Genomic DNA, 288,358 nt, shown 5'->3' with positions numbered 1-288,358 from the left:
GAGACCCTGATTCGAATCCTGGTCTGACGCAAACTTTCAACTTTCCCCTTTGATCTAAAACAATTGCCACTAGCCACGAATGTCATATAATTCCTTTGTGTCTCAAAATATATTCTTTTCTCTTACGGATATCTTCAGAAGAAGCCAAGAAGATAAAATCAGAGAGATAGAGCCCACACAAAGGAAGGGGAAATCATTCTTCCGCGAACCATTCACGACGGAACAGGAAAGGGGGCAGGCGGCAGTGGTTCACAAAATAACCGCCACCACACGCCGCAAGGTAGCTTGTGGAATGAACATGATGTGGATCTAGAAGCTTGTGTTTGCACCGTTACAGTGAAAGAATATTCTGGATTACAAGTAATATACAGCAAACTCCATACACTTGCTTTGCCAGTGATGTGTAATGTATGAAATGTTTCCACGTAAGGACTCTATGCACAATTAAGTGATACATAATTTTCAGTATCCAATTAACAATTGTCCTAAGTAAGTTTGCCTGTGGTATAACTGTTGCTGAAGTCAGATCGTGTTCCAAAATTATAGTATGTATTAACATACATAGAGAAGAGAGTGTATTTTCATTAGCGCAGTATTGTGTGGTTTTCGCCGGACCTCTCAGTTCATTTTGTCATTGGCACACATCTTAAAAATATGCAAATTTTGTTGAACAAAATACAAATTCCATTTCAGACAGTGCCTTCAGGTTTTGACCTTTGCTCGTAGAAAGTGTAGCTACGCTCTGTAGTAACTTGGAGAAATGACAATTATTTTTTTAAGAACGATGTGTGCAACCTATTATATAAAACGATCATTGATAAAAATATCTAGTTAAATAAATGTCTTTCAGTGTGCACGAGTAGCATAATTTTTCAGTTTAGCTGAAAGTAATTTACACATAAGGCTAAGTTTGCTAGGGAAAGCTTTCATGGCTCTTTATGTAACTTCGTTTTCAGCGCAGCAAACAAATGTGTCATTTCCGATACCCCTAAAATTGACACTTGTACCTACGTCATCATGTACTCAAATAATTTAACAACTCGATAAACGCAACGGAGGTGCGTTCACGGCATATCAATCAAGTTGTCAATCACAGGATAGAGACTACGTTTCTAACTCAGGATTGTACCACTAATTGTCATTGAAACTGTCAAAACGTAGCAACGTAGCCCTTGATTTTCTCAAGGCATCCATTTCATCCTGATAAGAGGCAATCCATTTCCAGTACTCCATGGCCGTGACACTCTTCGTAAGAGGTTTTCTCGGTACGTCGGTAAATTACCTCAGACCCTCTTAGAACCTAATCCGACCACGTGTCCTCATCCAATCACTTTATTCCAGAAACCTCCTGGAGTACAGTGCTAACTCTCAGACCGCCGTCGCAACTTGCTCCCCACCGTCACTACCCGCGTCAGACTACTTGTTTGGAACAAACTGTACGCGCGTATCGATCTATACATGTTTGGAGTGTGTTATTTCACGTATTATTAGAGCTTGGGTTGTCATAATTAGAGATGGCAAATGTACTGCATGTACAAATATTGTAATTTTCTTAAACTGTGGTTTTCTAAATTTCCTTTCTTTATTTTCAACAAAATATTCAATTTTCTTTGATAAAAGTGAAGAGTTTACGAATAACTGAAACGACAGAATCCACGCACTGAACTTTCAACATGGCAGTGATTGATAATTACAGAGAAAGAGAGACAATTTGAAATAGAAAAATGTTACTCTGAGCTATATTCGGTCTTAAGCCTGTTGCAGTGCGCTTGTTCACTTAACCCTGAACTTACTCAGCTTCGTGAATCACAGACACCATTTCATTCCGCAAATACTGCGGACCTCGTTGTAGAGACTTCTCAAGTTTGAGTTTTTGTCATGCAACCCTATTCACTAATCAGCTATATTTTCAATTAAACTTAGTTTTCACAATTTTTCTTCAGGTCAGATGTGTTGGAGAGCAAACACAAGTACACCAAAGATTCATTCAAGTCCGATAATGACACTGATTTATTGCTTTCTTTGAACAATATAGACAAGCGCCATAACGACATATTTTATATGAACAAAGGAAGTGATCTTTTGGGGGCTTAACGTCGCGTCGACCATGAGGCCGTTACTGACTGAACACAAAGTCTGACTGAAACGAATGGCGAAAGTTTTTTCAGGCGAATCTTCCCTACCTTTGCGTCGTATCATTTGGGAAACGTTATCCGGATGACGAAACAGGTAGTTTAAGACATCTGTAAGTCGTTGGCGTGAATGACTACGCCTCCACTTTTGATGGATTGCACTGGACACTTTACAAGAAAAATCTTTATGAAAGAATTGAATTAAATCACTATGTTAGCCAATAAACAAAAATTAATCGAAGGTGTAACTAATTACTGACAAATTTAACTAATGGCAAGTTTTAAGAAGGAAAATGCGTTGCGGGAGTATTAGATGATATGCATACGTTAAAAAATATATGTAACCACTGTCAAGTAATTGCAAGACGATGTTTATAAGCAATATAATTCTGAGAAGGAAGTTTCACGCTACAACGAAGAAGGCATTGATTTGGCACTCCTGCCTTTGTGCCGGACCGCGACTCGACTTTGTCGTCCTCCGGAAATCGCTCTGCTGCTTGAGCTCTCCAAGCACGAATCACCCTTCAAATTCGTAACTTTACTTCCACAAGTATTTCATCTAGTACCTTTCAATCTTACACAAGTGCTCTTGGTTTTTCCATCGTAAGGTAAGGGTCCCAGTTCCGCTCTCGGTGCGTCACACTGTTTTAATCTGCCAGGAAGTTTAAAATTCTTTCTCTCTTGGGTCTGTTTGAGTTCCAGGATGAAAACAGACGTAATGTACTATCTACAAGCACAGCCCGACATACTGTTTCAACTGCATTCTCGCCTTCTTTCCATACCAACTAAATAAAGCTGCATGTCCAGTCCCCCAGACAGGTCCCTGTGGAAAGGAACAAAGCAAATCGATGCTCTGGCGGTGCAGGAGACCTCAACAGTGCCAGAGCCGAAGTTTAAAGCTCGATGTCCTGTGTTCGTCTGCTAGCTATAACATCATGTGTGACGACTCTCGTACCGTATGCCCATATGAATGAGAATAATCTTCTATGCCATGTCGTTGAAATTTCAGGCACAATGTCTATCATGAATTCTGTGTGTGAAGCGCCTGTATGAAAGTTGTAGTTCCGTTTGTGAAACACAGTCTTCATGAAGATGTGCAACTTCAAAAAATGTTCAAATGTGTGTGAATTCCTAAGGGACCAAACTGCTGAGGTCATCGTCCCTCAGACTTACACACTACTTACAGCAACTTAAACTAACTTATGCTAAGAACAACACACGCACCCATGCTCAAGGGAGTACTCGAACCTCCGGCGGGAGCGGCCGCGCAATCGGTGACAGGGTGCCTCTAACCGCGCGGTCACTCCGCCCAGCAGTGTGTAAGAAATACACTGATGAGCCTAACCGTTATGACTAGCTGCTTAATACTTTGTTTGTCCATCTTTGGAAAGAAATATATAACTGATTTTGAGTATCAGGGTTCCGATAGATTGTTGGTAGGTTTGTGGAGGTATGAGGTATTATATAGCTCCACACAGGTCATGTCATTCGCGTAAATAACCGGCCGCTGATTTGCGTCCGTGGTGATGGGGCCCGATTGCTATCCAGATGGTTTCCATAGGATTTGCGTCAGGTGCATTTTGTTGCCGAGACATCGACATGAGCTCACTGTAATGTTCCTCAGACCACTGTAGCACGGTTCTGGCTCCAAGACACGGTCAGTTATACTGCTGAAGGATGACATCGCCGTCTAGGATGATATAACGTATTAAGGGATAAACATGTTTCACAGCTGTCGGCTTGTCTTCGATTACTACCACAGGCCCCACGTTAGCGCAGAAGAATGTCTCCTTTAGCGTAATAGTGCTCCCACAAGCCTGCGTCCGTGGTCTTCTTCTTCTGTCTTGGCTCTACAGTTCATGATGAGCTTTGGCCTCTTCTACAATTTCCTTCCATCTCTCACGGTCCTTTGCCAATACTCTCCAGTTTCTATAGCCCATCTTCCTATGATTACTCCATCTTCCCATCCGGCTCTTGGTCGACCACGTCCTCTCTGACCTCCTGGCTTTCCTTTTAATATTATTTTTGGTACTTCTGCATCATTCACGCGAGTGACATGTCCCGCCCACCTCAGTCTGGATGATACCACTATCCTTCTGATGGGTTAGTCTTTGTATATTGTATACAACTCATGGTTTTATCTCCTCCTCCATATTCCTCTTTCACAGATTGGGCCGATAATTCGTCTAAGTACCTTTCTTTCAAATGCATCCAGTGTTTCGATATCTTTAGTTGTTAATGTCCAGGCTTCAGAGGCATATGTAAGCACTGGTCGTATAAGTGATTTATACGCAGTTAATTTCGTGGTACGAGTCAGGAGCCTTGAGGATAGAACTCTTGTTAGGGCAAATTAGGGTCTGTTGGACAGTATTAATCTCTGCTTAATTTCAAAGAAGGTATTATGGAGATGTGTAACTGTCGAGCCCAGATACTTGAAATGTTCAACCCTCGCAATTGTATAATTCCCTATTGTTATTGCATTTGGCAAATTTTCTCTATATGCTTTTCCACCTACCATATATTTTGTTTTTTGTTCATTAATAATTAACCCCATGTTCCTAGTGGCCTGTTCAAGAGCTGTAAATGTCTGTTCCATTGCTTTTTGGGTTCTTGCTATTATATCTATGTCATCTGCGTAGGCCAGTATCTGCACTGATTTATAGAAGATCGTTCCTCTGTTCAGAAGGTTTGCGTTTCTCATCACCTTCTCCAGGGCGGCATTAAAGAGAAGGCATGCCAATGCATCCCCTTCTCGCACTGCATTTTTAATACTCAATGTGTTGGACATCATTCCTCCTATTCTTACACTACCTTGTGTTTCGCTCATTGTCATTCTCACCAGCCTTACCAACTTTCTAGAGATTCCCAGTTCATCTAGAGCTTGATATAACTGCTCTCTATTTATGCTATCATAAGCTGCTTTGAAATCTATAAAGAAGTGATGCGTGCCAACTACGAATTCGATTGTTTTTTCCGTGGTGGGCTGGATATTTTGGGCCGTCGTTCACCTCGATGACGGCGTTTGTGGAGACGAAAAGCGGCCTAGTGCAGCAGAAATGTGATTCACCCGAAGAGTCGAGATCTTTCCATTGATCGACGGAAGAATCCCCATGGTCCTGGGCCGGCCGGAGTGGCCGAGCGGTTCTAGGCGCTACAGTCTGGAACCGCGTGACCGCTACGGTCGCAGGTTCGAATCCAGGCGCTACAGTCTGGAACCGCGTGACCGCTACGGTCGCAGGTTCGAATCCTGCCTCGGTCATGGATGTGTGTGATGTCCTTAGGTTAGTTAGGTTTAAGTAGTTCTACGTTCTAGGGGACTGATGACCTCAGAAGTTAAGTCCCATAGTGCTCAGAGCCATTTGAACCATTTGAACCCATGATCCTGTGCCTACTACAGTCGTAATTGTCGATGTCGTTGACAACATGTGAACACGTAGGAGTGATCTGCTGTTGAGCTCAATGTTCAACAATATGCGATGAACGGTGTACTCCAAAACACTTGTGCGTGCACCAGCCTTGTGCTCTTTCGGCAGAGATGCCGTAGATCAGCATTATTCTACTTACAGAGCACGCAAGCTTCCGAACGCAAGGTTCTGCGAAAAGTTGTGGACGTCCCACCGTTTAGCGCCCAGTGGTCGTTTCACTGACTGTCCTTCTAACTCTTTTCGCAGATTCTCACATCAGTCGCACGTGAGTATGCGACCAGCATCGATGTTCTCGAGATACTCGTTCACAGGCTCTGCGAGATAATACTCTATCCGCAGTCAAAATCGCTTATCTCAATGTATTTCCTCATTTGCAGCCCAAATCTTCGCTACAGCGATCACCCGTCAGTGTCTGCTCCGCTTACATAATTTTGTTAGCACTTCACGTACCCTCAACGCTACCAGGCGGTATCCAACGTCGCTGTGGGCAGTGGTCATAATGTTTTAGCTTATCAGTATATAGTTACATGAATCTCTGCATAGATATCGTTCTTTAATGCAATAACCAAGGGTTTTAGAATGTTCCACTCAGTATACACTAACATGGTATTTACCGCTGGGATTTTCTATATTTAAATCGTATTTTGGCTTGATGGTTACAATTCTTAAAGCCATGATTCAAGAAAGTTAATCTATAATGGTTACACTGTATACATAATACATGGAATGTGACTGAGTAGACAAACGCGAAACTTTTCTAACACCCAAATTAGAACTTTTCGTTCTTATACTTTCCTTACGGGGTGTTAAAGAGCGTCTTAAGTTCCATAAAAACACGGGAAAACTTCCGGATATCAGTAACGTCCTGACACGATATTTCGGCGCAGAGTCTTCTGGCCATCTTCAGGTCAGAGCCACTGAAGTAGTACTGGCGAGTATGCGCTGAGCTCCGCTATTTAAGACCGTACTGAGGTGACATTGCGCATGCGCTGCTAAGCGTGCGCGTTCATAACGGCTCCGTGCGCTGCGCCTCGCGCCCTCCACTGTGAAAGCCTGGGGTATCGGTGTCAGGTCGATATCCATCTTTACGTCGACTACGAAGTTTCTCTATAACAGGATTCCAATAAGAGTTTAGCTGATAGCCGTTATCTCTATTGATGCGAGTCTTGTTGTCAGGCAATCTTATTTCCACAGATTCATTCATAATCGAGCTCCAAAAGTTTGATGTATGGACCAAAATTTTTGTGTCGTTGTAATTCATGGAATGGTCTGCGGATATACAATGTTCGGTGATCGCGGACTTGGTGGGTTGGAGAAGGCGACTATGCCGTTGGGGTTCCACAATACGTTCCTGCACAGTTCGTGTTGTTTGCCCTATATATGATTTGCCGCATTCACACGGAATTTTGTAAACACCTGGTTTACGCAGACCCAGGTGGTCTTTAACGGATCCCACCAGTGATGAAATTTTGGAAGGAGGGCGAAAGATGACTCTCACTTGATACTTTCTCAATGTTCTGCCTATGTGTGAAGAAATATTCCCAATAAATGGTAGAAAAACAGTCCACCAGAAGGCCTCTTCCTCTTCCTTGTTCAGTCGTTTGTAGGTCTTCATCACTCTGTTCGCTTGCCTAGGTGAAAAGCCATTCTTCAAAAATACTTTTTGCAGGTGTTCCAGTTCCGCTTGAAGACTGTCGGCGTCAGAGATAGTATGGGCACGGTGGATCAAGGTTTTGAGAACGCCCGTTGTTTGTGCAGGATGGTGGCAACTAGTAGCTTGTAGATACAGATCTGTATGAGTGGGCTTTCTGTACACCGACTGACCAAGTGTGCCATCACTCTTCCGCCGCACCAAGACATCTAAAAATGGCAGACAACCATCTTTCTCCATCTCCATGGTAAACTTTATATTTTCATGTATGGAGTTCATGTGACGTAAAAATTCTTGGAGACGGTCCAGACCATGAGGCCACACTATAAAAGTGTCGTCAACGTTCCGCCAAAATACTGTCGGTTTAAAAATGGCAGAGTCGAGTGCTCTCTCCTCAAAATCCTCCATAGAAAGATTGGCCACCGGGGGAGACAAAAGACTCCCCATGGCGACACCGTCAGATTGTTCGTAAAATTCGTTGTTAAGTCTTAAGTGTTAACGCTTATCTGTTTTAATGTCACGCTTGTGCTGTTGATACAGATCACACGATGTGGAGAGTGTGAGCTACAGTTCCGCTATAAAGTTTCGTTCACAGGCCGAATACAAACTCAGCCGCTACGCTGAACGCCATTACGCAGTACGCATACTCTCACACAAATTGTCCACGTCTTCATTCAGCAACAGAGCAGAGAGGCTGATGTAATGTACTGAGGACTTTGGCACGCAGCGGTATAGATGTAGAATTCTAATCATGAATTGGACGCCTGTCTTACCTGCAAGTGCCAGCCAAATTTACAATCTCTTGCTATCTGTGAACGCTGCTTTTTCGAGTCATGTACTAACGTATCGAAATGTGTTCCGAAGAACTGAGTTCATTTCCAGAACATTTTTCAACTGTACAAATAATTAACAAAAGTTAATTTTGTACAAATAATTAAGTTAAATTTTTAACTTTTGATGATGACAACCGAAAACCGTCAGTATGTTATGAGCTATAAAATTCATTTACGAAGTTGAGGTGGCAACCGAGGAATCCGTGTAATTTACTTTCAAATGGCGTAAATCATTGAGACCTTGCTTAACATGTGATTATTGTATGCAACGAACGGTCTCTAGTAGAATGTACATTATTTGTGCCAAATCACTAATACAAAAGATTTGTGAGAAATTTTCAATAGGTTGCATATTGCAGTGACTGTCAGCGATCGCAGTAGCGACAGTAAATCTACAAACTCCGTAACCCGATACTCGAGCCACCTTTCATGGGGGTTGTATCCTTTTTGTAAATTTTCGTTGTGCGATATATCGCATCCTAGTATCGTACGAAAGGCAATCAGTGTGATGTCACCACCTGCTACTGATCAGTTTCGCCTTTATAATAAGAATATGTATTACCGTACGAAAGGGAATCAGTGTGACACGTCATCCTCTCCTACTGATCACATTTCTGGTTTTAGATAAGGATGTAACCCTCCATTCTGTTTAATTTTCCTCTGAGGAAAGCATTTTAAGACCAATCAAGTGTTGAGGAAATGTTGCCCTGCAGCTATCGTTTTTAATGAATCTTTTTTCTAAACTTTTACCTATGCTGTAAGTAAGGTATGTCACTTCTCTCCAACTACCAACACGATTCTCTTCAAAGTCACAATCTTTAAAACAATGTAAAGGAGTTCAATAGCTCATCAACAGTGGAGAGTAAGCGTGTTATGGATAAAATAGTAACTAAATTTTTTTTCCAGTGTAGTGAGGCAATTACTGAAAACGTTCGCCAGGATAAATCATACATGTGTTTGCGTGAGCTGTTACTTTATTCTTTCTAGAATGTCAATTGTCAGAACAAAACGAGATCCTACTTTACAATACATTCTTTGATAAGAATTTCGAGCAAATAGACCTACCACGAGTAAAGGCTGTGTCGTCTTAATTATGTGTTGTTTTAAAATATATTCATCAGACCATGAAACTACATCACAATATTAGTAACTCACTTACTTTACACATGAAATTACGCATAAACAGACACATTAAACACTGCCAGGAAACATTTCCAAATCCAGTTTCGTGACTGCACATAATCTTTCTAGTATCTTTAAGACTCTGCTTCGCAACAAAGTTACTTGTCAACACTAATCAATCTGAAACTCTATAATATTACTAAACTCCTCTACCAAGAAGTTTACACTGTGATGTCTCAGTGCATTCTGCAGAAACATTGCTATACAGCTCTGACTTTATATTGCATGATACTAAAATACGAGTATTAAATCACCATATGTAAAAGGAACTTATCTCATTTTCCATTTCATTGGGCAACCATAAACTTCACACATATATGAAAATTCATTTTCAGATTATTCAGTCACTTGCAAGAAAAGACGATCCATTCTATTAAATAACTGTAATATACCATAATTGGACGTGATGGGACGTCGTGTAGAATTGGTAGTCTTCGTCTGTTCCATCCATTTCCATTATGGCTCACACAAGGCGTATTTCACCGGTAGATGGCTCATCTCTCCGGTACAGACTCTAATCGTAGGTTTTTTGACACGTAATACAATCCGCAGATGCCTTATCCAACCACTTTCATCAGGCTGACTACTTCGCATGTGCGTGCTGGACTCAATCCGAACGTGAACACTGGATGCTAGCTGCTGTCCGACAGGGTATTGGTCTGACGCTTACAGAGTATTCTCTCCTTTTTCTCGCGCACCACCACATTTACCTGAACAGAAGTATTTCCCTCATGTTCTTTCTGCTTCCAGGCAGGGCAGTATAGCTGTCACCGGCTATAATTATCTTTTTGTACGTCGATTCGAGACTTAAAGGAACAGTTTTGAAGCAGACAAATCCACCAACTGTAGAAGGTTTCTAGAAGGCAAGGATCTGGCACTGTCTGTTAAGAGATTTGACTCCTCTGACCATATTTTCCATTTGTTTATTATTGTTGGATCTGTGCAGCATAGTAGGTGATAAATCTGAGAGTAGTACGCCCTTACTCCAGCCCCTCATCAGTTAGACCTGTCACGTCTTAGAAAGATGTAGCCGTCTAGATTTACCTAAATTGTGGAAATATTTCGTTTGGTCCAAGTATATTGTCGGATTGTTGTATTAATGACGGAACTTTTCGAGATGAGGTGGCGGAGACTGGGCATTTGAGAGTGGATTATGGAGCATAGTGCGCTTGGCTATTAGGGAGTATGGGCCAACGAGGGTGGGGAAACAAGGGATGCTGGGGCACTTTGAGGTAGGGGAACGGGGTTCTCCAAAATAAAGAAGCGAGCATCTTCAGGGACAGGGGATGTTTCACAGGCAAGACCAGCAGGATTTGTACCAGTTCTTGAACAGCTAACTGGAGACAAGAGAAGAAAGTCACTGAAAAGAGCTCGAATAGTCTCTGCACCACAGTACTGAAAAGAAGATGAAGGGAATAAAAACAGACTGCTGTATAAATGATTTTAATAATCAATAACAACAGTAATATGATAATAAATTATTAAATAAAAGCTGAAATAACGCAGTAATCATCTCAGTCACAGCCTTGTGCGAATAATGAAGTAATAGTGTAATAATGAACTATATTGCTGTGGGAAGTATGAAAACAGAACAGAAAATTTATGATTAGTAGTAAGGGAAACCTAAACAAACTAATGGTAACAGCTGGAAATTGTTTTAAGGTAAGTACTACAAAAACAAATTCTTTCTTCACAAAATAAAGACAAAAATAAACTCGAAAACTAGAGGCAGCAAGATTAAGCATGTTTTTAGCTTCTAAAGCACAAACATTCGAGTTCATCTGCAATGAAGACTGATCTTTTCCCATTCTCCTGTTTTCAACCTTACCCTGCTGTCGTCTGTGCAAGTAGTTGGTAGCTCATATCAGGAGATCACAGTGCTCAAAATCGTCGGTCTTTCAGAAGTGTGATACTCGTGTATCGTGAGTCTTACTTTTGCGAGTTTCTTCTTCACTCTGTAGATAAAATGGCTCTGAGCACTATGGGACTTAACTGCTGTGGTCATCAGTCCCCTAGAACTTTGAACTACTTAAACCTAAATAACATAAGGACATCACACACATCCATGCCCGAGGAAGGATTCGAACATGCGACCGTAGCGGTCGAACGGTTCCAGACTGTAGCGCCTAGAACCGTTCGGCCACTATGACCGGCTACTCTGTAGATATCAGATCTAATCCTGTACGACACAAACTTCACTGTTACGGGTCCAGAATTTGGGTATCCCGGAGTCTTATGCTCTACTCTATGACTTCTGTCTGCGTCATTCATTGTCACCTGCAGGCCTAGCTTCTCTTGGGCAAGGCTGATCACTAAATCGTTTGTGTTCTTGTTGTTATTCTTATGAGTCCCGAATGGTCTGAGACTACTGAGTATCTGTTATATTCAAGTTCGTCAGACATCTCTATTAGCTACTGTTCGAGACCCTGTCTTCACTTTCTTTTAATGATTTGATCAGAACACGGGTTTTGTTCGCATTTTTTGGCCGTCACTGCTGTAGTATCAGCACCAGTGATGGTCTGTACAACTAACCAGGGCGTGTCCTGTGACTGGAGTCCGTCACCCACTTCACTTACACCTTCACGAGCGTGATGTAACGTCTTGGGGCCTCAGCTCCCGTTGTCAGCTAGACTCCAAACTGGCCGTTTGCCGGCCGGTGTGGCCGAGCGGCTCTAGCCGCTAGTCTGGAACTGCGCGACCACTACGGTCGCTGGTTCGAATCCTGCCTCGGGCATGGATGTATGTGATGTCTTTAGGTTAGTTAGGTTTAAGTAGTTCTAAGTTCTAGGGGACTGATGACCTAAGAAGTTAAGTCCCATAGTGCACAGAGCCATTTAAAGCATTTTATGCTCCGAGTTGTTCAACGGTTATGCATTCTAAGTCGTCTAGATTTACCTAAATTGTGGGAATACTTCGTTTGAGCCAGATATCCGATCGAAGTGTCTCATTCATGTCAGCTGTGTCTTTAAATATATGACGGAACTCGTCGAGCCAAACTAACACGTGTCACTCTCTCGCCGCCGTCTTCCGGCAAACTTTACGGCAACTAGAAGCGTCAGGAATGAACTTTCCCAGATCTGTTGAAGCTGCTCTAGAACAAAAAAAAAATTAGAAACAAATAAATAAGGGAAGAATTAGGGATGCAACCTATAATCCAAAAGGAAATCCATTACGTGGAAGAAATGGAGAGAACATGTACCGATTGCGGCTGCAAAGACTTCCTGAACTAGCAACGAATTGTAGACCACGGCGCAAGAGCTTTGTTTGGAGACTAAGGAAGAGATGCTGTGACAGGAGCTCAATATAGAACTTTACCCAGAAGTGGCTGAAGAAGAACGCTTTTAAGTATAAACACCTGGAATCCTATATCATCGGGATGTGCCGGCCGGGAGAGCTACGTTCCTTCGTGTGTGCCACAGTTTTTGCCATTTTATGAAGTGGTGCTTCCATGGCCCTTTGTTAACGTACCGCCGCCCATGATCAACAGTTAACAGGAATTCAAGCAACCGCTAAGCCTGTACCTCAGCGGCATGAAGAAGTATTAGATTCGTGTTGTATCGATTAGAATCGGCCGAAACGTGTACCATGTTGCCATTTAAGCAAGTCTCGTAATCACATAGGATTATCTGGCGACTAACGACACGATATGTTTTGACGATGTCATTTGATCCATTACTTTCAAACTGATTTGAGATCTGCACTAATACTGAACTGCATCACCAATTCAGTTTACTTATACAGCGTGTATGAGGAGGACCACACGTTGTTTCACAACGAATCTACTGTTAAAAAACATAATATGAGCAATGCATTAGTGGACAGATTCAGAAAGTCACGCTGTCGCCTCTTTCATTTCAAAATAACATTCCTTCTTAAGCAAAGAGACTGCTTATAAACACAAGGTACACTCACTCGCTGAACATGTGCAGTGTGTATGACTATTTTAAGTACAAACAAGTGGGTCTAATAACCCTTTAGTGACCAGTGGGAACTATGGTTCCCACTTACCTGTTTTCGCTGTAATTTCAGTAGTAATCCATGTTCTCACTTCTAACTTGTGCTACCATCTCTGTTAGTGTGTGCTAACTATGTGTAGATTGTCAACGGCTAGGCGAAAGCTGTTGTATATGTACCTTGTGAGTAAATCAGTGCAGAAGCGCAATTCCCGCGTGAAAACGAGCCACTGTTTCGACCGCTACAGCGTTTTTTGGATAGTGTGCTTTCCTTTTGCGTGTGAAGTGAGTTGTGTTATATTTATCTACTTTTATATTTATGAGGGATATAGTATTCGTGTATATTTGCTGGATTTGACTGAAAATTACATAAATATTACAAGGTGAGTTAGTGGAAGCAGAAGTGAAGTATTCTGCCTATTGGCTGTGGCAGAGTATAATAAAATTATGGGAAGAGTGGATAGATTTGATCAGCTGCGTGAACGGTATGCTGTAGGCCGTCGTTCATGGAAGTGGTGGCACAAACTATTTTTCTTTCTTGTGGATTTGGCAGTTTTCAATTCCTACGTTATGTGGAGGCTACAGAAGACAGAAGCAGACCAGCTAACATTTAGATTGCACTTGGCAAGGTAGCTTATCTCTGGCTTCTCAAGTCGTAAGAGATGAGGAAGGCCTGTTCATTTTCAAACACCAAAAAGAGTTGTGTCTGGAGTACCAGATGAAGTTTATCTGGAGAAAGTAGAAACTCATTTCCCTACAAAAGATATAACAAACAGAAGATACCGCCAATGTATCAGCAAGAACAAAGAAAAGAGAACATAATAATGTGTAGCAACTGTCGTGTACCTTTGTGTGTAGCACCATGCTTCTCTATGTTCCATAGTACATCACCATAGTGAACTCAAAGGACAGTATGAACTAATACAAATTTAAATGTAATGTTAAACCTGTTTTTATACTAAAAAATAAAGGAAACACATTTTTTAAATTAGCAAGTGAAGTTACTCCAGAGTTCGGTGGGAACAATAGTTTCCCCTACCATTTTTATACTCGTAGGCTAAACTTCAATATTTGAACTATGATTTTATGAACGGTTTCTTAGCCCAGTAAAGTGCTCATAAAAAGTCTACAACTTCCGGAAATAATTTGGTCACTAAAGAGATAAACGACAATGACACTAGCAAATAATCACAACGAACGCAAGACTGTTACAAACGACACCTGAGACTGTAAAGCCTCAGGCAGTACTTCAAAACTCACAGTAGCTGAGCAAGCCATTAAGCACAGAAACATTCCACAGAACACAACCTAATGCCATATAACAGAAGTTTTACTAGAATGCTGTGTAACTAAAAGCAGTAAATGAAAAGAAACACGTTTATTTCCATAACGTTGCGTCAAGCACACATACAGCATTCATACACATAGATGATATATCATACGCTGATGCACCTGCCCTCGATAGGGTTAGTGGAGGTGACAATGGGCCAGGTGACCCAGTGTTAACACTAATGACGAAACGAAAGGCGTTTATTCGACTTCAATTACACTCTGCATCATTAACTCAGTGAGACAAACAGCCCTCACACCGTTTATCCTGGCTGAATGCTTCCACCTGACGAATAAATGCTCACGTAAGCACTCTGCGATGCTGACGACAGGCTGGATTGTGGTCGATATCCTCAGTAGGCCGCGGCTTAAGCGCCAGGGGCACTGCTTTTAGTGCTGCGATGGCGTTCCACATGGGATTGGTGTGTGGTGACTGTCGTGCGTGGGGTGCAACCCGCTGCCCATCGGAAGGAGTCGGAGAGCGGCTGGCGCTGAGGCGCCAAGTTCCTCAAGGAACTTAGGGCTAGCAGTTTGCTGGCCCAACGTGGACTGCAGCTCAGGGCTGCTGCTGTTGTTGCCTAGTCGTCTCGTCCTCCGGCGTGGCACTGACATGGTGGGGGTGGTGCCGGAATTCAAAGAAGAAGAGGAAGAAGTATCTCCGCCTTAAAATTGATACCTATTGATACACCACCGGCGAGCATTTGTTACACCAAAACATGGTACTCAGTCACGTAGACTGAGTCTTGTCCTGGTGTGGTGACATCGACTCACATGCTATGGTCATTACAGCTGTGTGGTGCAGTTTTCCACTAAATGTGGCTAACCCAATTCGCAATCATTCTGTGTACACTGCTCCTCACTGTGGCTACCAGCTCACAGCCTCCTGTAGTCACAGTGGTTTTCATGCCACTTCTTATAAATTCCATTAAAATCTGTGTAGCGATACGAAACTGCCCCCCTTCCCCCTCTCCCCCCACCCCTACCCCTTGTGTGAAGATGACCTGGCCCCTCAGGTGTTCTTGACACCTGGTTTCCCACTGTAACTACTTCCACAATTAATCTATAGAGTAAGTGCACGTTATTCGGCTGGCTATGGTCTTGCTCCATCGAAGTATTATGCTTGGCATCATGTATGTCTACCCTGTGGTTTTTTAACCCATTGTTTAAGAACAACATTCGGAACCTACTCCTGGAAACAACAGTTTTCCTTGTGCCTTGCAAGAAAACATACTCCCGAAACTACCCTGTCACATACAGCACCACAATTCATTATACTTCGACCGACAAGTAGTCCCGCTTATGCTTCTCAATGTAGTGCGTACTACAGACTGAGTTCGCATCCCAACGTTAGTTTTTTGGTACTTCTGCTCATTCACGACAACTTCCTGGCACCTTGTGGCACTACAGGATGGTTTTTTTCACCGTGAACAAACTATGGTGTTCGATGGTGGGAGAATACAGAACAAAAAGTCTAATGAACTTAAGTCTGGAAATGCATGGTTTCCATGCTAGAGACCGTTTATACCGTCATACGTTTTTATAGAGACTGCGATCTAATTTGCGCTGTGCCATGCAGCCACAGTTACAATATGTGTTGAAAATGGTTTCCATGTGCCTCGATGCATGCGTGTACGCGCCACAGCATCTTCTGTCTCACACGTTGGCATCAGTCAGACTGCATCCAAAGTGTGTCAAAGGCAGCATGAATACGCTGCTCCAGTGTCTCCAAATCTAGAATGTGCTCTGCATGCACAGTACGTTTGAGATGGTCTGATAAACAGAACTTGCACAGATTGAGGTCCGGTGAAAAAGCAGGCCACGCAATTGGATACCCTTGTCCGATCTACTGACCAGGGTACACACGATTGAGATGGGTCCAGATATTAACAGCGAAGTGGGCGGGAACACCATCATGTAGCAGCTGCATAACCCTTCGAATCATCAATGGCACTTCTTCCAGCAGGGAAGACAATGTTACCCACATGGAACATCGAAAGTTCTGGTCTGTTAAGCAACGTGGAAGGAAGACTAATCCCAGGATATGGTCGCCAATTATCCCGGCCCACCCATCCTCTCTGCACCGATGCTGATGATTTGCTGTCACCATAGCATATTGATTCAGCATAATATTCCACACATGACTATTATGAAAGTTAAAATATCACTCTGCGTTAAGTTGGGCTCATCTGCGAACAGGAGGATGACACAAATTGACGAAGCGTAGTTGCCTGGTGAAGAACCCAGTGCCGAAACAGCACCTGGTGTCGAAAGTCTGTCGCCAGGAAGCGCTGCACACGCTGTAAGTGATAAGGGTAGTAACAATTGTCTTGGTGAATGTTCCACACGGTCATCTGTCTTACCCTGTACTGGCGGGCAAACCGCCTAGCACTTCAAGGCGGTCGTCTTCCACCAGTGTTAATCACACTTCCCTCCAAGTCTGGTGTCCAATCACTTTGGGTACGTCCGTCATGATTACCTTGTTACAGAAACGACCCTGTCTCAGACAAATAGCAGAACACTGTTGCAGACATTGAACGCTGTCGTTATTCTCGGCAGGGATAGGTCTCCTGATACAGTCTTGCCGCCTGCCGTCCGTTGCCATTTGCCTTTCTATAATCAAAACACCGTGTCGGCAAGCTCTCAATTCGAATACGGAAACACTGTGTACAACGCTGTATCTAATGCACTATCAGGGGAGTCTGCAAGAGAAGTGAATCGAACCCAGCATCACTAATTATTTTGGCAGACGTGGGCGTTAGGGCATGACGTATGAGGAACAGTGTCACCCTCTTGGAGGAAACCATGCATACTGTAACTGGGGCTGCATGGTACAGTGCGTATTAGGCCGCAGTCTCTGTAACAAGTATGACTGAATAAGTGGTCTCTAGTACGGAAACCATGCATTTCTAGACGTAAGTTCATTATACAGTTTTTGTTCCATATCCTCTCATTGATCAATCCCTCGAGTTTGTGCTCGGTGCAAAAAATCACCCTGTATATCATGCAAAATACTGCTAACTCTATCTATACGTGGTTTCACTGGTGTGTCTTGAAGAACAAACGCATCTCGTAACAGCTGTACACAAGCAATAGTCTCTGCCCCGAAGGGTAACTTTGGCGCGCTGTACAGTCAAAACGCTTACATCCAGGCTTACGTTGTAGCCTGCCCCAACTTCTAAGTCGTCACGTTCGTCGGACTTCAGTTGTGCTCTAAACAGCTCGCTGCACCTATCAGCTGCTTGTCCAGCAAATCTGTGCCATATACTTGTACTCGCATCACTTTCTGCAGTTCTCGCCCACTATCTTCAACCAATCCAGTCATGTCGACTTGATAATCCTTTCTATGAACTCGCCTCTTTTTCCTTTTCTTCATTTCACCCTGCTTCTGAGGAAGTATGTCTGCCTGTATCATTTCTGACGCAACATCGGCAAAACAACTCAACCAATATTATACTAGTCTTTAATGGTAATATGGCTGATGACCATGTCTGTGGTTCGATAAAAATACCAATAAATTAAATACAGTTGGGGCCAGAGATATCAATTACGGTAAAAAGGACCAATGAAAATACCCAAATATGCCAAAAGAATGGGCGTTGGTAAAGAGCAATCAAAAAAAAGTACGCAATTAATGATTCATAATTCTGCAGTGGCTGACCATCCTTTCCATTAGCTTAGACATCTCACGTGTCTGCTTCAATTAAACCCAACCATCATGAATATGTTTAACTACTGGTCGTGCTTGAATGTACGAAAATCAGAAGACATGGAGACAACCAAAGTTATGAGCGTCAACTGAATATCACTTGCAGGCGTAGTGCGAGCGCATGTGATTACCTTGCGTCGGGGGCGGCAGTGGCGGCTGTCGGCTCGAGCTGAGGATCCTGAGAATCTATTCTAAATCTCTCTCTACTGAGAAACGCTAGTCTGATACATTACCTGGTTCATCGGTGAATACGAGACTCCTATGTATTCTCTTGCTATGTTAATGGGCATGGTATATGCTATTGACTGAAATAGCACATACGCCGCTTCCGTCACATTGCTCGCTGGCATTGACTGTCAGTGCTAGGTGCGATTCTCTGTACTAGAAGACTTTGCAGTTTAACTCCTTATGAGCTAAGATGAGCCTGTGACCAAGTGTTCACATAATGACTCTCGCAATCGTCTCAGCACGGTGCTAGTCGCAATGATTAAACACTCGGTGATTTTCTGCAGGGAAGAAGCCAATTATTCTGTCTGCAATTGGCCTATATCCATGCTAGTGGCCATGAATTTTCTTTCTGGCCAATCAGGGAATTCGTACTTGTCATATTTCCCCCAACTAGAGTTTTTGTAGCCTATCACAAGCGTCGTTTCCTTTGTAGGACAGAGTTTAACTTCTGCTACACAACACTGAGATAAACAGCTTCTTCTTTCATGTGAGTATTAATGCAGGTGGCTACAGTGAGTCACCAGTTATTGAGTTTGGTTTCTCTGGACGTTTATTTGTGATCTCTGTCCGTGTTCCTGTAGAAAGGCTTTCCTATGAGTCGTCGTTAAAAGCAAGGACATGGGCTGCTTCTGCCAGCAGCCTACGCAATGGCAGCAGTGTCTCGTTGTGTGTCCCATGGCGAGGGCTTGAGCCATGTGAGATGGCGTGCCGTCATAAAATTCTCCTTTCCCTCAGACCTGCGTCACGTAGCTCGGGCCAGAAAATTACTTGCGTGCAATTCTTAGTGTGAGTGTTAGTCGTTTATATTCATGAAATGTCTGTTTATTCACTTCTCTTTGTCTATTAATAAAATTATGTCGTGTGACATATCGATTGTTTCAGGAATCCAGTGTTGAGCATGTTATTTGTTTGACACCTTACAACAGAAGGTACTGCACTTAAATCACCCATATTACTAATCCCACGCATAGTCACTTCAGTAGTACCGTTAATCATTCCTGCTATCTCCAACTCCACAAGTCTACTTTATATCAGAACTGGTACTTCTACATTAGCCTCTTCAACAACATCATTGTACTGTGCCTCACATAAAATGTCAGGAACTTGTATTACGACCATTCACAACTGATCTAATCTTACCACTAGAAAGACAATCTAATCAATTGAGACACTCTGCCCTACTCTGCATGCTACGGTCGCAGGATCGAATCCTGCTTCGGGCATAGATGTGTGTGATGTCCTTAGGTTAGTTAGGTTTAATTAGTTCTAAGTTCTAGGCGACTGATGACCTCAGAAGTTAAGTCGCATAGTGCTCAGAGCCATTTGAACCATTTTAACCAACTCTGCACAGATTTAACTAAATTAACAGTAGTTGGCCTTACTGCAGGAACACATAAAATATCCACAAGTCTTATCCCCTCTGTTTCAGTTTCTTCCTTCTCCCTTCTCTTTGCTTCCTTTCTTTTGCTTCTCTGCACCTTATGCGTAATCAACATATTCCTCACATGCAAACACCTGATTTCCATTATCCAGTCCTTGTGCTCTCTCCACAACTTCTCCTTATACTCCACAGTCTCATGACAAGCTATTTCCTTCATGTTAGCATGAAGTGCTTCCAACTTCTTACATCGCTCTACCTTCTCATTCAATGTTGCTTCATAAAATTTTTAACACTTCTTTCATGGTATTTCCTAGCAGTATCGAAACCTCCCACCCTCCTGGTGCTACTGAACTTGACTTTATTACCTCTTATCAATTACAAAAAACATAAACGAGGAAAAAAACATCTGAACACACCAACAAAAAAAAATGGTTCAAATGGCTCTGAGCACTATGGGACTTAACATCTCAGGTCATCAGTCCCCTAGAACTTAGAACTACTTCAACCTAACTAACCTAAGGACATCACACACATCCATGCCCGAGGCAGGATTCGAACCTGCGACCGTAGCGGTCGCGCGGTTTCTGACTGAAGCGCCTAGAACCGCTCGGCCACCAGTGGCCGGCGAACATACCACAATTCCAACACTTGTCACTATCTTATATACTCAAATACCAAGCCATATACCTTGCTCTGCAGGAAACAAAATTCTTTTATGACAACATTTAACCTTAAGTCTATCATAATACTCCTTATTACAACTTAATTACTCTCATCTGAATGGTTGCTCATAATTACTGGTACACATTGAAACAACGACCAAGCTCAGGTTCACCTCTTGAATCACTACTCATGGTTGACAGCTTATGTGCTACTAAACAATGAGCCACATCTTATGCTTGTGACAACCGTACTGCACAAATCAACCAAGTGACACTAACACTAATAGTTATGTCTCCTACAAAATACCATCCTCTCGCATACTAAACATGCAAGCACAACTTAATTCCTGGAAAAACCCACTGACGTCCCATGACCTGTGACCTGACAGTCAAACTAATAGACGGCACTCACCCCACCATGTGTTGATTTAACTGCATTCCTGAAGTAGTCTATTGCAGCGGCCTCTTCTTGCCACTCAGCCAAGCACCTGCTCCTCATAGGGGCGTGTGTTACCTGCTGTGCACAGGATGCAACCCGCTGCCTCCTGACATGAACGGGACGGCAGCTGACACTGAGACACCAAGTTCTGGAAGGTACTCACTGCTGGCACTGGCTAGCCCAACCCACACTCCAAACCAGGGTTGCTACTAGTGATGCACAGTCGTCTCATTGTCCGGCGTGGCCCTGGCGTCTTGGTGGTGCTACTGTACTCTGAAGATGAAGAAGCATCTCCGTCTCATTCTAACTCAGCCCTGGGAATTATAATAGCGATATATCACTATTTTCAATAAGATTTAGATTTTGTGGTAGGATTATTTTCTCAGTACCAATCACCAGCTCTAAGCTCGTATGAACGTAGCAGAAACGTTTGGTATAAGCTTGGACGTCATTTGCAGACAACATTGTAGCAACCTCTAGCATCCCTTCAAGCCCTTCTATACGTCTGTGTATCCGTAGTGTTAACAGAAGTCTCTACTGTGAGTAGAGCTCTTCTACATTATGACAGCATTTCAGTAGTCTGGATTTCCAAATCTTATTCAAAGAAATATGAATGGTCTGGCATTCCAGTAGGTCTCGACATGGCATTTCGACAATTTCTTTGTTTGGTTTAATGATGAAATACCATATTTAACATAGATTGCATAATGTCACAAAGGTAAAGATGTGGAAAAAATAGGACAGCTTAAAACATAGAGCAATATCACACAGCACATACTGAAATATGGAATACTATTATCATCTCAACAAATCAAATAGGGAGATAGATAAGTTTCAGGGCGTCAGTTGTGTTCTGCATACTCAAATAGCAACGGGTCAACCAGGTGTTAAGACAATGATTTATAACCTTCATGTAAGCAAACCGCACCTGTCATCCCGGCCTCTTCCCCCAGCTCCACCCCTCAGCAGGTAGTCCACTGTTTTATATTTGATCTAATTAATAACACTGGGTATTGTGCTACTAGATATTAGTATTTATGTAGCATTTATATGGATTACACATTTAATTATCCTAACTGCAACAAAGTGGTCAGGTACATATTGATATCACCCTTATCTTATCGCTATAAATTATGACCCAATATAAATGCCAGATGTATCTATATCCAGAATATACTTTATGAGCCAACATGGCCAATACAATGAAGTCACTATCAGGCTGCCCGGAGAAGCCTGGGAGTATGGCATTACTACGGATGCGTAAAAATGGTGAGAAATTGAATACACACACATAAAATGTGTGGTCCATTTGTGTAGGAATATTCAGCACTGGGCTAAGTATTAAATTGTGTAAATTGCAGGGTAGTTAATCATTACTGATGTGTTATAACATTTAGCATTTCTAATAATGAACCAGGGAAAATACCGTCACTATAAGCAAGTGAGGTTAACAACTGACAACGTTATCGTCTGGCATAAAAGCGACTGGAAGTTAAAAAAGAAAAGATCAAGTGAGGTAACTGGTAAAGTACACACCTACTATAATTGTGGAGGTGAAGAGTCCTCTTTGTACACTCTTGGTATGTATCAATTACACTGTAGACAAGCATAAAAAATTACACTGATATCCCATCGTTCCTCGTTTAAAAATTACTATTTCATTTAAGTGGCTGCTCTACCATATGGTGTGATAAAACGGAATGGAAGAATTATAGCTCTTCATGCCAAACGAATCTGTAGTGTATTCAGAGGTGCATCCGCCTCACTACACCACTGTGCAGTGGGGAAGGCAACACCTCACACCACAGTGTGGCTCTAGCCCCAAAATCATGGGCCAGCCACCATTTTGTCTGGGCAGTTCAGCAGTCCAGTCTTGAATGACTAACAGGGAGGAGGTAAGACATGTATTCGAGCCAGCAACTGCTTTGCAGATTGTTGTCAAGCTTTGTGTGATGAAATGGTCAGCGAGTGGCAGGAGATGGAAAAAGAACTGTGGGTGTGGTTCATGGAATTCACGTTACGGTGTACTCGGCACTAAGCACTGAAGATTTGTATAGTTAGCTCGAGTCCGCTACGTGCTGTGTCACGAAAATATATATATTTCTTACACTTAACATTCAGCTTAATTGAGCGGCCCATAGATGTGGCTGGTCTCAACGTTTGGCTACGTTTTTACTGATAAGGTGAAAGGTCACACCTGTCGTAAACTCAATTTTCAAGCTGAAATAAAAATATAAAAAAAGGAATGCAGGCAGGTACGGCTGTGAAATTTAAAAAAATATAGTCACTCACTTGATTTATAATTTGAACAGATAGTTTTTTTTCTATTGTTCCACGAAAGCTTCAATATATTGACTAAACACTTGAATTGCGGTCTAGGTGCTTTTACGTAAGGGCAGCTGTTAATAACTGATGCTACAACACTTCACTATAAAATTTATATGTCGCAATCACGGCACTCAACAGTCTGTTCACAATTCACAAAATACATTGTTGACTGCTGTCCTAAACCACTATATTGAGCTTAACTTGATCGTTTTCGAACGTCGCTACGTACATACTTATCCCTGAACCTGGCTACCAACCCACTACTACCCCAGATGGGCGCACATCCGGCTCTTAGCGTCACTCAATCTCCACTGTTCTAAAAGATGGCCGCCCTATGCATCCTCGAAATGACTGTCTAACTCAAAACAATTTTTGACAAAAATGAAATTACGAACATTCTGAAACTAAACACAAAGAGAGGTATGACACACTGAAAAATATGGAAATTTCTCGGGAAATAACAATTTAAAGTCCAATTTTTTGTATCTGCTACCGTTTTTTCACTAATAATGTTCTTGTGGCGTGATTTTGCTTTCCCGGATTTTTTGATACTAAACATATATAAACAAATAAAAATACATACTTAATTACTTACCTCCTTAGACTTTAGAAAGCTACTGCTAGTTTCATCTGTTTAAATTTATTTATAACCAAAAACACAGTTTCTCTCAGTCGAATCCCATATTCCGACCTCTCATTCAGAAACGGTATATATTCTGCTAAATCAGCTATGATTGCTTGATGCAGCTCTACTAGCCACATCGGTAAACACTTTATTCATATTAATAGGCTAAAGCACTGACGAGATATTACCTTTTGAACTTTCATAAATTTACAATTTTTAACGCAACAATAACATTTAAACTATTATAGATTTTGTGGCGCGTCTAGACAATTTAGTTTATATATTTTTATGTCCGTGAGTGCCAACTAGCACCCCCATGTCACTCTTAGTTCTGTTTTCATCAATTTTTCTCTGGCATATAACTTCCTCCAAGCCCGAAAACACGGTCATACACGCCCCAGCCAGGCCTCCGCAAGGGACTGACTATTGGAAAATATAATACGTGAGAGTGAAAATGGAGAGAGTAAGGACATGTGACCTCATAATCTTACAGAGACTTTACTCGAAGAAAATGGAGAAACTGAGGTCGTTAAATGTCCCACAGTAGACATAAGTTTAGGTAATATTATGTTACAGTGTATTGTAGATTCTGGTAGCAAGGTGTTAACTATCAGAAATGATGTGTTCAGCTGTTGCTGTGTGAATAAAGCACGTCGATACTAACACGACAGAAGAATAGTGATAGAGAGGCAGCCCTGACAAGGGAGTGGAAATCAAGCAACAAATGCAGGTAGATTTTACATGTTAGTGACACTCATTCATTGAAAGTTTCAAATCGTCTCTATATACATAATGTATTTATAGATATGTAAGTAAATTTGTTCTTGTTTTTTTTTTTTTTCGCTAGTCAGATGACGTCTGGGTCTGCTTCTTACTTACTTTCCTTGAGTGATGGTGGTACTTAAAGACGAGTGCTATTAAAGTCTCTATCATGGTACTTTTAATTATTGGAACGCCAAGAGATATCTTCAAAATTTTATTTAAATTATCGAATTTACATGCAAAATATTTTAACCAGATTAGAGTATATTAGGTGTGGCTCAATGGAAAAGCCTATGTCCATTTTGAATTTTTTGATCCTCTTGTAAGGAACAAGTAGTGTATTTGTGATTATCTCCATCATGTTCTTCCTTATTTGTCAAGTATAATTTTCAATTGATATGAAGCCATTTGTGTTGCTGTCCTATTCTTTTCATTTTCTGTGTAAAACGTGTAAGTTGCTGTGACAGATAATTATGCACAGGGGTCAGTTCCTACTTTTGTATGGCAGTAGTGATTACGATTTCACGTAGTATGTTTAAAAAATTCAGTACCCTTCACAATGAATATGTGTGTTTCGTGACTTCTGTTCATTACTTTATATGTAAGAAAGACCTTAATAGGTCGCCTCCTCAATGGGTAAGCATAAAATGCTAAGAACTGCTCTTCCATTGTACCGACAGTTGAGTTTCATTTGTTTCCCTAAGGCATGGGGTAATGAAATGCCGATCAGATTTATACCATAAATCTCATAGATAACACGTCTCAGTGTGATAGCATTTTTGATTTGGCTACACACACAATTTTAGCATCTATTTACCTTGTGTAAGACTTTCTGTTTTGCATTTATTCTGTAACTGACCATTAATGAATGTATATGTGTATAAGCGCATTTGAAATGCTTCTGCAGACAACATTTAGTAATCGTAGCCGGTAGGCCTTACGAACCTCACGTGGTGAAGGGAATAGCAGTGAATAGAAAAGCAATGGACAGAGATTAAGAATACTTTCAGTGGTTGCAGGGGTGCATTTGGTCATAGGTATCTCTACCTTCCACGTGAGAGAGGAACCGCTTAGGCCATGCCTTCTCTTGGCAGACATATTCCTGCAGCGACTCGCTCTCGTGAGTATTGCTGTCAGGTCGAGGATAAAAATACTTGAATGTGACAATTTACTTGATCTATTTAATTAACCGCCGGCCGGTGTGGCCTAGCGGTTCTAGGCGCTTCAATCTGGAAGCACGCGACCGCTAAGGTCGCTGGTTCGAATCCTGCCTCGGGCATAGGTGTGTGTGATGTCTTTAGGTTGGTTGGGTTTAAGCAGTTCTAAGTTCTAGGTGACTGATGACCTTAGATATTAAGTCCCATAGTGCTCAGAACCATTTCAACCATTTAATTAACTTTCACTATGTTAGAAATGATCTCGCCATTGGCAAAAGATTCCGGGCTAGCCCCCATTCGGATATTCAATAGGGGACTGCCAGAGAAGGAGGTGAGCATGAGAAAAAATTTAGTAATGAACGAAAGGATAACCTGCTATGAGTCGGGGCGTGGAATGTCAGAAGTTTGAACGTGGTAGAGAAGCTAGTAAATCAGATAATGGAAATACTAAGGCTCAATCTATACATAGTGGGGGTCAGTGACTTGAACTGGAAAGAGAACAAAGATTTCTGTCAGATGAGTACAGGCCAAGATCAACAGTAGCAATAAATGGTATAACGGGGGTAGAATCAGTTATGAACGGGAAGGTAGGGCAGACAATTATTGTGAACAATTCAGACATGGGGTTGCTCTCATCAGAATCAACAGTGAAGCAACATTGACAACGATACTTCATGTATACATGCCGACGTCGCAAGCCGAAGATGAAGAGGTAGAGAAAGTATATGAGAATGATGAATAGCTAATTCAGTACATAAAGGGTGATAAAAGACTAATTCTCATGAGGGCTCAGAATGCATTTGGAAGGAAAGTAGTAGAAGAAAGGGCTACGGAAGAGTGTGTGCCTGGTAGTAGGAATGAGAGAGGAGAAAGGCTAATTGAGTTCATCAATATATTTCCCTTTGTAATAGCGAATACGCTGTTCAAGAATCACAAGAGGAGGAGGTATACCTGGTAAAGGCCAGGAGATACGAGAAGATTTCATTTAGATTACGTTATGGTCAATCAGAGATTCCGAAATAAGATATTGGATTGTAAGGCATACCCAGGAGCGGATATAGATTCAGGCCACAATTTTGTAGTGATCAACAGTAGGATGACGTTAAGAGATAGTTACTCCACTGTTAAACGTAAAAGAGAGAGCGGATATGTCGAAAAAGCGTATTGAAGGCCGCTATGAGGTGGATGACTTGTCTGAGGGTGTGACAGAAGAAGAAACAGGAATAGATATAGAAGAGGTATATGATCCAGTATTAGAATAAGAATTTCGAAGAACTCTGGAAGACTTAAGAAAAAATTGGTAACATTACATCAGAATCTCTAAAATCATTTGAGATAGTAGCTACAAAACGACTATTAACGTCGTTGTGTAGAATGTATCAGACTGGCGATATACCATCTGTGTTTCGGAAAAAAATCATCTGCGACTACGAAGCAGACGAAGTTAAGGAATTGTGCTACCTAGGCAGCAAAACAGCCTATGACGGACGGGCCAAGGTGAACATAAAAAGCAGACTAGGACTGGCGAAAAGGGCAGTCCTGGTCAAGTAAGGTCTACTAGTATGAAACATAGGCCTTCCAATAGGGGACTGCCAGAGAAGGAGGTGAGCATGAGAAAAATATTCAGTAATGAACGAAACCTGCTATGAGTCGGGTAGTGAAACATAGACTGTGTGAAAACCAGAACAGAAGATAATAGAAGCTCTTGGGATAAGGTTCTACAGAAGATTGTTGAAAGTTAGGTGACTGAAAAGGTAAGGACTGAGAAGGTTGTCGGAGCATCAGTGAGGAGAGGAGTAAATAGAAAAAACCACACAATAGGAAGGGATTGTAGGACATCTGCTAAGACATTACGGAATAGCTTCATGGCGGATGTAGGGATACGTAATTTAATATTCGACCCTCTACTAGAGGGAGCTGTAGAGGGGATACAATGTAGAGGAAGACAGAGATTGGAATAAATACAGCAAATAATTGAGGACATAGGTTGCAAGTGCTGCTCTGCGATGTAAAGGGTGGTAGAAGAGAGAATTATGTGACGGGCCGAATTAAACCCGTCTGTAGCCTGATGATTAAAAAAAAATGTTAGGATAGGGTTTGTGATCCCGTCTTTTTCGATTGTTTCACTTAATTTTGCTTATTGAATGTAATTTGAGGTGGCATGCCTTGTTCCTCTTCAACAACCTCCCGAACAGCGCGCGGGAAAAACAAACACCTAAACCTTTCTGTTCGAGCTCTGATTTCTCTTATTTTATTTTGATGATCATTCCTACCTATGTCCAAAGCACTACACATCATGAACCCTCTATTCGCTAATCTGGCTATGTATTGTCTCATGCACTGTGTGACAAACGTCATGATAAATTCATCGTTCTTTCAACCGGTTACAGACTGCATCCAATGTTGCAACATTTGTTCATTAGATCAGTATGTGTTTCCGGTGTCTTGGCTACCAGTTAAATTCTCCGTGCACGTTGTAGAGCTTGAAATTACGCATCCAATGAGTAGCTACTTTCACAGGGAATTTTCTTTCGTAAACTATTTTTGCGAACACCAGTCTCTGATACGAAAAATACCACAGCCTCATCTGTTCATTCTCTGAATGCTTTCATCCGTTTAGTAGCTCCAATATCTCGGGCACGAGGCTGATTCCACGATACGTTCACTGTTTCCTATGTGTCCCATTTTGGTATATGTTGAACGATCGCCTATTAAATGAACTGTTGTAGCGGATCGAATACTAAATTACGTATTCCTGTTTGCGCCATGAATACTTCGAATTTTAAATGTCTTTCTTGCCTTTAGGTGATTTTTATCACACGTATCTCGATCTCCATTCATCCCTATGTGCCTGACCACGAAAGATTAGTACAAACCGAAAGTATGTGCGCCCTGAAAACGAAATAAGAGTACGGTTACGGGATGGGTAATGAATTCAGTCCTACTGCAATTTCCATAACGTCACCTAACAGCAAATGCTTGCTTATATCTAGTTTATCCATTACTATAAATCTTATCACTCCTGTTTTAATGGCCATATTCGATAGTGTAACTTCACGTAGTATTACAAGCATGATAGATTACGAAAGTGATGTAAGCGAAAGTGAATGCTGAGCCATAACTGACCTTTTTTTAATGAATACTCCTGTCATTTATCTGGCACTCCTGCTCAAGATTTTCTTACATTGACCAGTAGTAGATTAATTTCAGTCGAAAGTAATTTAAAAACACACTCCCTCCCATTATCGTATATGTTACATAGACGGCTATATATTTTCTTAGACACTCTTTCAGTTGTTTTGTTACGATAAAGTCTGTCACCTTAAATCTATTATCTGATTTTGTTATCATCGAAATATAGGTTCGACGAGCGAGGTATGTGGGACACTAACTTACCACTAACCAAAGTACACTGATCAGCCAGAACATTATGAGCACCTACCTCATATGCCGTAAAGGGTACCCTCCGCCAGGCACCCTATGGGGGCTTGTGGAGTATCTATGTACACTGGTGTCCAAAACCACAGCAACAAAAGCAAGATTACTTTCACTTTGCCATAAAACCGTATGAAGAGGTGATAGTAAAATAGGATCAATGCAAAGAATTCAGAACTGCGACAAGCATAACGGTAGACTACCATGTTCTTCTTTCTTCCCAACTTAACGGATTTTCACACACATTCCGAAGACTGGTTAATGTGCTCAGTATGGGTTGTGACCCCCTTGCCACCAACACAGGCCTGACAGCAATGAGGCATGCTGCGAATGATGTCCTCAGTCTCATGTGTGGCAATAACACCCATTCTACCTGCAGCGCTGATCGCAATCCTGGAGAGTGGTTGGTGGATGATGAGGAGATGCAAGCCCTCTCCCTAGTTCATCCCAGACGGGGTCTACGGGATTCAAATGTAGAGAGCGAGCAGGACACGCCATGCGTGCAATACCTTCCGTTTACAGGAGTACATCAACCACCTGTGTTCTATAAGGCCGAGCATTATCGTCCATCAGTACGAAGCCTGGGCCCACAGCACCTCGCAACTGCATATGGGGTCTCACGATACTTGATAGCAGTTAAACCTTGCCGATTCACGCTTACAATTTCATGAGTAGGGGTTCGAGTGGTAAACATAATCTATGTCCACACCATCTACATCTACATGATTAATCTGCAATTCACATTTAAGTGCTTGGCAGAGGGTTCATCGAACCACAATCATACTACCTCTCCACCATTCCACACCCGAACAGCGCGCGGGAAAAACGAACACCTAAACCTTTCTGTTCGAGCTCTGATTTCTCTTATTTTATTTTGATGATCATTCCTACCTATGTAGGTTGGGCTCAAAAAACTAATTTCGCATTTGGAAGAGAAAGTTGCTGACTGAAATTTCTTATATAGATCTCGCTGCGACGAAAACTGTCTTCGCTTCAATGACTTCCATTTCAACTCGCGTATCATATCTGCCACACTGTCTCCCCTATTACGTGATAATACAAAACGAGCCGTACTTTTTTGCACCCTTTCGATGTCCTCCGTCAAACCCACCTGGTAAGGATCCCACAACGCGCAGCAATATTCTAACAGAGGACGAACGAGTGTAGTGTAAGCTGTCTCTTTAGTGGACTTGTTGCATCTTCTAAGTGTCCTGCCAATGAAACCCAACCTTTGGCTCGCCTTCCCCACAATATTGTCTATGTGGTCTTTCCAACTGAAGTTGTTCATGATTTTAACACGCAGGTACTTAGTTGAATTGAGAGCCTTGAGAATTGTACTATTTATCGAGTAATCGAATTCCAACGGATTTCTTTTGGAACTCATGTGGATCACCTCACACTTTTCGTTATTTAGCGTCAACTGCCACCTGCCACACCATACAGCAATCTTCTCTAAATCGCCTTGCAACTGATGCTGGTCTTCGGATGACCTTACTAAACGGTAAATTACAGCATCATCTGCGAACAACCTAAGAGAACTGATCAGATTGTCACCCAGGTCGTTTATATACACTCCTGGAAATTGAAATAAGAACACCGTGAATTCATTGTCCCAGGAAGGGGAAACTTTATTGACACATTCCTGGGGTCAGATACATCACATGATCACACTGACAGAACCACAGGCACATAGACACAGGCAACAGAGCATGCACAATGTCGGCACTAGTACAGTGTATATCCACCTTTCGCAGCAATGCAGGCTGCTATTCTCCCATGGAGACGATCGTAGAGATGCTGGATGTAGTCCTGTGGAACGGCTTGCCATGCCATTTCCACCTGGCGCCTCAGTTGGACCAGCGTTCGTGCTGGACGTGCAGACCGCGTGAGACGACGCTTCATCCAGTCCCAAACATGCTCAATGGGGGACAGATCCGGAGATCTTGCTGGCCAGGGTAGTTGACTTACACCTTCTAGAGCACGTTGGGTGGCACGGGATACATGCGGACGTGCATGGTCCTGTTGGAACAGCAAGTTCCCTTGCCGGTCTAGGAATGGTAGAACGATGGGTTCGATGACGGTTTGGATGTACCGTGCACTATTCAGTGTCCCCTCGACGATCACCAGTGGTGTACGGCCAGTGTAGGAGATCGCTCCCCACACCATGATGCCGGGTGTTGGCCCTGTGTGCCTCGGTCGTATGCAGTCCTGATTGTGGCGCTCACCTGCACGGCGCCAAACACGCATACAACCATCATTGGCACCAAGGCAGAAGCGACTCTCATCGCTGAAGACGACACGTCTCCATTCGTCCCTCCATTCACGCCTGTCGCGACACCACTGGAGGCGGGCTGCACGATGTTGGGGCGAGAGCGGAAGACGGCCTAACGGTGTGCGGGACCGTAGCCCAGCTTCATGGAGACGGTTGCGAATGGTCCTCGCCGATACCCCAGGAGCAACAGTGTCCCTAATTTGCTGGGAAGTGGCGGTGCGGTCCCCTACGGCACTGCGGAGGATCCTACGGTCTTGGCGTGCATCCGTGCGTCGCTGCGGTCCGGTTCCAGGTCGACGGGCACGTGCACCTTCCGCCGACCACTGGCGACAACATCGATGTACTGTGGAGACCTCACGCCCCACGTGTTGAGCAATTCGGCGGTACGTCCACCCGGCCTCCCGCATGCCCACTATACGCCCTCGCTCAAAGTCCGTCAACTGCACATACGGTTCACGTCCACGCTGTCGCGGCATGCTACCAGTGTTAAAGACTGCGATGGAGCTCCGTATGCCACGGCAAACTGGCTGACACTGACGGCGGCGGTGCACAAATGCTGCGCAGCTAGCGCCATTCGACGGCCAACACCGCGGTTCCTGGTGTGTCCGCTGTGCCGTGCGTGTGATCATTGCTTGTACAGCCCTCTCGCAGTGTTCGGAGCAAGTATGGTGGGTCTGACATACCGGTGTCAATGTGTTCTTTTTTCCATTTCCAGGAGTGTAGATGAGGAACAGCAGAGGTCCCAGGACGCTTCCCTGGGGAACTCCTGATATCACTTCAGTTTTACTCTATGATTTGCCGTATCCGAACTGCGACCTTCCTGACAGGAAATCACGAATTCAGTCGCACAACTGAGACGATACCCCGTAGGCCCGCAGCTTGATTAGAAGTCGCTTGTGAGGAACGGTGTCAAAATCTTTCCGGAAATCTAGAAAAACGGAATCAACTAGTCGATAGCAGCCATTACTTCGTGCGAATAAAGATCTAGCTGCGTTGCACAAGAACGATGTTTTCTGAAACCGTGCTGATTACGTATCAATAGATCGTTCCCTTCGAGGTGATTCATAATGTTTGAATACAGTATATGCTCCAAAACCCTACTGCAAACCAACGTCAATGATATAGGTCTGTAGTTTGATGGATTACTCCTACTACCCTTCTCAAACACTGGTGCGACCTGCGCAATTTTCCAATCTGTAGGTACACATCTATCGGTGAGCGAGCGGTTGTATATGATTGCTAAGTAGGGAGCTATTGTATCATTAAGGACCCTCAACGATATCGGTCTCTTTCCACAATGTTTGGATCCCGAAATCGAGTTCCACGTTTCTTCCATATGCGAATCCATTACGAATCACTCTGCAGACTAAATCGAAACTCTTATCTGAAGAAGACATTGGCCCACTATTCGACGTCCAGGTGGTATGTTGACGGCTCCACTCTAGAAGTTCCCTTCTGTGAAGACAGCATGTGACCCACAATATAGGCCACTCTGCCGAAGCCTTCTGCACATCGTTTGCCTCGATACAACACGTTCAGTTGATGCTGCGAGCTGACATGCCACAGCCAAATGACGGTTCCCTTTTCTGAAGTCACACGTGCTCGACCCTGCCCTGGTCTTCGGGATACCGTTTCGATCTCTATAAACTGTCACCACATCTGAGAAATAACAGAACGATTCACACTAAACTATGAGGCCATATCAGTTTGCGAATGCCTGCGTCTATTCTTTCTGTGGCCCTCCACCGCAGAGAGTCTGGTGGGCATCTCCTCTGTGCCACACTGCATCATCTGTGACTGTGTACACAGCGACAGTAGATGTGGGGTTACCCAGCAAACACTACCTTGTTTCATAGATGCCCTGATGTCATCGTTGGCGTGGTTGTCCGTTGACTATGCCATCTTCCGTGCAGAGCAACACCGTACAAATATCTGGTTGACAGTTTCTGTGATTATATCGTGACGGGGAAATAACGGTTTGTTGCTTTCATTTTGGAAAATAGTGTGGATGTACTAGGGCTAATTGTGTAGATATGGATGTCCACTATTGTTACGGTTACCATCGGCGATGTATCGTGGCATTGAAGCAATGAAGCCTTGATAGGTCGCTAGAAGGATCTAGAACCACATTGCACACACAAGTCACTTAATTCCCATGAATTCCAGTGAGGGGGACGGTGAACTCTGACGCCACGTTCAATCACGTCCCATGTGTATTCGATCAGGTTCATTCTGGCGAGATGGGGGGCCAGCGCATCCCGGTCGGTGTGACCGAGCGATTCTAGGCGCTTCAGTCTGGATCAGCTCGACCGCTACAGTGGCTGGTTCGAATCCTGCCTCGGGCATGGATGTGTGTGATGTCCTTAGGTTAGTTAGGATTAAGTAGTTATAAGTTCTAGGGGACTAATGAACTCATATGTTAAGTCCCATAGTGCTCAAACCCATTGAGCCATTTGAACCAGAGCCAGCTCATCAACTGGCACTCGCTAATGTGCTCCTGAAACCGCTCTATCACACTCCCGCCTTTCTGACATGGCGCATTATGTTGTTGTAAAATGTCAAAGCTGTGAGGGAACATGATCGTCATGAAGGAGTGTACGTGGTCTGTAATTAGTGTACGATACTCCGTAGTCGTCATGATGCCTTGCATGAGCTGCACTGCACCCACAGCTGTCCACGTGAATGTCCACAGAGCATAAAGCAGCCGCCGACAGCTTGTCTGTGGCCCACAGTTAAGATGTCAAGAAGATATTCCCCTGGAGTAAGAAGAATCTGCACAATCATGCAGGCATCATGAAGAAGGTATCGGGATTAATCAGACCATTCAACGCTTTGCCACTGCGCCAACGCCCACTGCCCATGGCCACGAGCCGATTGCAGTCATAGTTCCCGATGTCAAGGTGCTAACATTGGCACATGAATGGGCCGTTTGCTGCGGAGGCCTATCGTTAAGAGTGTACAGGGTATGTGTGTTCAGACACTCTTGCACTCTGTCCAGCACTACAGTCTGATGTTAGTTCTTCCACAGTTTGATGCCTGTCTTATTTTACCAGTCTGCTGAGCCTATGATGTCCTTCATCTGTAACGATGAGTGGCCGCCCAACCCCCAGACCTCTGGACGTGGTTTCACCTTTGTTTCGCTACGTCTTGAAGACACTCTCAACAGCACTCCTCGAACATCCGACCAGTCGTGCAGTTTCCGAAACGCTCGTGCAGAGCCTCCATGTCATCACAATCTGGTCTCGGTCATACTCATAATGCGTGCTTTCCCCATTCTACACACGGACAGCACGCACCCTGATACCTCATGCACGATGCGTGTGTCTGACTAGCAGTCACTCATCACTAGGTGGTGCTACTGTCGCCTGAATGGGTTCATATCGATATTAGGTCCGTGGTCGTAATGTTCTGGCTGATCAGTCAGTTATTTTGTTAATGTGACTTACTATTTACAAAAATACTCTCGTTGGTTCCGCCTATTTTCCGTGTTCTCTGGTTCCTTTCGATCGAGCACTTTGAGGGTAACATTTGACATACCAGTAATATCAGGACTTGTTTCACAATGTCTTCTAAGGAAGTATGATTACAACAATAATTCTCTGGTTTGACTGTCAGCTACGTCATGGGTTCCAGCACAGGACGCAGTCCATCTTCATCTTGGTTATGATCTTCAAATTTGTCGACATACATGGTGTCGAAAATTAAAGCAACGTAGAGAAATTTTGCAAGGTTGCATTTATTTTTCCACGAAACAGTATAAACAGGTAACAGTAAAGTAGAAACTATGTAAAGAATAACTGCTGTATACACTACTGACCATTAAAACTGCTATACCAAGAAGATGATGCGTTACAGAGGCGAAATTTAACCGAAAGGAAGAAGATGCTGTGATGTGCAAATGATTAGCTTTTCAGAATATTCACACAAGTTTGGCGCCGGTGGCGACACCTACGACGTGTTGACATGAGGAAAGTTTCCGACCGATTTCTCATACACAAACAGCAGTTGACCGTCGTTGCCTGGTGAAAAGTTGTTGTGATTGCATGGAACTCAATTATTTAAATATGAAATGCAAATTCTTTTTAAATTTTTAGTAGCTGTTTGTCCGATTACGAAGTCTCGTAAACGGTTGGCCCTGACTAGTTTTAGTACGCAATCTGACTGCATAGAATAACAACAAAGAATGGAATGAAATTTTCTGTTAACACAATTAATTAATTAAGCCCCCAGCAGCTATAAAACCAACGAAACAACGAAGCACAAGTGTAACTGTTCTGTGTGTGGAAGTGTGATTCAACATACACATCTGGCACGGTTCTTCTTCAATAAGACAAGAAATTTTAAATATCATTTATACTGAAGTAATTAAAAAAAATAGAAATACTATAATTGCGCAAGAAAACCAGAATTACACTCTAATACAAGAACACAAGCCAGATGTTTTGTTGACTGAACCTGTAATGACGCATTATTTAAGACATGGAAATAGTGAAAAAAAAGGGAATATTTTACCTTCATATATATTGACGTATAGCACTCTGATCATTACAATATCTCCATTCGAACAACATCTGCTGTCTAGCCCATCAAACAACTGCATAAAACATGGAACAAGCACTCCCTACTACAACATATCAACACCGACTCACTACTACCACAAGCACTCTCCACCACGACTTCTCGACAAGAACTCTTCACTACGACATTTCAGCAAGCACTGACTACTACGAGTTCTCGACAAGCACTGCCAGTGGAGGCGGCGGAATAATACTCTTTGGCGCAATCTCTGGCGCTGTGGCTCAGTGTAGCCACCTTTCATATGCCCCTCCTCCACGGGCCAGAATTTGATGGTATTTTTGCCAGCATTGGTGGTCAAAATACCACCAAATTCGTCCACAAAAATACAGACAAAAATAAAAGATAATACTAATACGTAAATATCACATAGTTAGATAAAATTTTTGGCTTTGCACTGACCTTTCAATAACCTAATTTATAAAATACAGTAAGCAATACAAATTCTTTCATACATGTGACTTTACATAATAGTTTACACAATACACAAAAAAAATCAGTTTATACAAATGTTCACATAAAATGCTTTCAATGATTAAAAAAAACAAGTAGCTGATAGTTCCAGCAGTAGCACCCAGCAATGGTCAACAGGTGCAAACAGCAAGAAGTAACATCATTTCAGTAGAAACAGTTCCAGCAGTGGCACCCAGCAATGTTGAGCAGGTACAGACACCAACAAGTGACATCATTCAGCAGAAACAGTTCCATTAGTGGCACCCAGCAATGTTGAACAGGTGCAGACACCAACAAGTGACATTATTTCAATAGATGCAGTCCATCAGTGGCACCCAGCATTGTTGAACAGGTGCAGACACCAACAAGTGACATTATCTCAGTAGAAGCAGTCCGTCAGTGGCACCCAGCAATGTTGAACAGATGCAGACACCAACAAGTGACATTATTTCAGTAGAAGCAGTTCCATCTGTGGCACCCAGCAACGTTGAGTAGGTGCAGACACCAACAAGTGACTTTATGTCAGTAGAAGCAGTTCATCAGTGGCACCTAGCAATGAAGAGCAGGTACAGACACCAGCAGGTGACATCTTTTCAGTAGAAGCAGTCCATCAGTGGCACCCAGCATTGTTGAACAGGTGCAGACACCACCAAGTGACATTATCTCAGTAGAAGCAGTCCGTCAGTGGCACCCAGCAATGTTGCGCAGGTGCAGACACCAACAAGTGATATTATTTCAGTAGAATCAGTTCCATCAGTCGCACCCAGTAATGTTGAGCAGGTGCAGACACCAACAGGTGACATTATTTCAGTAGAAGCAGTTCCATCTGTGGCACCCAGCAATGTTGAGTAGGTGCCGACACCAACAAGTGACATTATGTCAGTAGAAGCAGTTCGTCAGTGGCACCTAGCAATGAAGAGCAGGTCCAGACAGCAGTCCATAATATTCACTATCACTAATCACACTGTTCATCAGAGTTTATAAGCAGATATTAAACATGCCCTAGTGGCACCAATCATGTAGAATAAGTGGAAGTAACAGTCCATAATATTCACTATCACTAATCACACTGTTCATCAGAGTTTATAAGCAGAAATTAAACATGTCCTAGTGGCACCAATCATGTAGAAAAAGTGCAAGTAACAGTCCATAATATTCACTATCACTAATCAGACAGTTCAGGCACGAACAATAGTTTGAATGCACACACAATTGCTTTTACAAAATTATTCTCAATGCTCTTACACTAAACATACAAATTATAACAAACACACAAATCATATCAGATAATTGTCATATTACTATTACAAATACACAAATATCAGTAAACCTATAATATTTATGGGTGTCAATGCAAGCCACAACAAACAATTATAATAATATTTAGGGGGTAAGTCGGTACCACTTTTCTGCGATTAGGAAGGGAAAACACACAAAACACACTCACTCATCTTTCATCCACATTAAGTACTACTGTGTAATTGAATAGTGTTAACTGTGTAAATGCAATTCTGTCAAAGGTCTGATGTTCGACATGTGTATCAAGTAGTAGTGGCAGCAATGTATAACAGTCAATAATAGTTAGTCAACGTCATAGTCATCATGTCCAGACCAATGTTTGCCAAGCCAGATCAAAATGTAAGGTTGCTGAACAACTGTCAGTGTGCCAAGATATGCAATTACTTCCTCTCTTCAAAAAAAAAAAAAAAAAAAAAAAAAAAAAAAAAAAAAAAAAAAAAAATGTACTGCTTATTGATTTAACAAAGCGTGTGTAGATAATCTTCTTTCCACTTTAGTGTTCTAGTCTGCTATCTTCATCCTCCTTGTTCCATAAAACCAACAAAAAAAATATGCTCCTCACTTACTTTACCTCTTATCCACCAAAACTCAAATAATCATCAGCATCATATAATCTCAGTACTTCAATAATACCTCTTACGTCGATACATATAAACCTTATCATCAATATCATTTACCTTACCTCTTGTCCACCAAAACTCCAATAATCATCAACTTCACATAATCTCAATACCTCAATAATACCTCTTCAATACGTCGATACATATAAACCTTATCGCCAATATCATTTCACTTCCATAACAACTCTTTCCTCTAGTCAGTATCCTCGAACAAGTACAGATAAAATCCTAGTGCAAACTTCAGTTCATCATCCCATACAATCCGAAGACACAATGTCCACACACAACCTCTGTGTAATCCACCTGAGCCAAATCTTCTACTCATTATGAATTATAAAATACATTTTGGTTCCCTTGTCCATCATTAAACAAAAGAAATCCATACATGACCTCTAACAGCCTTTGGTTCGAATAACTCTCAGTAATTAAGTACGATTACGGAGTGTGAATGATCATAAAATTTCACAGTGTGTACACCACTTCAAGAATCATGGCAGAAGCAAACATGAAGTATTTCTTGCGTCAAGTGTCACTTACTATTTCAATTGCTCACGAAGAATGCAGTGTAATAACTGTCAATGGTCTAAACCTAGTGTTGGTATTTCATTTTGTTAGCTTCCTTCCTATTAGCATAAATTTATACAGCTTCCATAAAACCTCCAGCTCATATGACTTCTATGAAGTTTCTTGTACTAATGTCGTTCGTCGAATTATAGCAGTTCATTTTCTTATCTTAAAAATATAAGGCACTGAGCGTAAGCAAAACATGCAATAGCGAGTAAATATACCAGTAGAGAACAGAATGTCAACAAGTGGATGCAGCACAATTCCTACAACGAGGCTCTGCCAAGCGAATAATCTATAAATAATACCATAGTGTGACCTAAACTCTATGTTTGTACACAGTATATCAGCATTTCTACATATAGCAAATTAAAGAATAGTTATGACAACAAACAGAAATGTATAAATATGCAATCCATACGCACAGCATCAAACATATATCTTACATAATAAACAGGTCATTAGCATCATATCAGCATAAGCAAATAAATGTTCATATGTAATCTTAATAAGTAAACATGAAGGCGCAAGCAGATAAATCACAAAGTATAACTTACATACATATCACAGTCAGCACAATTAATCAGGTGACAATTATAATTTAAATAAATAAGCACAGCAGGCTCATAATAAAAAAAATATGACATCAGTGAAAAAGCAGTGCAGCCAAGCGATGCATAAGATACATAAGTAACAACCCTGTTCATTAATCAATCATTGTCAATATCAGTTAACACGAAGTATGAATCACGTAATCGCGAGCAGAAAATTACGTCTAAAGTACGTACCTAAGTGGAATTATGTTACCTGAAAAATAAACTCAATTAATACACTCCTGGAAATTGAAATAAGAACACCGTGAATTCATTGTCCCAGGAAGGGGAAACTTTATTGACACATTCCTGGGGTCAGATACATCACATGATCACACTGACAGAACCACAGGCACATAGACACAGGCAACAGATCATGCACAATGTCGGCACTAGTACAGTGTATATCCACCTTTCGCAGCAATGCAGGCTGCTATTCTCCCATGGAGACGATCATAGAGATGCTGGATGTAGTCCTGTGGAACGGCTTGCCATGCCATTTCCACCTGGCGTCTCAGTTGGACCAGCGTTCGTGCTGGACGTGCAGACCGCGTGAGACGACGCTTCATCCAGTCCCAAACATGCTCAATGGGGGACAGATCTGGAGATCTTGCTGGCCAGGGTAGTTGACTTACACCTTCTAGAGCACGTTGGGTGGCACAGGATACATGCGGACGTGCATTGTCCTGTTGGAACAGCAAGTTCCCTTGCCGGTCTAGGAATGGTAGAACGATGGGTTCGATGACGGTTTGGATGTACCGTGCACTATTCAGTGTCCCCTCGACGATCACCAGTGGTGTACGGCCAGTGTAGGAGATCGCTCCCCACACCATGATGCCGGGTGTTGGCCCTGTGTGCCTCGGTCGTATGCAGACCTGATTGTGGCGCTCACCTGCACGGCGCCAAACACGCATACTACCATCATTGGCACCAAGGCAGAAGCGACTCTCATCGCTGAAGACGACACGTCTCCATTCGTCCCTCCATTCACGCCTGTCGCGACACCACTGGAGGCGGGCTGCACGATCTTGGGGCGTGAGCGGAAGACGGCCTAACGGTGTGCGGGACCGTAGCCCAGCTTCATGGAGACGGTTGCGAATGGTCCTCGCCGATACCCCAGGAGCAACAGTGTCCCTAATTTGCTGGGAAGTGGCGGTGCGGTCCCCTACGGCACTGCGTAGGATCCTACGGTCTTGGCGTGCATCCGTGCGTCGCTGCGGTCCGGTCCCAGGTCGACGGGCACGTACACCTTCCGCCGACCACTGGCGACAACATCGATGTACTGTGGAGACCTCACACCCCACGTGTTGAGCAATTCAGCGGTACGTCCACCCGGCCTCCCGCATGCCCACTATACGCCCTCGCTCAAAGTCCGTCAACTGCACATACGGTTCATGTCCACGCTGTCGCGGCATGCTACCAGTGTTAAAGACTGCGATGGAGCTCCGTATGCCACGGCAAACTGGCTGACACTGACGGCGGCGGTGCACAAATGCTGCGCAGCTAGCGCCATTCGACGGCCAACACCGCGGTTCCTGGTGTGTCCGCTGTGCCGTGCGTGTGATCATTGCTTGTACAGCCCTCTCGCAGTGTCCGGAGCAAGTATGGTGGGTCTGACACACCGGTGTCAATGTGTTCTTTTTTCCATTTCCAGGAGTGTAGTTACCCTTTTTAGTTTATTACTTTCTTCTTCGAAATGACATTCTTCCTGAAATTTTCTCGATAGCAAGTCCTCTTAACGTCGGAGACGCACAGAATTTACCTGAAGTTCTTAAATATTTTATACAACCGTATCCTGAAAAATAATGAACGTTAATAACATAATTTATCAAGTCACTATGGCTTTATATTGGATTTATTCGGAGAATTTAGACTGTGTATTTGTTTACGGCTGTCAGTGCATTCGCACTGAGCGCTCGATCAGCTGCAGGCGCGTGACGTAGGAAGTAATTGTTTGCGGTCAACGACTGCCTTGTGCGGCGCGAAGACATGACTGTTGCTTTGAGTATGTGCCGCCGCCGGAACACGGCGCGGTATCCTTGTACTCTCCGTGTGTTTACGTATAACTGTCAGTTTCTCGAAAGTATGTCATCCCACAAAAATTTTAACGTTCGATATGTGATGTATTCCCTTAGAGCGCCGAGATTTAAGAGTTTCTACTTCGACAGTGTTATCATGAATAATTTTGCGAATTCTATATGGACCGTTATAAAGCAGAAAAAATTTGCGACACAAGCCTTTTCCTTTGTGAGACAAACGATGAGACTTAATTAACACTTTTTGACCAACTGACAAGATTTTTAAACGACCAGGATGTTTAGCTGATTTCTCTCTTCTAGCAGCCGCAGATGCAATATTTTGTAGAGCCAGGTTGACAACTTCAGAATGCCGCGGTTTCCGTGTAGGCGGAAAAGGAACGATCTCAGAAATGCGATTTGTCGGTGCTTTATTTTTTAATATCAATATAGGCGGTAAAGAAATTGAACCATTAGGAAGTTCATTCAGAATGATTTGAAAAATATGAAGATACTGATCCCAAGTTCTGTGGTTCTGATGACAATAAAGACGACATAATTTACCAATTTCCTTCATCCATCTCTCTGAAGCGTTAGATTGACGGTGAATAAGTGAAATGAAAATTGGTTTAATCTTACGACGCCGTAGAGTATGAAGCCAAATTTAAGAGCGAAACTGTGATCCATTATCTGATATAACCTTATCAACATGACCCACTTATTTAAGAAAATGTTTGATGAAAGCATTAGATACTGAACGAGCTGTTGCTTTGCGTAAGGGTGTAAATCACACATATTTTGATGTCAGTTCCACTGCTACGAAAATGTACACAAAACGATTAGTAGAACGAACCACTGGACCGAACAAATCGACTGCAGCCATCTCCTTTAATTTCGCTGGAATGATAGGAAACAACGGTGCTCTGTGAGAAATAGTTGGCGGCTTAGCCTTTTGACATAATTTGCATTTGGCAAGAACAGATCGAATACGTTTTTCCATATTATTGAAATAGCAATTTTCTCGTAATTTATGAAAGCATTTTCTGGGACCAAAGTGTGCATAACTGAAATGTGTGTACCAAATCAATTTATTGACCCACTCATCAGGAATACAAACTAACCAAACAGAGTTGTCGACCGATTTTCGTTTAAAAAGAACTTTCAAGATAGTTCGCAAAAACGAGGTGTGGCCAAATCGTCCAATCTAACAAAGCGTCTAAGAAAATTACAGACGCCAAGGAAACTACGAACATCACGTTTTGTGGTAGGAACAGCATAATTACGAATAGCGTCTAATTTCGCTGGATCAGGAAGAATACATTCTGTAGAAATAATGTGACCAAGAAATTTCGCCTGAGAACGACCAAATTCAGATTTTTCCAAGTTCACTGTAATGCCAACTCTTACAAAAATACGTAATAATGAATCCAAAATTTTGTTGTGCTCACTCCAAGAATGTTTAGCAATAAGAATATCGTCAACATATGAAGTAATATTGTCACGACGATAAACAGGCAAAATTTCGTTTAGACTACGAATGAATGCTGCTGAAGGTACAGTAAGTCGACATGGTAATTTCCGAAAACACTTTTGGGTAAATAGGCATATCCGGTTATTGTTTACTTACTCTCTAGATAGATTGATAGTCGAAGAGTTGGTTTGACAGATGCAAAGAATAGTAAAAGAGTAGGCAGCGGTGCAGAAAACTAAAAGGGAAATAGCACCACTACAGCTCGGGGCCCTATACACGCTACGGCACATATTCACTTAGTGTAGTGAATCCCCTGAGGACTTTAATAGCCGCACATAATTTCCAGTTTGTGACTTAGTGGCCAATTTGGTGGAAGTGCGTACGTAAATTGATCTAACCATGCACATGGATGTATGTCATTCTTAGAATTGCGAAAGATCTTAAATTTCCGAACAGTCAAAAAGTGTTTATAGTCAAAGTTTTCGCCTAGTGGCGACAAAGACCTACCGCGTCTGTCCCAGTCCCAATGTCGATTACTGTCAAGTTCGCGCGCCTGGCGCTCTCTTGTTGCATCCCGTACATGAAATAAATTGCTTTCTTCAAACCCCTCTGCTATCTGTGATTCTAAATTTCTTTTCCTGTCTTTTCCTACGATTTCGCCTTCAATTTGTTTGACTTGCTTTCGTAATGCCTCAACTTCACTTTTAACGCGTTCATTAAATTCTCCCTGATTTTCAACATGTTTATTTAAGTTCTGGTACCCTTCAGTTTCTGCAAATGGTAATGGAGCTGTATCATCCGAATCTCTGTCCCCATTTAAGCTAAGACTTGTCAATTTATCTGAAATCTCCTCAACTCTTTCCGATAAGTCACCTAATTGTTCTTTCTGTTTATTTACGTCTTCTGTAAGTGTCGCGACTCGGGTTTCAGTATTGACGCATTTGGTAGTTAACTGTTCATATTGTTGTGTTAGGTTATTTAATCTGTCATTTGGTATGGATTCCTCGATTCACTCAAATATTTCCTCCTTATCGTGTGCACGTTGTAAATTTAACTCTGAAAATTTCTGTACTATCACGCGATCTCTTTCCTCCTGTTCTCTATCCTGTTCCTTTTGTCTGATTTCTATTGAAATTAATCTATTATTGTGAGCATTCAAAATCGGTTGTATTTCAGCTCTAATTTCTTTCTTTAATTCATCTTTTCTGTTTTTGAAACATGTCCCTATTCGTGAGTCTAACCGTGTTTCCATTGTTTCCATCTCTGTTTTAATTTCAGATCGTAACTGTGATCCCACTGTTTTTAATTCAGATCGCAACTGTGATCCCAGCGAGTCTAACCGTGTTTCCATTGTTCCCACATCAGTTCTAATTGTTCCTATATCAGTTTTAATTTCAGATTGCAAAGTACCCATCTGTGATCCCAAATGTAATATAGCACCCATCAATTGCTCAATGTTAATTGATTCGAAATTCTTTTCACCCCTAACATTTCCCGCAAAACCAACTTCTTTCGTCATAGCTGTAAAGCTATCTGTATTCGATACTATATCAGAATCTTCTATCGTTAATCTCGTATTCTGTGAATTTTCTGATTGAGAAAAATTTTGAAATGGTCCCGGACTATTTTCCCGACTTACTAAATTGTTTTCAACTTCATTATTCATCATACTGTTCTCCTGTGTTGGCGAATTCGCCATGTCAACAATTTCGTCATTCTGACTATCCATCATTTTTGCCTTTTTCATCGATCGCGTAATCATTTGCAAAACATACAAAACTCGTCACTGTACGAAAATTACACACAATGACTTTTTATCTCCAACAATACCATTCACACGAAATGTTTCCTTCGAACACGATTAACGAACAGTTGAAATAATTGCACTAAATTGTCAAACCTGTAGACAAGACAACAAAAATTAAATTTTGAAATACCATTAGAAGAATGCCAGTTACCAAATCTACACATGCAATATAGACTACAATTACTAAACTACAAATTACTACAACAATACTACTGTCTACTATTTTTACAATCAGAAGAATTCCAAGGGACGATCCGAAGCAGCGGTCGCCACGTGCATGGGGGCTTAATTATATATTATGAATGCAGATTCTTTTTAAATTTTTAGTAGCTGTATGTCCGATTACGAATTCTCGTAAACGGTTGGCCCTGACTAGTTTTAGTACGCAATCTGACTGCATAGAATAACAACAAAGAATGGAATGAAATTTTCCGTTAACACAATTAATTAATTAAGTCCCCAGCAGCTATAAAACCAACGAAACAACAAAGCACAAGTGTAACTGTTCTGTGTGTGGAAGTGTGATTCAACGTACACATCTGGTACGGTTCTTCTTCAATAAGACAAGAAATTTTAAATATCATTTATACTGAAGTAATTAAAAAAAATAGAAATACTATAATTGCGCAAGAAAACCAGAATTACACTCTAATACAAGAACACAAGCCAGATGCTTTGTTGACTGAACCTGTAATGACGCATTATTTAAGACATGGAAATAGTGAAAAAAACGGAATATTTTACCTTCATATATATTTACGAATAGCACTCTGATCATTACAATATCTCCATTCGAACAACATCTGCTGTCTAGCCCATCAAACAACTGCATAAAACATGGAACAAGCACTCCCTACTACAACATATCAACACCGACTCACTACTACCACAAGCACTCTCCACCACGACTTCTCGACAAGAACTCTTCACTACGACATCTCAGCAAGCACTGAATACTACGAGTTCTCGACAAGCACTGCCAGTGGAGGCGGCGGAATAATACTCTTTGGCGCAATCTCTGGCGCTGTGGCTCAGTGTAGCCACCTTTCATGATGCCTCGTGTGAGGAGGTGAAATGCGTACCGTCACGTTTCCGACTTTGATGGAGGTCGGATTGTAGCCTACCGCGATTCTGGTTTATCGTATCGCGACATTGCTGCTCGCGCTGAACGAGATCCTATGACTGTTAGCAGAATATGGCAATGGTGGGTTCAGAAGGGTAGTACGGAACGCCGTGCTGAATCCCAACGGCCTCATATCACCAGCAGTCGACAGGCATCTTATCCGCATGGCTGTAACGGATCGTGTAGCTACGTCTCGATCCCTGAGTCAACAGATGGGGACGTTTGCGACACAACAACCATCTGCACGAACATTTCAACGACGTTTGCAGCAGCGTGGACTTTCGGCTCGGAGACCATGTCTACGGTTACCATTGACGCTGCATCACAGACAGGGGCGGGTGTATTCGTCATGACCATACTGGCGTATCACCCGGCGTGATGGTATGGGGTGCCATTGGTTACACGTCTCGGTCACCTCTTGTTCGCATTGACGGCAATTTGAACAGTGGACGTTACATTTAAGATGTGTTACGACCCGTGGCTCTACCATTCATTCGATCCCTGCGAAACACTAAATTTCAGCAGGATAATGCATGACCGCATTTAGCAGGTCCTGTGCGGGCCCTTCTGGATACTGAAAATGTTCGACTGCTGCCCTGGCCAGCACATTCTCCAGATCCCTCACCAATTGAAAATGTCTGGTCAATGGAGGCCGAGCAACTGGCTCGTCACAATACGCCAGTCACAACTCTTGATGAACTGTGGTATCGTGTTGAAGCTGCATGGTCAACTGTGCCTGTACACGCCATCCAAGCTCTGTTTGACTCAATGTCCAGGCGTATCAAGGCCGTTATTACGGCCAGAGGTGGTTGTTCTGAGTACTTATTTCTCAGGATCTGTGCATCCAAATTGCGTCAAAATGTTACCACATTTCTAGTATAATATATTTGTCCAATGAATACCCGTTTATCATCTGCATTTCTTCTTGGTGTAGTTATTTTAATGGCCAGTAGTGTACATAACGGTAGACAAATATGTTCTTCTTTTTTTTCTACTTAACGGATTTGCACACACATTGCAACTGGTTATGTTCACAGTATGGGGTGTGACCACCTCTGGCAGCAATGCAGGCGCAACGACGCCCGGACATACTGCGGGAATGATGTCATAAATCTAATGTTGAGACTATAACTCCCACTCTGCCTGTAGAGCTTGGTGTGTGGTTGATGGATGTTGAATTTATGTAGCCTGTCTCCGTAGTGCATCGCAGACATGCTCTATGGATTCAGATCGAGAGAGCGAGTAGGCCAAAGTATGCTTGCAACATTTACCGTTTCCCAGAAACATCAACCACCAGTGTTCTATGATGTCGTCTTTATAGTCCTTCAATACGCAGTCTGGGTCCACATCACCTGGCAACAACCGCACATAACGTCCCAAGATCTCATCACGATACTTGACAGCAGTTAAACCTTGCCGATTCATCCATACAGTTTCACACATAGGTGTTCGGGTGGTACACATAATCTCTGCCTACACCATTACGGATCCTCCTAGATGTCTGTCTCTTTCCACGGTGCTTTGGTCCCGAAATCGTGTTCTATGTACCTTCGAGATGCAAATGCTTGGAGAATCACTCTTCATACCAAATCGGGACTCATCTGTGAAAAGAACATTGGCCTATTGTTCGACGTCCAGGATGTATGTTGACGGCTCCACTCTAAACGTTCCCTTCTGTAACGACGCATCAGAGGTACACATACAGCAGGTCTCGTACCATAAAGGCCACTCTGTCGAAGCCTTGCGCACACGGTTAGTCTCGATATAACACGTGCAGTGGATGCTGCGATGTCAAATGCCAGTTGCCTTGCAGTACTCATGCGGAACCGTCGCACCATTACAGTCAAATAACACCCCTCTCTTTCTGATGTTACTCATGGTCAGCCTCTCCCTGGCCTTCGGGATACAGTTTCGGTCTCTATAAACTGTCGCCACACCGAGAAACTACACAGCAATTCACATTAAGCCATCGGGCCACATCAGTTTGCAATTGTCTTGTTTCGTCTCTTTTTATGGCCCTCCCCCATCGGGAGTCTGGTAGACGTCTTCATTGTTCCATGCCGCCCCTTCTGTGACTGTGTACACAGCGACTGTGGATGTGGGACTATCCGGCACGCACTACCCCGTTTGATAGGTGCCCTGACGTCATCATTGGTGCGGTTGTCCGTTGACCAGAATGCCGCCTTCCGCTCAGAACACGATTGTACCGAAATCTGTTGACAGTCTGTATAATTATACCGTGAATTAGACAGAGAACGGGGATTTACCGGTTTGTTGCTTTAATTTTGGACACCAGTGTAGCCCAAATTCTAAGGGCAACCTTTTGTAATTGCAAACGAATTTGGTTTTTGGAAGCGTTTGGATAAGACTGATTGGTTCCGCTGGAATCTTCTGGTACGGCGAACGTTGCAGACGGTTCTGGAAGATGCCATTGAAATATACGTGACACAGTGTCGCACATAATAACATTCAGAGCTCTCTGTCAGAAATCAGCACTCGACAGTTATTTGAAATTGGTCTGAGAGTTATCTGTATTAATATTTAAGTTAAACGGAGGGGCCGTTTTTAATTGCCCTGTAACTACAGCGTATTGTGTAAACATCTCACAATTAAACAGTATTCTTGGTTAAGTTAGGACTGAAGAAATTATTCGCTTATCACCGAATGAAGTAAAAGACAGTATTTGCATTACATGAGAAATGTAAGCGTAGGCAGCTTTTCATCCAGTAAGGATGAACTTAAATGACATTTTCTTCCGGGAAGGAACTCTCGTAGCAAGTACAGTTGAAAGAATTCAACAGATTTTTTGTGAAGTGCGTTTCTACAGTGGCCTGTAGTTACAGTCTAGAGGTACTATGCAGCTCCAGATTTCCATCACGAGGACTTTTTGTAGCTTTTTAAAGACAGATATTATTATCGTTGAAACTCGCGAGTTTCTACAGTGGCCTGTAGTTACAGTCTAGAGGTACTATGCAGCTCCAGATTTCCATTAAGAGGACTTTTTGTAGCTTTTTAAAGACAGATATTGTTATCGTTGAAACTCGCGAGTTTGGCATTATGTGAATTTTTAACCTCTTACGCGTAATTTTGAACGGTTGTCCTTAGAACACTTTATAATGCGTCTTTTATGGCACCCGTTACGCTGAAGGTTCAAAACTAATATTGGGAACACGAAATATTATAATTTAGTTGTAGTTACTCTGCGACATGAGCTATAAATATCTCAGGTGCGCCAGTTTTGTTCGAACTGGCGATAGGAAGTCGTACATAAAGTAGGGAGCAGGCTCTATTTAGTTACTATAGTTAGTAGTTATCCTAATGAGATGGCCGTAATGGCAACTAAATAGATCACGTCGAAGCCAACTAATTCTGATCATGAAACAAAACTCTCCGATACATCCAAACGATAGGGTATTAAAACACGTACGTAGTATTAGTGTCGGAAAAAATTTGAAGTACAATGCGATATCTACATCTACATCCATACTCCGCTAGCCACCTGACGGTTTGTGGCGGAGGGTACCTTGAGTATCTCCATCGGTTCTCCCTTCAATTTCGGTCTCGTATTGTTCGTGGAAAGAAGGATTGTCGGTATGCCTCTGTGTGGGCTCTCATCTCTCTGATTTTATCAAAATGGTTCAAATGGCTCTGAGAACTATGGGACTTAACATCTGTGGTCATCAGTCCCCTAGAACTTAGAACTACTTAAACCTAACTAACCTAAGGACATCACAAACATCCATGCCCGAGGCAGGATTCGAACCTGCGACCGTAGCAGTCGCGCGGCTCCGGACTGCGCGCCTAGAACCGCTAGACCACAGCGGCCGGCCCTCTGATTTTATCCTCATGGTCTCTTCGCGAGATATACGTAGGAGGGAGCAATATACTGCTTGACTCCTCGGTGAAGGTATGTTCTCGAAACTTCAACAAAAGCCCGTACCGAGCCACTGAGCGTCTCTCCTGCAGAGTCTTCTACTGGAGTTTATCTGTCATCTCCGTAACGCTTTCGCGATTACTAAATGATCCTGTAACGAAGCGCGCTGCTCTCCGTTGTATTTCTCTATCTCTTCTACCAACTCTATCTGGTATGGATCCCACACTGCTGAGCAGTATTCAAGCAGTGGGCGAACAAGTGTACTGTAACCTACCTCCTTTGTTTCCGGATTGCATTTCCTTAGGATTCTTCCAATGAATCTCAGTCTGGCATCTGCTTCACTGACAATCAACTTTATATGATCACTCCATTTTAAATCACTCCTAATGCGTACTGCCAGATAATTTATGGAATTAACAGCTTTCAGTTGCTGACCTGCTATATTGTAGCTAAATGATAAAGGAACAATCTTTCTATGTATTCGCAGCACATTTCACTTGTCTACATTGAGATTCAATTGCCATTCTCTGCCTCGTGCGTCAGTTCGCTGCAGATCCTCCTGCATTTCAGTACAGTTTTCCATTGTTACAACCTCTCGATGTACCACAGCCTCAGTGAATTTCCGATGTCATCCACAAGGTCATTTATGTATATTGTGAATAGCAACGGTCCTACGACACTCCCCTGCGGCACACCTGAAATCACTCTTACTTCGGAAGACTTCTCTCCATTGAGAATGACATGCTGCGTTCTGCTATCTAGTAACCCTTCAATCCAATCACACAATTGGTCTGATAGTCCATATGCTCTTACTTTGTTCATGAAACGACTGTAGGAAACTGTATCGAACGCCTTGCGGAAGTCAAGAAACACGGCATCTACCTGTGAACCCGTGTCTATGGCCCTCTTGAGTCTCGTGGACGAATAGCGCGAGCTGTGTTTCACACGATCGTCTTTTTCGAAACCCATGCTGATTCCTACAGAGCAGATTTCTAGTCTCCAGAAAAGTCATCATACTCGAACATGATACGTCTTCCAAAGTTCTACAACTGATAGACCTTAGAGATATAGGTCTATAGTTCTGCACATCTGTTCGACGTCCCTACTTGAAAACGGGGATGACCTGTGCCCTTTTCCAATCCTTTGGAACGCTACGCTTGTAAGTAGGCTGTTTATGTTTTCTTATTGGCAACGTTACGTAGCGCTCAATATGAAAATCACTGGCTGTGCTGTGTGCAGTCTGTGGCTGCTTTGCATTGTTGTAATACTCGCCATTGTAGTGTTAGGCAGCTGGCTGTGAACAGCGCGTAGCGTTGCGCAGTTGGAGGTGAGCCGCCAGCAGTGGTGGATGTGGGGAGAGAGATGGCGGAGTTTTGAAATTTGTCATGAACTGCTATATTTATATATGATGATATCAAGGTAAATACATTGTTTGTTCTCTATTAATATCTTTGATTTGCTAACTATCCCTATCAGTAGTTAGTGCCTTCCGTAGTTTGAATCTTTTATTTAGCTGGCAGTAGTGGCGCTCGCTGTATTGCAGTAGCTTGAGCAGCGAAGATTTTTGTGAGGTAAGTGATTTGTGAAAGGTATAGTTTACTGTTAGTCAGGGCCATTCTTTTGTAGGGAATTTTTAAAGTCAGACTGCGTTGCGCTAACAAAATATTGTGTGTCAGCTTAAGCACAGTTATGTATAATTGTTCAAAGGGGACGTTACATATGTCGACCCTTAGCCTAGGATATCTCACTGGAATCTTCTGATTTTTTTTCTTGTAGTTTGTGTAATTAGTGTAGCTATTGTTTATTACTAGCGCGTAATTGTAGAGAAAATCTCCTTTGTAGTTGCAGTCTTTCATTGTTGTACAGTAAAACAGTTGTGGCATGCATGTAGATTTGCACCAAGTATTTCGCAGCTGCAATTAACTAGATATTATTTTCAGTGCTATGTTAATGTGTTCTCTTATTTTTGATCTTCAAATTGTGTTTTTCTGTGTTATCGCGTGAAATATTGTGACAATAATGGCGTGTGAAAAACGTAACACTAGGCTCCAAAGTAAAATGAGAAATAATAGTGACGACGAGCGTAGCTTGCCAGCACCACTGTGTAATGAATTAACAGACGTTCAAAGTAGTAATTTGGTAACTGTGCATAGGGAAATGGAGCGGGCGTCAAATAATGGTATAGACAGTGAAACAGTTAGTGAACAGGGAAGCATTATCGATCGATCGCTCGGCAACAGCTCGCCTCAGGAATCCGAAATGACAGGACTCAATTTTGCAAATACTGTGCATTCAGGGTTTGCGTCCTAACCGTTTTTTCAAATGAGTCAAGACACATTTTCCGCTTGTCAAAATGTGAATGTTGTCGGTGCAAATTCACTGCCGAAAAGCACTGAGGAACATGTTTCAGACACCAGTGCATTGTTATTACAATTAATGCAACAAATGGGACAAAAGCTTGAAAAGTTAGACACAATGGAACAACACCAGAGACAAACACAGCAACAGTTAGACACAGTGGAACAAAATCTCAAAAAGTTAGACACAGTGGAACAAAATCTTAAAAAGTTAAACTCATTGGAACAAACTCTTGAACAAACACGTGAAGACTTAACTACTGAGTTACATAACATTGAATCGAAATGTCAAAAAGTCTGTAATGACGTAAAAACACAAATTTGTGAGCATTTTCAACCTATTTTTTCGCGGCATGAAAATGCATTACAGAATCACGAAGCAGCCATAAAAGAACTGCAAACCACTGTTCATGAAAATCATGAGACCTTGTGGGCTAAAATTTACTCAGTTGCATCTACCGATTCGGTTACGCAACTTGCAAAAACTCAGGAAAACTTAAAGGACACAGTAGATTCGATTTCAACACAAATGGACACTCTGAAACTTGGTTCAGAAAAACACACTGAGGAAATGTGTTCACTATCGGAGAAAGTAGCCGAACTTTCGGATCAGGTCACTAACTTATCTACAAAGGTAGATGATGATCTGAATGACACAAGACCTGTAGCCTTCACTGACACAGAAGAGTATGAACAAATTAGAAAATTCAAACAGAATCAAAATCAAATAAATACACAGTACAAAAGAGAAATCCGGGAAGTACAAGATCAGCTGACACAGGTAATACAAGAATTACGTATTTCAGAGGATACTCGCGCCCCAATACGGGAAGAGGGACACAGAAATACGGAACAGCCACAATATAATAACACAGGGCATTTCGGAAGTTATGAAAGAAATTGGCAATGTGCACCGAATTTTGAGATGGAACGGCCGACACAACCTAACAATGACCGATATGCGACTCGCCGACATGATGATTTTGACTATAAGCTATTCATTACTACATGTAAATTCAAAACATTTAAGAATTCTGGCAACGACATTCATCCACAAGCATGGCTCCAGCAATTCTCTCATTGTTTTCCTCCCAACTGGTCGTTAGAACACAGATTAGAATTTATGTGTGGCTACTTGGAGAATGAACCAGCTGTAGGAATGCGATCGGTAATTCACGATTGCCACAGTGAAGGAGAGTTTTACCATGCCTTCCTCTCAGCATATTGGTCTCAAGCTACACAAGACCGTGTAAAACATAGCATCATGATAATGAAACACTTTGAACAATCTGAATTTTCCAGTCTTATCAAATATTTTGAAGACATGTTGCATAAGAATCAATATCTTTCAAACCCATACAGCCCCTCAGAACTCATCCGCATTTGCTTACTCAAATTGCCTGAACATTTACGACACATTATTTTAGCAGGACGTTGCAAAGACAACATTGAAGCTTTTCAGGGACTGTTACAAGAACTAGAAATTGACACTGATAATCGCGGAACGCGAAAACAAGGACACAACAATTACAGGTCACATCTGTCACAATTCCGTGACGACAGAAACAATAACCGGACACGACTGGTCTATTCTTACAACGCAAATCGTGACCAAAATAGACACCACCCGTACGACAACCGTTGGCAGAGTAGTAATAATTACAGGGAAAGATCACCTCTCCGCGGTAATGACTATCACAGAGACAATCAGAGAAACAGACAATATGGGAACCAAAACAATTATTATTACGGGAGACAGAATAACTTGAGACGCAACGGTCCAGCGCGCAGTTACGATTCAGGGAGAAATTCTCCACCACTTATCCGACAAGAAAGAAACTACAGGAACTACCGACATGACGACAGACGATATGATCGTAACGACAGACCTGAATTGCATCAGAACTGGCGGGATTCAAACAGAGCAGGGCCTTCTCGTCAGAGTGAATTTGTAGAAGGTAGGTCTCCAAATCCCAATAATGGCGCTCGCCAACAAAGAGACAGACAATGACTCGCACAGCAGGCAGCCGCGTGCGCCCGCTGGCTCCGAGTAAAATAACATAAGACGCTAGCTTTGAGAAAAATTTTAGCATTCTTTACCGACGTATACCGCATGACAATCGCATTCGAGTTCAAACTCTGAGTACTATGAAGAGTAAAGGATTTCACCACACTTCACATGTAAAACCGTTTATTGAAAGATAATCTGCTTTTTAACTTTGTCTTTGCCATAAAACTTTTCAATTGACGCTACTAGTACGCTTTGTCAGACTTAGAATCTGTTAACATACAACAATGTTTGAAGTTAAATATCCAATCAAGAACCAAGAGAACTTATTTAAACAGAAATTACGAATGCATTGTTATAGTGAACAGACGACACAGTGTTGTATTTGTACATTCTTGCCTGTTAGTTGCACGTTTACGTAACGTCTATAAGGCTCACATACTTAGAACATATACTGGTACTGCTAATGAGATTCTAATGCAACATTTTGGTTTACTTGAAAATACATTCTGGGTTTAATGTACTTTCTGTGAGATACCAGACGACACAGTGGTTAGTTTAAGTGACAACTACACTGTTTTATCACGACGCTTCTAATGAGTGACAATTTACAATGTTGCTTTTGTAGTGTTTCTGTTTTATTTCTACACAGTTTTTCTGTTTTATTCTGCAAAGTAAAACATGTTTTAGTAGTAACTTTTGTGGTATAGCTACAATGAGATTGCCTTTTCCGTAGCACAACAATACGTTACAGCACAGTACTTTCTTCATCATGGCAATAAGCGTAATAACTAAGATATCTATACATAAAGCATTTCACTTTTGTTTATCATGAGGTAAGTACATTGACTTCTGCAGAACTTAGCTTTCGGAAGATGATAAGTACGACACTTCCACAGAATTATCTTACAGCAAGACGCACATTTAGCGCTGCAGGACACGCATTTCAGTGATTAATGTTGTACTTAAAACATTTATTTTTAAAGATTTTTGAATTACAAAGAAAGTTTTCCGTGATACATTTCATTCCATTGCTATAATCTGTAACACCTGAGGGTATAATTACATTAATCCTCAGGGGGGTACACGCCTACTTTGTGTACCATGTGTTTGGCAAGCACAAGGAACCCTAGCTAATATGGTATTTGCTTATACAACTTTACACATCGGTACCATATTTCTCTAACACACAAATTACACAGCTATCTGATCATTTAACTGAGAGAGACAAACATTTATTTTACTACATCAGTGACACATGTTTACGCAATTACACAGTTGGATAACTTCACACTTATGAAACTGTATTTTGTCTGTACTTTGTAAACTGTTCATATTTTTCGGAACCATTGTGATACTATGAGAGCTTTGAATGATGTATTTGGTATGAGATCATGATTTTTAAAGTACGTTTGAGGTAGATGACACTATTTAAATGAGCAGAGAATTCTTTTTAGGCTTAGAAATTATTGGAGGAAGTTACGACGATTTTGAGATTTGACTGATGTTTTATGATGTTATTGTTACGACGACGATGTGTATTATGTTGTTGAGGAATGTTTATTATGCTACGTATTTCTCACGATGAAATATTGAAGAAGTGTCGACGAATATGTATATGTATTATGAGGTAAGGAATAATGAGTAGTGTTTAGGGACTCTGATTTATGAAAAGGATGTTGGAAACCAAGAAACGTACTTTAAGAGTTATGAAATGTGTGACTGTATCACAATGCTGACGAATATTTTTTTTTTGGACACTTATATTTATAGGATTTTGTTTCTACAGATTTGCAACGCTAATTCTTGACCTGTGAAATATTTTTATATGAGACTGCAACGGTAGCAGAAACTGCTGTCGTAAATATTTCTGTACGAAAGTTAAGTGATCACCTGCACGTAATGCGTCGCGGGCACCCAGCTGTGTCAGACGCCTGGAGAAAAAGCCATTATTGCGAGCCCTTTTCAGCGGCACAGGTAGAACAAAAAAAAAGGGGAGGCCATTATCCTGGCCATTGCCATTCCTTTAGAGAAAGCATCGCAAATCCGACACGCTGATTACTTGGAAACATATCGTGCTTTCTGATATTTACTGAAATGCCTAATAAAATGACAAGAAATATTTTTACATCTGCACACCTGATTATGACAAGCGTCTTTCTATGAGAGTTGAGAGAATTTCTACTGACTTATGAAATGTCACATGACTACTGAATGATATTTTTATGCTTTGCTTTTCATAGTTGCTTATTTCATTTGATATCTGGTTTCCAGCTGTGTTGCAGCATTGCTTTTATAAAATGAAATGCATTTGCTAACGTGAACACTTTCTGTCAACAGATCTATTAAATAATTATTTTATAATCCACATTCTTTAAAAAAGGAGCACTTGGAAAGGAAAGAACAATAAGAAGGAACTAGTAACAGTAACACATAATTTTCTTTTCAAGTACATGGTAATATTTCTTTTACAATCAGTTGTTGTGGTGCACCACTTTAATTACATAGATATTAAGATGTGAATATACATTTCCCTTATCTACATTGTTGTTTTTACTGCAATATTTTTTCTGCTTGAGCTTTGTCATGTATAGATATAAGTTTTATATTTTTTATATTTGCTGCTGCTGTTTGCCAGGCATAGTGCTACTGAATTTTAAATTGTGTTACTCTGTTAAGCTAGTTTTACTACTGACTTATTTTTCTTGTTACTGTACATTGGCTCATATTACTTGTAATGTTGAATTGCTTGGTAATTTACATTTACTGTAGTTTGCTTCGCAATTTTCCATTTTTTTAGCATTGCTGTTTGTGTTAATTTGTTATGTGCTGCTGCATTGCCTCGTCCCTTAGTTTAGTATCTGAGCTCAGTAGATTTAAGTTAGCTTAAGAGGGGGTAGACTATATAAGAACCTAACTATGGAGAATAGGGAAAGAATGCTTTGAAAGTTATATGAAAACGATTTGGGCCTAAATGAGTATTGCACAATGAGCCATATTTCTTTTGAAAGAAATATGGTTAGAATACAGAAAACAGGTTTAGGTAGGATTTTCTTGGAAATAAATGTTGAGGTGAGAAATGTGTGAACATATAAATACAGAAAGCATGCTTAGATAGAATTTTTTTGGTGGAAACAAAGAATGAAATAAGAGGAAAGATATATGAAGTTTTGGGTTGGACTGCAGTACCAAATGTGACACTGAAAACGAACCCTGTCCTTTCCTATTGGTGTTATCCCACTATGTGTTTGTGTACCCTTGTGTATTTGTTTTCTTCCTGTCTCTGTGTAGTTTCATAGAATTTTTTTTCTTTTAATATTAAGCTACATTCACTATGATGAGGAATACTGTTATCCTCGAATATAATTGGCATTAATAATATGTTATTTACTTTGTAAAGATGTTAGACATTATTAATTCTGTTCTGTTCAATGCTCATGTGTGAAGTTGATGTTTCAAAAGTTATTGTGATCCTTTATGTATGTACTCACGTCATAATTCCACTGATGTATATGTTTATTTCTATTCTTTTGTAAAGCCTGTACTACAGATGTTATCTGTATTATTATGTTCTTTAATGATGTATTTTGTACCTTTGTAATTGTATTTTCATGTTGTAAATTTATAATTGTACAGACACCAGTTCTTCCAATTAAGTTACATTTCACTGCACATGTATCTGTTGGTCATAGTATATGGACAATATGTGAGAAGTAGGGAGTGATAGTGTTTGCACGTGTGTTAATGATTCAGCAAGGGACTGGATAACAGCATTGCTGGATCTAAGGACAATTCCAGAAACTTTGTGAGTGCACAAGTGGTGGTTTATGGACTTGCTCTCTTATCTGCAAGACTCTTCAATGGTGATTGTGCACCTGCACAGTCACAACAGATGGCTGCTGGCTATCTCTACAAGGACTACAGTGGGTCTACATCTTTGATGATCCATCAATACCATTATTTCTACAAGGACTGCAGTGGGTCTGCACCTCTGGTGGCCCACCAATACCGTAATCTCTACCAGGACTACAGTGGGTCTGTTCTGTGATGACCTACCTACCAATATTCTTCAAAACGTCGAATGACTCTGCTGTGGGTTTGCTCTGTTGTGGCCCATTATCTGTCAGCATGTCAAGAGTCAGCACTGTCTTTCCGTTGGAAGGACAACACTACTTCTTCAAGACTGCATGGAAATCCACTACTTCTATGTGCATTTTCTTTAACTGCTCAGACTTTGAGAAAAACTCTGCATTTTTACTGTGATGAACAATGTGGACTGTCTTTATGGACTGTGAGAAATTTTTAGCTTTTGACCAACATTGTATCAATAAGTGTGTGCATTTGATTTCTTTGTTATTGTAATAATGAAAAATTTTTTTCAAATCTGTATTGGCCAGTGCCCAACACCATTTATAAAAATTTTTTGTGGGGAGCATGGGGGCTATGTAAGTAGGCTGTTTATGTTTTCTTATTGGCAACGTTACGTAGCGCTCAATATGAAAATCACTGGCTGTGCTGTGTGCAGTCTGTGGCTGCTTTGCATTGTTGTAATACTCGCCATTGTAGTGTTAGGCAGCTGGCTGTGAACAGCGCGTAGCGTTGCGCAGTTGGAGGTGAGCCGCCAGCAGTGGTGGATGTGGGGAGAGAGATGGCGGAGTTTTGAAATTTGTCATGAACTGCTATGTTTATATATGATGATATCAAGGTAAATACATTGTTTGTTCTCTATTAATATCTTTCATTTGCTAACTATCCCTATCAGTAGTTAGTGCCTTCCGTAATTTGAATCTTTTATTTAGCTGGCAGTAGTGGCGCTCGCTGTATTGCAGTAGCTTCAGCAGCGAAGATTTTTGTGAGGTAAGTGATTTGTTAAAGGTATAGTTTACTGTTAGTCAGGGCCATTCTTTTGTAGGGAATTTTTAAAGTCAGATTGCGTTGCGCTAACAAAATATTGTGTGTCAGTTTAAGCACAGTTATGTGTAATTGTTCAAAGGGGACGTTACACGCTCATCTAGAGACCAACGGTACAGCGCTGCAAGAAGGGGGGCAAGTTCCTTCGCGTACTCTGTGTAAAATCGAACTGGTATCCCATCAGGTGCAGCGGCCTTCCCTCTTTTGAGCGATTTTAATTGTTTCTCTATCCCTCTGTCGTCTATTTCGATATCTAACATTTTGTCATATGTGTGACAATCTAGAGAAGGAACTACAGTGCAGTCTTCCTCTGTGAAATAGCTTTGGAAAAAGACATTTAGTATTTCGGCCTTTAGTATGTCATCCTCTGTTTCAGTACCATTTTGGTCACAGAGTGTCTGGACATTTTGTTTTCATCCACCTACCGCTTTGACATAAGACCAAAATTTCTAAGGATTTCTGCCAAGTCTGCACATAGAACTTTACTTTCGCATTCACTGAACGCCTCTCGCATAGCCCTCCTCACACTATATTTCGATTCGCGTAATTTTTGTTGGTCTGCAAGGTTTTGGCTTTGTTTATGTTTGCTGTGAAGTTCCCTTTGCTTCCACACCAATTTTCTAACTCCGTTGTTGTACCACGGCGGCTTTTGTCCATGTCTTACGATCTTGCTTGGCACATACACATCTAACACATATTGTACGATGGTTTTGAACTTTGTCCACTGATCCGCAACACTATCTGTACTTGAGACAAAACTTTTGTGTTGAGCCATCAGGCACTCTGAAATCTGCTTTTTGTCACTTTTGCTAAACAGAAAAATCTTCCTACCTTTTTTAGTATTTCTATTTATGGCTGAAATCATCAATGCAGTAACCGCTTTATGATCGCCGATTCCCTGTTCTGCGTTAACTGTTTCAAATAGTTCGGGTCTGTTTGTCACCAGAAGGTCTAATATGTTATCGCCACGAGTCGGTTCTCTGTTTAACTGCTCAAGGTAGTTTTCATATAAAGCACTTAAAAAAAACTGATGTCCAACATCAGAAGGAAGAAAGACAAAAGAAAGAAAATATTGGACAGATATATTTCCATTGCACAGCTTTCAGCTCTGAGTCATCAGTATTTCAAGTTCATGTAATATGAGTCTCCCCTTATCATAAAAGAAAATGTGATACTCGAAGAAACCACTACAACTGTCCATGTAAAACAGTTCACAAAAAAGTAATAGGGTCTGCTCACTACCCGCTGGACTGGTCCACGAAAGTGGTGACATTTACTTCGTGAAATCCACTGTAGATACCTTTCACTAAATTGAAATGTCCATGGATCTTAAATATTTAATAGGATAGATGGATTAAAAATATTTTTTTTGCTAGCTATTTCATATTCTTCCAACTAAGAGTCTGGAACAACATGTTACTCTCAGGAACTTAACTGTTTATTGTACCCCCATCCGGGCGAAGCCAGCGGAAAAACCCCAGGAGGAAAAACTGCAGTGTGACCATCAGAACTTACTGGTTTACAAATATTTCATCGTGGACTGAAACCAGGTCTTTTATTGTGTCGTTTGTTAAACCCACACACTGCATTTATATACTTTTACCATATTTACCATTCAACTTACTGTATACCAACAGTTTTTAAACTAGGAAGATTTACGTCAGTCACATAACAACTACAAGCAAAAGTTTCGTTAGCCGTTGCGTTTCTATGAACATTCGTTACATGACGCAAGCGTGCATATTATTTGATCTTGAAAGGTGTGTGTGTAAATTTTCATAGGAATTTCATTGTTTTGGACTTCTGGAATCGCATACGTAAGGTTTGAAATGCTTAGACATGGGCGCGCAGCCTCAACTGAGAAGACGCGCTGCGCAGAGATGTTGGGATGACTTTTGCTCAGCGAAGATGCGCGGCTGATTTATCTGTTTGTTACGAGGAGAGGAGACAGCTTTGGGGTTAGATGTTTAGTAGCAGTAATCTGTAAGCAGTAAGTGATGGAGAATTTTCGGAAGTATATCATGGCTTATTGGAAGATTTGTTACGAAGGGAAAACGTATTGATTTTTGCACTGGTATGGTTATACTTTTTGTGAAGAATGGTTTACAGGTAATGATTAAGTTCGTTTGATAATGCAGCATTCTTGGTTCATCAGATATCAAGATCAGAAATCTTTCTGTATTTTCATTTTTTTGTTGTTGTTAGGATTTATCGATAATTGTGAGGCAAATGGATTTAAGAAATAGATTTTGGAATATTGTTTAGCGAAAGATTGTCCATTTGAGGTTTAATTTTTGTAATTCTTGGATAATAGTAACATGATTTCAGAGAAACTTTATCTCTTTCATTAAACGTTATTAAGTAAAACGGCATGAAATTGTTATTGAGTGTATTTAACTCAGAGTCATTGTTCACATCTCAAGAGTCAATTATTTTTCAATTTATTTTAAACCATTATCAAAACTTATGAATCAAGAATGATAGCACAGCTTGTAGAGAACGCATTGCACCTTTGTGTACCTCAGTAGTTAAATTTTGCAGCTCTGTTGTCGGGATGCACTGTATCTACGAGAGCAGTTTGCACCGCGTTATCCGTTGCGACCAAGGTAATAAGAATCGTGTAGAAAACCAATATAGTCAGTTTTTGTAACAACAATAAATTTAAGAAAGAACATGATTTTCTTAGCATTCTCACAGTTAGATTTCTGTGTGCACTCTCGCAGTTGAATTTTTACATCAACGGTTAGAATTACGCCAGGAAACGCCCCTTGTAGTCTTTGAGGTATGCACACTATTCTAAGCAGACCAAAATTGGGCATTCAAGAACAGTTTACATACTGAAAACAACTAAGTTTTTTGTCTTTACACTAGACTCATTCTCTTAAAGAGTTTTAAATGTAAGGATATGTTCTGTCCTGTATGATAGCTTCTACGGAGGCTTACATTGGAAAGGACTCGTGGTTATCACTTGGCCGAAAACCGACAGTTCACAGACAGCAGACACGGTTGCATTTCGACCCCGGACACATCACACGAAGTGAGAACCATCCAGAAATGGTGTTCGGAATCAATGACAAGACACCTCGAGACCACTCTGGACAGGATCCCGGAAGTTACGATGACGTCCACATTTGGCGAGTTACATGGAAGGACACGTAGACACGAATTAAAATAGCTGGACAGTGAAATACATCTATGTGCAGAAAGGGAAGTTTACTTTAGGGTACATGTAGTTTGTTTTCTTTAATAGAAACTAGCCAACATCGTTTTACATCGAAATTCTTTGGGATATCTCACGAGTTTAGCGTGAAGCCGAAGCATTATTTCACGATCATGCGAGTTGTAACTTTAGCACAACCTATTTACGGGAAACCTGTACACAGTTGTAAATCGTCTTTATTAGTTAACGATCAGTCTAGCACTGCATGCAGTGTTTCTGCGTGCCATTTTGTCAATTTTGCAAAGTCTTTCATTTGTTAGTTGAATGTTAAGATTGCAGTACTGGAAAGCCAGCAACAACACAAAATAAGCTACTGCTGTGGCCGGTTTACAGTTTAGGCTGGGCCACGCTGCCACACCCGCCCGTGCGCAAATACTTAGCGTTGGCCTGCTTAGCATCGCGGACGAACGTCCGTGGTTTCAGCGACTCCGGAACATTTGGTGCTACGCACAGGAAAATGCGAAGACATTTAGTGAATTCCGTCTCTTTCCGTGCCCGCAGTATTCCAGCACTTGTGAGTGAAACGTATTTCTACTGTCAACTACCTTTTCCATTAGGCACATCACTACATACCACCGCTTCACTTTTGTCCACTTTCACTAAGAATTCTGAACGTTCATAGCTCTGTTCATTATTTGGACTGCGTTAATTTTGTTCTCCTCTTTGCCTTACCTATAAAGTACTTTGTACATATTGAGGCCCCACGCAAGAGTGATTTAATTGATAATCGATTAGAAACTTATATTCTGTATTTACATTAAATTACAATTATTATCCAATGTGTTGTTGACGTTGTGGACTTCAGTCCAGAGACTGGTTTGAACCACCTCGCCATGCTGCTCTATCCTGTGCAAGCCCCCTCATCTCCGAGTAACTATTGTAATCGACATCCTTCGGACTCTACTTAATGTATTCACCTCATGGTCACACTCTACGGTTTTTACCCTTCACGCTTCCCTCTGATACTAATCGGTTATTCCTTGATGCCTCAGAACGTTTCCTACCTGTCGATCGTTCCTTTTAATCGAGTTGTGCCACAAAATTCCTCTTCTCCCCAATTCTGTTCAGTACCTCCTCATTAGTTACGTGACCTACCGATCTAATCTTCAGCATACTTCTGCAGCACCACGTTTCGAAAGCTTCTATTTTCTTTTCATCGAAACTATCTATCGTCCATGTTTCACTGCCATACAAATACTGTCAGAAAGAACTTCCTGACTCTTAAATCTATACTAGGTGTTAGCAAATATCTTTTCTTCAGAAACGCTTTCCTCGCCATAGGGAGTTTACATTTTATATCCTCTCTACTTTGACCGTCATCAGTTATTTTGCTTCCCAGATATCTAAACTCATCTACTACTTTAAGTGTCTCATGTCCTAATCAAATACCTTCAGCATCACCTGATTTAGTTAGACTGTATTCCATTAATCTCGTTTTGCTTTTGTTGATATTCATCTTATATCCTCCTTTCAAGACACTGTTCATTCCGCTGAACTGCTCTTTCAGGTCCTTTGCTGTCTCTGTCAGAATTACAATGTCGTCGGAAAACCTCAAAGTTTGTATTTGTTCTCCATGGATGTTAATTCCTACTCCAAATTTGTCTTGTGTTTCGTTTACTGCTTGCTGAGTATACAGATTGAATAACATCGGGGATAGGCAACTACCCTGTCTCACTTCCTTCTCAATCGCTGCTTCCCTTTCGTGCCCCTCGACTCTTATAATTGTCTTTTGGCTTCTGTGGAATTTGTAAATAGCCTTTCGCTCCCTGTATTTTACCCCTGCCACCTTCAGAAATTGAAAGAGAGTATTCCAGCAAACATTGTCAAAACCTTTATCTAAATCTACAATTCCTAAAAATGAAGGTTTGCCTTTCCTTACATATCTTCTAAGATAAGTCGTAGAGTCAGTATTGCCCCCACCCCCCTATTTTCTTCATTTCTACAAAATTCAAACTGATCATCCTCGAGATCGGCTTCTAACAGTTTTTCGATTCGTCTGTAAAGAATTCGTGTTAGTATTTTGCAATCGTGACTTATCAAACTGATAGTTCGGTAATACTTACACCTGCAAAGACCTTCTTTCTTAGGGATAGAACTTATTATATTCTTCTTGAAGTCTGACGGTATTTCGCCTATCTCGTTCATCTTGCTCATCAAATGAAAGAGTTGTGTCATGGTTGGCCCACCCAAGGTTATCAGTAATTCTAATAGGAATGTTATCTACTCCTGGGGGCCTTTTCGACTAAGGTCTTTCGGTGCAGTGTCAAGTTCTTCACTCAATATCATATCTCCCATTTCATCTTCATCTACGTTCTCTTCCACTTGCATAACATTACCCTCAAGTACAGCGCCCTTGTATACATCCTCTATATACTCCTTCCACCTTTCTGCTTTCCCTTATTTGCTCAGGACTGGTTTTCCGTCTGAGCTCTTGATATTCATACAGGTTGTTCTCATTTCTCCAAATGTCTCTTTAATTTTTTTATAGGCATTGTCTGTCTCACCCCTACTGATATAAGCTTCCACATTCTCACATTTGTCCTCTGTCCTTCCACGCTCAGCGGTTTTGCATTTCCTGTCGGTCTCATTCTTGAGACGTTTGTATTTCTTTTCGCGTGCTTCATTTACTGCATTTTTATATTTTCTCCTTTCATCAATTAAATTCAATATCTCTTCCGTTACCCAAGGAGTTCTGCTAGTCCTCGTCTTTTTACTGACATGATACTCCGCTGCCTTCACAATTTCATCTCTCAAAGTTACCCATTCTTCTTCTGTTGTATTTCTTTCCGCTATTCTTGTCAATCGTTCCCATTGCTCTCCGTGAAACCAATTTACAATTTTCTTTTCTTATGCAATGAGAACGTACGATTTAATCAGAAGTAATGTTTCATGATTTTATACTACTCGGATGGAACACAGTTCAGCGTATATAGTACATTCGTCAGCTAAATGCGGCAAGGCAGTGCCCCTTGTCCATTTACTGAGTAGTAATTCTACAGCTTTCATTACGTGAATCAGCAGATGAAAGCGTCAATACATGTAGACACTAGTCTCAACCCAAAAGAGACAGGAAAGGAAAAATCCTACAGCGAAATTTACCGGAAAAAATCTGTTTATTCGAGACCTGTATATGAAATTCTGCAATATCTTTTATTTGGTTATTTGTTCGTGGAAAATAAGTAGAAAATATTTCTTCAAACTACTCAAATTGGTAACTACCGGCTGGTGTTTCAGAGTAATAAGCTATTTCTTCCACTCACAAACACAGCAATTAATCAATCAGTAACTTTCCAGGTTCGATGCTATTCACTTATTAAAAAAATATATATATATACATACGGTAAAACTCGTATAAGTGTAGATATTTCTATTGCTGGCTGAAGGCGATGTACTGAATAACATAAGTATTTACTTCATTGGCAGACTAATAATTACAACTATTGGGAGTAATATATTTTTGGGTTAGTTACTATCTCTAAGTACATGTGGCAAGGGCAACCCATTAATGGTTACTTTGCCCTGGGCTGCAGATTACGTGTTGAAGGTTGGACACGTGGGCATAAAAAGGTAAGTCTACAGTGACACGCATAGTCCACTTCGTGGTGCAACTACCATCAGCAGAAAACATGAGGTCGCAAGGTTTGTGACTTTTGTGGGCAGATTGTTCGACGCAGAAGAAAAAGCAACCAACGCACCTAATGTGTGTGCATGTTAAAGTACCGCATATTAAAATACCTGTACTTACACCCGTTACACTCTGTACACACATATCTGCAGATTTTCAGATAAGAGAAATATGTATATACGATGTGCTTATTTAAGTTTTGCACTTCCTTTAAAATTTTTATGGTCAGTATTACCAGGTCTTAAATTATTATGTAAGTCCTAAATATTCAGCTACGTGACCGTCTTTGACATCAATTAACGTTAATGAACAAAATCCTTATTGGCTGTTATTTACAAGATTACTTGCTACATCAGTCAGCGTAAATAAACTGAGGTGACATAAGTCATGGGATACCTCCTACTATGCTGCCAGACCTCCTTTTGTCCAGTGTGGTGCAACAACAGGACGTGGCATGAACTCAAAAAGTGGTTGGAAGTCCCCCAAAAGAAATACCGAACCATGCTGCCCCTACAGTTGTCCATAACTGCAAAACTGTTGACAGTGCAAGATGTGCGCGAACCGACCTCCTGATTATTTCCCATAAATGATGGATGGAATTCTCGTCAGGTGGTCAAATACTTGCCTCGAGTTTTCCAGAATGTTCTTCAAACCAATCGCGAAGAATTGTGGTCCATTGATATAACACCATTGTTTGGAAAGTGGAGTCAATGAATGGCTGAAAATGTTCTCCAAGAGGCCGAACATAACCATTTTCAGTAAGTGATCGGATCAGTTTCATCAGAGATCGTAGTCCATTCTGTCGAAACGCAGCCCGCACACAGCATTCTGAAGCCATCACCAACTTGCCCAATGCTTTGTTGACAACTTTGGTCCATGGGTCTTGGGATATGCCCCACACTCAAACCTTACCGTCAGCCCATACGAACTGAAATCGGGTCTCATCTGACCAGGCCACTGTTTTCCAGTCATCTGGGACCCAATCGATATGGTGACGAGCCCAGAAGAGGTGCTGCTAGCGGTGCCCTACTTTTGGCAAAGGCATTCGCCTGTTTCGTCTGTAGCCGCAGGCAGTTAACGCCATGTGTCCTCGCACTGTCTTAACCCATATTTGGTATTCTCGTTGCACGTTTGACAGTGTGGAGCTCGGAATATTGAATTTTCTAACTATTTCCGAAATGAAAAGTTCAATACCTCTAGCTCGAACGATCACTTCCTTTTTAGTGTCTTGTAACTCACATCGTATGGTCATAATCACGTCGCAAACCTTTTCACGTGAAGCAGCTGAGTTCAGATGACAGCTGCACCAATGCTTTGCCCTTTTGTACCTTGTGTACGCGATACTACCGCCATCTGTATATGTGCATATCGCTATTCCGTGACATCTGCCACCTCATTGTATCGCTCTATTAGATGATTATGGGCTATGATTTTCTATTAATATATTGTCATTTTGGTTTCTAGTACTTCCCCTCTAACGTCCTTTCTCTGGATAAAGACTTCCTCATTTTCAGTGATCGCAGTGACAAAGATTCTTTCACATTTTCATTATACTACTTCTTCCATCAAAATTTATACATTGCCGACACAATTAATTTACGGTAACGTAATGTAAATAATAAGGTATAATATTTGTCATTGTTCGTTACAAATATTTGCACGGCTTACATCACGTCACTTTTGTACCAAAATGAAGTTCCCAAATGATTTGCCAGATTGTAGTTCATCACTTTAGTCACTTTCACTAGACATGGTTCGTTACTGTTGTAATTATGAGGAGAGAATATTACGTTCTCCCACATCGTATAAGAAGAATGTTTTCATTTTACGGCTATGAATGAGCAATACTTAAAGTTCTACCCCAAAGCTTCAGTATAGATACTTATATATCATTATTCAGTACAATTAAGTTTCTACTCTCATGAGTGTCTGCCACATCATTATTTATCTATTCATTTCCTTGACAGTCATAATATTTGTATATAGTTCATGTGAACACATTACCTGCACTGTATGACACACTACTTGTTTCACCATTTACACACATCACAAAAAACTTGTACACCTATGTACTCATCCACCATTTGATTTCCATAAGTGGTGGAAGATCGGGTCATTACTCCCTTCCTAGATTTCGTCATCCCGACCAAACTGCATTTAACTATCTACATGGGCCGTGCCTATTGATTTCGATTGCCTTTAATACACCTAACCAAACATTAGGGCGGTCCTGTTGTATTTATTCACTCACCATGACAAGTGTATTTCTATTGACGAAGAGCGAACAATTACTATTGTATCCTAGTTACTTATTAACAGTGATAAGATTCACTCATGAAATTAGGACTAAGGCATCTCAGATATAGAAATGGGATGTTATTTTTCCCATGAATTTGCTTTTACGTCTTTATAGTTCTGCTGTGGTCTGTAAGTACTCAGTAGTACCTGACTGTACGAGTAAAAATTATGACAGCACATAAAGAATTTATGCTTCCTGAACCTTTAGTGCATTTCCACTTTTATTCATTATTTAAAAGGACTACTAAATGTTTTTTAATGTCCCTGTGAAAATATAGGGTTTTAATGTTTTTACACATTGGATGTGGTAAAAGATAACCATAACTTCCTTCTTGTGAACTATTCGGTACAAACTGCCCACAAATTATTGTTTGGTTAGTTTTTGAAGGTCACAGTTAACATGTCGAGGGTTAATGTCTTTATCAGCACATGCTAGAATTATGTATGACACTGAAATGCCGAGTAACTGTAGATAATTTTCACGCTGGCCTGTATTCAGTCATGATATGGATACTGTCCTAGATCGGGATGCCGGCAAGCGATGGCGTTTACGCCACATCTTTTCTTATTATCACAAGGTACGCTGCATTCTGCGTGTCGAGTGTAACACAACAACAGTGTCAGCGGTTGCATCGCCAAACTGAACTGCGACTACAAAATCTTAATTGCAGCGGCAAGAAGTGACTCGCATCACAACTGCTGTAGTTTCCGTCTTTATTGTCATTATTATGTACCGTCGGTGTGAACATCTGAAACTCCCTAGTTTTAGTATAACTTCTACTAACAAAACACAAGAAACTGTGGGAGCTGCCCCTATACTCTTTGCTGTAAGATTTGGTGCTAATCAAGAACCACCACATACTTTGTCAGTGTACCTGTTTCCTTAAGACTCGGTACCGTGACGGACACCGATAGTCCTAACTATATAGGTTGTACCGCTTCTCAGTAGTTCTTAACAGCATTCCAATTTCTTTTATGTTACCTATCTTCGCACTAAGTTGAGGCTGCATTCTGACTGGCCGCTGAAGCAAATCTTGTTTTAGTGTCTTATGTATCTGTCCTAACTCTTTCTTACCTGTCTGTGGTGAAGAGCTTTGTTCATTGTGTTCTTCAGTAATGGTTTGCTGTGCTACATTTTGTAAGTCTGGCTTTAATCTTTTTGTGATCTGTTAGTGTTTTTTAAAAACTGATCTACCTTTTTTTCGCGTTTGGTGCAAATATCTTCCACCTGTCTTACACATTGCTGAAATGTTGATTTTTGAAGTGTTTTGTGGGGATTGTAGAGAGTTAAAGTACTCAGTTGACTCTTCTACCGACTCAGCGATACACCCAACAACTCTCTCTTATTTCGGTTGTGACCTTTTTAAGATCTTCTTGTAGTAACCCAGTTACGTGATTAGCAACTTCGGTTATCAACTGCTTGGTTAGATTTTTAAGCTGTTCGGTGTCTTGTGCAACCTAACAAGGCAAAATGTCTCGCTTACTAGACGAAATATGTCTGTTTTGATGTGTTTTGTTGTTAATTCGTCAAACTACCGATCGTAGTTTCTTGTCTACGGAGTATTTTCGTAACAGAATCTGGTGTCGTAGCGATAGACTCAGCAATAGCTGAGTTTGTAGCAGGTGACGTTACTTCACTGCTGAAGCGCGAACGTTACACACATTCTCACTGGCCAATTTGCCTTCTGATGCTTGATGTGACACACTCCCTACATCTGACTATTGGACCATGGTTACCTGGAGTCTAGCTTTAACCACACTGATGTGCAACAATAACTGGTTGAAGTTACATCTGATCTTATTGCGATTAGCACGTAAACAAATCACAAATGTATTCGTGTCCGGCACAGTTTTACTGATGGAAGATATTTCTTCGAAAACAACACCACCTCGCCACTAAAAACTGCACGCACTTAATCAAGGACATCTTCCCTCTTGTGGCTTTGTTATGAAATGTAAAAATAATTGTATGGTAATGACAAATTTTGTAAGTAACAAAATCTCTAGCTTGCAAGAGGCTCAAGTAACAGACTTGAAAATTACAAAATCTTACAAACCATTTGTTATGAAGTAAGTCTAAGTATTCCTTAACTTGTGCTGTTGTGTTGTTATTCCTTACATTACTAGTTTCAACCATTGTATTGTATTTTGTTGCTTGTCAAAGCACTTATTGAATCTTTATTTTCTGTTTTCGTTTAACATTTATCTTGACCGACATGTGTGTTTTATGATTACATGTAAGAGAAACCATCAATCATGGATTATACATATTACTGAATACACTGACATATCCAGCGTAAGATTATTTTTACACTTAAGTGCTCTTCGCGTCCCCAAAGTATCGCGTTTGTCATGACATGAGTTACAGTGACGTTTCAAACAAAGTTTTGGGGACACGAGATATTACGATTTAGGTGTATCTGGCTTGGTTAATTACTCTGCGACCACAAGATTTAAATACACTCCTGGAAATTGAAATAAGAACACCGTGAATTCATTGTCCCAGGAAGGGGAAACTTTATTGACACATTCCTGGGGTCAGATACATCACATGATCACACTGACAGAACCACAGGCACATAGACACAGGCAACAGAGCATGCACAATGTCGGCACTAGTACAGTGTATATCCACCTTTCGCAGCAATGCAGGCTGCTATTCTCCCATGGAGACGATCGTAGAGATGCTGGATGTAGTCCTGTGGAACGGCTTGCCATGCCATTTCCACCTGGCGCCTCAGTTGGACCAGCGTTCGTGCTGGACGTGCAGACCGCGTGAGACGACGCTTCATCCAGTCCCAAACATGCTCAATGGGGGACAGATCCGGAGATCTTGCTGGCCAGGGTAGTTGACTTACACCTTCTAGAGCACGTTGGGTGGCACGGGATACATGCGGACGTGCATTGTCCTGTTGGAACAGCAAGTTCCCTTGCCGGTCTAGGAATGGTAGAACGATGGGTTCGATGACGGTTTGGATGTACTGTGCACTATTCAGTGTCCCCTCGACGATCACCAGTGGTGTACGGCCAGTGTAGGAGATCGCTCCCCACACCATGATGCCGGGTGTTGGCCCTGTGTGCCTCGGTCGTATGCAGTCCTGATTGTGGCGCTCACCTGCACGGCGCCAAACACGCATACGACCATCATTGGCACCAAGGCAGAAGCGACTCTCATCGCTGAAGACGACACGTCTCCATTCGTCCCTCCATTCACGCCTGTCGCGACACCACTGGAGGCGGGCTGCACGATGTTGGGGCGTGAGCGGAAGACAGCCTAACGGTGTGCGGGACCGTAGCCCAGCTTCATGGAGACGGTGGCGAATGGTCCTCGCCGATACCCCAGGAGCAACAGTGTCCCTAATTTGCTGGGAAGTGGCGGTGCGGTCCCCTACGGCACTGCGTAGGATCCTACGGTCTTGGCGTGCATCCGTGCGTCGCTGCAGTCCGGTCCCAGGTCGACGGGCACGTGCACCTTCCGCCGACCACTGGCGACAACATCGATGTACTGTGGAGACCTCACGCCCCACGTGTTGAGCAATTCGGCGGTACGTCCACCCAGCCTCCCGCATGCCCACTATACGCCCTCGCTCAAAGTCCGTCAACTGCACATACGGTTCACGTCCACGCTGTCGCGGCATGCTACCAGTGTTAAAGACTGCGATGGAGCTCCGTATGCCACGGCAAACTGGCTGACACTGACTGCGGCGGTGCACATATGCTGCGCAGCTAGCGCCATTCGACGGCCAACACCGCGGTTCCTGGTGTGTCCGCTGTGCCGTGCGTGTGATCATTGCTTGTACAGCCCTCTCGCAGTGTCCGGAGAAAGTATGGTGGGTCTGACACACCGGTGTCAATGTGTTCTTTTTTCCATTTCCAGGAGTGTATCTCCTGTGCCCCACTCTTGTTCGCACTTGCGATCAGTCTTCGTAGGTAATGCAACAAGCAAGCTGTATTTAATTCCCACAACTAGTAGTTATCCTTATAAGATATCTGTATTGGAGTCTAAATAGTTCCCGTCCAGGCCAGCTAATTCTGATCATGACACAAAAATCATCGTCCGTATGACCGTCACCACCCTCTAGTTGACCAAAGTTGATTTCTTAATTTTAAAGTAAGTTACTAATTGGGGCAGCTGGTCAAATTTTCACAGCACTTGTGACGCTGAGGCAGTGACACACTGCAGCGAAAGATAGCAACAGTAGAATTTGATTAACCAGTTTTATATAACACTCATCTTCCATTTCCCTTCTTTACTGTAAGTTGAAGGTTCATAATCGATTCTTCGGTATAACTTTTAATGCTGGCCTAGAAATTCCTGGGTTTTTTGCATTAACCCTGCAGTGGGCGCATGGCGGCATACAGTGCCGCCAATTTTGTTTTCGTTCAATAATTACGTCAGCGCTCCGAGCACACAACAGTGGTGCTAGATATGCTTCGATTGCTTAGTCACACGCCAAACTGCATTACTGCGTCGTCATTATACCGACCATAACAGCTGTGACTCACCTGTGAAGTGGACGTCTGCACTGAAACGGCACTGCGTACCGCACGCGCCCTGTAATGTAAGTACATGTAACCGTACCACTGTGGAATGTTTTGATGATCAGAAACTTCGTTTTACAACTGCGTGCCTGAATGATGATTTAGTTATTAACACTGATTTGGTATTACAATTATTTTATTATTTCGCAGATCCGCACAAAGGAAAGGACTAGCACCAGAAGAAATTGAGCGTCTTCTTCTGCAATCATCGGACGAAGAAGATTACGCAGATATCTGCGACAGAAATGAGGAAGCAGAAATAATTGAAACCGCAGATCATTCCAGCGAATCTCAGCAGTTGTGCGTTGACGGGAATGAAGTGAAAGGAATGCCACATGATGACTGCTATTTTTATATTGGCAAGGACCAAGAAACGTTGTGCATAAACAATCCGTTAGCACTACCAGGCAAACCAAAACGTAAGAATATAATCAAAGTCCTAGCTGGCCCGAAACGAAATGGTAGAGAAGCTAAAACTGAAATTGAAAGTTTCCTCAAATTGTTTGATCCTGAGATAATTGATTATGTCGTTGGAAACACAAACAAGTACATAAATAACAAGAGATTATCTGTGAATTACTCAAGGGCTCGAGATTGCAAAACTACTTCTGCTTCTGAAATAACGGCTCTTGTAGGAGCCCTGTTTCTCATTGCAGTACAAAAAGGAGGACGCACAAATGTATTAGAACTGTGGGCATCAAACGGAACAGGAATGATGATTCTAAGGGCAGCATTTAGGTACAAGCACTTTCTGTTCTTGCTCCAGTCACTCAGGTTTGAGGATACTTCTACAAGAAAAGAATGACTAGCAACTGATAAACCTGCTGCTATCCGCAATCTCCACTCAGCATTTCCGAACAACTGCAGAAATAACTACAGTCCAGGGGAGATCACAACCATAGACGATATGCTTGTCCCATTTCGCGGACGTTGTGGTTTTGTTCAGTACATGCCCAATAAGCCTGCTAAGTATGGATTGAAGTTGTATGGATTGTGAGATAGCAAGACATTTTATACTTTTAATTTTGAAGAATACTGCGGCAGACAGAATCTTGGACCATATGTCGCAGCTAACCAGCCAATGGATATTGTGAAGAGATTGGTTGAGCCAATCAAGGAAACTCACAGAAATGTAGCTACGACAACTACTACAGTAGTTACCCTGTGACCCAGCATCCTTTAGAAAATGGGCTAACGTTCATTGGAACACTGAAAAATAACATGAAGGAAATACCTCCAGAATTGTTCATCAACAGATTGGGAGAAATTGGAAATTGTCTTCTCGGATTTCAAGATGATTTCGGTCTTGTTTCGTGCCAAACAAAAAGGAACAAGGCTGTGCTTTTCCTGTCGTCAATACACGAAACTGCTGAAATCGACACCGCTACAGGCAAGTCTATTGTAAATTTGGACTACAATGCAACAAAAGGTGGAGTCAATACTGTGGATTATATGTGTACATCCTACCCTACACAATGGACCACAAGAAGATGGCCCTTAGCATTGTTTTTTCGTTATCTGAATGTTGCTGGGATAAATTCCCAGGTCTTGTTTTTTGCAAACAATCTAGAGAAAAGATTCAGAAGAAAAAACTACCTAACAAACCTGACCTTGGCTCTGATGGACTGCCGTTTGAAAGAAAGGGCTCAGCTCTCTACTCTACCACGAGATATTCAAGGATTTCTGTCACCTCATCAATCAATTCACGCCAATCACGATGAGACTGTAAGAAGGTGTAGGAGGTGTCATCATTGTGGTGTTCAAAAAACAAATAAAACTACTGTCACTTGCAATACCTGCAAAAGATTCGTTTGCAAGCAACATTGCCAAAATGTGGTCACATGTAATGATTGCAGAGCTTCTCTGGAAGAAGAAAGTGTGTGATTCTGAATATGTATTTACCGACTTTATTATTACTAGCAAATTTTTATACATATTACACGTTTTTGTAAAACCTGCTTTAACAATGGTAAACAATCGAATCATATCTGTCGTTATAATTTATTTAGAATTTGCTATTAAAGTAGCGCTTAGGAAATATCCTGGAAACGTATGTCACTCATTCTGTAACAATTTTAAATTTCCTATGCACCTTGGATATATGTATACAGATCATATTAAAAGTTGCTGTTAAGAATGATGTTATAAACAATAAATAATTAATTCCACCAAACAATTTAAAAACTGTTTTTTTATGTATTTAAAAGTAGGCGGCACTGAGTGCTGCACGCGCTTGCTGGCGCAACAATCTTAAGCGCGTCTGCCGCACGATTAAATCACACAAACACTGAAGAATTTTGTAGTGATTTATGCTAACATTTTCAACCATTTCGTTTCATAATACAAATTAGTGTAACACACATAACTTGCACCCCATCTTCACACTTCAGACTCGTACAACAGACAGCTCAAAGACAAAGATTTACATCTAACAACATGTAGCACAGAAAATACTAAACGTATATCGACCTGATTGTGCAAAATCATCTTGGGAACATAAAATTTCGTCAATAAAACACAAATATTTGTTTATCTTCTTATGTAGTCCATAATCATCATCGTAATTACATTAAGTGTTTATATAAATTAAAGCTTAAACATTTTGTATAAGTATGTGCTAGTATTTAGTATTGGAGGGCAGCGTGGAGGGTAGGAATCGTAGAGGGAGACGAAGAGATGAATACGCCAAGCAGATTCAGAAGGATGTAGGTTGCAGTAGGTACTGGGAGATGAAGAAGCTTGCACAGGATAGAGTAGCATGGAGAGCTGCATCAAACCAGTCTCAGGACTGAAGACCACAACAACAACGACAACATGTGCTAGTGGATATCTGGGATTTAAATCTTCAATCTGGAATCGGTCGTTTCATATGATCCAAGATCGGTTAGTACACGTATCTCACTATAACCTGTCTTATTACAACTACTTGCCGCCACCAAAAAAACTTTTACACATAAAAGGGAAAACGATTTTGATACAAAATGATAAAACTGGTTATGCCAACAAGATTTGGAGTATAGCAAATTGAAACGTCCCCTTAGAACAATTCTACATGGCTGTGCTTAAACTGACACACAATGTTTTTAGCGCAACGCAATCTGACTTTCAAAAAATCCCTACGAAAGAATGGGCCCTGACTAACATTAACCTATACCTTTCACAAATCACTTACCTCACAAAAATCTTCGCTACTCAAGCTACTGCAATACAGCGAGCGCCACTACTGTCAGCTAAATAAAAGATTCAAACTATGGAAGGCACTAACTACTGATAGGGATAGTTAGCAAATGAAAGATATTAGTAGAGAACAAACAATGTATTTACCTTGATATCATCATATATAAATATAGCAGTTCATGACAAATTACAAATCTCCGCCATCTCTCTCCCCACATCCACCACTGCTGGCGGCTCACCTCCAACAGCGCAACGCTAAGCGCTGTTCACAGCCAGCTGCCTAACACTACAATGGCGAGTATTACAACAATGCAAAGCAGCCACAGACTGCACACAGCACAGCCAGTGATTTTCATACAGAGGTGGCGTTACCAATAAAAAACCTAAACAGCCTACTTACATAGCCCCCATGCTCCCCACAAAAAATTTTTACAAATTGGATTGGGCAGTGGCCAATACAGATTTGAAAAAAATTTTTCATAATTACAATAACAAAGAAATCAATTGCACACACTTATTGATACAATGTTGGTCAAAAGCTAAAATTTTCTCACAGTCTATAAAGACAGTCCTGATTCATCACAGTAAAATTGCAGTGTTTTTCTCAAAGTCTGAGCAGTAAAAGAAAATGCACACAGAAGTAGAGGATTTCCATGCTGTCTTGAAGAAGTAGTGTTGTCCTTCCAATGGAAAGACAGTGCTGACTCGACATGCAGACAGGTAATGGGCCACAACAGAGTAAACCCACAGCAGAGTCAGTCGACGTTTTGAAGAATATTGGTAGTTAGGTCATCACAGAGCAGACCCACTGTAGTCCTGGTAGAAATTACGGTACTGGTGGGCCACCAGAGGTGCAGACCCACTGCAGTCCTTGTAGCAATTGGTGGGCCATCAAAGATGCAGACCCACTGTAGTCCTGGTAGAGACAGCCAGCAGCCATCTGTTGCAAATGTGCAGGTGCACAATCACCATCGAAGAGTCTTGCGGACAATATAGGAAGTCCATAAACCACCACTTGTGCACTCACAAAGTTTCTGGAATTGTCCTTCGATCCAGCAATGCTGTTATCCAGTCCCTTGCTGAATCATTAACACACATGCAAACACTATCAGTCCCTACTTCTCACATATTGTCCATGTACTATGACCAACAGAAACGTGTGCAGTGAAATGTTACTTAATTTGAAGAACTGGTAACAATTACAATTTGGTAACATAAAAATACAATAACAAAGGTACAAAATACATCATTAAAGAACATAATAATACAGATAACATCTGTAGTACAGGCTTTACAAAAGAATAGAAATGAACATATACATCAGTGTTACAGGAATTATGACATGAGTACAAAAATAAAAGATCAGAATCACTTTCGAAACATCAACTTCACACATGAGCATTAAAACAAAACAGAATAAATAATGTGTAAGCATATTTATAAGGTAAATAACATATTATTAATGCCAATTATATTCAAGGATAACAGTATTCCTCATCATAGTGAATGTAGCTTAATATTAAAAGAAGAAAAAATTCTATGAAACTACACAGAGACAGGAAGAAAACAAATACACAAGGGTACACAAACATATAGTGGGATAATACAAAAGGAAAGGACAGGGTTTGTTGTACTGCAGTATTTTGCAAACAAAACTTTCTATACTTCTTGGAGATCTCCCTTCATTCAACATTATTCCCAAAAAGTCCTATCTATACCTGCTTTCTGTATTCTATTCATATTTTTTTTTCAATATAATTATTTCTCAATGCACAATACTCATTTTGGTCCAAGTCTGTTTCATATAACTTCGCAACGCATTCTTTACCTACTCTCCATAGTCAGTTTCTTATATAGTCTACCCCTCTTAAGCTAACTTAAATCTACTGAGCTCAGATGCTAAACTAAGGGACGAGGCAATGCAGCAGCACATAAAACAATTAATATAAACAGCAATGAAAAAAATGGAAAATCGCAAAGCAAGCTACAGTAAATCTAAATTACCAAGCAATTCAACATTACAACCAATATGAGGCAATGCGCAGCACACAAAAAAATAAATCTGGCTTAGCAGAGTAACACAAACTAAAGTTCAGTGGCACTATGCCTCGCAAACAGCAGCTTATATCTAAACATGACATAGCTCAAGCAGAAAAAATAGTACACTAAAGATAACAATGCAGATAAGGGAAATGTATAATCACATCTTAATGTCTAAGTAATTAATGTGGTGCACCAAAACAACTTATTGTAAAAAAAATATTACCATGTACTTGAAAAGAAAATTATGTGTTACCGTTACTAGTTCCTTCTTATTGTTCTTTCCTTTCCAAGTGCTCCTTTTTTAAAGAATGTGGATCATAAAATAATTATTTAATAGATCTGTTGACAGAAAGTGTTCACATTAACAAAGGCATTTCATTTTATAAAAGCAATGCTGCAACACAGCTGGAAAACAGATGTCAAATGAAATAAGCAATTACGCAAACCAAAGCATAAAAATATCATTCAATAGTCATGTGGCATTTCGTAAGTCAGTAGCTCTCAACTCTCATAGAAAGACACTTGTCATAATCAGGTGTGCAGATGTACGAATATTTCCCATCAATTCATAAGCATTTCAGTAATTAGCACAAAGTACGAGTAATCATATGTTTTCAGGTAATGAGCGTGTAATATTTGCGATGCTTTCTACAAAGGAATGTCAATAGCAAGGTTAATGGAAGTAATGAGGGTGTCGCATTTGCAATATTTTCTCTAAAGGAATGTTAATGGCGAGGATAAAGGCCTGCCTTTTTCTTTTTTTTTTTTTCTACCTGTGCTTCCAGAAAGGCACACCCTAATGGCTTGTTCTCCAGGTGTTAGACACAGCTGCGTGCCCACAACGCATTACGTGCAGGTGGTCACTTAATTTTCTTACGGAAATATTTACGACAGCAGTTTCCGCTACAGTGACAGTCTCACATAAAAATATTTCACAGGTCAAGAATTAGCGTTGCAAATCTGTAGAAAGAAAATCCTATGAATATAACAGTGTCCAAAAAAATTTTCAGTGGCATTGTGATACATTCACACATGATTCACACATGTACACACATTTCATAATTCTAAAGTATGATTCTTGGTTTCCAACATCCTTTTCCATAAGTCAGAGTCCCTAATCACTATTCATTACTCCTTACCTTATTACACATATACGTATCCATCGACACTCGTCAATATTTCGTCATTTTAAATATGAAGCATAATCAAATAACTCATATAGCCTCAGCCTATTAATCATAAACATACCTCAGCAGCATAATACACATCGTCATCGTAAAAATAACATCATAACACCTCAGTCAAATCTCAAAATCGTCATAGCTTCCTCCAATAATTAAAAAAATTCTCTGCTCATGTCAAAAGTGTCATCTGCCTCAAACGTACTTTAAAATCATGCTCCCTTACAAAATATATCATTGAAAGCTCTCATAGTATCACAATGGGTCCGAAAAAATATGAACAGTTCACACAGTACAGGCAAAATACAATTTCATAAGTGTGAAGTTATCCAACTGTGTAATTGCGTAAACATCTGTTACTGATGTAATAAAAAAAATGTTTATCTCTCAGTTAAATGATCAGATAGCTGTGTAATTCTGTGTTAGAGAAATATGGTACCGAAGTGTAAAGTTGTATAAGCAAATACCATATTAGATAGGGTTCCTTGTGGTTGCCACACACATGGTACACAAAGTAGGCGTACACCCCCCTGAGGATTAATGTAATTATACCCTCAGGTGTTACAGATTACAGCAATGAAATGAAATGTATCACTGAAAACCTTTGTATCATTGTACTTCAAATATCTTTAAAAATAAATGTTTTAAGTACAAAATTAATCACTCAAATGCGTGTCCTGTAGCGCTAAATGTGCGTCTTGCTGTAAGATAATTCTGTGGAAGTGTCGTACTTATCGTCCTCCGAAAGCTAAGTTCTGCAGAAGTCAATGTACTTACCTCATGATAAACAAAAGTGAAATGCTTTATGTATAGATATCTTAGTTATTACGCTTATTGCCATGATGAAGAAAGTACTGTGCTGTAACGTATTGTTGTGCTACGGAAAAGGCAATCTCATTGTAGCTATATCACAAAAGTTACTACTAAAACATGTATTACTTTGCAGAATAAAACAGAAAAACTGTGCAGAAATAAAACAGAAACACTTCAAAAGCAACATTGTAAATTGTCACTCATTAGAAGCGTCGTGATAAAACCGTGTAGTTGTCACTTAAACTAACCACTGTGTCGTCTGGTATCTCACAGAAAGTACATTAAACCCAGAATGTATTTTCAAGTAAACCAAAATGTTGCATTAAAATCTCATTAGCAGTACCAGTATGTGTCCTAAGTATGTAAGCCTGATAGTCGTTACTTACTCTTCCTAGTACGCAGAATTTCAACTTGAACGCAATTATCATGCAGTATACGTCGGTAATTTTTCACAAGGTTAGCGTCAATGTTATTTTTCTCTGAGCCAGCCGGCGCACGTGGGTGCCCGCGGCGTGAGTCATTGTCTGTCTCTTTGTTGGCGCGCGTCGTTATTGGGATTAGGAGACCTAACTTCTACAAATTCACCTTGCCGAGAAGGCTCTGCTCTGTTTAAATCCCGCCAGTTCTGATGCAATTCAGGTCTGTCGTTACGATCATATCGTCTGTCGTCATGTCGGTAGATTCCATAGTTTCTTTCTTGTCGGTCACGTGGTGGAGAATTTCTCCCCGAATCGTAACTGCACGCTGAACTGTTGCGTCTGAAGTTATTCTGTCTCCCGTGATAATAATAGTTCTGGTTGTCATATTGTCTGTTTCTATTATTGTCTCTGTGATAGTCACTACCGCGGAGAGGTGATCTTTCCCTGTAATTATTACTACTCTGCCAACGGTTGTCGTACGGGTGGTGTCTATTTTGGTCACGATTTGCGTTGTAAGAATAGACCAGTCGTGTCCGGTTATTGTTTCTGTCGTCACGGAATTGTGACGGATGTGACCTGTAATTGTTGTGTCCTTGTTTTCGCGTTCCGCGATTATCAGTGTCAATTTCTAGTTCTTGTAACAGTCCCTGAAAAGCTTCAATGTCGTCTTTGTAACGTCCTGCTAAAATAATATGCCGTAAATGTTCAGGTAATTTGATTAAGCAAATGCGGACGAGTTCAGAGGGGCTGTATGGGTTTGACAGGTACTGATTCTTGTGCAACATGTCTTCAAAATATTTCACAAGACTGGAGAATTCAGATTGTTCGAAATGTTTCATCATTTTGATACCATGTTTTATTCGGTCTTGTGTGGCTTGAGACCAATATGCTGAGAGGAAGGCATGGTAAAATTCTCCTTCACTGTGGCAATCGTGAATGACCGATCGCATTCTTACAGCTGGTTCATTCTCTAAGTAGCCACACATAAAATCTAATCTGTGTTCCAACGACCAGTTGGGAGGAAAACAATGAGAGAATTGATGGAGCCATGCTTGTGGATGAATGTCGTTGCCAGAATTCTTAAATGTTTTGAATTTACGTGTAGTAATGAACAGCTTATAGTCAAAATCATCATGTCGGCGAGTCGCATATCGGTCATTGTTAGGTTGTGTCGGCCGTTCCATCTCAAAATTCGGTGCACATTGCCAATTTCTTTCATAACTTCCGAAATGCCCTGTGTTATTATTTTGCGGCTTTTCCGTGTTTCTAAGTCCCTCTTCCCATGTTGGAGCGCCAGTGTCCTCTGAAATACGTAATTCTTGTATTACCTGTGTCAGCTGATCTTGTACTTCCCGGATTTCTCTTTGGTGTTGTGTATTAATTTGATTCTGACTTTGTTTGAATTTTCTTATTTGTTCATACTCGTCTGTGTCAGTGAAGGCTACGGGTCTTGTGTCATTCAGATCATCACCTACCTTTGTAGATAAGTTAGTGACCGGATCCGAAAGTTCGGCTACTTTCTCCGATAGTGTCCTTATTTCTTCAGTGTGTTTTTCTGAACCAAGTTTCAGAGTATCTACTGTGTCCTTAAAGTTTTCCTGAGTTTTTGCAAGTTGCGTAACCGAATCGGTAGATGCAACTGAGTCAAATTTAGCTTGCAAGGTCTCATGATTTTCATGAACAATAATTTGCAGTTCTTTTATGGCTGCTTCGTGATTCTGTAATGCATTTTCATGCCGCGAAAAAATAGGTTGAAAATGCTCACAAATTTGTGTTTTTACGTCATTACAGACTTTTTGACATTTCGATTCAATGTTATGTAACTCAGTAGTTAAATCTTCACGTGTTTGTTCAAGTGTTTGTTCCAATGAGTCTAACTTTTTAAGATTTTGTTCCACTGTGTCTAACTTTTGAAGCTTTTGCTGTGTTTGTCTCTGATTTTGTTTCATTGTGTCTAACTTTTGAAGCTTTTGCTGTGTTTGTCTCTGATTTTGTTCCATTGTGTCTAACTGTTGCTGTGTTTGTCTCTGATGTTGTTCCATTGTGTCTAACTTTTCAAGCTTTTGTCCCATTTGTTGCATTAATTGTAATAACAATGCACTGGTGTCTGAAACATGTCCCTCAGTGCTTTTCGGCAGTGAAGTTGCACCGGCAACATTCACATTTTGACAAGTGGAAAATGTGTCTTGACTCATTTGAGAAAACGGTGGGAACCCAAAACCTGAGTCTGCAGTATTTGCAATATTGTGTTCTGTCATTCCCGATTCCTGAGGCGAGCTGTTGCCGACCAATCGATCGATAACGCTTCCCTGTTCACTACCTGTTTCACTGTCTACACCATTGTTTGCCGCCCGCTCCATTTCCCTATGCGCAATTACCAAATTACTACTTTGAACATTAGTTAATTCATTACTCTGCTGCGCTAACACACTGCTTTCGTCTTCACTGTCATTTCTCAGTTTACTTTGGAGCCTAGTATTACGTTTTTCACACGCCATTATTGTCACAGTATTTCACACAATAACACAGAAAAGCGCAATTTGAAGAGCAAAATAAAATAACATAGCAATGGAAATAATGTCTACTTAATTGCCAGCGCAGCTGCGAAATACTTGGTGCAAATCTACATGCATGCCACAACTGTTTTACTGTACAACAATGAAAAACTACAACTACAAAGGAAATTCTCTCTATAATTACGCGCTAGCAATAAACAATAGCTACACTAATTACACAAACTACAAGAAAAAATCAGAAGGTTCCAGTGAGGTATCCTAGGCTAAGGGTCGACATATGAAACGTCCCCTTAGAACAATTCTACATGACTGTGCTTAAACTGACACACAATGTTTTTAGCGCAACGCAATCTGACTTTCAAAAAATCCCTACGAAAGAATGGGCCCTGACTAACATTAACCTATACCTTTCACAAATCACTTACCTCACAAAAATCTTCGCTACTCAAGCTACTGCAATACAGCGAGCGCCACTACTGCCAGCTAAATAAAAGATTCAAACTATGGAAGGCACTAACTACTGATAGGGATAGTTAGCAAATGAAAGATATTAGTAGAGAACAAACAATGTATTTACCTTGATATCATCATATATAAATATAGCAGTTCATGACAAATTACAAATCTCCGCCATCTCTCTCCCCACATCCACCACTGCTGGCGGCTCACCTCCAACTGCGCAACGCTACGCGCTGTTCACAGCCAGCTGCCTAACACTACAATGGCGAGTATTACAACAATGCAAAGCAGCCACAGACTGCACACAGCACAGCCAGTGATTTTCATACAGAGGTGGCGTTACCAATAAAAAAACCTAAACAGCCTACTTACAAAATCAATGTCCATATATTCCTCATTACATGAAATAGAAAAATTTGAGTACCTTAGTGTCATTACTTCATTCAAGAGAGGCCATAGCAAAATTTCGCTTTAAAAAGTTCTTTTCTCACTAAATTTCAAAGCAGTTTGAAAGTCTGATCTTTTACCTATTGTGTAGCTCTCAAACTTTTAGCAAATATCATGTAACATGTATGGGATATGGAGAAGATGTTAGATATAACAGTGATTTTATCACATTGGCATGACATTATAACTTGTATTTCATGAAAATGTCTGTAAGCATTTTGTCTGTTAATAAGCACTACCCAAAAAATTTCTTTTACACTTCCTTATGTACCAGTGCTTGTAAATCTGTCCTCAGTAATTGAAATATCATTGATTGGTAATGCTATATGACCAAAATGAACCATGTTAGAACACACAGAGTTATTTGAAGTGCTCTAAAGAAAATAGAGCAAAATACTGTGGACCATGGAAAAAAACTAATGAACTTAGTTAGGAGCTTACAGCTTTTGCTCAGAACACTAATGAAATGTTTTGGTAATAACATTTTACAATGTCTTTTACACTTTACATTTTTCACTAATACCTACACATCCTCTATAGAGCCTTACATCATCGTCAGGTATGTCAGGCTTTCACTGAAGCTAACTTCACTTTACTTTCTTCGGTGTTGTTACTCAGTGCATATTCATTTTACCAAACTCCACAGTTGTCTGTAATTTATCATCTAGAAAGGGTACCAGGACCTTCTTACTTCCAAATTTAACTTTCGTACAGAACATTTAACGCTCAGCATAAAAAAATTAGCAACCACAAAAATTATTTCTGGCCCTTCTTCGCAATAATTTTTTATGTACAAAATGGCCAGTGCATGAAGTGCAGATCCGTCTACCACCTCACAGAAGTTGTGGTGACATAAAATAGGATACACCCCAGATTGAAAAGAGTAAAACAAATTGAAGAACGCAGTGGAAACAGAACCCTGACAGGAAAGACTCTGAGTCTACCAGAAGTTAAGAATGGTTAAACCCAGCTTGGAAAGACACCAGTCACCACGTGGTGTACCCACCAAAGCCAACACACCCCCTACTTACATTTCATGTGCAAGGTTATCAATTTTATCACTCTTTTGTCATTTAGTCTCCGAGTGTTACAAACTTTTTACATTTGTTAGTTTACATGTTACATAATAGATTACAATAGGATATGAAAAATTACTTTTCAGATATCTCAAATTATGTTACAGAATGAGACAACTAGCTCTTTCTTACGTGCTTTCTTGAAAACTCGAATATTTAGTTATTTATATAAAATATATTTTCCATAGATTATGCAAAAAATGTCAACAACACTGAAATTTGCTTTAAAGTGCTGTTCCTTAACTATTTGTCGCTGTTATATTTACATTCTTCTTTCATGTCTAGATAAAGTTTACTGATTGAACGGGGTAACCTGAAAGTTCAATACATACACAAAAAATAATATTAAGCATAAAATCTATCCTACTACATACAAGTAAATTACATACAGAAAAAAGAAATTGCAATTATTTTGTGAGAAATGGTGTGTTACTTTCCACACACCCTCCCAAAACAAGTTTCATTGGGTGACAAACAATTGTAGATAGCAAAAATAAGTATTCTAATGGTCACTTCCGATTCCAGCGTCTTTTCACTCAAACATCATGACCAAAAATAACATGGAAATGGCACAAGTACTAATTCATTATATTCTACAAACAAGAACTGAATAAATGTTCAGGAATAGACTGAGACTTATATTTAAATCTTCAACTTTTCAAATGATTAGCTAGTTAAAACATTACTCTAAACATTGGCAAATGACACTATAAAAAACTAATTACTTCTTATCAAAGATGATAAAAAATATAACTTGAAATGTAACGTCATACATGCAAAAAGGAAGTTACCACATTTAGGTTGTTAGCCCAAAATTTTATGAAAAACTGTAAATACATAGTTCTCTATGTATGGTCGAAAGCATTTTGGTTCTACAAAACGTTTTTGTTGCAGCTATTACCATATTGCTATTTGGAATGAAAATTATTACCGTTTACTCCATTATGTTCCTTCTGATGATAATTGTTACCATCATTGTGGTCACTATGTTCCTTCATGTTGGGATTATTACAGTGCCAATTTTGTTTTCTACTTCTTTCCAAACATGTGTATCTACTATAGTTGTATTTTCCTGTTTTTCAGAACTCTCATCTTCTTGATACACACATTTCAAAAACAGGTCTATTGTCACCTGGAAAATAGGCTACGTCCCACTATACCTCAGCTTGTAACCTTTTTAAAACATCAGTCCAGGTGAGTTTATGAAAAGGTTTGCTCAAATGTACTAATTTTTAAGTGGATTTTTGCAAAACTGTTTCATGCTAAGATGACTTTCACTGTAATTAGGTCCACTGAGAAGTTCATTTTTTTAATTCTATCTTTTTTAGTCTCTGATCAACATTTATCTAAATATTCTTTCTCAAAATCTGTATATGTTGTGCCATCAAAAAATTTCAGTTTGGTGTCAACATTACTTACCCACATCTAAATTCGACTATTTACATTTTTTCCACAGGAGTTATATCGTCATGCACTTTTTCGAAAGAAATTGTTTTTCTAACTTCAGCGACCTCATCTTTGACGTTTTTGATTTCAGTATTAAATTTAAGTTCAATTTCTTACATGTTGGGCTCAACAATCTCTAATCGACCATCCAACCCCTAATTTTTTCATTGATATCCTTTAGTTTAGCTGTATTTTTACCCATATCAGCAAATAATGCTCCTATTTAATGGCTGAATTCTTTAAACTGATGTTTACTTCCTTGTTCATGATTTTCAAATTGCTCATAAATTTTTACAAACTGCTGCTTATTACCTTTAAGCTTTTGATTAGTCACTTTTATTAGCAATGCCAGCATGGTATTTATATCAATATTACCATCTTTTTTAAAAATGTACATTAATCCTCTGTGTCTTTTTCCACACTACTGCTTCATCAATGGAGTATTCCAGTTCTTATTTCACAACACTACTTAAGTTTCCCATGTCTTATTTCCATCCGTTACCATAGACTCCTGTTCAATGACAGTCATTGCTCCCATGTCTTATTTCCCTCCATTACCTTAGACTCCTGTTCAATGACTATCATTGTCAATGATTATTCCAAGAAACACTTCACCAGAAAAAGGGAAAAATAAAGAAAATACATCCAGTACTTAACTTTGTTTTTGGATGTTGACATTGTTAATTGTTCACCTCACTTTTTGTTTTTCATAATTTTCTTCTTCTTCTTCTTGTTTTCGAACTCTTTTTGCTGCTATTGTTACTGTCTTGTCACAGTGATTCTTACTTCGTAGATTACTTGTATAAAATTTTCGCAATTCATGTACTTTCAATCTACAATAAGAAAAATAATCGAACACAGTATTCATATTTCACTTTCAGACAATCCGGATGATGCCAACATATTCTGTCCATCACCACCCTCTAGTTGCCAAAAGTTGACTTATTAATTTTGAAGTAAGTTACTAATTTGAGCAGCAGGTTACATTTTCACAGCACTTGCCACACTGAGATAGTGACAAACTGCAATCAAAGATAACAACAGTAGAATTTGAATAACCAATTTTAATAACAATACTCATCTTTTATTCCTCGTCTTTGTTGTAAGTTGATTGTTTATTATCGATTCTTAGGTATAAATCTTTATGCTGGTCTCAAGGATGTCTGGGTTACCTCTATTAAATCATATATTCACTGATGGTGATTAACGCTTATAGTTTCAGTCATTTCACTTCACAATAAAAAACAGTATAACACACCATCCTCACACTTCAGACCAGTAAAGCAGACTTCTCAAAGACAAAGATTTGCCTCTGACAACATGTAGCAAAGAAAATACTGTCATGTATCGATCCACTTGCGCAAAATCATCTTTGAAAGATAACATTTTGTAAATAAAATACAAATAATTGTTAACCTTATAAGAAGTCCATAATCATTATTGTAATTACACTACGAGGTGCGGCTGGAAAAAAACCGGACTGATGCTGGAAAAAACATTTATTTACAATGATTTACAATTTCATGTCATCTCCATCAATGTACTCTCCTCCTCGGTCTCTACACCGCTCCATACGAATTTTCCACTGTTCATAGCAATGCTGCAGATCATCTTCGGTAAGTCCATACATTACTTCCGTCGCTTTTTCTTTTACTGCTTCAACAGTCTCAAATCTAGCTCCTTTCAAAGCTGACTTGACTTTAGGGAAAAGAAAAAAGTCACAGGGGGCCAAATCAGGTGAGTAGGGTGGATGATCTAAGATGGGAATGTTGTGTTTTGCCAAAAACGTCTTCACTGACAACGCACTGTGAGCTGGGGCATTGTCTTGGTGAAGGATCCATGACTTTTTTCTCCACAAATCTTTCCGTTTTCTCCGTACTCGCTCACGTAGGGTAGCCAGGACGCTAATGTAGTAATGCTGATTCACTGTTTGTCCCTCTGGTACCCAATCAATGTGCACAATCCCTTTGATGTCAAAAAAACAATCATCATTGCCTTGAATTTCGATTTTGACATTTGTGCTTTTTTTTGTCGTGGAGAACCAGGAGTTTTCCAATGCATCGATTGGCGTTTAGTTTCGGGATCGTAAGTAAAAAACCACGATTCATCGCAAGTAATAACATTATGTAAGAAGGTGGGATTACTTTCAATGTTTTCCAGGATGTCAGAACAAATCGTTCTTCGGCGTTCCTTCTGTTCAATTGTGAGACACTTTGGAATCATTTTTGAACACACTTTGTTCATGTTGAAACTTTCATGAAGAATCTGCCTAACACTTTCCTTGTCAACTCCTGTTAACTCAGACACTGCTCTGATTGTTAAACGGCGATCTTCTCGAACAAGTTTACCGATTTTTTCAATGTTTGCATCAGTTTTTGCTGACAATGGTCTGCCAGTGCGAGTGTCATCACTGGTGTCTTCGCGGCCATCTTTAAATCGCTTAAACCACTCAAACACTTGTGTTCGCGATAAACAATCATCGCCGTACACTTGTTGTAACATTACAAACGTTTCACTTGCAGATTTTCCTAGTTTGAAACAAAATTTGATGTTAACACGTTGTTCTTTCTGTACACTCAACATTTTCCGACGCACAGACAAAACGTCAACTACTTAAAACAGACGCCACGGGCAGACTGAGTGCAGGAGGCAGATGAAACTCGAGCAGTAGGCGGAGCGAGAGTCACGTGACAGGCCACGCGACTTTCAGCCTTATTGCATTCGTTTTATTGTTTCACCAGTACTAGTCCGGTTTTTTTCTAGCCACACCTCGTATGTGTTCATATAAGTTAACGTTTAAGCAATTTTGTACAGCTATGTGGTAGTGGGTTTCTGGGTTTTGAATATTCAATTTGGAATCTCACCATAACCAGTTTCATTACAACTTCCAAGCGATGGTCCAGTAAATATATGTTAGTAGCATTAGCTTTGGGAAAAATTATAAGTACTGTACACACACACGCACACACACACACACACACACACACACACACACACACACATATATATATATATATATATATATATATATATATATATATATATATATATATATATGTGTGTGTGTGTGTGTGTGTGTGTGTGTGTGTGTGTGTGTGTGTGTGTGTGTACTAGCTCACCACTTGCTGCTTTGTTCGTGTACATAGCAAGGCCTGAAGAGGTTTCTTTGTTTTTATTTAATAGAATTTGTGTGTTGTTCACAAATTGGACCATCTTGTCAGCTTTTCGTTGTAATTGAGGCCATATAGGCATGGACTTTTGCAAATGTACTTCTGACCACAATTGATTCTGATAGCTGTGTCCTAAGTTTTTGTTAATCATACTATTTGGGTCATTGTGGAGATATTTATATAGTTACTTTCATCCCTTCAAAATGTTTCCTTACATACAAGTGAAAAAACTAATTTCCATAATGTAGCTTTGGAAGTTTTTTAATGTAAAGAAATATTTTATAAAAATTTTCATCCACTATTGCTCTCCCTTAGGGTTGAATTTCCAGAAACAATGAAATGTGTATGTTTTAATTTCAGATACAAACTGTTAGTGATGTTGCCTTAAAAATTCTTTAGCTATTATTTTGTAATCATTTATTTTGAAAAATTTTCACTTACTATTTTACCTCCTTAGTGGTTTAATCTCCAAAAATGCTGAAACACGAATTTTTTATTTTCTGACTGAGAAACCAAAACCAGTTTTCGTAGTTCTAGCTTCGAATTTCCCTTAATAACGACATACTTTCGAAAAACTTTTCATCCCTTGTTTCACCCCCTGAGGAGTTGGATATCTGACAATCTCTTCTTAAACTGTGACTACAGTATAAATATACACACCCTCTCCAAACTTCAATTTCTTGTTTTTAGTGATTAGGGCTGGACGAAGATAAGACAGTGCATCACTCTGACCCTATCTCAACGCCTTAGTTTGAGTTTCCAGAAACAGTGAGAGACGAATTCTTTCATCTCTAATCGAGAAGGAAAAGCACCAGTTCTGAGGATTTAGCTTTAAAAATGCATTCACAATGAATTATTTTCATAAATCGTTTCCCTCCTTATTTTACCCCCATACGGGTTGGATTTCCCAGGACAAGGACTTTTGTATGCTTTATTTCTAACTGAGTAGCCAAATTTAAGTTGTCATAGAATCAGCTTTAAAATGCTGTTTGGATTAGATTAGAATTTCGAAAAATCCTTTCTTAAATGAATTCCCTTCCACAATTTCATAGTTTTCAATTCAGAGCCAACAGTATTTAAATTTTATATATGTGACTCTCCCACCTCTCGCTCTTATCATAAAGGAAAATGTGACAGTTGAGGAAAGCATTTTATCTGTCCATGTAAAATAATTCACAAAGAAAATGGTTGTGCCTCTACATGTTCCAGAATGGGATAGCGAGTGTTAAGCGCATTCCGCTGGTGGTGCATCATAGCGTATATAAGACCGGGTTATGGCGTATTGTCAAAGAATAACGGGAGTTTAATCAGTGCAACCAAAAGTGGTGATGAATTTAGGTATTCTCCCGAGGAAAGATGATTCGACAATCCGTATCAACAGATTTATGATAGCATGGAATATTGCTGCGTCTCCACCAATAAAAATGTGTCCTTCGCCTTTCATGATGAAAGGCTTGGAAATGACAGTGTGTTAACAAAGATTAAAGACATTGTTTGCCATTATAAACAACTTTTTGGTGTCACACATAACACAAACGGTACCAAAATCTGTTACGAACAAGAGCAAAAATTGCTAGAAGTAGATAAACATGGAGAAAACATCAGTTAAAGTGTCTCACAGACTTCAGCTCCCTGTCTTTGCATATGTGAATGACGGATTTCATAGTACACATCGAGTTTAGCTACCGGATCTGGTAGACGACAGAAGTGACGTATTGAAGCCATGTGACAGAATTTAACAAAGGAAATACTAATGGAAGAGTTACAGTGAGTTATATGAACACCTCTTTAATTAAGAAATAGCGCATTGTAATCAGTTCTGTACAAGAAACGGGATAATACTAACAGTTAAAGAGTAAAGCGGCGTGTGAAAGAAGTCAGTGTATAAGCACAGTGGTCCTACTTTTGGTAGTATATGTTTCATGAGAATAAACACAAATCGATACAGACATGTAGTTTTGAGGATCTCGAATACCTGAGTTCAGAGATCTAGTCCCGAAAATAAACGGATTAAACGCATGTGCGCACACCAGTGTAGATGGGGACTTTATTTAAAAGCTCTCATTTTAAATAAGTTTCTTGTCACTTGATCCACTTATTCAGTGTCAGCAGCAGAAGAGCGGCTATCGAGGGAAAGAATAGTCGATTACTTCACAAGTACTTGTTTTCGGATGCGTAAAGACGATGTATCTCTGTTTGTGCATAACTGATGTTTATCGAAGAAATTGGGAGTGTGTTCTAATACAACAGCATTTTGCTACTCACCACATCAGTGAAAAAAAGCGAGACAAGCTAGAAAATAAACTGTTAATTAAGAACGTTCTACCATCATACTAGGAAACTGACTGAGTCCAGTTACCAATAAAAAAAGTTTTACAAGTTGATTCTGCTAAAAACAGCAACAAGTCACTGATAGTACTATTATTTGTTTACAAAAATGTTGAACATAATGATTTCCAGCCGACACGTTCGTCTTCAGCCGCACGTTTCCGTTTGTTGCACATTTGTTGTTCTTTACATTTGTTGGTTCTTGCTTTACTCCCACGATTAATGTAAAAAAGAAACAAATGTAATATAAAAATGAACAGCCGTCTGAATATGAATCTTTAGGTTTGAAACCGGTAACGGTGCTATTTGTGGAAATAAATAGCATTATTGACAGGGATTGGTCGCTTGTTTCATCTTTTCAAAATTCGAATAATATTTTATACACAGCCTCACAAATGACACTTCTCTATGAAATAGTGGGAAGAAAGTTTTTGTTCCAAGTACCAGTAATACTGGGGCACTATTTTTTATCTGTGATAATATATGTTCAGAAATGTATATTCGTTTTGTAACTAGTAGAACTGTTCCAACTAACAGCACTGGAATTCTAGAGGGAGGTACAGCTAAGCACGTTTACGAAGGCATATTCTCCATAGTCTTGCACCTAAATCAGGTTGAAGAAAATGCAGCAGAGCACCGAGATCACAACAGCAATGGATTCGCGTTTCTCTTTTAATGACACTTAGAACGTTTCCCATTTCCGTTCTTCATATGGTTATAGGACCTATTGTTCTAATAGAAAGAAAGGTTCTACGAACATATACGGAGATCTAAGTACATGTTGAGAATCGGATATTCTGTTCTAATAGAACAAGAAAAGACTCTTGCTCTCCTTTCAGTGAACGACGAACTCTTGTGAACACACGTAGCTACCTTCGGATTTAGTTGTCTTAAGCATCGAACATTCTCAATGGCTGCGGAATGCATCGCTTACGATAAACATGTCTAAAGCCGGGAGTGTAAGGTCTATGTCAGGTAACTGCTCATGATGAATGGAAGTCGAAACAGCTTGATTTATGCCATCTTCAGTCCTATTCCCCGCACACGAAGGTTTTGGATCATCTACTGCTCGTCGAAACAATTACAATCGTCCGAACTTCGCTGTTTCTACAGCGATCCCTTCTGTTTGTTGCAGATGGCACCTTGTCTGCAAATACCTGGAACAACTTGCCTAAAATATAGTCACGAATATTGTATCTAAGAACGGAAATAGCCAAACACGTCAATGTCAGATGTTGATTATTGGTGACTTTTAATCACTCATAACTTGCAATACGAGTGGATACTGTTTCATGCACGCAGGTTCCTTCGGTAGTCTTCTTTACCGTAGTCAAACAGGAAGACAAATGACACGAAACAACTTTTGGAAAGATACATATTTTAAATGTTATCATCGTCTTCCTTATAAGGCTTCTCCCCAATACCACATAGCTTACTAGAAGAAGTAGATAACGACTATCACAAAAATGTACACTGTCTAATTATCACCAAAATACGCAACAAGAAGGAAGGTGATCAACTTGCCGAAAGTAGTCTTTTATCACGGTGACCTTCTCGGTTTTACGCATGCTCTTCCGCGTCCAAAATTACTGGTGAAGAATGATATATAAAGGAAGAAGTCCACGATTACTTTCAGTCTTCCGCCATGGAGAAAACACTCCTTTCCGTACTTGTTGTCGCTGTGTGTCTAGGTAAGTCACCTTTTCCAAAGGTATAGGCGAATACTCGGCTGTCACAGACATTTACTTTCCTCTGCGTACTGGTTGAGTGTGATGGACTAGCTAATACAAGTATACATTAAAAAGAAAACATAGATACTTGTAGGTAAGAACAAAATATTGTTAAGTGAGGAACAGTTCGTGAACAACAGAAGTATTTGGTAATGGAGAAAGGGACAGATTGGCCCTTTTTCTCTTGATTTTTTTTTCGATCTGCATTTGAAATGTTTCCATTGCTATTTGTATGTGGAAACTTTGGTACATTGTTTCAGCAGCTTTGCAGCTAATCATTTGTGGTGTCTCCCTGATTGTCTATTCACATAAACAATATTTAGTACAGTAATACCACCTAAGCCAAATTACGCCATCAATGGAATAAAATGGCCCAGTAGTTGGGGCAAGTTGACGCACGTAACTTTATCACTTAATTAGTTATCTAACTGAACATATGTCGACTTTAATACTAAGACTCGATTTTAATAAGAATTATTACAGTTTTTCGCAAAAACTGAAACCATAAATTGTATTATCATTGTTATAATAACAGCTTGACAGAGTAGTATGTGCTGAACTTTTATCAGTCTTTGTCTGAATGACTGATAGGATCTTCACGTTCTTAAAAAGGAAAAAGTTCTTTCGTGTCATTTTAAATGGGTGTGCCCACCGCTCGTAACTTGGCCACTGAGAAGGGAGGGCCTCAGACACGACCAACCGATTCGGCTCAAATTTGGCATGTCATTTATATACAACTTAAAACGAAGGAATCTAAGATATTTTGGGTGAACATCCCCACGTTTTTGGAAAAATCACCCCTAAAGGTTATGGCAAGCAATGCACTCAAAATTTGAGGGATCGACAGATAATTGTAAATAGAGCATTTTTCATCATCGGGTATGGGGTCAATGTGGTGTCACCGCCAGACACCACACTTGCTAGAGGGTAGCTTAAATCGGCCGCGGTCCATTTAGTACATGTCGGACCCGCGTGTCGCCACTGTGCGATCGCAGACCGAGCGTCACCACAAGACAGGTCTCGAGATACGATATAGCACTCGCCCCAGTTGTACGACGACTTTGCTAGTGACTACACTGACGAAGCCTTTCTCTCATTTGCCGAGAGACAGTAAGAATAGCCTTCAGCTAAGGCCATGGCTACTACCTATCAAGGCGCCATTAGCCGTATCTGAAGATAGTCTTATCTGTATTATCAAGAGCGATGTACCACAAGGACGATATAAAGTTAAGTATTCGAGGAGCTGCATACTTTTTTTATTAGCATTCACTCCTTATCCTGTTCCAGAATTCACGCCCGTCTGCGTTAGATAGCGTCCATTTAGGCCGCCTCTATCTACAAGGTGTTGGAACATTTACCAACACATCAGTCAAAAACGCATACTTCTCCAGAAATCGAGGTAAGAAACTTTTACAACTGCCGCCTCTATACCCATACGGTAGACGCATTTTGCCGATAGCACAACGGCCAACGTTTTGCCGGCACGGTAGCTCAGCGTGTTCGGTCAGAGGGCTGCGTGTCTCTTTAATTAAAAAAAAAAAAGGAAAATAAAGAAACTCAGTCAAGTAATCAACGATCAACTTTGAACGGATGTATTGTGATATCCGCCCAGACCAAACGCAACGAACTATATCGAACAAAATGAAAAAATGGTTACTGGCTGTTAAAAAACCTGGCGATAGAAATAAACATCACACGGCTGGCACAAAGGTGTGCAGTTTGGCGGTATTACTTTTAGTGTGCACGTCGGCTGACCCTCGCCATCTATATACATTCTGTCATATATTGTAGTATTAATTTATCCATTCCAGGAATCCAATATTAGACAAAACTCGTTATGAGAAACGTATGTAAACATTTTTCAACGAGTCGGTTAAACGATTGACCTCTTCTATAACACGAGGACCAAATGTAACATTCGTTTCTTGTCAACACAGGAAAACCTTAGGCAACAGTTTTCCAGAGGCTGTGATGGCATATTGCGCCGTGTACGAATGTGTTAGTTTGTTTTTACTATCAAGTGCGACAAGAGTTCGTTTTTCTCCATTATGTGATAACGTGCGTTGAATGTTCACCCGACACTCGCATCCTGTTTCATTGGTGTTGTTCACGTAATCACGACTAAAACCGGTTATAAGTGACGCCGTTTTCGTTCAGAAAAGAGCCGCCACTTTCTGTGTATCTTCTATATGTTGTACCTCCTTATGAGAGACGTACTTAATGACGTGCCGTTGACGAGATCTATACTCCGATTTAAAATTTTTTGCCCAAGATAATGATGCAGCTGACGTAAAATCCTTGTTGGCCGTATATTGAAGCACTGCACCTGCAGCCCACTCCTGAAGTATCCTCGTTGTTACATTCTCGTTACGAACACGAAATTTGACAAATTGGTCGTATGTCCACTTATTTATCGCCTGTTATTTGCCGTATCTTGTCCCTCATTTAACGATATCACTTTCCCACAATTTAAAGTCCTTCTTCCTTTTCAAGGCTGTTGTTGCTTCACTCTTTTGCAGTGTTTGTAAGTTCCAATTTGGATGATTCCTGGCTACCGCTAGCGCCTTTACTTTTACTTCAAGGGGTGTAGCACCGTAGTTCAATCGTTTAGTAACCAGTTCGTAATACTCATCGGGAACAGATGAAGCACATATTCCCAGTGACGTGGAGATTTCCAAAGTGTTATGACCATTTGGGATTCACTAGTTGGGATATCTTCCACTGAATCACCTTCTGCTTCGTCTTCATGGTATAGTACTTCACTATCACCAAAAGTCGTTTCGTTCGTCATCTCCAAAGATCGCTTGACGATAGCCGCTCCTATCAATCTGGAACGCCGAGAAACAGAACTGCCTGCTTCCTGTAGTGCATTGATATTGTATCTGTCTTGCAACACTTTTACAAACCAAACCACAGCGTCGGTAACTTCCCGCTTGCCATCGTCTGTGACAGGCTCCCAACTATATATTACAGCGCTAGTCGAAGGGTGTACATCCTCCATTATTCAGATTATGCACCTGAAAGATATGACACAACAAACAATAACTGATTACTACGGCATAAACAGACGAGCTAATTACTACAAACTACATACAATACTCGTCATATGTTACTTATGCATTCATTCACAAAACATAATTCATTCGGTGCATTAACGATGGAAAAATCACTACATTTTCCGCGAGGTTCGCGGCAGCCTAATGACGGAAAACAACTCTTCCCGATTGACTTCTATAAGGCTCGTGCAGGACACCTTCACTCTTCCAGGTTCACAACTATGATATGACGAAGAGGCAACCGCGACAACATAACTCTCGCCGCGTGCATTCTGTCCCGTGCCTCGCTGTCAACAAGCGTCGCGCGGTTGGCTATCTGTGATCCTTCGTGAGGAATTTGCAGCACTCTTACCCGGAGCTGTTTTCATGTGACAAGGCTTAAAAGTTTAATACTTTATTAACCCACGGCGTTTGGGAAATTAGTTTGCCTACCTTATTATTATCATTCCTTATTGAGTTACTTACCTTATCAAACCTCTTATCCCCAGGAATTGAGATATAGAGAAATACAAACGAAAAGAATAACATCCGCTAAGATCCTTCGAGATTCAACCACGGGTTTTCCGATTCTCAGCCAGTTACCTTTTTTTTCTCATTTTGATCGCTTTCGTTCGTTGTATCTGCTCGGGGCGGACGTCGTAAGACATCCATTTAAGTTCGTTGTTGATCGACTAACTCAGTTTGTTTATTACAGGGGGCAGCTAACCCTCTGACCGAACACGCTGAGCTACCGTGCTGGCAAGGAATTTAGTTTGCCTACCTTGTTATTATCATTCCTTATTGAGTTACTTACCTTATTAACCCTCCTATCCCCATCAATTGAGATATGGAAAAATACAGACGAAAATAATAAAATCCGGTCATATTCTTCGAGGTTGGAACCCGAGTTTTCCGATTCCCAGTCAGTTACCTTGGCCGTAGCGCTATCGGCGCTGTCGGCGAAAAGCGTTTACCATGTCGCTACAGAAGAGGCAGTTGTAAAGGTTTCTTTCCTCGCTTTTGGGAAAAGTTGGCATTTGCGAACCCCATACCTGATGATGAAAAATGCTCTTTTTACAATTATCTATCGATCCCTCCAATTTTGAATGGCTTGTTCGTCATAACATTTAGGGGTGATTTTCTCAAAATTCCGGGGGTGTTGACCCAAAATATCTTAGAGTCCTTCCTTTTAGGTTGTACACAAGCGACCTCCCAAATATGAGCCGAATCGGTTGGCCGTGTCTGAGGCCTTCCCCTTGTGAGTCCTTTCATCAACTGAATTGCTGTGACAGAATGGTTTAAGGCAACCGAGGCACAGGACATCCTCATCTTCATCTTCTTCATCTTGAAGAACCTTCTTAGGAATGCCTGCTTCCTTACTGTTTTTATCTGAGGAGTTTAATCATGTAATTTAGCTTGACAATTGGCACTTTTTAGGTAATAGGTTTTTGAGCAGAACAGCAGTATTTCCCTTTACAGTGGTTTCTTTTCTCTCCGTGGAGGCTTGTTTTTCCCATTGTAACGCATCTTTCACTGGACTTTGCGGTTAGTTTTCTGGTTTTTCCTTGTTTGTCATTTCTCAAATGACTGGATTTCTTCAGGCGTTGGGTAATGCGGTTCGTCAGCTGAAGTGACGTTGAGCTTAAGAGGCGTTGTTTTGACAGCATAGCGCTACCATTGTGTTCCTGAGCAATTGAAGGACCAACTTCAGCAATTCAGCCACACCCATCAGCGTTAGGTTGTTATGAAAGAAGGCATCTATGAAAATCAAAAAGTAAAATATAAATAAAATTTAAAATCTTAAACACGTTACTGATTAAAAATCAACGCAACCTATAATTGACTCTCGTACAAAATTTCATTAGATATGACTTAGACTCAAATAACGAATGTATCTATCAAATAAAAGTACTTCTTACATAAAGACAGCGAGGAAGGTTGGCCATGTGGACCGATGTTGCCCCACTATTTAAGTGGGCGATTGTGCCCCGTTGCCATATTCGAATTATTTTAGTTCGTTTATGAAAACGTTTTAAACACCTATCGCTGTAATCCTTGAACTATAGACTAATATCGTCGTACTTACTTGTTTAACAAGAGTGTTGTCCTCAGGCATACAACAAAATATCTTCAATAAGCAAAATTTACTTTTACTAAAAGGAAAACATAAAATCGTTGCCCACCCTCACACGACAGTTTAAGTACTCTAACGTATTTGTTTAAAGGCCACTGTATTATTGCTAGTAACGTCCTTGGCCGGTGGCGCAACCTAACCATATAATACCAGTTGGCCATCGTGCCACTTATGACAGTGTTGCCCGATCTCCCCTGTTAAGTCTCGACGTTAGAGTCATCTGCACAAGTGCATCACCTACAGCTCTACAGTTTTTATGAGAAATGCAGGTCTTTAATCCAAATTTCTTACAGTATCTTCAATTTTACATTCTGGTGGCAGATACGTGTATACTTGGGTCAGTGTTTTCTTGTTCTTTCGCTTCATTTAAAATTAATTACTGTCGGCGACACAATACAACTTGACATTTCGTCTAGGTGGGAAGTATGCAGTACATGGAAGTGCAAACTTAGCAGAAATCTTGGAAAACAAGGTATTTCAGTAGAAAGTAGATTATAATTGTTGTCTGAAGGTAAGGCTTCTGCGTGTGTTAATCTTGTCTGTAGGGCACGACAATGTGTTACCTTACAGCAATTACAGTATTCAGCAACTGTCTTCTGCCAATGTAACTATCACTAATCAAGCTACCAACGATCATCTGTAGTATCTGAAATTAAAGTAAATCTCATCTGGAGTATCTGTTAGTGTTTCGGACACTATCTGTATGAGGTAATTCATTCTACAGTAAATGTACTGAAGTCTGACAGCACAGCAAAAGCTAGCGTTTCTGTTGGCTCACTCTGAAAGTGGCCGAAAGGTATACGATCGAAATATCAGGACAAGAAATACATTTTATTTGTCTGCACGCCCCAGATTTAATGTATCATACGTTGTGCTGCGAAAACATGAATGCGTACATTAGTTTATCTTACTTCACTCTCTTATCACTATACTGTTAATATCGGTGTAGTCACTGCAATCTAATAGTACCATACGTATTAGTAGGAACTGCACGGAATATGACTAGGATGATCTGGAGAGCACTGAAACCATAACGATTTATCACAATGAAACATTCTGAGAGCCGCAAGATTTCCTTTTTGCTTTATTTTTTTCTCTTAACGACAAGGACTCATTACTGTGGTATACAGTAAATTGTATCTCCCTGATCTCCTCATATTGTAAGAAATATGTTGCATTCTTTTTCTTTTTGCAGGCGTTTGCTCAGCACAGGTGTCCTGTCCTGATCGATGCTTGGAGCTATCAAATCAGATACGTCGTCCTGATTTTTCCATAGGTTTGTATATTAGGACTGTATTTACTGAAAAGTGCTTGATCATTATAGCAATAGTCTATAGCAATGTAGTTTGAAATTTTTTCATGAAGTCTCTTAGTTACATTTTGGTCGGTCACTTTCACACGAATAACGGGTCGTGGAAGTCGTTGCTTCACACAACACTTCTAGGAAGTTAATGATAAACATCGAAACGGCTTCCCTCCCCACACTAGCATAAAACTCCACACACACACACACACACACACACACACACACACACACACACACACACTCACCCAAACTCACTCAGTACAGTTGTATTTATCTCCTGCCTCTACTGTGATGGAGTGTGGGTATCAAAATCATTTCAATTACATTCACCTTTCAGAAGCTGGATTTTGTGTCAGAAGTTGAACAGTACGACAACATAAAGGTATTGCTGTACTGCAAATATATGTAGATATAAAGCAGACTGTTAACGACTAAATATTGTATAAGAATTAAGCAGTTACTTTTTAAGTAATATAATTCACCAGTGTATAGTGAACAGCATAAAGTAAATTTACAATCCTTAGAATGTAGACTAACTACCTGACATATTAATTAAGCAGAATATTAATGCTGCTGAAAGGAGACAAACGAATAATCTCCTACATCTAAAAGGAAGAACCTGGAGTAGACATGTTTGTGTTAAGAAGGGTCTGAGGCAGTGTTGTAGTTTATCACCGCTATTGTTAACTAGTACGTGGGAAAAACCATAAAGGACCTGAAAGAATCTATAGGAGAAGTAATATACTTTCAAGCCGAAAAGATACCAATATTACTTTCCGCTAGTGTTATAGCCCTTCTGGCTAAAGAGAAGAAAGACTCAAAGGTCCTGCTAACATGATATGGGTGCACACTTAGTCAGCAAGAGGGTTTAGGGATAAACAAAACAAAAGTGAATCTGATGAACGATGGTTGAATGGAGAATAACTATTCCTTTCACATCAAATTACGAATAACATAGTGGTGCATAAGTGCTAGAAAGCTCCCGTGTAGGAAGTACAGGGTTATTACAAATGATAGAAGCGATTTCACAGCTCTACAATAACTTTATTTTTTGAGATATTTTCCCAATGCTTTGCACATACATACAAAAACTCAAATAGTTTTTTTAGGCATTCACATATGTTCGATATGTGCCCCTTTAGTGATTCGGTAGACATCAAGCCGATAATCAAGTTCCTCCCACACTCAGCGCAGCATGTCCCCATCAATGAGTTCGAAAGCATCGTTGATGCGAGCTCGCAGTTCTGGCACGTTTCTTGGTAGAGGAGGTTTAAACACTGAATCTTTCACATAACCCCACAGAAAGAAATTGCATGGGGTTAAGTCGGGAGAGCGTGGAGGCCATGACATGAATTTGCTGATCATGATCTCCACCACGACCGATCCATCGGTTTTCCAATCTCCTGTTTAAGAAATGCCGAACATCATGATGGAAGTGCGGTGGAGCACCATCCTGTTGAAAGATGAAGTCGGTGCTGTCGGTCTTCAGTTGTGGCATGAGCCAATTTTCCAGCATGTCCAGATACACGTGTCCTGTAACGTTTTTTTCGCAGCAGAAAAAGGGGCCGTATACTTTAGACCGTGAGATTGCACAAAACACGTTAACTTTTGGTGAATTGCGAATTTGCTGCACGAATGCTTGAGGATTCTCTACCGCCCAGATTCGCACATTGTGTCTGTTCACTTCACAATTAAGAAAAAATGTTGCTTCATCACTGAAAACAAGTTTCGCACTGAACGCATCCTCTTCCATGAGCTGTTGCAACCGCGCCGAAAATTCAAATCGATTGACTTTGTCATCGGGTGTCAGGGCTTGTAGCAATTGTAAACAGTAAGGCTTCTGCTTTAGCCTTTTCCGTAAGATTTTCCAAACCGTCGGCTGTGGTACGTTTAGCTCCCTGCTTGCTTTATTCGTCGACTTCTGCGGGCTACGCGTGAAACTTGCCCGTACGCGTTCAACCGTTTCTTCGCTCACTGTAGGCCGACCCGTTGATTTCCCCTTACAGAGGCATCCAGAAGCTTTAAACTGCGCATACCATCGCCGAATGGAGTTAGCAGTTGGTGGATCTTTGTTGAACTTCGTCCTGAAGTGTCGTTGCACTGTTATGACTGACTGATGTGAGTGCATTTCAAGCACGACATACGCTTTCTCGGCTCCTGTCGCCATTTTGTCTCACTGCGCTCTCGATCGCTCTGGCGGCAGAAACCCGAAGTGCGGCTTCAGCCGAACAAAACTTTATGAGTTTTTCTACGTATCTGTAGTATGTCGTGACCATATGTCAATGAATGGAGCTACAGTGAATTTATGAAATCGCTTCAATCATTTGTAATAGCACTGTAAGGTAGCAAAGGGCAGCCAAAGTAACTACTACATTAAATGAACATTAGCCCAAACTGAGAAAGCTTTCTTCAATAACATATCTGCGTTGAATTAAAAACTGATTTGGGAGAGAAGAAGAAATTCCTGAAAACACATATATGTAGCACAGCACTTAATTGTAGCTCAAACACGGGTTCACAGGGAGCCTGGAGTCGAAGAAACCTGAAACATTTGAAATCTCATGTTATCAGCGATAGTTAGTAATATAGTGGAGAGACATAGTACAAGCTGAAGAAATACTGAAAATAATAAGTGATAAAGAGGGCTTCGGAAGTTACCTGAGGAATGAACTGATTTTTTCAGATATAATCTATTTCATCCATGACTAGTTAAATTGGCACCAAAGGGGCTTGTACAGGGCAAAAAATAGCAGAGAGAGACAAAGTTTGGAATATGTAAAATCGGATTCTGGAAGATGAGCAAGGTAGGTACACTGGTATTAAACCTTTATACAAGATAAAATAAGGAGAGACAGACTCAAAAGAACGAGTCGAAAGACTGACGATAGAAAGATAAGTACACGGTAATGTTCATATATTTCAATAAGTAAACGAACACTACAACGTGGGATGCATGTACTAGTTATTCAGTCTTCTAACGTGGCCATGACTATCATAAACGTGTGTCTGTGTCGCAACATTTGACGACAAGCTTGAAAATTATTCCAATGATTGATGTTTTATTGGATTTCGTCTTCCACGATGATAGCCTGCCAACACCTAGCAAAGTGATTAGCAGCATTCATTCGTAGAACGCCCTATATGTTTTCATACTTTAACGTGAAAAACCAATTGTCATCACACATTACAGACACTATCGTTGTATTCGGTGGTACAATACATTAGGGGAAAAGGATGTTTTTCAGTGGAGAGCTATTAAAATATTTGCTTATGTGTTTACAGATCCTAGGCCACACCAATAAAATATTTTCGTTCTGTTTGGTAGGTGATCTCATCAGATACTATGCCTTTGTTTGTTGGCGATGCAGTAACTACCAGGTAAGCTTTTCCTACATACATTGTAAATGAATAGTATAATAATGTTCCTTATAAAATACTATTGTTTCACTGACTGCATCTGCCACTATATATTAGAATGGCAACTAACATTTGCTATGCAATAGACATCAACGGAAACCACAACATCGGAATCAGCAACAGCATCTACGGAGTCGTCTTCAGATACAGAGGCCACAACGTCTGAGGGCAGTGGGTCGGCACGCATCAACGCACGACCACATCTATACAGCGCTAGCGAGAAGGCTTTACTCTACAGTGCAGGGCCTCGCATCAATGCACGACGGCACCTATCCAGCGCCAGCGCGCGACCTTCACTCTACGCTTGAGGTTACAGTCGCCAAAACAGCTAAGACAATCCCTGAAGATAGCTTCTGTGGCATATCATTATTACTTACTTGATTCTTATAATAACTGCACCATATGTAAAAATTCATTTCTAGAAATTTATTAATATTTAGTGTTGCAAAACGAAACAGAATAAAAAACCTTTTTTACATTCACAAATCCCATGCACGTTGCCACACTCTAGAATCCTTAGGAACGGATATGAAATATTTTATACGCCATAAGTAGGAAAAAAAACTAGGATAGGATTCCGGGGATACGATTCTAGGTGCATAAGTTTGTAGCATTTTTGTTTTGAATGGTAGTTAGCAGAGAAAATGATGACAGATCCCCGAAAGTGGGGGACAAAGTCTTAGAAAGGATAAAAACTTTAAATATCTTGGTTCTATACTCAATGAAAGGAACGAGATAGACCAGGATATTACCGCACGGAATACAAGCAGGAAACAGGTAAAGATATGCTCTGGTAAAGATATTAAAGTCCCGGCTTCTATCGAAATTTTCAAAGACCAATATTTATAAGACAATAATACAACCTTTAGTCTTATGTGGAGCAGAGACCTGGACCATCACGCAAAAGATGGAGAGAAAAATTCTGACGTTTGAGAACGCCATCCTCAGACAGATTTTTGGACCAGTGAATGAAGGAAATGAATGGAGGAAAAGAAAGAACTACAAATCCCAGGAGCTATACAAGTCGATGGACATCGTGGCAGTGGACAAAGTAAGAAGACTGAAGTGGTATGGACACGTAATGCGTCGAGAAGGGATGATCATCAGGCAGGTAGAGGAGGAAGACATTTGAGGCAAAAGACCACAGGGAAGACCACGACTCCGATGCACTGATCAGGTCAGAGAGGATGTGAGTAAGCTGGGGCTGTCTGAAGAAGAATACGGTGACCGAGGACGCTGGACGAGGCTCATTGGTGAGGCCAAAGACCGACTGCGGTTTGTGTGGCCAACGCAGTAAGTAAGTAAGTAAATAAGTATGGTGGTATTCTGGTTGCTATTTGTTTACTTGTCGGTCGTAATTCTTTATTTGTAGTTAACTGTTGCTATTTGAGTTTACATACTATCAGTTTGAGATAATGAGTGGAGATGTGGATCCTAGAAAATGGAGTGCGAAGAGGAGAATTCGGAATATTATCGCCATACTCCTCTGTTCGTGTAAAAGAAACGGCTAGCAGCAGCAGTGCTAGCCAAAAAATCTGCGCCCTGTATGGGGTAATGCCATTGGACACGCACATCTCTGCTTGCTCGTCATCAATTGGCTCTTGAACCACACCAACCATTCCTATCATGCGTTTTTACTGGCGACGGAAAATGTTGTCTTTATGCTACCATAAGGAAAAGAAAGGAAAAGTCAAGCCCCAAAGAAGCTGCAACTTCACGTACGCTAATCGGCAGAAGATTAAGTTGTGCTTCTGGTGGAACGGCGACGGTGCGGTGCATTAAAAATTGCGAACCCGAGGTGTAACCGTCACTGCCGATATTTACTGTCAACAACTGAGACGCCTTGCAGACGCAATCCTATAATAACGACCTTGAAGATTACTCGGAGTGACACTACTCCACGATGACGTCCGCCCACACTATCCTAGACTGCCAAAAAACACTATTCATGACTTTGGTTGGGAGGTTATTGCGCTTCAACCTTATTCACCTGATCTCACGTCCTCAAATTTTCAACTTTTCCGCTCTCTGTAGGAACAACCTTCAAGGAACTTCCTTTCCGGATGAGAACGCGCTCCCAGCATTGCTCGATGAATTCTTCGTCTGAAAAACCACGTGATTTCTACACTCGTGTAATCGAAAAGTTACTCCACGGCTGGCAGACTGTTGCTAATAGTGAATCTCTTGTGGTTACTAAACTCATCGAAGAACGATACGGACTTATGCACCAGCCTAATACAAATAAAAAAAAAATGTCTTGTGACGAGGGCCTCCCGTCAGGTAGATCGCTCGCCTGGTACACGTCTTTCGATTTCACGCCACTTCGGCGACTTGCGCGTCGATGGGGATGAAATGATGGTGAGTGGGACAACACAACACTCAGTCCCCAAGCAGAGAAATCTCCGACCCAGCCGGGAAGGAGTTAGCGCTATAATGGAACCACTATCATTAAAGAAATATATGTGTTTACTAGAAATATGTGTTCAAATGTTGAAATAATTGTGAAATGTAATCGGACTTAACTGCTTAGGTAATCTGTCCTTAAGCTTACACACTACTTAACATAAATTATCCTAAGAACAAACACACATACCCATGCCCGACGGAGGACTCGAACGTCCGCCGGGACCATCCACACAGTCCATTACTTCAGCGCCAGAGACCGCTCGGCTAATCCCGCGTCTCGAAATATGTGTATAGAGCAGTTCCGTGAAGGTAACCATGTAATTCAGTGATAACCATCATATACATCCTTGTATCACTATTTAAGATCGATAGTAAGTAAACGTCACTTCAGTCGCTGTGCGCTATGGTACATCGCCAAGAAAACGAAGTATCTGACGACACCTCAGAGACGGTGGAACCAGCAACTATTGACTGTTAGCGAGGTTTATTCTTACATAAGATTTTACTGTAGCTCGTTATACGACATTTATTTACTTATTTATTTATTTAATCGAATTTTATTAGGGCCATGAGACCCTCTTTCACATAGGACTAGAGATTCATCTAAATTATTTTAGAAACAAAAAATTTAATAAGACAACGAGTATAAAAATTATCTACGTGTCTGAAGTGATAGTCTGAGTAAGCTATCGCGACTATGAACTAACAAAGATAATGCCGGTAGTACTTATACTACTGTAGCTGCTTTCAATGATAGTGATAATAGTAATATCGAAAACAATGACAATAATAAAGACAATAATAACAATAATGACAGTAGCAGGTATAACAAGAATTGACTTGTGGGTAGAACATGCGTTTTCTAATGTAGAGACTTCTGAGGAAAAGGAAACGGCCAAGAATACTGGAATATGTGGAGAGTGACGTACAACGATAACAAGTACGTGCAGGGACAATGGCGGCCCTCATTGTTGATTTAGTAGATTCGTCAGTAATTCTCTTCTGAAGCTGGAGACATTATTCACTTCTCGAATCTAATGCAGAAGGTTATTCCACAGTCGGGTTTCTGCCACTGAGGAGGACTTCGAGAAAGTGGCCGAACTATGGAGTGGGACGGAAAGAATTTTGCTCTGATGAAAGCGCGAGTTTCTGCTTCGCTGATCAGACAAGAGCTAAGGTCGAGGAGAGATTTCAGATACAGTGTTCGTTGATAAGACAGTAGAGAAGACACAGGGCATTGAAATCTCTGTGCTAGTCGGCAACCATCCAGGATATCTGTGTGTGGTGAAATGTGATCAAATACACCGAAAATAAAACGAGCTCAGACATTTGTAACCGGTTCCAGGCACCATGAGCTTTCCGGAGAAATGCTTGCAGAATACATCGCTGTAATCAGTAACTGGAATTATATGTGTTTCTACAAGTTTCCGTTTAATGTCAAGAGGGACAACTTTTTATATTTTTGTTGGGTATGAGGAGACGCTGATGCCTTCTTCCACACTGCAGCTACGTGCTCAGTCCAATTTCGATTTTCAGCTGTTATTAGTCCTAGACTCTTTAATGAAGAACACAAGTTCATGTTTGCCCCGTTTAGGATTAAAGAAGGTATTGGTTCCCGACATTTTGAGCTAATGAGCCTAGAATTACCAACCAGTACCGCATGAGTTTTGTATGGGTTGAGATGTAGCTCTGTTCCTGCACCCATTTTGACAGCGCAAACAGGTCGGTAATGTGATTCTCGATTGGTGGCTTCAGGTTTATTGGTTTTGCATTTAAATACAATTGGAGCTCATCAAGTTACATATATTATGTGTGGTATCCCGCCCACTCGTCTTATATTGGCTGCCTAGGAAGCTGTTTTCTCGGATCGCTAGACAACAGTTCTAGCAAATCTTAATAATGGTGTTTATTGCGGTAAGTTAAATTGACAATACTTAACTTTGCGTATCCACAAAGGTAGGCCGCAAGCAAATGACGGCTTGCAGATAATCAATGCCCTTCGGTATATACAATTTCAATGCAAGCAAAAGAATTCAGTTCATAAGGCACTGCTGTAGGGTTAGTAAGATAATTGCCTCGTCTTACTAACGTGCTAATTGCCTCGTCTGCATCCATGGCAAGCTCCAGCTCATGTGTTTCCTATATTAAGACAGGCTGGTATTCGGCCAGTAGGTTGTGTAAAGATAGATTATTTGTTAGCTCGGTTTGGTCTACATATTCCAAGGCATTGGACAATGCGCTAAGAATGCGAGTTGGTCGGTTTTCAGAGAGTTCTGTGCCAAATCTTTTTAGATAATGGCTTAACTATCCCCCTTTTCCAGGCTTCAGGGAAAACACTTTCGATTAAGAAGTGGTTGAAGACATCTGCTGTAGTGGGCAATTGTTGGTAAACAATAAGATTCATCAATTTGGGCTGTGATGCCATGTCCACTAGATTATCACTGGTCAACAGTGATTTTAGTGCCAATTAATTGACAGTGAATTTAGGGTAACTTTATGGCCCTGAATTCGAATGTGTCACTCGTTTTGCAGGATTGGCTCTATTTATTGTGGTAACGTATCATAGGTAGATAAACAAACAAACTAAAATTCAAAATAGTAATTAAGATAAATTCTCTACACAGTCAAATGAAAATGACAAAAACATATGAAAAGGAATACAAAAATGCAATTTCGTAGTTGATTCAGCATGTAATACAAGAAGAAAGAAAAAAATTGACTGTTAAAAACATTGCAATTGGCATATGGAAAAAACTCTGCCTGTGTGATTTCTCTTGTGTTAATCGTCAGGCCAGTCAGGCTCAAGATTCAAACAGTAGTCTGCCATCATGTGCATGTCCCATCTACCAACATATCGTTGTTCCATCACCTGAAAATCGATTTAATATGACAACTTGTTCCTCGCTGTAGTCACCAAGATTGTCCGGAAATCTATCAAGATGGCTGTGGAGGTAGTGAATCTTAATGCTCAAATCAGCCCTTAAGCTCTTGAAGTTTCTGAGCATGTATTGCTCCAGTTCCTCATAATTATGTGCGTTGTGGTTACCTAAGACATTCTTCACTATAGAGACAAAACTGTTCCAGGCAGATGCTCCAGTGCAATTCATAACTTTAATGAATTCCAAATCATGTATAAGCTTTCGAATTAGGTGTCCATTTAACGGATTTAAAAATTATTTTCCTTTCCCCTGTATACTACTCTTCTCAGCAACCTCGATGCATTAACTGTTAAACTGATAGTGCGAGAATTCTCGCACCCGTGGCCCCCGCAGTGTTGAGAATTGTGAGGAAGATACCCCTCCGAAAGTGCGATGGTATATCGCTAGTCTCACACATTCTACGCATCAGTCTGAGTAGTCCCCCTGTTTTCATTTACCCCAACGATCCTAGAAACTCGGTGCAATGTGTTCCATCTCGTGTGGCTTACCTGATCTGAAGCCTTCAGAGCTCTTCCAAATCTTGAATCCAACACAATGTTTCCCATTCCATCCCAATCGACACTAGTTTTCTCTTCCGTCACGTCATCGGACAAGTCTTACTCCACAAAGAGGCCCTCACTGCTCTCTTCGCACCCATCCTCCTTCTTCTCTGCCACTGCCATCAAATATAGCAGCTTTTAATTTTTCATTACTGAGTCCAGGGAATGATTTGCATATATATTTGAAACAGTCACTTCATTAGATCAAGCTTGATATGAAGCGGTGGAAGTATGATCTCGTCCCTGTCAATTAACGGTTCTTTAAGGATATTAGTTGCTCCTACAGTAAAGCTCTATCTTGATGACCACGAAACTTTTCCCAGTGAACATGCTTTGCTCTGCTGGCCCTTATTCAAATAAAGTAAGGGAATGTTGTGTATCCACTTTGCTGTCCAAGAAAAAAGTTAACCGTTTTTAAATGAACACAGATAGGCCATTGGTGTTGACTATAATGAAATTTCTAGAGAATCATCTGGATGCTTTCGTATTCTTCATGACGTTTCGTCGAGTGGCTAATTGGAATGGATGCATATCAGTTGCCATTATGCAGTAACATACATTTTAGGCTTCTGGTTGAGCTATTGATAAAAATCCTCCGGTCTTAAGGTTGATATTTTGGTAGTCCAACTTTTAGTAACATACCAGGTATGTCACTGCAGTAAACAGGTGCATCAGCACGACTGAAGTATGGAAATAGATCTTCTTCTCTTGTCTGGTAAGCTGTGATTTTAGTTATGGTTGTAGTCAATTCTTCTCATTTAGTCTAGATGCCTAGAGTTCAAAGACTGTTTAAAAAGACTAAGGTCTCTTATCAAATCGTTAAGCTGTTCTGTACTGAAGAGCTGATGTCTTGTGGAACTTCTTCGTATTCAGATTCACTGCTGCTAATGTTAAAGTCCTGCAAATCATCGTCATCTGAAGGATGTAGTTGTTGCAGAGTGGTGCACACTGGGACACGAATGTCATCGCCATGTGGCTTAGGTCGGCTTGCTGATTCTAAATGTGGATATTTCTACTAATGCTTCTGAACATTTTACACTGACAATGCAAAAATTAACAGTTATTATGGTGGTGTTTTGGCTCTCGCCACAACATTGGCACTCCAAAGTTTAAACCCCTTCGTTTACCATTAGTCCACAGCCGTAATGACTCGATACATCTACTGCAAACTTTATGAGGAGCCCAGTGTTTATCTTTGTCTTGCAGTTGATCCCAAAAATAAGCAAGAGTGGTCTGTTTCACAAAGCCAGTGATATTCTTCCGTTGTTCTTGCCGAGTGTATTCTCCACGAATATAGCAGAACACATTAGAAGAGTTGAAACGACCTCTGTGTGAAGAACTGATGTTTATCTATGAAAAAAATTAAATAAAATAAAAATTATATTTGCAAAAACATGTTATTATAAATATGATAAGACGGAACCAATAAGACAATATATGTTACTAAATGATCTATAGCTTACATTTAAATAACAATAATGTAACAACTAATCGTGATATACCTTTTTCTTGATACAACGAAGGAGAAATTTTTCACTAACAAAAGCTTTTAACTGCTATTACACAAATAGCGTCCTTTCACACGCTCGTTCCTGGCTCTAATGCCGCTCTGAGCACAAACAATAGGGTGGGGCAGCCTGACCTTCAATGCAGCAGTGTGACCAACTGACTGTCCTTGAAATTGTGAGGCTCAAGAGGGTGTCTCAAATTACTACCACGTCTCATATTCTCACCTTGTCCTCATTTGAACGAACGCAGCCACAAAATGTAATATGAATAGGCATACAGAATTATGGATTTCACTTACTGATAATTTAACGATTAAACGCTACGCATCAGAGATAGCCTTTATCTAAGGAACTACAGCCAACTGAAGAAATACGTTTTCGGATTTCGATCCAGCGTACCACATATACCCACTATACGTTCACGTAACCCTGACAACAATAAAAAAATTATTTTAGAGTTGTGTTATGATCAAATACGAATTATGGCTGTGACTCAGAAGAAAACAGCACCAACTTGACCTCACATTTTACAGAAAAAAGCAGACATTGAAAAACTGCAGTCACAGTAATTGATCCCAGGCGTAACTTTCGGCCATAGTTCGGACAGTATGCTCTCTGATGACCTACCGAATGTACAGCTTTTAAGTTACGTGCTCACCAGTCGTTTTTCACTAACTACTCGTCACTGCAGTCAGTTAAGGTCCGAGCGCGAAGTACTGTACAGCGGTGTTACAGGACTGTGAAATACTGCTGTGGTATTGGTAACATGCTTTGTTCATTGTGACAAAGTGCGCCGTTTCTAACTTATAGAACATGCCAGCAATACCTTTACTCATGTCGCGATTCACAAAAGCATCGTGAACACGTGAAATAAATGGGATTGTCATTAAAAAAGTAGAGGAGAACTACTCCCCAATTAACACCACTGTTGTGCGTAATTTTCTTTGGATTTTAACACTGGAAACGTGATAGTGAAGTACATGTGAAGGTGATGCGCTGTTCCTCAACGTGATTGCCATGATTAAACTGAAAATCGAAAATAATAACCTCATTTCGTAATACTTCTTCAGTTGGTAAGGTTTACTCATTTCGCTTTTGAAGGCGCAAATACAGCTGCAGAGTATCAGTATGAGAATATTGTTGAATAATAGGGAACGTTATATCCGCCTTCGTCGCCAAGTAGTCAGTCGGCACTCAGCTGTGTTGCCAAACAGATGTGCCGGGGGCTCTGTGCGGTGCTCCCCCTGCGGGCATTTGTTTACTCGAGCAGGTAATGGTATCGTAAGGTAAACTGATGTCGCTTTCATGTAGAGTATCCAGGGTAAAATTAGTGTTCCATGCCCAGTACGTACAGCCAAAGGCAATATAAAGTAGAGCGTTTCCTGCGTGAAGTAATGCTTGACGATCCACAGGGCCTCCCCGGTATACATCTTTCGATCGTCTCCAGCACAGTTTACCTGAAATACGTCGATGAAGCAGCGTGTGAACGGATTATTCGCCGTTCCACCCATGGATATCGTTTCCATCACTAGGACGGCAATGTGAGAGGAGTGAATGTTGGCCATGCAGGACTCTCGGTTCGGACCGTACGAATCTTCGAGTTGCCTTTTAAAGTTCCGGCCATGCTTGTCGTGGACACGCTGCGGCATTGCTGTGAAGTACTAAGTAGCTGAGAATCAAACTGCGCAAACCTTCCCGCAAGCAGAAGTCGCCCAAAAGGCGAAAGAAGTGGGGGCTGTCCGCAGGGAACGCTTCGCAAGACACGTTGCAGGAAAATGAAGAAAATCGCCCTGCGACCCGGGCTCTTGACCCCACTTCAACGGTTCCTGTTTCGCTGCTGCCAGCGCCCGCCCAAGGACAAAGTTTGCCGATGTTCAACCCCCTGGAGAATTGGCCGCTAAGACATCAGATGAAGATCATCCGTCGCCTAACGTACCACATCTCCAGCTTGGTGAATGGGCGTCTGAGGTGGAAGAGGTGATGTCATACTCGAGCGACCATCTGATGCCCGCGACCGGCGGATCCTCGGACGGGTATCTTGTCTCTGCCGATCACTAATGCATGTGTTGCGGGTGACAGGGACAGTTAGATGGGCGACGTGGCGCTTACTGGTTTAAAAGACTGTAGGATTTGAAATCGTACTCCCTAATGATCCGGGTGTATTGGATAGGTACAATCAATGTGAACGGAATTAGTTCCACGATCGAAACCCAGCTGTTAAAGGATATGATTCTGGCGGCTGACATCGATATCGTGCTTCTTCGAGAGTTAAGCCCTGATCTGCCCCTGAATGTTTATGAATACATGTCTTAAGTCAACCCAGTAACCGACTGTGATGGTGGTACGGCCATACTACTACGTGGCCGCGTAGAAGCGACCGGTAATCAGTATCTGCCATCAGCGCGAGGCATAGCGCTCGCAATCGTTGCGGTCCGTCTTGTGACTCTGTACGCCCAGTCTGGTGCTACGAAGCGTCGAGAGCGAACAGTATTACTCTGCGGACGTAGCTCCATTGTTTCAAGATGCTACAGAGTACTTCGTGCTGGGCGGGGACTTTAACAGTGTCTTACGCCCTGACGATCAGATCCCTCACCATGCCACATTCCCTTGCCCTTCACGAATTGGTAAGGGTTTCCACGTTACATCGACAATAATCCATGGTGAACGACGTGATTGTACAAACTTCACCAACCATTTGGCCAGCAGGTTGGGCTGGATTTCAGTTTCCCGAGACCTGCGGGTAGCAACTGTAGGTGCCAAGCTGTGGCCCAGTGCGTCCACCGACCTTCAGGCCTTCATTAGCGCCTTGACCCTGCAACGGAAACAGACGAACTGTAGTAGAAGATCGTGAACGCTTCATTTAAACATTCCCCACTAAGAGGCTTGCAGTCTAGCCGTCACTGATATCTGGCAAAAATGTGAACGACGACGTTATACCTGTGATCCTACGATACGGTGGTGGACACACAGCTCCAAACCAGCTATTCGCCGCACGCTAATGGCATATAGACGAGACAGAGTGCTTTGATAATGATCGACCTCTGAATTTTACTATACGATCTTGAAAGAACTAGCGTCACAACAGCCTTCACCAGAGCGTCTAACAGTCAAAACATGGCTCCCGCAAATCACGTCTGCCGGACTGGAAATCACGTGGGTTCGAGCGGCACAGCAAGATTCCATCCCAGAAGAACATTCTTTTCCTTAACACATCGTCAGAGAATGGAGTCAGCGTAAGAGGGTGACTCATCACGGTAGTTACTGCAGTGGAGGTGCAACGTGCAGAGACGCACATCGCCATCTCCCGTGTCGTCATAGATTATTAAGGCACTCTCCGTCACGAAGATCAACGGACTTAGAATGACGTACAAGAGTGCCTGCACGAGCTGCCGCCTTCTACTTACTTTCAACTACCACTACAATGAACTCAGGAACAGCCCATCTATAATTCCATTTGCCTTCTTGAAACATTAAACATTTATATGTCGACTGATGTTGACAGAAATATCAAACAACTCAGTCACCTATATTTTATTATCTCCATGATTTCTGAACAGAGGGAACAGGTTTGTTAGAGTATGCGGCTGAAAACATGTGTCTATGAAGAAATTGACCATCTTGTCTTACAGTGGGAGAAATGTATTAACTGCTACAGTGATTGCTTTTGAAATGATAAACAGTTTACGTAATTTCCTACGTACGTTTCTACAAATACAATTTACGCTTGCATACAATACCAATCTGATGACTGATATTTCTGGGAGGCTTAGATGATATAATTGTAATGTGTGAGTGGGTTGACAACTGGTTACTGACTTTGTGATGAGATGCCTAGTCTTCACACAGATTTGCCAGAACATGACGTAAAATAAGGTTCCACCAAAAGTTGAAGGGGAATGGGCCCAATTGTTGATTGATTAATACATAAATGTTAATTCACACAAAACGTGTTAAAATATTTTGCACTTAAATACCTGCCAAATGATCCTGCTTCCAGGGAATTTGGATGAGGACATTGAGAGACTGGACTGTGTTTAGGCTGTTGCTAACGACCTGGAACATGTTATGATGCCATTCCCAATCCTCAGTTCATGAGGAATGGCATCAGTTGTCTGTGAAAGAATCCATCAGTGTTGATTGATGTTAAAAGTGTTTCTACAATAATTTCCACTTACATACAGTACATATCTGGCGTTTTCCATTTCTAGGAAGCTCAGATGATGCTGATAATACTGAGATAGATGTAGACATTGAAATTAAGACTGCAGTTAGCGCAATGCCTAAATTCCGTTGATGATATTAAATCCATTTGGTTCGTCAGAACTGTTAACAATCCACAATACTCTACAATTAAAAGCAGCGAAGTACTATGCTGGAAGCTCACATACACCTTAAAATAATATGGTATTGGTGATGAAGAGAATTTATCAATATTTGCGGTGGGGGGGGGGGGGGGGGAGGGGTGGAGGGGACGGATGATATGATGGATCACCAAAATTGAAGAGTGTTACCAAAATCTTACCTTGAGTGCCATATTGGGCCAATTTCCTGTAATGTTGCGATGCAGGACCCATACGAGGAGTATTTAGGAAAGCATCTGATGGATTACTCTACAAAGGAACCAGTGCTTGTGGGAATGCCTAGAAAACAAATCAAGTTCTTCAAGTTTACTAAAAGTGTGACCCCACTGAGCCATACATGGCGGTTATTGCTATGAGATATCTGTTCTCTGAGATCAAATGACTTGCAAGGGCTATTGATAGGTTTGTTGCATCAATATTCCCATGATTAAATAGCAGGTATATGATAATTTATAAAAGAAAGCAGCTGACTGTCACATTTGTGAGCTCCTGTTAGATAGAATGGTGGAGACTCCATGTAGAGAAAGCTGTCTGTAATGGGGAATTCCATAGCGCAGCACCAATGCATGCTTCATTAAATACCAGCTGTCATGACAAATAACCATTTTCTCCCTATGTTTGAGAGGCTACGATTCTCAATTTATCGCTGATATTTCCATGAGAAAAGACAAGGTGAGAGTGCTTCCTGAGAAAGTTGAAAAATACATTTTATTCTTAAAGTGATTTGCAAAAGATATTATGCTCTACCTACTACAACAATACGTTTTGTGCACCCACCATTTCCGAAACTTGCTGAAACAATGCATCAAGTGGACATACACATCATTCGAAGTTCAAATCCCCATGATGAAAATCTTCAGATCAGATGAAGAAGCGGAGCAGATTAGTGTTTAACTTTGAGAATGATGTCATTAGAGAAGGAGAACTAGGTTGGATTAGGGAAGGATGGGGAAGGATATCGGCCATGCCCTTTCAAAGGAAACATCCTAACATTTGCCTGAAGCGATTTAGGAAAATCACGGAAAACCTAAACCAGAATGGCCAGACACAGGCCAGGCAGAAATGCGAGTCCAGTGTGCTAACTATTGCACCACCTCGGTCTGTATTAGAAGGGGGTCTTCCCTTCTAAATACCTGGAATATATGGAGACTTTCAACGAAACCACATTGTCCAACATAACCACCTCCATCAGTAAGCTTACAGTATGGGCAAGTACAGTATATTGGAAAGCAGTTCAACATACCTAATTTAAAGGAGTATACAAGACTTTATGTGAACATGGGTATGTACCGATCTGCATTTATTTGCAATAAATTCAGGAGTTTATGCATGACCACATACATGCTGAACCCTGTCTTCTATTGCACCATACAGGGCTTTTGTGGGACACAGTCTTGCTAAAGACACCTGTTAACATCGACCATTTGATCGATGTCAACATGCTGATCGTTTTGCAAATCGTGGTGGACTTCGCCAATGTGTCCCTAAGCAAAGCAAATAGACGTGAATGTCTGCGGAGTTCACCACTTCCAACGATTTGAGTTACATCCTATACTCTGACATAAATAGTAGATAAAGGTAAGCCATGCAATATTCACTGCTGATAGTAGGGTTACGATGACTTCACATGAAGAAATCGTCAGATTAGGTAAATTCACAGGTATGGCTGTGATTTCTGGTGTACGATGTATCGTGGAGACAGAACTGGAATATACTAAGAGTCAGCATGAATGGTACAGCGATTTGCCACTATGTCCAGAATGATTGGTTCCATTCTAAGGCTCCCTCCACAAACTGATGACGATCGTGGAGGGATAAACAGAAATACATAAGCTCTACAGGAACCTCCAGAAGAGAATGAAGTTGGGTATGAAAGCGATTAGAATCACGTCCTTCAAGAAGTCACTCTCATTGAAAGAGTGAGTAAATTGTTGTTAACACCGACATGAGGACTTCTGTAATTTAACAAATTTTCTAAATTAAGGACCAACCTAATTTTTGGCAAGGCAGTGGTGAATTTGAGAAACCATCAAGAAATGCACATAGCTATTATATGGCCAAGTCAGATTTTAAACTGTCCACAATCTTCTATGAACAATGCGTTGCTGTGGAGATGGCTCAGGTTTGGATACAGTGGGCAGGACCTGTTTATATAAGTAAGTATTCATTGCGTATATTCAAAATCCATATTTACCACTTTCATTTTGAGTTAGCTAAAACTTATGTCACATATCGAAAACTACTTTATATGTAAGCAGACAGCTTCATCTCTGTGTAAAGAGCTACTAGCCACATGAAGTAAGAAAATACCACCCTGAAAGATTTGATACATGTGGATACATTCCTGGTATTTCTTTTGCTAGGGGCATCTGCTTACAATAAGATTATCACTCTCGTGAAGGAGGGGCAAATGGGTCGAAGGTAATGGGCCTTAGATCAAAATGTACAAGTTCAATACAGAATGAAATGCCACTCCAAGCAAGGCAGAGAGTGTCCATCCTCCACTATCAATAGGTTTCACATTGATGATTACAAGGACTGTATGCTCAGTGTTGTTGATTGTGCTCTGCCCTAACATTGACATATGGTGCACCAAGTAAGCATTAGATCACACAGTGAGAATGTGTGTATCGTGTACGTGTGTGTATGTTTGCTTGTGTGTGTGTGTGTGTGTGTGTGTGTGTGTGTGTGTGTGTGTGTGTGTGTGTGCGTGTGTGTGTGTATGTATGTGTATGCTCATAGGTGTGAGTGTATGTTGTCTTGTAGGGACACCTTGTAATATTTTAAATAGGTGTGTGGTGGAGTTAACTGCATACTATACACATATATACTGTACAGATATATGATGTGTATATCCCAGCTGACTGCATACTCTGAGTGCACTTGTACATTACGTGTGTGTGTGTTTTTTTCTATAGTTGTTTCACATGCTGTTAGTTGTCCTAGGCAGTATTATTATTGTCTCTCACTTCCCATGTGAAAAAGCCTCTACTGGAACAGTGATAACAAGAAAGGATATTTTAATATTATTACAACTGCGTTAAAGAATACTAACAGTGTCTAAAATTTCTATTGAAAAAAATGATGTGAAAGTTGGATATTTTAACAATGATATTGAAGTGTGATGTGAGGAATGTAGTATACAGATTCTTTTCCTGTAACTTGTGTCTCTGTAAAGCTAATCATGAAAGCTGCCAATGGCCAGGAGAGTAACATGATGACCACGTGCCTTACCGTTTCTGAATACTTTGCCTTTCAGCTGAGGATGACATGTGGTTCGAGTCGTCAATTGGGCATGGGTATGTGTGTTGTACTTACTCTAAGTTAGTTTAAGTTAGATTAAGTAGAACCATGGACCTTGCCATTGGTGGGGTGGCTTGCGTGCCTCAACGATACAGATCGCTGTACCGTAGGTGCAACGACAACGTAGGGGTATCTGTTGAGAGGCCAGACAAACGTGTGGTTCCTGAAGAGGGGCAGCAGCCTTTTCAGTAGATTCAGGTGCAACAGTCTGGATGATTGACTGATCTGGCCTTGTAACACTAACCAAAACGACCTTGCTGTGCTGCTACTGTGATCGGGTGAAACCAAGGGGAAACTACAGCCGTAATTTTTCCCGAGGCCATGCAGCTTTACATTGGCGTCCTCTTGGGTAAAATATTCCGGAGGTAAAATAGTCACCCATTCAGATCTCCGGGTGGGGACTACTCAGGAGGACGCCGTTATCAGGAGAAAGAAAACTGGCGTTCTAGGGATCGGAGCGTGGAATGTCAGATCCCTTAATCGAGCAGGTAGGTTAGAAAATTTAAAAAGGAAAATGGATAGGTTAAAGTTAGATATAGTAGGAATCAGTGAAGTTCGGTGGCCGGAGGATCATGACATTTGGTCACGTGAATACAGGGTTATAAGTACAAAATCAAATAGCGGTAATGCAGGAGTCTCTTTAATAATGAAAAAAACAGGAGTCCGGCAAAACTACTATAAACAGCATAGTGAATGCATTATCGTTGCCAAGATAGACACGAAGCCCACGCCTACTACAGTAGTGCAAGTTTAAATGCCAACTAGGTCTGCAGATGACGAAGAAATTGAAGCAATGTATGATGAAATAAAAGACATTATTCAGAGAGAGAAGAGAGACGAAATTTTAATAGTCATGGGTGACTGGAATTCGGTGGTAGGAAAATGGAGAGAAGGAAACGTAGTAGGTGAATACCTATAGATTGGGGCTAAGAAATGGAAAAGGAAGCCGCCTGGTAGAATTTTGCACAGAGCACAACTTAATCATAGCTAACACTTGGTTCAAGAATCATAAAAGAAAGTTGTACACATGGAAAAATCCTGGAGATACTAGAAGGTATCAGATAGGTTATGTAATGGTAAGACAGATTTAGGAACCAGGTTTTAATTTGTAAGACATTTCCAGGGGCAGATGTGGACTCTGACCACAATCTATTGGTTATGAAATGTAGATTAAAACTGAAGAAACTGCAAAAAGGTGGGAATTTAAGGAGATGGGACCTGGATAAACTGAAAGAATCAGAGGTTGTACAGAGTTTCAGGGAGAGCATAAGGGAACAATTGACAGGAATGGGGGAAAGAAATACCACTGATGAAGAATGGGTAGCCTTGAGAGATGAATTAGTGAAGGCAGCAGAAGATCAAGTAGGTAAAAAGAGGAGGGCTCTTAGAAATCCTTGGGTGACAGAAGACATATTGAATTTAATTGATGAAATGAGAAAATATAATAATGCAGTAAATGAAGCAGGCAAAAAGGAATACAAACGTCTCAAAAATGAGATTGAGAGGAAGTGCAAAATGGCTAAGCAGGGATGGCTAGAGGACAAATGTAAGGATGTAGAGGCTTATCTCACTAGGAGTAAGATGGATACTGCCTACAGGAAAATTAAAGATACCTTTGGAGAAAAGAGAAGCACTTGTATGAATATCACGAGCTCAGATGGAAATTCTGTTCTAAGCAAAGAAGGGAAAGCAGAAAGGTGGAAGAAGTATATAGAGGGTCTAAAAGAGGGCGATGTACTTGATGACAATATTATGGAAATGGAAAAGCATGTACATGAGGATGAAATGGGACATAAGACACTGTGTGAAGAGTTTGATAGAGCACTGAAAGACTTGAGTCGAAACAAGTCCCTGGGAGTAGACAACATTCCATCAGAACTACTGACGGCCTTGGGAGAGCCAGTCCTCACAAAACTCTACCATCTTGTGTGCAAGCTGTAGGAGACAGGCGAAATACCCTCAGACTTCGAGAAGAATATAATAATTCCAATCCCAAAGAAAGCAGGTGTTGGCAGATGTGATACACGTGAGGCAATACTGATCCTGCGAATTTGTGTTAGAAGCTAGGAAAGGCGGACCTAAGTTTCTAGGATTTGTACACTTAGAGAAAGCTTTTGACAATCTTGAGTGGAATACTTGGTTTCAAATTCTAAAGGTGGCAGGGGTAAAACACAGGGAGCGAGAGGCTATTTACGATTTGTACAGAAACCAGATGGCAGTTATAAGAGTCTAGGGACATGAAAGGAAAGCTGTGGTTGGGAAGGGCTTGGGATAGGCTTGTAGCCTCTCCCCAATGTTATTCAATATGTATATTGACCAAGCAGTGAAGGAATTAGGTATTAAAATCCATGTAGAAGAAGAAGATTAAGTGTCAGGAATTCGTTTCTGAAAGTATTTGTATGGAGTGTAGCTATGTATGGAAGTGAAACATGGACAATAACTAGTTTTGACAAGAAGAGAAGTTTTCGAAATATGGTGCTACAGAGGAACGCTCAAGATCAGACGGTTAGATCATATAACTAAAGAGGAGGTATTGAACAGAATTGGGGTGAAGAGAAGTTTGTGGCACAACTTGACTAGAAGAAGGGATCGGTTGGTAGGACATGTTCTGAGGCATCAAGGGATCACCAATTTGGTACTGGAGGGCAGCGTGGAGGGTAAAAGTCGTAGAGGGAGACCAAGAGATGAATACACTAAACAGATATAGAAGGATGTAGGTTGCAGTAGGTACTGGGAGATGAAGAAGCTTGCACAGGAAAGAGTAGCATGGAGAGCTGCATCAAACCAGTCTCAGGACTGAAGACCACAACAACAACAACAAGTCTAGGGGCCAATGACTTCAGCATGCTGGTGCCTTATATATATATATATATATATATATATATATATATATATATATATATATAGTGTCTATGATCATATTGCTATCAAAGAAAAAATTATGTCAAAAGATATGATGTATTGTAGCCAAGAACGTATAGGACATAAAATAGCTACCAGAGAAAATATTGTGATTTAATCAAGAAATGTGTTACACTATTCCTTGTTGTTATTTACAAACCATACCTTCTGTCCTAAAAATTGATAACATAAATGTAAAAATGCAGTTGCACTGCATAAAAATGGCGTAAGAGATGAGTCAGATGTCATGTACAACTACAGGGCAGGAATGGATATAGTGTGAGAAATAGAATGAGAGTGAGGACTTTGTCTGGAGAATTAGTGGAGGGAACTTTTTTTTTAATTGTTGATGGTGGGCGAACATCCTTATTTTTTGATAATAAGTGACTATAACTGCACAATAAATAATGATGCTAAAAGTTACAGGTCGTCAGTCTCATTTAACCTAGATAAAGGTAACCAATGGACCGTTTGCCCTTTATTGGAGGATGAATCTGGAAACCACATAGCCTATGCTCATTTCCCCTGTCAAAAGAAATACACCGGTTAGGATATCTCATCATTTTGAAGCTGCCGATTTGGCCTAGATTAAACGGAAGAAGGGTGTGAGAGAATGATGTGTGACCATGATCTTGGTCCTTTGGACAGATCTGGGTACAATGGAGTTTGGCCTCATCCTGGTGCTGTTGCCGTACTAACGTGGCTGTAGTCCAGAATCTCAAAGGAGGAAAGAGTTTGAATTCTTCACAGCAATTTAAAAGAGCTCTGTGATCCTGTGTTTTAATGTAATGATTAACTTTCGTTGAATTGTAGTTTTAATACCTAACTAACAAAATATAACATGTCATGACTTGGGAATATTTTACTTACTTGTACGAAAGTAAGTGGAGAAATTCTGACTAAACTTCTTAGCAGACACCCATAGGTCTGTGCCGGCAGACGCGACAACGGCGGGGGGAACCAGAGTACTTGTAAACGATCAACACCTTCGGAAGCAGGTGAATACAGTTCATCATTTGACAACCTCTACAGGCACACCGCATGGATAACAGTTGTCACAATGTCAAATTAGTCGAGGGTCGACACCAAACTCATGACAATGAAAAGTCCTTTCTGGATTTTGCTAACAGATGGAAATTATCACAAGTAGGCTGAATATTCCAGAAATAGAATGAAGAGTGTCATGTGCACACAGTTCCAAGTCGGACAAGTCACTTAAGAATAGTATAAATTGTCAGAAATGGGAAGTAGAAAACAATAAAGCTGTTCACCTGATTTCTACCTATAAAGGCAAGGAACCTGTTTATAATGTGGAACGTTAGAGTAAAAAAGAACAAATCGTATGTAGACATTCCACGTCCCAACATTGTGCAGGAATATAATATGCACATGAGAGCAGTGGACGTCCATGACATGTTGGTCCAAATATACAGAATAAACATAAAAAGCAAGAGGTACTACTTGAGGATTATTTTCCATTTCATACACATGGCTTGTATGAACGCTTGGCTGCTTTGCAGGCGACATTAAGCTCAGAAAATGAGAAATATACACCACGGCTGGAGTTTTGAGCAGAAATAACAGGTGAATTGCTGAAGACAGGAATTGGTACACCTGCAAGAAAGAGGGGCCATCCAGCCACAGACTCTCCAAGTCTACCTGCTCCCAAAAATCAGAAAATTTTAACGGTATGTATGACTGTCATACGTGGCTACAAATATTTTATATTTTACATTACATGCATCTCTAAGGCTTGTATAGATTTAATCTTAATTAATAGAACCTGGTCGCTTACACAGTATTTATATTTACAACAGATCTGAAGATGTCGATAAGCCGAAACCGGTCATAAACTGTAAAGAAATCTGTGTGGTCAAGACGGACTTGTGAAAATAAAAGTGCTAAAAACTGATTATGTTCGAACTGCGAATGCGTTCAAGGATTTTGCTGAAAACCGATGTGAGGGACAGCAGTCTGCCATTTTGCTGACCCGTTCTTTTGCGCTTCTTACGTGTATGAGTTAACTGCGCTCTTTTCCAGTCGCTTGCGACTTTCCGCTGGGCGAGAGATTCGAGGTAAATGCAAGCTAGGTAAGGAGCCAACGCTATGGAATACCCTTTTACCCGCTAAGCGATTTTATATTAAGACCAAAATTTTCACAAGTTCTCTAATGTATGACGGTGGTAGTTTTTGTATGCTTCAAGCATAGATCTTTCCACAGACGCTTCAATCTCTACTCTCCTTTGCTAGCAGACATTTACATCTTGTCTTTTGAACTTAGAGCGCAACAGCGTCCGCTACCTCAAATTTTCTCGAATCTTGTTATTAAACCATGGTTGGTCTTCCGTCCTTAACCCACATACTACGCACATAAATACCCAGATCACGATTTACAATCCGCTTAAACTTGGTCCCAGTATGATTAACGTTGAGCAGTTATAAACAAAATGATACCAGTTCAAGTCAATATGCGTTGCAGTGCCCGAGAAACAGAAGACATATAGGCCAGCAGACTGAGATCCATGCCAGAGGTTGCCCCAAGAAGCAGACGAGCAGAGGAGCCCCGCTGGTAGAACGAGCCACATGGCGCCAAAACATCTGAAATACCATGTGTAAAATGACGTCCTCCAGCAGCGATGAGAGTTGTAAACGTTCGGAGGAACAGCTAGTAATATTTTCTAGAACATTTGAGAGTAACAAAGGGGAAGTGCAGGAGTTACTGAGAATATACGTGCAGCATTTGAGGTTGCTAAAGTTGATGACCAAGAACTATTATTTGATAGCTAAATTAAAAAATTACAGGTGAGACAAGACCTAATTTGGTAGTCAGAGGTAACAGAAGAAAAACTTCCGATAGACGTACGACAGATTTTTACAAGCGTATATTATTTCAAGCCAGACGACATTCAGGGGAATCGTAGCCTGATGGGGAAATGGGCTGAATTAGCAATCAAAGTCCTTTAGGGTTGCCATAAGAGTGTAACTGAAAAAGTGAATAATAGCGCCATAATAGAACTGGTTTATGCACTAGGACGAGCATATTTCCTTCAGAGATTGGAAGATGACAGACTGCAGAGCGCAGCATGTTGGAGAAGGGCGAGAACATTGTTTAAGTGACTCTTTTCATTTCGTGCTGTAAGGCGAAAGTGCGAATATGCCAAAGAAAGTGGAAGTAAAGTGACAACAGTAAAATGTTGGGAGGGTAACAGTAAAGAAACGTGATAAGTAACATTACAGTTGTGGGAATCAGAGGCATGTGTGCTGATAGTGTGATCAAAGTAAGATAGGTGCAGACACATACTAAGGCAGAGTTAGCTAGAAAATTTCTAGATTTCTGTTACTATTGCGAAGAGTCCGAGCAAACAGATGCAAAATGTAACTGTTAAAAAGTCAGAGAAGTCACCGTAAGGCCTCTGAGACTTCCAGATGTTATTTATGTACTAAATACTGGCACGCAGCACACTGGTGTGGAGAGAAACTCGGAAACAGTCCTCAGAAAACGACGGGATATTCAGTAGCTGCTTCGTGTAGCAGTCATGCGTGGCCACTGTCGAAAATAGCCCAATGTTAGGGTAGTAGCATGCACAGCAGAAAATGACTGAGGTGACAGAGCCATGGGATACCTTCTAATATCGTTTCGGACCTCCCTTTGCCCGACGCAGTGCTACAGCAGCTGGACGTGGCACAGACTCAAAATGCTGTTGGAAGTCCTCTGCAGAAATATTGAACCATGCTGCATCTATATGTACGAAAGTGTTGATCGTGCAGGCTATTGTGCAAGAACTAACTTCATCAGTATATGTCATAAATATTCTACAGGAATTAAGAAGGCGTCCCTAGTGGCCAGATCATTCTTTCCAATTGTCTACAATCTTCCTCAAGCCAATCACGAACAACTGTGGCCCGGTGAATGGCGCATTGTCCACTATAAAAATCCCATCGTTATGTGGGAACATGACGTCCATGAATGGTTACAAATGGTCTCCAAGTAGCCGAACATAGCCATTTCCTGTCAATGAGCACTTCAGTTGGACCAGAGGATCCAGTCCATTCCATGTAAATACAGTCCATATCACTATGGAACAGCCACCAGCCAGCAGAACGCCTTGTTGATAACTTGGGTCCATGACTTAGTGAGGTCTGCACCACACTCGAAATTAACCGTGAGCTCTTCCCAAATGAAACTGAAACTCATCTGAACAGGCGACTGTTTTCCAGTGCTGCTTTTCTTCGAACTTTCTCGATGTTCTCCGTTGATCCTATCTAGTATTACAGGTGATTCAAAAATATTTCTGTTTGCTGATGACACCAGCTTGGTAGTGAAGGAACTTGTGGTTAATACTGAAACAGTATCAAATAATGTAGTTCATGAAATAAGTACGTGGCTTGTGGAAAATAATTTGATGCTAAATCACAGTAAGAATCAGTTTTTACAGTTTATAACTCACAATTCAACAAGAACCGATATTTTGATCACACAGAATGGCCATATTATAAGCGAGACGGAACAGTTCAAGTTCCTTGGCGTTCGGATAGATAGTAAGCTGTTGTGGAAAGCCCATGTCCAGGATTTTATTCAGAAACTAAATGCTGCTTTATTTACCTTTAGAACAGTATCGGAAATAAGTGACACTTCAACACCAAAAGTAGTCTAGTTCGCATATTTTCATACACTTATGTCGTATGGTATCATTTTTTGGGGTAATTCTTCTGATTCAAAAAGGGTATTTTTGGCTCAAGACCGGGCGATTCGAGCTATATGTGGTGAAAGTTCGAGAACCTCTTGTCGATCCCTATTCAATAGTCTGGGAATTCTGACATTGCTCTCACAATATATATTTTCTTTAATGTCGTTTGTTGTTAGCAATATTAGCCTAATCGCAAGAGTTAGCAGCTTTCACTCAGTTAATACTAGGCAGAAATCCAATCTGCATGTGGAATGCACTTCCTTGACTCTTGTGCAGAAAGGAGTGCAGTATTCTGCTGCATCCATTTTCAATAAGCTACCACAAGAACTGAAAAATCTTAGCAGTATCCCAAACTCTTTTAAGTCTAATCTGAAGAGTTTCCTCATGGCTCACTCGTTCTATTCTATCGAGGAGCTCCTGGAAGAGTTAAAAAATAAACAAATTCCAGTGTTACATTGTTGATTTTCTTTATTTAAGCTTACGACTTTTCACCTGAATATGTTTTTTTTTATATTTCATTTTATCTGTTTCTAATATCGTGTTGTAATTTCATGTATTGACGTGGTCCATGACCATGGAGACTTCTCCTTAATTTGGTCCCACGGAACAATAAATAAATAAAAACCCCTCACCGCGTAGAGGTACTCCAAAAGAAGACGGACAAGCGTAGTGTAGGAATTCTCTTGAGCAGATCTGCTGCTTTTTCAAAGTGTTTTTCAAATAAATCGCAGACATTGATTTGCTTTCTGCAAATTTTCTGTTGTTCTTTTGAAGTTAAGTTGTACGAAACTGTAATTCCTAGATATCAGTTTAATTTACGGCCGTCATATTTGATTGATTTATCACTTAACTGAAGTTTACCGGATTCTTTTTAGCACTCATGTGGATGACCTTACACTTTTCTTGTTTTATAGTCACTTTCGCACCATACAGATATTTTTTTAAGTCGTTCCGCAATTTATTTTGATCTTCTGATAATTTGGCAGACGCCAAACGACAGTATCATCTGCAAACAACCTATAACGGCTGCTCAGATTGTTTCCTAAAACATTTATATTGAAAAGGAACAGCAGATGTCTATAACACTACCTTTGGGAACGCCAGAAATCGGTTCTGTTTTACTCGATAACTTTCCGTCACTTCCTACGATCTGCGACCTTTCTGGCAGGGAATCAGGAATCCATTGGCGTAACTGAGACGAAACTTCGTAAGCATACAGTTTGATTAGAAGCCGCTTTTGAGGTACAGTGTCAAAAACCTTCGGGAGATCTAGAAATACGGAAACAATTTCAAATCCCTTGTTAATAGCACTCACCATTTCGTGTGAGTAAAGAGCTAGTGTGTTTCACAAGAACGATGTTTCCTAAATCCGTGCTGAATGAGTGGCAATAGACAGTTCTCTTCGAGGTAATTCATAATGTTCGAAAACAATATTCACTCCAAAATCCTGCTGCATATCGAAGTTAATGATTTGGGCCTCTAATTTAGAGGATTGCTCCTATTACCTTTCCTGAATATTGATGAGACTGTGCAACTTTCCTGTCTTTGGGTAAGGTTCTTTCGTGAAATGAGGGATTGTACATGCGTGTTAGGTATGGACTATTGCACCATCATACCCCGAAAGGCCCCTGCACAGGAAGACTTGCTCTTATTGATTTAGGCTTCTTCACTACTCCGAGGGCACCTACGTCTAAGCTTCTTATGTTGACAGCTGTTTTTGATTCGAATTCTTGAATATTTACTTCGTTTCTCTTTGATGAATCAATTTTGAAGATTAAGTCTAACAACTCCGTCTTAGTGTCTCTTTTATCGGTACCATTGGCATTATCCAGTAAAGATACCGATTGTGTCTTGCCGCTAGCATTCTTTGCGTACCATCAAAATCACTCTCGAATGTATGCCAGGTTTCAAGAGAAAGTTTCGTTGTGGAAACTGTTATAAGGATATTGCATTGAAGTCTGCGCCAAGTTCAGAGCTTGTGCAGAAGGTCGTCAATCTTTGAGATTTGGCGTTCGTTTAAATCTGGAATGCTTTTTTCGTTGTTTCCGCAACACTGTTCCTACCCATTTCATGTACCAAGCGGATTCGGCTCCGTCGTTTGTTAATTTACTTAGTCTAAATCTCTCAACTGCTTTCGATTCTATTTCTTTGAATTGAACTCTCATTTGGAAGGATTGGTGCTTGTGTTTCAGGAAGGCGTCAAGAGAATTTTTATTTGTTTTATGAATACGTTTATTTTTCGTTTATTTTTAGGGTATTTAGTCTCTCTGCGACAATCCTGTGTTCACTAATCCCTGTACCCGTTTTGATGCTCGTTATTAGCTCATAATTATTTGTTGCCAAGATGTCAAGTGTGTTTTCACAACCGTTTAGTATTCAAGTAGACTTGTGGCCGAACAGCTGGAAATAAAATACAGAGAATGCGTATAGCACAATTGTGCATGATGCTTTATGCATACCTCCGTATTTAAACATGTATTTTCGCTAACATATCGAGGGTAAACTGAAGTCGCCACAACTATAACTGTATTGGTTCGGTAGGTGTTTCAAATTAGATACTAGTTTTCTTAGAACCTTTCAAAAACTATATTACTTGAGTTGGGAAGTCGCTAAAAGGATGCAATTATTACTTTATTCCGGTTGCTACGAATGACCTCAACCCAAACTAATTCAATTTCGGTACGAGATAAATTAGTTCTAACAGCAACAGACATGCCACCACCAACTGTGTTTAGCCTATCGTTTCAGAAAACCGTGAAGTTCTTATCTAAAATTTCGTCCCACATTGCTTTCTGCGTCTATTTCACACAGTGGTGTTTGTCTGTTACCACTGACAACTTTACGAAAACGTCGCTGCTCGCGATCGTTAAGTGAAGGCGACAGTCGATGTATCGTTCGTGGTGTTCGGAAATGCCTGCAGTTTGCTATTCTTGGCACGCTCTTGACACTGTGGGTCTCGGTATATTAAATTCCCTGACGATTTGTGAAATGGAATGTCCCATGCTTCTAACTTCAGACACCACTCCACGTTTAAGGTTTGTTAATCCCGTCGTGCGGCCATAATCACGTCGGAAACATTTTCCCATTCATCACTTGAGTCAAAATGACAGCTCCGCATTCACACTGCCCTTTCACCCCTGGTGTACGCGATACTACCACCATCTCTATATGTGCATATCGCTTTACCATGACCTTCGTCAACCGTGTGCATTTACAAATCAGTTACAGGAGAAGCTACAACCAAATGTGTACCAGCTGACAAGCATGAGGTGCGAAGATTGAAAAGTGTGACACATGGCACTTTGAACATGCTTGGGATGGTGAATTTGACGCTTAAAATAGCCAGAAATGTTTTAGGAGGAAACAAACTTCAAATCTGAAGAAGGGAAGAAACGTCCGTTATAACAGTTTAGTAGGAAGATATTTCCTCGCAAGAAAGGTAGTGGTCATAGTCTATATGCGTAGTTAGTTAGAAGTGGCTGAGAGTAATACACCGTTGTGGAAGGCACACGAAGATGAGATACTGAAAGAACAAACGAAACCACGAAATGTTACTGGACAGTTGGGAGCACGAATTGGCCTTCAGGACTAACAATGGGACGAGTCGCAGCAAATGAATTTCAAATGGTGGAACAGTGTCAGCGAGAATTACGGACCAACGCAGTTGTTAGGTGACGAAAGAAAAAGCAAGCTACGCGGACGAAAGGAAACAATCGGGTCAAGGGACGGGAAGATCATGTGGAATCGAATAAAGGAATACTGCATTATTCAAGAAGACGAAGAAACGATAGTGTCGAAACAGAAGCCCTACTAAGAATCATACGAGGGGAATGAATTATAAATTATATGAATGGAAACGAGGAGGAGTGTGATATAAGATCTGTATACTTAATTACTGAATCAATATGCTGGGAAACAACAGCAAGATGTAGACATGGCCCAAGAATATAATGCTCACATCGTGCCAGTCAGGGACGCTTTGCGAACAGGGCACATAAAATGAAACGGAAAACATGAATGACAAAAGTTATGCCGTCCGGAGTGGCCGAGCGGTTCTAGGCGCTACAGTCTGGAGCAGCGCGACCGCTACGATCGCAGGTTCGAAACCTGCCTCGGACATGGATATGTGTGATGTCCTTTGGTTCGTTATGGTTAAGTAGTTCTAAGTTCTAGGGGACTCATGACCTCAGAAGTTAAGGCCCATATGCTCAGAGCCATTTGTACCATTTTGAACCATCTTTTGATACTAGAATGCCCATGACCTATAAATCGGAATCGTGGAGGAAGGACATTCAACAGTAGAACGTTGGTGCTGACCGTAGCTCATGTATGTATGTTAATTGGTCAAACACATGGTATAGAAATATGTCGAATGAAAAATAAACTTCATTAACAGTTTCATTTCGTCTTTCTGCCTTGGCAGACCGTTAACCCTGTGAAAATTCCTTCTCTGTGTTCCTAGAACCAAACCTAAAACTACCAAGAAGGCTCTACGTTCTCTCATCTCCGTCACAATTAGCAGAACACACAGTGTACAATATTGTCTCAACGTCGAGTTTGCGTCACGAAGGCCTAACCAAATCTACGTGTATCGTTTTCTGGTAGCTAGGATCTATGCCGGGATTCCACGCAGAGTTGAAAACGTCACATCCGACTTAGCGGCAGCAAACTCAATCGCTAGTGAAAATTTCTGAACAACGCGAGTTACAGTAATATGAATTAGTGTGCTTTCTCGCTGGAAGACACTCAGTGGACTTGTTGGACTCCGTAACTACGCTAACACGGTCATTTTGCGTGCAATCAGTGCCGACGGATGGCAGAAATGAACCATGGCATGTCTTCCGACTGCCCCTCCATCCTTCACTGCCAGGGCTACTACATCATCGTACTGAAAATGGACAAAGAGTGCGCGTAGGCTTCCTGCATCAACATGAGACGTTTAGTTTTGCTCCTCCTTACTTTATGAACTAACTTTTTTTGTCACTCACCTTATTTCCCTTTCTACCTGCAAAATGTGGCAAACTGTTTCGGGTAACCGAAACAAAAACAGAAAAGCCACTGCTTTATAGCTGCGGAGAAGACTGCTTTCAACGTTAATTTCCACGCAACCGTCTTAAACAAAGAGTTTCACAATTTTCCCAACTAAGAAGAGTTCCCTGATCGGATAACTAGTGGTTTGACAAGGACGTCCAAACCGTCTGAGGTAGGCCAGTCTTATTGTCCGACAGCTCTACATAACCTATTTGCCTGACACTTATCAAAAGTTGTTTTTTCATGGCCACGGTAATGCGAAAGACTGAGGCATGTTTATAATACGACTGTTTGTGAAGACTGTTTGTCCTCATCTTGGTACAGAGAACATTTGAAAGTGTAAAGACAAATATACACAAAACAACCGATGATGTGACCGCCACAACTGATGATGTCCAACTAAACTAAGAAATAATCGGTTATAAGCTACGAACTGAGAGGATTGGCAACTAATAACTACAAACTACACTCCTGGAAATGGAAAAAAGAACACATTGACACCGGTGTGTCAGACCCACCATACTTGCTCCGGACACTGCGAGAGGGCTGTACAAGCAATGATCACACGCACGGCACAGCGGACACACCAGGAACCGCGGTGTCGGCCGTCGAATGGCGCTAGCTGCGCAGCATTTGTGCACCGCCGCCGTCAGTGTCAGCCAGTTTGCGTGGCATACGGAGCTCCATCGCAGTCTTTAACACTGGTAGCATGCCGCGACAGCGTGGACGTGAACCGTATGTGCAGTTGACGGACTTTGAGCGAGGGCGTATAGTGGGCATGCGGGAGGCCGGGTGGACGTACCGCCGAATTGCTCAACACGTGGGGCGTGAGGTCTCCACAGTACATCGATGTTGTCGCCAGTGGTCGGCGGAAGGTGCACGTGCCCGTCGACCTGGGACCGGACAGCAGCGACGCACGGATGCACGCCAAGACCGTAGGATCCTACGCAGTGCCGTAGGGGACCGCACCGCCACTTCCCAGCAAATTAGGGACACTGTTGCTCCTGGGGTATCGGCGAGGACCATTCGCAACCGTCTCCATGAAGCTGGGCTACGGTCCCGCACACCGTTAGGCCGTCTTCCGCTCACGCCCCAACATCGTGCAGCCCGCCTCCAGTGGTGTCGCGACAGGCGTGAATGGAGGGACGAATGGAGACGTGCCATCTTCAGCAATGAGAGTCGCTTCTGCCTTGGTGCCAATGATGGTCGTATGCGTGTTTGGCGCCGTGCAGGTGAGCGCCACAATCAGGACTGCATACGACCGGGGCACACAGGGCCAACACCCGACATCATGGTGTGGGGAGCGATCGCCTACACCGGCCGTACACCACTGGTGATCGTCGAGGGGACACTGAATAGTGCACGGTACATCCAAACCGTCATCGAACCCATCGTTCTACCATTCCTAGACCGGCGAGGGAACTTGCTGTTCCAACAGGACAATGCACGTCCGCATGTATCCCGTGCCACCCAACGTGCTCTAGAAGGTGTAAGTCAACTACCCTGGCCAGCAAGATCTCCGGATCGGTCCCCCATTGAGCATGTTTGGGACTGGATGAAGCGTCGTCTCACGCGGTCTGCACGTCCAGCACGAACGCTGGTCCAACTGAGGCGCCTGGTGGAAATGGCATGGCAAGCCGTTCCACAGGACTACATCCAGCATCTCTACGATCGTCTCCATGGGAGAATAGCCGCCTGCATTGCTGCGAAAGGTGGATATACACTGTACTAGTGCCGACATTGTGCATGCTCTGTTGCCTGTGTCTATGTGCCTGTGGTTCTGTCAGTGTGATCATGTGATGTATCTGACCCCAGGAATGTGTCAATAAAGTTTCCCCTTCCTGGGACAATGAATTCACGGTGTTCTTATTTCAATTTCCAGGAGTGTATAAATTCACTGTTTTAACCACGTGAAATCAATCCCCTAATTCACAATGAGATTACCGAATAATATGATATGGTCAGTAACGTAACGCCTTTGTTTGACATGGGATCGCTGAATCTGTCCTGGACGTCATTTTTCAAGCACCTTCGCATTCCAGGTGCAAAGGCAGGGCTACATGTCAGGATTTCTCGATTGCTGGCCAGTCAGAGACCGGAAAAGGCAACAGTTAATTTACAAGCGCATGTTCTCGACATCCATTACGAGAAACATATTAATCGATCTTTTCATGTGTTCGACCATGCCCCCAGTGCGCGGTAACGGCAGAGTCGATGTCACCCACCTGCGTTTACCCGTTATTGCGCTACATCACAGTTTCTATTTGCTAATAATAATTCCAGTACTCCCTTTGTATCACTAAACATTCAGAGATTACTTTTTCTTCCAAATACTTTATTTCATCTGATTTGTAAACAGATAAATTATCTGATAACGCTGATAAATATTTGTGTTTCATATCATTTTCAGTCTGTATTGAAATTTCATAACGGTAAATTATCCGATCGAAAGCTGTTTCGGGAAGCGAGTGTACTTGATCTAAATGCAGACTTCAACAGCATTGGGGTTTTTCTGTCGCAGAGAAGAAAAGGCTGCTTGCGGGAGAGATACAGGCCACTAGTGTGTTCCCTGGAATGCCCACCTCTGTGTACATATTCCAGATACGAAGGGTGGAAACTCACAATCAGAAAAGACATGACTTTAGGAAAGCTTTTGGAAAAGGACTTCAAATTTTTAGGTAATTCTATGGTGGCCTATGTATCCCGTAAGTGTGTAGTACTCAGGGTGAAATAGCTTCTGAGACATATAGTTTGCTGAAGAGACTGTGTAACTATAGCAGTGTTCATATCTCCGGTAGAAGTAAATGATGCTGGAAAAGATGTGGGGATGAAAATTACTCACGATTTTCTCTGCAGTCGATAATGCGTGAAACCCTCTAGGACCTATGTGGAGTCCGTAAAACAGCTTCCCAGTACCATGGAGGACACGGGGGCGAAAAACATAATTTCATTGGTTAGTGAGGCTGATTAGTACAATACCCTTTAGTGTGCAGTGTTAAAAACAAGTCAGTGGCCCATTTACTTTCCGTGAGAGTCTCTCTGTTACGTGGGACTCACACTGTTACGATGGAGCCGCGATAGGTAATTGGAGGTAGTGTTATAAGTAAGCAACGAAGTTGGTTAAAGTGTTTAGGACGCATATGGTTTTCTTGCCAACTAAAGGGTTTATATTATTTTTTGAAACGAATGTCTTTACTTACCTCCTTGAGGACTGTGCATTTCCATGTTTCGTGGACATTGAAAAAACCTGTTAAATGCTGACCGATGAAATAATTCGCATCGAGGTTAATGATATGATCTCATGTTCTTCCTAGTGTATTCAAATGAAGGAGAAGATTAATTAACCGGCTCTTGTATGAAGGCGAGATATAGACCCTTAGCTACAAATCAATAACGAAGCTTACCAATGAAGTGAGTATCTCGCGTTTTACATAATACTTATTACTGAGCTTGTAACAAGAAAAATAAACCAGTGAAGCAGTACGACGGTATTTAAATGTTTAGCCTTTGTTAAACGAGGAAAAACTTTCAAATCAGGTGTTTAGAGTAAACTGGACTTACAACTTTTTTTTCTTTCCTGTTCACTCTGTTGGTGCAGGTAGTCACTTAACGTCTGTGAAAATAAATTCACATCTGCTTCATTACTCTGCAATTCACAATGAAGTGCCTGACACAGGGTTCACCGAACCACCTTCATTCTTTTTCTCTACCGTACCACTCTGTTACACCCAACGGGAATCACAAATACGTACGAGTACATCTCTCCGTGAGAGCTCTGATTTATCTTTCATTACGATGATCATTGCTCCCTATGTAGGTGGGCGTAATCCAAAATCTCCCCACTCTGAGGAGAAAATTTGTGATTGAAAATTCATGACATCGTCCAGCAGTAAAGGAAAACGACTTTAGTTTTGTGATTGCCGCACCAGATTGCGAACCATATCCGTGGCACTCTCATCGCTATTTCGTGACAGTACAAAACGAGGTGGCCTCCTCTGAACCTTTTCGGTGTCCTCCATAGATCCAATATGATGCGGCTCCTGCACCGCACAGGACTACTCCGGAAGAGCACGGACAAGCGTAGTATGCGCAGTCTCTTTAGAGGCCCCGTCACATGTTTTAAGTGTTTTGTCAATAAATTGTGGTCTTCGGTTTATTTTACCCACAACATTTATGTAATCAACCAACTTAAGTTATTCGTAATAGAAATCCGTAAGTATGTAGTTGAGTTTATAGCCTTTATATATGTGTGCTTTTTAGTGTACCCGAAATTTAGCCGATTTCTAGTAGTAGTCAAGTGGTCGACATCATATTTTTAATAATTTAGAGTCAATTGCCACTTTTCGCACCACATAGATACCTCGTTTAAGGTGTACTGGAATTTGTTTTGTGCATCTGATGACTTTATAAGACGACAAATGACAACTCCATCTTCCAACAATGTAAGAGTGCTACTCAGATTGTCTCCTAAATCGGTCATGTAGACGAGGAACAGCAGAGGGCCTATAACACTTCCTGGGGAACGCCAGGTATTATTTCTGTTTTACTCGATTACTTTCCGTCTATTACTACGAACTGTGACCTTTCTGGCAGGAAGTCACGAATCCAGTCACACAACTGGGACGACTCTCCGCAGTCACGCAATTTGAACAGAAGCAGCTTCTGACCGTGGAGAACGGTGCCAATAACTTCCAGGAAACCTAAATATACGGAATTTCTGGAAACCTATAGCTACGGAAACACTTTGACAACCCCGTCAATAGCGCTCATAACTTACTGACAATAAATTGGTAGTTGTGTTTCACAAGCCGATCCATGTTATCCGTTTGTCAATAAATTGTTTCTTTTTTGAGGTGACTCATAATCTTCGAACAGAATATATGTTCCTAAACACTACGGCAATTCGAAGTTTACGATATGGGTCTGTAATTGAGCGGATTAAGGCTATATCCTTTCTTGGATATTGGTATGAGTTGTGCAACTTTCCAGTGTTTAGGTAAGAATGATTCGACTAGCAAGCGGCTGTATATGATTCTATAAATATGAAGTTATGTTATCAGCATACTCTGAGAGAAACCTGTCTGGTATACAGTTTGGACCGAGGCTTTGCTTTTTACTGATGTAAGCTGCTGTGTTACACCAAGGATATCAGCTTGTAAGTTACTCACGTTTGCAGCTGATCTTGATTCGAATCTGAAATATTTACTTCGTCTTCTTTGGGGAAAGAACTGGGTAAAGCCACTTTTAGTAACTCTGCTTTAATGGCACTGTCACCAGCAGCGCATTATTGTGTAATGGAGATATTCATTGCATATTTTCGCTTGAGTACTTTATATACGACAGAATGTCTTTGGATCTTCTGCCACATTTATAGATTGAGTTTCGTTGTGGAAACTATTAAAAGCATTTGTCATTTGAGCTCGCGCTAAATTTCTAGCTTCTGTAAAACTTCGTCATTCTTGGAGGTTTCTCGTTCTTTCAAATTTGATATGCATTTTTCGTCGCTTCTGCAACAGTGTTCCGACCTGTATTGTGTAATGTGGGGGATCAGTAGCATTTCTTATTAATTTAGTTGGTATATGTTACTCGACAGCCGTCGATAGTATTTCTTTTAACTCAAAGCATTATATAAATAAGTAAATGAAAAAATAAAAACTTTACGTAACCAGACTTCGTACCTCGTAAACGTTTTTTTTCTGCCTCGTTCACGTAGCCAGGCTTCCCTCGATCAGTGACATGTAAATTACTTTCCATTTTCCTTTGTCGGACTGCTATTATCACCCATAGCAGGGAACAACGCATAATTTTCCGTATCGTACAAACCACCTGGTAGCTTTTACCTGACGACTTTCGCTTTACGTAACAACGAGAGCTTACTAGCCTATAAAAGGTATAGTTGCTGACTCCTGGCTACTATTCGCCATGCAGAAGACATTCATTGTCATCGTCGTGGTCGCCGCCTGTGTCGGTAAGCCAATTCGCCGAACAGAGCCACGTAACTTCGTTTGTAATTGACTCTTACACGCATTATCAATTTGTAACAGATATACCAATAACGATGTTTGACCTCTAACTACGTTTCGAAGAGGCGAACAGATGGAAACGAATTACTTGTTGCTAATCTTTGTGACACTCCGTTCATCCATTCGTTCTCTATATACATTACTTTTCACTGAACTGCACTGCATGCGTTGACCAGTACACAAGCCTTTATTCATTTGTTCTTGTTACTGACTGACAGGACGGACTCAACAGCGTCATAGTTTTTGCTCTCACCTCATACTGCTTGACAGAAAATATTAAAGGTGGAACCATAGGCATAACTTTTTCTAGTTATATCCGAAATGTGAAGAAAGGGAAACGTAAAGGATAAATGAGGCAAGCGTCGCGTACAGCAGAGTGAGACTATGTGCACTTAATTACCTAGGAATAAACTCTGGGAAAGAAGATTAATATTACCAGTCAGTAACTGCTAGCTCCAAAAACCGCACCCATTTGGAATAAAATGCAGCACGAAGTTGCTATGTTCACATATTCAGAGCTGTGATAGCATTCCCGTTTAGATGTTTAAGTAAGTGGAGTTCGTTTGACCAATATCTAACAGACGTTTCCTAAATTTCAACAATGCAATGAACGCTGTGCTTACATATCGTTGCGATGACAAGACGATAGAAATGAATTTTCTTCCAAATTATACGGGCTATACTACGGATTATTTATTGCGATGATTTAAAGAAGCAGTTACGACATAGATATCATACAAATTTCCACAAGCTAAACAGTAAATTAACTACCTTGATATTTCGTAAATAACTTTAATGAATATATTAATTTTTGTCGTTTTGTGCTCCATGGGTGTGTTTACATTCCAGTTTCGTTAAATTAAGAGTTAGTTCCATTTTAATGGGATGCAAAGAGATGACGAGCGATTATGGTAACTGTATGGTATTGTTCGTCGCGTTCGTCACATAGCTCGACAGGCGATCCTGCGGCAGTCAGTTCTAAAGCTAAACCCATTTTGCACATATTGGGTCATCCGTGAGGCAGCGTGGCTCATGTGCTGCTTCTTAACCGGACAGGGCTTTTTACTGAGTATTAACAGCTTTACGATACAAGGTCTAAATCTTTGGTGTCTCTTCCATTGTGTCGAATAATTTTCGTTCTCACGTATGCAGATAAAAGATTCCCATATTCCTCCCGCCTTGATTTGGAACGAAAAGGTTATTTGTTATGAAACTGACCGCAACTGCTGCTAAAAAGGACAATCCTGGCGCCAGAATACTTTACGAATATACTCTAAGACAAAAAGTGATGCATCACGAAGGGATGGGACGGACCTCTGTCGATGTAATGTGCGTGTACAGTCAAACTAATGATTGCAACTTAAGGAAAAATTCGATATTTTATTCAAGAGAAAAGCTTCATAAGTTGAGGAAGTCGTTTACGCTTTGGTCCACCTTTGGCGCTACGTAAGCAGTTATTAGTATTGAGATTGTTTGATAGAATGGTTGGATGTCTTCCTGAGGGATACCTTGGCCGATGCTGTCCAAATTGCGCTCTAGATCTTCAAAATGCTGAGTTGCTTGAAGGGTCTTTCCAATAATGCTCCAAACTTCATCAACTGTGGGGAGATAAGGTGCCCTTACTGTGTAAGGTATGTTTTGGAAAGCACGAACGCAAGCAGCAGAAAGTCTCGCCGTGTGCAGGAGGGCGGTACCTAACAGTTATATAATCCCATGATGCCTTGCCATAAAGGGCAATAAAACGGGCGTAGAACGTGCTGTAAAGTTGCGTGGATGACACTCAAAGGGGTCCTGCTATGATATGATATGGCACACCCATCCATGGGTGTCTGCAAGTACGTCTCCACTGGTCAGTGGGCTCAGTTCGAAGCGGGACTCATCACTGTAGACACTTCTAATCCAGTCAGTGAGATTACAGGTCGAATGTGCCCGGCACCACTGAAGACTAACCTGTTGGTGTACAGAGGTCAATGGCTGTCGGCTCAAGGGTCGCCTCCACAGCAGGCGACTGATTCATGTACGAAACCTAAATCTAAGGTAACAAAAGTGATGGGATAAAGACATGCACACATGCAGGTGTCGGTAGTATCGGGTACACAAGGCGTAAAACGGCAGTGCGTTGGCGGAGCTTTCATTTGTGATCGGGTGGTTAGTGACAATCATTCTTTGCGCGCACTATTTGCGAGTGGAGCAGGGTTGGAGGGATCAGATAATTGTATCAAAAGTACCCTCCGCCACACATCATTAGGTGGCTTGCGGAGTATGATGTAGATGTTATTCATGTACACTATTTCCCCAAGGTGATTATAGCCTCTACAAGGTAATTAGCATACTTTGAACGCGGAAAGGCATTTGGAGCGAGACGATTGGGTTAGTACATTCTGGAGATCGTTTGGGAATTTAGAGTGTGCCGAGAATATGACATTTCAGGCGGACAATGCAGTCGTTGATGACTTTCACTTAACGACCGACAGCAACTGCGTTTGATTGGTCAGTACTAACAGGCAATAACAATACGTGAAATAGCCGTAGTGTGCAGTGTGAAACGTACGACTAACGTATCTGTTACGGCTGTGCTGCGAAAGATGTCGTTAACGGGCTATGGCAGCAGACGACCGACCTGAGTGCCTTTGCTAACAGCATGACATCACTTGCAGTGCCTCTCCTGAGCCGATGACCATATCGGGTGGACCCTAAATGACAGGGAAACGGTGGTCATGTCAGACGAGTGCCTATTTCAGTTCGTAAGAGCTCTTGCTAGATTTTGAGTGTGGCACACACCCCACCTAGCTACAAAACAAAGTTTTCAACAAGACACAGTGTAAGTTGGTAGTGGTTCAATAATGGTGAGAGCTGTGTTTCGATTCAATGGACTGGGTAGTCTAGTTCATCTGAACCTCTCATTGACTGGCGATGGTGAGAGACTGCAGGGCACTGTCAGTTCTGATACGGTGTTGTGTTCCTAAGGAAGTTCATCTTTATTACATGGTTGCTATAGCTGGAAATTATCTGACTTCATTCATATCATGAAATTGTTGGCAGTAGGTAACGCTCTTGCTTGTGTGCTCTACTGAAGGAATTGCGGTAAGCTTTGCCTGTATCTAAAGGAAGAGGGTGCCGATTTAAACGACTGCAGTGAAGTCGTACGGTGGCTCAGGGCCGAGGGGATCGTTTTTTCTGCAGAACCTGGGTGAAAACGTTGCGGACTGCCCTGCTCCTCAGTCTCATTGTGCAGACTCGTTGGATGGCGCCAGTCGGCCGGCGGCCGCGTTCACATAGGCTAACTAGCTGTGGGCAGAGCATTCATGATCAGCAAATAAAGCAGAGGATGGGCCCTAGTTAGTCAGGAAGGCAATGAGACGACTGTGCGTTTCTGCGAGTTTCCATGATCAGTGGCGCCCAGACGTCAAGACTCTACTTCAAGACATATTTGTGAAGGCACAAGGGTTTAGCGAGTTTATGGCCATTCTTTGGAAAGTTCGAGATGGACGCTACAGGGGACATAGCAATCGTTGTATGTAAGACTGTGGTTCCACCGAGTTCATGCTTTTGGCGTAAACGTGTGAGAAAGAGGCCTCTAATCTGAGTGTTCTGGTTAATGTCGTGTGTTGATCCCCACGTAATCACTTTGTTCACCACAGGCCGCATATCATTGATAGCGTTTGTCCAAATAAAAAATGTTTGTGTCCATTCTTTAGTAATTTTTTTTGTCTCGTGATGTTAAGAATGAATAAATCTATTCTGATTTAGATCACAACTGCTCCCAGTGATCCTATTCAACATTACCTTTGCCACATTTTTACTGAAGTAATGATTGCAATTGAATGTTGGATGTTTGCAATGGTTATATTCGGCTAACAGAAGACCATTTGCAGTCATTCAGTGGTGTAGTCATTATGGATGACAATGTGCCATGTGCCATTGTTCGAGTTTGGTATGAAGAACATTCTGCGAATAGGTTGGTCACCTAGATCGTCCCACACGAATACAGTCAAGCGCTTATGGGACATAATCAACGGCTCACTTCGAGCACAAAATCCTGCACTCGCAACGATTTTGCAGTTGTGCACGGCTATAGACGTAGTATGGGTCAATTTTACTGCATGGGAGTTCCAACGACTTTTTGAGTCCATGCTAAATCGAGTTACTGCACTAAATTGGGCAAAAGGACATCCGGCACGATATCCCATGACTTTTTGCGCCTCAGTGAAAACGTGTGGCCTCTCATGTGAGATGTCTGGTCGACCATAAACTTGTGGAGGACAAGGAGGTGGTGGCTTCTGTGACAGGGAGGCAAATAACGAGATTCATACGTAGTGTTTGATACATCTCTATACTGAACGTGATTCCCAGCAAGTCCGGCGTAATATCCAACACAGGTCGGTGAGATAGGTCTAGTCCGATGTCCGCAGTAGTAACAAAGGCTGAACGACAACGCTTAGACTAGACAGAGAGAGCGGAACAACAGAAAGACTAGACTAGACTACTCTAGAGAGCGGTGGGTCGTCTATTAAGTCAGTTTTGTGGCGGTACAAGCGGCGTGGGCTGAGGAGGTCGTGTCTCTAAGCCGGCCGTAGATTTGCAGCGTAGTCACAAGGGGCTACCGCCAAGTTCTACATGTGGACTCAGGTGGCGTAGTATTGCTAGCACACGACGTCACACGAGGTAAAAAGTGTGCTTGCACCCTGGGGAGTTGGTGATGTAGGCCAAGGTTATGTTAGTCACGTAACTTGCTTAGACGAAATCATTAACAGGGCTGTGAAGCACTGACGTACTCATATTGACGGACAAGTTGGATGTAACACACACATTCGGTCATGGTCAGTTCTAATCATCTAGGATTACAACTACTGGTGCCAGTATGGATTAAATCATAATATGGCAGTTTCGTTCAAACAACTCATAGCGTAATGTACGTCTTCTTGGATGTGGCAACAGCATTTCTGTTCAGCTGAGCTGCCGCTGCGAAATTTCACTCTTCATTTTTACCGTTTCCTGATACATGGTATTTGGATACCGTCAAGATGAAATGAAGTCAGTAGTTTGTGTAACCTGAAAGTTAATAATTTCTGGTCGGTTACTACAAATACCTGGGACGTCATCAAACGTACTTTAAGTCGTAGTTTTTGGAACACTGAATAAAGATCGATATTCATATGTCTGATACTCATTGACGCATTGTCAGCGTGTTTTCAGAAAATTCGTTCTTGTGAAACGCAACCAGCTCTTCTTTCGCCAGTAATAATGAGTGCTGTCGACGAGGGATCTCAAATTGATTCCATATTTATAGGCTTCAAGAAGGCTTTTGACACTGTTCCTCACAAAAGGCTTCTAATCAATTGCTTGTCTATGAAGTATCACTTCAGTTACGTGACTAGACTCGTGGGTTCCTATCAAATACGTCACAGTTCGTAGTAATCTACAGAAAATCATCGAGTAAAGGAGAACCATTCCAATTCAATCTCGTTCTTTTTCTTAAGTAACGATTGTGGTAACTCTATGTATGAAAACACGTCCAGTTTCGATAAAACAGAACTATTATCTGGCTTTCCTAAAAGAATAGTTATAGTCTCTCTGGCCTCCCTAACTTATGTAAACATTTTAGGAGGCAACCTTTGTAGCCCTGTTACACTGTTTGTAGAAGAAGATATCGTTTGCCCTCTAGTGAAGTCATCAGAATATCCAAACCATTTCCAAAATAGGCACTGTATCTGTGTTGTGCGAAAAGTGACAATGAGTAAGAAAACAAAGCAATTAAATTTCGGTTACACCAGAAATTACACAAATTTAAAAGCTGCCAGTTGAACTAAGTATCTGTGAATTACTGTTAAGGACAATTGAAATTGGAAAGACCAGATAGATAATGTTATCAGGAAGACATCACATGAACTGCACTTCACCAAGGCTTAGATGGTATAACATTTCTACTAAAGAGACTGCTTACAGTACCCTTATAAGTCCTTTGCAAGTCATTAAACGAATATCGATTTCACTGCGACGAGATCTTCTCACGAAATTTCAGTCACCAATATTTGCCCTTGACGTGAAAATATTTTACTGTCACCTACCTACATATGGAGAAATGACCATCTTAATAAAGTAAGAGAAATCAGAGTCGCTACAGAAGTATGTGTATGTAAATGTTTATTTTTCTCACGTGCTGCACCAATTTCTTGTGCCTCAAATACTTTGCCGAACTCAAGCAGTGTCGTTATGGTAGCCGCACGTTTGTCAGTGGAATATCTCAGGTCATTAGTTGGCGCCGGGTGCTTACTGAATCCCGACTGATATTTGCGGTATAAGTTGTACAAGTTTATCAGCTATGATGTGATATACAGCTGATGATTTATTCTGACTTTTACCAAAGCTACAGAAGTCCTTTAACCGGACGCAGGGCTCGTAATGATATACTGAATAGAATGTTTGTTGTATGGAGCCATAAAACAGAAGCTCAAAAATTTAGCAACTTTCCTGGAAGCACTGTTTATTTGGAGCCTTTGTATTTCTACAGGGTGATTCACGAAGATATGCTAATATTAGCATATGTTCCTATGTTATTCTATAAGTAAAACTAAAGAAAACAGTTCAGACAAACACACGTCCGAAAATGTTTAGTTACGGAGTTATGGCTAGTAAAATATTTTGTCGGAAATTTAGCAACTTCGCTAATTTGAAGCAATGGCTGTACGAGGTTGAAGCACAGCGTGATTTAAATTCATTTTGTTTTTATTGATCAAGTGTATCTAATAAAATATGTACCAGACGTGTATCTGCAATAGTTTTCCAGAACATCCAGAGAAGTAAAGACGTAATTACGTGAAATTTTAATTTATTAACTACTTGGCCGAATTCGTTTTTTAAATTCCAAACTATGCACAACGTTTTCAACAGATGTTGTAGAGAACTTAATTTCGAAAAAACGGGATAATATCGTTATATGAAACTGTGTGAATATGTCAGATAATCTACTTTCATCAATACCATAGCACACGTGAATTCATGTTGGATGTTCTGGAAAACCACTGCGGTACACGTCTGGGACATGTTTTATTAGATTCAGGAGACCAATAACAACAACAAAAAACTGAAATCGTACCTTACTTTAATCTAAAATAGTTTTGCGATGGCTTCATCATATTAAAGAAGTTGCTAAATTTCACGGAAAAGCTATTATTAGCCGTAACTAAACATTTGCGGCCCTATCTTCATATGAACTTTTTCCTTTAGTTGTACTTGCAGAGTAACATATTAAAATATTTGCATATCTTCGTGAATCATCCTGCATGCAGTCCGCTTTGGACTGTCACGATCGATATATCTAACATTCCTCCAATTTGTGTGACAAAATTTGTGCTGTGTGGAGTAGACAATGGATATTGAATAATGCCCTCAGAGTTCTTGTGCTTAAGTATTACCATATCTTTTACATTGTCAAACTTTCGCTGCAGCTACCTCTGTAACAAACTTCCTGGCAGATTAAAACTGTGTGCCTGACCGAGACTCGATCGGGACCTCTGCCTTTCGCGGGCAAGTGCTCTACCATCTGAGTTACCCAAGCACGACTCACGCCCCGTCCTCACGGATTTACTTCTGCCAGTACCTCGTCTCCTACTTTCTAAACATTACAGAAGCTCTCCTGCGAACCTTGCGGAACTAGCACTCATGAAAGAAAGGACATTGCGGAGACATGGATTAGCCACAGACTGGGGGATGTTTCCAGGACGAGATTTTCACTCTGCAAGGTTCGCAGGAGAGCTTCTGTAAAGTTTGGAAAGTAGGAGACGAGGTACTGGCAGAAGTAAATCTGTGAGGACGGGGCGTGAGCAGAGCTTGGATAGCTCAGCTGGTCGAGCACTTGCCCGCGAAAGGCAAAGGTCCCGATTTCGAGTTCCGGTCTGGCACACAGTTTTAATCTGCCAGGAAGTTTCATATCAGCACGCACTCCGCTGCAGAGTGAAATTCTCATTCTACATCTGTAAGAGTTTATTGCATGCAGTGAGATGCGTGGGGTGTAGCAGCAACAATCTCAAAATGTTGCGACTACACAATCTTCTTAGCTATATTATGGAGAGAGTTTCTCCTAGTAAGTTCCTGTTCACGCCTCGAATTAGGTTGAATTACTCTTATAGACACTGAAGTGAATCTAATTCCCATTGAATGGATGACAGTTTGGTAAATTATTGCGAATTCTGGAACTGTTTTTTCATAACTCAGAGGTCAGTTGACCATAGTAAATACAGGAAAAGCATCGAGATATAGTACTGTGAGACTTTGTAGAAAGTGAACATTTAGTATCTCTTTAGGTCTCTCATCTAAATAAATTCAATTTTCTGTTGTGAATGATGAATTTACTGGTGTAATTGCGTTGTATGACACATATTAAAACTACAAAACAATTCCTTTGCGTAGGAGCCATCTCTGCACAGGTGGATTGTCCCGAGGAGTGCCTAGGGCTGGCAGGAGGGCCTCCGGTTGCAGAAAACAAACAGCAGTCTGGTCTGTATATTACCAATACATGTGTCTGAAAAATATACTGAAAGAAAATTTTTTTTAAATTCATTGAGTATTCCAAAAATTATGCGATTTTTATGCTCATATTCTATTCAATTCTTCGTTGCTATTTTTATACAATTAGTAAGTACTGATATTTGTTGGTGCTTGTGGTAGTTTAAAATGTTTACTGCTATGTTTTAAATATATTTTTAAGGTCATATTTTTACGATGAAAAATTACATATGTTAATTTGCTTTTAATCAGCGACTTTATTTTTAAGCCATGAATTTATGTCAATCCTTAGAGTTTGAGTATGACTATTAATTAAATAAAATTTACAGCACCTCTAAAACATAAAGAAGCGCCCTAGAAAAAAATGTGGACACTAACTTGTGGAAGTATATTTGCAAGAAAGTAAAAAACTGACTTCAAAGAATACCAAATAGTAAGGCAGACAACACTTTTCAGTTCCGTATCATATAGTTGGTAATTATTAGCGTACGCAAATCGGTCTAAGCTGTATCGAACAAACACAGCTGCCTCGTGGTAATGATTTTAACATGGGTTAAATGGTTAGCACAGTTAACAATTAACACCATCAATAGCCGAATAAGTTGCACACTTAACAGGTATTAACTGAGCCCGGTTTGTCGTAATCCTTGGTCTGAATTAGTAGATACACTAGTGGAAACTCACCGAACTACAACCAGACTAACTCTTAACGTACCCGCCTCTTACAAGTAAGGCCGTTTGTCGTAAGATATCACTTACAATTTTCGTACAAAAACCCATTTACCCAAAGACGGCACTAACCTTACCTTATCCAGCTGAACCGCAGTGACCAACATACGTTTTTCCTTATTGCCACATTTCAGTATTTGACAGTAAATAACGTGCAATGCGAAAACACAATACAGTTCTTATCGTACTTTTGCTAACAAAAGGTAACACTTAAATTCGCACACACTTAACGGCGTTTAGAAAACTTCATAAAACACATACAGCGAAACGCAGTGCTCGCTCGGACATGGATATCATGAACTCGAGTTCTCGGTGAATCCAAACAGATACAAAGTTGATCGAGTGACAATATAAGCAACTATGGTGGAGCTGATTACATCGCCGCGTGGGGTAGCCGTGCGGTCTTCGGCGCTTTGTCACGGTTCGCGCGACTCTCTCCGTCGGAGGTTCGCGTCCTCCCTTGGGAATGGGTGTATGTGTAGTCCTTAGCGTAAGTTATTTTAAATTATATTCAGTAGTGTGTAAGCCTAGGAACCGATAACGTCAGCAGTTTGTTCATATACGAACTTACCACAAATTTCCAAAAATTAGTTCATCCTTGCTCAGTCGCGGTACCTTAACCGTTTAAACAGAACCACAAGAGGGTCAAAGTCCCATTTCCACCAGAATGATGTGCGTAATTGATTCCCTGTCAGTACACTCTCAGAACTAATCGTACAATCCCTGATACAGGCTATCAGTACAAGCTATCAGGCAGATTCCGCAAATCCAGAGATCTCAATAGACAATTGATTGTACAAAACACCAGACAGACAAACTAATGATAACTAATACTCCGGGCAATTTGCATGCAGAAAAGAAACGTAAACATCCCGAACCACACATTACACCTCATTGCAGTAACATCGTAAGCTAATCAGAACGCATTTCCCAGGACATGATACTTTAATTGACGGAAACGCACCGACGCTCACACAACTCACAGCAAAAATTGTAGATTTCGTCGTGTTGTTGCCTGCACCAGAAACGAACACTAAAGTATAGCTGGTAGAATGTAGCTGATTGTAGCTCCTGCTTTCAGCATCAGTAAGTGGATTACCACGTCGTCGGGTAGCTGAAAGACGCAATTGTAAACACTTTTACTTCCAGGAAAATACTCAGCAGTAACTAACTCAACTTTCCTGCACAGGACGCGATGGGAGGGACCTGCCCCGTCAAAGTCTACGAGCGCCACTTCCCGCCTCAGCGACCAGAGCAAATAGCAAGCCGATACCCCTGGAAAACAACGTTAGCGAAGTGTATAATCCATCGTTTTGGTATTATCTGGTAATTAGTTTATCACTAAGTGCATGTGGTTTTTTTAGGAGTAGTCTGAACTTTACCTCTTACTCATTGAAGGCGTTGTGTCCCAAACTCGAAGGCAAATTTAAATACCCTGACGGAAAAAATGTCACAACACCAAGAATAATTAATGTAAAGGAATAAAATTCCTGGAATACATTTGTCTAGGTTATTAACAGGGCAAGATCACAGGTTAATGTCAGCGCGAGATGATGCATTGAAAATGTGAAGTGCTGGTACATTAATAACCGTAGTATCAGCCAGAATGTTTGATGCAAACGCACATGTATTTTGTTTTACGGTTACCGGATGTCAGTTTCTTGGATGGAGTTCCATGCTTGTAGCACTCCGTCGGTCAATACAGGGTTGATTAACGCTGTCTGTGGAGGACGCTGGAGCTGTCGTGTGATGATGTTCCATATGCGCTCGATTGGAGACATGTGATGATAGAGTAGGCCGGGGCAACATGTCGACACTTTGTAGAGCATGTTGGGTTAAAACAACTGTATATGGGCCAGCGTTAGCCTGTTGGAAAATACACCCTGGATCGCTGTTCATGAATGGCAACACAATAGGTTCAATCTACAGGTTGACGTACAGATATACTGTCAGAGTGCGTTGGTTAGCCATAAGAGTACTCCATCTGATATATGAAATCGCATCGCAGACCATAACTCTAAGTATAGCTCCATTGCGTCTAGAAAGTTGACTGGTTGGTCGTAGGTCCTCAACTAATCTCCCAGTACCCAACACACAGCCGTCACTGGCAAAGAGACAGAACCTGCTTTCACCAGAAAACACGAGAGACTGCCACCGCGCTGTCCAATGGTTTGGGCACAGCGGAATGCATGCTACAAGGCGTCTGGTTCAGAGCTATCCTTGAAGTAACAGATTTATAACAGCTTTCTATGGCGCTATGATGTCAACCGCTGCTGAAATATCCCCCAGAACCACACGCCGAACGTATGGTCCTCGTAGAGCCACGTAGCCATCCGGAGACCGATCTTCTTGCGACTGTTTAATCTCGTGACGACCGCTGTCAGCAGTCATGCAGGGTGACTACATACCTGCCAAGTCTTTCTACAGTATCGGAGACGGAGCATCCAGCTTCTAGTACTATATTACACGACCTCGTTCCAACTTAGTCACCATAAACGCGTTCTTCACTAACAGCAGCACACCGTGTCAACTAGCAATAGTAACTAGTGCTCACGGCCGCTACAGCATGTATTTAGAGTAGTTCTGATGTCGCACAACTATGTCTTGGTGTTGCGACTTTTTTCCGTCAGTGAATGTTAGCCGCCGGCCGCGGTGGTCTCGCGGTTCTAGGCGCGCAGTCCGGAACCGTGCGACCTACGGTCGCAGGTTCGAATGCTGCCTCGGGCATGGATGTGTGTGATGTCCTTAGGTTAGTTAGGTTTAAGTAGTTCTAAGTTCTAGGGGACTGATGACCACAGCAGTTGAGTCCCATAGTGCTCAGAGCCATTTTTTTAAATGTTAGCCGAGGCTGGCACGATGCCGTCTGGTTCACTGATTATTTGACGTTACAGCGTTTATGAGCACTATGCTCCAGAGATCCACGGTCGATATGATTAATGTTCCTATAAGCTGCGTCAAGCAATCAAAGTTTTGGTGAGTGTGAGGAGTAAATAACGGAACCTGCACATACACTGCCATGGCTGGAGTTCTAGTTTTACCAATAACTAATACACTGTTATTCTTTTTCAGTGGATTTACGTGTATAAGAAGGTGTCGTCGCGTAGTGACGTGGGTGGGGTGTAATGGAAGAATCCTCATCTTGTTGCAACTAACCAATTTTTACGATAATGTAATACACCCACTGCAAGAGTAGCGGCAACGGTGTTTCGTTTCCGCTTACTAGTAAGCAGAACGCGATTAACAACTGCCATAACTGGCGGAAAAAGGAGTTGGATTAGCTTTAACTTATATATATTGTACGCTTCAGTGCGAATAATCTCAACGTCTACATTTGGCAGGTGCAGCATAAGGGACGAAACAATATAATTACTTGCATTTATATCTTGAACTAATCACGGCTGAATTGCTATTAGCATTTGTTAAGTACATCAGCGATAAGGATCGGTAAATAATTCATAGTTATACGACTTGCGTTCAAAAAGCAATGCAACACATTTTTTTCTGGATGCAGGTAGGTTTTATTCAAGATTCCAGTACACGACATTCTTCCTTATTCTTTTTTTGAATTCAAAACCATGGTTCAGTGTGACGGCCTTGCTTCACGTTAGTGGATGGCCTGTATGGCCCCATGTTACTGCTCTGCTGGTCAACGCTGCAGCCAACGTCCAGATGCATGAATAGCCTCGCCATCACGCTTCCTGCGGAGAACGTACTTCATTGGTCCAAACAGATAAGAGTCGGAAGGTGCAAGATCAGGGCCGTAGGGTGGATGAGGAAGAGCAGTCCAATGACGTTTTGTGAGTTCCTCTCGGGTGCGCAGAATTGTGTGAGTGCTTGTGTTCTCACAGTGGAACAAAAGTTCGTTTGTATTTTTGTTGCGACTAACACGCTCACGTCGTTTCTTGAATTTCGTTGTAGCTGCACACTACACTTCAGAGTTGATCGCTACATCGTGAGGGAGGACGTCAAACAGGACCACATCCTCAGTGTCCCAGAAGACCGTCGTCCTAACTTGCCTCGAATTAGAGTGTCCGCACGTTGAAACGTTGCAAGAGTCACAGCTGCGTGAGGCCTTCCGTCACGCAGGACACCGGACAGGTCTGAGCGACCTCGCAGCGATAATCGCCGACGTCTCGCCCCACGACACATCGTGTTTTTTTCAACTACTAGGTCTCCGTTGACATTCCAGGCACCTATGAATTTCTATGAAGCTCAGGTTTTCCATTGAAAGAGCTTAATGACATCTTTCTGCTTGGAATGCGCCTCAGTGACAGGCCCTAATTTGAAGGTCATGTACAGAGCCACCACCAATCGGAACGTAATGAAACTATAGGGACTGAAGCGTTAATATTCAACGACGTTCCACAAAAAATTTCACATTTTCCAACCTAAACTGGCCGAGAAAAGCAACGTGTTGCATTACTTATTGAAAGCCCCTCGTAAATACGTTCATACTGTGGGTTCTTTTATTGATTTCACCGTTACATTACATTAGAATGCATTTCACGTAACTATGCCCAATGTAAAATTCAGCTTCCTCTTTTCTCACAAGATACACTGCGAACCATGGTTGAAGGGTAAAAACCAGATTGATAATCATAGACTTCCGAGAAACGTTTGACATAGCGCCCCAGTTCACGTTGTTCACAAAGGTGCGAGGAGAGGGATTACACGGCCGCTGTGGCCGAGCGGTTCTAGGCGCTTCAGTCTGAAACCGCGCAACCCCTGCGGTCGCAGGCTCGAATCTTGTGTCAGGCATGGATGTGTGTAATGTCCTTATGTTAGTTAGGTTTAACTAGTTCTAAGATCTAGGGGACTGATGACTTCAGATGTTTAGTCCCATAGTGCTCAGAACAATTTGAGCCAATACGGATTATGTTTCTAGATATGTGAGTGGCTTCAATACTATTTAAGTACTACAACCCAGTACGTTTTCCTTAACGGCGAGCGTTTACCAGAGACAAGTGCATTGTCAGGAATGTCTCTGGGGAGCATGATTTTACAGCTTTTATTCTCTATATACGTAAGTGATCGGTCAGGCTACAGAGATTTACGTCTTTCTGCTGATGATGCTGTAATGTACGGGAAGGTGTCGACGTTGACTGACCTTGTAGGACGACACAAGATGACCAAAACAGAATTTCTAGTTGGCGTGATGAGCTGCAACGTGCTTTAAAATTAGAAAGATATAAGATAATGTGATCGAGTAGGAAAAAACAATTCCTGTAACTTTAGAATACAGAGTTAGTCGTGTGCTGCATGACACAGACCCATCGATTCAACATCTACGCGAAAATTTGTAAAGCAATATGAAATGGAACGATCAGGTCAAGTTTTTAGGAGTAAAGGCGAATGATCGACTTCGGTTTATTGGAAGGATTTTGGGTAAATGCAGCTCATTTATAACGGAGGCGGCATGTAGAACGCTGGTGCGACCCTTTCTTGTGTACTGCTCATGTGCTTGGGATACTCACCAGGTCGGGTTAAAGGAAAACATCGCAATAATTCAGATTCGTGCTGTTACATTTGTTACCGGATGGTTCGATCAGCAGGGAAATATACTTTGTGGACTCAAATGAGGACCTTGGAGGGCAGACGGCGCACCTCTCTCGAGGCACCATAACAGATATTTAGTCAACTCAGTTTCAAGGCTGACAGCAGAACGTTTCTATTGCCGCCATCGTACGTTTCGCGCAAAGACCACGAAGATGAGACGACAGAAACTGGGTCTCGTCCGGAGGCTTGTAGACAGTCGTTTTGCCCTCGCTCTATTTGCGAGTGCAACAGGGAAAGAAATGACGAGAAGTGATGATGTGTAAATGAATAAGAGGCTGAACCTTTACGGTGAAATAATCCTCAAGACTTATTTTATTTAAACGACTCAGTACGTGCATATGCTGAAGTGAAACCTGAGGAACATTTCTCGCAGAAATGGGCTATCGCTGTATGGGCTTCATAAAATGGCTATAGTGTCTTTTTTTAAAAAAAACTAGTAGTCACGAAAAAGATTACAGCGATGTTTGAAATGCGCACGTGAAACTCTCTTGAATCGATCGTGATCGATGCGGAAAAATATGGAATTCACAACGGGAATGACTCGGAAAAAAGACATTATGTTATAATATGTTATGTATAAAGTGTATCACAAAGATCATGTGTGAGTCTCTAGTTACAATGACTTCCTCGTCTTCACAATAAAGTGAATGTAATCGCGATTGGAAGGCTATTTATAAAGGAATCCTGGAACCGTATCTGTGTAAATCTGACTTCATTTCATTATAGTAAATTCAGGCACAACATCTAGTTGTGTCAAAAAGTGTTGCCCAGGTGACGTAACAACACCGCAACTCCTGTTGAAAGCCTGAACAAAACTCAGTTAAATTCATATAAATTTTAGAGCTTGTGAAGACTATAATAGACGCTTCTGCAAACGGTATCTGACAATAAACCTGGTTTACTTCTAGTGTAATAAATATCTCTGCTTATCGTAGCTTCTGGCCAAACCCGCCTCATCTTTTCACAACTAAAAATATGAGTCAATATAATGATGATACATAGTCTAATTATTCCTTCAAGTAACAACTAACCGATATTGGCTAAAGTTGTTTCTTCACGTTATGACTGACCTCAGTTTCGTCGCTCCCAAGTCATCAGTGGGAACGCCAGGAAAGAAATCCAGTAAGTATTTGGCCTTCTCGGTTGACAAGTGATCGATCTCGAAGTCTTCCTTCCCCCCAACCAAATTACCAATGGTATCTTAGCTCAGAAAATTTACATGTTTGTGCTTTGTAAAGCTACCCTCTGGCTCAAATGTTTTATCAAATAACAGTCCAAAGTTTGCGATACTGCTAAATGACTTCCCCCTCTCACGCGGAATTTGCAAGTTAAATAGTCCTATTTAATCGGAGTCACCTGGTAATAACATCTCGTCCGAATTTTCCATCTGACAAGTTCCCACATCTGAAACCAATGATGGAATATTTCAAGCTGAATCGTTATTACGGTAACAATTCTCCCTGACCATGGAAATTTAACTGCGTGAGTCCAAGCATACACACCTTTTTTCCGCATATAACGCAAATGAAGGGAACAGTAGGTGTAAATCCCGCTGTCCTACTGCACATGTCAGACATAATAATTCAAACAGTTTCCATTCCGTGCAGCTAGTCACTAAGACATTGCACATTTTCCCTTTCGTACCGACTGGCAAACTCACTTAACATGGTTGGTACTCACTCACCCGAAACATTTCTGCACTAATTCTATTCTCATTACCGCCCTTACCCAATGTTGTCTCTACCTATTGCTTATTAAACTCGGTTCTATTTTGTTCATTAACAGCACCACGAAAGCAAAAAGTTAAAAAAAAGTACAGATAACCTTAGCTGTTGTGGACTTTTACTAAAAGCATACATTTTAAATAGATAATAACGTGTAACTAGCATTCAGAGGTTGAAAATATTTAATATGACTATCGTTGTGGCCAGTCGCATGGACTACTAGTATACTACTGCAACTACATTTATCACTACAACTTAAATTTCTGAATTAACTTTAGATGATAAAAATTTAACAGTACTGTAGAATATGCTAGAAGAACTCATGGGAAGCAGTATACACATTTTTCAAAATGGTTCAAATTCTTCAAATGGCTCTGAGCACTATGGGATTTATCATCTGTGGCCATCAGTCCCCTAGAACTTAGAACTACTTAAGCCTAACTAACCTAAGGACATCACACACATCCATGCCCTAGGCAGGATTCGAACCTGCGACCGTAGCGGTCACGCGGTTCCAGACTGAAGCGCCTAGAACCGCACGGTCACACCGGCCGGCCTACTTTTTTTTCAAAATTCTAAAATATGGAGTACATGACTAGATTATAGTACTTACTATAGATGGGAGTAAAGTACACCTTCCCCGTTGGTGCCGGAGGAATTTAGTTGTAGGAAGACGGTTTAGTTCTTCGAAGAATGAAAGTAATGTCAACATGTCTACAAACGTCATTTCAGTAACAGACACGGCTGCAGTCATATCTTCCTCGCCCGACGTCACCAGCAATACCGGTCGATACAACACTTCTCTTAAACTTCCGACATAATAACATTCATACTTATTTTGAATTCTTAACTCACTTTTACTTTCCTCGAAGCATTAAACCTAATAACTCTCAGGCGGACACGCTGAAACAGACCACTTCAAATAGAACGCCTGCCACAAATCTTAACCATAGAATAAATAGAATGTAAATTTATTATAAAATATAAGGCACACAATGTTCTCAACCACCCTCTGCTGCCAATACATAACTCAGCCAAGGAGAGTGGTAGTGCTAAGTTGCTATATATACGGTAAACAGGAAAAGAAATCACATAATAAGCTTTTGAACATCATAATAAATTCAAATCCGGCACCAATGGAACGGTACCATGTCCATCGCGGCATAATTCTTAACGTTTCCACAATGTAAATCATGTAATTTTGCCTATTGTCAGTTTGAAATAGTTAATTGATAACTCTTCACCCACGACGATAACACGACACTTACTTGATCCGTAATACTGTTTCTGTGATGCCTCCTCGACACATAAACTTTCTGTTATGTCAAACTAAGAAGAGATATTAAAAGACTAGGCTTTCGTTAAAGTAAGTCAACTGATATATGCCACCTTTCGCTCTTGAAAGCTATGCAGTATTCATACACTTTGTCAACAACGATGGGTGAGAACGAAGCCAACAACCACCTTTATAGAATACTGATTGACATTTGTGCGCGATGAGTGTACAGACGATCTGTTGCTTTTCCTATCTCCCTCCTACAGACGTGCGCAGTAACATAATAGCTGAGGAGACATTTCCTGCAAACTTCACAAACAGGTCCTTGTATATTCCCTGCAATTCATATGCTACATTCGTTGATATAAGAAGTTAATTGTGGAACGTGATGATGGCTCGAGATATGATAGAAACAAAGTAATAACCAAGTTCTTTTTCTTGTCCTCCTCTCTAGCGTCCAACGCTTCCTCCATCTAGGGGCTAAACCACGACGCAGGAAGGTGGATGAGCTCTTACCAACCCACGACCGCACTGACGTACAACGGCTACTCACCAGTCCGGGCCTGTTGCTGTTCACCACCGTAATAAATGATAAAATTTGCTACGACATGCATTGCTCTTTCAATAAATTGAGTAATAACAGCACCATGTGCAGAAATAGCTCGCACGAATATTTATTTCCGCAATTCTACTGCAAATAATCTACTTCTTTTCCTCATGATGATTTGATTTATTTTGTCGTTTCATCCCAAAACTTCTGTATCAATAAAGAAGCTTTTCCTTTCACATTTTTCCTAACTGTCTACATCAAAATATCCTCTTTTCCACACAAGTTCAGTTATAAACGAGTTAACAAAACTGAAATTATGACTGTGATTAACAATAACACTGGTCAATCATTACTATGGTATTAGAAAATTGTAATGACACACATAGATACCTGGATTTCACCCAGTACAATGAAAGAGGCAGAGAAGTGCCACAGAAAGAATGCGACCGTTTGATGGAAGAAATTATCCAGCAAAAAGATGTAGACTTACTTGCCAAAAAATTCGTTAGAAATCAGAGAGTTCAGATAGAAAAATCCAACAACAACGCCATTTGAAATCACTATTTCGTAAACAGCAGCACACCTTGCATGTTCATTTGCTTAATGTGCTATTTCGGTTGACTGAACGCATATCTCTCTTGGGACCTCCTTCCCAAACTAAATACATACGGTTTTCTATCAAACCTAAGCCCCAGTTTGGTACTAGGTCAGTTTGAGGAGCCATGTGACCACTGACTGCTGCTATTATTGGAAAGTATATGAGATAGGAGAATTGGCGGTTTCGGAAAAGAAGTTATTGCAGGTCTTGTAAATAAAACCGTTTTAAATCCAAACTACACTGCATGGCCAGCTTATGTAAGATAGTCGCTAGAAGCTGCACGATAATGACACTCGGCGCCCAATCTCATGGCAAAACCGCTTGAACGCCGATACCTTTCGTGGAAGATCTGAAGTACCCACACACATCCTGCACACTCTCCATGCCTATGTTTATCAGGCGAATACAACATTCACTACTGAAGGTTCCTGGCGACTTAGCCGAAGATTTCAATCAGTGCATTCATTCTGGGATTAATACATTCATGCTGGGACTCTATTTACAAATTTTAACATCTCGCTTGCCAGACTCAGACCTGTGGTGTTGCTGTCACCTGTGGGAGCTACACGGCTTGGCCCAAAGGTGAGTAAATAGTGTTTATTATGGCGGTGTATGTGGACTAATAAAATCACCTTGGTTCTTTGAACGTTAGTAGTGCTTGACAATCTAAACTCACACACATACACACACACACACACACACACACACACATATATATATATATATATATATATATATATATATATATATATATATACTACACGAATATGTAATAAAAATGGGGGTTCCTATTTAAAAAAACGCAGTTGATATCGTTTGACCTATGGCAGCGCCACCTAGCGGGCCAACCATAGCGCCATCTCGTTTCCCACTTCTGGCTCGACGAGTTTCGTTCTTCGTAGATTTAAGGACCACCATATATATATGTATGTATGTATGTGTGTGTGTGTGTGTGTGTGTGTGTGTGTGTGTGTGTGTGTGTCTGTATAATGTATTGTGCTGGTGCTCTGTGTACACACTTGAGAATGTACATAAAGTTTGTCCCCTGCTCTTAGCCAGAAAATTCTTTAGTTTTTAGTGTGACGTATTTCCCATGCTAATTCTGCATTTTATCAGCATTAGTTATAGTTTTCTTCGAATGACATTTTAAAGAACTGTTCCATTTCTAACGTGGGCATTTGTCTTTGAAAGTAGCCACTAACATTTTTCAGAGGGCGATATGTAAATTCGCTTGATAAATTGATATCTAGGAAGTTCACTTGCAGGCCTCTGTTAATGCATTCGTAGATTTGAGTTTGGAATGTGTAGTACGAGAGGACTCATTGTCCTCTCCTTATTTTCACTTCACAATGATGACACCGAACACAACCTTTACGTGAAAATACTTTATTCCGTATTGTCTTACAAGTGCACAAGGAGGTATTCAGTAATTCATTAGAAGTTTCTCAAAAGCTGTGGCCGTTGACTGGTCGGGACACGCATCTGCACGCTGCAGTGTCTCCAGGCTACTTGAGGCATCCGCTCTCAACGGATGTTCGCCAGTATCTGAGTGAACAAAGGACCAGCAAGTCTACTTCTGGATAAAGTTTCAATACATCGCTACAGGTGGCAGCCAACACTGGACCGACTGACCTGACCAGTTTGCAAAATGTCGCTAGATGGTACTAGGACGTGGCTGGTAAGTTGCAAAACTAAACATAGTCGTTCAGTTTTACTGCTCTGAAATAGCAGATATGTGTTAGCCAAGACAGTGGCTTTTTTCATTTCGCAGTTTGTTTGTTTACATTCGCTAGATAATGCAGTGGAGGTTTCCAAGAACTGAAAGCTTTCTAGCTCGCTGTACGACATATCAGTCCTGTCAAGAGGGATTGGCCACCATAAAAATGTTGAGCCCTGGGAGAGGCGCGGCCTAAGGTGGGCAGATAGGTATTCATGGCCACTCTAACGACCCTACCCCTCCCTCTCCCCCCGCCGGTAGCCCAGGAGCGACACACGAAGCACTTTTTTTGTCGTAAGAACCATAGAATTCTCTGCAGAAGCCATTTAGTCATGTAAGAAATCTTTAGCCGGGTGTGGTTTCCCTCATGCCATGTAAATTTTCATTACAACGCCTCATTATAACGTTCGGTTTAAACATAGAGTATGTAGATTTCTGGCTCGGTCATGCAGTTAATTTCTGGCGTGCCCACACTTTTCCGCTCTTTCTACGTGCAGAACATTGTACAGGCCCTTTTGAGAATTGTACCTTGTAGTAGGAGAGTTCTTCTGCCTTCCTCAACACCTAAGAGCTATATTGGATCAAAAAAGAAAAAAAAAATCTACAAGAATAGGAGATCGTTTAACACCTTCATTTGTCTTTTTCTGGTCGGCATTTTCAATTTTCGTCACCATTGTCCAACGAGTTTCTTCTCTGGCGAAATGCAGCGAAGTTCCAAAGATAAGCACAAGGAGATCACCTGTAGATTTCTACAGAGTAGTCACTTCACTTCAGTTTTCTGCACAGTTGGAGCTTCAGGCTGGGACAGGAGAGGCAACTGATGATCTGAACCTTGCTGCCGTTGGAAGGATTTCTGTATTTGATCCTTAAGTACAAATGGACTGCTGAATGGGACACTCGAGTTGCTAGTGCCGTCTTCCGATTTATTCGCGCTTTGACCGCCTGGTAAGACGAATCTCCGTTGCCCGCTTGGTCGCCTTTCAGAAGCGAAGTTCATTCAGTCCCTTCAGCGGACGAGTGCGAGTTTTATGGTCACGAATCAAGCTTGTTGCCCTCGCTGCGCGTTTTGGCAAACTTATGGTGTTCGTTCCTAAGTTTCTGTGTGCTTCCTACATTTAACTATTCATCTCACGAAGTCACTGGTCGTATCGGCAAATTATTAACGTCACTGTGTTTCATCCTCCCCACCCATATGTACCAAAATTATACTTCTGAGCTATAATCTCTCGTCCGATTGTCAATAGTTTCTTTTAATACACTGAGATGGCGAAGATCATAGGCTAGTTATATGTACGTATACAAATGGCAGTACTATCGCGCACACATGAAATAAAAGGGCACTACGTTGGCAGAGCTTTCATTTGTATTCGGGCGATTCATTTGAATAGCTTTCCGACGTTATGATGGTCGCACAACTAGAGTTAACACACTTTCAACGCGCAACAGTGGTAGGAGCTAGACACATGGGATTTTCCGTTTCGGAAATCGTTCTGGAATTCAATATTCCGTGATGCACGGTGTCAAAAATTGGCCAAAAGGGCATCTTGTGACTAATGCCTTTTTGGCACTTATATTGTTTTATAAATGAAATATAAGTGCTACCAGTCTTTCACGATAATTTCATACATTTAATTTGTATCATACGTTTTTAGTCATAATTCTTTGACCACGTTTTAGACCATTCTTGGATGTAACTTCTGAGGAAGACACTCCTAGCAGTGTCGAAACCCGGTTAATTTGTTAAAAATTAGTGACCGAGGGCTGTTTTCTTTCAATTGTATTTTAACACTTTGGTCTTTATAATCGACATATCTTCGTCCACTGGCGTCAAAGTTATAACAATGTGAGATAATTCTCAAAAGAGTGGACAAGATATTAGAAATATTTTCTATTCTTTCGACTACGCTATACCAGAAACTGCTTCTGTCACGAAAGAGGAGGCCTTAAATGGTATGGAGTCATGAATTGCTCAAAATGAAAAAATACTGGTACGGAAGTTACTCCACTTTTTCATATTAAGGACGTGACAATTATAAATTCATGTATTGCATGTGTGTTGCTATCTGCTTTGGCAATCTTCCTCCCCCTCATCCCATCCCTTGAAATATGTCATGTAACCATATTTTGGATGTACGAACTCCTAGTAGTGGGAATTAGCATCTCGCGGTTTGTAAATTATCCAAGATAGTCGTAACTACTCACTTGTCCTGTGTGAATATGGCAAAGGTATTGATTCTATGAGTGAAAACACATCAATTTACACGTAAGAAACTAGTCTACGCTAATGTGTTTACGTAGGCTTTCCCAACGTAATAAGTCTTGAAAGTCTCTTCGGGTTTGCAGCCCGATCCTAGAATCATCTTGACTCGATATTTCGGCGATCCAACTGGTCGCCATCTTAAGGAAAATGCGGCTTCTGCTGATGAGTCTCGCTGAGAACTGATGCCCGACGGCAAAACGACGTGCTATATAGGCCAGCGTTCAGTACACGGCGCATGCGAGGCCCATCACGACTGCTGCCCTCCAAGACTAGGGGCGGCGACACCTCCCTGTCTTGGAGGGCAGCAACCGTGATGCAGTCGCGTGTCTGTCTGCGTGCATATTCTGACTCTTACAGCGCCATCTGTTTGTCAGTTTTTTGTAACATGTTTTTTTGTCCACTGACCATTCCCCGCGCGTCAGCAATACGCTGTTAAGATTTGAGGTCGTTCTGAAGAATGATTCTTTTTCTACGTGCGTTTTGAACCTTGAGTGTCATTGTCTACACCCTGTAAACACTGGTAAGTCAAAGCATTATGACCGCCACGTTGAATGACGCCCAGTGGCGTTGTGGGCATTTGACGCGGTAACAACAGTATGTAAGTGGAGCAGATTCGTATGTGGGCCCACCCTATAGAATATATGGGCTGCAAAAGGGAAAATCAGTTGAGATAATCGATTTTCATAAAGGGCATATTACACTAGCCGCACGGTACTAGGTGACTGAAAACTAATATATGATATTACTTCTACTTTCTATTCTAATTCTAAATCTGTTTTCTGTTTTTTCCTCTAACGTACAGTTTTGGCGCATTCTGCTTCAATGTAAGTTGCTGTGGTAGGTAATGCATATTGTTGGAGAGACATTTTGTCAATTCTCACTGTATATCTTTCGGTTGCTACAGCTGTTGATGCTAGTTGTTATTGTGTGAAGTTGAAAGTGCTTTTATCTCACAGGTTTGCGTTACCAGTGATATAATTTGATTAGTCTGTGTATTTAAGACACTATTAATAAAACAGTTCGCCTACTGTTTGTAGTTTCTACAATGTCTACATTCAAGTGCGTGAACGACCCAAATGTTTTCTGTTGCGTTTGTGGAAATTATACAATGCCTAAGCAGAGAGTGGCTAAAACAGGCTTTGTGAAAAAAGCTTTCCATGCTCATTTTAAAATGGAACGTGGTGACCAGAACTAGAATTAAGCATTATGACGTTCTTGGAAAATGAACAGCTCCTCTATTAAAATAGACTCTGATTCCGCAAACAGAGGTCCTGCGAAACTAAGGTCGCTCTGTTCCTCCATGAGATACACAGCGCAGTGGACAACGGCGCTCAGGCTGATGTCGTGTTCCTTGATTTCAGTAAGACTTTTGACACCGTCCCACAATGCCGTTTAATGAAATTATACGCGCTTACTGAGTATCGGAGCAGACCTGCGATTGGATTCAAGACTTTCGTAGCAAATAGACCTCAACACGTTGCTCTTAACGTAACAGATGTTTAGGTAATATTCGGAGTACCACAGGAAAGTGTGACAGGGCCGTTGGTGTTCACAATATACCGGGTGATCAAAAAGTGAGTATAAATTTGAAAACCGAATAAATAACGGAATAATGTAGATAGAGTGGTAAAAATTGACACACATTCTTGGAATGACATGGGGTTTTATTAGAACCAAAAAAATACAAAAGTTCTAAAAATGTCCGATAGATGGCGCTTCATCTGATCAGAACAGCAATAATTAACATAACAAAGTAAGACATAGCAAAGATGATGTTCTTCACAGAAAATGCTCAATATGTCCACCATCATTCCTCAACAATAGCTGTAGTCGAGGAATAATGTTGTGAACAGCACAGTAAAGCATGTCCGGATTTATGGTGAGGCATTTGCGTCGGATGTTGTCTTTCAGCATCCATAGCTATGTTGTTCGATCACGATACACTTGCGACTTCAAGTAACCCCAAAGCCAATAATCGCACGGACTGAGGTCTGCGGGCCTGGAAGGGCAAGCATGTCGAAAGTGTCGGCTGAGCACACGATCATCACTAAACGACGCGCGCAAGAGATCTTTCACACGTCTAGCAATGGGGTGGAACTCCATCCTGCATAAACATCGTACTTTCCAGCACGTGTTTATCAGCCAGGCTGGGGATGATGCGATTCTGTAACATATCGGCGTACCTCCTACTCATCACGGTAGCAGTAACAAAACCAGAATAACGCATTTCCTCGAAGAAGAAAGCCCCAAAAACGGTAGATGTGGTAAATCCAACCAATACCGTGACGTTCTCGTCGTGCAATGGAGTTTCCACGACAGTTCTAGGATTTTCGGAAGCCCAAATTCTGTAGTTGTGGGTGCTGACAGATCCTCGGAGCGTGAAATGAGCTTCGTCGGTCCACGACACGTTACTCAACCAATTGTCATCTTCCGCCATCTTTTGAAACGCCCACACCGCAAATGCCCTCGCCACTAAATCGCCAGGTAACTCTTCATGATACCGATGGATTTTGTACGGATAGCAACGGAGGGTACGCCTAAATGCCAACCAAACAGTGTATGGAATTCCGGTGCGTTGTGCGACTGCACGAGCGCTGACTTCCCCGTGCATGGACGAACCCGCTACAGTCTCCATTTCCTCCTGAACTGTCTCAGTACCATTACGTCTTGTGCTCGGTCGGGCTACTACGGGGTCTATCGTCTAAACCACCCTTTGCTTCGAACTTCGAAATCATTCTCGCTACAGCTGCATTTCTCAACGGACCTTTACCCGTTCGAGTCCCCTTCCTATGGCGATAGGATCGTAACGCGGAACTAGCACACAACATGCTGCGACTGCTGGCGCATCTGATTCTCTCTCTCATTACAGCTCCTTTTATACACGATTGTCATGCGCAGTTTTGCTATCCAGCGCCGTCTGTCGGATATTTTGTGAACTTTTCTTTCTTTTTTGTCTCTAATAAAACCCCATCATGTCATTCCAAGCACCTCTCTACCTACGTTATTCCGTGGTTTATTAAGGTCTCAAATTTATACTGACTTTTTGACCACCCAGTATCGCCTTAATGATTCATACTTCTGTTTAGTTAAAGCTCAGGGAAGCCGCTACGAAACTAACAAACACATTGTGTATCCAAGCCTTTTTTTCAGCCATTAGGCCAGTTGCACATGGAGAAGAACTGATTGCTCCCCTTCTTCCAGCTGTTTCAGAGGTAATGGCAGAAGACGATGACGAAAATGAAGCTGATGCATTTACCGAAGATTATAGTGATGCCTGCCAGCCTGAATACGACTTTACTGCACAATTATTCTCTCAGAGTAAACTTAATGTTCTAGTAGGAGATTTAAATTTGCATTAGGAATCTGCTGAACTACGTGGCTCCCGGTTAAAAACTAAGAAACTTCCGGAACCAGCAACACATTACTCATGGTACAGACAGAGAGAGAAACAACTAGTGGCTTTATTCTCACACAGCGATTGCTTAGTTTACTGCAGTAACGTGAAACATTTAATGCACTTCTATGGCAATGAACAAGATCCTGCCTATTGGGGACTTTTTCTAGGCTCACCAACGAAAACCCTGATGGCGTGGTACTGCATTATGGGAATGTATATGGGCCCATTCCTGTGGCCCATTCAGTTCAACTGAAAGAGGCGTATGAGAACATAAAGATACTGTTTTCAAGTATCCATTAAGAGAAACACAAATGGCTAATCTGTGATGTCTTCAAAATTATCTGAATAGTATTAGAGTTTACAAAAATGCTTTGCTATGTACACGAATGGTAGATACGGGGGAGGAAAACATACAGGAGTGCGAGAGTTCGTCCATAACGGAGAAATTTTGTGCCTGGAACTAGTAATATTTTGCATGGCCCGCTTGCAGAGGCGCACAAAGAAATAAAATCTTGCTTCCACCACTACACACATAATTGGGCTTGGTGTAGCAGTTTTTAAAGGCTCTACCACAGGATGGACCCTGCTTTAAACAACTTTCCAGAGAAATTTCTTTTCATCGCAAGAGACAATTTTTGTTGATCCTCAGATAAAGGATGAAAATTTTGGCAAGACAATGAAAAGGAAAAGATAAAAAAAAAAACGAATGGTCCGCATTCCGATCAGTTACTGCAAATGTTCTCTGAATAACAAACATCCTAAGTGCTAGGCACTTGCTGACAACATGTAGCAAACTTTCGAGAAGATGGGATGTAATATGAGTTTGAAATTCCACTTTTCTACACTCACTTACCGACTACTTTCCAGAAATGTTGGAACTTTGTAGTGATGCGCAGGATAAACCTTTCCACTAAGACATTAAGGAGATGGCGAGTGGGTACCAGGGGAACTGGAAAGCAACTATTATGGCCGAGTACTGTTCGATGTTGAAGAGGGAGAGTCATGATGTACAAGGATCTTCAAGGAAGTCAAAGAAGAGAACGTTAAAAAATTGATAAAACACTTCACTTCATGATTTTAGTCAAGGCAGTCGCGAAATAAATTAGGGGATACTGTAGAATATTCCTTAAATGTATTTTATTTTTTAAATGTGTTTTGATTAAAAGCTCACCTTGTGTGAAATGGTGTTTGAAGATATTTGTCGGGTCCAAAAGTATTATGACCTTTGCACATAAACCATGTCATCTCGATCCTGTGTATTATATAAACTTTCTGATATAGTTTCCGAAATTAGAATAATTATACACAAATTCAAAACTGCCTGCTGTTTTTTCCTGAAGCATACCCAGTTGCACAAATTTTCAACGACCACATAATTATATTGTTTACTCAGACCTGTGATGCTTTGTTATTAGACATCAGGTATGCTAGAAATAGCAATGTTGGTAAAATTTTTTCGTATGTAACGTTTGGTTTTTCACATAGTAAACATTTAAATCCATTCTTAATTAGCTTTGCAATTGTACGAAGCCTATATAAATACAAATCTTCGTGTTAAACATCTTGCTGGCACTGAAAGTGTGAGTATTTTTTGCTTTTCTCTGCATTTGTAAATGTGAACTTATTTCGTTCAGTTTCTCCTCATTTCACAGCAGACAAGAAAATATTGCAGTGAATCTTTGCTGATTGACAACTTTCTTCTAGTAAAGAGGAGTATAGTGGCTTTTCTGTGATCTGACAGGAGCATTTATCAGCTGGTATGTTATAAGTCATTTTAATAGTAAGAACGACTTAACAGACTTTTTCTAGTGTAACAGACGTTAGACGTTACGTTTGATAATTACAGTTAATACAGTCTCATAACCCATTATGCTCACAACATATCCATCTGACGCACATCTGCTAGCGATTAGTGTTCCTTGGTTCGCATTTATCGAATAATGCAATATTTTTGTCATCAGCTACCTCAAAAGTTAAACATTTCAGAAGAGCAGAATGCATAATAATATACTAAAACAAGCAAAACATTTTATTACAGCTGTAAGAGAACCGCACTAGCTAGACATAAACTACATTACCATACCGGTGTGGAGTAGTATTCTGTGGGCGGCTGGCACTATGATGATATGTGTTGCTTGAAGTGCAGTGGTATGGTAATTTTTTATCAGGATGAAAAGCGGGGCTTGTCATAAATACTGTTCTGGATTACGAGATATAATTAGGTCATGGAAATGCCAATCAAACACGCAAAGTCCACATCAACATTGCAACAGTGTACGTAAGTTCGACGATCTTTTGTAAAGTACTTCTCCTCGATGACAGTCTTTCGTTCAAGTTGAGGAATATGAAAACTGAATATTTTATGGAGAGTTACAATCTTTCTTCCTAAATTTACATTGGTTGCTATTTAAAGTCTGGCACCATAATATAATGTTGCTTCACAAACATCGTTTTCATCAATTGCAGTAGACTAATTGATTTATTATTTTCATAGTTGTGTATGTACTACTTTCATTATTGTTTAGTGCATGATTAGTGATGTAGTGTTGTAAATTGTTATCGTAGCATCACCCTATGCATTCCCTTCTGCAGTGCAATATCTGTATCAACCCTCCAATTATTATTGTTTTACGTCTTTCTAATTGCAAGTTTTCAGTTCATCCACGTAAAAGTAAAAGATTATTACTATAGTTAGTTAAAATTTGGTTGGACCATTCTTGTTTCACCGATTGTGAGGCAATACTGACCTTACGACTTATCTTAGAAGAAAGATTCAGGAAAGGCAAACCTGCGTTTCTAGCATTTGTAGACTTAGAGAAAGCTTTTGACAATGTTGCCTGGAATACTCTCTTTCAGATTCTGAAGGCGGCAGGGTTAAAATACAGGGATCGAAAGGCTATTTACAATTTGTACAGAAACCAGATGGCAATTATAAGAGTCGAGGGACATGAAAGGGAAGCAGTTGTTGGGACGGGAGTAAGACAGGGTTGTAGCCTCTCCCCAATGTTATTCAATCTGTATATTGAGCAAGCAGTAAAGGAAACAAAAGAAAAATTTGGAGTAGGTATTAAAATCCATGGAGAAGAAATAAAAACTTTGATGTTCACCGATGACATTGTAATTCTGTCAGAGACAGCAAAGGACTTGGAAGAGCAGTTGAACGGAATGGATAGCGTCTTGAAAGGAGGATATAAGATAAACATCAACAAAAGCAAAACGAGGATAATGGAATGTAGTCGAATTAAGTCGGGTGATGCTGAGGGAATTAGATTAGGAAATGAGACACTTAAAGTAGTAAAGGAGTTTTGCTATTTGGGGAGCAAAATAACTGACGATGGTCGAAGTAGAGAGGATATAAAATGTAGACTGGCAATGGCAAGGAAAGCGTTTCTGAAGAAGAGAAATTTGTTAACATCGAGTATAGATTTAAGTGTCAGGAAGTCTTTTCTGAAAGTATTTGTATGGAGTGTAGCCATGTATGGAAGTGAAACATGGACGATAAATAGTTTGGACAAGAAGAGAATAGAAGCTTTCGAAATGTGGTGCTACAGAAGAATGCTGAAGATTAGATGGGTAGATCACATAACTAATGAGGAAGTACTGAATATGATTGGGCCGAAGAAAAGTTTGTGGCACAACTTGACCATAAGTGGGTTGGTAGGACATGTTCTGAGGCATCAAGGGATCACCAATTTAGTATTGGAGGGCAGTGTGGAGGGTAAAAATCGTAGAGGGAGACCAAGACATGAATACATTAAGCAGATTCAGAAGGATGTAGGTTGCAGTAGGTACTGGGAGATGAAGAAGCTTGCACAGGATGGAGTAGCATGGAGAGCTGCATCAAACCAGTTTCAGGACTGAAGACCACTACAACAACAACATGTCACTTGAATGATGAAAAATGTTTTGTAATATTCAATACTTGCTATATGTTTGGTAACTGGCCAATGAATGCCACTGTTTCCTACATTTTAAATTTGTATTATGTCACTTACATGCTATTGTATATGAATACCAGTAGCTTGATGCTACACTCATTAGCTCCTGTTTTGAACGATGACTTCTGATGGTTTGTAACTGGCCAATGGGTGTCAAAGATTACTATAACTAGATGAATTATGTAAATGGTATGCCATTAATTAACTCTTATTTTGAATGATCACTTTTGAATAATGCATGAAAATGGTTTGTAACTGGCCACTGAGTGCCAATGTTTACTATAATCAGATGACGTATGTACATTATTCAGTAATACTTCACACATAGCACAGAAATGTTCAGTAACTAGGCGATGATTGCCACCAATTACTCCAATCGGTTGATAGACTAGTGTAATTCTCAATTAAGACTTGCATAAGACTTAATGTCCTTCACCTTCTGACCTAATTAGCAGAAATTACTGCAAAATCCGTTTGTCCTGTCCATCCTCATGATCATGGAGCACTATACTTGGTTTTTGCACTAATTCTACGTTGGTGAAAGAGGATGGATTCTGCAAGAGTGTGGTGTTGACACATCATGCTGTCCACCACCTTGAGCGATGGAGATGTTATTATGGTCCCACTATTTGGTTTACCTAATGTACTACCAAAATGATAACATTGAATATTAATACGACATTTCAGTGTCTTGGTTACACTGATTAATACTTCAGGGAAGAGAACTTCAGATTGTCTCACTTGGTGTTGTGCTTATGTAGAAAGATATGGACTTTCAGTGGAGCTACGTGCAACCTACTGTGCTACAACCATGATGCAATCCTTCCATTTCCTATCCTAGATCTTGTAAAATGGTAAAAAAATATATACAGTGTTTGTGCAGTTTATGTCATTTGTTAATATGATTTGTACTCATTGCGTATGCATATTGTCATTGCTTGATATGTTCTGTACTACAGTGCGTGTGCACTTTATGCCATTTGTTAATATGTATTGTATTCATTGCGTATACATTTTGTCATTGCTTGATATGTTCTGTACTCAGTGCATGTGCACTATATTTCATTTCATGTTCTGCACTTATATATATATATATGTAAAAATTCTGTGACTGTCAACTTAGTTAATTAACTAGATTTTAGAAAAATTTGTCGCTCATGGCAAGTCCAATTGAGTCACCATGGCTGCCAAATTTTAGCCCGCCTCCCCCCCCCCCCGCCCCCCCCCCAGAGGAGGGTTATGTAAGGGGTATGCGCTGCGTGCGATATGCAAAGTATAAGAGAATCGCTGACCAGAGAGCAGTGTTGACTGAGTACGAACTGTGTAGCTGTAGCAGTAAGTTGTTGCTTGTCTAGTCTAGTCTGCGGATGTCTGCAGTCTGCTCTAGTCGGGAGTCTGGAGCCTGAGTATTATTGTATAAGGGAAAAAGCAGCCTCGCGCATATCTAGTAATGTATCTGAACTGTCATTCAAATGTTTTAAAAAAATGACCTAATAATAATTTTTGTAATATAAAGTAATTTTTTTAAAATCATTCATTTCAATTTAAAGAATTTACTAATTTCTCCTATCCATGATCATTCCGATTGTTGCAAAAGAAAAATTAGTTGCTTCCTTTCACAAATCACAAATGTATAGGCCAGCATTGCACGTAGCTGTGCCGGAAAAATGTTAAGTAAGAGCAGATTTATTCGCCGTTTTTATTGAGGTAAGAATTTTTGCTTTTTTTATTCAGAATGATCTTACAGGGCCATGACGCAGCACTGCTGTCGTCCTAAAATTTATTTTTTTATTTCGGGGTTTAGGAATTTTTCTGTTTCGCACTTACATTAAATGAGAAAAGAATTTTGTGGGAACATTAAATGGAAATAAATTTTGTGTGGGGGTTAAACGTGAATGATTTTCTGTAGAGAGGTTACACTAAATTCGAATCACATTCACTATTCATATTTAATTTATTTAATAATTTCGTGTGGGGACGTTACAATGGTGACAAGTGTTACCCATGTGTTGTGGTTATAGCAGGTTGTCAAATGATAAACAGTAATCACCTGCTTCCGAAGGTGTTATCATTTACAAATACTCTGGTTCCCCCCGCCGTTGTCGCGTCTCCCGGTACAAACCCATGGGTGTCTGCCAAGAAGTTCCGTCCACCAACACAGTACCTAAATCATCAACACCAACAACAGAAAGCACTGAACCCAGTGACACAACTAAGTCAGCTGTGGAGACAAGAGAAGAAACTACAGCTGCTGACTCAGCAACAGATGTTTCAGTCACAACTGCTGAAACTGATTCTTCCACATTGGAGGAGACAAACGTGTCAACCTCAACTGCCTCAACTGCAGCAGGCGATTGAAGGAAACGTAATGCTATCGCACTGGGTAAGAGAAGCCAGCACCACGAATTACGCCATGGCTTTATGCGTCATTGTAAACACGCAAAACGTGGGGGCAGGGAGAACATGTAAAAAATGGAAAACATGCCTTTTTCACAGGCAACAGAACTCAGTGTTTCACAATCGGTGAAACAAGAATGGTCCAACCAAATTTTAACTAACTATAGTAATAATCTTTTACTTTTACGTGGATGAACTGAAAACTTGCAATTAGAAAGACGTAAAACAATAATAATTGGAGGGTTGATACAGATATTGCACTGCAGAAGGGAATGCATAGGGTGATGCTACGATAACAATTTACAACACTACATCACTAATCATGCACTAAACAATAATGAAAGTAGTACATACACAACTATGAAAATAATAAATCAATTAGTCTACTGCAATTGATGAAAACGATGTTTGTGAAGCAACATTATATTATGGTGCCAGACTTTAAATAGCAACCAATGTAAATTTAGGAAGAAAGATTGTAACTCTCCATAAAATATTCAGTTTTCATATTCCTCAACTTGAACGAAAGACTGTCATCGAGGAGAAGTACTTTACAAAAGATCGTCGAACTTACGTACACTGTTGCAATGTTGATGTGGACTTTGCGTGTTTGATTGGCATTTCCATGACCTAATTATATCTCGTAATCCAGAACAGTATTTATGACAAGCCCCGCTTTTCATCCTGATAAAAAATTACCATACCACTGCACTTCAAGCAACACATATCTTCATAGTGCCAGCCGCCCACAGAATACTACTCCACACCGGTATGGTAATGTAGTTTATGTCTAGCTAGTGCGGTTCTCTTACAGCTGTAATAAAATGTTTTGCTTGTTTTAGTATATTATTATGCATTCTGCTCTTCTGAAATGTTTAACTTTTGAGGTAGCTGATGACAAAAATATTGCATTATTCGATAAATGCGAACCAAGGAACACTAATCGCTAGCAGATGTGCGTCAGATGGATATGTTGTGAGCATAATGGGTTATGAGACTGTATTAACTGTAATTATCAAACGTAACGTCTAACGTCTGTTACACTAGAAAAAGTCTGTTAAGTCGTTCTTACTATTAAAATGACTTATAACATACCAGCTGATAAATGCTCCTGTCAGATCACAGAAAAGCCACTATACTCCTCTTTACTAGAAGAAAGTTGTCAATCAGCAAAGATTCACTGCAATATTTTCTTGTCTGCTGTGAAATGAGGAGAAACTGAACGAAATAAGTTCACATTTACAAATGCAGAGAAAAGCAAAAAATACTCACACTTTCAGTGCCAGCAAGATGTTTAACACGAAGATTTGTATTTATATAGGCTTCGTACAATTGCAAAGCTAATTAAGAATGGATTTAAATGTTTACTATGTGAAAAACCAAACGTTACATACGAAAAAATTTTACCAACATTGCTATTTCTAGCATACCTGATGTCTAATAACAAAGCATCACAGGTCTGAGTAAACAATATAATTATGTGGTCGTTGAAAATTTGTGCAACTGGGTATGCTTCAGGAAAAAACAGCAGGCAGTTTTGAATTTGTGTATAATTATTCTAATTTCGGAAACTATATCAGAAAGTTTATATAATACACAGGATCGAGATGACATGGTTTATGTGCAAAGGTCATAATACTTTTGGACCCGACAAATATCTTCAAACACCATTTCACACAAGGTGAGCTTTTAATCAAAACACATTTAAAAAATAAAATACATTTAAGGAATATTCTACAGTATCCCCTAATTTATTTCGCGACTGCCTTGACTAAAATCATGAAGTGAAGTGTTTTATCAATTTTTTAACGTTCTCTTCTTTGACTTCCTTGAAGATCCTTGTACATCATGACTCTCCCTCTTCAACATCGAACAGTACTCGACCATAATAGTTGCTTTCCAGTTCCCCTGGTACCCACTCGCCATCTCCTTAATGTCTTAGTGGAAAGGTTTATCTTGCGCATCACTACAAAGTTCCAACATTTCTGGAAAGTAGTCGGTAAGTGAGTGTAGAAAAGTGGAATTTCAAACTCATATTACATCCCATCTTCTCGAAAGTTTGCTACATGTTGTCAGCAAGTGCCTAGCACTTAGGATGTTTGTTATTCAGAGAACATTTGCAGTAACTGATCGGAATGCGGACCATTCGTTTTTTTTTTATCTTTTCCTTTTCATTGTCTTGCCAAAATTTTCATCCTTTATCTGAGGATCAACAAAAATTGTCTCTTGCGATGAAAAGAAATTTCTCTGGAAAGTTGTTTAAAGCAGGGTCCATCCTGTGGTAGAGCCTTTAAAAACTGCTACACCAAGCCCAATTATGTGTGTAGTGGTGGAAGCAAGATTTTATTTCTTTGTGCGCCTCTGCAAGCGGGCCATGCAAAATATTACTAGTTCCAGGCACAAAATTTCTCCGTTATGGACGAACTCTCGCACTCCTGTATGTTTTCCTCCCCCGTATCTACCATTCGTGTACATAGCAAAGCATTTTTGTAAACTCTAATACTATTCAGATAATTTTGAAGACATCACAGATTAGCCATTTGTGTTTCTCTTAATGGATACTTGAAAACAGTATCTTTATGTTCTCATACGCCTCTTTCAGTTGAACTGAATGGGCCACAGGAATGGGCCCATATACATTCCCATAATGCAGTACCACGCCATCAGGGTTTTCGTTGGTGAGCCTAGAAAAAGTCCCCAATAGGCAGGATCTTGTTCATTGCCATAGAAGTGCATTAAATGTTTCACGTTACTGCAGTAAACTAAGCAATCGCTGTGTGAGAATAAAGCCACTAGTTGTTTCTCTCTCTGTCTGTACCATGAGTAATGTGTTGCTGGTTCCGGAAGTTTCTTAGTTTTTAACCGGGAGCCACGTAGTTCAGCAGATTCCTAATGCAAATTTAAATCTCCTACTAGAACATTAAGTTTACTCTGAGAGAATAATTGTGCAGTAAAGTCGTATTCAGGCTGGCAGGCATCACTATAATCTTCGGTAAATGCATCAGCTTCATTTTCGTCATCGTCTTCTGCCATTACCTCTGAAACAGCTGGAAGAAGGGGAGCAATCAGTTCTTCTCCATGTGCAACTGGCCTAATGGCTGAAAAAAAGGCTTGGATACACAATGTGTTTGTTAGTTTCGTAGCGGCTTCCCTGAGCTTTAACTAAACAGAAGTATGAATCATTAAGGCGATACTGGGTGGTCAAAAAGTCAGTATAAATTTGAGACCTTAATAAACCACGGAATAACGTAGGTAGAGAGGTGCTTGGAATGACATGATGGGGTTTTATTAGAGACAAAAAAAAAAGAAAAGTTCACAAAATATCCGACAGACGGCGCTGGATAGCAAAACTGCGCATGACAATCGTGTATAAAAGGAGCTGTAATGAGAGAGAGAATCAGATGCGCCAGCAGTCGCAGCATGTTGTGTGCTAGTTCCGCGTTACGATCCTATCGCCATAGGAAGGGGACTCGAACGGGTAAAGGTCCGTTGAGAAATGCAGCTGTAGCGAGAATGATTTCGAAGTTCGAAGCAAAGGGTGGTTTAGACGATAGACCCCGTAGTAGCCCGACCGAGCACAAGACGTAATGGTACTGAGACAGTTCAGGAGGAAATGGAGACTGTAGCGGGTTCGTCCATGCACGGGGAAGTCAGCGCTCGTGCAGTCGCACAACGCACCGGAATTCCATACACTGTTTGGTTGGCATTTAGGCGTACCCTCCGTTGCTATCCGTACAAAATCCATCGGTATCATGAAGAGTTACCTGGCGATTTAGTGGCGAGGGCATTTGCGGTGTGGGCGTTTCAAAAGATGGCGGAAGATGACAATTGGTTGAGTAACGTGTCGTGGACCGACGAAGCTCATTTCACGCTCCGAGGATCTGTCAGCACCCACAACTACAGAATTTGGGCTTCCGAAAATCCTAGAACTGTCGTGGAAACTCCATTGCACGACGAGAACGTCACGGTATTGGTTGGATTTACCACATCTACCGTTTTTGGGGCTTTCTTCTTCGAGGAAATGCGTTATTCTGGTTTTGTTACTGCTACCGTGATGAGTAGGAGGTACGCCGATATGTTACAGAATCGCATCATCCCCAGCCTGGCTGATAAACACGTGCTGGAAAGTACGATGTTTATGCAGGATGGAGTTCCACCCCATTGCTAGACGTGTGAAAGATCTCTTGCGCGCGTCGTTTAGTGATGATCGTGTGCTCAGCCGACACTTTCGACATGCTTGCCCTTCCAGGCCCGCAGACCTCAGTCCGTGCGATTATTGGCTTTGGGGTTACTTGAAGTCGCAAGTGTATCGTGATCGAACAACATAGCTATGGATGCTGAAAGACAACATCCGACGCAAATGCCTCACCATAAATCCGGACATGCTTTACTGTGCTGTTCACAACATTATTCCTCGACTACAGCTATTGTTGAGGAATGATGGTGGACATATTGAGCATTTTCTGTGAAGAACATCATCTTTGCTATGTCTTACTTTGTTATGTTAATTATTGCTGTTCTGATCAGATGAAGCGCCATCTATCGGACATTTTTAGAACTTTTGTATTTTTTTGGTTCTAATAAAACCCCATGTCATTCCAAGAATGTGTGTCAATTTTTACCACTCTATCTACATTATTCCGTTATTTATTCGGTTTTCAAATTTATACTCACTTTTTGATCACCCGGTATATTGTGAACACCAACGGCCCTGTCACACTTTCCTGTGGTACTCCGAATATTACCTAAACATCTGTTACGTTAAGAGCAACGTGTTGAGGTCTATTTGCTACGAAAGTCTTGAATCCAATCGCAGGTCTGCTCCGATACTCAGTAAGCGCGTATAATTTCATTAAACGGCATTGTGGGACGGTGTCAAAAGTCTTACTGAAATCAAGGAACACGACATCAGCCTGAGCGCCGTTGTCCACTGCGCTGTGTATCTCATGGAGGAACAGAGCGACCTTAGTTTCGCAGGACCTCTGTTTGCGGAATCAGAGTCTATTTTAATAGAGGAGCTGTTCATTTTCCAAGAACGTCATAATGCTTAATTCTAGTTCTGGTCACCACGTTCCATTTTAAAATGAGCATGGAAAGCTTTTTTCACAAAGCCTGTTTTAGCCACTCTCTGCTTAGGCATTGTATAATTTCCACAAACGCAACAGAAAACATTTGGGTCGTTCACGCACTTGAATGTAGACATTGTAGAAACTACAAACAGTAGGCGAACTCTTTTATTAATAGTGTCTTAAATACACAGACTAATCAAATTATATCACTGGTAACGCAAACCTGTGAGATAAAAGCACTTTCAACTTCACACAATAACAACTAGCATCAACAGCTGTAGCAACCGAAAGATATACAGTGAGAATTGACAAAATGTCTCTCCAACAATATGCATTACCTACCACAGCAACTTACATTGAAGCAGAATGCGCCAAAACTGTACGTTAGAGGAAAAAACAGAAAACAGATTTAGAATTAGAATAGAAAGTAGAAGTAATATCATATATTAGTTTTCAGTCACCTAGTACCGTGCGGCTAGTGTAATATGCCCTTTATGAAAATCGATTATCTCAACTGATTTCCCCTTAACAGCGTATTGCTGACGCGCGGGGAATGGTCAGTGGACAAAAAAACATGTTACAAAAAACTGACAAACAGATGGCGCTGTAAGAGTCAGAATACGCACGCAGACAGACACGCGACTGCATCACGGTTGCTGCCCTCCAAGACAGGGAGGTGTCGCCGCCCCTAGTCTTGGAGGGCAGCAGTCGTGATGGGCCTCGCATGCGCCGTGTACTGAACGCTGGCCTATATAGCACGTCGTTTTGCCGTCGGGCATCAGTTCTCAGCGAGACTCATCAGCAGAAGCCGCATTTTCCTTAAGATGGCGACCAGTTGGATCGCCGAAATATCGAGTCAAGATGATTCTAGGATCGGGCTGCAAACCCGAAGAGACTTTCAAGACTTATTACGTTGGGAAAGCCTACGTAAACACATTAGCGTAGACTAGTTTCTTACGTGTAAATTGATGTGTTTTCACTCATAGAATCAATACCTTTGCCATATTCACACAGGACAAGTGAGTAGTTACGACTATCTTGGATAATTTACAAACCGCGAGATGCTAATTCCCACTACTAGGAGTTCGTACATCCAAAATATGGTTACATGACATATTTCAAGGGATGGGATGAGGGGGAGGAAGATTGCCAAAGCAGATAGCAACACACATGCAATACATGAATTTATAATTGTCACGTCCTTAATATGAAAAAGTGGAGTAACTTCCGTACCAGTATTTTTTCATTTTGAGCAATTCATGACTCCATACCATTTAAGGCCTCCTCTTTCGTGACAGAAGCAGTTTCTGGTATAGCGTAGTCGAAAGAATAGAAAATATTTCTAATATCTTGTCCACTCTTTTGAGAATTATCTCACATTGTTATAACTTTGACGCCAGTGGACGAAGATATGTCGATTATAAAGACCAAAGTGTTAAAATACAATTGAAAGAAAACAGCCCTCGGTCACTAATTTTTAACAAATTAACCGGGTTTCGACACTGCTAGGAGTGTCTTCCTCAGAAGTTACATCCAAGAATGGTCTAAAACGTGGTCAAAGAATTATGACTAAAAACGTATGATACAAATTAAATGTATGAAATTATCGTGAAAGACTGGTAGCACTTATATTTCATTTATAAAACAATATAAGTGCCAAAAAGGCATTAGTCACAAGATGCCCTTTTGGCCAATTTTTGACACCGTGCATCACGGAATATTGAATTCCAGAACGATTTCCGAAACGGAAAATCCCATGTGTCTAGCTCCTACCACTGTTGCGCGTTGAAAGTGTGTTAACTCTAGTTGTGCGACCATCATAACGTCGGAAAGCTATTCAAATGAATCGCCCGAATACAAATGAAAGCTCTGCCAACGTAGTGCCCTTTTATTTCATGTGTGCGCGATAGTACTGCCATTTGTATACGTACATATAACTAGCCTATGATCTTCGCCATCTCAGTGTATTAAAAGAAACTATTGACAATCGGACGAGAGATTATAGCTCAGAAGTATAATTTTGGTACATATGGGTGGGGAGGATGAAACACAGTGACGTTAATAATTTGCCGATACGACCAGTGACTTCGTGAGATGAATAGTTAAATGTAGGAAGCACACAGAAACTTAGGAACGAACACCATAAGTTTGCCAAAACGCGCAGCGAGGGCAACAAGCTTGATTCGTGACCATAAAACTCGCACTCGTCCGCTGAAGGGACTGAATGAACTTCGCTTCTGAAAGGCGACCAAGCGGGCAACGGAGATTCGTCTTACCAGGCGGTCAAAGCGCGAATAAATCGGAAGACGGCACTAGCAACTCGAGTGTCCCATTCAGCAGTCCATTTGTACTTAGGGATCAAATACAGAAATCCTTCCAACGGCAGCAAGGTTCAGATCATCAGTTGCCTCTCCTGTCCCAGCCTGAAGCTCCAACTGTGCAGAAAACTGAAGTGAAGTGACTACTCTGTAGAAATCTACAGGTGATCTCCTTGTGCTTATCTTTGGAACTTCGCTGCATTTCGCCAGAGAAGAAACTCGTGGGACAATGGTGACGAAAATTGAAAATGCCAACCAGAAAAAGACAAATGAAGGTGTTAAACGATCTCCTATTCTTGTAGATTTTTTTTTTTCTTTTTTGATCCAATATAGCTCTTAGGTGTTGAGGTAGGCAGAAGAACTCTCCTACTACAAGGTACAATTCTCAAAAGGGCCTGTACAATGTTCTGCACGTAGAAAGAGCGGAAAAGTGTGGGCACGCCAGAAATTAACTGCATGACCGAGCCAGAAATCTACATACTCTATGTTTAAACCGAACGTTATAATGAGGCGTTGTAATGAAAATTTACATGGCATGAGGGAAACCACACCCGGCTAAAGATTTCTTACATGACTAAATGGCTTCTGCAGAGAATTCTATGGTTCTTACGACAAAAAAAGTGCTTCGTGTGTCGCTCCTGGGCTACCGGCGGGGGGAGAGGGAGGGGTAGGGTTGTTAGAGTGGCCATGAATACCTATCTGCCCACCTTAGGCCGCGCCTCTCCCAGGGCTCAACATTTTTATGGTGGCCAATCCCTCTTGACAGGACTGATATGTCGTACAGCGAGCTAGAAAGCTTTCAGTTCTTGGAAACCTCCACTGCATTATCTAGCGAATGTAAACAAACAAACAGCGAAATGAAAAAAGCCACTGTCTTGGCTAACACATATCTGCTATTTCAGAGCAATAAAACTGAACGACTATGTTTAGTTTTGCAACTTACCAGCCACGTCCTAGTACCATCTAGCGACATTTTGCAAACTGGTCAGGTCAGTCGGTCCAGTGTTGGCTGCCACCTGTAGCGATGTATTGAAACTTTATCCAGAAGTAGACTTGCTGGTCCTTTGTTCACTCAGATACTGGCGAACATCCGTTGAGAGCGGATGCCTCAAGTAGCCTGGAGACACTGCAGCGTGCAGATGCGTGTCCCGACCAGTCAACGGCCACAGCTTTTGAGAAACTTCTAATGAATTACTGAATACCTCCTTGTGCACTTGTAAGACAATACGGAATAAAGTATTTTCACGTAAAGGTTGTGTTCGGTGTCATCATTGTGAAGTGAAAATAAGGAGAGGACAATGAGTCCTCTCGTACTACACATTCCAAACTCAAATCTACGAATGCATTAACAGAGGCCTGCAAGTGAACTTCCTAGATATCAATTTATCAAGCGAATTTACATATCGCCCTCTGAAAAATGCTAGTGGCTACTTTCAAAGACAAATGCCCACGTTAGAAATGGAACAGTTCTTTAAAATGTCATTCGAAGAAAACTATAACTAATGCTGATAAAATGCAGAATTAGCATGGGAAATACGTCACACTAAAAACTAAAGAATTTTCTGGCTAAGAGCAGGGGACAAACTTTATGTACATTCTCAAGTGTGTACACAGAGCACCAGCACAATACATTATACAGACACACACACACACACACACACACACACACACACACACACACACACATACATACATACATACATATATATATGGTGGTCCTTAAATCTACGAAGAACGAAACTCGTCGAGCCAGAAGTGGGAAACGAGATGGCGCTATGGTTGGCCCGCTAGGTGGCGCTGCCATAGGTCAAACGATATCAACTGCGTTTTTTTAAATAGGAACCCCCATTTTTATTACATATTCGTGTAGTATATATATATATATATATATATATATATATATATATATATATATATATATATGTGTGTGTGTGTGTGTGTGTGTGTGTGTGAGTTTAGATTGTCAAGCACTACTAACGTTCAAAGAACCAAGGTGATTTTATTAGTCCACATACACCGCCATAATAAACACTATTTACTCACCTTTGGGCCAAGCCGTGTAGCTCCCACAGGTGACAGCAACACCACAGGTCTGAGTCTGGCAAGCGAGATGTTAAAATTTGTAAATAGAGTCCCAGCATGAATGTATTAATCCCAGAATGAATGCACTGATTGAAATCTTCGGCTAAGTCGCCAGGAACCTTCAGTAGTGAATGTTGTATTCGCCTGATAAACATAGGCATGGAGAGTGTGCAGGATGTGTGTGGGTACTTCAGATCTTCCACGAAAGGTATCGGCGTTCAAGCGGTTTTGCCATGAGATTGGGCGCCGAGTGTCATTATCGTGCAGCTTCTAGCGACTATCTTACATAAGCTGGCCATGCAGTGTAGTTTGGATTTAAAACGGTTTTATTTACAAGACCTGCAATAACTTCTTTTCCCAAACCGCCAATTCTCCTATCTCATATACTTTCCAATAATAGCAGCAGTCAGTGGTCACATGGCTCCTCAAACTGACCTAGTACCAAACTGGGGCTTAGGTTTGATAGAAAACCGTATGTATTTAGTTTGGGAAGGAGGTCCCAAGAGAGATATGCGTTCAGTCAACCGAAATAGCACATTAAGCAAATGAACATGCAAGGTGTGCTGCTGTTTACGAAATAGTGATTTCAAATGGCGTTGTCGTTGGATTTTTCTATCTGAACTCTCTGATTTCTAACGAATTTTTTGGCAAGTAAGTCTATATCTTTTTGCTGGATAATTTCTTCCATCAAACGGTCGCATTCTTTCTGTGGCACTTCGCTGCCTCTTTCATTGTACTGGGTGAAATCCAGGTATCTATGTGTGTCATTACAATTTTCTAATACCATAGTAATGATTGACCAGTGTTATTGTTAATCACAGTCATAATTTCAGTTTTGTTAACTCGTTTATAACTGAACTTGTGTGGAAAAGAGGATATTTTGATGTAGACAGTTAGGAAAAATGTGAAAGGAAAAGCTTCTTTATTGATACAGAAGTTTTGGGATGAAACGACAAAATAAATCAAATCATCATGAGGAATAGAAGTAGATTATTTGCAGTAGAATTGCGGAAATAAATATTCGTGCGAGCTATTTCTGCACATGGTGCTGTTATTACTCAATTTATTGAAAGAGCAATGCATGTCGTAGCAAATTTTATCATTTATTACGGTGGTGAACAGCAACAGGCCCGGACTGGTGAGTAGCCGTTGTACGTCAGTGCGGTCGTGGGTTGGTAAGAGCTCATCCACCTTCCTGCGTCGTGGTTTAGCCCCTAGATGGAGGAAGCGTTGGACGCTAGAGAGGAGGACAAGAAAAAGAACTTGGTTATTACTTTGTTTCTATCATATCTCGAGCCATCATCACGTTCCACAATTAACTTCTTATATCAACGAATGTAGCATATGAATTGCAGGGAATATACAAGGACCTGTTTGTGAAGTTTGCAGGAAATGTCTCCTCAGCTATTATGTTACTGCGCACGTCTGTAGGAGGGAGATAGGAAAAGCAACAGATCGTCTGTACACTCATCGTGCACAAATGTCAATCAGTATTCTATAAAGGTGGTTGTTGGCTTCGTTCTCTCCCATCGTTGTTGACAAAGTGTATGAATACTGCATAGCTTTCAAGAGCGAAAGGTGGCATATATCAGTTGACTTACTTTAACGAAAGCCTAGTCTTTTAATATCTCTTCTTAGTTTGACATAACAGAAAGTTTATGTGTCGAGGAGGCATCACAGAAACAGTATTACGGATCAAGTAAGTGTCGTGTTATCGTCGTGGGTGAAGAGTTATCAATTAACTATTTCAAACTGATAATAGGCAAAATTACATGATTTACATTGTGGAAACGTTAAGAATTATGCCGCGATGGACATGGTACCGTTCCATTGGTGCCGGATTTGAATTTATTATGATGTTCAAAAGCTTATTATGTGATTTCTTTTCCTGTTTACCGTATATATAGCAACTTAGCACTACCACTCTCCTTGGCTGAGTTATGTATTGGCAGCAGAGGGTGGTTGAGAACATTGTGTGCCTTATATTTTATAATAAATTTACATTCTATTTATTCTATGGTTAAGATTTGTGGCAGGCGTTCTATTTGAAGTGGTCTGTTTCAGCGTGTCCGCCTGAGAGTTATTAGGTTTAATGCTTCGAGGAAAGTAAAAGTGAGTTAAGAATTCAAAATAAGTATGAATGTTATTATGTCGGAAGTTTAAGAGAAGTGTTGTATCGACCGGTATTGCTGGTGACGTCGGGCGAGGAAGATATGACTGCAGCCGTGTCTGTTACTGAAATGACGTTTGTAGACATGTTGACATTACTTTCATTCTTCGAAGAACTAAACCGTCTTCCTACAACTAAATTCCTCCGGCACCAACGGGGAAGGTGTACTTTACTCCCATCTATAGTAAGTACTATAATCTAGTCATGTACTCCATATTTTAGAATTTTGAAAAAAAAGTAGGCCGGCCGGTGTGACCGTGCGGTTCTAGGCGCTTCAGTCTGGAACCGCGTGACCGCTACGGTCGCAGGTTCGAATCCTGCCTAGGGCATGGATGTGTGTGATGTCCTTAGGTTAGTTAGGCTTAAGTAGTTCTAAGTTCTAGGGGACTGATGGCCACAGATGATAAATCCCATAGTGCTCAGAGCCATTTGAAGAATTTGAACCATTTTGAAAAATGTGTATACTGCTTCCCATGAGTTCTTCTAGCATATTCTACAGTACTGTTAAATTTTTATCATCTAAAGTTAATTCAGAAATTTAAGTTGTAGTGATAAATGTAGTTGCAGTAGTATACTAGTAGTCCATGCGACTGGCCACAACGATAGTCATATTAAATATTTTCAACCTCTGAATGCTAGTTACACGTTATTATCTATTTAAAATGTATGCTTTTAGTAAAAGTCCACAACAGCTAAGGTTATCTGTACTTTTTTTTAACTTTTTGCTTTCGTGGTGCTGTTAATGAACAAAATAGAACCGAGTTTAATAAGCAATAGGTAGAGACAACATTGGGTAAGGGCGGTAATGAGAATAGAATTAGTGCAGAAATGTTTCGGGTGAGTGAGTACCAACCATGTTAAGTGAGTTTGCCAGTCGGTACGAAAGGGAAAATGTGCAATGTCTTAGTGACTAGCTGCACGGAATGGAAACTGTTTGAATTATTATGTCTGACATGTGCAGTAGGACAGCGGGATTTACACCTACTGTTCCCTTCATTTGCGTTATATGCGGAAAAAAGGTGTGTATGCTTGGACTCACGCAGTTAAATTTCCATGGTCAGGGAGAATTGTTACCGTAATAACGATTCAGCTTGAAATATTCCATCATTGGTTTCAGATGTGGGAACTTGTCAGATGGAAAATTCGGACGAGATGTTATTACCAGGTGACTCCGATTAAATAGGACTATTTAACTTGCAAATTCCGCGTGAGAGGGGGAAGTCATTTAGCAGTATCGCAAACTTTGGACTGTTATTTGATAAAACATTTGAGCCAGAGGGTAGCTTTACAAAGCACAAACATGTAAATTTTCTGAGCTAAGATACCATTGGTAATTCGGTTGGGGGGAAGGAAGACTTCGAGATCGATCACTTGTCAACCGAGAAGGCCAAATACTTACTGGATTTCTTTCCTGGCGTTCCCACTGATGACTTGGGAGCGACGAAACTGAGGTCAGTCATAACGTGAAGAAACAACTTTAGCCAATATCGGTTAGTTGTTACTTGAAGGAATAATTAGACTATGTATCATCATTATATTGACTCATATTTTTAGTTGTGAAAAGATGAGGCGGGTTTGGCCAGAAGCTGATTAAAGAGGCCTGAATTACAAAGTAATCCTCCAGTCTATTTCACTACGAGACTTCCATTCATGTTTTCGTGCTACGATAAGCAGAGATATTTATTACACTAGAAGTAAACCAGGTTTATTGTCAGATACCGTTTGCAGAAGCGTCTATTATAGTCTTCACAAGCTCTAAAATTTATATGAATTTAACTGAGTTTTGTTCAGGCTTTCAACAGGAGTTGCGGTGTTGTTACGTCACCTGGGCAACACTTTTTGACACAACTAGATGTTGTGCCTGAATTTACTATAATGAAATGAAGTCAGATTTACACAGATACGGTTCCAGGATTCCTTTATAAATAGCCTTCCAATCGCGATTACATTCACTTTATTGTGAAGACGAGGAAGTCATTGTAACTAGAGACTCACACATGATCTTTGTGATACACTTTATACATAACATATTATAACATAATGTCTTTTTTCCGAGTCATTCCCGTTGTGAATTCCATATTTTTCCGCATCGATCACGATCGATTCAAGAGAGTTTCACGTGCGCATTTCAAACATCGCTGTAATCTTTTTCGTGACTACTAGTTTTTTTTAAAAAAAGACACTATAGCCATTTTATGAAGCCCATACAGCGATAGCCCATTTCTGCGAGAAATGTTCCTCAGGTTTCACTTCAGCATATGCACGTACTGAGTCGTTTAAATAAAATAAGTCTTGAGGATTATTTCACCGTAAAGGTTCAGCCTCTTATTCATTTACACATCATCACTTCTCGTCATTTCTTTCCCTGGGGCAAAACGACTGTCTACAAGCCTCCGGACGAGACCCAGTTTCTGTCGTCTCATCTTCGTGGTCTTTGCGCGAAACGTACGATGGCGGCAATAGAAACGTTCTGCTGTCAGCCTTGAAACTGAGTTGACTAAATATCTGTTATGGTGCCTCGAGAGAAGTGCGCCGTCTGCCCTCCAAGGTCCTCATTTGAGTCCACAAAGTATATTTCCCTGCTGATCGAACCATCCGGTAACAAATGTAACAGCACGAATCTGAATTATTGCGATGTTTTCCTTTAACCCGACCTGGTGAGTATCCCAAGCACATGAGCAGTACACAAGAAAGGGTCGCACCAGCGTTCTACATGCCGCCTCCGTTATAAATGAGCTGCATTTACCCAAAATCCTTCCAATAAACCGAAGTCGATCATTCGCCTTTACTCCTAAAAACTTGACCTGATCGTTCCATTTCATATTGCTTTACAAATTTTCGCGTAGATGTTGAATCGATGGGTCTGTGTCATGCAGCACACGACTAACTCTGTATTCTAAAGTTACAGGAATTGTTTTTTCCTACTCGATCACATTATCTTATATCTTTCTAATTTTAAAGCACGTTGCAGCTCATCACGCCAACTAGAAATTCTGTTTTGGTCATCTTGTGTCGTCCTACAAGGTCAGTCAACGTCGACACCTTCCCGTACATTACAGCATCATCAGCAGAAAGACGTAAATCTCTGTAGCCTGACCGATCACTTACGTATATAGAGAATAAAAGCTGTAAAATCATGCTCCCCAGAGACATTCCTGACAATGCACTTGTCTCTGGTAAACGCTCGCCGTTAAGGAAAACGTACTGGGTTGTAGTACTTAAATAGTATTGAAGCCACTCACATATCTAGAAACATAATCCGTATTGGCTCAAATTGTTCTGAGCACTATGGGACTAAACATCTGAAGTCATCAGTCCCCTAGATCTTAGAACTAGTTAAACCTAACTAACATAAGGACATTACACACATCCATGCCTGACACAAGATTCGAGCCTGCGACCGCAGGGGTTGCGCGGTTTCAGACTGAAGCGCCTAGAACCGCTCGGCCACAGCGGCCGTGTAATCCCTCTCCTCGCACCTTTGTGAACAACGTGAACTGGGGCGCTATGTCAAACGTTTCTCGGAAGTCTATGATTATCAATCTGGTTTTTACCCTTCAACCATGGTTCGCAGTGTATCTTGTGAGAAAAGAGGAAGCTGAATTTTACATTGGGCATAGTTACGTGAAATGCATTCTAATGTAATGTAACGGTGAAATCAATAAAAGAACCCACAGTATGAACGTATTTACGAGGGGCTTTCAATAAGTAATGCAACACGTTGCTTTTCTCGGCCAGTTTAGGTTGGAAAATGTGAAATTTTTTGTGGAACGTCGTTGAATATTAACGCTTCAGTCCCTATAGTTTCATTACGTTCCGATTGGTGGTGGCTCTGTACATGACCTTCAAATTAGGGCCTGTCACTGAGGCGCATTCCAAGCAGAAAGATGTCATTAAGCTCTTTCAATGGAAAACCTGAGCTTCATAGAAATTCATAGGTGCCTGGAATGTCAACGGAGACCTAGTAGTTGAAAAAAACACGATGTGTCGTGGGGCGAGACGTCGGCGATTATCGCTGCGAGGTCGCTCAGACCTGTCCGGTGTCCTGCGTGACGGAAGGCCTCACGCAGCTGTGACTCTTGCAACGTTTCAACGTGCGGACACTCTAATTCGAGGCAAGTTAGGACGACGGTCTTCTGGGACACTGAGGATGTGGTCCTGTTTGACGTCCTCCCTCACGATGTAACGATCAACTCTGAAGTGTAGTGTGCAGCTACAACGAAATTCAAGAAACGACGTGAGCGTGTTAGTCGCAACAAAAATACAAACGAACTTTTGTTCCACTGTGAGAACACAAGCACTCACACAATTCTGCGCACCCGAGAGGAACTCACAAAACGTCATTGGACTGCTCTTCCTCATCCACCCTACGGCCCTGATCTTGCACCTTCCGACTCTTATCTGTTTGGACCAATGAAGTACGTTCTCCGCAGGAAGCGTGATGGCGAGGCTATTCATGCATCTGGACGTTGGCTGCAGCGTTGACCAGCAGAGCAGTAACATGGGGCCATACAGGCCATCCACTAACGTGAAGCAAGGCCGTCACACTGAACCATGGTTTTGAATTCAAAAAAAGAATAAGGAAGAATGTCGTGTACTGGAATCTTGAATAAAACCTACCTGCATCCAGAAAAAAATGTGTTGCATTGCTTTTTGAACGCAAGTCGTATAACTATGAATTATTTACCGATCCTTATCGCTGATGTACTTAACAAATGCTAATAGCAATTCAGCCGTGATTAGTTCAAGATATAAATGCAAGTAATTATTTTGTTTCGTCCCTTATGCTGCACCTGCCAAATGTAGACGTTGAGATTATTCGCACTGAAGCGTACAATATATATAAGTTAAAGCTAATCCAACTCCTTTTTCCGCCAGTTATGGCAGTTGTTAATCGCGTTCTGCTTACTAGTAAGCGGAAACGAAACACCGTTGCCGCTACTCTTGCAGTGGGTGTATTACATTATCGTAAAAATTGGTTAGTTGCAACAAGATGAGGATTCTTCCATTACACCCCACCCACGTCACTACGCGACGACACCTTCTTATACACGTAAATCCACTGAAAAAGAATAACAGTGTATTAGTTATTGGTAAAACTAGAACTCCAGCCATGGCAGTGTATGTGCAGGTTCCGTTATTTACTCCTCACACTCACCAAAACTTTGATTGCTTGACGCAGCTTATAGGAACATTAATCATATCGACCGTGGATCTCTGGAGCATAGTGCTCATAAACGCTGTAACGTCAAATAATCAGTGAACCAGACGGCATCTTGCCAGCCTCGGCTAACATTTAAAAAAATGGCTCTGAGCACTATGGGACTCAACTGCTGTGGTCATCAGTCCCCTAGAACTTAGAACTACTTAAACCTAACTAACCTAAGGACATCACACACATCCATGCCCGAGGCAGCATTCGAACCTGCGGCCGGCGGCTAACATTCACTGACGGAAAAAAGTCGCAACACCAAGACATAGTTGTGCGACATCAGAACTACTCTAAATACATGCTGTAGCGGCCGTGAGCACTAGTTACTATTGCTAGTTGACACGGTGTGCTGCTGTTAGTGAAGAACGCGTTTATGGTGACTAAGTTGGAACGAGGTCGTGTAATATAGTACTAGAAGCTGGATGCTCCGTCTCCGATACTGTAGAAAGACTTGGCAGGTATGTAGTCACCCTGCATGACTGCTGACAGCGGTCGTCACGAGATTAAACAGTCGCAAGAAGATCGGTCTCCGGATGGCTACGTGGCTCTACGAGGACCATACGTTCGGCGTGTGGTTCTGGGGGATATTTCAGCAGCGGTTGACATCATAGCGCCATAGAAAGCTGTTATAAATCTGTTACTTCAAGGATAGCTCTGAACCAGACGCCTTGTAGCATGCATTCCGCTGTGCCCAAACCATTGGACAGCGCGGTGGCAGTCTCTCGTGTTTTCTGGTGAAAGCAGGTTCTGTCTCTTTGCCAGTGACGGCTGTGTGTTGGGTACTGGGAGATTAGTTGAGGACCTACGACCAACCAGTCAACTTTCTAGACGCAATGGAGCTATACTTAGAGTTATGGTCTGCGATGCGATTTCATATATCAGATGGAGTACTCTTATGGCTAACCAACGCACTCTGACAGTATATCTGTACGTCAACCTGTAGATTGAACCTATTGTGTTGCCATTCATGAACAGCGATCCAGGGTGTATTTTCCAACAGGCTAACGCTGGCCCATATACAGTTGTTTTAACCCAACATGCTCTACAAAGTGTCGACATGTTGCCCCGGCCTACTCTATCATCACATGTCTCCAATCGAGCGCATATGGAACATCATCACACGACAGCTCCAGCGTCCTCCACAGACAGCGTTAATCAACCCTGTATTGACCGACGGAGTGCTACAAGCATGGAACTCCATCCAAGAAACTGACATCCGGTAACCGTAAAACAAAATACATGTGCGTTTGCATCAAACATTCTGGCTGATACTACGGTTATTAATGTACCAGCACTTCACATTTTCAATGCACCATCTCGCGCTGACATTAACCTGTGATCTTGCCCTGTTAATAACCTAGACAAATGTATTCCAGGAATTTTATTCCTTTACATTAATTATTCTTGGTGTTGTGACATTTTTTCCGTCAGGGTATTTAAATTTGCCTTCGAGTTTGGGACACAACGCCTTCAATGAGTAAGAGGTAAAGTTCAGACTACTCCTAAAAAAACCACATGCACTTAGTGATAAACTAATTACCAGATAATACCAAAACGATGGATTATACACTTCGCTAACGTTGTTTTCCAGGGGTATCGGCTTGCTATTTGCTCTGGTCGCTGAGGCGGGAAGTGGCGCTCGTAGACTTTGACGGGGCAGGTCCCTCCCATCGCGTCCTGTGCAGGAAAGTTGAGTTAGTTACTGCTGAGTATTTTCCTGGAAGTAAAAGTGTTTACAATTGCGTCTTTCAGCTACCCGACGACGTGGTAATCCACTTACTGATGCTGAAAGCAGGAGCTACAATCAGCTACATTCTACCAGCTATACTTTAGTGTTCGTTTCTGGTGCAGGCAACAACACGACGAAATCTACAATTTTTGCTGTGAGTTGTGTGAGCGTCGGTGCGTTTCCGTCAATTAAAGTATCATGTCCTGGGAAATGCGTTCTGATTAGCTTACGATGTTACTGCAATGAGGTGTAATGTGTGGTTCGGGATGTTTACGTTTCTTTTCTGCATGCAAATTGCCCGGAGTATTAGTTATCATTAGTTTGTCTGTCTGGTGTTTTGTACAATCAATTGTCTATTGAGATCTCTGGATTTGCGGAATCTGCCTGATAGCTTGTACTGATAGCCTGTATCAGGGATTGTACGATTAGTTCTGAGAGTGTACTGACAGGGAATCAATTACGCACATCATTCTGGCGGAAATGGGACTTTGACCCTCTTGTGGTTCTGTTTAAACGGTTAAGGTACCGCGACTGAGCAAGGATGAACTAATTTTTGGAAATTTGTGGTAAGTTCGTATATGAACAAACTGCTGACGTTATCGGTTCCTAGGCTTACACACTACTGAATATAATTTAAAATAACTTACGCTAAGGACTACACATACACCCATTCCCAAGGGAGGACGCGAACCTCCGACGGAGAGAGTCGCGCGAACCGTGACAAAGCGCCGAAGACCGCACGGCTACCCCACGCGGCGATGTAATCAGCTCCACCATAGTTGCTTATATTGTCACTCGATCAACTTTGTATCTGTTTGGATTCACCGAGAACTCGAGTTCATGATATCCATGTCCGAGCGAGCACTGCGTTTCGCTGTATGTGTTTTATGAAGTTTTCTAAACGCCGTTAAGTGTGTGCGAATTTAAGTGTTACCTTTTGTTAGCAAAAGTACGATAAGAACTGTATTGTGTTTTCGCATTGCACGTTATTTACTGTCAAATACTGAAATGTGGCAATAAGGAAAAACGTATGTTGGTCACTGCGGTTCAGCTGGATAAGGTAAGGTTAGTGCCGTCTTTGGGTAAATGGGTTTTTGTACGAAAATTGTAAGTGATATCTTACGACAAACGGCCTTACTTGTAAGAGGCGGGTACGTTAAGAGTTAGTCTGGTTGTAGTTCGGTGAGTTTCCACTAGTGTATCTACTAATTCATACCAAGGATTACGACAAACCGGGCTCAGTTAATACCTGTTAAGTGTGCAACTTATTCGGCTATTGATGGTGTTAATTGTTAACTGTGCTAACCATTTAACCCATGTTAAAATCATTACCACGAGGCAGCTGTGTTTGTTCGATACAGCTTAGACCGATTTGCGTACGCTAATAATTACCAACTATATGATACGGAACTGAAAAGTGTTGTCTGCCTTACTATTTGGTATTCTTTGAAGTCAGTTTTTTACTTTCTTGCAAATATACTTCCACAAGTTAGTGTCCACATTTTTTTCTAGGGCGCTTCTTTATGTTTTAGAGGTGCTGTAAATTTTATTTAATTAATAGTCATACTCAAACTCTAAGGATTGACATAAATTCATGGCTTAAAAATAAAGTCGCTGATTAAAAGCAAATTAACATATGTAATTTTTCATCGTAAAAATATGACCTTAAAAATATATTTAAAACATAGCAGTAAACATTTTAAACTACCACAAGCACCAACAAATATCAGTACTTACTAATTGTATAAAAATAGCAACGAAGAATTGAATAGAATATGAGCATAAAAATCGCATAATTTTTGGAATACTCAATGAATTTAAAAAAAATTTTCTTTCAGTATATTTTTCAGACACATGTATTGGTAATATACAGACCAGACTGCTGTTTGTTTTCTGCAACCGGAGGCCCTCCTGCCAGCCCTAGGCACTCCTCGGGACAATCCACCTGTGCAGAGATGGCTCCTACGCAAAGGAATTGTTTTGTAGTTTTAATATGTGTCATACAACGCTATTACACCAGTAAATTCATCATTCACAACAGAAAATTGAATTTATTTAGATGAGAGACCTAAAGAGATACTAAATGTTCACTTTCTACAAAGTCTCACAGTACTATATCTCGATGCTTTTCCTGTATTTACTATGGTCAACTGACCTCTGAGTTATGAAAAAACAGTTCCAGAATTCGCAATAATTTACCAAACTGTCATCCATTCAATGGGAATTAGATTCACTTCAGTGTCTATAAGAGTAATTCAACCTAATTCGAGGCGTGAACAGGAACTTACTAGGAGAAACTCTCTCCATAATATAGCTAAGAAGATTGTGTAGTCGCAACATTTTGAGATTGTTGCTGCTACACCCCACGCATCTCACTGCATGCAATAAACTCTTACAGATGTAGAATGAGAATTTCACTCTGCAGCGGAGTGCGTGCTGATATGAAACTTCCTGGCAGATTAAAACTGTGTGCCAGACCGGAACTCGAAATCGGGACCTTTGCCTTTCGCGGGCAAGTGCTCGACCAGCTGAGCTATCCAAGCTCTGCTCACGCCCCGTCCTCACAGATTTACTTCTGCCAGTACCTCGTCTCCTACTTTCCAAACTTTACAGAAGCTCTCCTGCGAACCTTGCAGAGTGAAAATCTCGTCCTGGAAACATCCCCCAGTCTGTGGCTAATCCATGTCTCCGCAATGTCCTTTCTTTCATGAGTGCTAGTTCCGCAAGGTTCGCAGGAGAGCTTCTGTAATGTTTAGAAAGTAGGAGACGAGGTACTGGCAGAAGTAAATCCGTGAGGACGGGGCGTGAGTCGTGCTTGGGTAACTCAGATGGTAGAGCACTTGCCCGCGAAAGGCAGAGGTCCCGATCGAGTCTCGGTCAGGCACACAGTTTTAATCTGCCAGGAAGTTTGTTACAGAGGTAGCTGCAGCGAAAGTTTGACAATGTAAAAGATATGGTAATACTTAAGCACAAGAACTCTGAGGGCATTATTCAATATCCATTGTCTACTCCACACAGCACAAATTTTGTCACACAAATTGGAGGAATGTTAGATATATCGATCGTGACAGTCCAAAGCGGACTGCATGCAGGATGATTCACGAAGATATGCAAATATTTTAATATGTTACTCTGCAAGTACAACTAAAGGAAAAAGTTCATATGAAGATAGGGCCGCAAATGTTTAGTTACGACTAATAATAGCTTTTCCGTGAAATTTAGCAACTTCTTTAATATGATGAAGCCATCGCAAAACTATTTTAGATTAAAGTAAGGTACGATTTCAGTTTTTTGTTGTTGTTATTGGTCTCCTGAATCTAATAAAACATGTCCCAGACGTGTACCGCAGTGGTTTTCCAGAACATCCAACATGAATTCACGTGTGCTATGGTATTGATGAAAGTAGATTATCTGACATATTCACACAGTTTCATATAACGATATTATCCCGTTTTTTCGAAATTAAGTTCTCTACAACATCTGTTGAAAACGTTGTGCATAGTTTGGAATTTAAAAAACGAATTCGGCCAAGTAGTTAATAAATTAAAATTTCACGTAATTACGTCTTTACTTCTCTGGATGTTCTGGAAAACTATTGCAGATACACGTCTGGTACATATTTTATTAGATACACTTGATCAATAAAAACAAAATGAATTTAAATCACGCTGTGCTTCAACCTCGTACAGCCATTGCTTCAAATTAGCGAAGTTGCTAAATTTCCGACAAAATATTTTACTAGCCATAACTCCGTAACTAAACATTTTCGGACGTGTGTTTGTCTGAACTGTTTTCTTTAGTTTTACTTATAGAATAACATAGGAACATATGCTAATATTAGCATATCTTCGTGAATCACCCTGTAGAAATACAAAGGCTCCAAATAAACAGTGCTTCCAGGAAAGTTGCTAAATTTTTGAGCTTCTGTTTTATGGCTCCATACAACAAACATTCTATTCAGTATATCATTACGAGCCCTGCGTCCGGTTAAAGGACTTCTGTAGCTTTGGTAAAAGTCAGAATAAATCATCAGCTGTATATCACATCATAGCTGATAAACTTGTACAACTTATACCGCAAATATCAGTCGGGATTCAGTAAGCACCCGGCGCCAACTAATGACCTGAGATATTCCACTGACAAACGTGCGGCTACCATAACGACACTGCTTGAGTTCGGCAAAGTATTTGAGGCACAAGAAATTGGTGCAGCACGTGAGAAAAATAAACATTTACATACACATACTTCTGTAGCGACTCTGATTTCTCTTACTTTATTAAGATGGTCATTTCTCCATATGTAGGTAGGTGACAGTAAAATATTTTCACGTCAAGGGCAAATATTGGTGACAGAAATTTCGTGAGAAGATCTCGTCGCAGTGAAATCGATATTCGTTTAATGACTTGCAAAGGACGTATAAGGGTACTGTAAGCAGTCTCTTTAGTAGAAATGTTATACCATCTAAGCCTTGGTGAAGTGCAGTTCATGTGATGTCTTCCTGATAACATTATCTATCTGGTCTTTCCAATTTCAATTGTCCTTAACAGTAACTCACAGATACTTAGTTCAACTGGCAGCTTTTAAATTTGTGTAATTTCTGGTGTAACCGAAATTTAATTGCTTTGTTTTCTTACTCATTGTCACTTTTCGCACAACACAGATACAGTGCCTATTTTGGAAATGGTTTGGATATTCTGATGACTTCACTAGAGGGCAAACGATATCTTCTTCTACAAACAGTGTAACAGGGCTACAAAGGTTGCCTCCTAAAATGTTTACATAAGTTAGGGAGGCCAGAGAGACTATAACTATTCTTTTAGGAAAGCCAGATAATAGTTCTGTTTTATCGAAACTGGACGTGTTTTCCTTCATAGAGTTACCACAATCGTTACTTAAGAAAAAGAACGAGATTGAATTGGAATGGTTCTCCTTTACTCGATGATTTTCTGTAGATTACTACGAACTGTGACGTATTTGATAGGAACCCACGAGTCTAGTCACGTAACTGAAGTGATACTTCATAGACAAGCAATTGATTAGAAGCCTTTTGTGAGGAACAGTGTCAAAAGCCTTCTTGAAGCCTATAAATATGGAATCAATTTGAGATCCCTCGTCGACAGCACTCATTATTACTGGCGAAAGAAGAGCTGGTTGCGTTTCACAAGAACGAATTTTCTGAAAACACGCTGACAATGCGTCAATGAGTATCAGACATATGAATATCGATCTTTATTCAGTGTTCCAAAAACTACGACTTAAAGTACGTTTGATGACGTCCCAGGTATTTGTAGTAACCGACCAGAAATTATTAACTTTCAGGTTACACAAACTACTGACTTCATTTCATCTTGACGGTATCCAAATACCATGTATCAGGAAACGGTAAAAATGAAGAGTGAAATTTCGCAGCGGCAGCTCAGCTGAACAGAAATGCTGTTGCCACATCCAAGAAGACGTACATTACGCTATGAGTTGTTTGAACGAAACTGCCATATTATGATTTAATCCATACTGGCACCAGTAGTTGTAATCCTAGATGATTAGAACTGACCATGACCGAATGTGTGTGTTACATCCAACTTGTCCGTCAATATGAGTACGTCAGTGCTTCACAGCCCTGTTAATGATTTCGTCTAAGCAAGTTACGTGACTAACATAACCTTGGCCTACATCACCAACTCCCCAGGGTGCAAGCACACTTTTTACCTCGTGTGACGTCGTGTGCTAGCAATACTACGCCACCTGAGTCCACATGCAGAACTTGGCGGTAGCCCCTTGTGACTACGCTGCAAATCTACGGCCGGCTTAGAGACACGACCTCCTCAGCCCACGCCGCTTGTACCGCCACAAAACTGACTTAATAGACGACCCACCGCTCTCTAGAGTAGTCTAGTCTAGTCTTTCTGTTGTTCCGCTCTCTCTGTCTAGTCTAAGCGTTGTCGTTCAGCCTTTGTTACTACTGCGGACATCGGACTAGACCTATCTCACCGACCTGTGTTGGATATTACGCCGGACTTGCTGGGAATCACGTTCAGTATAGAGATGTATCAAACACTACGTATGAATCTCGTTATTTGCCTCCCTGTCACAGAAGCCACCACCTCCTTGTCCTCCACAAGTTTATGGTCGACCAGACATCTCACATGAGAGGCCACACGTTTTCACTGAGGCGCAAAAAGTCATGGGATATCGTGCCGGATGTCCTTTTGCCCAATTTAGTGCAGTAACTCGATTTAGCATGGACTCAAAAAGTCGTTGGAACTCCCATGCAGTAAAATTGACCCATACTACGTCTATAGCCGTGCACAACTGCAAAATCGTTGCGAGTGCAGGATTTTGTGCTCAAAGTGAGCCGTTGATTATGTCCCATAAGCGCTTGACTGTATTCGTGTGGGACGATCTAGGTGACCAACCTATTCGCAGAATGTTCTTCATACCAAACTCGAACAATGGCACATGGCACATTGTCATCCATAATGACTACACCACTGAATGACTGCAAATGGTCTTCTGTTAGCCGAATATAACCATTGCAAACATCCAACATTCAATTGCAATCATTACTTCAGTAAAAATGTGGCAAAGGTAATGTTGAATAGGATCACTGGGAGCAGTTGTGATCTAAATCAGAATAGATTTATTCATTCTTAACATCACGAGACAAAAAAAATTACTAAAGAATGGACACAAACATTTTTTATTTGGACAAACGCTATCAATGATATGCGGCCTGTGGTGAACAAAGTGATTACGTGGGGATCAACACACGACATTAACCAGAACACTCAGATTAGAGGCCTCTTTCTCACACGTTTACGCCAAAAGCATGAACTCGGTGGAACCACAGTCTTACATACAACGATTGCTATGCCCCTGTAGCGTCCATCTCGAACTTTCCAAAGAATGGCCATAAACTCGCTAAACTCTTGTGCCTTCACAAATATGTCTTGAAGTAGAGTCTTGACGTCTGGGCGCCACTGATCATGGAAACTCGCAGAAACGCACAGTCGTCTCATTGCCTTCCTGACTAACTAGGGCCCATCCTCTGCTTTATTTGCTGATCATGAATGCTCTGCCCACAGCTAGTTAGCCTATGTGAACGCGGCCGCCGGCCGACTGGCGCCATCCAACGAGTCTGCACAATGAGACTGAGGAGCAGGGCAGCCCGCAACGTTTTCACCCAGGTTCTGCAGAAAAAACGATCCCCTCGGCCCTGAGCCACCGTACGACTTCACTGCAGTCGTTTAAATCGGCACCCTCTTCCTTTAGATACAGGCAAAGCTTACCGCAATTCCTTCAGTAGAGCACACAAGCAAGAGCGTTACCTACTGCCAACAATTTCATGATATGAATGAAGTCAGATAATTTCCAGCTATAGCAACCATGTAATAAAGATGAACTTCCTTAGGAACACAACACCGTATCAGAACTGACAGTGCCCTGCAGTCTCTCACCATCGCCAGTCAATGAGAGGTTCAGATGAACTAGACTACCCAGTCCATTGAATCGAAACACAGCTCTCACCATTATTGAACCACTACCAACTTACACTGTGTCTTGTTGAAAACTTTGTTTTGTAGCTAGGTGGGGTGTGTGCCACACTCAAAATCTAGCAAGAGCTCTTACGAACTGAAATAGGCACTCGTCTGACATGACCACCGTTTCCCTGTCATTTAGGGTCCACCCGATATGGTCATCGGCTCAGGAGAGGCACTGCAAGTGATGTCATGCTGTTAGCAAAGGCACTCAGGTCGGTCGTCTGCTGCCATAGCCCGTTAACGACATCTTTCGCAGCACAGCCGTAACAGATACGTTAGTCGTACGTTTCACACTGCACACTACGGCTATTTCACGTATTGTTATTGCCTGTTAGTACTGACCAATCAAACGCAGTTGCTGTCGGTCGTTAAGTGAAAGTCATCAACGACTGCATTGTCCGCCTGAAATGTCATATTCTCGGCACACTCTAAATTCCCAAACGATCTCCAGAATGTACTAACCCAATCGTCTCGCTCCAAATGCCTTTCCGCGTTCAAAGTATGCTAATTACCTTGTAGAGGCTATAATCACCTTGGGGAAATAGTGTACATGAATAACATCTACATCATACTCCGCAAGCCACCTAATGATGTGTGGCGGAGGGTACTTTTGATACAATTATCTGATCCCTCCAACCCTGCTCCACTCGCAAATAGTGCGCGCAAAGAATGATTGTCACTAACCACCTGATCACAAATGAAAGCTCCGCCAACGCACTGCCGTTTTACGCCTTGTGTACCCGATACTACCGACACCTGCATGTGTGCATGTCTTTATCCCATCACTTTTGTTACCTTAGATTTAGGTTTCGTACATGAATCAGTCGCCTGCTGTGGAGGCGACCCTTGAGCCGACAGCCATTGACCTCTGTACACCAACAGGTTAGTCTTCAGTGGTGCCGGGCACATTCGACCTGTAATCTCACTGACTGGATTAGAAGTGTCTACAGTGATGAGTCCCGCTTCGAACTGAGCCCACTGACCAGTGGAGACGTACTTGCAGACACCCATGGATGGGTGTGCCATATCATATCATAGCAGGACCCCTTTGAGTGTCATCCACGCAACTTTACAGCACGTTCTACGCCCGTTTTATTGCCCTTTATGGCAAGGCATCATGGGCTTATATAACTGTTAGGTACCGCCCTCCTGCACACGGCGAGACTTTCTGCTGCTTGCGTTCGTGCTTTCCAAAACATACCTTACACAGTAAGGGCACCTTATCTCCCCACAGTTGATGAAGTTTGGAGCATTATTGGAAAGACCCTTCAAGCAACTCAGCATTTTGAAGATCTAGAGCGCAATTTGGACAGCATCGGCCAAGGTATCCCTCAGGAAGACATCCAACCATTCTATCAAACAATCTCAATACTAATAACTGCTTACGTAGCGCCAAAGGTGGACCAAAGCGTAAACGACTTCCTCAACTTATGAAGCTTTTCTCTTGAATAAAATATCGAATTTTTCCTTAAGTTGCAATCATTAGTTTGACTGTACACGCACATTACATCGACAGAGGTCCGTCCCATCCCTTCGTGATGCATCACTTTTTGTCTTAGAGTATATTCGTAAAGTATTCTGGCGCCAGGATTGTCCTTTTTAGCAGCAGTTGCGGTCAGTTTCATAACAAATAACCTTTTCGTTCCAAATCAAGGCGGGAGGAATATGGGAATCTTTTATCTGCATACGTGAGAACGAAAATTATTCGACACAATGGAAGAGACACCAAAGATTTAGACCTTGTATCGTAAAGCTGTTAATACTCAGTAAAAAGCCCTGTCCGGTTAAGAAGCAGCACATGAGCCACGCTGCCTCACGGATGACCCAATATGTGCAAAATGGGTTTAGCTTTAGAACTGACTGCCGCAGGATCGCCTGTCGAGCTATGTGACGAACGCGACGAACAATACCATACAGTTACCATAATCGCTCGTCATCACTTTGCATCCCATTAAAATGGAACTAACTCTTAATTTAACGAAACTGGAATGTAAACACACCCATGGAGCACAAAACGACAAAAATTAATATATTCATTAAAGTTATTTACGAAATATCAAGGTAGTTAATTTACTGTTTAGCTTGTGGAAATTTGTATGATATCTATGTCGTAACTGCTTCTTTAAATCATCGCAATAAATAATCCGTAGTATAGCCCGTATAATTTGGAAGAAAATTCATTTCTATCGTCTTGTCATCGCAACGATATGTAAGCACAGCGTTCATTGCATTGTTGAAATTTAGGAAACGTCTGTTAGATATTGGTCAAACGAACTCCACTTGCTTAAACATCTAAACGGGAATGCTATCACAGCTCTGAATATGTGAACATAGCAACTTTGTGCTGCATTTTATTCCAAATGGGTGCGGTTTTTGGAGCTAGCAGTTACTGACTGGTAATATTAATCTTCTTTCCCAGAGTTTATTCCTAGGTAATTAAGTGCACATAGTCTCACTCTGCTGTACGCGACGCTTGCCTCATTTATCCTTTACGTTTCCCTTTCTTCACATTTCGGATATAACTAGAAAAAGTTATGCCTATGGTTCCACCTTTAATATTTTCTGTCAAGCAGTATGAGGTGAGAGCAAAAACTATGACGCTGTTGAGTCCGTCCTGTCAGTCAGTAACAAGAACAAATGAATAAAGGCTTGTGTACTGGTCAACGCATGCAGTGCAGTTCAGTGAAAAGTAATGTATATAGAGAACGAATGGATGAACGGAGTGTCACAAAGATTAGCAACAAGTAATTCGTTTCCATCTGTTCGCCTCTTCGAAACGTAGTTAGAGGTCAAACATCGTTATTGGTATATCTGTTACAAATTGATAATGCGTGTAAGAGTCAATTACAAACGAAGTTACGTGGCTCTGTTCGGCGAATTGGCTTACCGACACAGGCGGCGACCACGACGATGACAATGAATGTCTTCTGCATGGCGAATAGTAGCCAGGAGTCAGCAACTATACCTTTTATAGGCTAGTAAGCTCTCGTTGTTACGTAAAGCGAAAGTCGTCAGGTAAAAGCTACCAGGTGGTTTGTACGATACGGAAAATTATGCGTTGTTCCCTGCTATGGGTGATAATAGCAGTCCGACAAAGGAAAATGGAAAGTAATTTACATGTCACTGATCGAGGAAAGCCTGGCTACGTGAACGAGGCAGAAAAAAAACGTTTACGAGATACGAAGTCTGGTTACGTAAAGTTTTTATTTTTTCATTTACTTATTTATATAATGCTTTGAGTTAAAAGAAATACTATCGACGGCTGTCGAGTAACATATACCAACTAAATTAATAAGAAATGCTACTGATCCCCCACATTACACAATACAGGTCGGAACACTGTTGCAGAAGCGACGAAAAATGCATATCAAATTTGAAAGAACGAGAAACCTCCAAGAATGACGAAGTTTTACAGAAGCTAGAAATTTAGCGCGAGCTCAAATGACAAATGCTTTTAATAGTTTCCACAACGAAACTCAATCTATAAATGTGGCAGAAGATCCAAAGACATTTTGTCGTATATAAAGTACTCAAGCGAAAATATGCAATGAATATCTCCATTACACAATAATGCGCTGCTGGTGACAGTGCCATTAAAGCAGAGTTACTAAAAGTGGCTTTACCCAGTTCTTTCCCCAAAGAAGACGAAGTAAATATTTCAGATTCGAATCAAGATCAGCTGCAAACGTGAGTAACTTACAAGCTGATATCCTTGGTGTAACACAGCAGCTTACATCAGTAAAAGCAAAGCCTCGGTCCAAACTGTATACCAGACAGGTTTCTCTCAGAGTATGCTGATAACATAACTTCATATTTATAGAATCATATACAGCCGCTTGCTAGTCGAATCATTCTTACCTAAACACTGGAAAGTTGCACAACTCATACCAATATCCAAGAAAGGATATAGCCTTAATCCGCTCAATTACAGACCCATATCGTAAACTTCGAATTGCCGTAGTGTTTAGGAACATATATTCTGTTCGAAGATTATGAGTCACCTCAAAAAAGAAACAATTTATTGACAAACGGATAACATGGATCGGCTTGTGAAACACAACTACCAATTTATTGTCAGTAAGTTATGAGCGCTATTGACGGGGTTGTCAAAGTGTTTCCGTAGCTATAGGTTTCCAGAAATTCCGTATATTTAGGTTTCCTGGAAGTTATTGGCACCGTTCTCCACGGTCAGAAGCTGCTTCTGTTCAAATTGCGTGACTGCGGAGAGTCGTCCCAGTTGTGTGACTGGATTCGTGACTTCCTGCCAGAAAGGTCACAGTTCGTAGTAATAGACGGAAAGTTATCGAGTAAAACAGAAATAATACCTGGCGTTCCCCAGGAAGTGTTATAGGCCCTCTGCTGTTCCTCGTCTACATGACCGATTTAGGAGACAATCTGAGTAGCACTCTTACATTGTTGGAAGATGGAGTTGTCATTTGTCGTCTTATAAAGTCATCAGATGCACAAAACAAATTCCAGTACACCTTAAACGAGTTATCTATGTGGTGCGAAAAGTGGCAATTGACTCTAAATTATTAAAAATATGATGTCGACCACTTGACTACTACTAGAAATCGGCTAAATTTCGGGTACACTAAAAAGCACACACATATAAAGGCTATAAACTCAACTACATACTTACGGATTTCTATTACGAATAACTTAAGTTGGTTGATTACATAAATGTTGTGGGTAAAATAAACCGAAGACCACAATTTATTGACAAAACACTTAAAACATGTGACGGGGCCTCTAAAGAGACTGCGCATACTACGCTTGTCCGTGCTCTTCCGGAGTAGTCCTGTGCGGTGCAGGAGCCGCATCATATTGGATCTATGGAGGACACCGAAAAGGTTCAGAGGAGGCCACCTCGTTTTGTACTGTCACGAAATAGCGATGAGAGTGCCACGGATATGGTTCGCAATCTGGTGCGGCAATCACAAAACTAAAGTCGTTTTCCTTTACTGCTGGACGATGTCATGAATTTTCAATCACAAATTTTCTCCTCAGAGTGGGGAGATTTTGGATTACGCCCACCTACATAGGGAGCAATGATCATCGTAATGAAAGATAAATCAGAGCTCTCACGGAGAGATGTACTCGTACGTATTTGTGATTCCCGTTGGGTGTAACAGAGTGGTACGGTAGAGAAAAAGAATGAAGGTGGTTCGGTGAACCCTGTGTCAGGCACTTCATTGTGAATTGCAGAGTAATGAAGCAGATGTGAATTTATTTTCACAGACGTTAAGTGACTACCTGCACCAACAGAGTGAACAGGAAAGAAAAAAAAGTTGTAAGCCCAGTTTACTCTAAACACCTGATTTGAAAGTTTTTCCTCGTTTAACAAAGGCTAAACATTTAAATACGGTCGTACTGCTTCACTGGTTTATTTTTCTTGTTACAAGCTCAGTAATAAGTATTATGTAAAACGCGAGATACTCACTTCATTGGTAAGCTTCGTTATTGATTTGTAGCTAAGGGTCTATATCTCGCCTTCATACAAGAGCCGGTTAATTAATCTTCTCCTTCATTTGAATACACTAGGAAGAACATGAGATCATATCATTAACCTCGATGCGAATTATTTCATCGGTCAGCATTTAACAGGTTTTTTCAATGTCCACGAAACATGGAAATGCACAGTCCTCAAGGAGGTAAGTAAAGACATTCGTTTCAAAAAATAATATAAACCCTTTAGTTGCCAAGAAAACCATATGCGTCCTAAACACTTTAACCAACTTCGTTGCTTACTTATAACACTACCTCCAATTACCTATCGCGGCTCCATCGTAACAGTGTGAGTCCCACGTAACAGAGAGACTCTCACGGAAAGTAAATGGGCCACTGACTTGTTTTTAACACTGCACACTAAAGGGTATTGTACTAATCAGCCTCACTAACCACTGAAATTATGTTTTTCGCCCCCGTGTCCTCCATGGTACTGGGAAGCTGTTTTACGGACTCCACATAGGTCCTAGAGGGTTTCACGCATTATCGACTGCAGAGAAAATCGTGAGTAATTTTCATCCCCACATCTTTTCCAGCATCATTTACTTCTACCGGAGATATGAACACTGCTATAGTTACACAGTCTCTTCAGCAAACTATATGTCTCAGAAGCTATTTCACCCTGAGTACTACACACTTACGGGATACATAGGCCACCATAGAATTACCTAAAAATTTGAAGTCCTTTTCCAAAAGCTTTCCTAAAGTCATGTCTTTTCTGATTGTGAGTTTCCACCCTTCGTATCTGGAATATGTACACAGAGGTGGGCATTCCAGGGAACACACTAGTGGCCTGTATCTCTCCCGCAAGCAGCCTTTTCTTCTCTGCGACAGAAAAACCCCAATGCTGTTGAAGTCTGCATTTAGATCAAGTACACTCGCTTCCCGAAACAGCTTTCGATCGGATAATTTACCGTTATGAAATTTCAATACAGACTGAAAATGATATGAAACACAAATATTTATCAGCGTTATCAGATAATTTATCTGTTTACAAATCAGATGAAATAAAGTATTTGGAAGAAAAAGTAATCTCTGAATGTTTAGTGATACAAAGGGAGTACTGGAATTATTATTAGCAAATAGAAACTGTGATGTAGCGCAATAACGGGTAAACGCAGGTGGGTGACATCGACTCTGCCGTTACCGCGCACTGGGGGCATGGTCGAACACATGAAAAGATCGATTAATATGTTTCTCGTAATGGATGTCGAGAACATGCGCTTGTAAATTAACTGTTGCCTTTTCCGGTCTCTGACTGGCCAGCAATCGAGAAATCCTGACATGTAGCCCTGCCTTTGCACCTGGAATGCGAAGGTGCTTGAAAAAAGACGTCCAGGACAGATTCAGCGATCCCATGTCAAACAAAGGCGTTACGTTACTGACCATATCATATTATTCGGTAATCTCATTGTGAATTAGGGGATTGATTTCACGTGGTTAAAACAGTGAATTTATACACTGTAATTAGGCTGTTTATGTTTTCTCTATGTAAGTAGGCTGTTTATGTTTTCTGTATGTAAGTAGGCTGTTTATGTTTTCTTATTGGCAACGTTACGTAGCGCTCAATATGAAAATCACTGGCTGTGCTGTGTGCAGTCTGTGGCTAGTTTGCATTGTTATCTGCCATTGTAGTGTTGGGCAGCGGCAGCTGGCTGTGAACAGCGCGTAACGTTGCGCAGTTGGAGGTGAGCCGCCAGCAGTGGTGGATGTGGGGAGAGAGATGGCGGAGGTTTGCAATTTGTCATGAACTGATATATATATTATGACTTGTGATGATATTAAGGTAAATACATTGTTTGTTCTCTATTAATATCTTTCATTTGCTAACTATCCCTATCAGTAGTTAGTGCCTTTAGTAGTTTGAATCTTCTATTTAGCTGGCAGTAGTGGCGCTCGCTGTACTGCAGTAGCTTGAGCAGCGAAGATTTTTGTGAGGTAAGTGATTTGTGAAAGGTATAGTTTAATGTTTGTCAGGGCCATTCTTTAGTAGGGAATTTTGAAAGTCAGATTGCGTTGCGCTAACAAAATATTGTGTGTCAGTTTAAGGACAGTCATGTATAATTGTTCAAAGGGGACGTTTCATATGGCGACCCTTATCCTAGGATACCTCACTGGAATCTTCTGATTTTTCTTGTAGTTTGTGTATTTAGTGTAGCTTTTGTTTATTGCTAGCGCGTAATTGTAGAGAGAATCTCCTTTGTAGTTGTAGCCTTTCATTGTTGTACAGTAAAACAGTTGTGGCATGCATATAGATTTGCACCAAGTATTTCGCAGCTGTAATTAACAAGATATTATTTTCAGTGTTATGTTAATGTGTTCTCTTATTTTTGCTCTTCAAATTGTGTTTTTCTGTGTTGTCGTGTGTGTTAGCGCCACCGAGTTATGAATTAACTGATGTTCAAAGTAGTAATTTGGTAATTGTGCATAGGCAAATGGAGCGGGCGGCAAACAATGGCGTGGACAGTGAAACAATTAGTGAAGAGGGAAGCATTATCGATCGATCGGTCGGCAACAGCTCGCCTCAGGAATCCGAAATGACAGGACACAATTTCGCAAATACTGTAGATTCAGGTTTTGGGTCATCACCGTTTTCTCAAATAAGTCAAGACACATTTTCTGCTTGTCAAAATGTGAATGTTGTCGGTGCAAATGCACTGCCGAAAAGCGTAGAGAAACAGATTCCAGACACTAATACATTATTATTGCAATTAATGCAACAAATGGGACAAAAGCTTGAAAAGTTAGACACAATGGAACAACACCAGAGACAAACACAGCAACAGTTAGACACAGTGGAACAAAATCTCAAAAAGTTAGACACAGTGGAACAAAATCTCAAAAAGTTAGACACTACACTTGAACAAACACGTGAAGATTTAACCACTGAGTTACATAACATCGAATCGAAATGTCAAAAAGTCTGTAATGACGTAAAAACACAAATTTGTGAGCATTTTCAACCTATTTTTTCGCGGCATGAAAATGCATTACAGAATCACGAAGCAGCCATAAAAGAGCTGCAAACCATTGTTCATGAAAATCTTGAGACCTTGTGGGCTAAATTTGACTCAGTTGCATCTACCGATTTGGTTACGCAACTTGCAAAAGCTCAGGAAAACTTAAAGGACAAAGTAGATACTCTGAAACTTGGTTCAGAAAAACACGCTGAGGAAATAAGTACACTATCAGAGAAAGTAGCCGAACTTTCGGATCAATTCACTAACTTATCTACAAAGGTAGATGATGATCTGAATGACACAAGACCCGTAGCCTTCACTGACACAGAAGAGTATGAACAAATAAGAAAATTCAAACAAAATCAGAATCAAATTAATACACAACACCAAAGAGAAATCCGGGAAGTACAAGATCAGCTGACACAGGTAATACAAGAATTACGTATTTCAGAGGACACTCGCGCTCCAACACGGGAAGAGGGACTTAGAAACACGGAAAAGCTGCAAAATAATAACACAGGGCATTTCGGAAGTAATGAAAGAAATTGGGAATGTGCACCGAATTTTGAGATGGAACGGCCGACACGACCTAACAATGACCGATATGCGACTCGCCGTCATGATGATTTTGACTATAAGCTGTTCATTACTACACGTAAATTCAAAACATTTAAGAATTCTGGCAACGACATTCATCCACAAGCATGGCTCCATCAATTCTCTCATTGTTTTCCTCCCAACTGGTCGTTAGAACACAGATTAGAATTTATGTGTGGCTACTTGGAGAATGAACCAGCTGTAAGAATGCGATCGGTCATTCACGATTGCCACAGTGAAGGAGAATTTTACCATGCCTTCCTCTCAGCATATTGGTCTCAAGCCACACAAGACCGCGTAAAACATGGCATCATAATGATGAAACATTTCGAACAATCTGAATTTTCCAGTCTTGTGAAATATTTTGAAGACATGTTGCACAAGAATCAGTACCTGTCAAACCCATACAGCCCCTCAGAACTCATCCGCATTTGCTTAATCAAATTACCTGAACATTTACGACACATTATTTTGGCAGGGCGTTGCAAAGACGACATTGAAGCATTTCAGGGACTGTTACAAGAATTAGAAATTGACACTGACAATCGCGGAACGCGAAACCAGGAACACAGCAATTACAGGTCACATCCGTCGCAATTCCGCGATGAAAGAAGTAATAACTTTACACGACAAGGCTATTCTCACAACACAAATCGTGACCAAAACAGACACCACCCGTATGACAACCGTTGGCAGAGTAGTAATAACTACAGGGAAAGATCACCTCTCCGTGGTAATGACTATCACAGAGACAATAAGAGAAACAGACAATATGGGAACCAAAATAAATACTATCAAGGGAGACAGAATAACTTTAGACGCAACGGACCAGCGCGCAGTTACGATTCAGGGAGAAATTCTCCACCACGTGACCGACAAGGAAGAAACTACGGATTCTACCGAAATGACGACAGACGATATGATCATAACGACAGACGTCAATTGCATCAGAACTGGCGGGATTCAAACAGGGCAGGGCCCTCTCGTCAAGGTGAATTTTTAGAAGTTCGGTCTCCTAATCCGAATAACGACGCGCGCCAACAAAGAAACAGACAATGACTCGCACAGCAGGCAGCCGCGTGCGCCCGCTGGCTCCGAGAAAAATAACATAAGACGCTAGCCTTGAGAAAAATTTTAGCATTCTTTACCGATGTATACAACATAATTGCTTTGAAGTTGAAACTCTGTGCACTAGGAAGAGTAAAGGTTTACACCACATTTCACATGTAAAACCATTTATTGACAGATAATCTGTCTTTTAACTTTGTCTTTGCCATAAAACGTTTCACTTCACGTTACTAGTATGCTTTAGAAACTGTTACCATGCAACAATGTTTGAAGTTAAATATCCAGCCAAGAACCAAGAGAAATTATTTAAACAGAAATTACGAATGCATTGTTATTGCGAACAGACGACACAGTGTAATTGTGTGTGTACATTCTTGCTTGTTAGTTGCACGATTACAACATTTACCAGTACTGCTAATGAGATTTTAATGCAACATTTTGGTTTACTTGAAAATACATTCCGGATTTAAAGTACTTTCTGTGAGATACCAGATGAGACAATAGTTAGTTTATGTGACAGCTACACGATTTTATCACGACGCTACTAATGAGTGACAATTTACAATGTTGCTTTTGCAGTGTATCTGTTTTATATCTGCACAGTTTTCTGAATTCTTCTAGGAAGAAAAACATGTTTTAGTAGTAACTTTTGTGGTATAGCAACAATGAGACAGCCTTTTTCGTGGCATAACAATACGTTACTGTACAGTACTTTCCTCATCACGGCAATAAGCGTAATAACTAAGATATCTATACGCAAAGCATTTCACTTTTGTTTATCATGAGGTAAGTACATTGACTTCTGCAGAACTTAGCTTTCGGAGGACGATAACTACGACACTTCCACAGAGATTATGTTACAAGACGCACAGTTTAGCGCTACAGTACACGTATTTGAGTGATCAATTTTATACTTAACACATTTATTTTTAAAGATTTTTGAATTACAAAGAAAGTTTTCCGTGATACATTTCATTCCATTGCTGTAATCTGTAACACCTGAGGGTATAATTACATTAATCCTCAGGGGGGTACACGCTTACTTTGTGTACCATGTGTGTGGCAACCACAAGGAACCCTAGCTAATATGGTATTTGCTTATACAACTTTACACATCGGTACCATATTTCTCTAACACACAAATTACACAGCTATCTGATCATTTAACTGAGAGATAAACATTTTTTTACTATATCAGTGACAGATGTTTACGTAATTACACAGTTGGATAACTTCACACTTATGAAACTGTATTTAGTCTGTACTTTGTGAAATGCTCATATTTTTTCGGAACCATTGTGATACTATGAGAGCTTTGAATGATGTATTTGGTATGGATTCATGATTTTTAAAGTACGTTTGAGGCAGCTGACACTTTTGACATGAGCAGAGAATTTTTTTAGGCTTAGAAATTATTGGAGGAAGTTACGACGATTTTGAGATTTGACTGAGGTGTTATGATGTTATTATTACGACGACGATGTGTATTATGTTGTTGAGGAATGTTTATTATGCTACGTATTTCTCATGATGAAATATTGAAGAAGTGTCGACGAATATGTATATGTATAATGAGGTAAGGAATAATGAGTAGTGTTTAGGGACTCTGATTTATGAAAAGGATGTTGGAAACCAAGAAACGTACTTTAAGAGTTATGAAATGTGTGTGTATATTCGTGAATGTATTACAATGCAGACGAAAATTTTTTTTGGACACTGTTATATCAATAGCATTTTGTTTCTACAGATTTGTAACGCAAATTCTTGACCTGTGAAATATTTTTATATGCGACTGTCTCTGTAGCGGAAACTGCTGTCGTAAATATTTCCGTACGAAAGTTAAGTGACCACCTGCACGTAATGCGTCGCGGGCACCCAGCTGTGTCAGACGCCTGGAGAAAAAGCCATTATTGCGAGCCCTTTTCAGCGGCGCAGGTAGCACAAAAAAAAGGGGAGGCCATTATCCTTGGAAATATTCTTACATCTGCAAACCTGATAATGACAAGTGTCTTTCTATGAGAGTTGAGAGCTACTGACTTACGAAATGCCACATGACTTTTGAATGATGTTTTTATGCTTTGGTTTGCATAATTGCTTATTTCACTTGATATCTGGTTTCCAGCTGTGTTGCAGCATTGCTTTTATAAAATGAAATGCATTTGCTAATGTGAACACTTTCTGTCAACAGATCTATTAAATAATTATTTTATGATCCACATTCTTTAAAAAAGGAGCACTTTGAAAGGAAAGAACAATAAGACGGAACTAGTAACTGCATTCATAATTTTCTTTTCAAGTAATTGGTAACTTTTTGGTAGATTAACTTCTTGTGGTGCACCACTTTAATTACATAGACATTAAGATGTGAATATACATTTCCCTTATCTGCATTGTTGTTTTTACTGTAATATTTTTTCTTCTTGAGCTATGTCATGTTTAGATATAAGCTGCTGTTTGCCAGGCATAGTGCTACTGAACTTTAATTTGTGTTACTCTGCTAAGCCAATTTTACTACTCATTGATTTTTCATGTTGCTGCACATTGGCTCATATTAGTTGTAATTTTGCATTTTATCTGTTAATTTAGATTTACGGTAGCTTGCTTTGCAATTTTCCAATTTTTTGGTAATTGCTGTTTATATTAATTGTTATGTGATGCTGCATTGCCTCGTTCCTTAGTTTAGCATCTGAGCTCAGTAGATTTAAGTTAGCTTAAGAGGGGGTAGCCTCTAAGAGAATGAGTTGCAATGAATTGGAAGAAATGCATTGAGAAAACAGGTTTAGGTAGGATTTTCTTGGAAATAAATGTTGAGGTAAGAAATGTGTGAACATATTAATACAGAAAGCATGCTTAGATAGAATTTTTTTGGTGGAAACAAAGGATGAAATAAGAGGAAAGATATATGAAGTTTTGGGTTGGACTGCAGTACCAAATGTTACACTGAAAACGAACCCTGTCCTTTCCTATTGGTGTTATCCCACTATGTGTTTGTGTACCCTTGAGTATTTGTTTTCTTCCTGTCTCTGTGTACTGTTTCATAGAATTTTTTTCTCTTCTAATACTAAGCTATATTCACTATGAGGAGGAATACTGTTATCCTCAAATATAAGTTGCATTTATAATATGTTATTTTCTTTGTAAAGTTGTTTACAATTCTGTTCTGTTTCAATGTTCATGTGTGAAATTAATGTTTCGAAAACTATTCTCATTATTTTATGTATGTACTTATGTCACTATTTTTGTAACACTCATGTATATGTTTATTTCTATTCTTTTGTAAAGCCTGTACTACAAATGTTATCTGTTTTATTATGTTTTTAATGATGTATTTTGTACCTTTGTAATTGTATTCTTATGTTATAAAATTGTAATTGTCACCAGTTCATGACATTATTAACTTGTTAGTTACATTTCACTGCACACGTTTCTGTTGGTCATAGTATGTGGACAATATATGAGAAGTAGGGACTGTTAGTGTTTGCACGTGTGTTGGTAATTCAGCAAGGGACTGGATAACAGCATTGCTGGTTCTAAGGACAATTAAAAGAAAAACTTTCTGAGTGCACAAGTGGTGGTTTATGGACTTGCTATATTCTCTGCAAGAATCTTCGATGGTGATTGTGCACCTGCACAGTCGCAACGGATGGCTGCTGGCCGTCTCTACCAGGACTACAGTGGGTCTGCACCTCTGGTGGCCCACCAGTACCATTATCTCTACAAGGACTACAGTGGGTCTGCATCTATGATGACCTACCAACGCCATTATTTCTACAAGGACTGCAGTGGGTCTGCACCTCTGGTGGCCCACCAATACCACAATCTCTACCAGGACTCCAGTGGGTCTGCTCTGTGATGACCTACCTAACAATATTCTTCAAAACGTCGAATGAACTCTGCTGTGGGTTTGCTCTGTTGTGGCCCATTACCTGTCAGCATGTCAAGAGTCAGCACTGTCTTTCCGTTGGAAGGACAACACTACTTCTTCAAGACTGCATGGAAATCCACTACTTCTGTGTGCATTGTCTTTTACTGCTCAGACTTTGAGAAAAACACTGAAATTTTACAGTGATGAACAATCTGGACTGTCTTTATGGACTGTGAACAAAATTTTAGCTTTTGACCAGCATTGTATAAATAAGTGTGTGCATTTGATTTCTTTGTTATTGTATTTATGAAAAATTTTATCAAATCATTATTGGCCACTGCCCAAAAATATTTTGTAAAATTTTTTGTGGGGAGCATGGGGGCTATGTAATTAGGCTGTTTATGTTTTCTCTATGTAAGTAGGCTGTTTATGTTTTCTGTATGTAAGTAGGCTGTTTATGTTTTCTTATTGGCAACGTTACGTAGTGCTCAATATGAAAATCACTGGCTGTGCTGTGTGCAGTCTGTGGCTAGTTTGCATTGTTGTCTGCCATTGTAGTGTTGGGCAGCGGCAGCTGGCTGTGAACAGCGCGTAACGTTGCGCAGTTGGAGGTGAGCCGCCAGCAGTGGTGGATGTGGGGAGAGAGATGGCGGAGGTTTGCAATTTGTCATGAACTGATATATATATTATGACTTGTGATGATATTAAGGTAAATACATTGTTTGTTCTCTATTAATATCTTTCATTTGCTAACTATCCCTATCAGTAGTTAGTGCCTTTAGTAGTTTGAATCTTCTATTTAGCTGGCAGTAGTGGCGCTCGCTGTACTGCAGTAGCTTGAGCAGCGAAGATTTTTGTGAGGTAAGTGATTTGTGAAAGGTATAGTTTAATGTTTGTCAGGGCCATTCTTTAGTAGGGAATTTTGAAAGTCAGATTGCGTTGCGCTAACAAAATATTGTGTGTAAGTTTAAGCACAGTCGTGTATAAATTGTTCAAAGGGGACGTTTCAACACTCCTGGAAATTGAAATAAGAACACCGTGAATTCATTGTCCCAGGAAGGGGAAACTTTATTGACACATTCCTGGGGTCAGATACATCACATGATCACACTGACAGAACCACAGGCACATAGACACAGGCAACAGAGCATGCACAATGTCGGCACTAGTACAGTGTATATCCACCTTTCGCAGCAATGCAGGCTGCTATTCTCCCATGGAGACGATCGTAGAGATGCTGGATGTAGTCCTGTGGAACGGCTTGCCATGCCATTTCCACCAGGCGCCTCAGTTGGACCAGCGTTCGTGCTGGACGTGCAGACCGCGTGAGACGACGCTTCATCCAGTCCCAAACATGCTCAATGGGGGACCGATCCGGAGATCTTGCTGGCCAGGGTAGTTGACTTACACCTTCTAGAGCACGTTGGGTGGCACGGGATACATGCGGACGTGCATTGTCCTGTTGGAACAGCAAGTTCCCTTGCCGGTCTAGGAATGGTAGAACGATGGGTTCGATGACGGTTTGGATGTACCGTGCACTATTCAGTGTCCCCTCGACGATCACCAGTGGTGTACGGCCAGTGTAGGCGATCGCTCCCCACACCATGATGTCGGGTGTTGGCCCTGTGTGCCCCGGTCGTATGCAGTCCTGATTGTGGCGCTCACCTGCACGGCGCCAAACACGCATACGACCATCATTGGCACCAAGGCAGAAGCGACTCTCATTGCTGAAGATGGCACGTCTCCATTCGTCCCTCCATTCACGCCTGTCGCGACACCACTGGAGGCGGGCTGCACGATGTTGGGGCGTGAGCGGAAGACGGCCTAACGGTGTGCGGGACCGTAGCCCAGCTTCATGGAGACGGTTGCGAATGGTCCTCGCCGATACCCCAGGAGCAACAGTGTCCCTAATTTGCTGGGAAGTGGCGGTGCGGTCCCCTACGGCACTGCGTAGGATCCTACGGTCTTGGCGTGCATCCGTGCGTCGCTGCTGTCCGGTCCCAGGTCGACGGGCACGTGCACCTTCCGCCGACCACTGGCGACAACATCGATGTACTGTGGAGACCTCACGCCCCACGTGTTGAGCAATTCGGCGGTACGTCCACCCGGCCTCCCGCATGCCCACTATACGCCCTCGCTCAAAGTCCGTCAACTGCACATACGGTTCACGTCCACGCTGTCGCGGCATGCTACCAGTGTTAAAGACTGCGATGGAGCTCCGTATGCCACGCAAACTGGCTGACACTGACGGCGGCGGTGCACAAATGCTGCGCAGCTAGCGCCATTCGACGGCCAACACCGCGGTTCCTGGTGTGTCCGCTGTGCCGTGCGTGTGATCATTGCTTGTACAGCCCTCTCGCAGTGTCCGGAGCAAGTATGGTGGGTCTGACACACCGGTGTCAATGTGTTCTTTTTTCCATTTCCAGGAGTGTAGTTTGTAGTTATTAGTTGCCAATCCTCTCAGTTCGTAGCTTATAACCGATTATTTCTTAGTTTAGTTGGACATCATCAGTTGTGGCGGTCACATCATCGGTTGTTTTGTGTATATTTGTCTTTACACTTTCAAATGTTCTCTGTACCAAGATAAGGACAAACAGTCTTCACAAACAGTCGTATTATAAACATGCCTCAGTCTTTCGCATTACCGTGGCCATGAAAAAACAACTTTTGATAAGTGTCAGGCAAATTGGTTATGTAGAGCTGTCGGACAATAAGACTGGCCTACCTCAGACGGTTTGGACGTCCTTGTCAAACCACTAGTTATCCGATCAGGGAACTCTTCTTAGTTGGGAAAATTGTGAAACTCTTTGTTTAAGACGGTTGCGTGGAAATTAACGTTGAAAGCAGTCTTCTCCGCAGCTATAAAGCAGTGGCTTTTCTGTTTTTGTTTCGGTTACCCGAAACAGTTTGCCACATTTTGCAGGTAGAAAGGGAAATAAGGTGAGTGACAAAAAAAGTTAGTTCATAAAGTAAGGAGGAGCAAAACTAAACGTCTCATGTTGATGCAGGAAGCCTACGCGCACTCTTTGTCCATTTTCAGTACGATGATGTAGTAGCCCTGGCAGTGAAGGATGGAGGGGCAGTCGGAAGACATGCCATGGTTCATTTCTGCCATCCGTCGGCACTGATTGCACGCAAAATGACCGTGTTAGCGTAGTTACGGAGTCCAACAAGTCCACTGAGTGTCTTCCAGCGAGAAAGCACACTAATTCATATTACTGTAACTCGCGTTGTTCAGAAATTTTCACTAGCGACTGAGTTTGCTGCCGCTAAGTCGGATGTGACGTTTTCAACTCTGCGTGGAATCCCGGCATAGATCCTAGCTACCAGAAAACGATACACGTAGATTTGGTTAGGCCTTCGTGACGCAAACTCGACGTTGAGACAATATTGTACACTGTGTGTTCTGCTAATTGTGACGGAGATGAGAGAACGTAGAGCCTTCTTGGTAGTTTTAGGTTTGGTTCTAGGAACACAGAGAAGGAATTTTCACAGGGTTAACGGTCTGCCAAGGCAGAAAGACGAAATGAAACTGTTAATGAAGTTTATTTTTCATTCGACATATTTCTATACCATGTGTTTGACCAATTAACATACATACATGAGCTACGGTCAGCACCAACGTTCTACTGTTGAATGTCCTTCCTCCACGATTCCGATTTATAGGTCATGGGCATTCTAGTATCAAAAGATGGTTCAAAATGGTACAAATGGCTCTGAGCATATGGGCCTTAACTTCTGAGGTCATGAGTCCCCTAGAACTTAGAACTACTTAACCATAACGAACCAAAGGACATCACACATATCCATGTCCGAGGCAGGTTTCGAACCTGCGATCGTAGCGGTCGCGCTGCTCCAGACTGTAGCGCCTAGAACCGCTCGGCCACTCCGGACGGCATAACTTTTGTCATTCATGTTTTCCGTTTCATTTTATGTGCCCTGTTCGCAAAGCGTCCCTGACTGGCACGATGTGAGCATTATATTCTTGGGCCATGTCTACATCTTGCTGTTGTTTCCCAGCATATTGATTCAGTAATTAAGTATACAGATCTTATATCACACTCCTCCTCGTTTCCATTCATATAATTTATAATTCATTCCCCTCGTATGATTCTTAGTAGGGCTTCTGTTTCGACACTATCGTTTCTTCGTCTTCTTGAATAATGCAGTATTCCTTTATTCGATTCCACATGATCTTCCCGTCCCTTGACCCGATTGTTTCCTTTCGTCCGCGTAGCTTGCTTTTTCTTTCGTCACCTAACAACTGCGTTGGTCCGTAATTCTCGCTGACAATGTTCCACCATTTGAAATTCATTTGCTGCGACTCGTCCCATTGTTAGTCCTGAAGGCCAATTCGTGCTCCCAACTGTCCAGTAACATTTCGTGGTTTCGTTTGTTCTTTCAGTATCTCATCTTCGTGTGCCTTCCACAACGGTGTATTACTCTCAGCCACTTCTAACTAACTACGCATATAGACTATGACCACTACCTTTCTTGCGAGGAAATATCTTCCTACTAAACTGTTATAACGGACGTTTCTTCCCTTCTTCAGATTTGAAGTTTGTTTCCTCCTAAAACATTTCTGGCTATTTTAAGCGTCAAATTCACCATCCCAAGCATGTTCAAAGTGCCATGTGTCACACTTTTCAATCTTCGCACCTCATGCTTGTCAGCTGGTACACATTTGGTTGTAGCTTCTCCTGTAACTGATTTGTAAATGCACACGGTTGACGAAGGTCATGGTAAAGCGATATGCACATATAGAGATGGTGGTAGTATCGCGTACACCAGGGGTGAAAGGGTAGTGTGAATGCGGAGCTGTCATTTTGACTCAAGTGATGAATGGGAAAATGTTTCCGACGTGATTATGGCCGCACGACGGGATTAACAAACCTTAAACGTGGAGTAGTGTCTGGAGTTAGAAGCCTGGGACATTCCATTTCACAAATCGTCAGGGAATTTAATACACCGAGATCCACAGTGTCAAGAGCGTGCCAAGAATAGCAAACTGCAGGCATTTCCGAACACCACGAACGATACATCGACTGTCGCCTTCACTTAACGATCGCGAGCAGCGACGTTTTCGTAAAGTTGTCAGTGGTAACAGACAAACACCACTGTGTGAAATAGACGCAGAAAGCAATGTGGGACGAAATTTTAGATAAGGACTTCACGGTTTTCTGAAACGATAGGCTAAACACAGTTGGTGGTGGCATGTCTGTTGCTGTTAGAACTAATTTATCTTGTACCGAAATTGAATTAGTTTGGGTTGAGGTCATTCGTAGCAACCGGAATAAAGTAATAATTGCATCCTTTTAGCGACTTCCCAACTCAAGTAATATAGTTTTTGAAAGGTTCTAAGAAAACTAGTATCTAATTTGAAACACCTACCGAACCAATACAGTTATAGTTGTGGCGACTTCAGTTTACCCTCGATATGTTAGCGAAAATACATGTTTAAATACGGAGGTATGCATAAAACATCATGCACAATTGTGCTATACGCATTCTCTGTATTTTATTTCCAGCTGTTCGGCCACAAGTCTACTTGAATACTAAACGGTTGTGAAAACACACTTGACATCTTGGCAACAAATAATTATGAGCTAATAACGAGCATCAAAACGGGTACAGGGATTAGTGAACACAGGATTGTCGCAGAGAGACTAAATACCCTAAAAATAAACGAAAAATAAACGTATTCATAAAACAAATAAAAATTCTCTTGACGCCTTCCTGAAACACAAGCACCAATCCTTCCAAATGAGAGTTCAATTCAAAGAAATAGAATCGAAAGCAATTGAGAGATTTAGACTAAGTAAATTAACAAACGACGGAGCCGAATCCGCTTGGTACATGAAATGGGTAGGAACAGTGTTGCGGAAACAACGAAAAAAGCATTCCAGATTTAAACGAACGCCAAATCTCAAAGATTGGCGACCTTCTGAACAAGCTCTAAACTTGGCGCAGACTTCAATGCAATATCCTTATAACAGTTTCCACAACGAAACTTTCTCTTGAAACCTGGCATACATTCGAGAGTGATTTTGATGGTACGCAAAGAATGCTAGCGGCAAGACACAATCGGTATCTTTACTGGATAATGCCAATGGTACCGATAAAAGAGACACTAAGACGGAGTTGTTAGACTTAATCTTCAAAATTGATTCATCAAAGAGAAACGAAGTAAATATTCAAGAATTCGAATCAAAAACAGCTGTCAACATAAGAAGCTTAGACGTAGGTGCCCTCGGAGTAGTGAAGAAGCCTAAATCAATAAGAGCAAGTCTTCCTGTGCAGGGGCCTTTCGGGGTATGATGGTGCAATAGTCCATACCTAACACGCATGTACAATCCCTCATTTCACGAAAGAACCTTACCCAAAGACAGGAAAGTTGCACAGTCTCATCAATATTCAGGAAAGGTAATAGGAGCAATCCTCTAAATTAGAGGCCCAAATCATTAACTTCGATATGCAGCAGGATTTTGGAGTGAATATTGTTTTCGAACATTATGAATTACCTCGAAGAGAACTGTCTATTGCCACTCATTCAGCACGGATTTAGGAAACATCGTTCTTGTGAAACACACTAGCTCTTTACTCACACGAAATGGTGAGTGCTATTAACAAGGGATTTGAAATTGTTTCCGTATTTCTAGATCTCCCGAAGGTTTTTGACACTGTACCTCAAAAGCGGCTTCTAATCAAACTGTATGCTTACGAAGTTTCGTCTCAGTTACGCCAATGGATTCCTGATTCCCTGCCAGAAAGGTCGCAGATCGTAGGAAGTGACGGAAAGTTATCGAGTAAAACAGAACCGATTTCTGGCGTTCCCAAAGGTAGTGTTATAGACATCTGCTGTTCCTTTTCAATATAAATGTTTTAGGAAACAATCTGAGCAGCCGTTATAGGTTGTTTGCAGATGATACTGTCGTTTGGCGTCTGCCAAATTATCAGAAGATCAAAATAAATTGCGGAACGACTTAAAAAAATATCTGTATGGTGCGAAAGTGACTATAAAACAAGAAAAGTGTAAGGTCATCCACATGAGTGCTAAAAAGAATCCGGTAAACTTCAGTTAAGTGATAAATCAATCAAATATGACGGCCGTAAATTAAACTGATATCTAGGAATTACAGTTTCGTACAACTTAACTTCAAAAGAACAACAGAAAATTTGCAGAAAGCAAATCAATGTCTGCGATTTATTTGAAAAACACTTTGAAAAAGCAGCAGATCTGCTGAAGAGAATTCCTACACTACGCTTGTCCGTCTTCTTTTGGAGTACCTCTACGCGGTGAGGGGTTTTTATTTATTTATTGTTCCGTGGGACCAAATTAAGGAGAAGTCTCCATGGTCATGGACCACGTCAATACATGAAATTACAACACGATATTAGAAACAGATAAAATGAAATATAAAAAAAAAACATATTCAGGTGAAAAGTCGTAAGCTTAAATAAAGAAAATCAACAATGTAACACTGGAATTTGTTTATTTTTTAACTCTTCCAGGAGCTCCTCGATAGAATAGAACGAGTGAGCCATGAGGAAACTCTTCAGATTAGACTTAAAAGAGTTTGGGATACTGCTAAGATTTTTCAGTTCTTGTGGTAGCTTATTGAAAATGGATGCAGCAGAATACTGCACTCCTTTCTGCACAAGAGTCAAGGAAGTGCATTCCACATGCAGATTGGATTTCTGCCTAGTATTAACTGAGTGAAAGCTGCTAACTCTTGCGATTAGGCTAATATTGCTAACAACAAACGACATTAAAGAAAATATATATTGTGAGAGCAATGTCAGAATTCCCAGACTATTGAATAGGGATCGACAAGAGGTTCTCGAACTTTCACCACATATAGCTCGAATCGCCCGGTCTTGAGCCAAAAATACCCTTTTTGAATCAGAAGAATTACCCCAAAAAATGATACCATACGACATAAGTGTATGAAAATATGCGAACTAGACTACTTTTGGTGTTGAAGTGTCACTTATTTCCGATACTGTTCTAAAGGTAAATAAAGCAGCATTTAGTTTCTGAATAAAATCCTGGACATGGGCTTTCCACAACAGCTTACTATCTATCCGAACGCCAAGGAACTTGAACTGTTCCGTCTCGCTTATAATATGGCCATTCTGTGTGATCAAAATATCGGTTCTTGTTGAATTGTGAGTTATAAACTGTAAAAACTGATTCTTACTGTGATTTAGCATCAAATTATTTTCCACAAGCCACGTACTTATTTCATGAACTACATTATTTGATACTGTTTCAGTATTAACCACAAGTTCCTTCACTATCAAGCTGGTGTCATCAGCAAACAGAAATATTTTTGAATCACCTGTAATACTAGATAGGATCAACGGAGAACATCGAGAAAGTTCGAAGAAAAGCAGCACTGGAAAACAGTCGCCTGTTCAGATGAGTTTCAGTTTCATTTGGGAAGAGCTCACGGTTAATTTCGAGTGTGGTGCAGACCTCACTAAGTCATGGACCCAAGTTATCAACAAGGCGTTCTGCTGGCTGGTGGCTGTTCCATAGTGATATGGACTGTATTTACATGGAATAGACTGGATCCTCTGGTCCAACTGAAGTGCTCATTGACAGGAAATGGCTATGTTCGGCTACTTGGAGACCATTTGTAACCATTCAAGGACGTCATGTTCCCACATAACGATGGGATTTTTATAGTGGACAATGCGCCATTCACCGGGCCACAGTTGTTCGTGATTGGCTTGAGGAAGATTGTAGACAATTGGAAAGAATGATCTGGCCACTAGGGACGCCTTCTTAATTCCTGTAGAATATTTATGACATATACTGATGAAGTTAGTTCTTGCACAATAGCCTGCACGATCAACACTTTCGTACATATAGATGCAGCATGGTTCAATATTTCTGCAGAGGACTTCCAACAGCATTTTGAGCCTGTGCCACGTCCAGCTGCTGTAGCACTGCGTCGGGCAAAGGGAGGTCCGAAACGATATTAGAAGGTATCCCATGGCTCTGTCACCTCAGTCATTTTCTGCTGTGCATGCTACTACCCTAACATTGGGCTATTTTCGACAGTGGCCACGCATGACTGCTACACGAAGCAGCTACTGAATATCCCGTCGTTTTCTGAGGACTGTTTCCGAGTTTCTCTCCACACCAGTGTGCTGCGTGCCAGTATTTAGTACATAAATAACATCTGGAAGTCTCAGAGGCCTTACGGTGACTTCTCTGACTTTTTAACAGTTACATTTTGCATCTGTTTGCTCGGACTCTTCGCAATAGTAACAGAAATCTAGAAATTTTCTAGCTAACTCTGCCTTAGTATGTGTCTGCACCTATCTTACTTTGATCACACTATCAGCACACATGCCTCTGATTCCCACAACTGTAATGTTACTTATCACGTTTCTTTACTGTTACCCTCCCAACATTTTACTGTTGTCACTTTACTTCCACTTTCTTTGGCATATTCGCACTTTCGCCTTACAGCACGAAATGAAAAGAGTCACTTAAACAATGTTCTCGCCCTTCTCCAACATGCTGCGCTCTGCAGTCTGTCATCTTCCAATCTCTGAAGGAAATATGCTCGTCCTAGTGCATAAACCAGTTCTATTATGGCGCTATTATTCACTTTTTCAGTTACACTCTTATGGCAACCCTAAAGGACTTTGATTGCTAATTCAGCCCATTTCCCCATCAGGCTACGATTCCCCTGAATGTCGTCTGGCTTGAAATAATATACGCTTGTAAAAATCTGTCGTACGTCTATCGGAAGTTTTTCTTCTGTTATCTCTGACTACCAAATTAGGTCTTGTCTCACCTGTAATTTTTTAATTTAGCTATCAAATAATAGTTCTTGGTCATCAACTTTAGCAACCTCAAATGCTGCACGTATATTCTCAGTAACTCCTGCACTTCCCCTTTGTTACTCTCAAATGTTCTAGAAAATATTACTAGCTGTTCCTCCGAACGTTTACAACTCTCATCGCTGCTGGAGGACGTCATTTTACACATGGTATTTCAGATGTTTTGGCGCCATGTGGCTCGTTCTACCAGCGGGGCTCCTCTGCTCGTCTGCTTCTTGGGGCAACCTCTGGCATGGATCTCAGTCTGCTGGCCTATATGTCTTCTGTTTCTCGGGCACTGCAACGCATATTGACTTGAACTGGTATCATTTTGTTTATAACTGCTCAACGTTAATCATACTGGGACCAAGTTTAAGCGGATTGTAAATCGTGATCTGGGTATTTATGTGCGTAGTATGTGGGTTAAGGACGGAAGACCAACCATGGTTTAATAACAAGATTCGAGAAAATTTGAGGTAGCGGACGCTGTTGCGCTCTAAGTTCAAAAGACAAGATGTAAATGTCTGCTAGCAAAGGAGAGTAGAGATTGAAGCGTCTGTGGAAAGATCTATGCTTGAAGCATACAAAAACTACCACCGTCATACATTAGAGAACTTGTGAAAATTTTGGTCTTAATATAAAATCGCTTAGCGGGTAAAAGGGTATTCCATAGCGTTGGCTCCTTACCTAGCTTGCATTTACCTCGAATCTCTCGCCCAGCGGAAAGTCGCAAGCGACTGGAAAAGAGCGCAGTTAACTCATACACGTAAGAAGCGCAAAAGAACGGGTCAGCAAAATGGCAGACTGCTGTCCCTCACATCGGTTTTCAGCAAAATCCTTGAACGCATTCGCAGTTCGAACATAATCAGTTTTTAGCTCTTTTATTTTCACAAGTCCGTCTTGACCACACAGATTTCTTTACAGTTTATGACCGGTTTCGGCTTATCGACATCTTCAGATCTGTTGTAAATATAAATACTGTGTAAGCGACCAGGTTCTATTAATTAAGATTAAATCTATACAAGCCTTAGAGATGCATGTAATGTAAAATATAAAATATTTGTAGCCACGTATGACAGTCATACATACCGTTAAAATTTTCTGATTTTTGGGAGCAGGTAGACTTGGAGAGTCTGTGGCTGGATGGCCCCTCTTTCTTGCAGGTGTACCAATTCCTGTCTTCAGCAATTCACCTGTTATTTCTGCTCAAAACTCCAGCCGTGGTGTATATTTCTCATTTTCTGAGCTTAATGTCGCCTGCAAAGCAGCCAAGCGTTCATACAAGCCATGTGTATGAAATGGAAAATAATCCTCAAGTAGTACCTCTTGCTTTTTATGTTTATTCTGTATATTTGGACCAACATGTCATGGACGTCCACTGCTCTCATGTGCATATTATATTCCTGCACAATGTTGGGACGTGGAATGTCTACATACGATTTGTTCTTTTTTACTCTAACGTTCCACATTATAAACAGGTTCCTTGCCTTTATAGGTAGAAATCAGGTGAACAGCTTTATTGTTTTCTACTTCCCATTTCTGACAATTTATACTATTCTTAAGTGACTTGTCCGACTTGTAACTGTGTGCACATGACACTCTTCATTCTATTTCTGGAATATTCAGCCTACTTGTGATAATTTCCATCTGTTAGCAAAATCCAGAAAGGACTTTTCATTGTCATGAGTTTGGTGTCGACCCTCGACTAATTTGACATTGTGACAACTGTTATCCATGCGGTGTGCCTGTAGAGGTTGTCAAATGATGAACTGTATTCACCTGCTTCCGAAGGTGTTGATCATTTACAAGTACTCTGGTTCCCCCCGCCGTTGTCGCGTCTGCCGGCACAGACCTATGGGTGTCTGCTAAGAAGTTTAGTCAGAATTTCTCCACTTACTTTCGTACAAGTAAGTAAAATATTCCCAAGTCATGACATGTTATATTTTGTTAGTTAGGTATTAAAACTACAATTCAGCGAAAGTTAATCATTACATTAAAACACAGGATCACAGAGCTCTTTTAAATTGCTGTGAAGAATTCAAACTCTTTCCTCCTTTGAGATTCTGGACTACAGCCACGTTAGTACGGCAACAGCACCAGGATGAGGCCAAACTCCATTGTACCCAGATCTGTCCAAAGGACCAAGATCATGGTCACACATCATTCTCTCACACCCTTCTTCCGTTTAATCTAGGCCAAATCGGCAGCTTCAAAATGATGAGATATCCTAACCGGTGTATTTCTTTTGACAGGGGAAATGAGCATAGGCTATGTGGTTTCCAGATTCATCCTCCAATAAAGGGCAAACGGTCCATTGGTTACCTTTATCTAGGTTAAATGAGACTGACGACCTGTAACTTTTAGCATCATTATTTATTGTGCAGTTATAGTCACTTATTATCAAAAAATAAGGATGTTCGCCCACCATCAACAATTAAAAAAAAAGTTCCCTCCACTAATTCTCCAGACAAAGTCCTCACTCTCATTCTATTTCTCACACTATATCCATTCCTGCCCTGTAGTTGTACATGACATCTGACTCATCTCTTACGCCATTTTTATGCAGTGCAACTGCATTTTTACATTTATGTTATCAATTTTTAGGACAGAAGGTATGGTTTGTAAATAACAACAAGGAATAGTGTAACACATTTCTTGATTAAATCACAATATTTTCTCTGGTAGCTATTTTATGTCCTATACGTTCTTGGCTACAATACATCATATCTTTTGACATAATTTTTTCTTTGATAGCAATATGATCATAGACACTATATATATATATATATATATATATATATATATATATATATATATATATATATATATATATATATGGCACCAGCATGCTGAAGTCATTGGCCCCTAGACTTGTTGTTGTTGTTGTGGTCTTCAGTCCTGAGACTGGTTTGATGCAGCTCTCCATGCTACTCTTTCCTGTGCAAGCTTCTTCATCTCCCAGTACCTACTGCAACCTACATCCTTCTATATCTGTTTAGTGTATTCATCTCTTGGTCTCCCTCTACGACTTTTACCCTCCACGCTGCCCTCCAGTACCAAATTGGTGATCCCTTGATGCCTCAGAACATGTCCTACCAACCGATCCCTTCTTCTAGTCAAGTTGTGCCACAAACTTCTCTTCACCCCAATTCTGTTCAATACCTCCTCTTTAGTTATATGATCTAACCGTCTGATCTTGAGCGTTCCTCTGTAGCACCATATTTCGAAAGCTTCTCTTCTTGTCAAAACTAGTTATTGTCCATGTTTCACTTCCATACATAGCTACACTCCATACAAATACTTTCAGAAACGAATTCCTGACACTTAATCTTCTTCTTCTACATGGATTTTAATACCTAATTCCTTCACTGCTTGGTCAATATACATATTGAATAACATTGGGGAGAGGCTACAAGCCTATCCCAAGCCCTTCCCAACCACAGCTTTCCTTTCATGTCCCTAGACTCTTATAACTGCCATCTGGTTTCTGTACAAATCGTAAATAGCCTCTCGCTCCCTGTGTTTTACCCCTGCCACCTTTAGAATTTGAAACCAAGTATTCCACTCAAGATTGTCAAAAGCTTTCTCTAAGTGTACAAATCCTAGAAACTTAGGTCCGCCTTTCCTAGCTTCTAACACAAATTCGCAGGATCAGTATTGCCTCACGTGTATCACATCTGCCAACACCTGCTTTCTTTGGGATTGGAATTATTATATTCTTCTCGAAGTCTGAGGGTATTTCGCCTGTCTCCTACAGCTTGCACACAAGATGGTAGAGTTTTGTGAGGACTGGCTCTCCCAAGGCCGTCAGTAGTTCTGATGGAATGTTGTCTACTCCCAGGGACTTGTTTCGACTCAAGTCTTTCAGTGCTCTATCAAACTCTTCACACAGTGTCTTATGTCCCATTTCATCTTCATGTACATGCTTTTCCATTTCCATAATATTGTCATCAAGTACATCGCCCTCTTTTAGACCCTCTATATACTTCTTCCACCTTTCTGCTTTCCCTTCTTTGCTTAGAACAGAATTTCCATCTGAGCTCGTGATATTCATACAAGTGCTTCTCTTTTCTCCAAAGGTATCTTTAATTTTCCTGTAGGCAGTATCAATCTTACTCCTAGTGAGATAAGCCTCTACATCCTTACATTTGTCCTCTAGCCATCCCTGCTTAGCCATTTTGCACTTCCTCTCAATCTCATTTTTGAGACGTTTGTATTCCTTTTTGCCTGCTTCATTTACTGCATTATTATATTTTCTCATTTCATCAATTAAATTCAATATGTCTTCTGTCACCCAAGGATTTCTAAGAGCCCTCCTCTTTTTACCTACTTGATCTTCTGCTGCCTTCACTAATTCATCTCTCAAGGCTACCCATTCTTCATCAGTGGTATTTCTTTCCCCCATTCCTGTCAATTGTTCCCTTATGCTCTCCCTGAAACTCTGTACAACCTCTGATTCTTTCAGTTTATCCAGGTCCCATCTCCTTAAATTCCCACCTTTTTGCAGTTTCTTCAGTTTTAATCTACATTTCATAACCAATAGATTGTGGTCAGAGTCCACATCTGCCCCTGGAAATGTCTTACAAATTAAAACCTGGTCCCTAAATCTGTCTTACCATTACATAACCTATCTGATACCTTCTAGTATCTCCAGGATTTTTCCATGTGTACAACCTTCTTTTATGATTCTTGAACCAAGTGTTAGCTATGATTAAGTTGTGCTCTGTGCAAAATTCTACCAGGCGGCTTCCTTTTCCATTTCTTAGCCCCAATCTATAGGTATTCACCTACTACGTTTCCTTCTCTCCATTTTCCTACCACCGAATTCCAGTCACCCATGACTATTAAAATTTCGTCTCTCTTCTCTCTCTGAATAATGTCTTTTATTTCATCATACATTGCTTCAATTTCTTCGTCATCTGCAGACCTAGTTGGCATTTAAACTTGCACTACTGTAGTATGCGTGGGCTTCGTGTCTATCTTGGCAACGATAATGCATTCACTATGCTGTTTATAGTAGTTTTGCCGGACTCCTGTTTTTTTCATTATTAAAGAGACTCCTGCATTACCGCTATTTGATTTTGTACTTATAACCCTGTATTCACGTGACCAAATGTCATGATCCTCCGGCCACCGAACTTCACTGATTCCTACTATATCTAACTTTAACCTATCCATTTTCCTTTTTAAATTTTCTAACCTACCTGCTCGATTAAGGGATCTGACATTCCACGCTCCGATCCCTAGAACGCCAGTTTTCTTTCTCCTGATAACGACGTCCTCCTGAGTAGTCCCCACCCGGAGATCTGAATGGGTGACTATTTTACCTCCGGAATATTTTACCCAAGAGGACGCCAATGTAAAGCTGCATGGCCTCGGGAAAAATTACGGCTGTAGTTTCCCCTTGGTTTCACCCGATCACAGTAGCAGCACAGCAAGGTCGTTTTGGTTAGTGTTACAAGGCCAGATCAGTCAATCATCCAGACTGATGCACCTGAATCTACTGAAAAGGCTGCTGCCCCTCTTCAGGAACCACACGTTTGTCTGGCCTCTCAACAGATACCCCTACGTTGTCGTTGCACCTACGGTACAGCGATCTGTATCGTTGAGGCACGCAAGCCACCCCACCAATGGCAAGGTCCATGGTTCTACTTAATCTAACTTAAACTAACTTAGAGTAAGTACAACACACATACCCATGCCCAATTGACGACTCGAACCTCATGTCATCCTCAGCTGAAAGGCAAAGTATTCAGAAACGGTAAGGCACGTGGTCATCATGTTACTCTCCAGGCCATTGGCAGCTTTCATGATTAGCTTTACAGAGACACAAGTTACAGGAAAAGAATCTGTATACTACATTCCTCACATCACACTTCAATATCATTGTTAAAATATCCAACTTTCACATCATTTTTTTCAATAGAAATTTTAGACACTGTTAGTATTCTTTAACGCAGTTGTAATAATATTAAAATATCCTTTCTTGTTATCACTGTTCCAGTAGAGGCTTTTTCACATGGGAAGTGAGAGACAATAATAATACTGCCTAGGACAACTAACAGCATGTGAAACAACTATAGAAAAAAACACACACACACGTAATGTACAAGTGCACTCAGAGTATGCAGTCAGCTGGGATATACACATCATATATCTGTACAGTATATATGTGTATAGTATGCAGTTAACTCCACCACACACCTATTTAAAATATTACAAGGTGTCCCTACAAGACAACATACACTCACACCTATGAGCATACACATACATACACACACACACGCACACACACACACACACACACACACACACACACACACACACACACACACACACACAAGCAAACATACACACACGTACACGATACACACATTCTCACTGTGTGATCTAATGCTTACTTGGTGCACCATATGTCAATGTTAGGGCAGAGCACAATCAACAACACTGAGCATACAGTCCTTGTAATCATCAATGTGAAACCTATTGATAGTGGAGGATGGACACTCTCTGCCTTGCTTGGAGTGGCATTTCATTCTGTATTGAACTTGTACATTTTGATCTAAGGCCCATTACCTTCGACCCATTTGCCCCTCCTTCACGAGAGTGATAATCTTATTGTAAGCAGATGCCCCTAGCAAAAGAAATACCAGGAATGCATCCACATGTATCAAATCTTTCAGGGTGGTATTTTCTTACTTCATGTGGCTAGTAGGTCTTTACACAGAGATGAAGCTGTCTGCTTACATATAAAGTAGTTTTCGATATGTGACATAAGTTTTAGCTAACTCAAAATGAAAGTGGTAAATATGGATTTTGAATATACGCAATGAATACTTACTTATATAAACAGGTCCTGCCCACTGTATCCAAACCTGAGCCATCTCCACAGCAACGCATTGTTCATAGAAGATTGTGGACAGTTTAAAATCTGACTTGGCCATATAATAGCTATGTGCATTTCTTGATGGTTTCTCAAATTCACCACTGCCTTGCCAAAAATTAGGTTGGTCCTTAATTTAGAAAATTTGTTAAATTACAGAAGTCCTCATGTCGGTGTTAACAACAATTTACTCACTCTTTCAATGAGAGTGACTTCTTGAAGGACGTGATTCTAATCGCTTTCATACCCAACTTCATTCTCTTCTGGAGGTTCCTGTAGAGCTTATGTATTTCTGTTTATCCCTCCACGATCGTCATCAGTTTGTGGAGGGAGCCTTAGAATGGAACCAATCATTCTGGACATAGTGGCAAATCGCTGTACCATTCATGCTGACTATTAGTATATTCCAGTTCTGTCTCCACGATACATCGTACACCAGAAATCACAGCCATACCTGTGAATTTACCTAATCTGACGATTTCTTCATGTGAAGTCATCGTAACCCTACTATCAGCAGTGAATATTGCATGGCTTACCTTTATCTACTATTTATGTCAGAGTATAGGATGTAACTCAAATCGTTGGAAGTGGTGAACTCCGCAGTCATTCACGTCTATTTGCTTTGCTTAGGGACACATTGGCGAAGTCCACCACGATTTGCAAAACGATCAGCATGTTGACATCGATCAAATGGTCGATGTTAACAGGTGTCTTTAGCAAGACTGTGTCCCACAAAAGCCCTGTATGGTGCAATAGAAGACAGGGTTCAGCATGTATGTGGTCATGCATAAACTCCTGAATTTATTGCAAATAAATGCAGATCGGTACATACCCATGTTCACATAAAGTCTTGTATACTCCTTTAAATTAGGTATGTTGAACTGCTTTCCAATATACTGTACTTGCCCATACTGTAAGCTTACTGATGGAGGTGGTTATGTTGGACAATGTGGTTTCGTTGAAAGTCTCCATATATTCCAGGTATTTAGAAGGGAAGACCCCCTTCTAATACAGACCGAGGTGGTGCAATAGTTAGCACACTGGACTCGCATTTCTGCCTGGCCTGTGTCTGGCCATTCTGGTTTAGGTTTTCCGTGATTTTCCTAAATCGCTTCAGGCAAATGTTAGGATGTTTCCTTTGAAAGGGCATGGCCGATATCCTTCCCCATCCTTCCCTAATCCAACCTAGTTCTCCTTCTCTAATGACATCATTCTCAAAGTTAAACACTAATCTGCTCCGCTTCTTCATCTGATCTGAAGATTTTCATCATGGGGATTTGAACTTCGAATGATGTGTATGTCCACTTGATGCATTGATTCAGCAAGTTTCGGAAATGGTGGGTGCACAAAACGTATTGTTGTAGTAGGTAGAGCATAATATCTTTTGCAAATCACTTTAAGAATAAAATGTATTTTTCAACTTTCTCAGGAAGCACTCTCACCTTGTCTTTTCTCATGGAAATATCAGCGATAAATTGAGAATCGTAGACTCTCAAACATAGTGAGAAAATGGTTATTTGTCATGACAGCTGGTATTTAATGAAGCATGCATTGGTGCTGCGCTATGGAATTCCCCATTACAGACAGCTTTCTCTACATGGAGTCTCCACCATTCTATCTAACAGGAGCTCACAAATGTGACAGTCAGCTGCTTTCTTTTATAAATTATCATATACCTGCTATTTAATCATGGGAATATTGATGCAACAAACCTATCAATAGCCCTTGCAAGTCATTTGATCTCAGAGAACAGATATCTCATAGCAATAACCGCCATGTATGGCTCAGTGGGGTCACACTTTTAGTAAACTTGAAGAACTTGATTTGTTTTCTAGGCATTCCCACAAGCACTGGTTCCTTTGTAGAGTAATCCATCAGATGCTTTCCTAAATACTCCTCGTATGGGTCCTGCGTCGCAACATTACAGGAAATTGGCCCAATATGGCACTCAAGGTAAGATTTTGGTAACACTCTTCAATTTTGGTGATCCATCATATCATCCGTCCCCTCCACCCCTCCCCCCCTCCCCCACCGCAAATATTGATAAATTCTCTTCATCACCAATACCATATTATTTTAAGGTGTATGTGAGCTTCCAGCATAGTACTTCGCTGCATTTAATTGTAGAGTATTGTGGATTGTTAACAGTTCTGACGAACCAAATGGATTTAATATCATCAACGGAATTTAGGCATTGCGCTAACTGCAGTCTTAATTTCAATGTCTACATCTATCTCAGTATTATCAGCATCATCTGAGCTTCCTAGAAATGGAAAACGCCAGATATGTACTGTATGTAAGTGGAAATTATTGTAGAAACACTTTTAACATCAATCAACACTGATGGATTCTTTCACAGACAACTGATGCCATTCCTCATGAACTCAGGATTGGGAATGGCATCATAACATGTTCCAGGTCGTTAGCAACAGCCTAAACACAGTCCAGTCTCTCAATGTCCTCATCCAAATTCCCTGGAAGCAGGATCATTTGACAGGTATTTAAGTGCAAAATATTTTAACACTTTTTGTGTGAATTAACATTTATGTATTAATCAATCAACAATTGGGCCCATTCCCCTTCAACTTTTGGTGGAACCTTATTTTACGTCATGTTCTGGCAAATCTGTGTGAAGACTAGGCATCTCATCACAAAGTCAGTAACCAGTTGTCAACCCACTCACACATTACAATTATATCATCTAAGCCTCCCAGAAATATCAGTCATCAGATTGGTATTGTATGCAAGCGTAAATTGTATTTGTAGAAACGTACGTAGGAAATTACGTAAACTGTTTATCATTTCGAAAGCAATCACTGTAGCAGTTAATACATTTCTCCCACTGTAAGACAAGATGGTCAATTTCTTCATAGACACATGTTTTCAGCCGCATACTCTAACAAACCTGTTCCCTCTGTTCAGAAATCATGGAGATAATAAAATATAGGTGACTGAGTTGTTTGATATTTCTGTCAACATCAGTCGACATATAAATGTTTAATGTTTCAAGAAGGCAAATGGAATTATAGATGGGCTGTTCCTGAGTTCATTGTAGTGGTAGTTGAAAGTAAGTAGAAGGCGGCAGCTCGTGCAGGCACTCTTGTACGTCATTCTAAGTCCGTTGATCTTCGTGACGGAGAGTGCCTTAATAATCTATGACGACACGGGAGATGGCGGTGTGCGTCTCTGCACGTTGCACCTCCACTGCAGTAACTACCGTGATGAGTCACCCTCTTACGCTGACTCCATTCTCTGACGATGTGTTAAGGAAAAGAATGTTCTTCTGGGATGGAATCTTGCAGTGCCGCTCGAACCCACGTGATTTCCAGTCCGGCAGACGTGATTTGCGGGAGCCATGTTTTGACTGTTAGACGCTCTGGTGAAGGCTGTTGTGACGCTAGTTCTTTCAAGATCGTATAGTAAAATTCAGAGGTCGATCATTATCAAAGCACTCTGTCTCGTCTATATGCCATTAGCGTGCGGCGAATAGCTGGTTTGGAGCTGTGTGTCCACCACCGTATCGTAGGATCACAGGTATAACGTCGTCGTTCACATTTTTGCCAGATATCAGTGACGGCTAGACTGCAAGCCTCTTAGTGGGGAATGTTTAAATGAAGCGTTCACGATCTTCTACTACAGTTCGTCTGTTTCCGTTGCAGGGTCAAGGCGCTAATGAAGGCCTGAAGGTCGGTGGACGCACTGGGCCACAGCTTGGCACCTACAGTTGCTACCCGCAGGTCTCGGGAAACTGAAATCCAGCCCAACCTGCTGGCCAAATGGTTGGTGAAGTTTGTACAATCACGTCGTTCACCATGGATTATTGTCGATGTAACGTGGAAACCCTTACCAATTCGTGAAGGGCAAGGGAATGTGGCATGGTGAGGGATCTGATCGTCAGGGCGTAAGACACTGTTAAAGTCCCCGCCCAGCACGAAGTACTCTGTAGCATCTTGAAACAATGGAGCTACGTCCGCAGAGTAATACTGTTCGCTCTCGACGCTTCGTAGCACCAGACTGGGCGTACAGAGTCACAAGACGGACCGCAACGATTGCGAGCGCTATGCCTCGCGCTGATGGCAGATACTGATTACCGGTCGCTTCTACGCGGCCACGTAGTAGTATGGCCGTACCACCATCACAGTCGGTTACTGGGTTGACTTAAGACATGTATTCATAAACATTCAGGGGCAGATCAGGGCTTAACTCTCGAAGAAGCACGATATCGATGTCAGCCGCCAGAATCATATCCTTTAACAGCTGGGTTTCGATCGTGGAACTAATTCCGTTCACATTGATTGTACCTATCCAATACACCCGGATCATTAGGGAGTACGATTTCAAATCCTACAGTCTTTTAAACCAGTAAGCGCCACGTCGCCCATCTAACTGTCCCTGTCACCCGCAACACATGCATTAGTGATCGGCAGAGACAAGATACCCGTCCGAGGATCCGCCGGTCGCGGGCATCAGATGGTCGCTCGAGTATGACATCACCTCTTCCACCTCAGACGCCCATTCACCAAGCTGGAGATGTGGTACGTTAGGCGACGGATGATCTTCATCTGATGTCTTAGCGGCCAATTCTCCAGGGGGTTGAACATCGGCAAACTTTGTCCTTGGGCGGGCGCTGGCAGCAGCGAAACAGGAACCGTTGAAGTGGGGTCAAGAGCCCGGGTCGCAGGGCGATTGTCTTCATTTTCCTGCAACGTGTCTTGCGAAGCGTTCCCTGCGGACAGCCCCCACTTCTTTCGCCTTTTGGGCGACTTCTGCTTGCGGGAAGGTTTGCGCAGTTTGATTCTCAGCTACTTAGTACTTCACAGCAATGCCGCAGCGTGTCCACGACAAGCATGGCCGGAACTTTAAAAGGCAACTCGAAGATTCGTACGGTCCGAACCGAGAGTCCTGCATGGCCAACATTCACTCCTCTCACATTGCCGTCCTAGTGATGGAAACGATATCCATGGGTGGAACGGCGAATAATCCGTTCACACGCTGCTTCATCGACGTATTTCAGGTAAACTGTGCTGGAGACGATCGAAAGATGTATACCGGGGAGGCCCTGTGGATCGTCAAGCATTACTTCACGCAGGAAACGCTCTACTTTATATTGCCTTTGGCTGTACGTACTGGGCATGGAACACTAATTTTACCCTGGATACTCTACATGAAAGCGACATCAGTTTACCTTACGATACCATTACCTGCTCGAGTAAACAAATGCCCGCAGGGGGAGCACCGCACAGAGCCCCCGGCACATCTGCTTGGCAACACAGCTGAGTGCCGACTGACTACTTGGCGACGAAGGCGGATATAACGTTCCCTATTATTCAACAATATTCTCATACTGATACTCTGCAGCTGTATTTGCGCCTTCAAAAGCGAAATGAGTAAACCTTACCAACTGAAGAAGTATTACGAAATGAGGTTATTATTTTCGATTTTCAGTTTAATCATGGCAATCACGTTGAGGAACAGCGCATCACCTTCACATGTACTTCACTATCACGTTTCCAGTGTTAAAATCCAAAGAAAATTACGCACAACAGTGGTGTTAATTGGGGAGTAGTTCTCCTCTACTTTTTTAATGACAATCCCATTTATTTCACGTGTTCACGATGCTTTTGTGAATCGCGACATGAGTAAAGGTATTGCTGGCATGTTCTATAAGTTAGAAACGGCGCACTTTGTCACAATGAACAAAGCATGTTACCAATACCACAGCAGTATTTCACAGTCCTGTAACACCGCTGTACAGTACTTCGCGCTCGGACCTTAACTGACTGCAGTGACGAGTAGTTAGTGAAAAACGACTGGTGAGCACGTAACTTAAAAGCTGTACATTCGGTAGGTCATCAGAGAGCATACTGTCCGAACTATGGCCGAAAGTTACGCCTGGGATCAATTACTGTGACTGCAGTTTTTCAATGTCTGCTTTTTTCTGTAAAATGTGAGGTCAAGTTGGTGCTGTTTTCTTCTGAGTCACAGCCATAATTCGTATTTGATCATAACACAACTCTAAAATAATTTTTTTATTGTTGTCAGGGTTACGTGAACGTATAGTGGGTATATGTGGTACGCTGGATCGAAATCCGAAAACGTATTTCTTCAGTTGGCTGTAGTTCCTTAGATAAAGGCTATCTCTGATGCGTAGCGTTTAATCGTTAAATTATCAGTAAGTGAAATCCATAATTCTGTATGCCTATTCATATTACATTTTGTGGCTGCGTTCGTTCAAATGAGGACAAGGTGAGAATATGAGACGTGGTAGTAATTTGAGACACCCTCTTGAGCCTCACAATTTCAAGGACAGTCAGTTGGTCACACTGCTGCATTGAAGGTCAGGCTGCCCCACCCTATTGTTTGTGCTCAGAGCGGCATTAGAGCCAGGAACGAGCGTGTGAAAGGACGCTATTTGTGTAATAGCAGTTAAAAGCTTTTGTTAGTGAAAAATTTCTCCTTCGTTGTATCAAGAAAAAGGTATGTCACGATTAGTTGTTACATTATTGTTATTTAAATGTAAGCTATAGATCATTTAGTAACATATATTGTCTTATTGGTTCCGTCTTATCATATTTATAATAACATGTTTTTGCAAATATAATTTTTATTTTATTTAATTTTTTTCATAGATAAACATCAGTTCTTCACACAGAGGTCGTTTCAACTCTTCTAATGTGTTCTGCTATATTCGTGGAGAATACACTCGGCAAGAACAACGGAAGAATATCACTGGCTTTGTGAAACAGACCACTCTTGCTTATTTTTGGGATCAACTGCAAGACAAAGATAAACACTGGGCTCCTCATAAAGTTTGCAGTAGATGTATCGAGTCATTACGGCTGTGGACTAATGGTAAACGAAGGGGTTTAAACTTTGGAGTGCCAATGTTGTGGCGAGAGCCAAAACACCACCATAATAACTGTTAATTTTTGCATTGTCAGTGTAAAATGTTCAGAAGCATTAGTAGAAATATCCACATTTAGAATCAGCAAGCCGACCTAAGCCACATGGCGATGACATTCGTGTCCCAGTGTGCACCACTCTGCAACAACTACATCCTTCAGATGACGATGATTTGCAGGACTTTAACATTAGCAGCAGTGAATCTGAATACGAAGAAGTTCCACAAGACATCAGCTCTTCAGTACAGAACAGCTTAACGATTTGATAAGAGACCTTAGTCTTTTTAAACAGTCTTTGAACTCTAGGCATCTAGACTAAATGAGAAGAATTGACTACAACCATAACTAAAATCACAGCTTACCAGACAAGAGAAGAAGATCTATTTCCATACTTCAGTCGTGCTGATGCACCTGTTTACTGCAGTGACATACCTGGTATGTTACTAAAAGTTGGACTACCAAAATATCAACCTTAAGACCGGAGGATTTTTATCAATAGCTCAACCAGAAGCCTAAAATGTATGTTACTGCATAATGGCAACTGATATGCATCCATTCCAATTAGCCACTCGACGAAACGTCATGAAGAATACGAAAGCATCCAGATGATTCTCTAGAAATTTCATTATAGTCAACACCAATGGCCTATCTGTGTTCATTTAAAAACGGTTAACTTTTTTCTTGGACAGCAAAGTGGATACACAACATTCCCTTACTTTATTTGAATAAGGGCCAGCAGAGCAAAGCATGTTCACTGGGAAAAGTTTCGTGGTCATCAAGATAGAGCTTTACTGTAGGAGCAACTAATATCCTTAAAGAACCGTTAATTGACAGGGACGAGATCATACTTCCACCACTTCATATCAAGCTTGATCTAATGAAGTGACTGTTTCAAATATATATGCAAATCATTCCCTGGACTCAGTAATGAAAAATTAAAAGCTGCTATATTTGATGGCAGTGGCAGAGAAGAAGGAGGATGGGTGCGAAGAGAGCAGTGAGGGCCTCTTTGTGGAGTAAGACTTGTCCGATGACGTGACGGAAGAGAAAACTAGTGTCGATTGGGATGGAATGGGAAACATTGTGTTGGATTCAAGATTTGGAAGAGCTCTGAAGGCTTCAGATCAGGTAAGCCACACGAGATGGAACACATTGCACCGAGTTTCTAGGATCGTTGGGGTAAATGAAAACAGGGGGACTACTCAGACTGATGCGTAGAATGTGTGAGACTAGCGATATACCATCGCACTTTCGGAGGGGTATCTTCCTCACAATTCTCAACACTGCGGGGGCCACGGGTGCGAGAATTCTCGCACTATCAGTTTAACAGATAATGCATCGAGGTTGCTGAGAAGAGTAGTATACAGGGGAAAGGAAAATAATTTTTAAATCCGTTAAATGGTCCCCTAATTCGAAAGCTTATACATGATTTGGAATTCATTAAAGTTATGAATTGCACTGGAGCATCTGCCTGGAACAGTTTTGTCTCTATAGTGAAGAATGTCTTAGGTAACCACAACGCACATAATTATGAGGAACTGGAGCAATACATGCTCAGAAACTTCAAGAGCTTAAGGGCTGATTTGAGCATTAAGATTCACTACCTCCACAGCCATCTTGATAGATTTCCGGACAATCTTGGTGACTACAGCGAGGAACAAGTTGTCATATTAAATCGATTTTCAGGTGATGGAACAACGATATGATGGTAGATGGGACATGCACATGATGGCAGACTACTGTTTGAATCTTGAGCCTGACTGGCCTGACGATTAACACAAGAGAAATCACACAGGCAGAGTTTTTTCCATATGCCAATTGCAATGTTTTTAACAGTCAATTTTTTTCTTTCTTCTTGTATTACATGCTGAATCAACTACGAAATTGCATTTTTGTATTCCTTTTCATATGTTTTTGTCATTTTCATTTGACTGTGTAGAGAATTTATCTTAATTACTATTTTGAATTTTAGTTTGTTTGTTTATCTACCTATGATACGTTACCACAATAAATAGAGCCAATCCTGCAAAACGAGTGACACATTCGAATTCAGGGCCATAAAGTTACCCTAAATTCACTGTCAATTAATTGGCACTAAAATCACTGTTGACCAGTGATAATCTAGTGGACATGGCATCACAGCCCAAATTGATGAATCTTATTGTTTACCAACAATTGCCCACTACAGCAGATGTCTTCAACCACTTCTTAATCGAAAGTGTTTTCCCTGAAGCCTGGAAAAGGGGGATAGTTAAGCCATTATCTAAAAAGATTTGGCACAGAACTCTCTGAAAACCGACCAACTCGCATTCTTAGCGCATTGTCCAATGCCTTGGAATATGTAGACCAAACCGAGCTAACAAATAATCTATCTTTACACAACCTACTGGCCGAATACCAGCCTGTCTTAATATAGGAAACACATGAGCTGGAGCTTGCCATGGATGCAGACGAGGCAATTAGCACGTTAGTAAGACGAGGCAATTATCTTACTAACCCTACAGCAGTGACTTATGAACTGAATTCTTTTGCTTGCATTGAAATTGTATATACCGAAGGGCATTGATTATCTGCAAGCCGTCATTTGCTTGCGGCCTACCTTTGTGGATACGCAAAGTTAAGTATTGTCAATTTAACTTACCGCAATAAACACCATTATTAAGATTTGCTAGAACTGTTGTCTAGCGATCCGAGAAAACAGCTTCCTAGGCAGCCAATATAAGACGAGTGGGCGGGATACCACACATAATATATGTAACTTGATGAGCTCCAATTGTATTTAAATGCAAAACCAATAAACCTGAAGCCACCAATCGAGAATCACATTACCGACCTGTGTGCGCTGTCAAAATGGGTGCAGGAACAGAGCTACATCTCAACCCATACAAAACTCATGCGGTACTGGTTGGTAATTCTAGGCTCATTAGCTCAAAATGTCGGGAACCAATACCTTCTTTAATCCTAAACGGGGCAAACATGAACTTGTGTTCTTCATTAAAGAGTCTAGGACTAATAACAGCTGAAAATCGAAATTGGACTGAGCACGTAGCTGCAGTGTGGAAGAAGGCATCAGCGTCTCCTCATACCCAACAAAAATATAAAAAGTTGTCCCTCTTGACATTAAACGGAAACTTGTAGAAACACATATAATTCCAGTTACTGATTACAGCGATGTATTCTGCAAGCATTTCTCCGGAAAGCTCATGGTGCCTGGAACCGGTTACAAATGTCTGAGCTCGTTTTATTTTCGGTGTATTTGATCACATTTCACCACACACAGATATCCTGGATGGTTGCCGACTAGCACAGAGATTTCAATGCCCTGTGTCTTCTCTACTGTCTTATCAACGAACACTGTATCTGAAATCTCTCCTCGACCTTAGCTCTTGTCTGATCAGCGAAGCAGAAACTCGCGCTTTCATCAGAGCAAAATTCTTTCCGTCCCACTCCATAGTTCGGCCACTTTCTCGAAGTCCTCCTCAGTGGCAGAAACCCGACTGTGGAATAACCTTCTGCATTAGATTCGAGAAGTGAATAATGTCTCCAGCTTCAGAAGAGAATTACTGACGAATCTACTAAATCAACAATGAGGGCCGCCATTGTCCCTGCACGTACTTGTTATCGTTGTACGTCACTCTCCACATATTCCAGTATTCTTGGCCGTTTCCTTTTCCTCAGAAGTCTGTACATTAGAAAACGCATGTTCTACCCACAAGTCAATTCTTGTTATACCTGCTACTGTCATTATTGTTATTATTGTCTTTATTATTGTCATTGTTTTCGATATTACTATTATCACTATCATTGAAAGCAGCTACAGTAGTATAAGTACTACCGGCATTATCTTTGTTAGTTCATAGTCGCGATAGCTTACTCAGACTATCACTTCAGACACGTAGATAATTTTTATACTCGTTGTCTTATTAAATTTTTTGTTTCTAAAATAATTTAGATGAATCTCTAGTCCTATGTGAAAGAGGGTCTCATGGCCCTAATAAAATTCGATTAAATAAATAAATAAGTAAATAAATGTCGTATAACGAGCTACAGTAAAATCTTATGTAAGAATAAACCTCGCTAACAGTCAATAGTTGCTGGTTCCACCGTCTCTGAGGTGTCGTCAGATACTTCGTTTTCTTGGCGATGTACCATAGCGCACAGCGACTGAAGTGACGTTTACTTACTATCGATCTTAAATAGTGATACAAGGATGTATATGATGGTTATCACTGAATTACATGGTTACCTTCACGGAACTGCTCTATACACATATTTCGAGACGCGGGATTAGCCGAGCGGTCTCTGGCGCTGAAGTAATGGACTGTGTGGATGGTCCCGGCGGACGTTCGAGTCCTCCGTCGGGCATGGGTATGTGTGTTTGTTCTTAGGATAATTTATGTTAAGTAGTGTGTAAGCTTAAGGACAGATTACCTAATCAGTTAAGTCCGATTACATTTCACAATTATTTCAACATTTGAACACATATTTCTAGTAAACACATATATTTCTTTAAAGATAGTGGTTCCATTATAGCGCTAACTCCTTCCCGGCTGGGTCGGAGATTTCTCTGCTTGGGGACTGAGTGTTGTGTTGTCCCACTCACCATCATTTCATCCCCATCGACGCGCAAGTCGCCGAAGTGGCGTGAAATCGAAAGACGTGTACCAGGCGAGCGATCTACCTGACGGGAGGCCCTCGTCACAAGACATTTTTTTTTATTTGTATTAGGCTGGTGCATAAGTCCGTATCGTTCTTCGATGAGTTTAGTAACCACAAGAGATTCACTATTAGCAACAGTCTGCCAGCCGTGGAGTAACTTTTCGATTACACGAGTGTAGAAATCACGTGGTTTTTCAGACGAAGAATTCATCGAGCAATGCTGGGAGCGCGTTCTCATCCGGAAAGGAAGTTCCTTGAAGGTTGTTCCTACAGAGAGCGGAAAAGTTGAAAATTTGAGGACGTGAGATCAGGTGAATAAGGTTGAAGCGCAATAACCTCCCAACCAAAGTCATGAATAGTGTTTTTTGGCAGTCTAGGATAGTGTGGGCGGACGTCATCGTGGAGTAGTGTCACTCCGAGTAATCTTCAAGGTCGTTATTATAGGATTGCGTCTGCAAGGCGTCTCAGTTGTTGACAGTAAATATCGGCAGTGACGGTTACACCTCGGGTTCGCAATTTTTAATGCACCGCACCGTCGCCGTTCCACCAGAAGCACAACTTAATCTTCTGCCGATTAGCGTACGTGAAGTTGCAGCTTCTTTGGGGCTTGACTTTTCCTTTCTTTTCCTTATGGTAGCATAAAGACAACATTTTCCGTCGCCAGTAAAAACGCATGATAGGAATGGTTGGTGTGGTTCAAGAGCCAATTGATGACGAGCAAGCAGAGATGTGCGTGTCCAATGGCATTACCCCATACAGGGCGCAGATTTTTTGGCTAGCACTGCTGCTGCTAGCCGTTTCTTTTACACGAACAGAGGAGTATGGCGATAATATTCCGAATTCTCCTCTTCGCACTCCATTTTCTAGGATCCACATCTCCACTCATTATCTCAAACTGATAGTATGTAAACTCAAATAGCAACAGTTAACTACAAATAAAGAATTACGACCGACAAGTAAACAAATAGCAACCAGAATACCACCATACTTATTTACTTACTTACTTACTGCGTTGGCCACACAAACCGCAGTCGGTCTTTGGCCTCACCAATGAGCCTCGTCCAGCGTCCTCGGTCACCGTATTCTTCTTCAGACAGCCCCAGCGTACTCACATCCTCTCTGACCTGATCAGTGCATCGGAGTCGTGGTCTTCCCTGTGGTCTTTTGCCTCAAATGTCTTCCTCCTCTACCTGCCTGATGATCATCCCTTCTCGACGCATTACGTGTCCATACCACTTCAGTCTTCTTACTTTGTCCACTGCCACGATGTCCATCGACTTGTATAGCTCCTGGGATTTGTAGTTCTTTCTTTTCCTCCATTCATTTCCTTCATTCACTGGTCCAAAAATCTGTCTGAGGATGGCGTTCTCAAACGTCAGAATTTTTCTCTCCATCTTTTGCGTGATGGTCCAGGTCTCTGCTCCACATAAGACTAAAGGTTGTATTATTGTCTTATAAATATTGGTCTTTGAAAATTTCGATAGAAGCCGGGACTTTAATATCTTTACCAGAGCATATCTTTACCTGTTTCCTGCTTGTATTCCGTGCGGTAATATCCTGGTCTATCTCGTTCCTTTCATTGAGTATAGAACCAAGATATTTAAAGTTTTTATCCTTTCTAAGACTTTGTCCCCCACTTTCGGGGATCTGTCATCATTTTCTCTGCTAACTACCATTCAAAACAAAAATGCTACAAACTTATGCACCTAGAATCGTATCCCCGGAATCCTATCCTAGTTTTTTTTCCTACTTATGGCGTATAAAATATTTCATATCCGTTCCTAAGGATTCTAGAGTGTGGCAACGTGCATGGGATTTGTGAATGTAAAAAAGGTTTTTTATTCTGTTTCGTTTTGCAACACTAAATATTAATAAATTTCTAGAAATGAATTTTTACATATGGTGCAGTTATTATAAGAATCAAGTAAGTAATAATGATATGCCACAGAAGCTATCTTCAGGGATTGTCTTAGCTGTTTTGGCGACTGTAACCTCAAGCGTAGAGTGAAGGTCGCGCGCTGGCGCTGGATAGGTGCCGTCGTGCATTGATGCGAGGCCCTGCACTGTAGAGTAAAGCCTTCTCGCTAGCGCTGTATAGATGTGGTCGTGCGTTGATGCGTGCCGGCCCACTGCCCTCAGACGTTGTGGCCTCTGTATCTGAAGACGACTCCGTAGATGCTGTTGCTGATTCCGATGTTGTGGTTGCCGTTGGTGTCTATTGCATAGCAAATGTTAGTTGCCATTCTAATATATAGTGGCAGATGCAGTCAGTGAAACAATAGTATTTTATAAGGAACATTATTATACTATTCATTTACAATGTATGTAGGAAAAGCTTACCTGGTAGTTACTGCATCGCCAACAAACAAAGGCATAGTATCTGATGAGATCACCTACCAAACAGAACGAAAATATTTTATTGGTGTGGCCTAGGATCTGTAAACACATAAGCAAATATTTTAATAGCTCTCCACTGAAAAACATCCTTTTCCCCTAATGTATTGTACCACCGAATACAACGATAGTGTCTGTAATGTGTGATGACAATTGGTTTTTCACGTTAAAGTATGAATACATATAGGGCGTTCTACGAATGAATGCTGCTAATCACTTTGCTAGGTGTTGGCAGGCTATCATCGTGGAAGACGAAATCCAATAAAACATCAATCATTGGAATAATTTTCAAGCTTGTCGTCAAATGTTGCGACACAGACACACGTTTATGATAGTCATGGCCACGTTAGAAGACTGAATAACTAGTACATGCATCCCACGTTGTAGTGTTCGTTTACTTATTGAAATATATGAACATTACCGTGTACTTATCTTTCTATCGTCAGTCTTTCGACTCGTTCTTTTGAGTCTGTCTCTCCTTATTTTATCTTGTATAAAGGTTTAATACCAGTGTACCTACCTTGCTCATCTTCCAGAATCCGATTTTACATATTCCAAACTTTGTCTCTCTCTGCTATTTTTTGCCCTGTACAAGCCCCTTTGGTGCCAATTTAACTAGTCATGGATGAAATAGATTATATCTGAAAAAATCAGTTCATTCCTCAGGTAACTTCCGAAGCCCTCTTTATCACTTATTATTTTCAGTATTTCTTCAGCTTGTACTATGTCTCTCCACTATATTACTAACTATCGCTGATAACATGAGATTTCAAATGTTTCAGGTTTCTTCGACTCCAGGCTCCCTGTGAACCCGTGTTTGAGCTACAATTAAGTGCTGTGCTACATATATGTGTTTTCAGGAATTTCTTCTTCTCTCCCAAATCAGTTTTTAATTCAACGCAGATATGTTATTGAAGAAAGCTTTCTCAGTTTGGGCTAATGTTCATTTAATGTAGTAGTTACTTTGGCTGCCCTTTGCTACCTTACAGTGCTATTACAAATGATTGAAGCGATTTCATAAATTCACTGTAGCTCCATTCATTGACATATGGTCACGACATACTACAGATACGTAGAAAAACTCATAAAGTTTTGTTCGGCTGAAGCCGCACTTCGGGTTTCTGCCGCCAGAGCGATCGAGAGCGCAGTGAGACAAAATGGCGACAGGAGCCGAGAAAGCGTATGTCGTGCTTGAAATGCACTCACATCAGTCAGTCATAACAGTGCAACGACACTTCAGGACGAAGTTCAACAAAGATCCACCAACTGCTAACTCCATTCGGCGATGGTATGCGCAGTTTAAAGCTTCTGGATGCCTCTGTAAGGGGAAATCAACGGGTCGGCCTACAGTGAGCGAAGAAACGGTTGAACGCGTACGGGCAAGTTTCACGCGTAGCCCGCAGAAGTCGACGAATAAAGCAAGCAGGGAGCTAAACGTACCACAGCCGACGGTTTGGAAAATCTTACGGAAAAGGCTAAAGCAGAAGCCTTACTGTTTACAATTGCTACAAGCCCTGACACCCGATGACAAAGTCAATCGATTTGAATTTTCGGCGCGGTTGCAACAGCTCATGGAAGAGGATGCGTTCAGTGCGAAACTTGTTTTCAGTGATGAAGCAACATTTTTTCTTAATTGTGAAGTGAACAGACACAATGTGCGAATCTGGGCGGTAGAGAATCCTCAAGCATTCGTGCAGCAAATTCGAAATTCACCAAAAGTTAACGTGTTTTGTGCAATCTCACGGTCTAAAGTATACGGCCCCTTTTTCTGCTGCGAAAAAAACGTTACAGGACACGTGTATCTGGACATGCTGGAAAATTGGCTCATGCCACAACTGAAGACCGACAGCACCGACTTCATCTTTCAACAGGATGGTGCTCCACCGCACTTCCATCATGATGTTCGGCATTTCTTAAACAGGAGATTGGAAAACCGATGGATCGGTCGTGGTGGAGATCATGATCAGCAAATTCATGTCATGGCCTCCACGCTCTCCCGACTTAACCCCATGCAATTTCTTTCTGTGGGGTTATGTGAAAGATTCAGTGTTTAAACCTCCTCTACCAAGAAACGTGCCAGAACTGCGAGCTCGCATCAACGATGCTTTCGAACTCATTGATGGGGACATGCTGCGCTGAGTGTGGGAGGAACTTGATTATCGGCTTGATGTCTACCGAATCACTAAAGGGGCACATATCGAACATATGTGAATGCCTAAAAAAACTATTTGAGTTTTTGTATGTATGTGCAAAGCATTGGGAAAATATCTCAAAAAATAAAGTTATTGTAGAGCTGTGAAATCGCTTCTATCATTTGTAATAACCCTGTACTTCCTACACGGGAGCTTTCTAGCACTTATGCACCACTATGTTATTCCTAATTTGATGTGAAAGGAATAGTTATTCTCCATTCAACCATCGTTCATCAGATTCACTTTTGTTTTGTTTATCCCTAAACCCTCTTGCTGACTAAGTGTGCACCCATATCATGTTAGCAGGACCTTTGAGTCTTTCTTCTCTTTAGCCAGAAGGGCTACAACACTAGCGGAAAGTAATATTGGTATCTTTTCGGCTTGAAAGTATATTACTTCTCCTATAGATTCTTTCAGGTCCTTTATGGTTTTTCCCACGTACTAGTTAACAATAGCGGTGATAAACTACAACACTGCCTCAGACCCTTCTTAACACAAACATGTCTACTCCAGGTTCTTCCTTTTAGATGTAGGAGATTATTCGTTTGTCTCCTTTCAGCAGCATTAATATTCTGCTTAATTAATATGTCAGGTAGTTAGCCTACATTCTAAGGATTGTAAATTTACTTTATGCTGTTCACTATACACTGGTGAATTATATTACTTAAAAAGTAACTGCTTAATTCTTATACAATATTTAGTCGTTAACAGTCTGCTTTATATCTACATATATTTGCAGTACAGCAATACCTTTATGTTGTCGTACTGTTCAACTTCTGACACAAAATCCAGCTTCTGAAAGGTGAATGTAATTGAAATGATTTTGATACCCACACTCCATCACAGTAGAGGCAGGAGATAAATACAACTGTATTGAGTGAGTTTGGGTGAGTGTGTGTGTGTGTGTGTGTGTGTGTGTGTGTGGAGTTTTATGCTAGTGTGGGGAGGGAAGCCGTTTCGATGTTTATCATTAACTTCCTAGAAGTGTTGTGTGAAGCAACGACTTCCACGACCCGTTATTCGTGTGAAAGTGACCGACCAAAATGTAACTAAGAGACTTCATGAAAAAATTTCAAACTACATTGCTATAGACTATTGCTATAATGATCAAGCACTTTTCAGTAAATACAGTCCTAATATACAAACCTATGGAAAAATCAGGACGACGTATCTGATTTGATAGCTCCGAGCATCGATCAGGACAGGACACCTGTGCTGAGCAAACGCCTGCAAAAAGAAAAAGAATGCAACATATTTCTTACAATATGAGGAGATCAGGGAGATACAATTTACTGTATACCACAGTAATGAGTCCTTGTCGTTAAGAGAAAAAAATAAAGCAAAAAGGAAATCTTGCGGCTCTCAGAATGTTTCATTGTGATAAATCGTTATGGTTTCAGTGCTCTCTAGATCATCCTAGTCATATTCCGTGCAGTTCCTACTAATACGTATGGTACTATTAGATTGCAGTGACTACACCGATATTAACAGTATAGTGATAAGAGAGTGATTTAAGATAAACTAATGTACGCATTCATGTTTTCGCAGCACAACGTATGATACATTAAATCTGGGGCGTGCAGACAAATAAAATGTATTTCTTGTCCTGATATTTCGATCGTATACCTTTCGGCCACTTTCAGAGTGAGCCAACAGAAACGCTAGCTTTTGCTGTGCTGTCAGACTTCAGTACATTTACTGTAGAATGAATTACCTCATACAGATAGTGTCCGAAACACTAACAGATACTCCAGATGAGATTTACTTTAATTTCAGATACTACAGATGATCGTTGGTAGCTTGATTAGTGATAGTTACATTGGCAGAAGACAGTTGCTGAATACTGTAATTGCTGTAAGGTAACACATTGTCGTGCCCTACAGACAAGATTAACACATGCAGAAGCCTTACCTTCAGACAACAATTATAATCTACTTTCTACTGAAATACCTTGTTTTCCAAGATTTCTGCTAAGTTTGCACTTCCATGTACTGCATACTTCCCACCTAGACGAAATGTCAAGTTGTATTGTGTCGCCGACAGTAATTAATTTTAAATGAAGCGAAAGAACAAGAAAACACTGACCCAAGTATACACGTATCTGCCACCAGAATGTAAAATTGAAGATACTGTAAGAAATTTGGATTAAAGACCTGCATTTCTCATAAAAACTGTAGAGCTGTAGGTGATGCACTTGTGCAGATGACTCTAACGTCGAGACTTAACAGGGGAGATCGGGCAACACTGTCATAAGTGGCACGATGGCCAACTGGTATTATATGGTTAGGTTGCGCCACCGGCCAAGGACGTTACTAGCATTAATACAGTGGCCTTTAAACAAATACGTTAGAGTACTTAAACTGTCGTGTGAGGGTGGGCAATGATTTTATGTTTTCCTTTTAGTAAAAGTAAATTTTGCTTATTGAAGATATTTTGTTGTATGCCTGAGGACAACACTCTTGTTAAACAAGTAAGTACGACGATATTAGTCTATAGTTCAAGGATTACAGCGATAGGTGTTCAAAACGTTTTCATAAACGAACTAAAATAATTCGAATATGGCAACGGGGCACAATCGCCCACTTAAATAGTGGGGCAACATCGGTCCACATGGCCAACCTTCCTCGCTGTCTTTATGTAAGAAGTACTTTTATTTGATAGATACATTCGTTATTTGAGTCTAAGTCATATCTAATGAAATTTTGTACGAGAGTCAATTATAGGTTGCGTTGATTTTTAATCAGTAACGTGTTTAAGATTTTAAATTTTATTTATATTTTACTTTTTGATTTTCATAGATGCCTTCTTTCATAACAACCTAACGCTGATGGGTGTGGCTGAATTGCTGAAGTTGGTCCTTCAATTGCTCAGGAACACAATGGTAGCGCTATGCTGTCAAAACAACGCCTCTTAAGCTCAACGTCACTTCAGCTGACGAACCGCATTACCCAACGCCTGAAGAAATCCAGTCATTTGAGAAATGACAAACAAGGAAAAACCAGAAAACTAACCGCAAAGTCCAGTGAAAGATGCGTTACAATGGGAAAAACAAGCCTCCACGGAGAGAAAAGAAACCACTGTAAAGGGAAATACTGCTGTTCTGCTCAAAAACCTATTACCTAAAAAGTGCCAATTGTCAAGCTAAATTACATGATTAAACTCCTCAGATAAAAACAGTAAGGAAGCAGGCATTCCTAAGAAGGTTCTTCAAGATGAAGAAGATGAAGATGAGGATGTCCTGTGCCTCGGTTGCCTTAAACCATTCTGTCACAGCAATTCAGTTGATGAAAGGACTCACAAGGGGAAGGCCTCAGACACGGCCAACCGATTCGGCTCATATTTGGGAGGTCGCTTGTGTACAACCTAAAAGGAAGGACTCTAAGATATTTTGGGTCAACACCCCCGGAATTTTGAGAAAATCACCCCTAAATGTTATGACGAACAAGCCATTCAAAATTGGAGGGATCGATAGATAATTGTAAAAAGAGCATTTTTCATCATCAGGTATGGGGTTCGCAAATGCCAACTTTTCCCAAAAGCGAGGAAAGAAACCTTTACAACTGCCTCTTCTGTAGCGACATGGTAAACGCTTTTCGCCGACAGCGCCGATAGCGCTACGGCCAAGGTAACTGACTGGGAATCGGAAAACTCGGGTTCCAACCTCGAAGAATATGACCGGATTTTATTATTTTCGTCTGTATTTTTCCATATCTCAATTGATGGGGATAGGAGGGTTAATAAGGTAAGTAACTCAATAAGGAATGATAATAACAAGGTAGGCAAACTAAATTCCTTGCCAGCACGGTAGCTCAGCGTGTTCGGTCAGAGGGTTAGCTGCCCCCTGTAATAAACAAACTGAGTTAGTCGATCAACAACGAACTTAAATGGATGTCTTACGACGTCCGCCCCGAGCAGATACAACGAACGAAAGCGATCAAAATGAGAAAAAAAAGGTAACTGGCTGAGAATCGGAAAACCCGTGGTTGAATCTCGAAGGATCTTAGCGGATGTTATTCTTTTCGTTTGTATTTCTCCATATCTCAATTCCTGGGGATAAGAGGTTTGATAAGGTAAGTAACTCAATAAGGAATGATAATAATAAGGTAGGCAAACTAATTTCCCAAACGCCGTGGGTTAATAAAGTATTAAACTTTTAAGCCTTGTCACATGAAAACAGCTCCGGGTAAGAGTGCTGCAAATTCCTCACGAAGGATCACAGATAGCCAACCGCGCGACGCTTGTTGACAGCGAGGCACGGGACAGAATGCACGCGGCGAGAGTTATGTTGTCGCGGTTGCCTCTTCGTCATATCATAGTTGTGAACCTGGAAGAGTGAAGGTGTCCTGCACGAGCCTTATAGAAGTCAATCGGGAAGAGTTGTTTTCCGTCATTAGGCTGCCGCGAACCTCGCGGAAAATGTAGTGATTTTTCCATCGTTAATGCACCGAATGAATTATGTTTTGTGAATGAATGCATAAGTAACATATGACGAGTATTGTATGTAGTTTGTAGTAATTAGCTCGTCTGTTTATGCCGTAGTAATCAGTTATTGTTTGTTGTGTCATATCTTTCAGGTGCATAATCTGAATAATGGAGGATGTACACCCTTCGACTAGCGCTGTAATATATAGTTGGGAGCCTGTCACAGACGATGGCAAGCGGGAAGTTACCGACGCTGTGGTTTGGTTTGTAAAAGTGTTGCAAGACAGATACAATATCAATGCACTACAGGAAGCAGGCAGTTCTGTTTCTCGGCGTTCCAGATTGATAGGAGCGGCTATCGTCAAGCGATCTTTGGAGATGACGAACGAAACGACTTTTGGTGATAGTGAAGTACTATACCATGAAGACGAAGCAGAAGGTGATTCAGTGGAAGATATCCCAACTAGTGAATCCCAAATGGTCATAACACTTTGGAAATCTCCACGTCACTGGGAATATGTGCTTCATCTGTTCCCGATGAGTATTACGAACTGGTTACTAAACGATTGAACTACGGTGCTACACCCCTTGAAGTAAAAGTAAAGGCGCTAGCGGTAGCCAGGAATCATCCAAATTGGAACTTACAAACACTGCAAAAGAGTGAAGCAACAACAGCCTTGAAAAGGAAGAAGGACTTTAAATTGTGGGAAAGTGATATCATTAAATGAGGGACAAGATACGGCAAATAACAGGCGATAAATAAGTGGACATACGACCAATTTGTCAAATTTCGTGTTCGTAACGAGAATGTAACAACGAGGATACTTCAGGAGTGGGCTGCAGGTGCAGTGCTTCAATATACGGCCAACAAGGATTTTACGTCAGCTGCATCATTATCTTGGGCAAAAAATTTTAAATCGGAGTATAGATCTCGTCAACGGCACGTCATTAAGTACGTCTCTCATAAGGAGGTACAACATATAGAAGATACACAGAAAGTGGCGGCTCTTTTCTGAACGAAAACGGCGTCACTTATAACCGGTTTTAATCGTGATTACGTGAACAACACCAATGAAACAGGATGCGAGTGTCGGGTGAACATTCAACGCACGTTATCACATAATGGAGAAAAACGAACTCTTGTCGCACTTGATAGTAAAAACAAACTAACACATTCGTACACGGCGCAATATGCCATCACAGCCTCTGGAAAACTGTTGCCTAAGGTTTTCCTGTGTTTACAAGAAACGAATGTTACATTTGGTCCTCGTGTTATAGAAGAGGTCAATCGTTTAACCGACTCGTTGAAAAATGTTTACATACGTTTCTCATAACGAGTTTTGTCTAATATTGGATTCCTGGAATGGATAAATTAATACTACAATATATGACACAATGTATATAGATGGCGAGGGTCAGCCGACGTGCACACTAAAAGTAATACCGCCAAACTGCACACCTTTGTGCCAGCCGTGTGATGTTTATTTCTATCGCCAGGTTTTTTAACAGCCAGTAACCATTTTTTCATTTTGTTCGATATAGTTCGTTGCGTTTGGTCTGGGCGGATATCACAATACATCCGTTCAAAGTTGATCGTTGATTACTTGACTGAGTTTCTTTATTTTCCTTTTTTTTTTTTAATTAAAGAGACACGCAGCCCTCTGACCGAACACGCTGAGCTACCGTGCCGGCAAAACGTTGGCCGTTGTGCTATCGGCAAAATGCGTCTACCGTATGGGTATAGAGGCGGCAGTTGTAAAAGTTTCTTACCTCGATTTCTGGAGAAGTATGCGTTTTTGACTGATGTGTTGGTAAATGTTCCAACACCTTGTAGATAGAGGCGGCCTAAATGGACGCTATCTAACGCAGACGGGCGTGAATTCTGGAACAGGATAAGGAGTGAATGCTAATAAAAAAAGTATGCAGCTCCTCGAATACTTAACTTTATATCGTCCTTGTGGTACATCGCTCTTGATAATACAGATAAGACTATCTTCAGATACGGCTAATGGCGCCTTGATAGGTAGTAGCCATGGCCTTAGCTGAAGGCTATTCTTACTGTCTCTCGGCAAATGAGAGAAAGGCTTCGTCAGTGTAGTCACTAGCAAAGTCGTCGTACAACTGGGGCGAGTGCTATATCGTATCTCGAGACCTGTCTTGTGGTGACGCTCGGTCTGCGATCACACAGTGGCGACACGCGGGTCCGACATGTACTAAATGGACCGCGGCCGATTTAAGCTACCCTCTAGCAAGTGTGGTGTCTGGCGGTGACACCACATTGACCCCATACCCGATGATGAAAAATGCTCTATTTACAATTATCTGTCGATCCCTCAAATTTTGAGTGCATTGCTTGCCATAACCTTTAGGGGTGATTTTTCCAAAAACGTGGGGATGTTCACCCAAAATATCTTAGATTCCTTCGTTTTAAGTTGTATATAAATGACATGCCAAATTTGAGCCGAATCGGTTGGTCGTGTCTGAGGCCTTCCCTTGTCAGTGGCCAAGTTACGAGCGGTGGGCACACCCATTTAAAATGACACGAAAGAACTTTTTCCTTTTTAAGAACGTGAAGATCCTATCAGTCATTCAGACAAACACTGATAAAAGTTCAGCACATACTACTCTGTCAAGCTGTTATTATAACAATGATAATACAATTTATGGTTTCAGTTTTTGCGAAAAACTGTAATAATTCTTATTAAAATCGAGTCTTAGTATTAAAGTCGACATATGTTCAGTTAGATAACTAATTAAGTGATAAAGTTACGTGCGTCAACTTGCCCCAACTACTGGGCCATTTTATTCCATTGATGGCGTAATTTGGCTTAGGTGGTATTACTGTACTAAATATTGTTTATGTGAATAGACAATCAGGGAGACACCACAAATGATTAGCTGCAAAGCTGCTGAAACAATGTACCAAAGTTTCCACATACAAATAGCAATGGAAACATTTCAAATGCAGATCGAAAAAAAAATCAAGAGAAAAAGGGCCAATCTGTCCCGTTCTCCATTACCAAATACTTCTGTTGTTCACGAACTGTTCCTCACTTAACAATATTTTGTTCTTACCTACAAGTATCTATGTTTTCTTTTTAATTTATACTTGTATTAGCTAGTCCATCACACTCAACCAGTACGCAGAGGAAAGTAAATGTCTGTGACAGCCGAGTATTCGCCTATACCTTTGGAAAAGGTGACTTACCTAGACACACAGCGACAACAAGTACGGAAAGGAGTGTTTTCTCCATGGCGGAAGACTGAAAGTAATCGTGGACTTCTTCCTTTATATATCATTCTTCACCAGTAATTTTGGACGCGGAAGAGCATGCGTAAAACCGAGAAGGTCACCGTGATAAAAGACTACTTTCGGCAAGTTGATCACCTTCCTTCTTGTTGCGTATTTTGGTGATAATTAGACAGTGTACATTTTTGTGATAGTCGTTATCTACTTCTTCTAGTAAGCTATGTGGTATTGGGGAGAAGCCTTATAAGGAAGACGATGATAACATTTAAAATATGTATCTTTCCAAAAGTTGTTTCGTGTCATTTGTCTTCCTGTTTGACTACGGTAAAGAAGACTACCGAAGGAACCTGCGTGCATGAAACAGTATCCACTCGTATTGCAAGTTATGAGTGATTAAAAGTCACCAATAATCAACATCTGACATTGACGTGTTTGGCTATTTCCGTTCTTAGATACAATATTCGTGACTATATTTTAGGCAAGTTGTTCCAGGTATTTGCAGACAAGGTGCCATCTGCAACAAACAGAAGGGATCGCTGTAGAAACAGCGAAGTTCGGACGATTGTAATTGTTTCGACGAGCAGTAGATGATCCAAAACCTTCGTGTGCGGGGAATAGGACTGAAGATGGCATAAATCAAGCTGTTTCGACTTCCATTCATCATGAGCAGTTACCTGACATAGACCTTACACTCCCGGCTTTAGACATGTTTATCGTAAGCGATGCATTCCGCAGCCATTGAGAATGTTCGATGCTTAAGACAACTAAATCCGAAGGTAGCTACGTGTGTTCACAAGAGTTCGTCGTTCACTGAAAGGAGAGCAAAAGTCTTTTCTTGTTCTATTAGAACAGAATATCCGATTCTCAACATGTACTTAGATCTCCGTATATGTTCGTAGAACCTTTCTTTCTATTAGAACAATAGGTCCTATAACCATATGAAGAACGGAAATGGGAAACGTTCTAAGTGTCATTAAAAGAGAAACGCGAATCCATTGCTGTTGTGATCTCGGTGCTCTGCTGCATTTTCTTCAACCTGATTTAGGTGCAAGACTATGGAGAATATGCCTTCGTAAACGTGCTTAGCTGTACCTCCCTCTAGAATTCCAGTGCTGTTAGTTGGAACAGTTCTACTAGTTACAAAACGAATGTACATTTCTGAACATATATTATCACAGATAAAAAATAGTGCCCCAGTATTACTGGTACTTGGAACAAAAACTTTCTTCCCACTATTTCATAGAGAAGTGACATTTGTGAGGCTGTGTATAAAATATTATTCGAATTTTGAAAAGATGAAACAAGCGACCAATCCCTGTCAATAATGCTATTTATTTCCACAAATAGCACCGTTACCGGTTTCAAACCTAAAGATTCATATTCAGACGGCTGTTCATTTTTATATTACATTTGTTTCTTTTTTACATTAATCGTGGGAGTAAAGCAAGAACCAACAAATGTAAAGAACAACAAATGTGCAACAAACGGAAACGTGCGGCTGAAGACGAACGTGTCGGCTGGAAATCATTATGTTCAACATTTTTGTAAACAAATAATAGTACTATCAGTGACTTGTTGCTGTTTTTAGCAGAATCAACTTGTAAAACTTTTTTTATTGGTAACTGGACTCAGTCAGTTTCCTAGTATGATGGTAGAACGTTCTTAATTAACAGTTTATTTTCTAGCTTGTCTCGCTTTTTTTCACTGATGTGGTGAGTAGCAAAATGCTGTTGTATTAGAACACACTCCCAATTTCTTCGATAAACATCAGTTATGCACAAACAGAGATACATCGTCTTTACGCATCCGAAAACAAGTACTTGTGAAGTAATCGACTATTCTTTCCCTCGATAGCCGCTCTTCTGCTGCTGACACTGAATAAGTGGATCAAGTGACAAGAAACTTATTTAAAATGAGAGCTTTTAAATAAAGTCCCCATCTACACTGGTGTGCGCACATGCGTTTAATTCGTTTATTTTCGGGACTAGATCTCTGAACTCAGGTATTCGAGATCCTCAAAACTACATGTCTGTATCGATTTGTGTTTATTCTCATGAAACATATACTACCAAAAGTAGGACCACTGTGCTTATACACTGACTTCTTTCACACGCCGCTTTACTCTTTAACTTTTAGTATTATCCCGTTTCTTGTACAGAACTGATTACAATGCGCTATTTCTTAATTAAAGAGGTGTTCATATAACTCACTGTAACTCTTCCATTAGTATTTCCTTTGTTAAATTCTGTCACATGGCTTCAATACGTCACTTCTGTCGTCTACCAGATCCGGTAGCTAAACTCGATGTGTACTATGAAATCCGTCATTCACATATGCAAAGACAGGGAGCTGAAGTCTGTGAGACACTTTAACTGATGTTTTCTCCATGTTTATCTACTTCTAGCAATTTTTGCTCTTGTTCGTAACAGATTTTGGTACCGTTTGTGTTATGTGTGACACCAAAAAGTTGTTTATAATGGCAAACAATGTCTTTAATCTTTGTTAACACACTGTCATTTCCAAGCCTTTCATCATGAAAGGCGAAGGACACATTTTTATTGGTGGAGACGCAGCAATATTCCATGCTATCATAAATCTGTTGATACGGATTGTCGAATCATCTTTCCTCGGGAGAATACCTAAATTCATCACCACTTTTGGTTGCACTGATTAAACTCCCGTTATTCTTTGACAATACGCCATAACCCGGTCTTATATACGCTATGATGCACCACCAGCGGAATGCGCTTAACACTCGCTATCCCATTCTGGAACATGTAGAGGCACAACCATTTTCTTTGTGAATTATTTTACATGGACAGATAAAATGCTTTCCTCAACTGTCACATTTTCCTTTATGATAAGAGCGAGAGGTGGGAGAGTCACATATATAAAATTTAAATACTGTTGGCTCTGAATTGAAAACTATGAAATTGTGGAAGGGAATTCATTTAAGAAAGGATTTTTCGAAATTCTAATCTAATCCAAACAGCATTTTAAAGCTGATTCTATGACAACTTAAATTTGGCTACTCAGTTAGAAATAAAGCATACAAAAGTCCTTGTCCTGGGAAATCCAACCCGTATGGGGGTAAAATAAGGAGGGAAACGATTTATGAAAATAATTCATTGTGAATGCATTTTTAAAGCTAAATCCTCAGAACTGGTGCTTTTCCTTCTCGATTAGAGATGAAAGAATTCGTCTCTCACTGTTTCTGGAAACTCAAACTAAGGCGTTGAGATAGGGTCAGAGTGATGCACTGTCTTATCTTCGTCCAGCCCTAATCACTAAAAACAAGAAATTGAAGTTTGGAGAGGGTGTGTATATTTATACTGTAGTCACAGTTTAAGAAGAGATTGTCAGATATCCAACTCCTCAGGGGGTGAAACAAGGGATGAAAAGTTTTTCGAAAGTATGTCGTTATTAAGGGAAATTCGAAGCTAGAACTACGAAAACTGGTTTTGGTTTCTCAGTCAGAAAATAAAAAATTCGTGTTTCAGCATTTTTGGAGATTAAACCACTAAGGAGGTAAAATAGTAAGTGAAAATTTTTCAAAATAAATGATTACAAAATAATAGCTAAAGAATTTTTAAGGCAACATCACTAACAGTTTGTATCTGAAATTAAAACATACACATTTCATTGTTTCTGGAAATTCAACCCTAAGGGAGAGCAATAGTGGATGAAAATTTTTATAAAATATTTCTTTACATTAAAAAACTTCCAAAGCTACATTATGGAAATTAGTTTTTTCACTTGTATGTAAGGAAACATTTTGAAGGGATGAAAGTAACTATATAAATATCTCCACAATGACCCAAATAGTATGATTAACAAAAACTTAGGACACAGCTATCAGAATCAATTGTGGTCAGAAGTACATTTGGAAAAGTCCATGCCTATATGGCCTCAATTACAACGAAAAGCTGACAAGATGGTCCAATTTGTGAACAACACACAAATTCTATTAAATAAAAACAAAGAAACCTCTTCAGGCCTTGCTATGTACACGAACAAAGCAGCAAGTGGTAAGCTAGTACACACACACACACACACACACACACACACACACACATATATATATATATATATATATATATATATATATATATATATATGTGTGTGTGTGTGTGTGTGTGTGTGTGCGTGTGTGTGTACAGTACTTATAATTTTTCCCAAAGCTAATGCTACTAACATATATTTACTGGACCATCGCTTGGAAGTTGTAATGAAACTGGTTATGGTGAGATTCCAAATTGAATATTCAAAACCCAGAAACCCACTACCACATAGCTGTACAAAATTGCTTAAACGTTAACTTATATGAACACATACGAGGTGTGGCTAGAAAAAAACCGGACTAGTACTGGTGAAACAATAAAACGAATGCAATAAGGCTGAAAGTCGCGTGGCCTGTCACGTGACTCTCGCTCCGCCTACTGCTCGAGTTTCATCTGCCTCCTGCACTCAGTCTGCCCGTGGCGTCTGTTTTAAGTAGTTGACGTTTTGTCTGTGCGTCGGAAAATGTTGAGTGTACAGAAAGAACAGCGTGTTAACATCAAATTTTGTTTCAAACTAGGAAAATCTGCAAGTGAAACGTTTGTAATGTTACAACAAGTGTACGGCGATGATTGTTTATCGCGAACACAAGTGTTTGAGTGGTTTAAGCGATTTAAAGATGGCCGCGAAGACACCAGTGATGACACTCGCACTGGCAGACCATTGTCAGCAAAAACTGATGCAAACATTGAAAAAATCGGTAAACTTGTTCGAGAAGATCGCCGTTTAACAATCAGAGCAGTGTCTGAGTTAACAGGAGTTGACAAGGAAAGTGTTAGGCAGATTCTTCATGAAAGTTTCAACATGAACAAAGTGTGTTCAAAAATGATTCCAAAGTGTCTCACAATTGAACAGAAGGAACGCCGAAGAACGATTTGTTCTGACATCCTGGAAAACATTGAAAGTAATCCCACCTTCTTACATAATGTTATTACTTGCGATGAATCGTGGTTTTTTACTTACGATCCCGAAACTAAACGCCAATCGATGCATTGGAAAACTCCTGGTTCTCCACGACAAAAAAAAGCACAAATGTCAAAATCGAAATTCAAGGCAATGATGATTGTTTTTTTGACATCAAAGGGATTGTGCACATTGATTGGGTACCAGAGGGACAAACAGTGAATCAGCATTACTACATTAGCGTCCTGGCTACCCTACGTGAGCGAGTACGGAGAAAACGGAACGATTTGTGGAGAAAAAAGTCATGGATCCTTCACCAAGACAATGCCCCAGCTCACAGTGCGTTGTCAGTGAAGACGTTTTTGGCAAAACACAACATTCCCATCTTAGATCATCCACCCTACTCACCTGATTTGGCCCCCTGTGACTTTTTTCTTTTCCCTAAAGTCAAGTCAGCTTTGAAAGGAGCTAGATTTGGGACTGTTGAAGCAGTAAAAGAAAAAGCGACGGAAGTAATGTATGGACTTACCGAAAATGATCTGCAGCATTGCTATGAACAGTGGAAAATTCGTATGGAGCGGTGTAGAGACCGAGGAGGAGAGTACATTGATGGAGATGACATGAAATTGTAAATCATTGTAAATAAATGTTTTTTCCAGCATCAGTCCGGTTTTTTTCCAGCCGCACCTCGTAGTGTAATTACAATAATGATTATGGACTTCTTATAAGGTTAACAATTATTTGTATTTTATTTACAAAATGTTATCTTTCAAAGATGATTTTGCGCAAGTGGATCGATACATGACAGTATTTTCTTTGCTACATGTTGTCAGAGGCAAATCTTTGTCTTTGAGAAGTCTGCTTTACTGGTCTGAAGTGTGAGGATGGTGTGTTATACTGTTTTTTATTGTGAAGTGAAATGACTGAAACTATAAGCGTTAATCACCATCAGTGAATATATGATTTAATAGAGGGAACCCAGACATCCTTGAGACCAGCATAAAGATTTATACCTAAGAATCGATAATAAACAATCAACTTACAACAAAGACGAGGAATAAAAGATGAGTATTGTTATTAAAATTGGTTATTCAAATTCTACTGTTGTTATCTTTGATTGCAGTTTGTCACTATCTCAGTGTGGCAAGTGCTGTGAAAATGTAACCTGCTGCTCAAATTAGTAACTTACTTCAAAATTAATAAGTCAACTTTTGGCAACTAGAGGGTGGTGATGGACAGAATATGTTGGCATCATCCGGATTGTCTGAAAGTGAAATACGAATACTGTGTTCGATTATTTTTCTTATTGTAGATTGAAAGTACATGAATTGCGAAAATTTTATACAAGTAATCTACGAAGTAAGAATCACTGTGACAAGACAGTAACAATAGCAGCAAAAAGAGTTCGAAAACAAGAAGAAGAAGAAGAAAATTATGAAAAACAAAAAGTGAGGTGAACAATTAACAATGTCAACATCCAAAAACAAAGTTAAGTACTGGATGTATTTTCTTTATTTTTCCCTTTTTCTGGTGAAGTGTTTCTTGGAATAATCATTGACAATGATAGTCATTGAACAGGAGTCTAAGGTAATGGAGGGAAATAAGACACGGGAGCAATGACTGTCATTGAACAGGAGTCTATGGTAACGGATGGAAATAAGACATGGGAAACTTAAGTAGTGTTGTGAAATAAGAACTGGAATACTCCATTGATGAAGCAGTAGTGTGGAAAAAGACACAGAGGATTAATGTACATTTTTAAAAAAGATGGTAATATTGATATAAATACCATGCTGGCATTGCTAATTAAAGTGACTAATCAAAAGCTTAAAGGTAATAAGCAGCAGTTTGTAAAAATTTATGAGCAATTTGAAAATCATGAACAAGGAAGTAATCATCAGTTTAAAGAATTCAGCCATTAAATAGGAGCATTATTTGCTGATATGGGTAAAAATACAGCTAAACTAAAGGATATCAATGAAAAAATTAGGGGTTGGATGGTCGATTAGAGATTGTTGAGCCCAACATGTAAGAAATTGAACTTAAATTTAATACTGAAATCAAAAACGTCAAAGATGAGGTCGCTGAAGTTAGAAAAACAATTTCTTTCGAAAAAGTGCATGACGATATAACTCCTGTGGAAAAAATGTAAATAGTCGAATTTAGATGTGGGTAAGTAATGTTGACACCAAACTGAAATTTTTTGATGGCACAACATATACAGATTTTGAGAAAGAATATTTAGATAAATGTTGATCAGAGACTAAAAAAGATAGAATTAAAAAAATGAACTACTCAGTGGACCTAATTACAGTGAAAGTCATCTTAGCATGAAACAGTTTTGCAAAAATCCACTTAAAAATTAGTACATTTGAGCAAACCTTTTCATAAACTCACCTGGACTGATGTTTTAAAAAGGTTACAAGCTGAGGTATAGTGGGACGTAGCCTATTTTCCAGGTGACAATAGACCTGTTTTTGAAATGTGTGTATCAAGAAGATGAGAGTTCTGAAAAACAGGAAAATACAACTATAGTAGATACACATGTTTGGAAAGAAGTAGAAAACAAAATTGGCACTGTAATAATCCCAACATGAAGGAACATAGTGACCACAATGATGGTAACAATTATCATCAGAAGGAACATAATGGAGTAAACGGTAATAATTTTCATTCTGAATAGCAATATGGTAATAGCTGCAACAAAAACGTTTTGTAGAACCAAAATGCTTTCGACCATACATAGAGAACTATGTATTTACAGTTTTTCATAAAATTTTGGGCTAACAACCTAAATGTGGTAACTTCCTTTTTGCATGTATGACGTTACATTTCAAGTTATATTTTTTATCATCTTTGATAAGAAGTAATTAGTTTTTTATAGTGTCATTTGCCAATGTTTAGAGTAATGTTTTAACCAGCTAATCATTTGAAAAGTTGAAGATTTAAATATAAGTCTCAGTCTATTCCTGAACATTTATTCAGTTCTTGTTTGTAGAATATAATGAATTAGTACTTGTGCCATTTCCATGTTATTTTTGGTCATGATGTTTGAGTGAAAAGACGCTGGAATCGGAAGTGACCATTAGAATACTTATTTTTGCTATCTACAATTGTTTGTCACCCAATGAAACTTGTTTTGGGAGGGTGTGTGGAAAGTAACACACCATTTCTCACAAAATAATTGCAATTTCTTTTTTCTGTATGTAATTTACTTGTATGTAGTAGGATAGATTTTATGCTTAATATTATTTTTTGTGTATGTATTGAACTTTCAGGTTACCCCGTTCAATCAGTAAACTTTATCTAGACGTGAAAGAAGAATGTAAATATAACAGCGACAAATAGTTAAGGAACAGCACTTTAAAGCAAATTTCAGTGTTGTTGACATTTTTTGCATAATCTATGGAAAATATATTTTATATAAATAACTAAATATTCGAGTTTTCAAGAAAGCACGTAAGAAAGAGCTAGTTGTCTCATTCTGTAACATAATTTGAGATATCTGAAAAGTAATTTTTCATATCCTATTGTAATCTATTATGTAACATGTAAACTAACAAATGTAAAAAGTTTGTAACACTCGGAGACTAAATGACAAAAGAGTGATAAAATTGATAACCTTGCACATGAAATGTAAGTAGGGGGTGTGTTGGCTTTGGTGGGTACACCACGTGGTGACTGGTGTCTTTCCAAGCTGGGTTTAACCATTCTTAACTTCTGGTAGACTCAGAGTCTTTCCTGTCAGGGTTCTGTTTCCACTGCGTTCTTCAATTTGTTTTACTCTTTTCAATCTGGGGTGTATCCTATTTTATGTCACCACAACTTCTGTGAGGTGGTAGACGGATCTGCACTTCATGCACTGGCCATTTTGTACATAAAAAATTATTGCGAAGAAGGGCCAGAAATAATTTTTGTGGTTGCTAATTTTTTTATGCTGAGCGTTAAATGTTCTGTACGAAAGTTAAATTTGGAAGTAAGAAGGTCCTGGTACCCTTTCTAGATGATAAATTACAGACAACTGTGGAGTTTGGTAAAATGAATATGCACTGAGTAACAACACCGAAGAAAGTAAAGTGAAGTTAGCTTCAGTGAAAGCCTGACATACCTGACGATGATGTAAGGCTCTATAGAGGATGTGTAGGTATTAGTGAAAAATGTAAAGTGTAAAAGACATTGTAAAATGTTGTTACCAAAACATTTCATTAGTGTTCTGAGCAAAAGCTGTAAGCTCCTAACTAAGTTCATTAGTTTTTTTCCATGGTCCACAGTATTTTGCTCTATTTTCTTTAGAGCACTTCAAATAACTCTGTGTGTTCTAACATGGTTCATTTTGGTCATATAGCATTACCAATCAATGATATTTCAATTACTGAGGACAGATTTACAAGCACTGGTACATAAGGAAGTGTAAAAGAAATTTTTTGGGTAGTGCTTATTAACAGACAAAATGCTTACAGACATTTTCATGAAATACAAGTTATAATGTCATGCCAATGTGATAAAATCACTGTTATATCTAACATCTTCTCCATATCCCATACATGTTACATGATATTTGCTAAAAGTTTGAGAGCTACACAATAGGTAAAAGATCAGACTTTCAAACTGCTTTGAAATTTAGTGAGAAAAGAACTTTTTAAAGCGAAATTTTGCTATGGCCTCTCTTGAATGAAGTAATGACACTAAGGTACTCAAATTTTTCTATTTCATGTAATGAGGAATATATGGACATTGATTTTGTAAGTAGGCTGTTTAGGTTTTTTTATTGGTAACGCCACCTCTGTATGAAAATCACTGGCTGTGCTGTGTGCAGTCTGTGGCTGCTTTGCATTGTTGTAATACTCGCCATTGTAGTGTTAGGCAGCTGGCTGTGAACAGCGCGTAGCGTTGCGCAGTTGGAGGTGAGCCGCCAGCAGTGGTGGATGTGGGGAGAGAGATGGCGGAGATTTGTAATTTGTCATGAACTGCTATATTTATATATGATGATATCAAGGTAAATACATTGTTTGTTCTCTACTAATATCTTTCATTTGCTAACTATCCCTATCAGTAGTTAGTGCCTTCCATAGTTTGAATCTTTTATTTAGCTGGCAGTAGTGGCGCTCGCTGTATTGCAGTAGCTTGAGTAGCGAAGATTTTTGTGAGGTAAGTGATTTGTGAAAGGTATAGGTTAATGTTAGTCAGGGCCCATTCTTTCGTACGGATTTTTTGAAAGTCAGATTGCGTTGCGCTAAAAACATTGTGTGTCAGTTTAAGCACAGTCATGTAGAATTGTTCTAAGGGGACGTTTCATATGTCGACCCTTAGCCTAGGATACCTCACTGGAACCTTCTGATTTTTTCTTGTAGTTTGTGTAATTAGTGTAGCTATTGTTTATTGCTAGCGCGTAATTATAGAGAGAATTTCCTTTGTAGTTGTAGTTTTTCATTGTTGTACAGTAAAACAGTTGTGGCATGCATGTAGATTTGCACCAAGTATTTCGCAGCTGCCCTGGCAATTAAGTAGACATTATTTCCATTGCTAAGTTATTTTATTTTGCTCTTCAAATTGCGCTTTTCTGTGTTATTGTGTGAAATACTGTGACAATAATGGCGTGTGAAAAACGTAATACTATGCTCCAAAATAAACTGAGAAATGACAGTGAAGACGAAAGCAGTGTGTTAGCGCAGCAGAGTAATGAATTAACTAATGTTCAAAGTAGTAATTTGGTAATTGCGCATAGGGAAATGGAGCGGGCGGCAAACAATGGTGTAGACAGTGAAACAGGTAGTGAACAGGGAAGCGTTATCGATCGATTGGTCGGCAACAGCTCGCCTCAGGAATCGGGAATGACAGAACACAATATTGCAAATACTGCAGACTCAGGTTTTGGGTTCCCACCGTTTTCTCAAATGAGTCAAGACACATTTTCCACTTGTCAAAATGTGAATGTTGCCGGTGCAACTTCACTGCCGAAAAGCACTGAGGGACATGTTTCAGACACCAGTGCATTGTTATTACAATTAATGCAACAAATCGGACAAAAGCTTGAAAAGTTAGACACAATGGAACAACATCAGAGACAAACACAGCAACAGTTAGACACAATGGAACAAAATCAGAGACAAACACAGCAAAAGCTTCAAAAGTTAGACACAATGAAACAAAATCAGAGACAAACACAGCAAAAGCTTCAAAAGTTAGACACAGTGGAACAAAATCTTAAAAAGTTAGACTCATTGGAACAAACACTTGAACAAACACGTGAAGATTTAACTACTGAGTTACATAACATTGAATCGAAATGTCAAAAAGTCTGTAATGACGTAAAAACACAAATTTGTGAGCATTTTCAACCTATTTTTTCGCGGCATGAAAATGCATTACAGAATCACGAAGCAGCCATAAAAGAACTGCAAATTATTGTTCATGAAAATCATGAGACCTTGCAAGCTAAATTTGACTCAGTTGCATCTACCGATTCGGTTACGCAACTTGCAAAAACTCAGGAAAACTTTAAGGACACAGTAGATACTCTGAAACTTGGTTCAGATAAACACACTGAAGAAATAAGGACACTATCGGAGAAAGTAGCCGAACTTTCGGATCAGGTCACTAACTTATCTACAAAGGTAGATGATGATCTGAATGACACAAGACCCGTAGCCTTCACTGACACAGACGAGTATGAACAAATAAGAAAATTCAAACAAAGTCAGAATCAAATTAATACACAACACCAAAGAGAAATCCGGGAAGTACAAGATCAGCTGACACAGGTAATACAAGAATTACGTATTTCAGAGGACACTGGCGCTCCAACATGGGAAGAGGGACTTAGAAACACGGAAAAGCCGCAAAATAATAACACAGGGCATTTCGGAAGTTATGAAAGAAATTGGCAATGTGCACCGAATTTTGAGATGGAACGGCCGACACAACCTAACAATGACCGATATGCGACTCGCCGACATGATGATTTTGACTATAAGCTGTTCATTACTACACGTAAATTCAAAACATTTAAGAATTCTGGCAACGACATTCATCCACAAGCATGGCTCCATCAATTCTAATGACTAACTGCTTATAGGACATTAATTTCATGAATAGCTTCTCCTAGATAAAATACAAATTGGATTATTGAGCTGAAAGAAGAAACGCATTTTATGCTGAAAAGTAGTGCACTTCGAATTAACAGGTAATGAAATGTGTACGCAATATGTATGTACTCTAGCTGTACTTCCCAAAACATTCAGTCATCATACCATGCGACATAAGACATACTGTCAAAACGAACTGCAACAAATACTTAAATAACTACATAGCATTTCTTAACTAACAGTAAATATATAAACTTCATCATCATTCTCATCTGCAAAGGAAAACTTAAAAGTGGTCCGTTAAGTGGCCATATAAAATTCAACACTATCATCACCTGCAAAAAAAACTTCATTATTCATATTAGCATATTCTTCATCACTATTCATCATCATTCATTATCATCTGCAAAAAGGCGCTTCATTATTCATATTACCATTTACTTCAACAACTATTCATGGTATAGAGTTTCTTATTTCTAGCATATTTCATCACTAAAACTAAGATGTGTAGTTCTGTCTGACAGCCTGCATCAATCGCCTCGTATTCTGAAAGAATAATAATTAGTTAAGACTGCTATCATAGGATGTGTATAGTATATTCTTGTTAATGTTTGTTAATTTTGATCCATTTACTCTTTGTGATGAGGTATTCCATCTTCTTTCGTTCATTCCGAAGGTGAAATTCCCATTTCATAGTAATCCACTGTGGTTTGTTTAATTTATTTCTTTTACACGTTATTACTTTCTGAAAATGATGAATAAGGATTAAAATCTTGCATTTAAATCATATACCCATTAAATAAAAACTGGTTTCTAGTGATATAATTAAGCATACAGCATAGCATGACAGAAAACGTATTATGTCAAAAACATAGACAGTGTTCAGGTGCAAAATGTACACAGAGTATTATAATGTAGTAGCAAAAAAAATCTAAAATAGTCACGATGTTGAGATATCATAAGGCAAAATGTCAGAGTCAACTGGTGTTTGTTACATCTTAAACTTTTCATAGTGCATACAAACAAAACAGGAAAACAATCATACATACACGAAAAATGGAAAATGTGCACGGTCTGATATATAACGTCAAGAAAAGCGACCCGCTAACCTTACCTTGCCGAGCACTTGCCAAGAAAAATATGATAAACATCAGTAAGTAGTCACATTGATAGAATTGCATAAGTGGTCATAAAATGTGTAAGTTTATCTGGAAAAATGTCGTCGGTCTGATGAGTAACGACAAGAAAAGCGACCTGCTAACCTTACCTTGCCGGGCACTTGCCAAGAAAACAATATAATAACCATCAGTATATAGTCACAGAAATATAATTGCATCATTGGTCATATAAAAATCAGGAAATGGCATTACAGTGTGATAAATCATAAAGTATATTCATTTAATAAGGGGTTTAATGTTGGAGACATGTTGATTGCCTTTACTTTTTCTGGTTCTCAAAGTTTCGACGTGTACTACATTGGGGTGAGGAATGCTGCGAATTCGGTAGGACCTGCGTATAGAAGCTCAAATTTACTACATCTACTCTTTCCTCTGTTAGATAAATATTGTGTGTGTACTAATATCTTCTGTCCAATGTGAAAGTCACGGCGTGTACAATCCTGTATTTGCTGTCTTCTCCGGCGCTCTGCGGCACGTTTGATGTTGTTCAGCGCAATGTCAATTATTTCACGGTGTCGTAGTCGACGAGATGTAGGATACGATACTAATTCTTTAATTTTGTTAGGTGGTTCAACATTTTTCAGTGTAACAGTCGGATATAGCGTAGTAGATTCATTTGGTATGGAATTAATTACATCCTGGAATGGGAGTATGTGTGTGTCCCAATCAATATGTCTTTTATGGCAGTATATTCTACACAGTTCACCAATCTCTTTCATTAGTCGTTCACAAGGGTTCGAAGAAGCATGGTACCTGGATATATAGATCGGAGAAATGTTTCTAGCTCGTAACATACGTGTCCATATAGCAGATCGAAACTGTGATCCATTGTCGGAAATTACTTTCATTACATGTCCTACATGAAATAGAAATTGTTTTATAAATGCTTTCGAAACAGATTTAGCTGTAGCTTTGCGTAACGGAGTGAAGGTAACAAATTTTGAAGTGAGTTCAACAGCGACAAAGATGTAGCAAAAACCTCTATTAGTTCTGGGAATCGGACCAAAAATGTCTACAGCGGCCATGTGTCTCAATTTAACATGTACAATGGGATGTAACGGAGGAATATGTGAAGTAGTGTCTGACTTAGCTTTCTGGCAGATTTTACATGACGCTAAAACTCGTCGAATACGTTTCTCCATGTTGGCAAAATAACAGTTCTGTCTCAGTATAAGAAAACATTTTCTGGCTCCGTAATGTGCGTAACTTAAATGAGTATACCAGATTAATTTGTTAACAAGCTCGTCAGGAATCCATAGTAACCAATTGTTGCTGTCAGGGTGAGACCGGCGAAACAGAATATTATTGCGTAGAGTGTAATGGTTTCTAATGGTAACATTATTCCTATCTTGCCAAAGGTGTTTAATTTCTTTCCACACGTTGTCTTTACTCTGCTCTGGCGCTATGTCTCGTAATGACATGAAATGAAATTTTCAACTGCAACTTGTTGAATGTACATGACGCTGAAATTTGCTTTGCAGAAGTTGGTTGTGATGTCTTGCTGATTGTTGCTGAGAGAACGGGATAGTGCATCTGCTACAATATTTTGTGTGCCGGGAACGTGAAAAATTGTAAAATTAAATTCCTGTAAATAAAGTTTCCTGTCGTGTGTAAATTTTGCGGAAAGTAAAAACTGTATAGCTCTATGATCCGTGTAAATGGTCGTGTGTCTTCCATAAAGAAAGTGCCGAAATTTCGTAAATGCCCGTACAACACATAATGTTTCAAGTTCTGTAACAGAATAATTGCGTTCAGCAGGTGACAGAATGCGACTCGCAAAGGCGATGTTTTTAATTACTGTAGTGCCATCTTCTTCAATTTCCTGAAAAATGTGTACGCCTAAAGCGGTGTTAGAACTGTCGGTGGCAATGGAAAAATTTCTAGTAAGATCTGGGTGTGATAAAAGTGGTGCATTCAACAAAGCTTGTTTCAGGTTCACAAATTCAGAATGTGCTTGGCTATCCCAGGACCAAATTGTGTTTTTACCTGTCAATTGACATAATCTAGGAGTGTCTAAAGCAGAGTAATGAATAAATTTATGGAAAAAGTTAATTAAACCCAAAAAGCTGCGTAGTTGTTTCTTCATCGTAGGTATCGTAATGTCACGTAAATTTTGATGTTTTTCCGGGTAAGGCGCAATGCCTTCTGCTGAAATTACATATCCAAGAAATTTTATAGAAGTTTTGCCAAAGTGCGATTTACTGAGATTAACTGTGAGTCATTGTGCACGAAAAGTTCGTAACAGTTGTTCAAGAATAAGACTGTGTTCAGACCAATTAGCTTCTGCAATAAGAATGTCGTCTACGTACGTTGTGATTCTGTCTTTAAGTTCTGTCGGGAGTACAGTATTCAATTCGCGAATAAATGCTGCTGAAGAAATAGTTAAACCGAACGATAATTTACAAAATTGATAACAGTCACCAAAACAGAGAGAAGCCGTGTACTTTCTGCAGTTCGGATGGAGCTGAATTTGCCAAAATCCCGATTTCAAATCTAATGTGGAATAAATACCAGTACCATGAAATTTCTGTAGAAGTTCATCTAGTGTCCGTGGGCGATCTGTTTCATTAATAATAATGTCGTTGATGTGACGCGAATCATGTACGAGACGAAGTGAACCATCCTTTTTCTTAACATTATGGAGCGGGTTTATGTACGGATTAATTGCCGGTTCAATAATTCCTTTGTCAAGCATAGCTTGCAATTCTTTCTTAGATGTTCAGACGTGTGTGAAATCTTATGGGACTTAACTGCTAAGGTCATCAGTCCCTACGTTTACACACTACTTACCCTAAATTATCCTAAGGACAAACACACACAACCATGCCCGAGGGAGGACTCGAACCTCCGCTGGGATCAGCCGCACAGTCCATGACTGCAGCGCCCTAGACCGCTCGGCTAATCGCGCGGCAATTCTTTCCTAACTTGTCCTCTGCGAATATAAGGAATGGGATAATGTTTGGCTTCACATGTGTCGTGCTGTTTAACTTGAAATTCATACATAAAACCGGACATAGTACCGGGGACGTTGTCAAGAACTGGAGCTTGCTGTGAAAGAATTTTGCGTAGCTCTGAACATTCGTCGTCTGTATTTGCACTGCTCTGTTTAATTTTATCAGTAATCATCTGTATAACGTCATAGTCGGCTTCGTCTGGTGTGTTGTAGTTGTGAACCTACGTATCTGGGAACAATGTGGAATGACAGTCTATGTTATGTGATGCGGAAATGACCTCTGTACGATTAATTGTTTCTTCTTCTGCAGATAAAGAGTGCTGAAATTCTAAAGCCAGTTGTACATTTTCATCCTTTAACATTAAATAGGAGTTTTGATAGTCAATAACTGCGTCGTGTTGCACCAGAAAATTCGTACCTAAAATAACGTCTGTTGTCAATAAGGGAACAATCCAAAAATTTGAGTGAAATGTATGACCTGCAATACAAAATGATAAATGTGTCTGTAATTTTCTATCTACTCCTTTTATTTTAGTTTTGCCTAATGGTAACGTAGGATAGGTATTCTCTTTGTTACATTCGTTGAAGGTTTCTTCATTTATGACTGACATAGGTGATCCAGAATCGATTACTGCTGAAAATTTGGATGATCCAATCTTTACTTCAATGGAAAATGGAAATGTCGTGTGGCTAGGGCCTCCCGTCGGGTAGACCGTTCGCCTGGTGCAGGTCTTTCGATTTGACGCCACTTCGGCGACCTGCGTGTCGATGGGGATGAAATGATGATGATTAGGACAACACAACACCCAGTCCCTGAGCGGAGAAAATTTCCGACCCAGCCGGGAATCGAAACCGGGCCCTTAGGATTGACAGTCTGTCACGCTGACCACTCAGCTACCGGGGCGGACTTTACTTCAATGAAAGGGTGTGAAATGGTTTTTTGAATAACTGGTCTTTCCTGCAAAAGAGTGTCTCGGATGTCGTCAAAAGTAATTACATTTTCGTCAACAAGATTCTGCGTGTCAAAAGTATTGCTTGCGTTACTGGAAGATGCAACCTGTACTGTATCTAGTCAAATTCTGTCTGACGTACTATTATTTGCGGGAGGATGCTGTGGCATTTCGACTATTTGTACTGTTCGGTTATTTCGTCCTGACGTATTACGTTCGGGATGATATCTACTGTCTGGTTCATTCATGATAATCTGTTGTTGCGGATGATTTTGCTGCGGGTAAGACCGACTGTTATTAAACGTACACTGAAAACTGTGCTCATTATTTTTACGTGTGTCATGATAGTCATTGCTATATGGCGCATTGCAATAGGAATTGAAATGATGTGTTTTCTGTACGTAGTGATTTCCTTGTTGTGGTGCGTTACTATTTGGTGCAGCCGACGCTATACGTGTAGGCGGCGAAAGATTAAAGCTTGGTTGACCTTGCAGACTACATTGTTGGTTAGGAATGCTAACTGGCTGGCTTTGATGCTGTTGCGGTGAAAAACGTCTATTGTTACCAAAATGTGGTTCCTGTTGCTGATAATTTTGACGATACTGATACTAAAAATTTTTTTCTGTTATTAAAATTCTGGTGGTTGTCGCTCCTGAAGCGTCCATTAGCTTTGCTATTGACATAGCGTGGCTGATCGTAATTGCTGTATGCTTGTTGACCTTGGTTTTTATGAAAAGTTTTTGGTTATGAAGGAATAGTCTGATTGCTGAACTTCCAAAAGCTGTAACAGATCTCTGAATGCCGAAATATTTTCTTTCTGCTGACCTGTTAAAAGTGATACTCTTAATGAGCGTGGTAATATAGAAATACATAATTGGATAAGTGCAGAATCACTATATGGCTCACTTGAGTACTGGTTTTGTTGGACCATGTGTTCAAAAAATTGCGTGTCAGTGGAAGAATTTGAGTTCTCATAATTCGGTAAACAAATTAATTGATCCTTGATTCTACGCTGTGTCGTCTTCGACCAATACACTGACAGAAAAGCATTCTGAAATTCTTCTACTGAATAGCATTGTCTGGCGATCGGTCTCATACGAGTTGCCGGTTCGCCTTCCAAAAAACTGCAAATAAATTCAAGTTTGTGTGTTACGGGCCAAGTCGGTGGAAAAGCAAAGCTAAATAGTTGTATCCAATCCAAGGGGTGGATCTGTGTTCTGTCATTTTTAAATACTTTAAATTTTCTCACAGATAGAAAATGCTTGTAATCAAATGTATCCTCTCTGTATGTCTGAACAGGTTCAGGATTGTATGAGAATCTATTTGTCTGTGACTGTTCAGAATGTAACTCACGTATTCTCTGTAAATTACTTAAATGACACTGGCTGTGTGAGTCTGACAAATGTTCGCAAAGTGGCGTATGCGGTGACTTGTTAGTGACTGAAACATTTTTCATCTCTGTCACTTCTTGCTGTAAATTTGACAATTTTCTACTTAATGTGTTATTGGACGAATCTATCTCACTGATCGTCTGCTGTAAATTTTGGAATTCAGGTGTTTGATTAAACGAAACTGGTGAAGTATCGTCCGATTTGGTGTCATTATTGCTTTCGATAACGTCAATACGACTGGCCAATTCATCATATTTTTCAGTCAGTGCTTTTACCTGATCATCGTTTTTAGTATCTCAAGCATTAATTTGTTCTTGTATCTTACGTGTGGTTTTGTTTAACATTTTAACGTCTGCTTTGAAGGCATCGGGATCCTGAATTAGTTCTAATTGTTCAAGTCTGTCGGTCACTGTCTGTGTGTGTGTGTGTGTCTGTTTTTGCTTTAAGATCGGAGATTTCATCATGCAATTCGGTGTTCAACTGTTTGATAGTATTAATTTCGTCTGATACTGTAGCAATATTGTTGTCTACGTATGTTTTTGCTTTCGTAAACAATTTACGTTTATCTTCCTGTCTCTGTGCAGTAATTGTTTCCATGACTTGTCGCTTTACTTTATTCTGTTCCTGTATAAATTTACGGTAAGGCGTTTCACTGTTTTGTAGGTGGTGATCAAAACGTTCGTCAATTTGGCTGTTCTGTTGGTCAAATTTCGCGTCTACTTTCGCATCCAGTGTGCGTGAAAGTTCTGCTGACATTAATTTAAACTCGTCGCGTAACTGTGTTGCGTTTTCAGAGCATTGTTTAGCGGCTGCATTAATTTCGTCTTTAAGTAATTTAGTTGTAACTGCATGTGTATTATTTAATTCTTGTGCCACAGATCTAATTTCTTCACTACTTTTCCTAGCACAAGCCTTAATTTCCTCACATAATTGTTCTTTAATATCATGACATTGCACGGCAACGGCTGTAATCTGTCCACTAAGCTCTTTGAAGTTGTTGTCTTGTTTTTCATTCGACTGTTTGGAATTGTTGTGTAGTTTTTCATTAATTTCATTAATTTGTTGTTTGAGATTTTCACTAAGTTGTTTGTGATTGTTGTCTTCTTCTTTTTTCGACTGTTTGAAATTTTCATTAAGTTGTAGCGTTAATGCTATAACTCGATCCGTGCCAAAATTAGCTACTGTATTCTCTGTGCTGTGTCATGCTGTATCTGCTTTTGTCGCGTTTTGTGTAACCATTTTTTCATTCTCTGATTCTTGGAAAGGTTTGCTAATCAGATGTGCACTATTGGTCACTAAATCGGAATCAAACAAAACTGACATATTTTGAGTACATTGTTCACCTTCGTTAGAAATAATTATCTGTTCACTGTGTAAATTTTGCAAATCAGGTGCGTTAAATTGGGCAGCGTTCATTGTAACAGAACGTGACGCGTCATCAATTGTCGTTAAATTAACCAAGGACGCAATTGAATTTGTTTACTCCTCATTAGCATTAGAATCATTACTAGTGGTCGGTATGCACTGATTGTCTGTAAATGGAGGCTTATCATTAAGACACTGAGTGTCGCTAGTATTATCGGTCAAATTATTCGAATGGGCTATCTCACTCATTGCACATCGCGATATACTGTTAACAGTTTTTCGCGGAATTTTTCACAAATCAAAATTAAGCACAGAAATGAAACAAAGACAAAGCAAAAATGGAACAAACAAGTACAACAAAGAGCAATAAATTGCCAATGATCTGTGAAAGAAAGAGTGACAAATTAGTAAATGCGTTGCGCCAGATGGAAACTACATTTAAGTAAATAAGAGCAGATATATAAGTACTTCTCAGAAATTCCCAAAGAAATGCGATCCTGGCCGGTTGTCGCCAAGTGTAACCTCCCCACACGAAATTATTAAATAAATTAAACATGAATAGTGAATGTGATTGTAATTTAGTATAACCTCTCTACAGAAATTCATTCACATTTAACCTCCACACAAAATTTATTTCCATTTAATGGATCCACAAAAATCTTTTCTCATTTAATGTATGCGCAAAACAGAAAAGTTCCTAAACCCCGAAATAAAAAAAATAAGTTCAGTAACCTGCTAAATTTTAGGACGACAGCAGTGCTGCGTCATGGCCCTGTAAGATCACTCTGAATAAAAAAAGCAAAAATTCTTACCTCAATAAAAGCGGCGAATATATCTGCTCTTACTTAACATTTTTCCGGCATAGCTCCGGGCAATGCTGGCCTATGCATTTGTGATTTGTGAAAGGAAGCAACTGATTTTTCTTTTGCAACAATCGGAATGATCGTGGATTGGAGAAATTTGTAAATTCGTCAAAATTGAAAAGAATGCTTTTAAAAAAATTACTTTATATTACAAAAATTATTATTAGGACATTTTTAAAACATTTGAATGACAGTTCAGATGCATTACTAGATATGCGCGAGGCTGCCTTTTACCTTATACAATAATACTCAGGCTCCAGACTCCCGACCAGAGCAGACTGCAGACAATCGCAGACTAGACTAGACTAGCAACAACTTACTGCTACATCTACACAGTTCGTACTCAGTCAACACTGCTCTCTGGTCAGAGATTCTCTTATACCTTGCATATCGCAGGCAGCGCGTACCTCTTACACCATGTCAAATGAGTCGAGGGTCGACACCAAACTCATGACAATGAAAAGTCCTCTCTGCATTTGGCTAACACATGGAAATTATTACACGTAGACTGAATATTCCTGAAAGAGTTCCCAACTGTAAAAGGCAATTAAGAATCATATAAATGGTCAGGAATGGGACGTAGAAAACATTTATGGAGTCAGTGAGTAGTAATAATGGATGGAGTAAGCGCCAACGACTTGGACACAGCAGTTAATGAAGGAACAGTGGGTGAAGTATCAACAACCGATAGATGAGTAGCATAAGTAGCAGTCTTACAAATGTCACACACACACACACACAAAAATATATATATATATATATATATATATATATATATATATATATATATATATATATATGTTTCATTTAGTAATGTTCACCACAGCACAGCAGAGTCTGTCTTTATGTCAGTTAGCAATGTTGTGGATAGTAGCTGTCCCTGCGAGAGTTGGGCGAAGGGGACAGTGATGCAATAACTAGTCAGTTAGAAGCTGATTTAGCAGTTAGGCCAAATGGCCATTGATTCATTAGATGACAGAACAAGTCCAAGCTAAGCACCCTAGGTAATGCATTTTATATAGATTAGGACAAGTGCCAGATGGCTCGTCTCTCCACAATGGGAACCCATTTGTAATGATATGGAATCACAGTAAAGAAATTACAACAGTAAAATGTTGGTTCAAGGAGTAGTTCAGGGATGTACAGGGTGTGAAAGGTGTAAATGCAGATATTTTTCTATGTGGTACCTTTATATGTACACACATCAATCTATTGGTTTTTTCTTGGGCATAATTATTAGTCTACAATCGACTTAAATACTGTTGCAATATTGTTCAGTACACCGTCCTCAGTCGCCAGTAGACATGTCTGCACTCACACCCAATTACCTTGTATATCAGATGGTCAAACACTCACATATAAACATGACTAACGAAACTTTTTTTAAGGAGTGCGTTATCATCTTGCTACTTTCGCATGTCTCCTTCATTATCCTTCTGCGTGTATTAATTTCGTCTGTAGGGCACGACAATGTGTTACCTTACAGCAATTACAGTATTCAGTAACTGTCTTCTGCCAATGTAACTATCACTAATCAAGCTACAAACGATCATCCGTAGTATCTGAAATTAAAGTAAATCTCATCTGGAGTATCTGTTAGTGTTTGGGACACTATCTGTATGAGGTAATTCATTCTACAGTAAATGTACTGTAGTCTGACAGCACAGCAAAAGCTAGCGTTTTTGTTGGCTCACTCTGAAAGTGGCCGAAAGGTATACGATCGAAATATCAGGACAATAAATACATTTTATTTGTCTGCACGCCCCAGATTTAATGTATCATCCGTTGTGCTGCGAAAACACGATGCGTACATTAGTTTATTTTACTTCACTCTCTTATCACTATACTGTTAATATCGCTGTAGTCACTGCAATCTAATAGTACCATACGTATCAGTAGGAACTGCACAGAATATGACTCGGATGATCTGGAGAGCACTGAAACCATAACGATTTATCATAATGAAATATTCTGAGAGCAGCAAGATTTCCTTTTTGCTTTATTTTTTTTCTCTTATCGACAAGGACTCATTACTGTGGTATACAGCAAATTGTATCTCCCTGATCTCCTCATATTGTAAGAAATATGTGGCTTTCTTTTTCTTTTAGCAGGCGTTTCCTCAGCACAGGTGTCGTATCCTGATCGATGCCTGGAGTTATCAAATCAGATACGTCGTCCTGATTTTTCCTTAGGTTTGTATATTAGGACTGTATTTACTGAAAAGTGCTTGATCATTATAGCAATAGTCTATAGCAATGTAGTTTGAAATGTTTTCATGAGGTCTCTTAGTTACATTTTGGTCGGTCACTTTCACATGAATAACGGGTCGTGGAGGTCGTTAGGTCGTTGCTTCACACAACACTTCTAGGAACTTAATGATAAACATCAAAACGGCTTCCCTCCCCACACTAGCATAAATCTCCACACACACACACACACACACACACACAAACACACACACACACACACACACACACACACACACACACACTCACCCAAACTCACTCAGTACAGTTGTATTTATCTCCAGCCTCTACTGTGATGGAGTGTGGGTATCAAAATCATTTCAATTACATTCACCTTTCAGAAGTTGGATTTTGTGTCAGAAGTTGAACAGTACGACAACAGAAAGGTATTGCTGTACTGCAAATATATGTAGATATAAAGCAGACTGTTAACGACTAAATATTGTATAAGAATTAAGCAGTTACTTTTTAAGTAATATAATTCACCAGTGTATAGTGAACAGCATAAAGTAAATTTACTATCCTTAGAATGTAGGCTAACTACCTGACATATTAATCAAGCAGAATATTAATGCTGCTGAAAGGAGACAAACGAATAATCTCCTACATCTAAAAGGAAGAACCTGGAGTACACATGTTTGTGTTAAGAAGGGTCTGAGACAGTGTTGTAGTTTATTACCGCTATTGTTAACTAGTACGTGGGAAAAACCATGAAGGACCTGAAAGAATCTTTAGGAGAAGTAATATACCTTCAAGCCGAAAAGATACCAATATTACTTTCCGCTAGTGTTATAGCCCTTCTGGCTAAATATAAGGAAGACTCAAAAGTCCTGTTAACATGATATGGGTGCACACTTAGTCAGCAAGAGGGTTTAGGGATAAACAAAACAAAAGTGAATCTGATGAACGATGGTTGAATGGAGAATAACTATTCCTTTCACATCAAATTAGGAATAACATAGTGGTGCATAAGTGCTAGAAGGCTCCCGTGTAGGAAGTACAGGGTTATTACAAATGATTGAAGCGATTTCACAGCTCTACAATAACTTTATTATTTGAGATATTTTTCCAATGCTTTGCACATACATACAAAAATTCAAAAAGTTTTTTTAGGCATTCACATATGTTCGATATGTGCCCATTTAGTGATTCGATAGACATCAAGCCGATAATCAAGTTCCTCCCACACTCAGCGCAGCATGTCCCCATCAATGAGTTCGAAAGCATCGTTGATGCGAACTCGCAGTTCTGGCACGTTTCTTGGTAGAGGAGGTTTAAACACTGAATCTTTCACATAAACCCACAGAAAGAAATCGCATGGGGTAAAGTCGGGAGAGCGTGGAGGCCATGACATGAATTGCTGATCATGATCTCCACCACGACCGATCCATCGGTTTTCCAATCTCCTGTTTAAGAAATGCCGAACATCATGATGGAAGTGCGGTGGAGCACCATCCTGTTGAAAGATGAAGTCAGTGCTGTCGGTCCCCAGTTGTGGCATCAGCCAATTTTCCAGCATGTTCAGATACACGTGTACTGTAACGTTTTTTTCGCAGCAGAAAAAGGGGCCGTAAACTTTAAACCGTGATATTGCACAAAACGCGTTAACATTTGGTGAATTGCGAATTTGCTGCATGAATGCGTGAGGATTCTCTACCGCCCAGATTGTGTCTGTTCACTTCACAATTAAGAGAAAATGTTGCCTCATCACTGAAAACAAGTTTCGCACTGAACGCATCCTCTTCCATGAGCTGTTGCAACCGCGCCGAAAATTCAAATCGATTGACTTTGACATCGGGTGTCAGGGCTTGTAGCAATTGTAAACGGTAAGGCTTCTGCTTCAGCCTTTTCCGTATGATTCCAAACCGTCGGCTGTGGTACGTTTAGCTCCCTGCTTGCTTTATTCGTCGCCTTCCGCTGGCTACGCGTGAAACTTGCCCGTACGCGTTCAACCGTTTCTTCGCTCACTGTAGGCCGACCCGTTGATTTCCCCTTACAGAGGCATCCAGAAGCTTTAAACTGCGCATACCATCGCCGAATGGAGTTAGCAGTTGGTGGATCTTTGTTGAACTTCGTCCTGAAGGGTCGTTGCGCTGTTATGACTAACTGATGTGAGTGCATTTCAAGCACGACATACGCTTTTTCGGCTCCTATCGCCATTTTGTCTCACTGCGCTCTCGATCGCTCTGGCGGCAGAAACCCGAAGTGCGGCTTCAGCCGAACAAAACTTAATGAGTTTTTCTACGTATCTGTAGTATGTCGTGACAACATGTCAATTAATGGAGTTACAGTGAATTTATGAAATCGCTTCAATCATTTGTAATAGCACTGTAAGGTAGCAAAGGGCAGCCAAAGTAACTAATACATTAAATGAACATTAGCCCAAACTGAGAAAGCTTTCTTCAATAACATATCTGCACTTGCATTAAACACTGATTTGGGAGAGAAGAAGAAATTCCTGAAAGCACAAAAATGAAGCACAGCACTTAATTGTAACTCAAACACGGGTTCACTGGGAGCCTGGAGTCGAAGAAACCTGAAACATTTGAATGCTCATGTTATCAGTGATAGTAATATAGTGGAGAGACATAGTACAAGCTGAAGAAATACTGAACATAATAAGTGATAAAGAGGGCTTCGGAAGTTACCTGAGGAATGAACAGATTTTTTAAGATATAATCTATTTCATCCATGACTAGCTAAATTGGCACCAAAGGGGTTTGTAGAGGGCAAAAAATAGCAGAGAGAGACAAAGTTTGGAATATGTAAAATCGGATTCTGGAAGATGAGCAAGGTAGGTACACTGGTATGAAACGTTTATACAAGATAAAATAAGGAGAGACAGACACAAAAGAACGAGTCGAAGAGAGAGACGATAGAAAGATAAGTACATGGTAATGTTCATGTATTTCAATAAGTAAACGAACACTACAAGTGGGATGCATGTACTAGTTATTCAGTCTTCTAACGTGGCCATGACTATCATAAACGTGTGTCTGTGTCGCAACATTTGACGACAAGCTTGAAAATTATTCCAATGATTGATGTTTTATTGGATTTCGTCTTCCACGATGATAGACTGCCAACACCTAGCAAAGTGCTTAGCAGCATTCATTCGTAGAACGCCCTATAGGTTTTCATACTTTAACGTGAAAAACCAATTGTCATCACACGTTACAGACACCAACGTTGTATTGGGTGGTACAAAACATTAGGGGAAAAGGATGTTTTTCAGTGGAGAGCTATTAAAATATTTGCTTATGTGATTACAGATCCTAGGCCACACCAATAAAATATTTTCGTTCTGTTTGGTAGGTGATCTCATCAGATACTATACCTTGTTTGTTGGCGATGCAGTAACTACCAGGTAAGCTTTTCCTACATACATTGTAAATGACTAGTATAATAATGTTCCTTACTAAAATACTAGTGTTTCACTGACTGCATCTGCCACTATATATTAGAATGGCAACGAACATTTGCTATGCAATAGACACCAACGGAAACCACAACATCGGAATCAGCAACAGCATCTACGGAGTCGTCTTCAGATACAGAGGCCACAACGTCTGAGGGCAGTGGGTCGGCACGCATCAACGCACGACCACATCTATACAGCGCTAGCGAGAAGGCTTTACTCTACAGTGCAGGGTCTCGCATCAATGCACGACGGCACCTATCCAGCGCCAGCGCGCGACCTTCACTCTACGCTTGGGGTTACAGTCGCCAAAACAGCTAAGACAATCCCTGAAGATAGCTTCTGTGGCATATCATTATTACTTACTTGATTCTTATTATAACTGCACCGTATGTTAAAAGTCATTTCTATAAATTTATTAATATTTAGTGTTGCAAAACGAAACAGAATAAAAACCCTTTTTACATTCACAAATCCCATGCACGTTCCCACTCTAGAATCTTTAGGAACGGATATGAAATATTTTATACGCCATAAGTAGGAAAAAAACTAGGATAGGATTCCGGGGATACGATACTGGGTGCATAAGTTTGTAGCATTTTTGTTTTGAATGGTAGCTAGCAGAGAAAATGATGACAGATCCCTGAAAGTGGGGGACGAAGTCTTAGAAAGGGTAAAAACTTTAAATATCTTGGTTCTATACTCAATCAAAGGAACGGGATGGACCAGGAAATTACCGCACGGAATACAATCAGGAAACAGGTAAATATATGCTCTGGTAAAGCTATTAAAGTCCCGGCTTCTATCGAAATTTTCAAAGACCAATATTTATAAGACAATAATACAACCTTTAGTCTTATGTGGAGCAGAGACCTGGACCATCACGCAAAAGATGGAGAGAAAAATTCTGACGTTTGAGAACGCCATCCTCAGACAGATTTTTGGACCAGTGAATGAAGGAAATGAATGGAGGAATGGAAAGAATTACAAATCGCAGGAGCTATACAAGTCGATGGACATCGTGGCAGTGGACAAAGAAAGAAGACTGAAGTGGTATGAACACGTAATGCGTCGAGAAGGGATGATCATCAGGCAGGTAGAGGAGGAAGACATTAGAGGCAAAAGACCACGGGGAAGACCACGACTCCGATGCACTGATCAGGTCAGAAAGGATGTGAGTAAGCTGGGGCTGTCTGAAGAAGAATACGGTGACCGAGGACGCTGGAGGAGGCTCATTGGTGAGGCCAAAGACCGACTGCGGTTTGTGTGGCCAATGCAGTAAGTAAGTAAGTAAATAAGTATGGTGGTATTCTGGTTGCTATTTGTTGTCGATCGTAATTCTTTATTTGTAGTTAACTGTTGCTATTTGAGTTTACATACTATCAGTTTGAGATAGTGAGTGGAGATGTGGATCCTAGAAAATGGAGTGCGAAGAGGAGAAATCGGAATATTATCACCATACTCCTCTGTTTGTGTAAAAGAAACGGGTAGCAGCAGCAGTGGTAGCCAAAAAATCTGGGTAATGCCATTGGACACGCACATCTCTGCTTGCTCGTCATCAATTGGCTCTTGAACCACACCAACCATTCCTATCATGCGTTTTTACTGGCGACGGAAAATGTTGTCTTTATGCTACCATAAGGAAAAGAAAGGAAAAGTCAAGCCCCAAAGAAGCTGCAACTTCACGTACGCTAATCGGCAGAAGATAAAGTTGTGCTTCTGGTGGAACGGCGACGGTGCGGTGCATTAAAAATTGCGAACCCGAGGTGTAACCGTCACTGCCGATATTTACTGTCAACAACTGAGACGCCTTGCAGACGCAATCCAATAATAACAACCTTGAAGATTACTCGGAGTGACACTACTCCACGATGACGTCCGCCCACACTATCCTAGACTGCCAAAAAACACTATTCATGACTTTGGTTGGGAGGTTATTGCGCTTCAACCTTATTCACCCGATCTCCGTCCTCAAATTTTCAACTTTTCCGCTCTCTGTAGGAACAACCTTCAAGGAACTTCCTTTCCGGATGAGAACGCGCTCCCAGCATTGCTCGATGAATTCTTCGCCTGAAAAACCACGTGATTTCTACACTCGTGTAATCGAAAAGTTACTCCACGGCTGGCAGACTGTTGCTAATAGTGAATCTCTTGTGGTTACTAAACTCATCGAAGAACGATACGGGCTTATGCACCAGCCTAATACAAATAAAAAAAATGTCTTGTGACGAGGGCCTCCCGTCGGGTAGATCGCTCGCCTGGTACAAGTCTTTCGATTTCACGCCACTTCGGCGACTTGCGCGTCGATGGGGATGAAATGATGGTGAGTGGGACAACACAACACTCAGTCCCCAAGCAGAGAAATCTCCGACCCAGCCGGGAAGGAGTTAGCGCTATAATGGAACCACTATCATTAAAGAAATATATGAGTTTACTAGAAATATGTGTTCAAAAGTTGAAATAATTGTGAAATGTAATCGGACTTAACTGCTTAGGTAATCTGTCATTAAGCTTACACACTACTTAACATAAATTATCCTAAGGACAAACACACATACCCATGCCCGACGGAGGACTCGAACGTCCGCCGGGACCATCCACACAGTCCATTACTTCAGCGCCAGAGACCGCTCGGCTAATCCCGCGCGGCTCGAAATATGTGTATAGAGCAGTTCCGTGAAGGTAACCATGTAATTCAGTGATAAGCATCATATACATCCTTGTAACACTATTTAAGATCGATAGTAAGTAAACGTCACTTCAGTCGCTGTGCGCTATGGTACATCGCCAAGAAAACGAAGTATCTGACGACACCTCAGAGACGGTGGAACCAGCAACTATTGACTGTTAGTGAGGTTTATTCTTACATAAGATTTTACTGTAGCTCGTTATACGACATTTATTTACTTATTTATTTATTTAATCGAATTTTATTAGGGCCATGAGACCCTCTTTCACATAGGACTAGAGATTCATCTAAATTATTTTAGAAACAAAAAATTTAATAAGACAACGCGTATAAAAATTATCTACGTGTCTGAAGTGATAGTCTGAGTAAGCTATCGCGACTATGAACTAACAAAGATAATGCCGGTAGTACTTATACTACTGTAGCTGCTTTCAATGATAGTGATAATAGTAATATCGAAAACAATGACAATAATAAAGACAATAATAACAATAATGACAGTAGCAGGTATAACAAGAATTGACTTGTGGGTAGAACATGCGTTTTCTAATGTAGAGACTTCTGGGGAAAAGGAAACGGCTAAGAATACTGGGATATGTGGAGAGTGACGTACAACGACAACAAGTACGTGCAGGGACAATGGCGGCCCTCATTGTTGATTTAGTAGATTCGTCAGTAATTCTCTTCTGAAGCTGGAGACATTATTCACTTCTCGAATCTAATGCAGAAGGTTATTCCAGAGTCGGGTTTCTGCCACTGAGGAGGACTTCGAGAAAGTGGCCGAACTATGGAGTGGGACGGAAAGAATTTTGCTCTGATGAAAGCGTGAGTTTCTGCTTCGCTGATCAGACAAGAGCTAAGGTCGAGGAGAGATTTCAGATACAGTGTTCGTTGATAAGACAGTAGAGAAGACACAGGGCATTGAAATCTCTGTGATAGTCGCCAACCATCCAGGATATCTGTGTGTGGTGAAATGTGATCAAATACACCGAAAATAAATAGAACTCAGACATTTGTAACCGGTTCCAGGCACCATGAGCTTTCCGGAGAAATGCTTGCAGAATACATCGCTGTAATCAGTAACTGGAATTATGTGTGTTTCTACAAGTTTCTGTTTAATGTCAAGAGGGACAACTTTTTATATTTTTGTTGGGTATGAGGAGACGCTGATGCCTTCTTCCACACTGCAGCTACGTGCTCAGTCTAATTTCGATTTTCAGCTGTTATTAGTCCTAGACTCTTTAATGAAGAACACATGTTCATGTTTGCCCCGTTTAGGATTAAAGAAGGTATTGATTTCCGACATTTTGAGCTAATGAGCCTAGAATTACCAACCAGTACCGCATGAGTTTTGTATGGGTTGAGATTTAGCTCTGTTCCTGCACCCATTTTGACAGCGCACACAGGTCGGTAATGTGATTCTCGATTGGTGGCTTCAGGTTTATTGGTTTTGCATTTAAATACAATTGGAGCTCATCAAGTTACATATATTATGTGTGGTATCCCGCCCACTCGTCTTATATTGGCTGCCTAGGAAGCTGTTTTCTCGGATCGCTAGACAACAGTTCTAGCAAATCTTATTAATGGTGTTTATTGCAGTAAGTTAAATTGACAATACTTAACTTTGCGTATCCACAAAGGTAGGCCGCAAGCAAATGATGGCTTGCAGATAATCAATGCCCTTCGGTATATACAATTTCAATGCAAGCAAAAGAATTCAGTTCATAAGTCACTGCTGTAGGGTTAGTAAGATAATTGCCTCGTCTTACTAACATGCTAATTGCCTCGTCTGCATCCATGGCAAGCTCCAGCTCATGTGTTTCCTATATTAAGACAGGTTGGTATTCGGCCAGTAGGTTGTGTAAAGATAGATTATTTGTTAGCTCGGTTTGGTCTACATATTCCAAGGCATTGGACAATGCGCTAAGAATGCGAGTTGGTCAACAGTGATTTTAGTGCCAATTAATTGACAGTGAATTTAGGGTAACTTTATGGCCCTGAATTCGAATGTGTCACTCGTTTTTCAGGATTGGCTCTATTTATTGTGGTAACGTATCATAGGTAGATAAACAAACAAACCAAAATTCAAAATAGTAATTAAGATACATTCTCTACACAGTCAAATGAAAATGACAAAAACATGTGAAAAGGAATACAAAAATGCAATTTCGTAGTTGATTCAGCATGTAATACAAGAAGAAAGAAAAAAATTGACTGTTAAAAACATTGCAATTGGCATATGGAAAAAACTCTGCCTGTGTGATTTCTCTTGTGTTTATCGTCAGGCCAGTCAGGCTCAAGATTCCAACAGTAGTCTGCCATCATGTGCATGTCCCATCTACCATCATATCGTTGTTCCATCACCTGAAAATCGATTTAATATGACAACTTGTTCCTCGCTGTGGTCACCAAGATTGTCCGGAAATCTATCAAGATGGCTGTGGAGGTAGTGAATCTTAATGCTCAAATCAGCCCTTAAGCTCTTGAAGTTTCTGTGCATGATTTGCTCCAGTTCCTCATAATTATGTGCGTTGTGGTTACCTAAGGCATTCTTCACTATAGAGACAAAACTGTTCCAGGCAGATGCTTCAGTGCAATTCATAACTTTAATGAATTCCAAATCATGTATAAGCTTTCGAATTAGGTGTCCATTTAACGGATTTAAAAATTATTTTCCTTTCCCCTGTATACTATTCTTCTCAGCAACCTCGATGCATTAACTGTTAAACTGATAGTGCGAGAATTCTCGCACCTGTGGCCCCCGCAGTGTTGAGAATTGTGAGGAAGATACCCCTCCGAAAGTGCGATGGTATATCGCTAGTCTCACACATTCTACGCATCAGTCTGAGTAGTCCCCCTGTTTTCATTTACCCCAACGATCCTAGAAACTCGGTGCAATGTCCTCCATCTCGTATGACTTATCTGATCTGAAGCCTTCAGAGCTCTTCCAAATCTTGAATCCAACACAATGTTTCCCATTCCATCCCAATCGACACTAGTTTCCTCTTCCGTCACGTCATCGGACACGTCTTACTCCACAAAGAGGCCCTCACTGCTCTCTTCGCACCCATCCTCCTTCTTCTCTGCCACTGCCATCAAATATACCAGCTTTTAATTTTTCATTACTAAGTCCAGGGAATGATTTGCATATATATTTGAAACAGTCACTTCATTCGATCAAGCTTGATATGAAGCGGTGGAAGTATGATCTCGTCCCTGTCAATTAACGGTTCTTTAAGGATATTAGTTGCTCCTACAGTAAAGCTCTGTCTTGATGACCACGAAACTTTTCCCAGTGAACATGCTTTGCTCTGCTGGCCCATATTCAAATAAAGCAAAGGAATGTTGTGTATCCACTTTGCTGTCCAAGAAAAAAGTTGACCGTTTTTAAATGAACACAGATAGGCCATTGGTGTTGACTATAATGAAATTTCTAGAGAATCATCTGGATGCTTTCGTATTCTTCATGACGTTTCGTCGAGTGGCTAATTGGAATGGATGCATATCAGTTGCCATTATGCAGTAACATACATTTTAGGCTTCTGGTTGAGCTATTGATAAAAATCCTCCAGTCCTAAGGTTGATATTTTGGTAGTCCAACTTTTAGTAACATACCAGGTATGTCACTGCAGTAAACAGGTGCATCAGCACGACTGAAGTATGGAAATAGATCTTCTTCTCTTGTCTGGTAAGCTGTGATTTTAGTTATGGTTGTAGTCAATTCTTCTCATTTAGTTTAGATGCCTAGAGTTCAAAGACTGTTTAAAAAGACTGAGGTCTCTTATCAAATCGTTAAGCTGTTCTGTACTGAAGAGCTGATGTCTTGTGGAACTTCTTCGTATTCAGATTCACTGCTGCTAATGTTAAAGTTCAGCAAATCATCGTCATCTGAAGGACGTAGTTGTTGCAGAGTGGTGCACACTGGGACAAGAATGTCATCGCCATGTGGCTTAGGTCGCCTTGCTGATTCTAAATGTGGATATTTCCACTAATGCTTCTGAACATTTTACACTGACAATGCAAAAATTAACAATTATTATGGTGGTGTTTTGGCTCTCGCCACAACATTGGCACTCCAAAGTTTAAACCCCTTCGTTTACCATTAGTCCACAGCCGTAATGACTCGATACATCTACTGCAAACTTTATGAGGAGCCCAGTGTTTATCTTTGTCTTGCAGTTGATCCCAAAAATAAGCGAGAGTGGTCTGTTTCACAAAGCCAGTGATATTCTTTCGTTGTTCTTGCCGAGTGTATTCTCCACGAATATAGCAGAACACATTAGAAGAGTTGAAACGACCTCTGTGTGAAGAACTGATGTTTATCTATGAAAAAAATAAAGTAAAATAAAAATTATATTTGCAAAAGCATGTTATTATAAATATGATTAGATGGAACCTATAAGACAATATATGTTACTAAATGATCTATAGCTTACATTTAAATAACAATAATGTAACAACTAATCATGACATACCTTTTTCTTGATACAACGAAGGAGAAATTTTTCACTAACAAAAGCTTTTAACTGCTATTACACAAATTGCGTCCTCTCACACGCTCGTTCCTGGCTCTAATGCCGCTCTGAGCACAAACAATAGGGTGGGGCAGCCTGACCTTCAATGCAGCAGTGTGACCAACTGACTGTCCTTGAAATTGTGAGGCTCAAGAGGGTGTCTCAAATTACTACCACGTCTCATATTCTCACCTTGTCCTCATTTGAACGAACGCAGCCACAAAATGTAATATGAATAGGCATACAGAATTATGGATTTCACTTACTGATAATTTGACGATTAAACGCTACGCATCAGAGATAGCCTTTATCTAAGGAACTACAGCCAACTGAAGAAATACGTTTTCGGATTTCGATCCAGCGTACCACATATACCCACTATACGTTCACGTAACCCTGACAACAATAAAAAAATTATTTTAGAGTTGTGTTATGATCAAATACGAATTATGGCTGTGACTCAGAAGAAAACAGCACCAACTTGACCTCACATTTTACAGAAAAAAGCAGACATTAAAAAACTGCAGTCACAGTAATTGATCCCAGGCGTAACTTTCGGCCATAGTTCTGACAGTATGCTCTCTGATGACCTACCGAATGTACAGCTTTTAAGTTACGTGCTCACCGGTCGTTCTTTCACTAACTACTTGTCACTGCAGTCAGTTAAGGTCCGAGCGCGAAGTACTGTACAGCGGTGTTACAGGACTGTGAAACACTGCTGTGGTATTGGTAACATGCTTTGTTCATTGTGACAAAGTGCGCCGTTTCTAACTTATAGAACATGCCAGCGATACCTTTACTCATGTCGCGATTCACAAAAGCATCGTGAACACGTGAAATAAATGGGATTGTCATTAAAAAAGTAGAGGAGAACTACTCCCCAATTAACACCACTTTTGTGCGTAATTTTCTTTGGATTTTAACACTGGAAACGTGATAGTAAAGTACATGTGAAGGTGATGCACTGTTCCTCAACGTGATTGCCATGATTAAACAGAAAATCGAAAATAATAACCTCATTTCGTAATATTTCTTCAGTTGGTAAGGTTTACTCATTTCGCTTTTGAAGGCGCAAATACAGCTGCAGAGTATCAGTATGAGAATATTGTTGAATAATAGGGAACGTTATATCCGCCTTCGTCGCCAAGTAGTCAGTCGGCACTCAGCTGTGTTGCCAAGCAGATGTGCCGGGGGCTCTGTGCGGTGCTCCCCCTGCGGGCATTTGTTTACTCGAGCAGGTAATGGTATCGTAAGGTAAACTGATGTCGCTTTCATGTAGAGTATCCAGGGTAAAATTAGCGTTCCATGCCCAGTACGTACAGCCAAAGGCAATATAAAGTAGAGCGTTTCCTGCGTGAAGTAATGCTTGACGATCCACAGGGACTCCCTGGTATACATCTTTCGGTCGTCTCCAGCACAGTTTACCTGAAATACGTCGATGAAGCAGCGTGTGAACGGATTATTCGCCGTTCGACCCATGGATATCGTTTCCAACACTAGGACGGCAATGTGAGAGGAGTGAATGTTGGCCATGCAGGACTATCGGTTCGGACCGTACGAATCTTCGAGCTGCCTTTTAAAGTTCCGGCCATGCTTGTCGTGGACACGCTGCGGCATTGCTGGGAAGTACTAAGTAGCTGAGAATCAAACAGCGCAAACGCGTCCTGTCGTACGTGACCGTCGGTGGCTGTCGATCGATCGTCAACCACGGACTTCTTCGGGGTGCGGGCAGGAAGGGCATGTTCCCCCTGAACGCCTGCAGAAAAGCGGCTGCCCTTCCGTTACGATTACCCACCACTGCGACTCCGGTTTCCGCTCCCATCAAGCCACGGCCTGCATCGGAACCGTCGACGTTTTCGACAGCAACAACCTAGTCTGCAGTTCAGCCGTGGGAGGGAGGACTTCACCTGAAGGTCGATTCAAGCTCGTACATGGAGAGATGGGTGGTGCCTACCGTTCGTTGTGATCCACGGGACGCAGACACACCTTCCCGCAAGCAGAAGTCGCCCAAAAGGCGAAAGAAGTGGGGGCTGTCCGCAGGGAACGCTTCGCAAGACACGTTGCAGGAAAATGAAGACAATCGCCCTGCGACCCGGGACCTTGACCCCACTTCAACGGTTCCTGTTTCGCTGCTGCCAGCGCCCGCCCAAGGACAAAGTTTGCCGATGTTCAACCCCCTGGAGAATTGGCCGCTAAGACATCAGATGAAGATCATCCGTCGCCTAACGTACCACATCTCCAGCTTGGTAAATGGGCGTCTGAGGTGGAAGAGGTGACGTCATACTCGAGCGACCATCTGATGCCCGCGACCAGCGGATCCTCGGATGGGTATCTTGTCTCAGCCGATCACTAATGCATGTGTTTCGGGTGACAGGGACAGTAAGATGGGCGACGTGGCGCTTACTGGTTTAAAAGACTGTAGGATTTGAAATCGTACTCCCCAATGATCCGGGTGTATCGGATAGGTACAATCAATGTGAACGGAATTAGTTCCACGATCGAAACCCAGCTGTTAAAGGATATGATTCTGGCGGCGGACATCGATATCGTGCTTCTTCGACAGTTAAGCCCTGATCTGCCCCTGAATGTTTATGAATACATGTCTTAACCCAGTAACCGACTGTGATGGTGGTACGGCCATACTACTACGTGTCCGCGTAGAAGCGACCGGTACTCAGTACCTGCCATCAGCGCGAGGCATAGCGCTCGCAATCGTTGCGGTCCGCCTTGTGACTCTGTACGCCCAGTCTGGTACTACGAAGCGTCGAGAGCGAACAGTATTACTCTGCGGACGTAGCTCCATTGTTTCAAGATGCTACAGAGTACTTCGTGCTGGGCGGGGACTTTAACAGTGTCTTACGCCCTGACGACCAGATCCCTCACCATGCCACATTCCCTTGCCCTTCACGAATTGGTAAGGGTTTCCACGTTACATCGACAATAATCCATGGTGAACGACGTGATTGTACAAACTTCACCAACCACTTGGCCAGCAGGTTGGGCTCGATTTCAGTTTCCCGAGATCTGCGGGCAGCAACTGTAGGTGCCAAGCTGTGGCCCAGTGCGTCCACCGACCTTCAGGCCTTCATTAGCGCCTTGACCCTGCAACGGAAACAGACGAACTGTAGTAGAAGATCGTGAACGCTTCATTTAAACATTCCCCACTAAGAGGCTTGCAGTCTAGCCGTCACTGATATCTGGCAAAAATGTGAACGACGACGTTATACCTGTGATCCTACGATACGGTGGTGGACACACAGCTCCAAACCAGCTATTCGCCGCACGCTAATGGCATATAGACGAGACAGAGTGCTTTGGTAATGATCGACCTCTGAATTTTACTATACGATCTTGAAAGAACTAGCGTCACAACAGCCTTCACCAGAGCGTCTAACAGTCAAAACATGGCTCCCGCAAATCACGTCTGCCGGACTGGAAATCACGTGGGTTCGAGCGGCACTGCAAGATTCCATCCCAGAAGAACATTCTTTTCCTTAACACATCGTCAGAGAATGGAGTCAGCGTAAGAGGGTGACTCATCACGGTAGTTACTGCAGTGGAGGTGCAACGTGCAGAGACGCACACCCCCATCTCCCGTGTCGTCATAGAATATTAACGCACTCTCCGTCACGCAGATCAACGGACTTAGAATGACGTACAAGAGTGCCTGCACGAGCTGCCGCCTTCTACTTACTTTCAACTACCACTACAATGAACTTAGGAACAGCCCATCTATAATTCAATTTGCCTTCTTGAAACATTAAACATTTATATGTCGACTGATGTTGACAGAAATATCAAACAACTCAGTCACCTATATTTTATTATCTCCATGATTTCTGAACAGAGGGAACAGGTTTGTTAGAGTATGCGGCTGAAAACATGTGTCTATGAAGAAATTGACCATCTTGTCTTACAGTGGGAGAAATGTATTAACTGCTACAGTGATTGCTTTTGAAATGATAAACAGTTTACGTAATTTCCTACGTACGTTTCTACAAATACAATTTACGCTTGCATACAATACCAATCTGATGACTGATATTTCTGGGAGGCTTAGATGATATAATTGTAATGTGTGAGTGGGTTGACAACTGGTTACTGACTTTGTGATGAGATGCCTAGTCTTCACACAGATTTGCCAGAACATGACGTAAAATAAGGTTCCACCAAAAGTTGAAGGGGAAT

At 40.8% G+C, this 288,358-nt stretch overlaps 1 protein-coding gene and 3 long non-coding RNA genes across 5 annotated transcripts; 2 read left to right on the top strand and 2 right to left on the bottom strand.

Moving 5' to 3' along the window:
• Positions 1–93,566: 93,566 nt before the first annotated feature.
• On the top strand, positions 93,567–277,344 carry LOC124711724. 2 transcript variants are annotated; one of them, XM_047241933.1, is made up of 4 exons: positions 93,567–93,621; positions 100,025–100,105; positions 103,461–103,513; positions 277,043–277,344. In XM_047241933.1, the coding sequence occupies exons 1-4, from the start codon at positions 93,576–93,578 to the stop codon at positions 277,286–277,288; spliced, it is 426 nt and encodes a 141-aa protein (XP_047097889.1). In that variant the 5' UTR covers positions 93,567–93,575; the 3' UTR covers positions 277,289–277,344. The 2 variants fall into 2 exon arrangements, with proteins under 2 accessions (XP_047097889.1, XP_047097890.1); XM_047241934.1 differs by lacking the exon at positions 277,043–277,344 and adding an exon at positions 103,639–104,038.
• On the top strand, positions 137,148–155,774 carry LOC124711725. Its single transcript, XR_007005505.1, has 4 exons — positions 137,148–137,196; positions 145,661–145,747; positions 147,675–147,811; positions 155,496–155,774. It is a non-coding gene; the product is annotated as an uncharacterized LOC124711725 (long non-coding RNA).
• LOC124711726 lies at positions 180,359–198,952 on the bottom strand. Its single transcript, XR_007005506.1, has 4 exons — positions 198,904–198,952; positions 190,354–190,440; positions 188,290–188,426; positions 180,359–180,604 (listed from the first exon to the last, which is right to left on the bottom strand). It is a non-coding gene; the product is annotated as an uncharacterized LOC124711726 (long non-coding RNA).
• LOC124711727 lies at positions 240,114–244,113 on the bottom strand. Its single transcript, XR_007005507.1, has 3 exons — positions 244,031–244,113; positions 240,639–240,691; positions 240,114–240,513 (listed from the first exon to the last, which is right to left on the bottom strand). It is a non-coding gene; the product is annotated as an uncharacterized LOC124711727 (long non-coding RNA).
• Positions 277,345–288,358: the final 11,014 nt, after the last annotated feature.

The sequence above is a fragment of the Schistocerca piceifrons genome, chromosome 8 (assembly GCF_021461385.2).
Source record: "Schistocerca piceifrons isolate TAMUIC-IGC-003096 chromosome 8, iqSchPice1.1, whole genome shotgun sequence".
NCBI classification, from domain to species: Eukaryota; Metazoa; Arthropoda; class Insecta; order Orthoptera; family Acrididae; genus Schistocerca; species Schistocerca piceifrons.
This window is presented reverse-complemented; position numbering and strand designations above follow the sequence as displayed.

Bases quoted from the DNA above. Each gene is read 5' to 3' on its own strand.
- LOC124711724 (XM_047241933.1), top strand. From the start codon at position 93,576: ATGGAGAAAACACTCCTTTCCGTACTTGTTGTCGCTGTGTGTCTAG. The intron at 93,622-100,024 runs GTAAGTCACCTT...TTCTTTTTGCAG, and splicing joins TGTTGTCGCTGTGTGTCTAG to GCGTTTGCTCAGCACAGGTG. The intron at 103,514-277,042 runs GTAAGCTTTTCC...GCTATGCAATAG, and splicing joins GGCGATGCAGTAACTACCAG to ACACCAACGGAAACCACAAC.